General features: G+C 43.7%; 1 protein-coding gene across 1 annotated transcript; it reads right to left on the bottom strand.

Annotated features, from left to right (window-relative positions):
- Nucleotides 1-85,428: 85,428 nt before the first annotated feature.
- ENPEP (glutamyl aminopeptidase) lies at nt 85,429-230,167 on the bottom strand. The gene is made up of 20 exons (XM_029596150.1): nt 229,260-230,167; nt 201,685-201,826; nt 193,521-193,652; nt 190,289-190,409; nt 182,323-182,477; nt 179,659-179,772; nt 159,207-159,341; nt 156,408-156,473; nt 151,211-151,276; nt 150,941-151,092; nt 146,082-146,167; nt 120,703-120,836; nt 117,159-117,214; nt 101,318-101,468; nt 96,103-96,176; nt 95,877-95,987; nt 95,259-95,435; nt 93,124-93,264; nt 87,183-87,264; nt 85,429-87,074 (listed from the first exon to the last, which is right to left on the bottom strand). The coding sequence occupies exons 1-20, from the start codon at nt 229,913-229,915 to the stop codon at nt 86,922-86,924; spliced, it is 2,904 nt and encodes a 967-aa protein (XP_029452010.1). The 5' UTR covers nt 229,916-230,167; the 3' UTR covers nt 85,429-86,921.
- Nucleotides 230,168-288,358: the final 58,191 nt, after the last annotated feature.

The raw sequence follows: 288,358 nt of genomic DNA, 5'->3' as shown, positions 1-288,358 counted from the left end.
TCTGTTGTCTAACTTTCCAATACTTTTATTTATAAATTACTGATAAATTCCCCTGAATTTTCTCAGTCGGATCAGGATACATTAGGTCTGATTTTCTAAGCAATTTTCCCATGGACACAGAATGGGAGAAATGCCTTAGTAAAAACAGGCCTTGTATTGGTTTATTTGTATTTTTGGATGGGAAAATAAACCGGTTACCTTGTCAGTTCTTTCACTTCTTCAGCCAGGTGACTTGCTTCAGATACCTTTATTTCCACAGTGCAGAAAAAGTTAGAAAACACGAGCTGTACTTTACAATTGAAATCATTAAGAGGCAAAGCTAATCACACCTCCACTCAATTGAAAGAAGTCAGTGTGGAGCGGGGTGAGCGTTGGGTTTGTTTTCCTTGTCTTTTAATAGCAGACAACAGACTGTAACCGAGGGCTTTGGGGGAAATTAGCCTCATGTGGGACCTGGGCTGGGAGGTCCTGGCAGGCGGTGTTTGCTGTCTGTTAACCACTCCTTGGCTTTGCCTAATCGCCACCTTTCTTCATAAATTAGAGCCCGAGGTTGAAGGCGTGAAGAATTGACTTCTTCACGTTGGTGACCCACATCAGACAACCAGAAACAGGACCCGGAGTGTGAAAATGCACAAGAAATCTGTCCGTCTACCTGACAAATTCGCGTTTAATCAGCCTTTGCAATTGTGTATTGAACTTTTTTTTATATATATATATAAACTGATAACATAATCCTATTGTCTTTTCCAGAAACCGAACATTTTGAAATCCAGCCTCTGGCCCACCGTGCCGCTCCAATATATATATATATGTATGTATGTATGCCTATGTATGTATGTATGTATATGTATGTATGTGTGTGTATGTATGTATATGTATGCATGTATGTATGTATGTTTGTATGCGGGGATGGATGCACGTACGTTTCCTTGCTTATTTTAATCAGAAGGGAGTAGAATCGGATAAACTCACAGCTAGCTAGTCAGATAATTCCTGATCTTGCCGGACATTTACCGTGTTGCCTCCTTTTGGAATTATAAACCAGCTTGGATTTGAACCTTCAGCTTATTTAATTTTGCGATTGAAGAAAAAAAAAAATCCGGCGGGGGGGGGGGGGGGGGGAGGGGGGGTTGGGGTTATTACAAATTGCCGAAGCCTGCATAGGTCCTGTCTGTAGCCGGTGAAGTGCTGCTCAACATTTCACATTAAAGAGTAGTTCAGGGGAAAACTCCTCTGCTGGAAAACGATGTCAGATCAAACCTCTGCAAACTAAAATCTCCGCCTCAGTTTGTATACGATTGTAAGTGAAATAGACCAAGGCGAAAGAAGGTACGTGATCGTGTTTGAAGGCGTACACAGCTCTTTCATATTTCTTAGTTGTTGTCTTAATAAACGTTACCTGATGAATAAAAAGTAGAATAGCAGAATGTGCGCCAAGGCTGCTAGAACAGTGCTAGTGTATTAAAGATTTCATATCCATAATTTGGTCCACAAGACAGAATTTAGCTCTTTTGACTGTCGTCTGGATATACCATGCAGCTGTGACATAGATAATAGTAACAGAGGGGATTGTTTTAAACACTTCTGTTGTCTAACAGACCAAAAGAGTGTCCCCTACTTGTTCTTCTCCAGTAATTATATTTGCATATTGTTGTCTTTGTAAGTGTCCTGATCTTTTTTTTGTACAGATAAAAAAAACATTTGGCTACTCCTGCACATTCTTGTTGTGCACAGCACAGAGCTACACCTACTGGACCTAAAATTATTAAGTTACAAGCGACAATCAAATCACTAGAAGTTTCGCTCTGCCACATACTCTGTCTTTAGGGTTTACCTGGCACGGGGCTTATTATTCCTTGTTTTCCCGGAAGCAATCCTACACGGGGAGATGCAAGCCCCGCGCGCAGTTTTTCCTGCTCGGGCCTGCCGCAGCCGGCTACGCTCGCCGGGGGTAGCCGGCTGCGGCAGGCCCGAGCAGGAGAAGCGGAGGAGAGCGCGGCCTGGGTGAGAGGGAGGAGGGAGCCGGCTGCAGAGCAAGCGGACTGCAGGGGGGGGGGGGGGGGGGGGGGGGGGGAGAGAGAGTTCTGGACGGAAATCGGCGAAAAGCTCATCTAGGGCACCCCCCACTGGCAGTGGCATTTCCACCTCCAGCAGAACTGTGGGACGTCACCAGGGCAGGAGACGTTTGCCTGCCCCTGGAGGGGGCCCAGCCCGCGGCTCTTAGCTCCTCCCGGGACCCGATGGGTGCGGGGAGATGCCCCCGGTTGCTGCGTTCAGGGGGGGGGGGGGGGCTGGGTGGGCGGCAGGCTTCCAGCTGAGGTTAGGGGTCTCAGCCTTCACTGACCCTTGGAAACTCAGCTGGCAGGAAGGACGGACGGGTGGGGTCAGTGCCCGCAGAATCTGCAGGGCTGGGTCCGAATTGGAGGCAACCCCGGCGGCAGCCAGAGCTGCTCTCTGAGGATGGAGCTCCTATGGAAGAGTTTAATTGTAGTCTCTCTTCCGATCTACCCCAACGCTGGCTGTGGGGGGGGAGGATATTCTATTCAAATGGAAATGATAACAGGATTGTCCGAAAGAGAGGACCTTCTGGAAACCATTTAATAATAACCCAGTCTTAGCAATGAATCCATCTATTTATCCGACGATAGCTATGGCATTTCTATCTGTAAATCTTACATAGTGCTCCTATATATATAATATAATATAATATAATATAATATAGAACTGGATTCGGGAAGCGGAGCATAGCAGTGGGAAAGAAGTCACCCAAGTTTCCCACCCTGCCAGGGCGAGGCGGTGCTCACAAGGACCCGAGTCTCCTTTGGGCAAGGCGGGGCGGTTGCGGGTCCTTCGCCCATCTTCGGGGGGGGGGGGGGGGGGTTCCAGTTCCTCCCAGTTCCTCCCAGTTCCTCCAGTTCCTCCCAGTTCCTCCAGTTCCTCCCAGACGCTCGGGGAGTCTCCGCGCGCAAAGGGCCCCGAGCGCTGCAGAGAATACGCGCTCTGCCATGACCTGCCAGGGGGAGTGCGCGAGGGCACGGCTGGCACGGCAGCCGCTTGCACCCAAGAGGGTCAAACCTCGGGAAAGACCACGCAGCCCTTCTGCCTGGGGCTCCTTTGCACTGGGCGGTGGGATCTGCTGAGCCACCGGCAGGGGGGAAGCTGCTTTTTTAGTCGCCGTTTGCCTGGACTGACCCGGCCCTGGCTGTGGGATCGGGCAGGCATGACCCGACCTTTGCGTCCATTTGTCTGCTGAAAGCCGAGGGGATGGCGGGGGATCTCACTGACCCTGTCTGCTCCCTATGCTTCGGCTGAGGCTGATTCAGCCGGCAGGAGCCGCTCGGGGTTTTCCTTCCACCTGCGGGGCAGTCGGGGTCAGGCGCTCCCTGGCAGGCGGAGAGTGGCCCCGGTGCCATCAGCAGAGCAGCGGCCACACGGATCCCTTCTGGCCCCAGGGAGGCTCGCGCTGTTAAAAGAGCCGGAAGGTTAAGGCATCGACTTTCACAGACCCGATATGATTTAAAACTTACAATTATTTATATATAATGTACACCTAAAGGATGAGTGGTATCATTCCTGTTCTGATAATGCTGCTGGAAATTGCAATAAAAATATAACAAGTGACGATACTTGTCTTATTCCTAAGTCTTCTTTCCTTTTTTTTCCCTGCAACATTTCTTTCTTGTAATTCACACGGTATAAACAAACAAAAAAAAAAAGTGACTTTACCTCGTCAAGAAAACCTCATACAATGTCACGGTGAGAGTGGCAGACTGGAAGGCACTTCGACAATTTGAACCAGGGATGAAATAAAAGTTAGAGAGGAGGCAGAGGCATCCCACACTACGACTGCACTCACATGCCTCATCTGGATACTTGGCAACGGGGGATTTGCTGGATTCAGAGCCTGTGCAGGGCATTAAGTTCCCTAAGTGAACCCGAAAGCCTTGTCCCCCACTCCCCACACGTAATTAAAAATTGTGCATAGTAAATAACAGCAGGAAAAGACCCAAGCAGTCCATCCAGACTGCCCAGCAAGTTTTTTTGGGGGGTAGTAACTAACTGCCCCTCTATGCAGGTTACCCCAGTTAACAAAAGTTACTCCCCTTTACTTCACACCCATCCCTTAGCGGATCCTCTGTGTTTCCCCCAGTCCCTTCTGCATTCCTTTACTGTTCTTGTCTTCACTGCCTCTTTTGAGACTTGCTGCAGCCAACTCTTGCCTGCACAGATCATTGCCCTCAGGGACCCTTTGTAAACATGTAATGGTCCTTACACATCTCTACCATCTCAAACAGACAAATGTATCTGGAAGAGATGCTGCCTATTCTCTAAGATTGGAAGAAGCACATCATTCAATCGGGACTTTTTGACAATGAGGCTTTTAAAAAATATTTTTAATCTCTTTTTTTTTCTCCTAGAGTCAGGCATAGGACCAGCAACAGGTAATTCCTGCAGTTTTATAGTGTGTAGCACCATCACAATGCCAACATTTCAGATCTATTTAAAAGGACATCGGCTCTTGTTCCTTATTTGGCATAAAATAAAAGACCCATACTAATTTCTCAGAAGCTCTTATAAAATGGGCAAAAAGAGAGGCTTTTTCTTTTCTATTGTGCCTGGTTAAGATAAATATGTATTTCACCTAAGACTGCACTCTTATGTGCACTGTAAGAGATGCAGAGCATCCCACAGCAGAATCTTTTGACCCAGGACAGATATTTATTTTAAACATTTCTATTCCACACTATTGCCACCTTTAGGCAGATTACAAGGTTACAGGCTCCAATTAAATAAAGATATAGCAGAAAAAGGACATTCAAAGTACAATCTTCTGTGGTAAAAAAAAAAAAAACAACAAACCTATCACTTACAACAACATGTATATTACATTTACATGCACTGCTTTGGTGTCAATCACAAAAACCTGCAACAAAAGCAAAAAGAGGCACTTGGAACCTGTATGGTGGTATTAGGCCTATAATAACATATGTTGGGTGTGGGCTTAGTCCATAGAAAGTCATGAGTAAACCGAATTCAATTACAATATAGTAAACGTCCCATATCAAAACAGCACTAAGTGCCAGAACTTAAACAGTAACAACCCCACCTATGAAAAGGCAGTATTGCAAATTACACCAGCCCTAAAACTCCAATACCCCTCCTATTAGGTATACAGAACAAGTAAGGCCATAAATTGGTACACAGAAACTACATGCTAACAGAATACATCACCTTGCTCATACATGCAGAACACATTCCACATACAGAATAAAGTGACCATAAAGTATAAATAGAAATGTGCAGACAAAAGCTGAATTGCAAACCACAAGTGAGGATGTATGCAGTGCAACAATGAGGAAACAGAAACATCACCATTCCTCATAAAACATCAAACAGTAAAATACAGAAATATAAAACAATCAAAATAGTAAACCATACTAATAAAAGGAATAAATATTTCAAAACAGCCATCACATAGAATTATCAAAAACATTTATAATTTTCCAAACACCAAGAAAACATTTCAAAACAGCAGATACATCAAATAACACACATTATTTAAAAGAAGAACTTAAAAAAAAATAATCGCTCTTTATATCTAGGAACTTTTGATTACCAGATGCCCAAAGAATGTCCTGAATAATTGGGGTTGGGAGGGAGGTTGTTGCACACAAACTTTCTCCTCTCTCACTTATCTCTCCCTTATACACATGCTCACTGACACATGCATGCTCCCTCTCACCCATAGGCTCACATTCATGCACACACCCTCACACACTCTCTCATTCTCACACATGTTCATTCCCTCACAACCTCACACACACATGATCTCAGGCCCTCCCTCTCACATGCACATGCTCTTTCTCACTCTCTCACACACACACACACGCTCTCCCACTCAGTCATCTCACCATCTGGAATGCAGAAGCAGCAGCAGCCTCCTGTAACCAATGGGATTCCTCTCTATTCAGGCCCTGTGGGCCAACAGCTGCTCCAGCCTTCTTCTCCTCTCATTTCCTCCCCTTCTCATTTCTTTGGCTGCTCTGCTGCCTGCTCCTTCTGCTTTCTTGGGCCAAGGGGCCCAGTGCTGCTTCCCCCCCTGCACCTTCCCTGGCAGGCCAATGCTGCAGCCTGCTCCTTCTGGCCCATGCAACACGACTTCCTCTTCCGGCTCTGCAGGTGGGAAGACGGACGTGCAGTCACAGTGCCGCCCCCAAACTGGGCTGCTGTAGGCGGCCACCTACTCTGCCTAGTGTTTCGGCCAGCCTTGGCGGGATCGCCATTACAAATCACCCTAATAAGAAACTGGGAGCTGGAAGAATAAATTACAAAAATCCCTGACCCTTCTGAAGGGATTTATGACACTTATTCCCAGGTTTTGATTATTATGGTCTGTAATCCTGATCCCATGCACTTTACCTGTAGGTGAATAATTATCAGGATTTTGGGAGCGGTTTCTGCTAGTGTTCATAAATGGCAATTTTTATCTATTTACTTACTTATTTATTTGGGTGGTGGTGGTGGTGGTTATCATCTTTTAACATCAGGAAAATAAAGCCTCGGTGTGGAAAATGTTTTTTAAGCTGCAAACTCTTCTAAAATCCTTTCCCCCCAATGCTGCTGCTTTAACTCCTCCCCTTCACGCTCTGATTTCTATTTAATTCCTGAGGAAACTGTAATGTTTATGAAGAATCTAAATAAAACAGGGTTCTGAAGTGCTCATTATCATTATATTTTGTTTACTACTAAGTTGCTGTATTTTGTGTTTTCACTCTTAAGTAAAAAAAAAAAAAATTACTTTCAATGTGTGCATGACACTGCATGAATATTACATTTATAGTTGGAGAATATGTTCCAGTAAGGAAAGATATTTTTTTATGAAAGGGGATGCGATCATAGAAAAAAAGCGCTCATCTTTTCCAATAAAGGAGCTCTTTTATTTTACATGTTTGCATCGGGTTTGCTCCTGTGCAAAAACTGCACCAGAAAACATTAATGGCGAAAACACTGGCGCAAAGCTGGCGGACATTTTTCAGCGGAGCAAAGCCGACACAAAGTTTTAATAAAAAGAGACCAGACAACAGGCAAGTCCAAAAAGAGGCAATTTGACATTACTTAGCTCTGATGCATGAAGTTTAGTCAGTCCATCAAGGTTGGGTTTGTTTTTTTTTTTAGAGGTTGGTTCAAATCTCCAGGGGCTCCGTCTAAGAAACTCATCTCCAGTTTGGTGGCTACGGCAACTATCCTGAGGGAGTCGTGTAAGCTACGGGATTACTAGTCCAACATTTTCAGATCATTCAGCCGGCAGTGAAAACAAAACCTGCCAAATCGTTACGAGTTTGCTCTGCTTTTATTTCATGCCTAAGCGTTTTCTCAAAGGGAGCGCCAGCATTAAGGAAGCGGAGAGGGGGCCCCTGGGCTGATCCTTATCCGAGCCCCATGTGCAGCAGCGAGAAGCACAAACAGCCGGAGAAACGCAGGGGAAACGAACGTGCTAAGAGGCAGAGGCTATATTATTTAAGTAAGGAATACATCTTTCTTCCAACTAGTTTGAAAATGCCTGAAATAAGACCGATTATTCGGACAAGGACACACACACAAAGGGGGGCTCCGAGGAGAAGAGAAAATGAAGAACCAGTAGTGCCTAGAAACACCTCGCCAGCCCTGCTGCTTTGAGCTCTGTTGATGTTCCCCGGTGTATTATTGCACGCCTTGTTGTTTACAGCCCCCATCCCCCAATATTTGCATAAACACACTTGGACGGAAATCAGAAAATTGCAGCGAATACCGTGCCCAGGTCCTGGTGCTATAAAAATGTGCGTGCATTGAGAGGCATCACATAACCTGCAGATGTACAATTTATAACAAAGGGAACTATGCAGAAACTCCATTTAAGACATATAGTTTGAAAAAAAAAAAACAACACAATTTGCAAGCTTGGGAAGTAAAAAAGTTGATTAGTAATAATAATAATAATAATAATAATCAGCTGAGCGTGTAAGACTGTAACATTTCCTTTGCTTAATGTGGGCACTATTTATAATGCACAGCTGCTGGTAGGAGCACCTGATCATTGTAAGGTTATGGGGTTAAACGTGAGTTAAACATTTTAATCAAGTTCACAATACCAAAGGAGGAATTTTGCAAAACTCCATCAACCGAGAATAACTCAGCGGTACTGTAAAGCTTTAAAGGGCTAATTCCTAAAAAGCTTAAAGGACGTTATTTAGCTTTAGCATATTTGCTTGATATCTTACCATCAAATTGCCTATTACCATTTCTTTCAGTGTTCAGTCGAAAGTTTTCAAAACCACGGCTCGCAGAAAGCAGTAAATATTTCCTATATGAATTATTATTATTTTTTTTTTGCCTGATTATTTTGCTTGGACAGTGTCCCCTGCTCACAGAAAGTCCGCTCATTGCCTGTCAGCTTGGACTTTTTAAGTCTCCTTGAATGTTGGCCCAGCAAACTAAAGGGCTCCCCCTAGCGACGACAGCTCAGCCTTGCTGTGTCAGGGTTTCGGCTCAATTGATTTAATTTCGTGGTTCGCTATTTGGGGCTTGTTCAAAATCCGGGTATTCCCCTTCTCCCCTTCCTTCCCCCCCCCACCCCCGTACCTATTTTAAATATCGCTAAAACCTACTCTCGAATAACATACATCAATTAGGAACCAGCAATTTGGCGAACAGCACTTGTTCACTTTGTTGCAAAAGGCTTGGAATAAAATCTGTGTAATAGCTGGAAAGGGTTAGCGGGCGAGCCAGCTTCCCGGCAGGTACTCTCATCCCAGGAAAGTAATCAAAATTAGAACCCACTTCGCCCGCATCGAATATATTTAGGTGGCAATTTTCTCTGCATTTGTTTTGTAGGGAGCAATGGCATAAAAGCATCCGAGGATAATATACAAACTCTGAACACAGGAGCTTTAGAAGATAAACTACCCACAATCGAGTTAGGGGTCCGGTTTACTAAGTGCTTTCTCCCACAGACACGAAATGAAAACAAACAAACAACCAACCAACATTGCTAAAGCGTATGAATGCTATTTGTAGAGGAAAGGAAGATTTACAGCTCCTGATCTATATTTGTAACGCGCAAAATAATATACAAAAATCAGATGATTCCCATTCACATCTACCAAAGAATCTCATAAGTTTTAAACATTTCCGCCCCCTCCACGTTGAAAACATGGTATTACTATTTCAAAGTCTGAAGCTTGCCTTACAAAAAATGTCCAAAGTGGAAAATACCCTGTTTTTAAAGTGCAAAACTGACTTAAAATTGCCTCGGATTTTCATGAGCAGGAAATTTGGAACGTAAAGATCGATAGTCAGGAACTATTATTATTTGTAAATGTATTTATGCTGCCTGCCTGCCTGCTGGGTCCACCTGTATTATAATATTAAAATCAAGGCATACCAATAAAACACGTTGTTACCTCTTGTAGTGGCACCATTACGCCCTGTCCTAATAATTAGCACGGGGTTGGGTCCTTTATTTCCTGCCGTTCTAAGCACTTGTAAATAAACACCAACACCACTGCATTATTGCTACTTTTCCTGCTAGTATTACTAGATTATTATTATTATTATTATTATTATTAACCCAAGTAATCAGTAGGATTTGTGGCAAAAGACACAATCCATGTCCCTGATTTATGAAATAATTCGGAAGCGCGCTAGGTTACTTTTAATGAAATGGATGCTGCTTTCCTCTACCTACATTTATTTTTTCTATGGCACTGAAGTTTTTAATAAAGAAAGCAAGACACCAGCCGACTCACTCCCGTACTTCTAAAAGGAAGCCGGAAACTGCAGGGCAGAACACACCTCCTTTTTAAATCGCATGAAAAAACAATGAATTCAAAAGGAAATTGAAGACTGACTCAGTCTGTTATTCTGCATGATCTCCATTTGGTTGTAATTTATTTTCTGTTATGCAGCATTCTTGTATTTTGAATTGCATGCACGAAGAATTTTTATGTTCAGTTTTCATTAGTAAACATAACATTAACTTATCTGGGAGGATACTGCTACCCTGTCCTACAACACATTTTATCTAATGATACAACCAAACACGGAGACAGTACTCAGGAGATATAATCTACTGGTTTCCAGATTTCTTGACACTGTCATATTTTTTTGGCTACCTTAGCTTCCTATTTGAACATCAACATATATCACCAGGAAGGTGGTGAGCTTTAAGGCCCAGGATAGGAAAATATAAATTTCTTATTACAGGCAGAAATAATCTCCTGTAATTGAAATCAATTTCAAAAACAATAATTTGAAATGAAGGCTCACATTAAATATTCAATACATCCTTAATTCCTTCCATACCCTTGTACAAAACTTCCTTCTATTGTTACAGAAATAAAACATATGTTCCTATCTTTGTGTGGCAAAACTAATACTTTATTATCTTTCTGAGCAGTAGGTTTGGAGATTTTACTAGAGTCCAGACTGCCCTAAGAACAATAAAATGTGATGAGGCCGATGTATCTCAATACATTAAACTTTGCCTGCACTTTAGAAACAGCTACTGGGGCTTCTGTGCAAATAAGCCTAGCAGCCAAATAGTGCACCTACATTTTCTACCTAACTTTTAGCAAAACTTTAACAGCTCATTGAAGTATAGTTACACTTTTTGTAAAAATGGGTTTGTAAAGGGTTTTTCATGCAGCGTTCAAAGTTAATGAGCTGCTTTGCAGAATTTTGCATTGCAGTCACTCATTAAAAATGAATTTTCAAGACATTTTGCATGCATAAAACTATTTGTGATAAATAACGATTTGCAAAGGAAAAAGTTAAAAGTTTGAATGCTAAAAGGTCAAATTGTGTGTTATTCCATTAAACATGCACTACTAGTGATTTTAGCATGCCAGGTGGCCTCTTTAAAATTGACCACAGTTTAGTACATCGGCCTCATTGTCCAATTTTATGTGGTAAATCGATTGAATATTGTTTTTTAAACTGTTTATTTTTAGATTTTTCAGCATACGGTATAATCCATAATAAACAATACAGGCACACATTTCCTTATAAACTGCAGTAGGTCTTATAGGCCACATACAATATTTGCTAACCTATATACAAGCACATCTCTGCCAACCATCATACCTCCCAGCTAATGTGTTACAATACAGTCTAATTGGACCAGTATAATTGATGATACATACTCCACACAGTTTCATATTTAAAGCACTCCCCTTTTTTGATCATATATTAATTTTTCAATATTTGTTATTGTATAGACTTGAGTTTGCCAATGCGTCAGGCAAGGATTGGTTTTCCAAAAACGTTGCAATTGTGAAGCGGGCTGCCAACAATAACTGCACAACCAAGGTCCTGTGATTTCTGAGAATTAAGGATTCATCCCATCGCCCAAGAAGGCCCAAAATGGGTTTAATATGAACTGGTTGACTTAAAATATCAGGTATGTCCAATGCAAACTGCACCCAGAAATAGTGTATATCCTGACAATACCACCTCATATCAACATCCGAACTGGTCTCCCCACACCTCTTCCAGCACTCCACTGGGGTATCTGGGAAAGTTTAGCATAATGTAGGGGCGTTTGATACGTCCGATGCAATAATTTTATCATGAGCGCAGGCCTTTCAACACAAATAGAAGTCCAATGGGTTTTTCAAGCCTTAGTGGCTAAATTCAGACCCAAGTCTGTGTTCCAGGTGTCAATAATAGGTGGCGGGGTTACCACCCCAAATTTAGCAGTCAATTTTCCACAATATAAAATCTTAATGCTCTTACAGAAGCACCCGCAGCAAAAAGTTAAGCTTCCATATCAGATGGATCCAGTAGCTGAGTCAAATCCAACCTGTTCTCCAATGTCCTCCACAATTGCAGATAGAATACTCATGAGGTTGGATCTAGGTCATATTCCGACTACAATTGCTGAAAAGTCTGGAATCCCTCATCGTCCCACAACTGTGCTATCGACAGCAGACCTTTATCTCGCCACACCCTCGCTTCTGGATAAAAAGAACATCCTGAAAGAACCGGGGTGATTTGTATTTTATACAGGAATGTCGGTATATAAAAGTTAAAAATAAAAAAATAAATAAATATAGGAGCCATTGGGGAGAATGCTTCTCGATCCTTTGCTCTCCTGCCTCCACACCTGCAAAGTATGGGTCAGGATAGGACTGGCTGGAAAGCATGATGACAGTGGGGAGAATCTGATGGTAGAAAGGGAAGCATTGCCAAACTAACAGCCTCAACTTGATCTTTCTCAAGCACCAACCATGGCACCTTGGAGTTGTTTAACCATGTCTTCAAGCCCACCAGTCTGGCCGCCCAAAAATGAATTCACAGATTTGGCAAGGCCTAGGCCATCCCACACTGTCTTTTAAGGACTCACAACGGGGGAAGCTTAATATGTGCCTGCCTATGTCGCCATATTAATTTAGTGATAGTACTATGAAGATCCACAAATACACTAGCTGGGACTGTGCAAGGAAAGTGCTGAAATAAATATAGAAGCTTAGGTAATATATTCATTTTTAACAAATCAACTCTACCTGCACAAGACACAGGTAGGTTCTACCAGGCCGCCATAACTATTTCATTTTCCTGAACAGGGGACAATAAGTTTTAGCAAATAAATCTTTATAGTCATAAGAAATGAAAATTCCAAAATATTTGAATCCCTCCCACATCACCCAGAAGTGTGACAGGCATTCTGGTACTGTTACCATAGTTCCTACAGGAAACTGCTCAGATTTGTCAAAATTGACCTTATAGCCTGAGAGAGTAGCATATTTGGTCAAAATTGTTAGAATTTTCATCACTTATAAGGTCTAAAATTCTTTAATGATGTCAATTTTTCAATGAATACCTCTGAATGTGTCTGTAACAACACCCCCCTAACCACACCAACCTACCTCCTGAAACTTACCCCAAATCAAAGAGCCCCCTAACAATGGTCCATATATTGAGAGTCAAGCTGAGCCTCATAAAGAGGTTCTCTCTCTTTCTTTCTCTCTCTCCCTTCCCCCCTCCCTGAGTGCACATGATATATGTGTAAAGCTGCAGACATGCGTGTGAAGAGTATTTCATAACCTATGCATAAACTTTATAAAATGGCACACGCGTGGCTCTTTTAAAACCTACCCGAAAGGATCTATTGCCAGGTCAGAAAGAAGGGAGGAAAGAGGACACCCCTGCCGAATAACAAGGGCAATATGAAAAAACAAGGTAAGAGAGCCGTGTGCAAATCTTTTCAATATGGACACCTTAGTTTACAATTTATCAGTGATAAGAACATAAGAATATGCCATGCTGGGTCAGACCAAGGGTCCATCAAGCCCAGCATCCTGTCTCCAACAGTGGTCAGTCCAGGCCATAAGAACCTGGCCAAGTGTTATGGTTAATGGTGTTTGGGTGGATCCTTGAACACTGTGGCAGCTGACCATGCCCATGGGGGGCAATCCTGTGAGGGACCACAGTGTCAGGCTAGACTCTGGACACATGGACAAAGATTTGAATCTTTTATTAAAGACCACCAGACGTGGCAGTAGTGAATAGTGTTTGTAGAGGCCGGCTGGGCGCATCTCACACAGAACGCAGGAACAGCGGATCCTCTGCTAGGCAGTGCTGTAGTGGAAAGAGATGGAGAGTTAAGAGCACACAATAAGAATAACATTCAGAGTCCCAATGTAGAAATAGGAGAAGCTCCGAGAGAGGGAGAGCAGGCCCTTGAGGAGCGAGTACCTGGTTCCAGTGAAGCTGTGCTGTGGAAAGAGATGGATTATGTACTCACTGATGGTAACTGCAAGTTAGTTCTTCCAAGCAGAAGGGTAGAGATTGCAGGTAGTGACACAGGGAACATGGGCCCTCGAGGAGCGAGTCCCGGTTTCCTGATAGCAGCTGAAAGAAGCAAAGAGGCCCCCGAGAGCAGGTACCTCGTTAGAGACCCCGAAGGGTAGTAAGAGTTCCAGATAGCGCTGAAGTGGCAGAGTAGCTTAGGAACGGAGAGTGAATCCCATCCGTAAGAATCCTGTTGCTAACTCAATGAGCTAGCAAATACCATAGGCAGATATACCCGGAAGTTGTGATGTCAGAACAGGGGGACACTCCTGAGGTTTGCGCCAACGTAGAGTTAAAGATGAGGGTGGCGTGCGCGCGCATGCCCTAGAGGTACCTTGAAGGAGAATGGCGGGAGGCAGCACCAAAGCCGGTCCAGGGACGCTGGAAAGAAAGGCAAGAAGATGCCGTGGCGGCCATCAGTCCAAGCTGAGCGGGAGAAGCCAAAAGTAGAGAGAGGTAGGCAGTGTGAAGCCGTCGAAGACTGATGGATGCAACACCAAGTAACCAAAAACTAAGTCTATTCCATGTTACTGTTGCTAGTAATAGCAGTGGCTATTTTCTAAGTCAACTTAATTAATAGCAGGTAATGGACTTCTCCTCCAAGAACTTAACCAATCCTTTTTTAAACACAGCTATACTAACTGCACTAACCACATCCTCTGACAACAAATTCCAGAGTTTAATTGTGCGTTGAGTGAAAAAGAACTTTCTCCAATTAGTTTTAAATGTGCCACATGCTAACTTCATGGAGTGCCCCCTAGTCTTTCTATTATCTGAAAGAGTAAATAACCGTTTCACATCTACCCATTCTAGACCTCTCATGATTTTAAACACCTCTATCATATCCCCCCTCAGCTGTCTCTTCTTCAAACTGAAAAGTCCTAATCTCTTTAGTCTGTTCCCTTCCCCTTATCATTTTGGTCGCCCTTCTCTGTACTTCTCCATCACAACTATATCTTTTTTGAGATGCGGCGACCAGAATTGTACACAGTATTCAAGGTGCGGTCTCACCATGGAGCGATACAGAGGCATTATGACATTTTCTGTCTTATTCACCATTCCCTTTCTAATAATTCCCAACATTCTGTTTGCTTTTTTGACTGCCGCAGCACAGTGAACTGACAATTTCAATGTGTTATCCACTATGATGCCTAGATCTCTTTCTTGGGTGGTAGCACCTAATATGGAACCTAACATTGTGTAACTATAGCATGGGTTATTTTTCCCTATATGCATCACCTTGCACTTATCCACATTACATTTCATCTGCCATTTTGATGCCCAATTTTCCAGTCTCACAAGGTCTTCCTGCAATTTATCACAATCTGCTTGTGATTTAACTACTCTGAACAATTTTGTATCATCTGCAAATTTGATTACCTCACTCGTTTTTCTTTCCAGATCATTTATAAATATATTGAAAAGTAAGGGTCCCAATACAGATCCCTGAGGCACTCCACTGCCCACACCCTTCCACTGAGAAAATTGTCCATTTAATCCTACTCTCTGTTTCCTGTCTTTTAGCCAGTTTGAAATCCACCTATCCTATGACTTTTTACTTTTCCTAGAAGCCTCTCATGAGGAAATTTGTCAAACACCTTCTGAAAATCGAAGTACACTACATCTAACGGTTCACCTTTATCCACATGTTTATTAACTCCTTCAAAAAAGTGAAGATTTGTGAGACAAGACTTGCCTTAGGTAAAGCCATGCTGACTTTGTTCCATTAAACATGTCTTTCTATATGTTCTGTGATTTTGATGTTTAGAACACTTTCCACTATTTTTCCTGGCACTGAAGTAAGGCTAACTGGTCTGTAGTTTCCCAGATTGACCCTGGAGCCCTTTTTAAATATTGGGGCTACATTGGCTATCCTCCAGTCTTCAGGTACAATGGATGATTTTAATGATAGGTTACAAATCTTTAGTAATAGGCCTGAAATTTCATTTTTTAGTTCCTTCAGAACTCTGGGGTATATACCATCCGGTCCAGGTGATTTACTGCTCTTCAGTTTGTCAGTCAGGCCTACCACATCTTCTAGGTTCACCGTGATTTGGTTCAGTCCATCTGAATCATTACCCATGAAAACCTTCTCCAGTACGGATACCTCCCCAACATTCTCTTTAGTAAACACCGAAGCAAAGAAATCATTTAATCTTTCCACGATGGCCTTATCTTCTCTAAGTGCCCCTTTAACCCCTCGATCATCTAACGGTCCAACTGACTCCCTCACAGGCTTTCTGCTTCAGATATATTTTAAAAAGTTTTTACTGTGAGTTTTTGCCTCTACGGCCAACTTCTTTTCAAATTCTCTCTTAGCCTGTCTTATCAATGTCTTACATTTAACTTGCCAATGTTTATGCATTATCCTATTTTCTTCTGTTGGATCCTTCTTCCAATTTTTGAATGAAGATCTTTTGGCTAAAATAGCTTCTTTCACCTCCCCTTTTAACCATGCTGGTAATCGTTTTGCCTTCTTTTCACCTTTCTTAATGTGTGGAATACATCTGGACTGTGCTTCTAGGATACTAGCACTAGTTAAATAGTTTCTAGTATTCCCCACCATGATAAGACTAAAGAGGACTACTTTAATGTAACTTCTTCAAGAAAGCCTTTCATTTTTCCCTTATGAATACAAAATTGCCTTTTCTAAATCATTATGGTATCGCTCCCAAGTATTCCATCCCTTTCTGGGGTAATTCTGCACAATGCTGAATTTACGCACAATGTCCCCCTTGCCCATGCAGAATTTACCTGACTCCTCACAGAATGCACGAGGAGCAGACTCACAGCATTGCCAGTTCCATGAGCTGGCAGGAAGGAGAGGAGCCAGAGCTGGTGCATCACACAGTGCCCCAAACGTGAGCACTGTTCTCACAACACTATGGGGATGATGCAAAAAAAAAAATGCGTTGAAAATCGGGCGCTAAGTCTTCAGTGTCTGCAGACACTGCTTGACAGTGTGACCCCTAATTAATATTTTAATTAGGGGTCACACTGTCAAGGAGGTGCTAGGGTGATTGCATCCCCCTAGCGCCTCCTTGACAGCTGGTGCCCGTGAGCGGTCGGTTATCCGCAGCTGTCCGCCAGTTTAGAAAATGGATGCTGAATTTATCAGAAAATGGACGCTGAATTTATCAGAAAATGGACGCTGGTTAACTGAGTGTCCGTTTCCCAAACCTGATCACCAGCACTTTTTAAAAACATTTATTCTTTAAATCTTTCGTTTCTCTGACTTAATCTCTGCCTACATAACCTGTGTTCAACTGTGGGTTAAACAGTGCACTCGGCTGAGTGCACTGTATTGCATCGGCCCCTGTGAGAACAGCACGGAAGTTGAAATGTGAACTGCGCTGTTCCTGAAGGGCCCTGGGGTGCAGGAGGATGATAGCTGTTTCAGGGGGCTGGTTCCTATTAGAAAGTCAGGCGGTAAGGCAGAGTAACAAAGGACAGGGAACCATTTTAGAAGCTTGTGAAGGCTGACAGAGAAGCGGATGGGGAGAGTGACTGAGGGAATGCACTGGGGGAGAGGGTATGAGGAGAGGGCCATGTTGGTGGAGAGACAAGCTAGGGGAGGGACCTGTTAGGTAGATGGAGTGAGGATATGTGTGGAGGGTTGAGAACACACATGTGTGTGTGTGTGAGGGGGTGGGGAGCCAGATTTTGGGGGTAAGGAATGTGTGGAGAAGGGGGGATCTAGACTGGGGAAGGGGAGAAATTGTATTGGAGGAGGGATGAACTAGGTGAAAGGGAGAGAGTTGGGGAAAGAAATTGGGGGATGGAAAGACAGCATGTTGAGGAGACCAAGCTGCGAGAGTAAGAAAGAGAATGAGGAGGGGGAGTGACAGTGTATGGGGGACAGCGGTCTCCTGCCTAACGGTTAGATTTTCTCATTTTCAGGGATTTTTATTTGGCAATCTACAGCATCCAAAAGGAACTTAAGACCAAACTGACTTCTTTCAACGGCTGTCATTTGTAACAACAGCCACGGACTCTGCTGTGTTGTTGCAATTATTGGCAGCTGGAAAAAGCCAACTCTGCCAGCAGCTCGGAAAGCTCCCTTAGATTGTGAAAATAGAATTACTAAAAGAACAGAAGCTTTTATTATAATGTATTGTTACTATCCTCCAGGGGAAGTCTGCCTCTTTCAGTAAGAACATTTTCTGTTTTGAAATTTCAATTAAAAACTATTCAAAGGCAGCAATTATATTGCATTTTTATAAATGTATACAGAATTTTGTAGAATTTTAAAATATTGTGGGTAGACTTTCTAATTTTTCTGTACACAATTTTAAATTGGTTTGCACAGAATTCCTCAAGGAGTAGTGAAATGTGTAAGGATCTAAAATTTATTTATTTATCTATCTATTTATTTATTTATTTATAAGTTTTTATATACCGAAGTTTAGCTAGATGTCTTCTCTCCGGTTTACAGGTGAAACAACATATTTCAATTTGGGAAGCAACTGATATAAAACAATATAAACAATATGTTACAAGTTAAGGAATAACAAGATATGGATCAACTTATATAACATTGTGAAACAGGATATGTAATATTCCAAATTAGGAAACAGCTGGTAGAACAGTTTAACGTGGAAAGTACGAGCTTTGTTTGTATTATGATGCTGATAGCGAGTTGTTTATGGCCAATTTCAAATATCGATTAAATAATGTATATAAACATTTAAATAATAGTAGCAAGTTAACTGTCATCTGTAATAGACTCGCTGGTGTTAATTTTTAACAGTCATTGGTTGGTTAATTAGTAGTCAGTGGCTGGTTATTTAAAAGTCAGTGGTTGGTTATGTTGTTATTATGTTGTTAGTTGTGTGTGATTAGCCAATTCCGTCTTTGAAGGTTTGCCTGAAGAGCCATGTTTTGAGTTCTTTTTTAAATGTTTTGGAGTTGATTTGAGAGCTTAGGTGCTCTGGTAGTGAGTTCCAGAGTTTAGGTCCTGCTATGGAGATGGCTCTGTTTCTTACATTGGATAGTTTGGCATAGTATATTGATGGAATGTCTAGTTGTAGTTTGTTAGTGGTTCTTGTTGTTCATTGTGATCTGTGTTTCAGTATGATGTTGTTTAGGGAGGTGCTTTCCGCGTTGTATATTATGTTGTGTAAGATGGTTAGGGTTTTGAATTCAGTTCTTTTTTCTACAGGTAGCCAGTGTAGACTGTTTAGTACAGGGGTGATGTGGTCAGATTTTCTTTTGCCAGTGAGGATTCTGGCAGCGGTGTTCTGCTGTAATTGTAGTGGTCTTAATGACTTTTTAGGTAGCCCTGTCAGAAGTGAATTACAGTATTCGAAGCTAGTGAATATAAGTGATTGTAGGACGGCTCTGAAATCGTGGTGGTGCAGTAGTGGCTTTAGTTTTTTGAGGAGTTGAAGTTTGTGGAAGCCTTCTTTGATTTTCGTTGAGATGTGCTTTTTGTGGTTGAGTTCAGTGTCTATCCATATTCTGAGGTCTTTCACATTGTCCTTTAGTTTGATGCATATGTTATCGATTTGAATGGATGGTTATTGTTTATTCCTGAGTTTTTTTGCTCTATCAGTATGCATTCGGTTTTGCTCATGTTTAGACATAGCTTCAAGTGGTTTAGCATGTTTCTTATTGATTCGAGGTAGGAGGCTGCGAGTATCATTGTATCTTCAATGGTGGTAGTTATTGGTATGAGTAGTTGGATGTCGTCGGCGTACATGTAGAATGTGATGCCGAGGTCTGAGATGAGTTAGCAGAGTGGAAATAGGTAAATATTAAAGAGTGTGGCCGAGAGTGTGGACCCTTGAGGTACTCCAGTTTCAAGGGGATAGGCTTCTGAAAAGTGGTTGTTGAAGTTTACTTTGAAGTATCTGTTTTTGAGGAAGGATGTAAACCAGATGAGAGTTTTGTTGGTGAGACCGATGTTGGCTAGTCTGGATATTAGACTTTTGTGGTCCACCGTGTCAAATGCGGTGGAGAGGTCTAGTAGTATGAGTATATGACTTAGGTTGTTGTCAAAACCTCTTAATTTATTGTTTGATAGGTTAAGTAGCAGGGTTTCAGTGTTGTGATTTTTCCTGAAACTGTATCGTGCAGGGTGTAGGATGTTGTTGGTATCGAGATGTTCATTTAGTTGCTTCAGGGCCGCTTTCTCCATCATTTTAGCGAGTAGGGGTAGGTTTGAGATTGGACGGTAGTTGTTCAGATCATTTGGGTTAAGGTTCTTTTTTTTTATTATTGGTTTGATCGTTGCAGTTTTTAATTTGTCAGGTAGCTCACCTTCTTCGAGAGATTTATTTATGATTGATGTGATAGTTGGAGTGATGGTATGCGCTATTTCCTTTAGATCACGTGTTGGGATTGTGTCTAGATCATGGCGGGCTGGGTTGATTTTTCTTAGAAATTTCTCTGTTTCAGTGGTTGAGATTGGATCGAATTTAGACCATGGTATTATGTTTTTGAAGGATAATTGGTCATCAGTGATCGTGGATTTATTGATGTTTCCGGTTATTTTGCTGATTTTGTCTTTTGAAGAACATGGCTAGGTCTTGGATTAAGTTTTTGGTTTGTGATATGGGACTGTTGTTATTTTCTGATATGAGGTTGTTTACTATGTTGTACAGGGATTTAGAGTTGTTAGTGGAGTTTTTGATTTTTTTGACTATAGTAGTCACGTTTGGTGTCGTTGATCATTTGTTTATATGAAGCGAGTTGCGTGTGGTACCTTTCCAGTGCTAAGGGACATTTTTTTTTTGCCATTCCTTTTCTTTTTTCCTTAGGTTGGATTTTGTGACTCTTAGTTGGGTGTTGAACCATGGGTTGTTTTTTTCTCTTTTGTTCTTTATCAGTTTTGTTCTTTCTGGGTTTATGTTGTTGGCAGTATCTGCTGTAAGATGGAACCATGACTGTATGGGGTTGTTTATGTTGGAGAGATCCAGATTTATTAGTTGTTTTCCGAGTTCTTGTTGAAGGATGTTGGTTTGGAAGGGTGGTCGGTATTTGAAGGAGAATGGTTCATTTGTTTTGGTCGTGTTGTTGATGTTTGCTTGTGTCTTGCAGTGTAGGAGGTAGTGATCAGATCATGGGACTGTTTTATATAATATTGATGTATCTGAAAAGAGGTGATTTGTGAAAATCAGATCCAGTGTGTGGCCGGCTTTGTGTGTTGGGTTGTTCACTTGTTGATTGAGGTTTAAAGTTGATAGCACATCAAGCATGGTTTGGCAGTTTTGAGATTGGGGGCTGGTATCAGTGTGGAGGTTGAAGTCTCCAAGTAATATTGTGGGTTTTTTCATACTGATGTTTGTTGTTAAGAATTCTAAAAGGGGGGATATTTTGTTGTCCAGAAGTTTGGGGGGGCAGTATACTAAGCAAATTTGCAGATTTTCTGAGTCGAAGAGGGATATTTCGTATTGTTGCGGGAGAGAGTGTGAGGCCAGTTTCATTGGGAAATGTTTTTTTATGATTAACAGTAATTCTCCTCCTTTGCGGGACTTCCGGGGGACTGAGAATAGGTCGTATGCATTGTTATTTAGTTGGTTAGTTAATACATGGTCGGTATTTTTGAACCAGATTTCAGTTATGGTGATGAAGTCGGGGGTTTTTTTCCTGTAGAATGTCTGATATTAGCATGAATTTTTTGGTTAGGGATTGGGCGTTTATGAGGAAGAAAGTGAGGTACAAATGTACAAATAGTCTTTGTACAATAATTATTAAGGAAAGGAGATTCCAATTTGCACCAGAACATAAGATGTGCCATGCTGGATCAGACCAAGCATCCTGTTTCCAGCAGTGGCCAATCCAAGTCACAAGTACCTGGCATGTACCCAAACATTAAATAGATCTCAAGTGATCATTGCTTATTAATTAATAGCAGTTTATGGATTTTTCCTCTAGGAACTTATCCACATTTTTTTTAAACCCAGTTAAACTAACTGTCATAATCACATTCTCTAGCAATGAATTCCAGAGCTTAACTATGCACTGAATGAGAAATAATTTTCTCTGATTTGTTTTAAATGAGTACTTACTAACTTCATGGAGTGGCCCCTAGTCTTTCTATTATCTGAGAGAGTAAATAACCAATTTTCATTAATTTGTTCAAGTCCTTTTATGATTTTGTAGATCTCTATCATATCCCCCTCAGCCGTTTCTTCTCCAAACTGAAGAGCCCTAACTTCTTTACCCTTTCCTTATAGGGGAGCGATTCCATGCCCCTTATTTGGTCGCCCTTCCCTGCACTTTCTCCAGGTACAAACAAATTGTGAGCCCTCTGGGGACAGAGAAATAACTACAGTACCTGAATGTAATCCACTTTGAAGTGCCAAAAAGCAAAATATAAAAATTAGATAAATTAAATATCTTTTTTGAGATGTACGATACAGAGGCATTATGACATCCATCGTTTTACTTGCCATTCCCTTCCTAATAATTCCTATTTGCTTTTTTGACTACCAGAGCACACTGAACCAATGGTTTTTTTGTATTATCCACTAGGATGCCTACTAGATCTCTTTCCTGGATGGTAACTCCTAAGATATAACCTAACCTTGTGCAATTACAGCATAATAGGATCAAAACAATTAAAATTGTCCATTGTATCTGAGGACTGGAGCATGGTCAATGTAGCCCTGATATATAAAAAGACTCCAGGGATGATCTGGGAAACTATAGACCAGTGAGCCTGATGTCAGTGTGGGAAAAATCATGGAAGCTATTATAAAGAATAAAATCACTAAACATTTAGATAGACTTGGTTTAATGGGACGCAGCCAGCATGGATTTACCCATGGGAAGTATTTCCTCACAAATCTGCTACCTTTTTTGAAGGGGTTAATAAACATGTGGATAAAGCTGAACCAGTAGATGTGGTGTATTTGGATTTTCAGAAGGTGTTTGACAAAGTCCCTCATGAGAGGCTTCTAAGAAAACTAAAAAGTCAGGGGTTAGGAGGCAATGTCCTTTTGTGGATAGCAAACTGGTTAAAAGAAACAGAGAGTAGGATTAAATGGTCAATTTTCTCAGTGGAAAGGGTAAACAGTGGAGTGCCTCAATGATCTGTACTGGGACCTGCACTTTTTAACATATTTATAAATGATCTGGAAAGGGATATGATGAATAGAGATGTGATTTGGCCGAACCTTTTGGTTCAGCCTTCATTATTGGCCTGCTGCGGGAAATTTTGTTTTCCTGCGGTTCGGGCTGATTTTATTTCAGCTGCCCCAAAACAAAACCCAAAACCCACCCCAACTCTTCACATTTAATTAATTAATTACAGACCCCCAAAACTTGCCAAAAGTCCCTGGTGGTTCAGCAGGGGTCCCGGCAGTGATCTCCTGCTCTCGGGCCGTTGGCTGCCAGTAATCAAAATGGCACCGATGGCCCTTTGCTCGTACCATGTGACAGAGGCCGGCCAATGGCACCGATAGCCCCTGTCACATGGTAAGGGCAAAGGGCCATCAGAGCTATTTTGATTAGTGGCAGCCGACGGCCTGAGAGAGGGAGATCACTGCCGGGACCCCTGCTGAACCACCAGGGACTTTCGGTAAGTCTGGGGGGGGGGGTCGGGCAAGTCTGGGAGGGTTGTGAAGGTGGGTGTTTGCAATTCATTAAATTTGAAGGGTTGGGGTGAGTTTGTTGTTTTTTTTTTTAATGTGCCCTTTCTCCCTCCCCAAAAAATGATAAGAAAACCACATGAAATTTTATGGGTTTTCTTATCATTTCATCGGCCCCCCCAAAATGCAACAAAATAGGAAATATCATCTCTATTTCCTATTTCGTTGCAAACGAATGCACATCCCTAATGACGAGTGAGGTAATCAAATTTACATATGACACAAAATTATTCAGAGTAGTTAAATCACCAGCAGATTGTGAAAAATTGCAGGAGCACCTTGTGAAACTAGAAGATTGGGTATTCATATGGCAGATGAAATATAATGTGGACAAGTGCAAGGTGTTGCACATAGGGAAAAATAATCCATGCTGTAGTTACACGATGTTAGGTTCCATATTAGGAGCTACCACCAAGGAACGAGATCTAGGTGTCATGGTGGATAATACATTGAAATCTTCAGCTCAGTGTTCTGCAGCAGTCAAAAAAGCAAACAAAATGTTAGGAATTATTAGGAAGGAAATGACAAATAAAACAGAGGATGGCATAATGCCTCTGTATTGCTGAATGGTTAAACCCCACCTTGAATACTGTGTGCAATTCTGGTCGCCGCATCTCAAAAAAGATATAGTTGTGATGGAGAAGGTACAGAGAAGGGCAACCAAAATGATAAAGGGGATGGAACAGCTCCCCTATGAGGAAAGGGTAAAGAAGTTAGGGCTGTTCAGTTTGGAGAAGAAACGGCTGAGGGGGATGTGATAGAGGTCTATAAAATCATGAAAGGACTTGAACAGGTAAATGTGAAATGGTTATTTACTCTTTTGGATAATACAAGAACTAGTGGACTCTCCATGAAGTTAGCAATTAAAACAAATCAGAGAAAATTCTTTTTCACTCAACGCACAGTTAAGTTCTGGATGTGGATAAGACAGTTAATGTAGCTGGGTTTAGAAAGATTTGCATAAATTCCTGGAGGAGAAGTCCATAAACTGCTATTAATTAATAGGGAATAGCCACTGCTTATTGCCGGCATTAGTAGGATGGGATCTATTTAATGTTTACGTACTTACCAGGTACTTGTGACTTGGAATGGCCACTGTTGGAGATAGGATACTGGGCTTGATGGACCCCTGATCTGACCTAGTATGGAGTATCTTATATTCCTATGTAAAATACAAGGTAACAGTGTTTAGCAGTTTAAGTATGGAAACATCTAGCTCAGGGCGTGATGTAATGAGATGCACTCAGGAGAGTGCACAGTTTACCCATAGCTGTGAGCACACTTTTCATATGCAAACTTTACTTCTGTTGATGTTTTGCACAGAAACGTGTGCATAAAACTATACGTATTGCTTAGCACTCTCACATAGAAATGACATGCAGATGAAAGCATTAACTATTACACTCCCAATGCAGAGAGGTGTGCTGGCTTATCTCAGGTTTTCTTAGTGCTGGAAATTTTATTTCTGGTCTGAGGTGGAGCATTGTTTCCAGTGCTTGAGTTGGTCTATGGGCAGAATCAAGAGTTCTGGTGCTGGGAACTATAGTTGGTATTTTATGCACAGAAAATATGCTTTTGTGTGCAAAAAAAAAATGCTTTCTATGCATAAAATATGATTTATGTACACAAAAAATGTTTTTTGTGCAGAAAGAATTTTTTATATGGAAAAATCATATTTTTTTTTTACAGAAAACATGCTTGCTAGGGGCAAGATGGTGGCGTGAAGGAGGTGAGAGAAGGCTGTCCCAGGATTACCTCAAAAATTGCTACGATACCCACAAAAAGAAAGGGGAAAATACGGGTCTATCCTTCTGACCCACCCCCTGATGACAGGACAGCGACTGATAACAGCCTACTCACCTCGACTGGCAAATTCTAAGGAGGTGAGAAAATTATTCTCAACATCTCAACCTAAGATTTCTGAACTTCCCAAAAATAATGGGGCAAATAGCTGATATTACCTTGAAAACATTTTTCCTAAAGAATTTGAAGCTTGAGGAGTCAAGGTTGCCCTGTATCAAGCTGTTTTTTCTACCGATCTCACTTAAGGGAAAATCAGGTTGAGATGCTGGATAATCTTACCCAATACCTGGAGGACTCCACAGTGGAACTTTCTGAACGAGCTTCTCTTCTAGTAATGTTTGCCTCAGAGCAAGACATGGGTATAGTTATGAAAAACGTCTTTAAGAATATGTTGACCCCATTTTATGGGGCTACAGTAAGAATATACCCAGATTTCTCTCGAGTAACACAACAGAGAAGAAGGGAATTTTTGTTATATAGGGCACAAGTAATATCTATGGGTTATTCATTTGTGTTAAGATTCCCCTGCAAATGCATTGTGAAGCTTCAGAAAGAATGTTTTATTTTGTACTAGCTGTACCCGGCCACGCGTTGCTGTGGCTCAGTCTGGTTAAATGGAAAAAAAAGAAGAGAGAAAGCGCATGTTTCAAATATGGTTAATTTCACAATGCTTGTGGGTATACAATATTTTTTTGTTGTTCCATTGTCTGTGCAGATATAGAGATTGTCTGGTTTGCCAACTCTAGAACACGCAACATATAATTGTCCATGTGAGAAGCAATTCGTGTCTAGATGTAAACCGCATAATTCTAGAAATGAAAAAGAATGAAAAAAGAAAAAACATAAACTATACTCACTAAATGAACAGTATGGTAAACGACACAGCTCAATTCTAACGCAATGTCACACAAAATAATTAAATCAAAATGAAAATAAATCGAAATCTATGAAAATTCAATTTAACAATGCAATCAGAAACATTGAAATGGAATCGTAAAATATTTAGTCCAAGCCGTTAAGCCCATTAAAACGGGCGAGATTTTTGTCCCCTCTCCTCCTATGTCTTTGCTCTGCTCCCCTCCCCCCCCCCCCCCAGCACCACGAAGGGCCAGAGGCGGTGGTGGTGGTAGGAGCTGCAGCGGTGGCCTAGGGGGATCTCGCGAGGCGTAATGGTCCTGCCATCCCAACTCCCTCCCCCCTTCCCCGATGGCAGAGGGACAGGCTCAGACCCCTTTCACTCTATCCTTACAGGCCCTTTGCTCTCCCATTACCCTCTACACTGAACCCCTTCCACTGTAACCTATAAGTGGAAAGCTGGGGGGGGGGGAGGGTAGAGAATCTCTCTCATATAGCCCCCTACATAGGCTTCCTCTCTCTCTCTCTCTCTCTTGCACATACACTCTCCCTCTGTCCCTCACACACGCATGCCCAATCCCTCTCACAGACATACACAATCCCTCACGTAGTCTCCCTCTCTCTCTGGCACTCACACTCGCCTTCAGCGCACATTACCACACTTCTCTCTCATACAGTTAAAATGGGTGGGATTTTTGTCCCCTCCCCACCTGTCTTTGCTCTGCACTTGCAAGAGCTTGCAAAGTTCCCATGCCAGTTGTGTCTGGGAGAGAGAGGAAAACACTCCACCCCCCCCCCCCCCCCTCGCAAAGGGCAGGCGGCAGGCACTGCAACAGATTTGGGACACGTTGCCTAGCTTACTTTGCTCTTTCTGGCAGACCTGTGCCTTTAAGAAATCCGATCAGGGGCTTGAGAGGGAGGAGGGAGCAGGGCTCTGGCTTTCACTTTCGTCACAGTGCTTTGCTGGGAGTGGGGGTGGAGCGATGCCCATGTAAACTCTTCCCGTGGTGGCTGAGAACCACGGGCGGGCTGACAGCACTGCCTTCCCCCTCCCCCCCCTGCAGTTGCGGGATATTTACTTGGCTTCCCCTTATCTGCGGGACTTAGGGGGCAGGGGAGGGGGGCGAGCTATTCTCTGTTCAGCTCTTTGCGCTTTGGCTGCTCCAAGCTGCAGCTGCTTGTGATCTCTTCACAGCCGCTTTCTACTGCATTTGCTTTGCTCTGGCCGTCCCAACTCCCTCCCCCCCCTTGCCCGGTGGTAGATGGACTGGCTTGGCGACTCTTCTACCCTTTCCTCCTCCTGTGTGTAACTGTCCGGCAGTCCCTACTCCCTCCCCCCTTCCCCAGCAGGGGAGGAACGGGCTGAGCCGTTTCTCGGAGCGGCGACTCGTCTGCCCTTTCCTTCTCCCCTCTGTGACACCCAGCACGTAGCGCAGAGCTCAATGGTCCGCACATGTGCGGTAGAGCTGCTCTCTACTGCGCATTTGTGTGCCATGGGTCAGAGCCCATTTATATTGTAGATAGCGTGTGTTGCTTGTACGTCCAACAGATGGCGCTGTTTTTCCAAAAAAGCATGTTTTTACCTGTCACAGGTGTGACATCTATATAATATAGGTATATAAAAACACGCGCATATTCGAATACAACGTTGTGTCAAAATTTCAAAGCAATCGGTGAAGAACTTTCGGAGATTTAAGATTTTGAACAAACGAACACTTACATTTTTATTTATATAATATAAGAAAGATAAGATAAGATAGAAGAAGATTACCCCGAACAACTTAAATCGTTTTGTAAATTCTAGGATGATTACTGTTATATCTCCTAGTTAATACTAAATTGGGATTATAAGGTGATAATGTTGTCAGCCACATAAAGTCAATTTCCTTCGCATTTTAGTGAATAATGTTTGAATTTAGTTAGAAATCTCCCATATATTTGCCCCTTTTCTAAGTTGCTTTAGGGAGGAACATATATCAATGATCTGATTTCTAGATGTCTTTTTCCTGTTTATATATGATGGAAATAGGATATGAATGTTTCTATTTTCTTTTAGTAAGAATGTCCTACTTGTAATTTGAAAAAAATTAATAAATTATAAAGAAAAAAAGAAAGAAAACATGCTTGCTACTCATAAAATATGATTTATGTGCATGAATCTTTTTTTTCCTGTGAAACTAAACCTTTTCTGTGCGCACATTTTCTGATTTCTGTGCACTCTTTAAACTCTTGTTGCATTAGGTTGCCATTAGCTTGCTGAAAGGGGAATTAAAAAATTATATTTGTGCATTCACAGACTGTGCACTGAATTTCAGAGGACCATTAATGCTCAGCTAATTTCATTGGGCCTTCAGTTGGAGAGATTAATATATCATCCACATGGATCAGGAATCGGCAACCTGTGGCTCCTGACCTGCAGGCAGATCTTTGAGTATCACGTGGCTCTTTGTTAACCCCTTCCCTCCTGATTCACAGAGGTGCAGCTTCTGTTAGCCTGTAAGTGAAAGAACCTGATTTCTCCTTTAACCAGGACAAATAGCTGATTAAAGCAGGAAGAACCTTTCACTGGCTGGGGCCTAGGCAAGAAGGGACGACTGAAGATCTTGCCTGAAGGGAGATGAAAGGCCTGAGGAATCACAGGTCTTACCTGGATCTTGGAGATAGGAGCCTGGGAATGTGGAGGGAAGAAGACTGGGGCTGTGAGGGCTGGAACTGTGAGGAAACGAGTATTGAGGCAGTGGGGGATGAAGATTGCAGGAAGATGACTGGAATGGGGCTATGGGATGAAGAGGGCTGTGGCTGTGTGTGTGTGTGATGTGTGTGCACACAAAGGGAGGAGAATTATAATAGGCATTTCAATGGCTTTACCTGCAGAAAAGTATTTATATTAAATTATTATTTATATTAAATTGCCCACCTGACATTCAGATAACCTGTCTGTGTGCTCTTTTACCTGCATTCTGGCTGGAGAGGCGTTCTGAGGGGTGAGGGTATGAGTTGGGTTTTCATTTACGCACATTGTTTGAATTTTATTTTGAAAAAATATGCCTGGAAATTTTCACTGCAAAACTAACCTTCACTAAATAGCAGGTGTAATTGTTTTCAGGTTGTTTTGCTGGGCTAATTTTCAAAGTGAAGCTACATGCATAAGTTTGTTATGAAAATTGGTGTAACTTATATGTGTAACAGTCTACAAATGACCCCCTTCAATGGATCAATATATATATATCACGTATGTCTGTAGGGCTGTATTAATATTCATGCATGTGATGCAGCTCTCAAAATATTTTGGTCAAAGACAATAATAAAAAAATGGCTTTTCCTCCTTGAAAAGTTGTAGATCCCTGGCATAGATGGATAATTTACAATAACACCAAACCCAGAAATGTCTTTAGTTTGTATATAACCATTGTTAAAGATCCACAAAAGTGGAGGAAATGATCATCCTTGTCTAGTACTTCTACCTAGAGCACAGGAATCTAAAATAATGTTCTTCAGGCCTGGATTTCCATACAAATTTTCAACAAAATTTAGAGGGCAAAAAATTTCCTGCCCCCCCCCCCCCCCATTTGCCACTCTGAAATCCTGTCCCAGACTTTTGAAGGTGCTCCTTCCTCTGGATCTCAGCTCTAGCAGCAATCCTCACAGCCAGTGCCGGTGTAAGGGTATGCAGCTGCCCTGGCAGTGATGATGTAATGGCATCATGTGATCTCTCTCTCCTCCTCCTCCTGGACCAACCCAAATCCCACAAAACACACACCTCCAAGTCTCCGTTCCCATGCTGTGACCTTTCTCAGCTCCATGTCTCGCCTGAATCTCCGTCATCAAACCGCGCCCGCTTGCTTCTTTCAACAATATTGCCCTCGCATCTGACTAAGGCACCCTGCCCACTTCCGGCGCCCTAGGCTTCGCCTAGTCCACCTAATGCTCTTGCTGTCTCTGTTCACAACACAGTGGGTGCAAGGACTAAGCCTGCACTTAACAGGGCCCTTTTTTGGCTTCCGTGTGAGGGCAGGCCCAGTGAGCACAATCTTAATCCCCTGCGCTTACTGCACTGTGAGGATCTTCATTGGAGCTGAGGTCTGGGGAATAGAGGCAGTGCCATGCAGAGCCTGGAAATTTGCCAGGAGGGGAACAGGGACCAGCATGACACTCATACAGAATCTGTGTCTAGTCGTGGTGGATGAAATCCATCCTAGATATTAGTCACCAGTAACCACAATCTAGGAGCCACACAAAATGTTATGCAAAATCATTCCAGTCTAAAATCCTGAAATAAATACTCCCACTTCCAGGTCATCCGATCAAAAGCTTTTTCAGCATCTAATGTAACATTACAGCTGGAATCTCCACCTTTTAAGCTTTGTGTTGGATATTACATAATAATTCTGCATTATTTGCTTGACTGATGGATTAATACTCCCTAGGAATGTGCATCATTTTTTTTGACGGATGAAAAATGACAGGAAAACCTCATGAAATTTTCATGTGGTTTTCTTATCATTTTGGGGGGGGGGGGGGGAGAAAGGGCACACAGAAAAAAACCCCTCAAACCCACCGACCCTTTACATCTAATTATTTACAATGCCCCACCCTACCGAACCCCCCAAAACTTTCCTAAAGTAGCTGGTGGTCCAACGGGGCTCCCGGGAGCGATCTCCCACTCTCGGGCCGTCGGCTGCCACTAATCAAAATGGCGCCAATGGCCCTTTGCCCTTACCATGTGACAGGGACTATCAGAGCCATTGGCTGGCCCCTATCACATGGTAGGAGCAATGGATGGCCCGCGCCATTTTTTAAGATCTTTTGTGATCTTAGGTCTTTCTGTGGTGTGTAGAGTTGAATTGTCTCTTCTGGTAAACATGTTAGTAATAATCATGTTATATCTCCTTATCCACATGATTTTCGTTATATTTTTTCGTATATATATATCAGCATACACTTTATTTTATAATACAAATTTAGGCCTGTAATTTTGATTATGCAATGGGTCCCTTTCTGGCTTCATCAATACTATCATTACCTCAGGAAAGCTATGCTCAGCTTCTCTTGATATTGTTGCACTGAAGGTGGACCCTTGGCCTGGTGCAGGATTGGTATGGCCCTCTGGTCGGACCCAGAGAGCGCCTCCCACCTGGAGGCAGAGCACACAAGGAGACAGAGGCTAGCTGGAGCTTCACCAATAACAGTCCAGGGTTTCCGTAGGTTGAGCCCTTGGGTACCCGGACTGCCTGGACTTAGGTGGGCCTCCTGTGGTCTCCTGGAGAGGTATCGGAGAGGTGTGCCCACCACGAGCAAGGGTGCGTGGCTGATGCAGAGCGGAGAAGCTAGACCTGAACTGGAAGCTCCGGAGACCTCGGAAAGGCAACAGTTCAGAGAGGTCCTCCGAATGAGACAGGCAGTGCCTGCAGGTCTAGCCATGTGGAAGCCACAGTTGTTATCCAAGTACATTGGCCCGAAGGTCACCAGGGGCCAGAAGAGAGTGTCCGAATGAAGTGCAAGGGTCAGAGCCAGAGTATCAGTCCAATAGAGGTCAGACAAAGCGAGGGTCAATACCAGGCAGCAGACAGTAGAATGGTCAGGCAGGCAGAGGTTGGTTCCAGGCAGCAGATAGTAGAATAGTCAGGCAGGCAGAGGTCAGTTCCAGGCAGCAGACAGTAGAATGGTCAGGCAGGCAGAAGTCAGTACCAAGAAGTCAGTCCGGATATGTACTACCTGGGAAGGACACAGGAACAAGGAGAGGCTGGGACTGGAGACGCTGGAACAGGAGACACTGGAACAGGAGACATTCGGAACAGAGGCAAACTAGTACACCAATGGTATCGACCGATTGCCAAGGCAAAGAGCAGTGGTCTGAGCCCTGCTATATACAGGGCTCAGGTGATGTCATCGGGGTGCATTGCGGATGGGTTTCCTGCGCTTGGCTCTTTAAATGTCCGGGAGTTCCCCGCTTGCGAATATCATCCATATTATATATGATCAATACAGATGGAAATAATACTCTTTATAGTTAGGTAATATCATCTTCTTCTCTACTTATAATGTGCTTAGGAGGAGACTAATTTGCATACTTTTCCCAGCAGCCTCAGAAGAGGACTCCAGAGGACACTTCATGCTGTGTAGGCTCAGCTTCCATAGCTCCCACATTGTTTCCAGCTGCAGAGAACTGGAAGGCTTATTTCATACCTCTCCCAGCAGCCCCAGCAGATGACATTGTGAGCCATCTAGGTTGGAGTTTTCATAGCCCTTACATTCTTTCCAACAGTAGAGGAATATGTGGTTTATTTGTATATTTCTGTCAGCAGCACCAGCAAAGGGTTTTCGGCTTTATTTCCCATAGCCCAGCTTCAACATGCCCCCCTTCTTTCCATCAATAGAGAATTGAAAAGTATGCACCAAAACTATACTTCTTATACATTTTCAACAACAGTTTTTGTTTGATGCAATAACAGGGAATTAGGTCAAAACTGTTGTGGCCTTGCCTGCTGACCTCTCTGTCCCGGCTCCCCCGTTCACCGTCTCCGATGCCGGCCTCACAGCGGAGCTCCTGCAGGGGCTCCACATCTTCTTGCTCCTCGGCCCTGCTCCCTAGGCGTGTGCGCGGCTGACGTCACCCTACTTAAAGGGCCAAACACGGGAAACCCAATCCCAACGCTCCCTGATGACATCACGCTACCCAGGTATATAAGGCAAGGCCCGTTCCCCTGAACAGTGCCTTGGCAATCGAGTCATACACTCCGGTGTCTCTAGTTTGCCTGTTCCTGAGTCTCTTGTTCCAGTGTCTCCTGTTCCAGCATCACCTGTTTCAGCGTCTCCTGTTCCAGCGTCTTCTGTTCCAGCGTCTTCTGTTCCTTCGTCTCTCCATCCCTGGTAGTACCCTTCACACTGATCTCACGGTACTGACCTTTGCCTGTTCACTGACTACTCCTGATTGCTGCCCGGACTTGACCTCTGCCTGTTCACTGACTACTTGTGATCGCTGCCTGGAACTTGACCTTTGTCTGACCTGACTATGTCCGGACTGACTACAGGTACTGACCCCCTGCTTTGGCTGATCACTCTGAACTGTTACTCTGGCCTTGATCCTCGCTATCCACTTGGACACTCTCTTCTGGCCACCTGCGACCTCTGGACATTCTTGCTTGGACATCGACCGTGCACCCTTGTTCATGGTGGACACTCCTCTGCGCTTCCTCTCTAGGAGACCCTGCGAGGCCCACCTAAACCAGTCGGCCTGGGTAACCAAGGGCTCAACCTGAGGGAACCCCGGGTTGCTATTGGCGAAGCTCCAGCTAGCCTCTTTCTCCTCCTGTGCTCTGCCTCCTGGTGGCAGGCGCTCTCCGGGTCTGACCGGAGGGCCGTACCAATCCTGCACCAGGCCAAGGGTCCACCTCCAGCACAACAAAAACAAGGGTCAATAAGGTGTATAACTGGGTAGTTATAACAAGTAGATTCATTGTAGTCTGCACAGGATCACTGACAGAGAAATATAAAATAAACTAATAGATTAAAAGTATTTTATATTAATTTGAACATCTGTACTCCCTTAGAAATTTTAAATCACTAACAGCCAAACAAAATAAAAATGCAAAAAGTAGTCCGGCAGTGAGGTGGGGATATATAGTCTTTTTCACTGAGTGCCACATGTATGGTTATCTCCCAGCTGGTGTGAGGTTGTATGTGCACACTCAGTGCAAAGGGCTCTCAGCCCTCAGAGAAGGAGTCCAATTTCTGGAGCCTAGAGTGGCTGGGCTCAGGCTGGTGGGAGGGGCGAGGGCAGGGTGTACTGGGACTGGAGGCAGGGACTCAACCTAAGAGGGCTAGTTCTCCTGGGAATGGGGGAGCACAGGCTGTGCTGAGGCTGCTGGGGAGAGAGGCAGGCTATGCTGGAGAAGGGGCTGCAGAGGTGGGGCCAGACCTTGCTAAAGCTGGAGGGGGAAGGGCAGGATGTTGCAGCTGAAGGGCAATAAATAGGAGCCTTCAGGGAGTTTTCCTGGGTGGCTGTGCTGCAGCTGGGGCTGGGGCTGGGAGGGGTAGTCTGGGCTGTAGCTGAGGGAGGGGGGAGGCAGGCTGTGCTGCTCCTGGGACTGCGGGGAGGGGGAGGACAGCCTGCGATGGAGCTGAGTAGGTTGTATTGGGGCTGAATGGGCAGGGTCTGGACGGGCTGCCTGGTTTCCCCCTTTGGTTTGGGAATGGGCGGGTTGGAAGGCCCCGACGCTAGGTTTGTTTTTTGTTTTTCAATGACTTTATGCCACGGCCCAGTGGCTCAGAGCAGGGTTGGGGTTGAGCCGGCTCGCTGCTTCCCATCACCTGCTGGCAGAAGCACATGAGAAGAGGAACCAGGAATGCAGCGATGGTGGGAAATAAGTGACTGAGCAGAGCAGTGGCAATGGCAGCAGGCACATGAAGCCGCCGCGGCTGTTACTGCTGAGATCACTGCCGTGCTGGTAAAAAAAAAAATAGACAGAAGGCAGTGTGAGTGCAAAGCCCCTGGGGAGGCTCCCGCTCTGTGACAAAAGATTCGGTGGGACCTGGTGTCCCCGATAGGCCAGTCCACCCCCTGCGACTGCTCTTCCTTTCTTCCTGCTCACAGGGAGTGGGGACCCTGCGAGTCTGTCGGCAGATCTGCACGTTGATGGGCCTGAAGGCAGGATGAGGCTACCGTGGATGGAGAGTATTGAAGGGCAATTGTTTTGCCACCTGAGCCCACAGCCTCACCCTGCCTCATGGTCGAACCGTGCTTGGTAGCGCAGCACTCCGAACCCAGCCGAGCCAAAGGAAGAGTAACAGGCAGTTGCTCTAACAACATGCTCGGTTGTCCAAGCTTCTGCACGTGTCTCCTCTCTCACACTTTGTGCTGCAGCTACACTGGGAGGAACAGGTGCCTGATTGGATCACCACTGCCAGGCTTGCTCTGATTGGCCAGCATTTGAGCAAGCCTGTTTTGGATTGGATATGACAGTGCCCGGTTACCCTTTTTGAAAATTGCCCCCAAGAAGATCAAAATATTTGAGGATCCTGAAGAACTATAAAATTACATTGATTCTTTAAAAAAAAAAAAAAAAAAAAAATAACATGGGACTCAGTGATTCATATGTACAAAAGGAAACAAAGAGTTTTATTTGCAGTAATCCTGGATAAGAGACTGTATGCTGATTTTTGATTTGCATTGTTACTATAATTGCAAACAACAGTCTGTATATGGGTTCAAGCTTCAGTAAGGTCCTTGATTACAAATGGACTATGTAAAATCTGTGAGTATCTAAGAGACATAGGAAGAATTACTGTGATTTGATTCATGTGAAGCTCGTACAGTTTCAGTCTGCAGGAAGATTTGTTACTGAAGAGTCTGATTATGTGTGACAATTGACCATAAAAACAAAATGAGGCCCTGTAGTGCCTCCATGCAATGTGATCAATTTTCCAGAGATTTCCTGTTAAATGTAAAGGACATGCAGAGAATGCATCTTCGCAATCCATTTCTGTATGGAAAATATGTGCTGATTCATTATTTTTAATACAAAGAGATGTACCTATAACATGTGATATAAAGAGCAAATATGGAGATGAAGATATGAGAATATGTGACATAACATGACATAAGAATATGTGACATAACAGATAACAAAACATAACATAACACAACATAAACATGCTAACCAATCCAAAGCACATAACTTAACCTGTACAATTTAACAACCAAACTATGGGGTAGATTTTCAGACGAGCGCGAATAGCCTACTTTTGTTTGCGCTCCAGGCGCAAACAAAAGTACGCTGGATTTTAGTAGATACGCGCGTAGTCGCGCGTATCGGCTAAAATCCTGGATCGGCGCGCGCAAGGCTATCGATTTCGTATAGCCTGCGCGCGCCGAGCCGCGCAGCCTACCCCCGTTCCCTCCTAGGCCGCTCCGAAATCGGAGCGGCCTAGAAGGGAACTTTCCTTTGCCCTCCCCTCACCTTCCCCTCCCTTCCCCTACCTAACCCACCCGCCCGGCCCTGTCTACACCCCCCCCTTACCTTTGTCGGGGGATTTACGCCTCCCGGAGGGAGGCGTAAATCCCCGCGCGCGAGCGGGCCTGCTGCGCGCCGGGCCGCGACCTGGGGGCGGGTACGGAGGGCGCGGCCACGCCCCCGGGCCGTAGCCACGCCCCGTACCCGCCCCCAAAACGCTGCCGACACGCCCCCGGAACGCCGCAACGACCGGGCCCGCCCCCCGACACGCCCCCGACACGCCCCCCTCCGAGAACCCCGGGACTTACGCGAGTCCCGGGGCTCTGCGCGCGCCGGGAGGCCTATGTAAAATAGGCTTCCCGGCGCGCAGGGCCCTGCTCGCCTAAATCCGCCCGGTTTTGGGCGGATTTAGGCGAGCAGGGCTCTGAAAATCTACCCCTATGTTTATAATGACTGAGATATCTATGTTAACAAGCTTATGATTCTTTGAACACTCTGTTAAACATCGAAACTTTGTAAACTGTTGTGATGGCGAAACCGAACGACGGTATATAAAACTCGATAAATAAATCAATAAAAATAAATAAATAAATAAATAAATAAATATTGATAAGTGTATTTTTTGCATGTAAGGAGTGTGAGAATATGTGCATTGATTTAAAAGTGAAAACTTTAATAGGGATCAACTGATATGAAAGCTTGATCTTTTTTACATCCACATCAAAGGGTTGCAGTCATTAGTCACAGAATTCTGGAGAGATACACTGAGTCCTACGTGATGTGGGAGATGTCCGAATGATGTGCTTGGGATGATGATATGATTCACGCATGTGATTTGTTGAATCTATGTTGGTGATCAAGAAGAACTAACATATATGGAATTTTAACTGTAATAACAAGAAGATTCAGCTGAATGATTTTGCAAAGAGTACTGGCTTACAGAAATCTCCTTGGAAGGTTGCAAATGTAATGCCAGTTTTCAAAAAGGATTACAGAGATGACCCAAAGACCCAAGCAACTACAGACTGGGAGCCTGATATCAATGCAAAGAAAAATGGTGGAATCTAAGACTAAAATTACTGGTCATATAGATAAACACGACTTAATGAGGGAAGAGCCAGCATACACATAGGAAAGAGAGATTGGGCTTTATTAATCTATTAGAAATCTTTGAAGATATGAAAAAGCACATGGATAATGGTGAGCTGATCAATATATTGTATTTAGATTTTCAGAAGGCGTTTTATAAAGCCCCTCATGAGAGACTCATCAGAAAACTCAATTTTCAAAGGGTTTAGGTTCCTAACTTTTAGAATTAGGCTTCTAAATTGGCCCTTTGGAAAATTTACTAGAGCTGAGTGCATTGAGGCTCCTAGTTTCATTAGGTTCAGGGGTAGAGTTAGGGCAGGGAAACAAAGTTAGGGGGTTTAGGACTGTTTTTCAGAGCTAGGCCTCTAATTTAGGTGTCTAAATCTAGGCAAATAAATAGGAGGCCTAAATGTATGTAAATTTTCAGCTGAAAACTTAGATACCTAATTAAGGAGGCCATTCATAAATCATGTTAGGGCCTTATCGTGGGTACTCATGCAAGGATGAGAGAGAGAAAGAGAGAGACCACCTTTAGAGAGGCATACATATTAGGAAACTTTTTATACTACTGTAAGAGGGGCCATTATGAACCCAGGGTGAAGTTTTATGTTGGGCTATGTTTTGGGGGGCAGTTTTACATGCATAGTCAGAGGTACGAACAGCCCAGTAGACATCAGTGAAAATTTGATGTGATTTGTAGTGATGAAAGGTATAAAAAGATGAGATTTGTACAATGTACTCTCGACCTAGCTTGATGCACTGTCTAACTAGCTGCTATCAAGCTAGATCAAGAGTACAATGTACAAATCTCATCTTTGTGTACCTTTCATCACTCCAAATCATGTAAAATCTTCACTGATGCGTACTGTGCTGTTCGTATCTCTGACTGTGCATGTAAAATTGCTCCCCAAAACCTAGACCACCACCAAAACCTCACCCTGAATTACTAGTTGACCCTCTTACAGTGGTATAAATAGTTTACTTATATGATAGCCTTATAAAGACACTCACTCACACTCACACTCTCTCATATGCAGTATCAGGAAAATTATCCTAACAATGGCTCTCCCCCCCCCCCCCCCTTTTTTAATCATGGGTGCTATTTTTCACAATTTTATAGCAAAATGATGAATCTAGGCCTTAGAATTTTAAATTTAGGAGCTAAGCTTTTTTTTTTTAAATATCTGCCCCTAATATTTAGTGTCCTAAATGTAGGTGAATTTTCATTTGAAAAATTAGGATAAAGACAATAACTTTCAAACAAATTTGCATGGTGGCATATATGTGTGAATATGGCCATGAGCAGATCTACACAAGTGTTTTATAACACGAACCTATGATATACACGTGTTTTATAAAATACGAGTATCTTTACCTCACCACATACGCACATATAGAGGCTTTTGCATGAATGCATACAATGCATTCAAACCACATATATCAATGCAATGAATGCCTGTAGTTTTCCTATTTTAAAAATATGTGCGCATGTATTATACATGCAAAAGTACAGTAGGACTTACTCGCGTGAATCGGTCAATTTTAAAATATGTTTTATAAATGAAATTAAACCGTTTACCAATTAGGTCCACCACTTTGCCCAGTCCTTCTCCAGGTCATCAAGACCTTCCTAGTTCCTCAGCTGGAACTTCTCCCAGTTCACCCAGACCTTGCACCCAGTCAGTATTATACAATAAACATATTTAATATTATTTACGCCAGATAATTAGCAGATGCAAAAATATGTAAGTTGGCAAATGTGCACGCATGTCTTTTAAAATAGCAAATTACATGCGTCAGTCTTAGCCCCAACTGGGAATGCAACTAGTCTGCCCCCTTTTTCATACATATACATGTTCACGCAAAAGTGAAAATATACACCTTTTTTTTTATTTTCTAAAATATGGCATATGCATACAGATGCTTCTTCACATGCGTATATGCTAATTTTTATGCACATAACATTTTGTAAATTTACCCCAGAGAGTAGGATTAAATGGTCAAACAGAGAAAGGTAAAAAGTAGAGTGCCTCAAGGAGCTGTACTGGAACCAGTGTACTTGAATACTGTGTACAGTTCCAGTTACCCCATTTCAAGAAAGAGATAGTGAAACAAAAGCAGATAGAGAGAAGGGCAACAAAAATCATAAAGGGGATTGAATGGCTCCCTTAGGAAGAAAGGCTAAATAGGTTTCAGCTCTTCAGCTTAGAAAAGAGATGACTGAGAGGGGACATGACAGAGATTTATAAACGATGTGTAGGGTGCATCAGGTAAATAGAGAAAAGTTCTTTACATTTTCAAATAGTCCTAAAACAAGCGGACACTCCAAGAAACTAGCAGGTAGCAGATTTGAAAGTATTTGGAGAAAGTATTTTTTCACTCATAATAACATAAGAATGTTACGACTGTGGCTGCTGTGCAGCCTCCTCACCACCAGAGGTCCCTCACGAGCATGCTGTCTTGGCTGGCCCAGTCTGTCCTACCTATCTGCTCCATGACACGGACTTCCTACTTAACCCCGCCTAGCCAATGCCTCAGTGCTTCGGCATGGAGTTCCTTTGGGCTCCCTGCTCTAGCCTCCTGTTTCCTTCAGTGTGCCTTCAGGCATCTTGCTCCTGTCTTGTTCCGTGGTCTGGGCCTCTGCCCTTCTTGTTCTGTTTTGCTGCCTTCAGGCTTTGTGTCCTGGCTCCTTGCCTTGCTGCCTTCGGGCTTCCTGTCCTGGATCCCTGTCTTGCTGCCTTCGGGCTCCCTGTTCTGGCACCTTGCCTTGCTGCCCTCGGGCTCCCTGCCTTGCTGCCTTCAGGCATTTGTGTTTTCTGTTCAGTGTAAGTCTTGTCTTGGTTTTGTCTAGTCCAGTCATTGTCTGTCTTGGTTCCCTCAGTCCAGTTCACACATACCTACAGTCAGTCTCACACTTACCTGCACGCTATCCTGAGTCCACCCTTTCCTGCACTCGGTTCCAGCGTTCTGACCACGTTTATCTGCGCTCACATCCACGTGTACCCCCATGCTGTTCCAGTGTATCACGAAGCTCACCCTTACCCCCAAGCACCCTGTTCCAGAGACTCCCTTCCAGCCAGCACCCAGCTCTACAGACGCTAGCCTACACCAGACTCCTTCCAGCCAGCTCCCAGCACCACAGACTCCCTCCAGCCAGCACCTGGTATCAGAGACTCCTCCAGCCTGCACCAGAGATTCCTCTCCAGCCGTTGTCAGAGACTTTACTGTGATTCCTATGTTCTCTATCCTGAGTCACTCCTGCAGGTGGTGTTCACCACACATGGCGATCGCCCAATCGTAACAAAGAAATGCCATTCTGGATCAGACCAAGGTCCATTGAGCCCAGCATCCTGCCTCTGACAGAGGCCAATCTAGTCCATGAGTACCTGGCAGATCCCATAAGCCAGATCTATTTCCTCTTACTCCCAGGGTCAGCAACAGCTTTCTTTAGTCTATGTTAACGCACAATTAAACTCGAATTTGTTGCCGGAGGATGTGATCAAGGCATCTGGCATAGCTGAGTTTAAAAGGAGCTTGGCCAAGTTCCTGGAGTTTAAATTCCATACACAATTATTAACAGACTGACTTGGCGAAGACTGCCATGTATCCCTGGAAGAGCAACAAGAAAATTGATCTACTCTGGGATCTGCCTTTGAAAATTGCTAGAATATATGTCACTGAATTGTCAATAGGCTTTACCTACATTAAGTGCCCTTAACAGAGGTAAATGGGCTTTTGAAAATTGCTAATACAGTATGTTACATTTGCATTTTCCTTTAAAAGTTACCTCTTAAGAGGGCAAGTTTCAAAAGTATTTACCTGGGTATGAAAATGACTCCCTCCTCCACAGCTAAATGTAGCAGCCAAGTTTGGCAAACTGGCTAGTTAGTCATGGGAAAAAGGGATATTTCTGCGGGCAGGGAGAGGTTGGAGCAGGAAAGTGTACACAGAGATCTAATTTTCTAACCCTTGTACGTGCTTGCTCTATGCTTTAGTATCTGTGAGCTTTCAGAAGGACATTTTTGAAATCTCATCTTTTTATACCTTTCATCAGGCAGAGATCTGTAGCATTCTGATATTTGATCATTTATTTATTTATAGCCTGCCGATAGTGAACCTGTCGTGCTAGGCGGGTTATAACATAACACATCAAACATAACAGTTAATCATAACAAAACCAGTTAAAAACAAATTAAAATGAATACATTGTACAATAAAATTAGACAAGAAAATGAAATGCACTTTAATTACCCTATCAGGCCCCTCCCAAAAGCTTCAAGGAATAAAATAGACTTCAATTGTTTGCAAAAGATTTTTCTAGCACTAATGGCATGTAACTCGGGTGGCAAGGAAGGCCCCACTATGGAAAACACCTGGTTTCTAGTTTCTTTCAGACAGATGTGTCTCCTGTCTCGCAGAGGGGAATGGTCAGGAGGCCCATTTCTTGGGCGTGAAGAACTCACGCAGGAACACAGGTTGTTAAAGCATTTGATAAATAATTGGGAGAATTCTGCCTTAACTGCCCTGAAAATCAAAGCCAACATTTTAAAACGAATATATTGTAAAGGGGGCATGAGCAGCTGAATTCTGTAAAATATGTAAAACATGGTGGGATCGTCACAAAAGGACACATCATTTTGCAAAGGAAGGTGTAAATCTATGTATGCAAACAACGGAAATTTTGAGAATAGAATGCATGCACAAAGTTGTCTCCCTTGACTTAAGCTCACTTATCTGAACACCTGTATTTGCTGCAGCTAAATCTAGCCACTTAGTGAAACAAGGGGCCACTATAGCCAGAGACTCCTTAGTCAGAGATAGATATTTTGATTGCTGGGCCGAAACTGTGGAATTCCATGCCATATGAATTGCATGTACAGAAAGATCTTAAGCTGTTTAGGAAAGACTTAAAAACCTGATTATTCAGACGTGCATAGGAGAGCAGGAGCTGATAAGACTAAAGGCAATCTATTTTAAGAAAGATTCAAAATACCGGGTTATTTGGGTGCAAATAGGAGAGTTAGTACATGAGCTGATAAGACTAAAGGCAACTTATTTCAGATGGTTAAGAATAAAAGAAAAAATTAGAATATAATTATATTTAATTTGTGATTTTAAGGTGTTTTGTTTATTTAATGCTGTAATTTTAATATTTGTAATCATTGTTTTTTTTAATGTTACTGTCTGCTGTGAACTGCTGTAATTGTGTACAGAATGACTGCATACAAATAAATAAATAAATAGCCAGCTAGATGTCTTTGAATATTGTCTTCATTATTCACGGTTGCTTGCTAGATGGAACAATCTGAAGCTTGCTGTCATATTTCTTATTTGCTCTCACAATGCCAGAAACATCTTCCTTTTCTCTACTTTGATTTTATTTAGATCCATGACCATCAACATTTTCTTTCTTTTTTTGGATTTTCAGTTATTAAGGGGAAAGATATGATTCACAGTTGATCTCAGGTATTTTTTTGCTGCCTGTGGTAGGGGAAGATACTCTGCTCTCTTTCAGTCTCCAAGACCTTCAGAAACTGAATTCCTCGTAGCTTTGGCAAAAGCAGATCCATAAATTTCATGAGATCATCACCTTCCATTCCTTCTGCAATCCCCAGCATTCTTAAATCGTCTGTCCAACTCCTATTATTTCCATCTGCAAGGTCCCTTTCCAGTTCAGGAATGATTTTAGCTTTGTCCTGCGGCAGCATCACAGTATCTTCTGGCAAGGAAATATTTTTCCCCGGTTCATCCGTTCTCTTTCGAAGTAAAGAGAATTGCGCTGTAAGGGGAGTCCCCTGCATTTTCACTTCTTTAGTTGTAGCATGATTCCCTGTCATTAGTACCGATGCTGGAACCAGTTTTTTTTTTCTGTGCCCAGGGCAGATATTCAGAATTATGCCTCACTTCAACCCCCAAATTACTATATAGTTTTTCATTTTTATCAAATACTAGTCCTAAAGCCCATCCAAGGATGGGGCAATGTGGGTTATCTCACCCTCCCTTTTTTTTCCCTTCCTACCTTCTGTCTTGTCTGCTGCCCTGTAGTTTCCCTTTCACTTTTCTCCGTTCCCTCCCAGGCCGCTCCGAAATCGGGAACTTCCCTTCCCCCTTCCCCCTAACCTAACCTTCCCACCCCTTCCCCTAACCTCTCCTCCCCCAAAATCTTTATTTCACCTTTTGCACCTGCCTGGAAGCAGGCACAGGTTGTGTGTGTAAGCAGCCTGCCGGCAGGCGATCCTTTCACACAGCAGCAAATGGCCGCTGTGTCAGAGGCCTCTGGCCCCACCCCACCCCCAGACAGCCCAGGACCGCCCCCACCCCCCTTTTTACAAGCCCCGGGACTTACACGCATCCCGGGGCTTTATGCGCGTCGCCGGGCCTTTTGAAAATAGGGCTGGCGCACGCAGTAACCCTTTTAAAATCTGGCCCAATCTTTTTTAGAATATCCTTTCAGATGTTGTAACGTAGTAACATAGTAATTGACAGCAGATAAAGACCAAATGGTCCATCAGGTCTGCCGAGCAAGTTGCATATAGTAGTAACCGTCTTTTGGTTTCCTTTTGAATCAATTACATTTCTCACATATAAAAAAAACAATATTCCATTAATTTTTACATCAATATTTAGGGATTTTTCTACTGACAATTTTAATATATAAAAGATGTATAAGGAGCTTTCTAACTGAAGAAGCATTGGCCGAGAATTTGACAGGCATGACCGTTAGATTTATGTTCTTCATAGAGAAATGCATTTATATGGGTAACATGGGCCTGAATGAAAATGGCCCTCCTCAAACATTCATAAAATTATACGCAGTTCCCTCCTCAAACATTCATAAAATTTCACGCAGTTCCCACTGCATGCACATTTCTAGCTGCAGGAAGAAGCAGTATTTCTATGGCATGTTTAGACTGGGACTGTTGTCGTGCCCGCACATTCAATTTTTAACTGTGCATACGCTATTTTGTTGCACACCCCCTCCCCTTGCTTCTTGCCATCCACACAAACAGCAGATGCAAAGTATGCGGAGGCTTTCAGTGCCTGTCCTTTTTTGTTTCTCTTTGAAACTTTTTTTAAACTAAACAAATGAGCAGCGCTCATGTACTTTGCAATTCTGCACGCAGATTGAAAATTGCCCCAAAACAGAAGAGTGAATTTTCAAAGGGATTCTGCGCTTAAGTAGCAGGAACGCGAGTATATGCTATTTTCTAAATGTTGAGAGTATGCACGTATTTTCAGTTTTGCGCACATATTTTACCAGGCTAAAAAGGAGCGGTCTAGGTGTGCTCCATGGGGAGATTCAGAAGTATGTGTGGTAGTTGCTATTTTATAAGAGAGAATTGCATATACATTTACCAGACTTATCTGTACACTTTTACACCTGCTAATTGACTTTGCGAAGTGAAATCAGACAGACTCATCTGTTGTCTGCAGTTTAATGGATGGAAGGTCTAGGTGAACTGGTGGGGATTCAGGGCGAGCTGCTAGGGGGTCTAGATAAAATGGGGAAGGACTGGTAAGGGTTCAGGAGGAAGAGCTAGAGGGCCTAGATGAACGTAAGATGGACCTGGTGAACTGGCAGAGGTATCGGCAAACTGGTGATGCCAAGTAGGCACGCAGGTATTTTCAAAACGTATATGCACATACTTCATAAAATACCTGCCTCCATGTTTAATTCTGGTTGTTTCTTGTGCAGTGTCACAATTATTTCATGCAAAAAATATACGTGCACATTCTTATAAAAGGGGGAGAGAAAGTATATGCTTTCTTGCACTGAAAATATTTGTACATGCTGAAACATACATGTACATTTTCAGAGCAGAAATACACATCCACTTAATGCAAACAAATGTTGAACGACATATAAGTTAGGTCTCTGGTTTTTAATTAACTTTAGCCTCCTTTTCTAGTCATAGCTATAAAGACAGGAGGCACACTCAGTACCAGGGTTAGTCCCAGCAAATTCTGGTGTAAAGTTTACAAAAGGGATGGGAGGACAGAGCTCCAAGGTGTAGTGTAACTATCTCTTTCTATGGGTGTTTGCTTAATCTCTTGGTCTCTGTACTGGAGATGGCCAATAGCCAGGCTGGAGCAGACTGCTCCAAAAGTAAATTTAGAAGTCCATATTCAATAAGCTGGTGAGTGGACAAGCTATCCAGCTAACCGGATAACTTGTCCTGTATATTTAGTCGGATAAACGTTCCAGTGAATATACTTGCCTAAAGTTATCCAGCTACATATTGACGGACATTTAAAAACCTAACCGGCTAACCTGGTCATTCATCAAAATGTGTCAGGGCCCAAACTCGTGTGATAAATATCACAATGCACGTTAGATGGCAAATTTTACATTTAGTATGCAACTAGGAGATGGGGAGGAGTAAATGGAAAGGAAGGTCTGCTAGCGTGGAATGCGCTAGAGTAACGCACACTAACATGGGATTTAACATCAGAAATGACTACACCTTTTTTCTATGCGTTCTACCCACGTTTGCCTTGCATTACTGGGGAAAATATTTTTATTGCACCACTGTATAGAATCAATATGACATGCTATATATATATATATGCATACCATTGTAAGAGGGGACACTTTCAACTCGGGGCAGGTTTGGGGAGGTGGGGTGTGTTTGGGGGGGGAGGGGTTTACATACACAGTCAGAGGAATTAACTGCAAATTTGATCTGACTGAAGAATTTCTATCATTTGAATCAATGAAAGGTACCAACAAGAGGAGTTGATGTGTACAAAGCAGTCTCTAGCTAGCTTATGAAATTCATCAGTCAGGTCAAATTTGCAGTTAATTCCTCTGACTGCGTTTGTAACTCCCCCCCCCCTTCCCAAAACCCACCCTACAGTGGTATATATATATATATATATATATATATATATAAACGTCATATCACCCCTATACAGAGGCTCTCTCTGGCTCTCTCTCTCTCCTACAATAACAGCAGCAGTTGTGCATTACATCCCACAATAATGTACCATGGACTGCAATATTTATCTACTCTGTGCAGTAACGCTACAATGTGCTTAATCACACCCATTTTTTTTTTTTATCACCGGCGCTCTTTCCAATATATTTATAGCAATTTGATGGATTTTAGGAGTAAGTCTGAAAATATGTGGTTAGGTTTTGTAGCTATCCGGCCTTGCATGGCCAGGTAACATCCTGCTTAACTGGATATTTTCAATAGATATCTGGTTAACTTGCGCTGTGAGATAAAAAAAAGAAGTAAAAGTGCCTGTGCCCCGATTTTCTCCCTCAACCCACCCCCCCCCCCCACCAAATGTCATCAGCGTTGGCCTGTGCACCCCTCATCCACCATCCCTTCATAAATGTTAAAACTGTTCCAGGGGCCAACGGTCAGGCCCCCTCCCCACCCTATTCACCCGTTGTCTTGAAAAAAAGAATTGCTTCCCCCCCCTCACAGAAATTACACTGGAAGTGTAAGCTACCCATAGTTTACGCTTTTATCAGGAAAGCTTAAGCTATGGGTAAATGATGTTTTCAGGGAGACGCTGGAAATGAGTAAATACTGCACCTTGCACCCAGCAGGAGTTTTACGTGTTGTGAGGAGGGGATTGGAGGGGTCTGCATGGTGAGGGCGAAAGACCCATTAATTATACACAACAAATGGGTGGGGGCAGTGACTTGGGGAGGGGGAGAAATATGTTTTCAAGAGATGGGGGTGGGGGAGTGTGGCCGACCTGCAGACCCCCGAACAATTTTAATATTTAGGGGGGGGGGGATGTGGGGGTGGGGAATGCACAGCCCGATTGGGCCATCAATGAAATTTGGGGGGCGGGGAGAAGAGGAAATCAGGCCACAGGATCATTCATTCATTCATTCATTCATTCATTCATTCATTATAATTTCCCAGCGAAGATATCCGGTTAAGTAGGATGTTATGCAGCCAGCCACACAAGGCTGGATAACTTTAGACCTGCTTCAGAGCAATTCTACAGTTTTATGGCTGACTTAGCTGGATAGAACTGAAATTTAGCTAAGTTGGCCGGATAACTTAGGGCCACTCCGGAATGGCCCTGGAATGCCTCTTTTTTTATCCGGCTAAAATCTAGTCAGGTAAGTGGCTGAGTAAACAAAAACTTGCCATTTAGATAGATAACTTGTGAATTATCTGTTTAAATGGCTTTGAATATTGACCTCTTGCCTTTCTACTTGTTCAAGGATAACCAATTGGCACCTAAGTACAGTTTCTTCTTGTCACATCCATAATCACATCAATAAACAACATCTCAATTGATCTGCTTGTGGTCCCTTTGTCTTTTCCCAGGGGTCCCTCTTCTTCCTATGAGTGGAATATAAGGCTACCCATGGTCCCCAGCTTCATCCTTCCTCCTCCAATACCTCACCTTTCCCATCTCTCCTTGCAGAAACACCCCCAGGAAAAAAATAAAAAACTAAGTCAATTTAGTAGATAAATTAAAAGAAAAGCAAGCTACGCTTTTGTAAACACAACACAAGTCTGATTGGGTAAGCACACTGTTACTCCCTAGCTCTTACTGTCTGGTGCCCTTCCTTTTATTTATGTGCTATTTTTGACAGATTAACATCTTCCTAGGACTGGAGAACAATACAATGATTCTGATTCAAACAAAAAAGGCAACCCAAGATATTTCCATTTAATTGTCTCCAACATTCTTCAGAGTCTGAAAATTGAATCCAGCACAGCAAACTGCCCGGATGACACTGGGGGATGATCATATGGCCAATAATTTCAGAGCTCTGATCTTTAAAATGTCTCATTTTACTCTTACAATTCATAATCCATTAAAGCAGCTTCATGCTTCAAGTCCAGCATCCATCTCATAATGCTTTTCTAAGCACTTCTGTGTGCAAGACTCCTAATTCTGCACATTTTATGCCACTGTTCATAGATCTCTTGCTGATATCGGCCATCTCAGTGTAGTCAGACCTTTATGAATGATGCGTTAAATGACATTTACTACCCATATTAAATCTATCTATCAAGCTGTCTATCTATCTATATGACTGCTAAAAATCAAAATAAATTTTTTGACTTACTGGAAAGCACAACCGCAGTTTACACAAGTGAGAGGAAGTACAAAAGCAGGTTATAAATCCTGGCTTTCAGGTAACGATCTGTAGCAGTTTTCCTATAAGTTCAAGCTCCAAAAGGGAAAACAAGACAGAGGAATGAGAGTATCACTGTGAAACCAAAACACTGCATGGCACAGGAAATACGTTTTAGCACGGATGCTAACATTTTAGAGCATTCATGCTGAAATCTGTATTAGCAGCTGATTCACAAAGAGCATGCACACACATTAAAAAAGCCATGCTGATTGCTAAAGGGAGAGTGGGCCTCTTACTAAGAGATTTTAAAAGCCTGACGCATGCATCAATTGGGGGATGGGCAAAGTTGGGCTGGCGTGCGCGGACCAAATTGTAAAAACCGCCCAGATGCATGCGTATTTCTTGCATCACGCCCATCTCACTTGATTTCAAAAAGGGCATGGAATGGGCGCTTTGGGGCATGGCCAAGAGCTGTGCGCGAAAATACTTACGCGCCCCGGTGTGTGCCAAGTTCCACTGCCCCGCAAGTTTACCTCTGCTATGGAGGAGGTGTACATGTAAAAAAAAAAACATGTTTCAAAGGGGCTAAAAGAATTTGGGGTAACTAGGGGGATTGCAGGCTATCAAACCAGGGGGCTTTAGAAGATCTAACTGTAGACTGGGTAAACTTGTGGACAAACTGGTGAAACTGGTCATGGTCTGGATGTGCGCCCATTTTAAAATAACCCGACTTACGTGCTAGAAACCCGATTTATGCAGCTGGGCGCAGGCACACCTAACATTGCGCACACAAGTGCACATGCCATGGTTATTTTATAACGTGTTTGCATGTGTGCGTTCAAGTTATAAAATGGTCGCACGCCAACGCACAAGTGTCATTGTGAGCCCACGCACCACTTTGAAAATTGCCATCCCTGTGCATACTCTACATCTCTAAGGGCCTCATTTTCTAAAGCACGCAGGCCTGTGATACTTTAGAAGATGAGGGGCGGGGGGCCGAAATGGGGGGTGGGCCTGCGCTAGCCGGCAGCGATCGCACCGTCGCGGTGCGATCGCTGCCGGTTTCGCACCCAATAGCGCCACCATAGGAGGTGTAGCTATTGGGAGCGAATTAGGCAGCGAAAAGGCCCTTACCTTTTCGCTGTGCGCGCCGTCGTCGCGGAGTCGGCCCCGGTGACGCCCCGACTCCTCCTCTTCCGGGGCCGACTCCGCCCCCATTTTGGTATCACACGCGAAAAGGGACATTTCGCGTGTGAAACGTCCCTTACCGCGTGCGATACATTTGGAAAATAAGGCCCTAAGTCTCCCACGGAGAGGTGGAACCAGATCTCCTTTCTTTCAATTTCGGGAGTGGGGTGAGAGGGAGATATGAGAGAGGGAGATGGATCCTATTTGTTTCAGTGTCAGGAAGAGAGGATGTGAGTTGGTGGAGAGCAGGGACCAATGCTCAATTGTTTCATTGCAGTGAAGGTCAGAGGCCCACATTATTTGAGGGGTTGGGGTTCAGGGTGCTTTTTTTTTTTTGGGGGGGGGGGAGTAAAAGCACCACTTCTCTTTCTGAGTCAAGCTAGCAAACTAACATTAAACACCTTAGGACTCAAGGACTTCGGTAAATTTAGCAACGTTTAGTTTTCCTAGCTTTCCATCTCTAATTCAGTTTCCCCGCAAGGGCTTTCCATCACCAATTTAGTATCAACTCTCAAGGAGTTACAAAAGCTCCACTAGGATCTCCGTTATGTTGCCTCACATGCCTTAGGTCCATGCATGTAACTTTTTAGCAGTGCACTATACCTGTCTCTGATATAATAGCATATTCTCTCCCACTAAGCCATGTTGGCGACCTCCCAGATTGACTCATATTGAAGTATATTCAGTTTAAGTTCCCCTGTAATCAGTTCTTGTATTCACATGTTATGTGAATATTCACATGTTATGTGAATATTCACATAGGGGCGGATTTTCAGAGCCCTGCTCGCCTAAATCCTCCTAAATCCGGGCGGATTTAGGCGAGCAGGGCCCTGCGCGCCGGTGCGCCTATGTTCAATAGGCGCACCGGCGCGCGCAGAGCCCAGGACTCGCATAAGTCCCGGGGTTTTCCGAGGGGGGCGTGTCGAGGGGGCGGGCCCGATCCGCGCGGCGTTTTCGGGGCGGGCCGTAGCGTTTCGGGGGCGGGCCCGGGGGCGTGGTTACGGCCCGGGGCGGTCCGGGGGCGTGGCCGTGCCCTCTGGACCCGCCCCCAGGTCGCGTCCCGGCGCGCTAGCGGCCCGCTGGCGCGCGGGGATTTACGTCTCCCTCCGGGAGGCGTAAATCCCCCGACAAAGGTAAGGGGGGGGGGGTTTAGACAGGGCCGGGTGGGTGGGTTAGGTAGGGGAATGGAGGTAGGCTGCGCGGCTCGGCGTGCGCCGGCTATACGGAATCGATAGCCTTGCGCGCGCCGAACCCGGATTTTAGCGGCTACGCGCGTATCTACTAAAATCCAGCGTACTTTTGTTGGCGCCTGATGCGCCAACAAAAGTACGCCAAATCGCGCTATTTGAAAATCTACCCCATAATATTCACAGCTTTGTATTCACATGTTTTATGCACCGTTCTCAAACTGTTTTATGTTTCAGCCTCTATGTTAAGTTACAATGTTTCAGTTCTTGTACCCACATGTTTCATGTACAGTATTCAAATTGTTTTATGTACAGCCTTTGTGCGAAGTTGCAGTTTTATGTAAACCGGAGTGATTTGTATTTCATACAGGAACCTCGGTATATAAAAATTAAAAATCAATCAATAAATAAATAAATAGGGAGTTAAGAGCTAATGCTCTTATGATAACCCTTTTAAAATATTTTGCAAGAATGCATGTATGCTGAAAAGATTTAGCTAGCCTACATGCAGATGCCTTTAGTGATTTGGCCCCTATGAAGTTTGTATACCAAGTTGGGTGAACCAACTGCTGTGTGCAGAATAGCACTGCTCTGCTTTGGAATTTCTAATTATTTCACCTCCGAGACTCAGAAGGAAGGTGGATATGTCATGTTTTTCTATTTAAGAAGAGTTGGGGCTCATGCTGGTAATATAAAGTAGCCCTGACATTCACCTCATCTTTGTAGTTTATACAGATCAATGGGATAAAGGATTTTCCTCATTAATCTAACTTTGCAATTTAGGGCAAGTCACTTCTCCCTCCATTGCCTCAGATACAAACTCTGAGGGAAACTTTCAAACAACTTGGCATGGCCCAATATCAGAGCTTTTTATGGGCGTGCGGACATCTACTGTAGTATTTTATAGCCTGCACATATCTGGTCCATGCAGATTATAAAATACGTAGGTGCCCACTCACCAACAAATGCACAAATCTTTCATTATGTGTGACTATCAGCAATGCCTTGAAGGCGCAAGCTTTTTCTACCTATTTTATAAACATACACGCATATATTTTACACATGAAAAAGAGTTCATGTAAAACTCTGATTTATGCACAGAAGTCGGTACTTTTCAAAACTATGTGTGGAATTGAAATCACAATTTTGCCAATACCTCCATCAGCTTACCCAGCCCATCTCCAGTTCTTTGAGACCCTCCTAGTACTTTTCACCCTGAGCTCCCATCCAACAATAACAAATAACGATTAGTCTGATATCATTTGCACTGGATAATTAACAGGTATAACATTGCAGGTGAATACATTGCCTAATGTATTCACAGAAATCTCTTATAAAATAGCAACTTAACTCTTGGTCCCGACCCTGATGTCCTTTAGTCAGGGTTGGATTTAGGATTTTGGCCACCCCAGGCACTTCCTGTGGCCCCTTCCCCCCACCTTTTGTAAGGATCTGTTACAGGGTAGGAAAAAGGGCTTTTCTCTGCAGCAGAGCTGGAAGGCAGCAAATCTTAGCCAGCCCGCTGCCCCTAAACGTTTGCTACCCTAGGCACAGGCATAACAGATGCCTATTGACAAATTCAGGGCTGCCTCCAGACTGACCCTTTTTTGCGCAGGTAAATTGCGTGTGAAACCGAAAATGTGCACTTACTTCCGATGTTTATAAAATAGCACATACACAAATGCAAGCTACTTGTGCGCATATGAGCTCATTTTACATGTGTAAATCCTTTGAAAATGAACTCATTATACTGTGAGCCCTCTGGTGTCAGGGAAACACCTGGAGTACCTGAATGTAATCCACTTTGAAGTGCCGAAAAAGTGGAATATAAATCAAATAAATCAATAAACTTAGAAAACTGGCCCAGCGTGGATAGTTGTGTATGGCAACCCTCATGCCTGGAAAAAGCAACCCTTTTTTTCAACGATCAGGAATTAAGAATTAAGAAAAAAAAATCAAAACTCAACATCAACAACAACAAAAATAACCCAATCAAATTTGTCCCTTCGTTACAGTTAACTTTCATAGCATTTGATTGTCATGCATCTTGGTGTCCATGCATTTGTGAAGACTCAAAACATTTAGCAGGTCAAGCAGTGCTTATCCTTTCAGTGAGAGCCATAGAGCTGTGTTGTATTTGAATGTTTTTATGTACACCACTTAGAGCATTTGCATTAAGCCATTAATACATTTTAATAAATGTATATGTAAACACAATGACAGTGTTAATGCCGGCACTAACGTGCTGTAAATGACCGCCTTCCCTCCCCATCTAGTTTCCACTTTCCTACTATGCAAATCCTTGCATTTTGTGTGTGTCTGTAAAAGCTACCAGTTTCTCTCTCTATGACCAAAGTAATGTGGCTTTCCTGATTGCTAATCTTTATCTCCCTACATTTAAGCAAATAAAGGACCTGATTCACTAAGGTTTTTCCCATAGACACAAAATGGGAGAAAAGCCTTAATGAACCTGGCCAAAAGAAACAAAATAAGTTGATAACCTTTTTATTGGACTAACTTAATCTACGCTACTACATGTGTGCAGTGCTGTACAGTGCTATACATAAGAGACGGTCCCTGCTCTATAGAGCTTACAATCTATGCAAGACAGGACAAATAAGAGACTAAGGGAGCTTCATTTATTATGACAAATGGTTAAAACCAAAAGGGAATGATCAGGAGAACCAGGGGTTAAGATTTAATAGCAGCCTCAAGAAAGGTGGGCATTTGGACTGAATTTGAATACGGCCAGAGAAGAAGCAGAATGCACTGACTCAGGAAGTCTACTCTAGGCATACAGAGCAGCAAGGTGGAAAATGCAGTGGGGAGAAGGGCACAGATAAGAGTGAATTGCCCGATGAGTGAAGATCACGAGGTGGAGTACAGGGAGAAATAAGAGAGAAGAAGAAATGAGGAGCGCAAAATGAACTTGTAGGTGAGTAAGAAAAGTGGTTGCTAGGTGGCCCTCTCAATGGGCTGCTTGGACCTGTTCTTGCCACTGCCTTGAAGGTTGCATGATGCAGCAAGGCCAGCCCTATAAAACCCTCCCTCAGCATGGAGTCTCTTCTCTGCCTTTGGCCCTTGTCCATGTATTCTTCCCTTGGAATCCTTGGTCTTGCTCCTTGCCTTGCTCTTGCTCTAGTTAGGTCTCCCGGTGGCCTAATCCTTATTCTTGTTCTGTTTGGGCTTCTCAGTGGCCTTCCTTGTCTGTGAGTTCCTGGTCTTGCCTAGGCCTCTCTGGAGCCTTTTTTGCCTTTTTGTACCTTTCCTGGTTCCTTGCCCTGTTGAGATCTCTCAATGGCTTTCCATGCTTGTGTGCTCCCAGTCCTGTTCTTGCATTGTCTGAGCCTTCCTGTGGCCCTTCCTATCAGTGTATTGGTAGTCTGCCCCTTTCCTGTGTTAGGCCTTGTCCAAGTGGTTCCTTTGTACTAACCTTGCTGTTCCATGCTTTGTCTAGCCCCTTGTTTGTGTACTTCTGCTGCCTTGTGCTTCCTTGTCTGCCCCTATCCTGCCAGTGCACTCCTTGTTTGTGTTCAGGGTGTCCAGGCCACCTTCCTGTCCCTTGCCTCCTGCTGCCTGCCAGTCCCTGTGGGTGCCCTGTCCCTAATCGTCTGCACCCCCTGCTATAAGATCTGCCAGCCACCAGTGCCAGAGAACCCAAGCCGAAGTGCAGGTGGCTGGCCAGGCAAAAGACCTCCTGCCTAACCTGCCTGCTCCTAACCTCTGCATTCCCCCGACTTGGGGTTATCATCAAATCAGCCCATGCGGCCATGACAAGGAGCTTGAACTGTATGCAGGAACAGATGGGGAGTCAATATAGTGACCTGAGAAGAGGAGTTATATGGGTGTAGGAGCACCACTGGAAGGTAAGCTGTGCAGCTGAATTGACTCTCCCTTCCTCAGCTGCAAAACAGAATTAACGGGTTACAGTAAAAGATGATATTGCCAGAAAACAGAAGTGAATCAAAGAATACATTACAATGGTAGCGGGAAAGGGAAGTAGGAAGGGTGAAAGGGGGGTTGGTTTCTTGTGTTAGCGTGATATGGAGGTGGCAGAAAGGCAATAGAATTACTTTTGGTAATGAGTTAAAAAAAAATAAGTCACTGTTCAGAGCCTTTATGTCAGTTCTGAAGATTTTGATCATTTTAACTTCATACATCTTATGTTTCTCTTTATGATGAAAAGAGAGGGACTGATGTATAGAGAAAGATTAATTAGGTAAGTGTGCAGAGTGGCATAAAATGGAAAATGGGGAAAATTCAAATTTACCTCATGAAAAAAAATAAAGAACAAGCATATCATCACCCAACAACATTTTTGAGGGGATCAGTGTTCAATAAACATTATTAGGAGAAGAAAAATAAAAATATTTGTTTTCCATCAAGTAATGCAAACAGTTTTAGTCCTTACATTATATCTGTCTATCTATATATACAGTATATCATAAATACATTGCAGATAATTACAAAACATAATTTGCACAGATTTATTTCAGACTGATTAGAAAATAAAAATACCATTACCTTATGCTTCTTTTTTGTTTTTGAGTGTGTGTTTTTGGTGGGGGGAGGGGGACAAACAATATACAATCTTTTGCACATCAGGCCACTCGTCAGCTGTGGCAGATTTTATCCCACAGGGTATGAAAATTAGGAAACTGAAATAAAGATCATCAAGCAAGTTGTGAGCGATACCATTTTACCTTTTTAATGGGCCCTCTTAATTTGTTAATCTCTAGATCTGTCTAGAGGACAAGCACAGCGACTACACTGCCTTATTCAAAATGACAAAATAAAAGAGAGTAAAATAACATTTACAACATCTACCACCAGAGGCCGCTCTTTGTTCACTATTATACTGTTGATGCAAAAGTGCTGGCTGAGTTAAGCTTATCCTATTTACACAATGTGACCAAACTGAACAACCATATGCCCACTATTCTTATTTTAATACATATTTCCCAACATGTGACATGGGCTAGTTTAACCATGCAATTTGAAGAGCTAAAAACATTTTGGCTTAATAAAAGCACCCAAAATAGCTTAGTGGCCTTGCATTGATTGTTATGTTCATGAAATATTTTGACAGCAGTCGGTCCTGCAATATTTAAAGCTCCACTCATGCATGCCCTGGAATGAATTGTCATGTTCCAAAAGATGGACTGTACCATGAATGAAATGACAATTAAGCTGGAAAAAAAATGCTGATTTTGAATATGTGGGTACTGGGAACTGAAATGTTACAAGAGTTACCAAGTAAATCAAGCTTAGAAAATGTCTATTAGAGTTTGCCAAAATTTGACAATCTCTTAGCTTGTTACTAATTATGATTAGATAATAGTATATTAGTATTAATTATGATTATATAATAGTAGCCTTGTTTTCTCTTTGATATTCACAGGACCAGTGCCAGATTTAAGACTTTGGCACACATAAGCAGGACTGAGATGGTGGGGGACAGAATGGGTAGAGGACAGAGTGTCACAGCTGCGCTCTTTTGAAGCAGTGCCATCACATGGCCTTAAAGCAAGCTACAACAGGATCCTCTTCAAACCATCTATTTGGCACCTTCAGCAGGGGCGGATTGGCCTATCGGGGGCTTCGGGCATGCCCCGGTGGGCTGGTCACCCCAATCACGTGATAGGTGTTTGTCGCGGCGACCAACAGCAGCCATCCGCTTAAGTGCTGCTTTTGTATTTTCCCCGCGGCACCAGCCTCAGTTTCATGGGCCTATTCGCCGCACTTCTCCCGTGCCCCATCATCACCGAGGCCCCGCCGCCTCCATTCGTGCCTGCCCCACTTGCGTTTTTGCCGGCAGGAGGCAGCCAGCACACTTCCTGCCGCTGCCTCACCGCGGGCTGAATGCCTGCCTCCCAGCTCCCACAGCTTTCCTCTGCGGCAGGCTCCTTTCATTCTCAAGCCGCAGCAGTGTTAGTGGAGGCTGGGCCTTTTCTTCTTCCCGCACCTGACCCCCTGCCCCGGAACAGGAAATGATGTCCAGTGGGGTGCGCGGGAAGAAGAAAGAGCCATGCCGCACCAAAAATTAGCTTCGGGAAGCGTTGGCCCTGGGCAATAGCGTGCGCCAAAAGCAAAATCAGAAGCAGCCAGAAATCGGCACAGGAGACAGCAGAATTAGCCTCCCGTGGCCGATAGGAATCTTCTTTCTTGGCCTGCGGGGGCTGGAGGAGGAGGCTGCTGCAGTTACCATTTGTGCTCGGTGGGGGGGGGGGGGCAGGAAATGAGAGAGCCAGCCAGCCTGTGTGTAAGTGAGAGAATGTATATGTGATTGAGAGTGTGCAGGTGTAACTGTGACTGAGAGCCTGTGTGTAAGTGAGAGCATTTGATTAAGATCATCTATGTAAAGTGTGTGAGAAAGATCATGTGTGTGTGATTGAGAGAAACTGGTCAGAGAGGTGGGGTGTGTGTGTGTGTGTGTGTGTGTGTGTGTATATAAGAGAGATAATGGATGTGACTGGTCAGGGAGATGACTGGAGTGTGTGTGTGTGAGAGAGAAAGTGATTATGGGAATGAGAAGCCTGTGTATGTGAAGAGAGCTAGCATAGGAGTGAGAAACATGGGTGAGTGTGAGACACAAGCTGGGGTACATTTTAAAAGAGAGCACGTGCACATACTTTTGTTCGTGCATCAGGTGCGAACAAAAGTACGCTGGATTTTATAAAATCCGGGGTCGGCGTGCGCAAGGGGGTGCACATTTGTGCAACTTGTGCGCGCTGAGCCCTGCACACGCTGCCCGTTCCCTCCGAGGCCGCTCCAAAATCGGAGTGGCCTCGGAGGGAACTTTCCTTCCACCCACCCGCACTTTCCCCTCCCTTCCCCTACCTAACCCACCCTCCCAGCCCTATCTAACCCTTCCTCCTATCTTTATCAGAAAAGTTACTACTGCCTCCGGGCAGTAGTAACTTACGCGCGCCGGCGTGGCAGGCCCCGACACAGGCCACTGTGACGGGGCACTCGGCCACGCCCCCGGACTGCCCACACGCCCCCGATCCAAAACCGCGCCCCCTGGCCACACCCCCGACCGCCCCATTTTGCAAGCCCCGGGGCTTACGCGCGCCGCTGAGCCTATGCAAAATAGGTTTGGTGCACTGCAGGGGGGTTTTAAAAGGGTTACACGCGTACCTTATGCGCGTAACCCTTTTAAAATCTGGCCCTATGGGAGTGAGAAGCCTGTATATGAAAGATAGAACATGGGAGTGGGAAGCCTGTGTGTGTGTGTGTGTGTGTGTGCATGAGAGAGAGAGAGAGACTGTTTGGGAAGGTGTGTAAGAGAGAGACTAGTCAGGAGATGATTGGTGTGTGAGAGACAGAAACTGGATGTGAGTGTGACTGATATGTGTGTGTGAGAGAGAAAGAAAGTAATTATGGGAATGAGAAACCTGTGTATGTGGCGAGAGCTAGCATAGGAGTAAGAAACCTGGGTGTGTGTGAGACACAGCATAAGAGTGAGAAACCTGTATATATAAGATAGCATATGGAAGTGGGAAGCCTGTGTGTGTGTGTGTGTGTGTGTGTGTGTGTGAGAGAGAGACTGATCGGGAAGGTGACTGGTGTGTATGTAAGAGAGAGACTGGTCGGGAGATGATTGGTGTGTGAAAGACAGAAACTGGTCATGGGAGTGTAACTGGTATATGTGTGTGTGTGAGAGACAGAGAGACTGGTCATGGGCTCTAAGGAAGAGGACCATGAGTACAGAGCTTCAGCCACTACTGCTTCTGGTGTGTGCTACTGGCCTGCATGGAAGAGGAATAGGAGAGCTGCTGGAGGGAGTTAGTAAAAGTGGGTTTTTAAGTTTATTTTTCTTGATTGACTGCCATTTTAATTACTGAATATTATGTGATGTGTCTGCTGTTTTGAAATATTTTATTGGTGTTTGGAGAATTTTAAATAATTTTTATGAGTTTTTAATTGTTGGAAATTATTCTGTTCATAGTTGTTGTGAAACATTTATTCTGCTTATTAGAAGTTATACTAGTTATTTCTGCGTTGGGATCTATAGCTGCTTGGCTAGTTCTGTTTTCCTAATAGGAGGTGTATTGGTGTTTAGGGCCTGATTTAATATTTATAGTGTTGCCTTTTCATAGGTAGGATTGTTACTGTTTGAGTGTGTTCCATAATACAGGTGTAACTGTGTGCAGATTAGTTTATGTGCATTACTGCAGATCCTGGGAGTATGTTAGGTCGGTTCTGTGTATGTGAACAAGGTGAGATATTTTACTGTATCAGTCTTATTTGTTGTATTTTCTCAAGAGGACATGCATTAGTGATAAACTGCTGTCTTTTCATAAGTAGAGCTATTGAGCCTGGTAGTTACTTTGTGCTGCTGTTACTGAGATGACACTAGAACCAGAATATATTTTTTGTAAGGTGAGTTGTACGGGGAATGTCATAATTCTGCTTTACATCCATAATTGTGGGTCAGGGGGGTTCCTGTGGATGGAAACTGTACTTTTACATATAGCCCTATGATTCTCATGTGTTCAGTGTGTCACGCATATGAGTACCATCTGTCAGGTATGACCTGACAGAAAAAAGGTTGAGAACCACTGCTCTAAAGCCCACTTAGACTCTCCTCTCTTGGGCCCTGCCTGGATTTTCCCTGACCACCAATGTAAGTAAAAATGTTTTTTTACTTATTCACAGACAGAGGGGGAGAAAAGCAAACATAAGTGAGCATGACTGAATGTATGAGGCAGTGAGGGTATGTATGTCAGCATGTGTGAGCATTAAGAGTGCAACTGTGTCAGTAAGCATGTGTGCAAGGGAGAGAATGACAGCATGTGTGAGTGTGCATAAGTCTGAGCATGTGTATGAGCGTGATTAGACGGATGAGTCAGAGTTTGTGTGCCACTGAACATGTGTGAGTGAGACAGGGTGAGTGTGTCAGTGAGCATGTGTGTGAGGGAGAGTGAATGAGTCAGCATGCATAAGGCCGTGAGTGAGAGCATGTGTATCAGTAAACATCTGTGTCAGAGTAAGCAAGCACATCAGTGAGAGAGGGAGACTGTGTATGCATGAGTGAGCATATGATGGTGATGTGTGCTAGAGAACATCTAATTCATGACCATCTCAAGGTGACTGGAATTAAAAGTTCCCAGGTATGGAGAACCGGGGATTTTTTTCTATCCTTATTAGTTTTAATTATTGATTATTATTTGATGTCTGCTGTTTTTGAAATATTTTATTGGTGTTAGGGAAATTTTCAAAAATTTGTATTTGAGTTAAATTACTGGAGGTTCTATTCATCAGCAGTTTTGAAATATATATTTTTAGTATGATTTTCCTATTGTGATTCATGTTTTATAGTTCATGATTTTATTGTTTGTTGTTTTATGAGGAATGATGGTATTTTCTGTTTTTCCATTGCTGCATTACATACAGTCTAACTTGTTGTGATTTCCAGTTCAGTTTGTCTGTGCATTTCTATTTTATGGTCCCTTTATTCTGTATTTGGTGATTCACCAAATTGTATGTGTAATTGGGTACCCATGGGCCAGTATGGAGAAAAATGCCCTGGGCCACTATTTTCCCACAATCTGCCCCTGACCTTCAGGATTTGGCACTGTAAGCAGTTGCCTATATTGCCTAGGCCAAGATCTGGGCCTCCACAGGACTGCCATGAGGTCACTCGTTGATAGCAGTAGGAATGGCTCTTATGGTTTAAAGCAGGGCGCTCCATGAGTGAAATCAGAACACGTGCTACACAGTGCTAGAAAGTGGTTCTGGTTCTGATATGCAGTTTGGGCACCTTTGATCGGTGTTTCTCAAGCCAGTCCTGAAGTATCCCTTTGCTAGTCAGGCTTTCATGCTATCCATAATGGATACACATGACACAGATTTGCATACATACAACAGAGATAGTGCATGCAAGTCTATCTCAGGCATATTCATTGTGGATATCTTGAAAACGAGGTCTGCTGGTGACGTTTAGGATCACCTCAGTAAGTATGCCACGAGCTAAATGTGCATATATTGGAGACCAGACTATGCAAATTTATCTCACGAAAACCTAAGTTGCTGTGGGGTCCCTGGGACAGGTTAGAAAAGCCCTGGGGTAGGGGATACAAGACAGGTTTGAGGAACACTGCCTTAAACCCTCAGTGACTCAGTATAGTGACCATTCATAATTGTATGCTCTCTGCTTGTTATCCACATGGCCCAACGCAAACATTAACAAGAAGAAAGAGGAGGGTTATGATCAAACTTTATATGGAAGTGTACAAGAAAAATACAAGGGAACTTAAAATTGCTAATGGGCACTATTTTGATTCCTAAGGTCACCTTCATACTTATTGAATGGCTTTTCAATTAAGAAAATTAAAGGACATAGCCGATTTGAGGTACTGCTAACATATCTTTCTGTCTATATTGCAAAAACACAAGATGACACATTCAAAACACTAATATAAGGCTAAGCAAGAGAAAAGTTAATTATTTCATAAAGAAAGAAATAATTTGCTATTCTAGAGACAACAATAGGAATTATTCTACCGAGTTGCTGGAATGCCCTGCAGAGCATCTGACATTGCTTCTAGTTCTCAGGTGATTTTGCAGTATTTCTCAATAATTCCTTTATTATTGCAGTAATGTACCCAAGAATGGTGGAATACGGAGCTCTCATGTGGGTACTAATGTTTGAGGACATTTTGGAGGGGGGAGGAGCCACAAATTGCTATCTGCTTTTTATTTTATTTAATTTTGCAGCTGCCTCAGTCCTGTCTCATTACTCCATGTCCTGAAATTTAATACCATAATGTAACATGCTAACAATTTTAAGTAATATACATTTTCAACATCTCTCCGTCTGTGTTACCTTCTCTTCTCTATACTTTTTTCTGCATGCTTTTCATCTCACTTCTTCCTTCTGTGCTGTATTTTATGTTGTTTCATTTTATACGAGTTTTATATATTTTTACTACCTTACATTTTCCTTTCATTTTTTATAGTTCTTTTTAAAAATTATATCTCTCTGTATATGTACAGTATGTATGTATCTAGCCATATATATATATAAGGCCGGATTTTAATACCTACGTGCGGGAGTAGATTTTTGCGTGCATCCCCGCACGCAAAAATCTACACCCGATTTGATAACATGTGCGTGCAGCCGCGCGCATGTTATCAAATCCAGGGTCAGTGCACGCAAGGGGGTGCACACTTGTGCACCTTGCGCACACCAAGTCCTAGAGGAGCCCCAATGGCTTTCCCTGTTCCCTCCGAAGCCGCTCTGAAATCGGAGCGGCCTCAGAGAGAACTTTCCTTCTGTCCCCCCCCCCAACCTTCCCCTCCCTTCCCCTACCTAACCCCCACCCCCAGCCTTTATTCCATAAGTTGCGCCTGCCTCTGGGCAGGCGTAGGTTTCGTGTGCCGGCCAAGTGTCAGCGTGAGATCCCCAGGCACAGCCACTGTGCCGGAAGCCTCGGTCCCGCCCTCTCCCCGCCCCTTTCACAAAGCCCTGGGACATACGCGCGTCCCGGGGCTTGCGCGCGTCGCTGGGCCTATGCAAAATAGGCTCGGCGCACGTAAATCCAGCTGGATTTACGCACATAGGCCTTTTAAAATCTGCCCCATAGTGTTTTTGGACCAGTAGTTTCCTCCTGCTCTTTTTGGCTTCCAGCTCAATCAGAATCAGCCTCTGTTGGGCAAATGGCACCATGAGCCATGTCCCTTATTTTTACAATCTTCCCTAGCCCGGGTCCTGGGCCTGAAGCCACAGAGCACAGCTCCCTCCGGGACTCGGCATGCGTGCACCCTAACGCCAGCAGGTAAGGCATCACCAATGAGTGACGGCTGAGACTCCGCCCCCCCTCTCACCCCATGGCTTGTGAACCCTTTCCTTCCCCTGGCCAGCCAGGTGAGCAAAAGTCTGACCATCTCCACTTTCTTCTAGTTCTGCAGACATTGCCTGTTTCTCTTTTTCTGTTCCATGCCTTGCATCTATTATTTCAGTCTGCATTTTCTTCCTTCGCTGGCTGGTTTTGATTCTGCTTTATTTTTTTCCTTTTGTGTACATGTTCCTATCTCTTATTTTCTCATCTTTCTCTTTCCGAATGTCTTTCCCCCTTTTCATGTATCCCTCCTCTCATTCTCCTTTCCGTCCTCTCACCTTCATTTCCTATTAGTTTTCCAATATGCTTTTCTCCTCCCTCCCTTCCCACAGTCAAATCCTTATTCCTTCTTCTGTCCCCCTCTTTCGCTGCGTGCATGTATCAGGAGCACTAGCTCCTGTCTGATATGAGATGTCCGTGGCTTTCATTTGCTGCCAAAGGAAAGGAAGTTGCTGGCTAACTCCTGCAGTGCCTCCTCACTTTGGTAGCCAGCTCTGCCAGGTGCCTTTCATGGCTCTTTCCAGGTTGCCCCTGTTCTAAGTGCTTGAGTCAATGGGATGGGCTCTATTGACCACATTTCTCTTCTTCTTGCCTCTCTGTCCAGCAATGAGTGATAAACCATCAACTGAGGAAACTCCTCTTCTTTCCTGTTTGGAGATGTTGTATTTGTTTGCCCCCCTTCCCTTTCTCTTAGGTGGACAGACTGGTTTAACCTGCCCAGGCTATACCAACTCTACAGGAGCAGGATAAAGCATTTCCCAAAATCCAAAGGTAAGGAATGCAGTACAGTAGGTCATGTGTCATATAAGAGGACTTTCTGGAAAGAAAGTTAATGAAAGAAGGTAGGCAGGAAGGAGTTCAGAGGTTAATGCCGTATGGAAGACTCCGGTATCTGAATCCCTTATCACAACCCTGGTCCTCGAGGGCTGCAAACAGACCTGATTGTCAGGATATCCATAATAAGTATTCTACAGACATATATGATAGTAGCACCTGTGCTACATGGCACATCCCAGAAAGTGTGAGCCTCTGTGTTCTGAGTCCTAGTCGTAGTATTTCACAGAAATGATCTAGAGCATGATCTAGAAGGAACGTGACAGACTTGAGTTGACTTTCTGTGTGTGAAGTAGCATTTGAGTTGCCAGGCAGACAGAGAGAGAGAGAGACTGAATGCAGAAAGACTACCAGAGGGTGGCATGGCTGAGGAGAGAAAGACCAGCTGCTGGTGAAGCTGGAAGCTCCTGAGAAGGAGAAGAAGCTATTTCTGATGAGTACCCACCCCTTTGGTCTGGCAGGGAATATCTCTGGGAGTGAAAGAAGTATTTTTGGAGACTCTGTGTTTTGGAAGAACGTTTGTTTTTTTTAGAAGCCTGGTCCTGTTTTAGGGAGCAGCTTCTCCCCTGCCAGGAGGTGGTCAGGATTAAGGAACTATGATCCCCTGCCTGCAAAACAAGGAGGGACAGCAGGGTCTTGTCAGAGGAGAAGGGAGTTGCAGTTATGGAGAAGAGTTTTGTTTGTTTAGTTGGGAGGAATTTTTGCCACCAGTTCCTGCCCAGGAGAAGGAAAAAGATTTTGTTTTTTTTTTACAATTTTTGGGGACTTCCTAACCCAGAGGTGCAGAGTTGTCAGAGAAAGAGATCAGGAGATCATCACTAGGAGCCCACCTTCTATTACTAGGAATGATGGGTCTTTGCCTAGTGCTTGCCACTAACTCAGCTGTGCAAGTCTGAGACCAGAAGTAATTTTTTGAAGTTTGTGAAGACCAGTTGGATAATTTTTGTTGCTAATTGGATTGAAGATATGTTTGCTTGCAGTACATTTTTTATTGGAGCACCCCATCAGCATGTTTAGTGTTTTTGTGAGAATAGAAGGTGCCCCTAAACCAAGGACATCCTAATGGTGAGTACACCAGAGAGAAAGAGATGAAGATACTGTGTGTTATTCCTCCCCGCCCTCACCCGCTTTGCATCCCAGGGCTTGAATCCTCCCCTCTCCACTGGACTGAATCCCACACTCTGGCCTGCAGACTGGGAGAGAAAAGAGAATGAGAGTAGGGAGGGAGTGTGTGACTCTGGGACAACCGTGTACCCTTGTATTCAGGCTGACCACCAAAAAGGGGATTACACATACATCTACAATTATGTTATCAACAAACTACACCCATGACGAGGTTATAGGGTTGTCAGCTGCCTGGTTTTGGATCAGCCAGCCATGTGTAGGCATGCTTTGCAGCATCCAGTTAGAAGTACCCACCAGCCATTAAAACTCCAGCTTTACAGGTGGCTCCTCCCCTCCCTCACAGTCTCCTAGGTACAGGGAGAGAAAAGCAGGGTCGGAGCCTCTCAGATAAAGGCAAATAAAGGCAAGCATCATAAACTCAGCACTCAGCACATAGTTTTACTATGTACTTAGTGATTATCTTAACCTACAGGCAAGTTAAAACTTTGACACAGGTTATCAAAAGGTCAAGTCAAACTAACTCATCATGTATTTGTTTATTTGAATAAACTTTGTTACCGAATCATTGTTGGCACGTTTATAATGTTTTACTTGGTTTAAATACTTCATGTTACTATATGTGCCTTTTTGTAAACCATTGTGATGGTAAATAACTTAACGATGGTATATAAAAATTTTTTAAATAAATATTCCTGCCCCCTCACCTCTTTTCTTATGCTGTGATTGGACAGCATAGGGAGAGGAGGTGGGGCACAGCAGAGCACTCAGCAACCAGTGGCTCCACAGATTTGTGTAGTAATGACCCTCTTGGACCCACCCCCCTCTCACAGCATGCTGGGCCAGGACCTGAGAGCGGGGATGCAGTGAGCCAGCCAAGACAGGCACAGGGGAGAAGGGGGATGAACAGACAGACAGATGGAGGTACAGGGTGAGGAGAGGAGGGAGACACAGAGGGGATAGAGACAAAAGGGGAGGAAAGAGGAGATAGACCCACGGGGAGCATGGTAGGGTTAAGAAACAGAGGGGACGGGGGGGGGGCAAAAGGGAAGGAATGGGCTACAGGATCTCTTGCTCAGTCCAGCCATCATCTGCAGCTGTCTGGGAAATTGCTCTATAGGCTGCACTTTCCCCCCTCAGTTCTCACTCTGGACCCATTCCTTGTCCCTTCGCAATCTGGAATTTGCTTGATGTTAAATCAAAACATATAGGGGTAGATTTTCAAAAATAAGCGCCTGCATACATGTGCGCACGCCACCCGGCACGCACACATGTATGCCCGATTTTATAACATGCGCATGCAGGCATGCGCATGTTATAACATCAGGGGTCGGCGTGCGCAAGAGGGTGCACAATTGTGCACGCCAACGCCCATGGGCTTCCCCCATTCCCTCCCCCTAAACTAACCTTCCCATCCCTTCCCCCCCTAGCCCTTTTCTAACCCCCTCCTAAATCATTGTTTCACCTTTTGCGCCTGCCAGCAGCCTGCTGGCACGCAATCCTCTGACACAGCGGCAAATGGCCGCTGTGCCGGAGGCCTCTGGCCCCACCCCATCTCCGCCCCGGACCGCCCCTTTTGTAATAGGCCCGGCATACGCTGGGCTTTTAAAATCAGCCCCATAGTGTACTGCAGTGACCCCCTTCCCCTCTCTACCCATGCCTGTACTCCTTTCCTGGCCCTTTCTCTGCCCAGCATCTCCTGCCCTGAACCCAGTCTTCCCCCCTCCCTCCTACCTATTATCTCACTGCTCCCCTCAGGCCTATTGCTGAGCTGCCCAGTGCCTTAGGCACTGGGCAGCTCAGCAATAGGCCTGAGGGGAGCAGTGAGATAGGCCTGCCACCCATATTACCCATAGGTAATATGGGTGGCAGGGGTTGGGGGGGGGGGGGGCACTGGTGGCCAGTTCCTTACTGAGGTATGTTAGTGCTCCCTGGGCCTGGCACCCTGGGCAGTTGTTTGCTTCTTCTGAAAGCCCTGTTTCTCCCATCTTTTCCCCCTTCCCTGCCCAGCATGCTTCTGTCCTTTTGAGATCATGTGTGAAAGAGAGAGGGAGCATGCATGAGTGAGCGTGTTTGTGTGTGACAGAATGATGTGTATGATAGGACACAGGAAAAAGTCTGAGCCACCCACCTGCACCCCTTAATAATCCACGAGATAAGAAATGGGGAGCAGCTGAGTGGCAGGGGGCCCCCTTCATGGCCCTGAGACATTGGAAGAGAAATTGTTGCCTGTGTGCAACCTGACAATTCATTATTGCCCTTTAATGCATACACAGATAGTGTTTAGGCAGTTCACTGGAAGGATCTAAAATGTATGCAAATGAGTAGAGATGTGAATCGGAACCAGAATCGGTTCTGATTCACATCGTGATTTTTTTTTTGTCCAGCCCGATCGGGTTTTTTTTTATCGGCTGCGCCCGAGCCGATAAACAAAAAACCCACCCCGACCCTTTAAAACTAATCCCTTAGCTTCCCCCACCCTCCCGAACCCCCCAAAAACTTTTTACAGGTAACTGGTGGTCCAGTGGGGGTCCCGGGAGTGATCTCCCGCTCCCGGGCCGTTGGCTGCCACTAATCAAAATGGCGCCGATGGCCCTTTGCCCTTACCATGTGACAGGGTATCCATGCCATTGGCCGGACCCTGTCACATGGTAGGAGCACTGGATGGCCGGCGCCATCTTGTGCTCCTACCATGTGACAGGGGCTGACCAATGGTACCGATAGCCTCTGTGACATAGTAAGGGCAAAGGCTATCGGCGCCATTTTGAATACTGGCAGCCGACGGTCCGAGTGCAGGAGGTCGCTCCAGGACCCCCGCTGAACTTTTGGCAAGTCTTGTGGGGGTCAGGAGGGTCCCCCAAGACTTGCCAAAAGCCCCTGGTGGTCCAGCAGGGGTCCGGGAGTGATCTCCTGCACTCGGGCCATCGGCTGCCAGTAATCAAAATGGCGCCGATAGCCTTTGCCCTTACTATGTCACAGGGGCTACCGGTGCCATTGGTCAGCCCCTGTCACATGGTAGGAGCACAAGATGGCGCGGGCCATCCAGTGCTCCTACCATGTGACAGGGTCCGGCCAATGGCACAGATACCCTGCCACATGGTAAGGGCAAAGGGCCATCGACGCCATTTTGATTAGTGGCAGCTGATGGCCCAGGAGCAGGAGATCGCTCCAGGGACCGCCACTGGACCACCAGGTATCTGTAAAAAGTTTTTTGGGGGGTCGGGAGAGTGGGGGAAGCTAAGGTATTAGTTTTAAAGGGTCGGGTGGGTTTTTTGTTTATCTGCTCGGGCGCAGCCGATAAACAAAACCGCGATCGGGCCTGATGAAAAAAAAAACACATGTGAATCCGAACCGGAATCCGAACCGATTGCGGTTCCGATTCACATCTCTACTAAAGACTCCTCTTCAGAGGGGAAAGACCAACTGCTTACTGATCCCTAGTCCATCCCCACAGAAACAGTCTAGCAGATGTTTGGTGAATTATCTGACACTCTCTCTAAAACCATTGATTCTAAACTTAAAATTGTAATAGAAAATGTTGCTGAGCTTGTGTCATCCTTGGAGGAGCAAGGTGAACAGCAGAAACTTATGCAAACCAGAGTTAGTGACCTGAAAGTGGATGTCCTAATAATGGTCTATCTCCTGGAAAGCAAACTTACCACCATGGATAAATGGCAGGAGGAAAATAGAAACCAGCATAACAATCTCCATGTAGAGAGCCTCCCTGAAAAGGTGGAAGGCCCTAATGATGCTGACTTCATCTCAAAATGGCTGCCAAACTGCTCAACATGAAAATGAAATCAGGTGAAGGTTGATTGGGCACATTGCCTCTCGGCGCCGGTTCCAAATCCCAATGGGAGGCCCTGACTGCTGATCATAAGGCTGCTTAATTTCAACAACAAACAAATTATGAAGGCATCACGAAAGAAAGGTGAGCTAATATATAAGTCTAAATTGTTGAATTTTCAAGATTTTTCACACGCCATGGCCAAACGTTGTCAGAGTTTTGCAGTAGTGAAGCAGTGGCTTTTAGATCAGGGCTTCACCTACATGATGTTATATCCCGCATGGCTAAAAGTGATCGTTCATGGTTAGGCCCTCTTCTTCAACTCTCCTGAGGAAGTGACCACTTATTTGGACAAATGAGAGTTGATCTTATTTATATGTCTGAATGTAAGAGGCTGTCTGGGTGAATCGAGACTTTTATTTTGATTATTAATGTTTCATGGCTCATTGCTTGCTTTTGTGGCTGGTGGGGCTCTGATAATTTTGAGTGACTTGCGATTCTCTTTTTTCTTTGTTCATTTTTTTCTTTTTTGTCTTTTCCGGATGTCATGGGAAACTTGCCTGAAACTATTTTTTCATTTTTTATTATTTGGGACTTTAAAAATTACTTATCTGATCCCAGCCTTTATTGTATGGACAATAAACATTGCGGGTTTGCATTTCATAATTTTTATTATTCTGTTTTTTTGGCAAGAGTCCCTTCATATTAGTGACTATACAGTTTCAGCAGTCAAGCAGTTTTTCATATCTACAACAGAGCGCGACAATTATTGGAGGTGGCAAAGTAAGGCAACATCTTTTTTTCTGTATGGATTTTATAATGGACTTTTGCTTTTTTTTTTGTTTGTTTTTTTTAACTGTATTTTCTGTTTACAGTTCTTTATGCTATGTTTTTGATTGCAAATGCTCTGGGCCTGGCTTAGGTTATTGCCTGGACATGCAGATTTGGTCCTTGGAATGGGGGTGGATGGGTGGATGGGTGGGGGGAGAGTACAGGGGGGATTCTGGTTCAGGACTGGGGTAGTTGGGGTTCGGGGGTTATAATTGCTGATTTGGGGTTCTTTCAATATAGAAGGAATGGTTGAGGATTATGGTTGTGATTGTTTTGGTTGGGTGTGTTGTGGGTTGGTATGGGGGGGAGCTTTTGGTTGCTACAGCTGGGGATTTGTTGGGAGAAAATTGAAAATCTGAAATCCTCAGGATTCCTTTTCCTAACTGTATGTTTCCAGCACCAAGAGAGGACAGGAACAACTTGGATGGGATCTGGAGAAATGTATTTTCCTTTTGGTACACAGGATTAAAGGCCTTTTTTTTTTTCATTTCAAAAATGGGTAATGCCTCCTTTCAAGTTATATCTCTGAACATGAGGGGCGTATCTTCCCGGGTCCAGGGTCTAGAATTTTGCATTGTCTAACCCACCCCCCCAAAAAAAAAAACCAAAACCCCCAAAAAACCAGGCAGCTCAAGTGGCCTTTCTCCAGGAAATCCATTTGACAAACGCAGAACATGAAAAACTAGTAAGAGAGTTGGTGGGTAAAGTTATTGCGGCTTTTTATAATTCTCAAAGTCTTAGGGTTTGCATTCTCTTTCATAAAAACTTTCCGCTTGTGATCCACAGATCCCTTTTTTGACCCTGGTGGTAGATATCTTATTTTGGAGGATTTATTTCATGGGGAACATCTTACTCTGGTAAACATTTATGGTCCTAACATCAATCTCACTGGTTTTTTGATGCTCTCATGAAAGTCTTGACAAATTATGACTCCAGCTCTATTATTTTGGGAGGAGACTGGAATGTGTGCCTTAATTCTGCTTTAGACTGCTCCAGTAGTCGTAGGAGTTGTTCCATCTCATGCGAACTGTTGACTCATGACGCTATTTGATTTGAGGGATTTTTGGAGGGACCGTAACCCGCCGAGTGGCAGGGACTATACTGTTTTCTCCCCTAGGCTCCAGTCCTATAGCAGGATTGATTATTTTCTTGGAAGTTCCATGCTAGGCTTTTGAATCAATGGTTGTGACACGGTGCCTGAGGTTCTGTCAGATCATAATCCTACCAGCCTGTTTATTGGGTTTAATGACGGGGACTCTAGTAGTGGGAGATGGAGGTTGAATCTTTCCATTCTACATGATAAAGATTTTGGGGACATGATTAAAGCAGTAATTGTTGAGAATGTAGATATTCATCCTTCTGACAACTACAATTCTATATTATGGTCGGAAGTGCTAAACGCTGTTTTAAGAGGGAAAATTATCTCATATACGAGTTTTCAGAAAAGGCAGAGAGAGCAGGAACAGAAGGAACTGTATAGCAAAATACCTGTATTCAAAAAGAAACATAAGGAGACAGGCAGTGTTAAAACATATAAAGAACTGAATCTCGAGTGATGAACTGAAAGCATTACAAGTACCCCTGCTAAAAATAACATTTCACTATGGCCACCAAAAATTATATGAGCATGGCAATAAGTCTGGTCTTGTTCTAGAAAAAAATGGCTAAACAACTGTTATGTTCTACAGTGATTTATGGTATAAGAGATAAAAGGGGTGTTCTTAAACATCTTCCCGTGGGTTTAAATGAAGTATTTTTTGAGCATATTTTGGACCTCTATTTGGCATCCGTTGTGGTGCCAGATAGTGAAGTGCAGAGAAATTTTTGCAGGGAATTGGTCTTCCAGTCCTCTCCCCAGGGGCAGCAGGATCTCTGACTTGCCCTATTACCAAGCACTGCTTGCCCTGCCTCTGCAGAAGAGCCCGGCCCTTGATGGATGTCCAATTAATTTTGATAGAACGTTTTACAGGAAATTGAGTCTTTTACTGAAAACTTTAGTCACAGCTATGGGTTCCAGCAGTGATTCCTCCTTCTCTTGTATCTTAGCAGATGCTTACATTATGTTGATTCACAAAAAGGATAAGGATCCTTTGGATATCGACCCACTTCATTAATAAATGCTGATGTTAAAACATTATCAAAAATATTACAGTTTCAGCTGGAAAAGGTTATCTCCTCTATCTATAGTACATCCCAATCAGACTGGCTTTATAAAGGGAAGATCCTTCATGAATAATGTAAGGCAGTTATTGAATATTACCCACTTGGCCAAATGTCTCTGGAATGCCAATAAGGCATTTGACAGGATTTCCTGGGATTTTCTATTTTGGCTATGGATCAGTTTGAGCTGCCTGAGGAGTTCTTGTCTTGCATCAAAGAGTTGTATCTCTTTCCCAGGGCCATGGCCATTACCAATGATCTACAATCCTCTCTCTTTCCCATCTTGTGAGAGACCAGGCAGGGATGTCCCTTATCACCACTATTATTTAACCTCGCTTGGGAACCTTTGGCATACGATTAGAACTTCTCTCACACTGACAGGGTTTCTCTTTCATGAGGTTATACACAAGATCGTGCTATTGTGGATGATGTGTTATTGTTTATCACAAATGCTAATAAATCTGCCCCTGAGTTTATTAGACTGCTGGAGATCTATATCAGGTTTTCTGACTATTGTATTAGCTAATCCAAATCGCTGATTTTGGCAGTAGGTCCTAAGCAATCTCTCCCTGAATGCTTATCCCGGTTCATTATATGTTTTGGAATAATTTTCAATATCTGGGAATCTAGGTTTCTGGAAATATTAAGGAGCTATTTAAATTAAACTAAGCTCCAGTTCTCTGAAATATTAAAGAAGACCTAAATAGGTGGACCGTATTATCCATATCTACTTTTAGGGCAGCGAATCTCATAAAAATGGTCATTCTGCCAAAGTTATTGTATCTTTTTCAACAATTACCATGTCTGGTTCCACAATATTATTTTTCTTCTATACGGGGGTGTATTTCTTAATTTCCTTGGCAAATTAGAGAACCCCATATCTGCTTGGCTAAATTACAGTTTCCTAAAGACTGTAGAGGCTTAGATCAGCCTGACTTCTATCTGTACTATCTGGTGGCTCAGTTGATGATTAGTTTGCAAGGATGGACAAGAGTGACTGGGAGTCAGGGCTGGATTGATTTGAAGAGTGCTCAGGCTATGAGTCATAATTTGGTAGCACTATCATTTTATCCCTCAGGGGTAAATAGTATTAATAAGATTTGTAGGCTACATCTACTCCTGTGGGAATTCTGAGTAAAAAAAATTTAAAATTTTACGCATAAAAAATATAAATTCTGTGCACAAATACTTAAAATTCTGCAAAATTCTGCAAACTTTATGTTGGTCAAAATAACACAATTTACATGATGGTCCTTAAGTAATTACATTTTAAATTAATACAGAAAAAAGTTATTACTTAAAGATGCAGAATTTTAAATATTTTGAGCAGAATTTCCCTAGAAATTCACTGTAAGAGTGTCCCTTCCACTCTCTCTCCCTACTTCCCTGGCCACTTTGCCCTCTCAGGCCCCAACTCCTCCCCCTGCCAGTATCTCTCCCCTCCACCTCTAGGCTCAACCCCTTCTACTCTATCTCCACTCTCAGAGTTTGACCCCGTTCCCTGTACTATCCCTCACACAGGCTCCCTTTGTCCCTCCCTCTCTCACTCACATGCTCCCTTCTCTCTAGTACACATACACACACCCTCATACAGGCTCCCTCACTCACACACATCCCTTCATACAGGGTCCCCCTCTCTTGCATGCACACTCTCATAAGCTCCCTTTCTCTCTCACGCATACACCCTCACACAGGCTACCTATGTCTCTCTCTCTCTCACACACTCTCTTTCACACAGGATCTCTCTCACACATATACAATCCATTCACACAGGCTAGCACCCTCACATACACAGGATCCCTTTTTCATACAAACCAGCTCCCAATCTCTCACACACATATACACTCCTTCACAATCTCCTCATATAGGCTCCCTCTCTCTGGCACCCACACTCAAACCCCCCCCCCAGTGCTCTCTTACACCAGCCCTGCTTACCCTCCCTGCTCTCTCTCACACCCTTATGCTCACCCCCTTGCTCTCTCTCTCACCCCCTGCTCTCTCTCACCTCCTCCCTCCTAATCTTTTATCCTCCCCTCTTCTCATCCTCCCTCCCTCACACACCCTCCCCTCTCTCACACCTTCCTTCCTTCCTTCCCCTCACACCACCTCCCCCTCCTCACACACACATACACACCTCTCTACATACATTCATGCTCACCAGGCCTTCATCTTTGCCGCGAGTGGAGTGCACCCTGAGGCATGCAGAGGCCTTCATGTTTGCTGTGGATGGTGTGCGTGCTCCATTTGAGGCACGCCGGGGCCATCGCAACCGGCGTGCTGGGGACCTTCATCTTCACCACGAATGGTGCGCTTCGTTTGTGGCATGCCGGGGTCTCCTTTGCCATGTTTTGTGCAGAATTTGGCAGTTCTGCGCGGGGGGGAGGGGGATTTCTGCACAGAATTCCTTTAGGACTAGCTGCATCCCATCTTATCTTACACTATTAAGATATGAGGACAGGCCAGTGAACATCTAAGGATTTTGGATGCTCCATTTTTACCTACCACTCCTCTGTATGCCAATGCTCATTTATTTTCAGTTACTTTTTCACCAGATATGGAGTTAAGGCATAAATCAGGCCTTCGCTTTTTGGATCAGATATGGAAGGACACGTCCTTCTCTTCCTTTACAGATTTAAAAGAGCAATATGGCCTACCCGTACATGCTGATTAACTTTGGGAGGGAAAGGGCTAAATAGCACTGAATGCATTTTGAATATTGATCTGATAGTGTCTTAAAGTTAAATGTATTAAGGGAAACAAGTATGCAATAAATCGGAGGAATGTACTTTCATTTGAAATAATGTCAAAGATATTGTCTATGTTATTTCATTTCACTTTAAAAAAGAAACAAAAGAAAAAACAAAATGTCTTTGGTTTTATTGTATACTCTTTGTGAATAATATATAATATTTGCAAATTATGCATGCTATTCAGGAATAGCTCACATTATTTTCTGGAAAAAATAACAAAATAAAAAAAGGCCCCAATGAAATGGAATTTGCAAGAGAACGCCACCAAGCAAACAAAACGAAATGTCTTGGCCTACAAACACCTAGTAAATGGAGTCAATTGGCCCTGTGCCTCAATTGTAATATGTACATGAATGCAGAGTAAACTAGATTTCAATGCAAAATACCTGAGAACTGCAGGTATATGAAAATTTACAGTGGTTAAGAAATGTATCCAAGTTTTAATGCTTCAGAATGGGGAAAGGGGCTGTTTAGCTTCTAAAAATAAAAGATCATTCAGAATTTGTTTGTTCTTGAATTGTACAGCAATTCATTTAGCATAGAGAAGTCCTAGGCTCTTTTAGAGAACTGTTTCTTTCCATGTTCCAATCTGAGCAAACAGGTTCATACAATATCATGTAAGATGAGACAGGACTGGAGCGTCTACAGAAAATAGACAGAAGTGGAAACATTATTAAAACTCTCCTTCAGTGTGTGACTGATTACTGCCAAGCTTAACTGCATCTCTGCAAGGAGATACTTTTTTTCTGCTGCAAAAATATTCAGGAGGCCACAGACCACTAGGCAATCTTTCCCAAACAGCTGTTTCTGTTTGCATGTATTTGTATTTAAAAACATGGTTAACAGTGTTGTTGTTCTTCAAGGTTATATAGATCTGACTGTTAGCATTCTATATGCATATATGTGTGTTGCCATTAATTATTATGAAGCTATTCTCCAAATTACTGCTGTTGTGGCATCTATCTTAGCTTCCTGGATAAATGGGCTGTCACATTGTCAACTCTAGAAATAAAAGAAATACATAGAAACCCTTATACTTACTGGAAGTTCATTTAAGATGGCAGTTCTCAACTTGGCCCTCTAGGCCCACCTGGCTTGTGTGGTTTTTGCAATAAATTTGCATGGATATATTTGCAGACAGTGCATGCAAATCTCTCACATGCATATTCATTAAAGATATCCAGAAAAAAAGTTTGGGTTCGGAAAACTGGGTTGAGAACCATTAAGTTAGGGCTGATTCACCCATTGTAAGGCCAGAAAGGAGGCTGACGCAAATAGTAACATAACATAGTAACACAGAAGTGAAACAGCAAACAGCAGGCTATTTATGGTTGTAACTGCTGCTTAGTGCAGATTACCCCCAAGCCTTCGCTCCATATAGGTTACCCCCAACTTCTATTAAATGAAGTAACTGTTATTTGAGCAGTTCAGCAAACAAAACAATTTTCTATTCAATGCTAGAGCAGAGAGGTTGCACAGGAGGCCAAATAGGGACCAATAGAGCAAAAATGTTTGTTTAAAGAGATATTTCAGGTCTGTACATCTCTGAGCTGTGCAATACATTAATTGCCTCATTTCCCCTTATCAAACATGCAAAGTCACTTGTGACAAATATTCCATATAGAAATAGGAGGAATCATACTGAGCATAGACTATGATGTCAGCACAATCTAAGGAAGTCAAAAGCTCCTGCCCATACTTCTATCTCCACATCACCTTGTTTGCACACATAACACTTATCTGCCTCAGTTCCACAGCAATCAATTGGGAATAGCCTAGCAACATTCACACACAGAGAAGAGACAGCATTTATAGAACACTAATGACCACTTAGGTGCCCATCTGAGCACCAGTGATCATCAGACTGTGTGGTTTGAGATCGCAAATAAGATAGAGGGAAGTCGCAAGAAGTCCCGAGTTTTGAATTTAAAAAATACAGACTTTGTCAAAATGGGGATGTTCCTGGAGGAAGAACAAGAGGACTGGGAGAAAATAGGAGAGGTGGCAACAAATCTAGAAGTTAGAAAAGTTAAAGAAAGTAAGAGGATAAAGAAACCAATCTGGTTCTTAAAGGAGCTGGTTGAAAAAAAATAAAGGCAAAAATAACAGCATTCAAGAAGTATAATGGATCTCAAAAAGAGGAACACAGGGAAGAAAACCTGGTGAAACTGAAGGAGACTAAGAAAGAAATCTGGAAAGCAAAAGGTCAAGTGGAAGAAAGGGTTTCTAGCGGTAAAGCAAGGTGACAAAATATTTTCCAGATATATCAGAGAAAGAAGGGAGGCCCAAGTGGTAGAGTGGCACTGAAACATGACAAGGAGCACTATGCAATGGACGGAGTGCAATGTGCAATGGACGGAGTCGGGGTTTGAGCACGGAAAAGAAATTCCATCTTCTCCATTCTGGTCTTGCGACCTTTAGTTGTCATTAGGGCACATTTGGTGCAGGTCAAGACATCATGCTCTCGTCCAAGACACATTACACAGACTTTATGGGGGTCTGTGATGGACATGATGCGATTACAGTCCAGGCACCGACAGAACCCCGACGCCATGGCCATGGAAAAAATTGAGCCGCAGTACGGTCGACGGCCAGTAGGCCGCAAGGGCCAAACTCGATGGTAATCAATGGAGAATGGGTAAAAACTTACCGGAGGCTTGAAAAAGGTTGGAGGGACCCCTGTGGGGCAAATTAACTTTTAGCAATTCCATGAGGAAAATTCCTGTCAGAAATCTCTGCAGAGCTCCTTAACCGCGAGGCTACTGCTGCGCGGAAAAAAGAAGACTGAAGGGGGACCCCTGCTGGCTGCAGGGTTAGTGCCATGCTGGGCATGCCCAGTAGGGGCCAGTCAAAGTTCTGGAAACTTTGACAAAAGTGCTCCGTGATTGGGCTCCATCCTGTGATGTCACCCATATGTGAGGGCTACCATCTTGCTTGTCCTGTGAGAACAACAGTTCTGTGAAAGAATTTCAAATTATCCTTTCTTGTGGATTGAGATTCAACTGTATCCAACATTTTAATGAAGGTATCTTCCATGTGACTCATTTGCAATTCACAAAGTATCTTTCTTGAAGTCCAGCTCTATTGCAGGAGTGTCATTGTTTCATTACAAGCACTTTATATATATTTTGACAATGTTTTATGTTGATATCTATACATGTTATAAATGCATAACAATACAGAGAGTTTAGAAGCAGTGTGAATGAGAAATGATTGACTAGGACAATTGATAAGTATGTGTGTGTTACTGTGCCAATTTTATTTTTTAAATATTTTTGAATAGTTTTGATATTCTTTGCCATTGTGTGATAAAACTTGCAACATTAATCATCTTTCAAATCATTTAAAACAGTATTGCTGTTACTTACTCTATTTTAGGGTTCTCTGACAGATGAGAGAGAGGGAGAGAGTACATATACACTTACATACATACAATACATGGTTTCCCATTTTTTAAATCCTGAGCATCAGTTAAAAAAAAAAATGTAACCATGCACATTTAAATAAACTCTTTAATACAAGCAGTTGTAATCTTTGATGTTTTTAATCCAGATGATTATAATATATCAGGATGTGCTTATAAAGAGTAAAAAAGATATAAGGTGAATTTTAGAAGCCCGGCCTGTGCCAAAACCAGGAGATACAGGCACAAGTTGGGCTGGCACATACAGAGTGGATTTTAAAAGCCGCCTGGATACGCACATTCGTGCCACTATGCGCACAAATGAAAAGTTCAAAAAAGGGACGGTGTTGGGTGTGCTCTGGGCAGGCCTTGGGTGGTCCTGATTTTTAACTAGAAATTAGTGTAAATATACATGCATAGGTGTGTGCTGGGTTCCCCTGCCATGTAACTTTACTTCTTAAACACATCAGCAGGGTTTAAAGGGTCGGGGCTAACAGGGGAGTAGGGAGGCTATTAAACTAGGGGGTTTGGGAGTCCTATTCCTTACTTTGGCAAACTGGGAACGAACTGGTAAAACTGCTAATGGCGTCGGCACACGTGTCTTTTAAAGTCGCCCCGCTTATGCGGAAGGAGCAGTATTTAGACGCATAGGTGCGTGTCCACATAAAATTGCGTGCACATGTGCACGTGTTCAGGCTGTTTTATAACATGTGCACATGTACACACGTATGTTATAAAATGGCCACATCCCTTGGCGTGGGCCGATGCATGTCCACACATGTTTGCCCATGCCCATGCATCTGTCGGAGGCCTCTGGCCCCGCCACCGCCCTGCCCTGCCTCTTTTTGCAAGCTCCGAGACTTACACGTGTCCCGGGGCTTTACCCATGTCGCCGGCCTTTTTAAAATAGGCCCGGCGTGCGTAACCCTTTTAAAATCCGGCCCTATTAATATTCTAAAGGAGTGGAGGACTGTAGTCTGGTAATAGATTACACTATCCTTTCTTTTCTCATTGAAATAAAGGCTATTTAGGCTCTTTTTTTCCTCCAAGTTTAAGATGGGGGAAACTTTTGTTATAATTAATTGGTACTCAGGCCTGGATTTGTCAATAGGCACAGTAGTCCTGTGTCTGTGGCAGCAGGTACCTGGGCAATGGCAAAAATATTTCTTACCTCCTAGTAGTAAAAAAACAAAACAAAAACAAAAGCCTCCACTGCCCCTCCGATGTTTGCCTGCCTTGGTGAAGTTACCAGAAGTCCCCCGTTTTTGGGGATTGCTCCTGCCTGCATCTCCAATCCCGAAAGGAGCATTCACTGATCAGCTTCAGCCCAGCCTCTGGGTTTGATGCGACCACTGCGCATATGGCAGGTAGGGATCACCCATTTCTCCCACGCCCGGATTTGAGGAAAAAGGTGGGGTGCTTTCCACCACCCATTCCATCTTCCCCCACACAAGGCTGAAGAAAAAAAGTAAAGGCCACAGTTCTCCTTTGATGTGGCCAGCGGCAGCGCAAAAAAGAAAAGCTGCTTCCTGCTCCCAATGGAGCCCACACCGGCCTACAGAAAATGTGTCACTGCTACAGCACCCTCCCCATCCCCATCCTACTTTCAGCCAGCTAGGACCCAGAATGTGAACAGAGATGCTTTTTCACATCTCCCCACCTTAACTCGCCAACTTCCCTATTTCTCTCCCTGCCCAGACCAGCCAGCAGGAGTGTGGGGAAATTCAGTCCAATCCCCTCCTCCTGCTCCTCTCCCTCCTGTGGAACAGGATCAGGAGATCAGCTGTTTGACCCACACAGGAGAGAGAGAGGAGTGGGGGAGGGAGGTGAGAGAGAGAGAGACAGAGGGAGGGGCCAAGGAGGAGTAAGCAGTTTTCAAATTAGAGACCAGGGACTAGAAGAGAAGGAAGGGGGCAGGCAGAGAGTGGGGACTTGAGGACTGTGCAGTAGAAGGGAGAATCAAGGACTAGATTGGTGGAGGGATAGAATGGGGATTTGGAATGGATTAGGGAGACAAGGGATTGGGGGATAAGGATGTGCAGAGAAAAAACATTTGTTTTTACTATTCGGTTCATTTTTGGGAGATTTTTTTTCATGAATTTCAGTTTGTGGATTGTTTGATTCGCTTTCATTTGTGAGAAAAAAGCAAATCAAACATTTACAAAAAAAAAACCAAAACGGCCAAAAAATGAAAACAAGGCCTCCCGCCTGCAAAAATACTAGAGCCAGGATCCTCTCCAGAGCCCACTTACCGCTCTGGTGAGGATCCGCCAGCTCAGCCCAGGTCTTGCGTAGGCCAAGGAAGCGCTAGCTCACTGCCACCTTAGCATTGCGTACATCGAAGGCGTGGTAGGTCGCTGCGACCTCGGCCTACTCAAAGTTGAGGCTTTGGTCTGACCCAGAGGCCGGGTCCTGGCACTGGGGCCTTTTCTTGGCCCGGGCCTGACGCCAGAGCCTTGACCTAAGCTAGGAACCTGAACTAGGCCCAATGCCACAACCTGACCCAGAGATTGGTTCTTGATGCCAGGGCCTTGGCCCGGACCCAGGCCCAACACCATGACCTGACCTGGAAGTTCCAATGCTGGAACCTTGGCCAGACCCAGGCCTGATGCCTGGGACTCGACCTAGGCCGGGAACTTGAACCAGGCCCAACACCACAAACTGACCCAGAGGCCGGGTCCCAATGCCAGGACCTTGGCCGGACCCAGGCCTGATGCCGTGATCCAGAGGCTGGGTCCCGATGCCAGGGTCTCGGCCCAGGGTCAGGCCCAGGCCTCTGTGTCCAGGCCTGGGAGCTCTCCCCGTCTGACGTCTTATTTCTTTGGCTCTTCACTGCCAAATGACTGCGTTCACTGGGGTCGAACTGGAGTGAATTAACTCCGGCGCATTCACCCATGTGGACAGCGCCATACATCAAAATAGTGACTTTTGCAGGGGTGAATACGCCGGAGTTAATTCACTCCAGCATGACCCAGTGGACACAGTCGTTTGGCAGTGAAGAGCCAAAGAAAGAAGACATCGGATGGGGGGAGCTTCCAGGCCTGGACACCTAGGCCTGGGCCTGAGCCGAGGCCCAAGCTTGGGGTCTGGATCCTGGCCTAGGCCCCAGTGTTGGGACCCGGCCTCCCGGTTAGGTTGCAGTGTCAGGCCTGGGTCAGAGCCAAAGCTCCAGTGCTGGGACCTGGCAATGAGCTGGGTCGTGGCATCAGGCTCGGGCCTCAGGGGCTTCGGCCAAAACCCTGGTGGCGCGGGCCGGCCTAGGCCGTGGTCCCTGCTTTGGGCTTCAGCCGATGCCCGAATGCAATGCTGGCACCTCGGCCTAGGCCTGAAGCTGGGGCCTTGCCTAGCGCATAAGCCATGGGCCCCTGCTTTTGGTCTTATCCTATGCCCTAGGCAAGGGCCTGCAATCGGGCCCAGAACTAGGCCTGATGCATTTTTAAAAAATTAAACAAACAAATAAGGATTGTTTCATTCGGGGCCCCCCCAAATAAAATGAATTAGTCTTATTTGTCGCATTTTGCAGTTTTGTTTTAAACACATGCACATCCCTAATGGGGGACTGAAGGGCTTTTTGGGATGTGAGAATGAGGGGGGAGGCAGTGGGGACATGGGATCAGGGGTGCAGGGAACAGTGAAGATTCAGGAGCACAAGGACTCAGGGTTCAGGGATTGGTGGGAGGAGAAAAGTGAGGAATAAGGAATCATGTGAAGAATATGCCTGAGGACTGAAGTATTGAGTGTGAATGAGAAAAAGCAGAGAATAAAGAATGGGGGTATGGATTTGGTAGAAGGAGAAGAACTCATTGATTAGGAGGGAATATAAGTGGGGCGTTAGAAATGGGATTGTGAGATGGGGTAAAACATGACAGAGGACTGATGGGGAAAAGGCTGCTGAAGACGCAAAAGGGAATGAATAGGAAGGCTGAGGAGGGAAAGGGTGAGTGGGAGTTGGAAAGCAGGTCTCAGTACTGAATGTTGCCAACTCTACTCTTTGCCACTACTTAGATGGCCAAATTTGAACTTATCTGGATAAATAGCACTTTTTTTTTTTTTAGATTTATCCAGCTATTTTACATACTCTGATAAGTCCAAAAAGTGCTACTTAAATGGACAAGTAGCGCTTTTCAGACTTATCCGGCTAAGTGCTGCTACTTAGCCACATAGATCAAAACTTATCCAAATAAGTGCCACTACTTTTCTGGATAAGTCCAAACTTGTGCGGCTTGTGGTTTTTACATACACAAGCATATGTGTGCGCATATGTGATCAACTGTACACAGGTTATAAAATATAGTAGTAAGTTTGTGTGTGCCCATATTCATGAGAATATGGGATCCCGTGAGCAGTTTTGAATGTTATATTTCTAATATTTTGAAAATTCACCTTTTAGTGTCTACTGTTGTTCTGACAGCACGCTAAGCTAGGAAGACCATAAAACTGTGTCCTTTTGGCTTACTTATGGAACATTTTGGGGCAATCAAGCAGGCTTCTGGGGCTAGAAGGTGGGCTTAGAGGGGCACCCTCCAACACACTCCAGTTTTGCTTTTTTTTTAATCTCTGGGCCCACAAGAGCAGGGGAACATTTAAAGTGTCAGCTCTAGGTACCTAACTCTTATACACCTAGATTCACTAAGACTGATGTTTTATCGCAAGAGGGGTCCCATTAGCGTGGGAGTTGGGGGAGGGGATGTTGCCATGATAGTGGAGCCCCTCCTCCAAAAAAAAAAATTGCAGCAATATGGTGTGTTTTTTTGTGTTGCAGCCAAACAATGTGGTACAAAAGAACATGGTGAGCAGCCCTTTAAGGCGATAGCAGCCCCAACCTCACGGGACTGTCATCGCCTTAAGGGGCCACTTGCCCAAAAATAAAAGGTACAGCAAACAGGAGAGTTGAGCAGGGGTCAGTGCTCACTCCATCTCACCCTGGGGATGTCGGTCAAGGCAGCCCTGACTCCCCAAAAATGTAAAAAATAAAACACTTTAGGTGCGGTGAAAGCACCCCATTCTCCCAAGTCCATCAAGAAGTCCCCCATCCCAGGGTGGGAACAGAGGCCAGAGCCTCAAGTTTATTGAATAGACTGTGAATGACTATGCATGACCTTCTTTGCATGCAATTTGCATGTATTAATAATGCAAATGCATGCAAAGAAGGTCATTGTAATAAGAAAGGGAATCTGGGTGAGGAAATGCAAAATATCATGGATACTGCATGATATAATGCGTGTTAGGGCTTTAACGCGTCTTGATGAATCAACTTGTTAGTTGGGTGCCTAGATCTTTTTAGTTTTGGCCTCATAGTGAATAGGGAGATACTTTTAATCATCTTAACTAATTTTTAGATGCCTCAAAATTGTTATTACACTTCATTGAATGGGTGCCTTAATGTTTATGCCTTCCATCCTAGGGCTTAAAATTGTGGAAAAGCTTTTCTCCATTACAGGGAAATAGAGTGCTTACATGCCAAATTCATAAGATGCAGTCTCCAGGGACATATATATAGAAATGAAATGACGGCAGAAGAAGACCAAACGGCCCATCCAGTCTGCCCAGCAGACTTTTTTTGCACTTTTTTTTTCTCTCACATACTTATCTGTTTCTCTTGGCTCTTAGTAACCTTTTTTATTCTATTTCCCTTCCACCCCCGCCATTAATGTAGAGAGCAGTGTTGGAACTGCATCTAAGTGAAATAGCTTAATTATTTAGGGGTATTAACCACCGCAATAAGCAAGCTACACCCATGCTTATCTGTTTATCCAGACTATGTCTGAATATAGATCCACCTTTCTTCATTCCCCCCTGCCGTTGAAGCCAGAGAGCCATGCTGGCTATGCATTGAAAGTGAAGTATCAGTCTTGCTCCTTTGCTGTTGAAGCAGAGAACTATGCTGGATATGTATGAAGTGTCAAACTTTCTCCCCTGCCGTTGAAGCAGAGAGCTATGCTGGCTTAGATGCTATTAAAAGAATATTTATGTTCACTGTGCCAGAAATTTACATTCTTACATGACATATGCTTGGACTTTAGTCAGACACCTAACCAAGATCAGGAGCTTGAATTCCATGGATAAGGTGCAGAACATATGTTGGTTAATAAAGAACATCAAAATTTCATGGCAGCCTAATTTACACAACTGAGCATGTTGACCCAAGAGAGTTTGCTCTTGAAAATACAATGTTATGTAAACACATAGTCTGACATTTCCCACCTTTCAGGCAGAACAGCAGAACCTTCAGCCTACAAATATGTCTTCATCATACCAATAAAACAGTTCAGCTGGTCAATGTACAGCTTAATATGGTTCCCAGTAAGAGCATCTGCTTTTCAGAATTGTTGAGATTTCTTTTGCCACAGAAAAATTAGGGAATAGTATAGGAAAGAGTGAGAGAAGAGGAAGAGATAAATAGAAATATACTTAATTTTGCTACAGAGCTATTGATATTCCTAAAAAGAGCAGCATGTAAACAAGATAGCAAGGGTTTAAGCAAGTATTCAGTTACATTTTAAATTTTAGGGAAAAAAAAACATTCCAGATATCCAAATCTGAAAAAGTTTCATTTCTGGCAGTCAAAATCATAGTGACCTCCCTTCCCCAATACAGACATATTTCCAAGGAACAAAAAACAATCTGAAGTCGATTTCATCTACTCTCTTAGTATCTGAAGGTCTTGATATAAATGACCTCGTTTACCAAACCTTTTGGAAGGGCCAGAGGAGCGCAATCTAGGAGGCCCACGATAATGTGGGTGCCAGGCTGTCTCCTCCTCTCGGGCGTGGTGAGGGGGTTGGGAGAGGGGATTCATGGCAGGGCCATTGGCCTTTCCTCTGGACCCCTCCCCACGCCTCTCCCATACGGGGCGGCCGGCGATTTCATTTCATTGGTGCCCGGGGTCGACCCTCGAAGATCCCCTGGTCAGGTTGGCTCGCCCTGGTGCACCAAAGGAGTTGCAGCATCATCAGGGTAGGGAAATAAAAGGGGGTGGTGCTTTCTTCTCTGCCTCTTTCCTCTTTGCAGCTGGCGATCCCCTCCCTCTCACTCTAAATTACTGTTGTGGGGTAATTATTGTCACAGATTGGGGGGGTTTCGGCGAGTACCAGAGCCATGACCAATATGGGGGCGGGGTTTAGAGCAAGGAACCGCTAGGTGGCGGGTCTCCTTGTCTCTGGCTTATGTCATGTGACTGAGGTCAGCCACATGGCAGGGACCCCTTGCTGGGGGCTGTGGTGGGGGTCCCGGTTAGCGGTGGGAGGCCGCTGGATATTGCAGATCTGGTGGTCTGCCGAGGACTCATTGTGCTGGGGGTGTGGCAGATGGGTCCTGGGGGGGGGGGGTGTTAATAATTGTTCTTGATAAATTGGCTCTGATGCTTGTGTTGTTGAATGTTATGAATAAAGCTGCAGCCTTATTTAAATTCCAATCTGGTTGATGACTGTTATTATTGATAATATGAGCCTGTGAGGAGCCAGGGGGAGGGGACATTGGTCTTGGCTGCACAAATTATTTAAACAGGCAGAAAATGGAAGATAACTGTTGATTAATCAAGTCTATTAAACACTTAGCGGATTATGGTCTTCAAAGAGGCTTGACCATAATTAGTGCTCATAAAAATCCAGGATGCACAAACCTCCTCCAGCCCAGTTAGAGTTTGACTCAAACCTATTTAATTGCAGTCAATTCTGACACCGTTTGATTCTGATTTGTTTTTCAAATAATTCAAATATATTCCTATTGGGTTAGATGACCATCAATAATCCGAGCATCTTTAGTACTTGAAGATTTAGGGTCTGATTTTTTTTTAAGGCTTTTCCCCCCATTCTTTGTCTATGGGAATGAAAGTTTAGGATTTTAAACCCTTATTCTGAAAATATCTATCTGAATGTGAACTGTGTCAAAGCGAACTTAAAAAGCACAATTGTAGAGATTCAAGTCAGAGCACAAATGATTAAGATTTATCTAAACTGAGACATTAACAGCTTCCATTTTGCTAATCTATTTGCAGGTTATACCAATTCAGCTCTAATCTAAACATCTCTGCTTCCTCCAACCAAAACACTGTTCCCATGAGGCCAGACTCAATTTGAAGCAGGTCATCCATTCTCAATAGCAAAACAGAGGATCAGCTCTCGAGAAAGTGAATCATACAAAGCTTTTATTTTATTTTTTTTCCTTCTAGATTACGTGTTTTCAAACCTACAATGCATTTTTCATGCATTATCTTTTTGACCATAAATGTGCAATACAATAGAGGGAAACAGTTTTAAAAAAGTCCTCATTATCACATGCACCATTACATTCTGGAGTGTTAAGGTACTGTGCTTATCACATCAGTCTGAACTTCTAAAATCCAGCCAGATTAATCCTACAGTTTCAAGAGAAGCGACTGAGTTTGGGAATTTTAGAATTGATACGTTTAGGTTTTTCTAGCCTTGCGGCCAGGGCCTCTGATCATGACCCTGCACTAAATATCATATTTATCCCCTTAAAACACAAGGCACTGCTCATTTGTTTGCATTTCCACGTACAGAGCTCAGAAAGTTGAACATTTCGAAACTATTGAATACCATAAGAAGCAGAGATGCGCATTCATTTGAAATGACATAGACAGTGTCAATGACATTGTTTATGCTGTTTCATGTCATTTTCAAAATAAAATGATAGAAAAGAACCATGATATTCAGAAAGAGTGTGCACTATGCAGAAACAGCACACACACACTTTCGGAAACATAAAAAAAGGAAAAAAAAAAAAAAAAAAGGAAACCATTAATGAAAATTGACCCCCCTCCCCAAACTACATGACACGACTCAAAATTACATTTTTGGGCCTGCACTCCCCTAACATGGAGTTGTAACTTCCTCAGTGAAATGGCTATAAATTCAAGAACAGAATGTGAATAACTGTGCAAATTAAGTATTTGTTTCAAAGAAACAAAGTAGCTGTAATTGAAAATACAGTACAAAGCACGGATGCCTGGTGAAATGAAGGAGAGGAGATTGACCGACCATTGTTTTACTTGCTATGCGGAACAAAATAAGTAGAACACAAGGTGCTTTCTAAGTGGGTTTGGTTGGACAAGAGATGCAAAATAACTGGGAACAAAATGAAGTATTCCATGCTGGAAATTCCAGTGTAAGAAAATACTGTACACAGTAATATTAGAAGAGGCGGCTGAAAAAAAAATCTGCCAGGAGAGAGCATTATCTGGTGGCATGTCTTTGGTACTTTTAAGTGCAAAGCACAGACCGAAACAAAACCTTAGGCTTGTAGAAGATTTAAAACCAGGCACCTCATTAAATAGGGAGTGAACAGAGGTCAGAAATATTTTGTCTCTACATAATTAAAACAATTCAGGGAGACCACCAATCAATTGTGCATGGCATGAATGATTGATTGTGCTGAGAGCTCTCTTTTATAAATGTTGCTGTATGGGCTAAGAGAATCATTATCAAATTGGTGAATAGAAGGCACCTGTTCAAATCCTGTAAACAAAAAATAGAGAATTAAAAAAAAAATAACCTGATTGGTATGTGCAATCTTCTATATAACATTTTTTTAAAAAAGTACTCCCTGAATGTCTAATGAGGGTAAAAATAAAATAGGACTCGTTGCCATAGAATTTCTCAGTTTAAGGTGAAACATTGCTCATATCCAGCCATTCTTTTATCTCTGCTTTGTTTCGCTTTAACCACTCAATATTGCTTTTTACTGTTTCAAGAGCTTGCTTCCTCGATGCTGCTCCTGCCCCAGCCTCGGGATACTTCTCAAAGAAATTTTCCATCTAAAGAAAAAAAAAAAAGCAAGTGAGAATACAAATGACAGGCCTGCTGATCTGCATGCCTACGAGCAGTCAGTCTTCCACTTGCCAGGAAAACCAGCAGACCCTCACCTGCCAAAGCTGGAGCTCGGTGTTGAAAGCTCCAGTTATCCTTGGTATTAGACGGCCGAGGTTTCTGTCATTGATTGTGTATCTGCAATGAAACACACAGCCCATAACCCAGGCGCAGTAAAGAACATTTTAATCCAAGTGCTTTTAAATGACGATGATCAATTCCCAGAGTTTTACCCAAAGCATTCGGAGACTCCTCCCCCACCCCTTCCTTGGAGCAGATTTAGAAATATTAGTTATGCCAGAAAAAACTGTGCCTTCCAGAAAGCCAGGGTAACCCTCCTCTAAAGATGAGCTGGACCCATGGAGAAAGCCTTCTTAAATGTGCTCCATGGATTTCCAAACCTGGCATAAAAAGCACTTCAGAGAGGCAAGAAAAATACAGAAAAAAAAGTGATTAAAAAAAAGGAAGCAGGAAGAGAAAAAAGGGCAGGGATGAACATGAAAGCAATAGGGAGGTACATTTTGCAAGTCATTTCCACGGGTAAAGACAGTATTTTACTCACTGAAATAGTCACTTTGAAAACGATTCTCTCTGTGGGTGGCAAAATTATACACATAGCGCCATCACATGCCTACAGGTACAGAGAAGGGCTACCAAAATGATAAGGGGAATGGAACAACTCCCCAATGAGGAAAGACTAAAGAGGTTAGGACTTTTCAGCTTGGAGAAGAGACGACTGAGGGGGGATATGATAGAGGTGTTTAAAATCATGAGAGGTCTAGAACGGGTAGATGTGAATCGGTTATTTACTCTTTCGGATAATAGAAAGACTAGGGAGCACTCCATGAAGTTAGCATTGGGCACATTTAAAACGAATCGGAGAAAGTTCTTTTTTACTCAACGCACAATTAAACTCTGGAATTTGTTGCCAGAGAATGTGGTTAGTGCAGTTAGTATAGCTGTGTTTAAAAAAGGATTGGATAAGTTCTTGGAGGAGAAGTCCATTACCTGCTATTAAGTTCACTTAGAGAATAGCCACTGCCATTAGCAATGGTTACATGGAATAGACTTAGTTTTTGGGTACTTGCCAGGTTCTTATGGCCTGGATTGGCCACTGTTGGAAACAGGATGCTGGGCTTGATGGACCCTTGGTCTGACCCATTATGGCATTTTCTTATGTTCTTATGTTCTTATAGCCACGGGAGGACAATTTGCTCAGTGTTTGTGCATCCCCCTACTGTGGGTATATGTATCCATGCTGGGGGAGGGAACATATGCACTAAGCTTTCATTTTGTGTGTACTTTCGGTGGGTATATTTGAGGCCACCATGAGGTTTTCCTTTGAAAGTATGCTTGCAGTCCCATGAATACAATGTACTCAGTATTATAACATTTTCTCAGATTGTTAGTAAAGCTTTAATGAAACATTTACTACTGCCTGAATTATGGTTAGTTTCCCTCCTGCTCTGACATATACATTGCACTCAAAACTTCCTCTGGTAGCCCAGTGTCAGTATTCTTGATCGCTGTTATCAGTATGGCATAGCTATCTGTGTCAATATTATCATAACTGATATGTCATTTTCAGTCATGAAAAACTTTAAGGGCCAGATTTTCGAATCTACGCTCGATTTTATAACATGCGCGCACAGCTGCGTGCATGTTATAAAATCCAGGGTCGGCGCGTGCAATGGGGTGCACACTTGTGCACCTTGCACGCGCTGAGCCCTAGGGGAGCCCCGATGGCTTTCCCTGTTCCCTCCAAAGCCGCTCCGAAATCAGAGCGGCTTCGGAGGGAACTTTCCTTCCGCCCTCCCCACCTTCCCCTCCCTTCCCCTATCTAACCCTCCCCCCCAGTCCTACGTAAATCCCCCCACCTTTATTTTTTTTTTATTTATGCCTGCCTCCGGGCAGGATTAGGTTGCGCACGCTGGCCAAGTGCCAGCGCGCAATCCCCTGGCACGGCCACTGTGCCGGACGCCTCGGTCCTGCCCCCGCCCCGGAGCGCCCTGCCCTGCCCACTCCCCGCCCCTTTTTTCAAGCCCCGGGACATACGCGCATCCCGGGGCTTGCGCGCATCGCCGGGCCTATGCAAAATAGGCTCAGCATGTGCAGGAGAGGTTTAAAAGGATTACACGCGTAACCCTTTTAAAATCCGCCCCTAAGGATTTGATTTACACATATTTGAGACTCAGACAATTTAACACAAAAAGATATTTGATAAGTCTGGTGAATAAAATTAAAAAAGCGCTGGGGATCTGCATGTGCCAGGTGTCATGTAGAATGAAATGAAGAAGAATGTCATACAGATGTATGTAAAACAGGGGGGGGTGGGGGAGGGATGAAACTATTTAAAACACCTTTGTTTATTTTGCCTTGATTTCACTCTTTTGTGACTAGCACTACAAATCAAGGAGCACCGTGCTCTTTTCAAACATCACATTTCAATATTCTGTAACTATGAAGCTCCACACTCCACCAAATCCATCCTAGGGTAGCATGTACTGACAGATCTACACATAGCACAGTCTAGCACAATAAAGGTAGAGGAACAGGGAGATGGATAGTCATTCATGACCATACTTAATTAAACCATTTAGGATTCATATGATATCCTACCAACTGCATGTCTAATATAGATAGCCCTTCCTTCCAATTATTATAACCTGATAACCAATAAGCTATGTTGCCTGTATACGAATTTTTCAAGACAGCAATCACTGGTTAATTTCTGTCACTTTTGTGTTCAGCACCTGGGCTATAAAACACAGTCATCCTATGGTTTTCTCCATTGTCTGACTGATCATGACAGAGCCTGTAGCACTTACACCACATGATTTTTCACGCTTCTTCAGGGTTACTACTGTGACATACGTTCATGTTGACATGGGTTATCAATGGAATCTTCCTCCCTCTAAGTTTTAATGAGTATCAGCTAGTAGAGATGTGAATCGTGTCCTCGATTGTCTTAACGATCGATTTCGGCTGGGAGGGGGAGGGAATTGTATTGTTGCTGTTTGGGTGTTTAAAGTATCGTGAAAATCGTGAAAATCATGAGCCGGCACCCTAAAACCCCCTAAAACCCACCCCCGACCCTTTAAATTAAATCCCCCACCCTCCCGAACCCCCCCCCCCAAATGCCTTAAATTACCTGGGGGTCCAGCGGCGGTCCGGAACGGCAGCGGTCCGGAACGGCCTCCTGCAATTGAATCGAGTTGTCTTCAGCCGGCGCCATTTTTCAAAATGGCGGCGCAAAATGGCGGCGGCCATAGACCAACACGATTCGACTGCAGGAGGTCGTTCCGGACCCCCGCTGGACTTTTGGCAAGTCTTGTGGGGGTCAGGAGGCCCCCCCAAGCTGGCCAAAAGTCCCTGGGGGTCCAGCGGGGGTCCGGAAAACGATCTCCTGCCGCGAATCGTTTTCTGTACGGAAAATGGTGCCGGCAGGAGATCGACTGCAGGAGGTCGTTCAGCGGGGGTTCCGGACCGCCGCTGAACGACCTCCTGCAGTCGATCTCCTGCCGGCGCCATTTTCTGTACGGATCAGTTTCTGTGCATGCTACATTACTCTTATGGCGAGAACTATAATTGTGCATTGTGGTGCTGTTCTTTTTGCAGTCATAAGAACTTTTTTTTTTTTTTTTTACTTTTTTGTAGCCATGATATTTTACAGTCTATTTACTAAAAGGCACAAAACCATTAGTTCGCCATATAATTTTACCCTGCCCCAGAATGTCCCTACTTATCCAGCTAAATCTTAGCCGGATATGTAGGCCAAATATTCAAAAGTTGGTATTTAGCAGTATAAGCTGTGAGTTAGGCTAAATGCCTTTGAATATTGCCCCCACTGCTATCAAATGCCATTTTCTGTTTCATCCAATTGCATTATAGGATTTGATATAGTCATTGTAGGCTAATGCTTCAGGAAGATTTAATGTTCTTCTATAATAACTGATTTTTCCCTTCTCTCATCTACAGAATGATATCCTCATGCTGAGGAAGGAGGAAGCAAGAGAACAATAGAAGAAATAAGGTGATAGATGGCTCATAGATTCTCTAGTATTTATCAGTATTAGAGATGTTGGTATGATAATATGAATTTGTATGCACACTAGAGATGTGAATCGTGTGATCGATCGTCTTAACGATCGATTTTGGCTGGGGGGGGAGGGAATCGGATCGTCGCCGTATTGCAAAATGGCGCCAGCCATACGGCCGGCGCCATTCTGCAATACGGCAATATGGCCATATGGCCGGCGCCATTTTGCAATACAAAATGGCGCCGGCCGTATGGCCATATTGCCGTATTGCAAAATGGCGCCGGCCATATGGCCCTATGGCCGGCGCCATTTTGCAATACGGCAATACGATTCGAGTGCAGGAGGTCGCTACAGGACCCCCGCTGGACTTTTGGCAAGTCATGTGGGGTCAGGAGGCCCCCCCCAAGCTGGCCAAAAGTCCCTGGGGGTCCAGTGGGGGTCCGGGAGTGATCTCCTGCGCTCGTGACGTCAGGGGACAGGAACCAAAATGGCGCCGGCGCTACCTTTGCCCTGTCATATGACAGGGCAAAGGTAGCACCCTTCCCCCGATTTACGATTTTTGACGATAAATCGGGGGAATTCCTATTGTATATCGCCTCTAACGATTTTTGACGATTTAAAATATATCGGACAATATTTTAAATCGTCAAAAAACGATTCACATCCCTAAAATTGCACACAGGTTTGTAAAATAGAAATGCGAGTATATGAGATCTGATTGAATGAGTGTGAGACAGAGGGAATAAAGATGTAAATGAAAGAAAAAGTAGATTGGAATTATTAGAGTGAATTCCCAGCCCTAATTGGCAAATCTTTTTTGGGATCGCATTACACTATAACCACGCTCTGATAGCAATGCTCGAAGCAAGCGCTACCAGTGTTGCTCTTAGAGTAGTATTCAGACAGCAATACAGGTAGCTTTACTCTTCCAGCGTGGCTGTCAGAGCAACAGTGGATAACACCTGGAGCAGTCATAGTGTACTGCGATCCCAGCAGCAGAAAGGGGTTTCTACAGGTTCCTAGTGGGTGGGAGAGAGAGTTAGGGCTGGGGTGGAGAGAGTGAGGGGGAGAAGAAGGAGGCTTTGAAATATAATGTTTGCCAACTGGGGAGGGAGCAGGGGCAGGGAAGAGGGGAGGCTGCAACCAAACCCCAAGATTTGCAAGTGTTTATTAGGAAGAGATTGGTGAGTAGGAAATTCTATAAATTGGGCCCATACTATACTTTTTTTTTATTTACACTATAGCAACTTAACCAGCTAAATTCCTATGAATATAGCTGATTAATTACCAAGTTATCTGGCCATGCCTGGCCAGATAATGTTTGGCCTGCTTTGAAGGAGTCCTAAAGTTATCCAGCTAACTTCACCAGATACAGCTGAAAATTGGCAAAATTAGCCAGATAACTTTCCTCTGCCCTGGAACAACTCTGAAATGCCTCATTTTTATCCGGCTAAATTTTAGCCAGGAATTGAGATAATCCAGCGAAAATGTAGCCAGATATGTGCTCCAAATATTCAAAAGTTGGCAATTAGCCAGATAACTCACAAGTTGTCCAGCTAAATGCCTTTGAATATGGACCCTTTCATGTTTATTATGCAAATAACACATGTGGGCTGAGATTCTATCAGCAAACTGACACTCAAAGAACATCTAACGGCTCCATGTGGAAACAGCCTCACCCGTTTTATGCCCAAGTGTCTACAGTATAGCTGTCTGCTTCAGTACCCGAACAGGGCATTACTCTTTGACCTGGAGAGAAGCAGGTCAAAAACGTTATCAAGGTTAAGGCTGTAGTTTCACCCTAACAAGCAACTAAAGTGATTATATGGTCAGTGCACACACGAGGAAGCATCACTCAGCATTCTATGAAGTAATAAAATAACTTAAGGAAGAGACAGAGAAATGACCCAAAGATTCACAGTAAAAATAAAGATATAAAACATTTAAATTGACATACCTGTTTACTAAGTATTCCCAATTGAGTCGTACCCAATCCCATGCCATAGTTTTTCCGTATTTGTTGTAAGAGATGTATTGTAAGACAGTGAATGCATCCTGACTTTTGATCAGAGTAGTGTTATAAATGTAGCTCAGATACCTGTGGAAAAAGAAATAATACACACATCATCTTAAGTCCCTTACATCTGTTTCTAGGAGTTGGGACTGGCTAGTAAAGGACAGACAAGCTGAAAGTGAACAGGCTTGTCCTAGTGACCAGAAAATATTGTTATCTCCAGGTCATGTTTGTTCTGTTGAGTTTTGCTTATTCGACAGGGACACACCAAGGGCCTCCCCTTTAATTTCTGATCTATATCCCTACCCCATCTTTTCCTTTAGAGTCATGGACGGTCCCCACTATACCTGCACCAACTGCTGCAAAATGACAAGGCCTTTGCTGCTACATTTAATTTGCCTTTAGATGATTTTCTCACCTTAACTGCCCACCCTGGGTTCCATTCATCGGTGTCTTTATTCTTGTGTGAAAAAGGAACGGGGGTTTATTGCCTTTCCCTCACAGTTTCTCCTACCTATCTCCAAGAATTGCCCAAGCAAACCAGGTCTCTTTGCTGACTGACAACGGAAAACGAAGTCTCCTTTCGTACTGTACCCTTCAGTGCTTTTAAGACACCTGCAGGGGTCACCCTTGCTGCAGTAACTGTCCTTCCTTTCCCAACCCCCTCTTGGGCACATCGCCACCACAATATACTTGAGACTTCTCCATCCAGTGATAAATGACTAAACACAGATTGACTTGCATAGTCTGTCCCTTTTCTCAGGGAAGAGAGGTTTCAAAATGGCCCGTGAGGGCTAAAGTCTTAGAGGTGAATTTTAAAAGCTGGGCACATGCGAAAAAAATCGGGAGATGTGCATGCATAATAGCACCTGCGTGCATCCATCCAATTTTATAAAATGCGGGGATGCACGCACATCTTGCATCAGAGAAAAAAGGCATGGGGTGTTGCGGGGCTTGGCAAAGAGATGTGCGCACAAGTTCCCATCTGCCTGGGTGCGCACCCGGCTCCAGTGCCCCATAACTTTACTTCTGCTTTGGAGGAAGTTAAGTAAAAAAAAAAAAAACAACCCAAAACAGGCATCCCTGAGGGGTTTAAGGGGTCTGGGGTTAACTGGGGAGAGTGAAAGCTAAAGCTCCAGGGGCTTTGGAGGACCTACCTCTAGACTGGGCAAACTGGTGGCTGAACTGGTAAAACCGGTCATGGCGTGGATATGCTGCTGATATAAAAATTGCCCCACTTGTGTGGCTCATGCCCGATTTTACGCAGCTGTGCACACCCACTTACAAAACTGGATGCACACATATGCGCATCCCGGCTATTTTATATCATAGGCACGTGTGCTATAAAATTGCCACGTCTCTGGGTTCGCACCGATGCATACGTGTATGTGTGTGCCTGTGCGCCTTTTTGGCAGTTACTGTCCCTAGGTAGAAAGTACTGGCAGATTTTAGCCTCAATTTCCAAAGTGGACTTGTGCGCATAAATCCACTTTGACAATTTTCCGGGTGTCCCAGTACATGGGCACACATATGCACTGGAATGTACACCTATTCCGTAGTAGATGTAGCTTCCTGTGTGTACATGCATGCACATATTTAAAAAAAAAGAAGTGAAAGTATGCATGTAAATTAGGGATGTGAATCGGATCCGATATCGGATCCGATTCTGGTTCCGATTCACATCTCTATAGATGTGAATCGGATCCGATATCGGATGTGAATCGGATCCAATATCGGATCCGATTCACATCCCTAATGTAAATGCTTTCCTCACCCCAGCTCCACCCCCCTGGAACACCTACCATGAGTATGGAGAAACATATGCGCATGCTTTAGTTACACACGTACTTTTCCCCACACAACTTAACCCCAGGAATTTTAAAAAATAAGTTTACACACATAAACCAAGGTTTAGGCATGTAAATGGTTTGGAAATTACTCTCTAAATGTTCAAATATTATATATACCTTATTTTCATCTGATTTATTCTTGTTTTCCCATCATTAAACATTTTCTGTACTTGTCCCATGTTTTTTTTTAAATTCAGTTACCATCACATGATGCAATTGGTTACTCACCTGTCTAGAAGGGTAATATTGTTCACAGAGGCCAATCCATACATCAGCTTATCTTTTTCTTGAGCTAAAGGGGTTGTCTTGTACCTCTCAAACATGTAGTTCCAGGACTGCTCATCACCAGAGTGTTTCATTGCATAGCGATATACCAGTAGCCTGAAATTTACTGGTACAGGAACACTAGGAAGAACCAAATGCAGCATATGAAGAGGGTAATTTTATAAAAGCTTACCTCAGGCTGAAGCCTGCATGTAGAAAGTACATGCAGACTTCATCCAGGTGTTCAAAGTGGACCCCCATGCATAAGTCCACTTTGAAAATTAGCGTGCGGAACTCAGTGCAGCATATGCACACTCATTTATGTCTGCTGGGCAGCAGGTATAAGTATGTATGCATACATTTGCATGCATTACTTTCTAAAACTGAAAATGTGTCTGTAAACAGTTTTCCTGACTTCCCTAGCTCTGCCCCAGGAATACCTTTTTAGTACACTTAAACGTATGCACTAAATTGCTTTTGCGCATGTTTTACGTATCCAGCTCCCCAACAAATTTTCCAAAGTTGATTAATGTGGTTTTGCTCTCTAAGACAATACATTCCTCAGCGGGAACAAATCCTCACCTTTTTCCATCTGTTCCATTAAACCAGGAATTGAAATACGCAGTTGCATTACTCAGAGCCTCTTTGTCTTCCATTTTACAGGCAAGTCCCAGAACAGAGGCACGAAGCAAGCTTTAAAATCCAAACCAAAGAAATATTTCTTAGTGTTCTATATAATAACATAGTCTTTTTAGAAATATAAAATATGTGCATTTATATAAATATAATATGGAAAAAAGGATCAAACCTCTGCAGATGATCATCATCATCTTTCCATTCAAGTGAATCGGAGATTGGTTTAACTTGATAACGAAAATATTCCTGCAATTTGAAAAATGTTAGCAACACATGGTTAAAACTGTGCCCTCCTCTATGTTATGTAATGTAATTTCCTTTCTTGAATAAAAAAAACAAATACTTTACAACAAATACAATAAATAATCAAATGCATCATAGCAATCAAAATACAATAATCCCTGATCCTTGATCTTCCTAGAAATGTAAAAAGTTTATTCAAATGTGGATGTTTTGGATAAAATATTGGAGTCTTGCAATTTTGCTTAATGGCCACCGGATGGCAGTGAGAGTGGACAGAGTTCCATGGTGTAGGTTAATTTCCCTAAGATCCTTGGAGAGAAATTTCCAGATGTTGTTTGGCAAATGGGATTTCTAGAGTGGCTTCCTCTAAGAGTGAGAGAAGATAGATCCTTTTAAAGGGAGTACTTTAGTACTATAAATTGTGGTTTCAATTTTGGTGGGAAGAAGTTGTCACCATGTCACAGCCTACTTAACTGGGGAGCCTGGGGACCCCTCCTGCTAGAAAAGGGCTCTACAGGGGCTTTCCCTTTCAAGGGGAAAGGTCCAAGATGCAAGAGGTGTTTTCTCTCATGGGGAATCAGCCTGGGGACCCGGTCTGGGTCTGACAAAGGAAAAGCTGGAGAAGAAGTTGGCCCCCCATAGTCGGTGGAAGACCATATCTGATTAATAATAGTATTGAGGATGCCAGGGATACAGAACCTGGGATCAGGCGTGAGGTGTGCCTAGTGTTCCTGATGGGAGTACTTGATGGGAATGGAATAGAAGATGATAGGTTGAGTATTGGGGAATGGACCTTACCAATCATGAGAAGGATTATTATCTTTGCTGAAATGTTATGATCATAACAAAAATGTCCTCAATGCATTTCTAAAGGAGAATTGAGCAGGAGTAATTCAAAGATTGTTAAAGAGGGGAAGGTGTTGGGAAGTATGGGATTTTTGGATTACTGGCCAACTGATTACTGGAATTGGGTATCTTGAACCTGATAAAACTGATATGCTTTACTATCTACCAACTGTTTATAAATAGTTGCTCTGCTGGTACTTGCCAGGTTCTTATGGCCTGGATTGGCCACTGTTGGAAACAGGATGCTGGGCTTGTTGGACCCTTGGTCTGACCCAGTATGGCATGTTCTTATGTTCTTAAATAAAAGTTATTTTGTGGCATGGATTTTAAGTGGGATGGGATTGTCTACCAGTAGCAACCATTGGGATAGAATGAGGTAGAGTTCAAAGGAAAACTCCACAAAGAGTATGAAAATTACTCCTTATGTGTATATGGCTTGGGATTCAAGTTAATTAAGAAACTCTTTTTATATTTAATTCCAAATTGTTCTATCTCAAATAACTATGACTTTTCAAAAACCTCATGCAATGAATATGCTATCTCACTATTAAACAAAATAAATAAACTAAAATCACAATTCTCCACAGGTTTACCAACAGAAGAACCTGAAGAAAAATCTGGTCAAGTGAAATGGAACTCATTTGAACCAGTATCTAAATTTGAAATAAACCAAATCATCACAAAAATAAGCCTGCTTCCTACCCACTACAACCCATCCTTGCAAGCATCATAAAAACAGTAAATATAATAACTCAGATATTCAAAACCATAATAAACCACTCGCTAACAGAGGGATTAGTCCCTGAAAAAGCAAAACAAGCAGTGATTAAACCAATGCAAAAAAATAAAAACAGCAAACTCGATGATTGGGACAATTACCGACCAATATCCAACCTGCCCTTGAAAAAGCAGTGTTATCACAATTAGAGAACCACCTACAAGACAACAATATATTATACCCAAATCAGTTTGGATTCAGAAAAAATCACTCAACAGAAACCCTACTCATCTCCCTAGCCGACCCTGTACTTCAAGGTTTTGACAACAATGAATCATATATCCTGGTACTAATTGATCTAACAACAACATTTGATACAGTTGACCATTCCCTGCTATGCCACCAGCTAAAAGAAATTAGAATAGACAGAAATGTCAACAAATGGTTCACTTCCTTCCTAGAAGACAGGACATTCCAAGTCAAACTGGAGAATAAAATTTCTGACAACTTGTCAGTTGATACAGGTATCCCCAAGGCTCAGCACTCTCGGCCACACTATTCAACATCTATTTACTGCCTGTATGCTCATTACTAGCAAATCTTGGAATAAAATTCTTTCTATATGCAGACGACATATAATGCTACATCCCTTTTGACAAAATACTTGAAAAAACTGTGTCGTCCTTGACAACATACAAAAGGATGTACAACAAAAACTTTCTCAACTGAAACTAACACTAAACCCTAAAACTACAGAAATTGTGTGATTAAGGAGAGATAACACAATAATCAAACCGTCAACCCTAGACTAGGAATTATTAACATTATGCCCTCAGATCAAGTATGAGACCTAGTAATTCAGATCAATGAGAACTTCACTATGAAAAAAACATATAAGCAAATTAATCAAAACCGGATACGCCATGCTGAGAATTTTACAGCAGCTGAAACCACTGCTAACAATCCAGGACTTCTGAACTGTTTTACAAACACTAATATTCTCAAAATTGGACTTTACTGCAACTCCCTACTACTAGGTCTACCATCAAGTAAACTAAAACCGCTAGAGTTACTTCAGAATGCCTCTGTTAGACTCTTATTAGGGATGAGAAAATTTGAACACATCACACTCACTGATAGCACTGCACTGGCTTCCTATACAATCCAGAATTCATTATAAAGTATTAACTCTAATTTTCAATATCAACAAATTTATCTCCAATTTTACACAGCACAGGATTTCTAATGGTTCTTTCTACTTGGAACACACACCTAATGCAAATAAGAGACTGAATATTTTCCATAATGGGCCCCAAGTTGTGAAACTCTCTTCTAGAGTCACTATGCCAGATAAAAGAAAGAAAGAGTTTCAAGCAAGAGCTGAAAACGTGGCTCTTTAGAAAAGCATATGATTTGACGTAAAATACCAACATGCTGATAACTTCAACGTCAATACCAGAGATAACATTAGTAGAGAAAGCAATAAAAGGTGAATGATGTAAAGCATATTGTCAGTAGAATTAGAATTTGTATTTACTGTTGGGTCATCCTAAAAATGTATGAATATAATCTAGATTAGATCCTTACTATTGGGATGTCGAAGAATATATATATGAATATGAACTAGAACATATATCTATTGTAGTGTTAACCTAGAATGTGATTGTGAACACACAATTGTTGGCCAAGAATATGAATGCTGATATTTTAAACCATTGTGATCTTCATTTGGAACATCAGTATATAAAATGCCTAAAAAATAAATAAAAATAAGTTTACTGATGGCCCTAAACCAATGAATCAAGCCCTGTAACTTTTATTCAAACAGCTGTTTTAAATTACCTAGCGATACGCTTAGGCATATTAATTACAGATAAACATTTTAAACAATTTTCTCTTTCAATTTTTTTATTGACCTGTAATATGGGCTTTTCAATCCAATCAGTAACTGAAAAAAAAAAAGAAAAACTGATATTGACAGAAAATATGCATATCTGCTTATAGGTCAAAAGTATTTTAAAATGCCAGATGAAAGCATTTATGGTAATTCATGCTGGCTGAAACTGGTGAGTCTTTATTTATTAATGAATATTTGATATTCTGATTTTCCTAAAGTTGGTCTCAAGTTGGATTCCAATAAATTTAAATGCATAGAGGTGATAAGTTATTGTGTTACATTGACGTTTTTGCCTTCGTTCAATCATGATTTTTCATTTTACATAACCTTATAATGCCAATATTTTGTTCACTACAAAGTTGCTGTTTTTTGTTTTCATTTTTAGGTAAAAAAATCTAGGGCCAGATTTACGCATGTAGGGGGGGGTTACGCGTGCTCGGCCTATTTTATAAAGGCCCGGTGATACGCGTAAAGCCCCAGGACGCTTCTAAGTCCCAGGGCTTTGAAAAAGGGGCAGGAAGGGGGCGGGAAGGTCCAGGGCGGGGTCAGAGGCTCCCAGCAGAGCGGCCATTTGCTGCTGTGCCGGGCAGGCGCAGAAGTTAAAACAAAAGTCGGAGGGGGGGGGGGGGGGGTTAGGATAGGGCGTTAGGAATTCCCTCAGAGGCCGCTCCAAAATTGGAGCGGCCTTAGAGGGAACGGGTGAAGGCCGCGGGCGTCAGCACGCACAGGGTGCACAATTATTCACTCCCTTGCACGCACCAACCCCTGATTTTATAACATGTGCGCACCTGCGCGCGCATGTTATAAAATCGGGCGTACATGTGCGCGTGCTGGGTAGTGCACGCACATGTACGCCCGCACGCTTCTTTTAAAATCTACCCCTTAGCTTCACATGAATATTCCTTCAGAAATTTCTTATGATTTTGTATTTTCTTTTTGGCAGAGAAATGAAGGTCTTATCATAGGAAGGATAATTTTATAATTCCCCAAAACATATACACAGACTTAAGCAAGGATTTTCAAAGCTAACTTATGCACGTAAATTCACCTTAAAAAGCCTTCCATAATTGGCCAGGTACACACAGAAGTGTTCACGCGCAAAGTCACACCTGTTCTAAGCAGGTAATTATTTGTGCATGGTAACTCACACGCATGCTTTGCATCACAGAAATAATAGACAAGAAAAGAAAAAATATATATATATACTAAAAACCTAACTTATGTTATCTTGATGATGCAAAGCTGTTGACATCAGCGTTTGTTTGGTGTGTAGGAAAATTAGTGAAGAGATAGCATAATGTCACTAATTGGGGACAGTGATCAGTTCTGAGCGAGCACACTGCACTTTGATACAATTTTATTAATTAAAAAATGAATTCAACCGGGCTCAAAGAATGTCACACTTTGTACCCTCACGCTTGAAAAGACCAAATTTCATTACAGTGGAAATTCCTATGCAAGCATAATAAAATGTGGCCCAACTTGCTCAGTCTCCTGTGATCTGTACATGACTACCATGAAAGATAACAATTTTTTACAGTTTCAGAATAATGGGATTTAGAAACAAGGAGTAAATCCTTTATAGGTCTGCTGTCTCTCATCTGCTTGGCCTTTAAAAGCACACAATGCATTCCTCTCCAACCTGGACTAAGTATCTTCCTACTGATGTTTAACTTTGTGCACCTGAAATTTGGGATAAAGGTCATTATCATTCTCCAGCATGTCTGTGAGGTACGATAAGACTGAGGTAACCCTTTGCCAAGGCAAATAATCCATTTCATTTCTGAGGTACTTCGTCAGGTTCAAAGCAATTGTGTACTCCAAAATATCGGCACTGAGAGAAAAAAATAAGAGAGATTACTACAGAATGCAAAAGAAATTCCTCTTCTGTGATATAGAAACACACAAATCCATATATGTGATACTAGTTATTCTGTGGACATTATGAGGTACATTTCTAATAGGGAGCTTAACTGGCAATGTAAGTGTAACACTTTTCAGCTTGCACTAACCCAATCAACTGTTAATACCAAAGTGCTTGTGTACACTTTGAATATTGGTTTTCTATGCAGCTAAAAGTATGCCCCTACACTCAAGCAACTGTGAGCCCCCTTTCCCCGGGTAACTCCCTGTTTAGGTAAGGGGCCACTTTTGAATACTGCAGAGTAAGGAAAAACTAGCCACAAATCCCAAATCAGCATTCTTCCAGAAGGGGAGCAGTTCAAGCTCCAAGGCAAAAAGGAATCACACACACAGCCCTCTATCACGGTCACTGGGATCTGGGTAAACCACCCCAAGAGCAATGCAGGACTGCAAGACAGGACACTGGGCTCCACAAGGGCAGGTCTTCCACCTAGCCAGCACTCTTCCCCTGCAGGTTGAGCCCTTGGGTTCTGGGGGTCAATAGGTCTTTCGGTGGCAGTACATCATGGTAAGTCCAGACAGTCTGGAGCAAAGCTGGAGAGACTGGAGCAAGACTGGACGAGGCAAGGCTGACACTGTGGACAGAGACAAAGGCTGGAGGAGGGTTAGCCTGGATGCTGGAGCTGCACATAGAACAAGGACTAGTACAGACAGAAACAGGGCAAAGATACAGGGCATGAACTGGGGCAGGGCAGGGCAAGGCAGGCAATGACAAGGCTGGATTGGGCAGGGCAAGACAAGACCAAGCAAAGACAGGTCTGGACACAGCAGAAAGGACAGGACCGGATAACGACTAGGCAAGACAACACAGAATCAAGAACATAGAAGCCTGAAGGCAACAAGCCTGGAAGCCTAAAGGCCACTAGGTTACAGGCCCGTAGGCCCCTAAATATAGAGAGAAGCCTGAATAAACCACAAGGCAAGGCAAGGCCTAGGGGTAGGCCACAGGGCAAGGTATAAGGAAATAACGGCCAGGTCAGAGAGCCAAGAGTGACTCCGTGAAGAGGCAAAGTTGAATGGGCAAGGCTGGGTTACATAGGGCTGGAGCTTGAGTGTGGTGCAAGCAGTCAGGATCAGTTTGACAATGCTGGAGATGAAGCTCACTGTGGTCCCCTGCTAAGAAGAGGAGGCTGCATCACAGGCTGTCAGAAGGCTAGGGAGGAGATGGCTTAGATAGCTCTGAATGGAGCTCACAGGAAACCTCTGCTGGTGAGGAGGCATCACTGCAGGTCGACACAGGGCACAGAAGGCTGCATATCAGGCGAATCCCTAACACACTCATAGAAGAATGGGTTTTATAGAAATAGATTACATACACACATCTACCATAATAGGACTTCAGGCATGCTTAACGGCATCAATGGACCCAAATGCTCAAATAGTGGTGAAGTATGAACATGAGAAAACATTATCAGTCTGTCCTTAAGCTGGGCCACTCATTCCAGTGAATGGAGGAAATGACTGAAAATCCACCAGCACAAGGGGAAAGAAGCAAAAGAATTAGCAAAAACAAGATAGGAAACTCTTTAAAGAATTAGACCAGCAAACAAGGAAGGATAATTGGCAGAAGCAGAAATCTAGTGGGATGGACAGAGAGCTATTTCAGAAGCCCCACATGGATCAAAATCTGACACAGTAGTGGTGAAGGAGAAGTGAATTCAAACCTAAAGATGAGAGATTGATAATTGCAGGACAGGATAGGGACTACAGACAAGATGGTTCACAGCCAGCATAGAAAAGACTGGTAAAATGGATAAATGCAGATTCTGCGGAACATAAGTAATTACATATCTAATCGCTGGATGTGATGTGCAGATGTCAGAAGGCCTGCTACAGAGAGGCACAACATGGTAACATGGCTTATTCATTGGAAACTGTGTAAACATTATAACATTAATATAGCAAAAAAACACTGGGAGCACAACTCTAAAAATAAATAAATAAATAAAAATAAAGGGGTAGATTTTAAGACCTGTGTGCGGGCGTACATGTGCATGCACTACCCAGCGCACACACATGTATGCCCAATTTTATAACATGCGTGCCTCAAAAGGTTTTACTAGAAAATAATTAAAAAGCAATATTTTCCTTCTCAGTGTCTTTCAGCTAGATCGTAAGCTCCATGAAGCAGGATGGTCTCTTGTGAGTATCTCTACAGCATTGCGTATGACTAGTAGTGCTATAGAAACTATAAGATGCAGCAGTAATAATAGTAACAGTAGTGTTAAGTAGCATGCAAAAGTTGAGAATAAATTCTTCAAAAAGGCCTTTTAATCATTTTCTGTAAATCTTTATATGAGACCACCTTCTAATCTTCCAATACAGAAACACAGCAGTCCTGTTACATTTTATCTGATATACCAAAGTTAACTTTCACAGATACCATGTGCTTAGGTGCAGCGTGACCTGACCCTGCAAGGAACACATTTCAAAATTTGTTGGGCCGTGCAAATCAAGTTTAAGGAGAAGGCTGATCATTATTTTTGGACTTTCTATCATCCCAGCCAAAAGCAGTGGGAAATGGGATCACCAGCTTATAAAAAAAAAAAATGGCATCCCAGTATGAAAACTGATTTGTACAGCTGAAAGGGAGACCATTAATGTCAAATGCTGTAAACACTACTTCAACTGCTGACATAACTACTGTGCGCTTGCATACACAAGACTGCACCCCAGAGACATTAACGGGTGATTGGATTATTGAAAAGGATGGAGACTGTTGCCTTATACATTATATTCCACCAGTCCTTTCTTCCCATCTGTCGGAGTAACTAATTGCTCAATTGTTAGGCAAAACCAGGAGGTCAGACTCTGCTCTTCTGCTCTTTGTCATTTCTGACATGCCATTTTGGAAGAAGTCTATCATCCTGACTCTCAAAGCCCCTTATACAAACTTTGGACTTATTAGTTAAAAGACCAGCTTTGTACTAACTGTAAGCCTGGATTTTCAATGGAAACTGTATTCCAAACACAGCACAAAAACCTCCATTTTCAACAGAGGAACCATTTGCTAGAATCTCCATGAAGAGACAGGTAAACATTAAAGCTGCCTCCCATAAAACCTGAGAGATCTAGCGAAAACCCAAACGTTCTCTAACATAGGGGTCCAAAAGCTACAGCCCATATGCATGAGGATTACTTCCCTTAACCAATAAGCCTTGATGCTTTTTACAATTGCTCTCCGCTTTGATGGTGTAGGGGGGAAATGGGAAATTGGATTCAGAGGACAACCAACTCAGGCCCTGACTTTTACAGTCTGGGGTACTGATAAGCAGGCATAAGGGAACAAGCACAGGACTGCTTCTACAGCCAAGTTCAAAAGAAAAGCTCATCAATCAACACCGTCTGAATTTTCAAGAATGCTCCTCACACAGTAAAAATGTTGTTCTGATAATATATAAGGCTTGGGGGTAACCTGCACGGAGTGGCAGTTACAATCCTTAACAGAAAGATGGGGTAACCAGCACAGAGCGGCAGTTACAATCCTTAACAGAAAGATGGGGTAACCAGCACAGAGCGGCAGTTACTATCCTTAACAGAAAGATAGGGGTAACCAGCACAGAATGGCAGTTACTATCCTTAACAGAAAGATGGGGGTAACCTGCACAGAGTGGCAGTTACTATCCTTAACAGAAAGATGGGGGTAACCAGCACAGAGTGGCAGTTACTATCCTTGACAGAAAGATGGGGTAACCAGCACAGAGTGGCAGTTACTATCCTTAACAGAAAGATGGGGGTAACCAGCACAGAGTGGCAGTTACTATCCTTAACAGAAAGATGGGGTAACCAGCACAGAGTGGCAGTTACTATCCTTAACAGAAAGATGGGGGTAACCTGCACGGAGTGGCAGTTACAATCCTTAACAGAAAGATGGGGTAACCAGCACAGAGCGGCAGTTACTATCCTTAACAGAAAGATAGGGGTAACCAGCACAGAATGGCAGTTACTATCCTTAACAGAAAGATGGGGGTAACCTGCACAGTGGCAGTTACTATCCTTAACAGAAAGATGGGGGTAACCAGCACAGAGTGGCAGTTACTATCCTTGACAGAAAGATGGGGTAACCAGCACAGAGTGGCAGTTACTATCCTTAACAGAAAGATGGGGGTAACCAGCACAGAGTGGCAGTTACTATCCTTAACAGAAAGATGGGGGTAACCTGCACGGAGTGGCAGTTACAATCCTTAACAGAAAGATGGGGTAACCAGCACAGAGCGGCAGTTACTATCCTTAACAGAAAGATAGGGGTAACCAGCACAGAATGGCAGTTACTATCCTTAACAGAAAGATGGGGGTAACCTGCACAGAGTGGCAGTTACTATCCTTAACAGAAAGATGGGGGTAACCAGCACAGAGTGGCAGTTAATATCCTTGACAGAAAGATGGGGTAACCAGCACAGAGTGGCAGTTACTATCCTTAACAGAATGATGGGGGTAACCAGCACAGAATGGCAGTTACTATCCTTAACAGAAAGATGGGGGTAACCAGCACAGAATGGCAGTTACTATCCTTAACAGAAAGATGGGGGTAACCTGCACAGAGTGGCAGTTACTATCCTTAACAGAAAGATGGGGGTAACCAGTACAAAGTGGCAATTACTATACTTGACAGAAAGATGGGGTAACCAGCACAGAGCGGCAGTTACTATCCTTAACAGAAAGATAGGGGTAACCAGCACAGAATGGCAGTTACTATCCTTAACAGAAAGATGGGGGTAACCTGCACAGAGTGGCAGTTACTATCCTTGACAGAAAGATGGGGGTAACCAGCACAGAGTGGCAGTTACTATCCTTGACAGAAAGATGGGGTAACCAGCACAGAGTGGCAGTTACTATCCTTAACAGAAAGATGGGGGTAACCAGCACAGAGTGGCAGTTACTATCCTTAACAGAAAGATGGAGGTAACCAGCACAGAGCGGCAGTTACTATCCTTAACAGAAAGATGGGGGTAACCAGCACAGAGTTGCAGTTACTATCCTTAACAGAAAGATGGGGGTAACCTGCACGGAGCGGCAGTTACTATCCTTAACAGAAAGATGGGGTAACCAGCACAGAGCGGCAGTTACTATCCTTAACAGAAAGATGGGGTAACCTTCACTGAGCGGCAGTTACTATCCTTAACAGAAAGATGGGGGTAACCAGCACAGAGTGGCAGTTACTATCCTTAACAGAAAGATAGGGGTAACCTGCACGGAGCGGCAGTTACTATCCTTAACAGAAAGATGGGGGTAACCAGCACAGAGCGGCAGTTACTATCCTTAACAGAAAGATGGGGTAACCTTCACGGAGCGGCAGTTACTATCCTTAACAGAAAGATGGGGGTAACCAGCACAGAGTGGCAGTTATTAATATAAGAAACTTGCTGGGCGGACTGGATGGACCATTTGGTCTTTTTCTGCTGTCGATACCATACTACTGTGGTGTCCGGGTCCCTGTTTGGGTTATTAGCTGCAGTTCGGGAGCTAGATTTTCCGGGGTTCATCCAGCAGGGTGGAAGATAAACTTCCAGGGCCCCTAGGCGTTTCTAAGGAAAACTCCACTGATGCAAGCCTCTGTATCCTAGGCTTCCACTTAAGTACAGGAGTAACCACAATAACCACTGAAAAATAACACCAAACACAGGTGCCAGAAGCAAAAAAAATGAAAGAACAGAATCCACTTTGGACTTTAAAATAAAAGTTAACTTGCAGAAAAAACAAAGTCCCAACCAGCATGGAAATATCAAACTGTGTAAGAATCATAATAGCTGTGGTTTCAGTGTCCCAGTTGCACCACCATCCAGGCTTAATGATCCCTTCCCATTGGAGAGTAGGGAACTGGGCAGCTCCAGCATAAATTAGGAAAATAGGAAGTACCAAAATCCAAACCTAGAATCCATGATTATCACAATCTCTATAAAACTCTTTGCCTTGTTTTGCATTATAGCGTGGGCTTAAAGATCAGAGTCTCAGTCTTTCTGGATATAGAGTGAGTGAGTGAGTGAGAGTGTGTGTGTGAGTGAGTGTGAGTGTGTGTGTGAGAGTGAGTGTGAGTGTGTGTGTGTATTGGGGGGGGGGGGGGGCCCTATCTTCCAGACTGGTCAATTGAAAGTCCAAAAATCTTCTTCATATCTAATGCAGACTCCTTCTCTTCTGATCAAAATCTCAGGAGGTGAAGCTATGACCATTCACGAGGGGGTCTGACAGGGATCTCCACCACCTCCACAGCCTCTCTCTTCCAGTATCGCCTCCCTCTGACTCTGAGCATGCTCATGGGGATATCTGTATCCCAAATGAGCCTCCTACAAAAAGGTGGGATCAATGCAAGGGGAGAGCCTAAAAATACTGTTCTTTCATAGCCGGAAAACCCGGTGGAGACAGAAACAGCAAAGGGCTTAGCCCCTGTCACACTATTTTAGTACGAAGCATGATTTTCTGACCCACTGAACTTTCCTTGCCTGTGGCAGGATTGGCCCAGAACAAGGTTAACTTTTTTTTTTTTTTAATATTTTTTGGTCCAAGTGCGGCATGAGGAAATACTGCAATGCCGGAGGGAGTTCCCCACTGCTGCCGAAAGACGACGAGAACCTAAAGGTTCCTGCCGAAAGGCAGAGGGGAGAAACATATGAGGACGCAGTCTTGGGTTTAGGCGGCTGCATCGCTGTCAAGCACTGGCCACTAACCTGGCAGAGATGGGCCGAAGAGAAAAGCAACGAGAAGACTCCCCACTGGCTTCCCCATTACTATGGTCAACTTCAGGGGTAACGAAGAGCGCTGGCAAGAACACAGTGACGGGTACAGCTTAGCAGCAGCAGCAGCCAGCAGAAACAGCTGGCACCTAACTCCAGTGATCGGAAGGCTTAAATGGGAGTATTGCGTCAGTGCTCACCAGCAGCACAAGATGATGCTAGATCTGTGCTTGTATGCTGCAGCTGTGCATACCGAAAGGATGCCTTGCCATTCATTGTGGCTTGGGAGGTTAGTTATTAACTAGCTATGCTCCAGCTCAGGTGTCCACACACTTATTTTATTTATTTATTTATTTTTAGAGAAGGTTCATATACAAAATTTTAAATCATCAAAATGGCTGAGGTGGGAGGGGATTTCCCCCTCAAAATTCGATAAGAAGAGGGGGCACTGTTCACCACGAGGCAAGATGGACGCCTCTGCCTAAAGCTCCGGAAATCCTCCACCTCACTATCCCGCTTTAGAGAGAATCTCGAGCTAAAAAAAACTTTAAATCTGACTCCCTGCATAAATACAAATAAGAAGGCAGATGTCGATGAAAAAGCGAGGAGCCGACTTGCATTAGTTCTCGTTCACCGGCGGAGTTGCAGAAGACTGGGCCCGACATCTCAGACTGCATGGTAGGGGAAATGGAGGAGATGGAAGCGGAGGCGGTCGAATCCATGCCAAGTTTGTCTGATCTACCCACAAAAAAAGTTTTGAGAGAATGGTTCATGGAACTCTGGGCAGATATGAAAACAAATAAGGAGGAGTTACTCACCTCCTTTGCTGAACTCAGAAAGGAGTTTCTGGCATTGGGGCAGAAAGTCGATGAAATAGATATTCAGGTCAAGCAGCACGCTACGGATATTGTGGATCTAACTCAGACCTCCAAAGACACCCAGACAGAAATAAGTGCGCTGTATGAAAAATTAGAAGATATGGAGAACAGGTCCCATCGCCAAAACGTTCAGATCTGCGGGATACCCAAAATAGCTGAATTCACCAACTGCCTCTCAATTGCATTGGAATTTTGCACCTTCCTGCTATCTCAGGCAGCAAATGAATGAGATCAGGCCAAAGAGACTGGGAGCGCCGAAATAAAAATTGAACGTGCGCATAGATCTCTCGGAGCGCGTCGAGACGGCAAGCCACTGGCTTTCGCCAAAAAGAAAATATTTTCAATATTGCCAGGAAAAAGAAACAGTGGAGCTGGAACAACTTAGAGCTCGCAGTGTGTTAGGACTTGGCCACCAGCACTTTGAAAAAAAGATATGATCTCAGGGCAGTAAAGGAAGAGCTGCACCGTGCTGATATTAGGTATCGCTGGAACTTCCCCTTTGCTCTCTCGTTTCAGCATGCAGGCATCACCTACCGGCCAAAGACTGTGGGAGAAGCTAATACCATCTTTCAACAAGTTGGACTCGAGATTCGGCTCCCGCCACAATCTTCTTCAGCTAAGATGCCCAGAGGGGATGCAGGGCTAAAATGGCGGTGAGTGGAAAGAGCAAGACGGCGCTCTACTACTCGCTCACAGCAGTCACAAGAATCACTGTCCGATCAAGGGTGTCTCTGATGGATAAGTACTGAGTAAGAATTAGCTCCGTCACTTAAAGCACTGCGGAATAGTGATTTTGGTTAATTTGTTGACTATGATGCGGGGATTGTTGTGTTATACAGTTGTCGGTTTGCAAAATGTTAGGTGAGGTGGAGGATGGGGCGGGCGGGCACTCAGAAACCAGGGGTAGACAGAACCCACAGGTTGAGATCCACGGAGTTGGCTAAGTGGATCATATGGGGGGGGAGAAGACATTTTTCAGGGTACAGGAACTTCACCAATTCTAGATAGATTAACCCTACACACGTGCTGTAGGATCGTATGGGGATCCAGAAGGATGTACAATATTTACAGGATAGGACATATGGGTTTTCATGGACTGAGAGCTTCTTGAAATATACCACGTACTACGCACCACTAAGACATGATCTGTATTGTCACTCTTAATGTAAAGGGACTCAATACTTGTAGGAAGAGTTATCTATTACACAGGGACTTGAAGCAGCTAAATGCAACAATTGCATTTGTGCAAGAAACTCACATTAGGAAAAGGCACGAGTGCCTGCTTGCCTTCTGTGAATTCCCTCATATTTTCCATGCGGCGGCCAGCATACACTCAAGGTACGCAGGAACAGGGATTCTTATCTCCTCTGCCATACCTTTTGATACAGTAATGACTGTGGTGGATACGGAAGGCAGGTATGTGTTCATTAAGATCAAACTGGGGAGGGAATTCTTCTCACTACTGTCCATCTATGCCCCCACCTCTTGCCAGGAATTCTTTCTCCAAAAGATCAAGCGATTACTAGATGAGCTTGGGGAAGGCACAGTAATCTGGGGGAGGGGGGGGGAGGGATTTCAATTTAACTCTGAACCACAAACTTGATAATTCTTATCAAGGGACTAAGAATCCAACTCTGTATAATCAAAAAGCCAGGTCTCTATTAAAAGCCATTATGATGGACTGGACTTTACCTGACTCATGGCAACACTGTAATCCATCTTCAAGGGCATATACCTTTTATTCAGCACCTCACAATTCATATTCGCGCATAGACTTCCTCCTAGTGGATAAAAGTCTATTGTTGAAAACTCAACATATTGAAATCGAACCTATAACGTGGTCCGATCATGGTGCCGTCCAAATGGACCTGTCTCTCCAGGGAGGGCAAGGAGGGCAGACTTTTTGGCGACTTAACACATCGCTACTCAGAGAGGATCCGTTTGTTCAAACACTGGCGGGCAACATAAGGGAATATTTTCAAATTAATGCCCACTCTATAGATTCAATTAGTTGCTTATGGGAGTGCTCTAAGGCAGTAGCCCGGGGACATTGTATAGCAAAAGACACTGCACTCAAGAAGAAGAAGGAGCGCCAAAGGCTCTTGCTCTTAAAAGAAATTGATACCTTAGCTAAGCAGCACTTCCAGTCCCAATCCCCAATCTATAAGAAACTATCTGAGGTTAGACTCCAATTACACGCGATTGACGATAGTCAAATTATATATCAACTAGAATTAACTAAACAAGCACACTTTGAGGGGAGTGATAAGGTAGGTAGGTTCTTGGCCCTACAATCAAAGGCTCGGGTCTCACAGAGCAGTATTACAAAAATAAAAGATTTTAATGGTACCCTTACCACTGACCCCAGTGCAATTCGGAAATGCTTCTCTGATTTTTACGCCACCTTGTATAGCTCTAATAAGCACATCCAAAACAATGACATTCAGGCGTATTTAGCTATGATGGAGCTGCCCTCTTTGACTGAGGAACAACAAGCTGCTCTGGATAGACCTATTACAGAACTGGAAATGCGGTTGACTATCAAAACTCTCAAAGCTAGCAAATCCCCAGGGCTTGATGGGCTACCTGGAGAATATTACAAAGCCCTGACAGATTCTCTAGCTCCCCCTCTCACTGAGCTTTTTAATTATATCAGGGAAGGGGGACCCTTTCAAGCTCAGTCCAATGTAGCTGGAATTACAGTGCTGCCCAAACCTGGACGAGACCCCACCTTCTGTGGGTCATATAGACCCATTTCAATAATTAATAGAGATGTGAATCGTGTGCCCGATCGTTTAACGATCAGGTTTGGATGGAGGGAGAAAAAAATCGGATCGTTAGAGATGTGAATTGGAATCGGTTCTGATTCCAATTCACATCGTTAATTTTTTAGTGAGGCCTGAGCAGATAAAAAAAAACCCACCCCGATCCTTTACAAATGACCCCTTTGCTCTCCCACCCTCCCGAACCCCTCCCAAAATGTTAAATTACCTGGTGGTCCAGTGGGGGGGGGGAGGGGTCCCGGCGCAATCTCCCGCTCTTGGGCCATCGGCGCCATTTTGGCTACCACTGATAAAAATGGGGATGTCACAGGGAGCGACCGTCGCTCCCTGTGACATAGTGAGGGCAAAGGCGATCGACTGCCAGTATGGCGCTGATCGCCTTTGCCCTCACTTTGTCACAGGGAGCGACCGTCGCTCCCTGTGACATAGTGAGGGCAAAGGCGATCGGCGCCATTTTGAAACCAGTCCAGCACCGGCACCGGCACCGAGGGTATGATTGAAGGGATGGCTCCCGGACCCCCCACTAGACCACCAGGTACATGTAAAAGGTTTTTGGGGGGGTCGGGAGGGTGGGAGAAGCAAAGGGGTAATTTGTAAAGGGTCGGGGTGGTTTGTTTTTTTTATCGGGCCATCGGCGCCATTTTTATCAGTGGTAGCCAAAATGGCGCCGATGGCCCGAGAGCGGGAGATCGCGCCGGGACCCCCCCCAACTGGACCACCAGGTAATTTAACATTTTGGGGGGGTTCAGGAGGGTGGGGGAGGGTAAAGGATTGGTTTTAAAGGGTCGGGGTGGGTTTAGGCGTTGTTTTGGTGTGCCGGTTTTCCCGCCCTCCCCCCAAATAATTCCCGTACTCGATTTAACAATTTTTCACGATAAATCAAGGGAATTCCTATTGTATCGAGTCCCTTACCGATTAATGACGATTTTAAAATTATCGGACGATAATTTAAATCGTTAAAAAACGATTCACATCCCTATTAATTAATCAAGATTTAAAGATACTAGCTAGGATATTTGCAATGCGACTGAATCGATACTTACCATCAATGATTCACTCTGACCAAGTAGGCTTTGTACCCCAAAGAATGGCTGCTGACATTGTGAGGAAAATTGTAGGCTTAGTATGGTGGGCCAAGAAAGAGAATATACCCGCAGTCCTCCTCTCTATAGACGCTGAGAAGGCATTTGACTTAGTTTATTGGCCTCTCTTATTTCATACACTAAGATGAATTTCAGTCCCTACTTCACACAATGGATAGCACAATTGTATAATAGCCCTAAAGCTATGGTGAAAGTAAACGGTGGATATGGGGATACTTTCTTGATTGGTAAAGGCACTCAGCAGGGATGCCCAATGTCCCCCTTGCTTTTTGCTCTGTTTCTTGAGCCATTCGCGACCCGTGTTTGGGCATCGTCAGCCATACAGGGGATACAGATGGGCACCTCTAACTTTAAACTTTCACTATTTGCTGACGACATCATGCTCACATTAGCAGAACCTAGTACCTCTTTACAAGGCGTAGAACAGGAGTTGGTGTCCTTCAGCAAAGTCTTGGGGTTCAAGGTGAATTTTGAAAAATCTGAGCTGTGAATATTAATTTAATACCTTCGGAGGTCCAAAATATCACCAATAACTTCCCCTTTCATTGGCCCAAGAAATCCCTGAAATATCTGGGCATACATCTCAATTCTGTGGTTACAGAGTTATTTTCTCTTAATTATGTTCCATTAATGCGAAATATTGATAGAGATCTAGACACATGGCATAGAGGATTCTTTACATGGTTTGGGCAAATAGCCATTATTAAAATGAATGTCTTACCCTGATACCTTTATTTGTTCTCCACGTTACCCGTCTTTCTATCAACACACCTATTACGCAGGTTGCAAAAGAAACATTTTGACTTCATATGGCGGTGCCGGCCACCCAGAGTAGCCCGACATATATTGTTTCAGCCTAAGCTACGGGGCGAGTTGGGAGTCCCTGATTTGCAAGCATACTACTACTTGGCCTCGCAGCTGAGGGCATTATTGGACATGGCAAGAGAGCATATGCCTAAGCAATGGTTCACTATTGAGCAGTTTATGCTGGGTCCTATGCCCATTGGAGCCCTTCCATGGCAACCACGTTCATCTTGGAGGTCCCTCTTGAATATTTCTTGGTCCTTACAAACCACCTTAAAGATCTGAGCTCATTGGAAACTTAAATTAGTAGGGGATCATTCCTACTTCTACCAAACATCCCTTTTTACATAATAAGGAGTTTGCAGCTGGTTATCAGTCTAAGGCTTTTCGGAAGTGGCAATCCGTGGGCATAACAACTCTTGGCCATATGTTTCAAGGGGGGGGAGTTATTATCTTGGGATCGTCTGACTGACAAATATACACTAGACCCTAATCACTTTTTGGCTTATGCACAACTTCACCATTTTCTTAAAGTTATTATTACTACAGGGAAATTACGAACGAATAGATCCCTTTTTGAAACTTTTGTTTGCATGCTGACAACTTGCCTAAGGGGATCTCAAAGATCTATCAGTCTTTATGCTCTGTAGAGACACTCATCACTCCCCATATACTGAAGTGGGAGGAGGACCTGGGGGCCCGCTTTCGGCAAAAGCCTGGGACACTATCTTCAAGAGAGCTAGCAAATGTGCTATATCCGCCAGACTACAAGAACATAGCTATAAGATGGTGTACAGATGGCATTTTGAAACTGAACTCTTACATAGGATATGTAATCCCCCACAGCCTCTTGCTGGAGAGGCTGTGGGGGATTAGGTTCCTACTTCCACATATGGTGGACCTGCCTCAAGATAACCCCTTACTGGAGTGCCTTAGCTAGCTGACTGGGTCAACTGCTGTCAATACAATTTACATGGGACCCTGCGGCTGCTTTGTTAAATGCGCCAGTAGATGGGTTAGACCGGTTTCAGCAAAAACTGTGCACATTTCTGCTGATAGTGATTCGCACAACACTTGCCCAATGCTGGAAGACTACCAAAATCCCAGCTTTAGCTGAAGTTCTGGCCAAATTGCAGGGATATCGATGGCTGGATCATTTAATGGCAGTCAAGCATAACCACTTAGCTCATTATTATAAAGTGTGGTGACGTTTACTTGACTGGGTTCCAACAGCTGACTATCTCATAGACCTCAAACCACCGCCAACTGTTTTATAGCCTGTTGAAATGCCACATCTGAGAACTATTAGCCCAGGATATCTCAAGTCCATTGTTTTCCGAGAGACTTAAATGTATAAATAGATCTGAGGGCACATGCTACACAACGCTCTCACTTACACTAAGTTGAGTATACCTGCATTTGTTGCTATGTTTAGGGATGCTTATGTCACAGGGGCTACCGGTGCCATTGGTCAGCCCCTGTCACATGGTAGGAGCAATGGATGGCCGGCGCCATCTTGTGCTCCTACCATGTGACAGGGGCTGACCAATGGCACCAGTAGCCCCTGTGACATAGAAGGTCAAAGGCTATCGGCGTCATTTTGAATACCGGCAGCCGAGGGCATGAGTGCAGAAGATGGCTCCCGGACCCCCGCTGGACCACCAGGGAGTTTTGGTAAGTCTTGGGGGGTCAGGAGGGTGGGGGATTGTACTTAATTCAATTTTAGCTGGGAAACTAATAAGAATTAACGCATGTACATATCGGGGGGCCCCCCTTGCCGAATGCAACGTATCTGCCCCCCGACAAATACGAATCCCGAATGCAACGTATGGCATCCCTCTGCACATCCCTAGCATCCAGTGAAATGGGGGGGGGGGGGGTGTACACATGCAAATAGTTAAGAATAAAACTTCCAACCTACTCTGGCAGAAGGAGCATAGCAAGGGGGATGACATAATAAGAGCTGTGCACGGAACAAAACATGTAATATTCCAATCATAACAGCAATTCTCAGACAGCCAATTAATGCAGGTAATTCACTTTGAAAACTGCCCTCAATAATCCTAAGGATGGGGGAACTGCTTTTCAATAGGCTGGGCTTAGTGTGACACAGAAGAAACGATCCAGAGTGCATTTAAGTTTGGCACTGCTATGTGTGGCACAATACAAGCGTTTGTCTTTTTCTTCAAAAAGGAAATAAATGAGAAAACTCTTTGCTTTAATTGGAAGTAAATCCTCATCTCCCCACTTTTACCCCTGCTTTTCAGTTTCAATAGAGTTTTTCAAATTTCAGTGGCATTTTTAAACTGCCATGTAAAGGTTTGCCCTTAAGAATCAGGATCAATCCATGAAATTCATAGAGGTCAATATTGAGCAAAGCGGTGAGCAGACAAAATTATCTGGCTAAAATTAGTTTCAGAAGTTACCTGGATAACCTTATCTGATTGACTTTAGGGCTGCTCTCCTGTGGTCCTAAAGTTAGCTAGATAAGTAATCTGGATAACTTTGAATATTGTTAGCTAGATTTCTTATGCAGCTAATTTAACTCTGTGCCAGAATGCCCTTGAAATGCCTCCAACTTATCCGGATGAGTTTCATCTGGCTAACTGGATATCTTGGAAGTGGTCAGATTCGCAGCTTGTCTAAGTCTTGAACCCTAGCCAGACAAACCGCTTGAATTTTGATCTTCTAGTTTTCTATCAACTTTAAGACAACTCAAGTGAATTGGGAAGTCATAGCCATCTCCAGTTCTAAGAGATCAGAATTTGCAAGTGGAAGGAGATATAGTAAAATAAGGTGATGATTTTCTGCATTATTTAGCCATCTAGCTAGGGAGTTAGGCATAGGCAGTGAGATACCATGGGAAGAATTTCCCCATCTCAAGGTCTAAATTTGGCCACCAAAAAAATTGGATAACCCTTGGGTGAAATTAGGGTGGGAGAGGCAATTTAGGAAACTATGATTTTCAGCATTAGACATCTAACATAGGCACCCAAACTTAGGTATTTTAACAGCAGCCAAAATTCTACACATCCTGATTTTGGCTGCCTAGATTTAGAGAAATTTTCAGCCAAAAACCTAGCTGCAAAAATCAGGCTGCCTAGATCAGATCTTTAGTGATTTTTGAAAATACACCCTTAAATGTGTCATGAAATACGACATTAGGCCCTAACATATGTTTTTTGATAGGAACAAGTGAGTAAAGAAGAAAAAAAAACAGGATGAGAAAAACAAAAATAAAAACTAAAACCAGGTGAATGACCAAACTATCCATATAAAAGTTTAGACCCATTTAACTAATCTGGTTAGTGCATTCACATGAAACAAACCCACATTTTTCTACCTACCTACAGTATTATACATACCTTGCTAAAGCAAAAGCATCATCAAAAAACCCAGCTCGATCAGCTTCTGAAAAATTCTAAAGACAAATAAAGAAGCAGACATTAACAACTAGAAGCTTTAACAAGTTGTAAAGAAAACAAAAATGCTAAAGTGCTCTCCCAGTGCAAAAAGATAATCAAATGTCATTGCTACAGACAGGTACTAGTTTATAATAGGACAATATTCAAAAGATCTAGGTGACTATTTTAAGGAGTTAGACACCTAGATCTGCCTAAATGAAAAGTCCCACTTGCTGAACATCAAAATTGAGGGGCCTATTTTCATGAGTGAGCCTAAATTTAGCCAGCCACATTCGTGGTGGATCTGGGGTACATAGGTGTCAGGGTAAAAGTTAAGCGGATAGCATTGATTTTCAGTGCTAGCTTCCTAACTTGGCTGGTCAAATCTAGGTGCTGCCATAACAGTCCTAAATTTGGCCATGTAGATAGTCCCTCCCTCCTGCCTGAAGAAACAATACAGCAGAAGGTTATCTCCCCACCCCATGTGGCGGTCAAGCTGGTGGAGAGGTGTCCAGAAATCCCCCTCCACCCACACACACACATACACCCCCCCACACACACCCACACACACTCACTCATACACACACACCCCTTCACACACCCACTCATACACACACACCCCCTACACACACCCACTCATATACACACACCCCTACACACACCCACACACACACCCTACACACACCTACTCATACACATACACCCCCCTACACACACACACCCCCTACATACACCCACTCATACACATACACCCCCCTACACACACCCACTCATACACACACCCCTACACACCCACTCATACGCATACACACACCCACTCATACACATACACACAACCACTCATACCCCTTCACACACCCCTACACACACCCACTCATACACACCCCCTACACATACCCACTCATAGACATACATACCCTCTATACACACACATACCCCCTACACACACTCATACACATACATACACACACCCCTACACATACTCACTCATATACATCCCCCTACACACACCCACACACACTCACTCATACACATCCCCCTACACACACCCACTCATACACATACACCCCCTACACACACCCACACACACCCACGCACCCCCCTACACACACACACACCCCTACACACACACACACCCAGTCATACACATACACACACCCCTACACATACCCACACATACTCACTCATACACATACACACCCCCCTACACACCCCCACACATACTCACTCATACACATACATACCCCCCTACACACCCCCACACACAATATCCCCCTCCCATCTGCCCTATAGTGAAAGCTGGATGTGGGGGACGCTAACCTCCCCTACCCTACCAAACTCCCCCTCCCCGGTATGAAGATATTTGGCACTCTAGGCAAACTTTACAGCTTTACACATCCCCCAACTCTTCCCATAACCAATTAAATATTATGTATTTATAACAGTGGATGCTCTTGCTACATGCCGTATATCAAATTCATTAAATAATAATAATTCTAAACTTTTTAACAAATTTTCCAAACACCAATAAAATATTTCAAAATAGCAGACACAATTACAACTAATAAAGATTTTAAAATATCCCCTTCTCTTCATACCTGGGAACTTTTGATTTCCCGATGCCCTGAGAATGTGGATTAGCAAGCAGCAGGAATGGATATTGTGCATACAGAGTTTTTCCTCTCTCTCACTCACATACACTCTGAATAATGCACAAACGCTCTATCTTTTTCACAAACATGCTCACATATAAATATACTTGCTCTTTCTCACACACACACTCAAACATTTTCTCACACTCACATACGCTCTCATGTTCACAAAGACGTACTCACACATACTCATGCTCAGGTTCACAAACACAATCTCACACATGTGCTGTCTCAAACATATGCTCTCTCTTTTACACAAGCATAGATGTTCTCTCACCCATTTATTTATTTAGTTAGTTGTTTTATATACCATCGTTATATAAAATCACAATGGTATATAAAATCACAACGGTTTACAAAAGTAGCCTTCATCTTTGGGTCATTAGATAAATTGGTATAATACAATTTGGTAAAACACATACATTGGGACTATACGATACAGTATTATATGTACTCTGACATGAAACATATATACATTGCAGCACATAGTTCTTTTACTTCTCGACTGAGGAGGAGTACAAGGGTTAATAGGGTTGGGATTCTGTTTAGTAGTATACATGTCATAAGGAGTAGTCAACAGCTGCTTAGTTCTCTCATTACTTGGTATTGTTTTTGGTGTTGATATTGTTGCTTCTTCATTCGGTTAGCATTTAAGTTAGATTAGAAGCATTTTTAAACAGCCATGTTTTTACTTCACGTTTGAATGTCTTTTTCTCTGGGATCAGTCAAATTGTCTCCGGTGAGTTCCATAGTTTAGGTCCTGCTATGGAAAACCTGGGATTACTTATTTGCTTTGGGCGTATGCTCCGGAAAAAAGGTACAGTTAATAGTCCGGAAGCACAGGCAGCAGCAGCAGCCCTCTCCTCTTTGTGCTTGCGCTGCTCCTGCTCTACTCTTCAGGCCTGCCGCTGCTCAGCTTCCTGCTCCTCCTTGTTTCTTTGGCCCCACCCTCCACTGCTTGGCCGCCTGCTCCTTATTGTTTCTTCGACCCCCATGAGCCCGCTGTTGTGGAAGCTCCTGTTCTGCCTCCTTTTATCATCCCCGCGGGCCTGCCACTGCTCCTTCGACCTAGCATGCCCACTGTGACTTTTCTTCACCCTGCGGGCCTGTCGCTGCTGGAGCTTCTGCTCCTTTATTTTCCTTCAGCTCCGCCGCTGCCGACTCTCCTGCGCCTTCGATTTTCTTTGCCCCACATCCTATCGCTGCTGGAGCTCCTGCTTCTACGCAGCCTGTCACTGCTGGAGCTCTTGCTCCTTCGTTTTTCTTTGGCATCAGGGGCCTGCCCTTCCGCTCTCTCTCATTTCTTAGGCCTCCGCGGGCCTGAAGCTGCTCCTACTGCAACGATGGCGTTTCTTCCTGTCGGCAGATGCCCCCCGCAACTCCACTTCCTCTTCCGGCCCGTGTTGGCAAGAAGAACATGCAATCACTCTGCCACCCCCAGGACAGCAGTACTCGAGGAGGTCACCTAGTCTGCCTAGTATTCCACCAGCCTTGCACACACAAGCCATTTCGAAAGTTATCTTCCCTGTGAGCAGTAGAGTTTTTCATGGGCATAAATGCATGTTTATGCCCATATAGTTGGTGAATAGGCCCCTTAATCTTTTATTTTCACAAGTACTGCAGTTTTAGGATCAGCTGTTCTTTTCATAGTTGTGTCCCAAGCCCAGAAGATTCTCCTGCCCCCATCCCAGTATCATTTCACCCTAAGATTCCCAGCCGGCCATGGTCAGCACAGCTCCCACTCATACTTTTATACAGAGATTTTCTAACAAACGTTGCGATTCCTACAGTTCAAAAAAATTAAGTTGTCTGCTTTGATACTTAAAAATGTAATTCAGCAGGATATGACATACCTTGTGATCTGTCTCCAGGAAATCTGCCAGATTCTGCCAAGTTTGCTGTTCATAATTGACACGGAAAAATCCAATATGTGCTGGGTTTATTTTCAGAATGTCACCCTCAATAACCTCATTTGTCAAATTAATTCCTGTTGCAAAAAAAAAGACAAAAAGAGCTAAAGATGCTATTTCAGACTAACATTCAAACCAACAACAAAGAGGTAGTATACAAAAAAGTTGTATAAATACAAAAACCAAATACGATAATGTAGTGAAGAAAGCTCCAAATGGAAAAAACAAAACAAACATCAATTCTTCACTTATCAATTTAAATATGAAGAGGGATATAACAAGAATGTTTCAGGGCATGCAAAATTGTGGCAAGATACTATAAAATGTTTGGTCTGCCTACAATAGTACATTGGCCATTAGTTTTGGTTATATCCATCAACTAACTCCTCCTGAAAAAGCTGGACACCAGTGAAACAAGAGCCTCTTGCTGGAGTTTTAAAAGAAACATTGTCTTGAAGGGGTTTAAAAGAAATACCCCCTCTGAATCAAGGGACATTTGTTGCGATTTATAGATATTTGGGAGAACCTTTTTTTTTGTTTATATAATTGTTTCTGAATTCACATGTGTAAAAACATTGCTACATTTCACTTGTTTGTGAGATTGAAGAAGGTGTAGATCTGTGAGATGTGGTGTGCGTTGTTTGATTTGAGTGTGATTGTTTTTATGGATAAAATTTTTTTTGCACAACTAATTTTTATAGTTTTGATATTGTGTAGGGTGTATGCAATTTTATAGGCAAATTTGACACCTAATAATATAGAGCAAACCATAAGAAGTTTTTGGTAACTAAATTTTATTAGGAAGAGGAGAAAACTTTATAATAAAAATTTTGTGATTATTGTTTTTTTTCCTTTTTCTTGTATATTTTTGGTTTTCCACTTTTTGGGGAATTTTTTCTCACCTTCTTTTTTGTTTATCTAATAATTATTTTGAAACAACCCTGACATTAGCTAATGTTTCAGCAGTCCTGTGTCAGGGGGACAATGAAATCTTGTTGAAAACGTATCTGAATATGGTGCTCTGTATCAAGACACACAACGGTCTCACAGGAATAATACATGGAATCCACTTGAACCATTGATCGCATAAGACGCTGAATTTAAAGACTTATACGGAATGCAGAAAAATTAAAATGAGACCAATCAATAAAACTAATATCCATCTTCACAGGAACACAGACAGATCATAATCAGAATTAAGACCATTGGGTGCAAGAGTACTTAAATGATGAATGGAAGCGGCCATTAACAAAGAATTTCAGTTCATTAAACACATGTTGAAATTCCTTACAGTATATAACTAAAAGAGCTGTTGTGCGGGAATGTTTTAGACAACTACGATGTTCAATCATTTTTATGCTTATTGTACGTATAGTTTTACCCACATAGAATTTGTCACATTTGATCACATATCTCACTTAAGAAGATTGGCAAGTGGTAGTAGATCGTAGTTTGATCATCATTTGTGTTGAAGGAAAACCAAGAATATCTGTATGTATAGAAACTGTGTGCCCAGCTGGTTGGTGTCCAGATGTGTCAATCTGACGGAACCAAAATATCTTGCAGATTAAGACCTTGGATATAAGCAAACTGAGGAACATCTTTAAAAACTATGCAATACATGCCAGTGATGTAAGATAGATGTCCGAATTTCATGAATATGAGGAGAAAAAGGTAACACACACATACAGGTACATTTTAAAAGGAGCACTCGTGCACCCAGAAATGGGCATATTGGGCACCCGAGCAAAAATATGCTTAATTTTATTTTGTGCATGCGAACTCACACAAGTGACCATGGGGGGGGGGGGGGGGGGGGGGGGAGAGAGAGAGAGTGAGAGCACCTCTGTTAGACAATCTGACACTCTATATATCTCCCACTGTAAGAGGGGCACTTCAAATCAGGGTGGGTTTTGGGGGTGCGGTGTTACAAGGGTCTATAGAACCTTGTGCCCTAGGCAGACCAATGTAAAACTGTCCCCCTTCAAAACCCACCCTGAGTTGAAAGTGCCCCTCTTACAGTGGGAGATATAAAGAGTGTCATATTGTCTCTCTCTCTCCCTCCCCTCCTCCAGTGTTCAGGATCCCTCTGGCCCAAAATCTCCAGATTTGTGCCTCATCAGGATCAATAGTAAAGTTACGTAGGTAACATGGCATGCAATGTTCAGCCTTGCAAAATTCAGGGATTACGTGCGTAAGTCTTGGCCCCACCCCAAAAACGTCCATGCCCCACCCCTTTTCTGCCTCCTTATTCTTGACACGCACACAGGTATGTACGTGCGTCCTTCCCAGCTTCTTAAAATTTGCGTTGCTCGTGCACAGCCCACATACAGGTGCATGGGACCTTTTTTGCAGGAGCAACACTTTTAAAATCTATCTGACAACGTGTAATTTATCTTTGGAAAATGTTTCGGAGAAAAGTCATTCTTGATGACAAAATCTGGCTCTCACATATGCCTTCACAGTAATGCTGATATCCATGTATCAGAAAACGTTCAATCAAAGTATTAGCTTGTGCTTGAAACTCAGGAATATAAGAATAAATACAATGAAGTCTAAAAAACTGGCTCACCTATAGGCTCTCTTTCAAAGATTGGGGGTGAGCGCTATCAAACTGTAACAGACTATTGGTTTATGAAATAGAATGATCTTAAAACCCATTAGAGGTCTTCAAAATAGTTAAATCCAAAAAATATATTCTAGAAAAATCACGAATAGCACTAAATTTTAGATTAGGGTCCAAATTGTTTAGCCAATGAAAAAACAAACATCAAATTGGGAACAAGACTTCATCCATAGCAAAAAAAAACCCCCATCTTCTATAAAACATTTCCAAACCACCAACTGTTGCTTGAAGGGATAATCTAAACACCATCATTCTTCAAAGGCACCCATTCAAATTGCCTATGTCTGGCACCATAGTCAATCTCCTCGCTGTACCCCTGATTTGGTCATAAAATTGTTGATCAAAAGAAAAAATAATTTTTGTTAAAACAATTCTGTTAAAAATATCATAAAGTAGGAACATGATGAGGACGTTAACACTGATCTAAGACTTGTGTGACAGCTTCCAATGCATGTTAATGTGATATATTAGTATCTAAAGCTACAATTTCAAGTGTCATTAATAAAAGATCGCAGTGTCGTATTGTAGATTTTTGCAAATGAAATATGATTTTGTGAATCCTGGAAGGGAGGCTTTCCAGTCTTTTGCATTGAGTGCCACATGTATGATTATCTCCTAGCTGGTGAGCTCCTAGCCCTCAGAGAACGAGTCTGATCCCTGGAGGCTAGAGTGGCAGACCTGGAGGAGCTAAGGGAGACAGAGTGATATATACCAAAGAGATTGAATCCCTTTTAAAAAGGCAGAAACCTTCAAGCCATCCGGCCGATAACATCCCATCGAGACTCCTGCTTCTCATCCCAAATGCGATCTCAGGACCTCTGACCAGTATCATAAACAGTCTTCTAATGCAAGGAAGCTACCCAGACAGTCTAAAAACCGCCTCACTCAAGCCCCTCCTCAAGAAACACAACTTAGATCCGAATGTTTTAGCTAATTTCAGACCCATCTCGAACCTCCCATTCGTTGCCAAACTAACGGAAAAACTGGTAAACACCCAACTTTCTGAATATCTCGAAGACCACAAGATCCTATACCCATCGCAATATGGTTTTCGTAAATCACGCAACACGGAGACCCTTCTCATTTCACTTACTGACCATATTATCATGGGGTTAGACAAAGGACACTCCTTTCTGTTAATCCTGTTAGACATCTCAGTGGCATTTGACACCGTCAACCATACCATCCTGCTGGATCGCCTAACAGACATCGGCATCTCCGGATCTGCCCACAACTGGTTCAAGTCCTTCCTCAGCAATAGGACTTTCAAAGTCAAAATCAACAATAAAGAGTCACCCATAACTAAATCAACTCTTGGCGTACCTCAGGGTTTCTCCCTATCTCCTACCCTCTTTAATATTTACCTCCTCCCCCTCTGCCAACTGTTAACAGACCTCAACCTAATTCATTATCTGTACGCAGACGACGTACAGATTCTAATCCCAATAACAGAATCAATCTCAAAAGCACTCACCCATTGGAACAACTGCCTTCTATCCATCACTAACCTACTTAACAGCTTAAACCTGGTTCTCAACGCCTCTAAGACAGAGCTGCTCCACATCTCCTCAAACGAAATCAATATCTCCCCACCATCACCACACAGCCCTCACATTACCTGCAAGCAGGTTAGAGACCTTGGGGTAATACTAGACAATCGACTAAACCTTAAGAAAATGGTCAACACAACATCCAAAGACTGTTTCTTCAGATTACAGATTCTGAAACGTCTTAAACCACTCTTATTCTTCCACGACTTCAGGACAGTCCTCCAAGCGCTACTGTTCGCCAAAATAGACTACTGCAGTGCCCTTTTCCTAGGCCTCCCCAAATCCACTACCAAACCACTGCAGATGTTACAAAATGCGGCTGCGAGATTGCTGACCAGTACCAGCCACAGCGAACACATCTCTCCCATCCTCAGGAACCTACACTGGTTACCAGTTAATTTCAGAATTCTATACAAATCAATCACAGTAATTCATAAAGCTATCCATCATCATCTCCAACTCGACCTGGAAATTCCATTCAAACTCTACTCCTCTAACAGACCAACCAGAGGTACTCTCAAAGGCACTCTGAAATTCCCTCCTACTAAAGCCTCACGCCTCTCGATGACAAAGGACAGATCTTTTTCAATAGCTGGCCCATCTATTTGGAATAGCATCCCATCAAGCCTCAGAGTAGAGCCTTGCCTGTTAACTTTTAGAAAACGACTTAAAACCTGACTCTTTCACCAAGCCTTCGCCGACCCACCAGACAATCACTAGTTGTCCTTCACGCTTACCCGTCACGGTGTTTATTCTCACGAATGGACTCTGACTCTTCCAGATTAAAGCACCATTAAGCTTTAACCCGTACGCACTATGGTATCACTTTGTATTTATTTATTTCCTGCCTCGTCTTCCTTCCAGCTTCCTGCAAGCTTCCAAGTTCTCTTACCCTGTTGATTGTAATTTTTGACTCATTCCTACCTATTGTTTACCTTTCGTTTACTTGAATTGCTACCCCAGTTATATTCTTGTTTATTGTAAACCGATCTGATATGGTTATTTACTATGAAGGTCGGTATATAAAACTGTTAAATAAAAAAATATATAGAGGAGACCTTCAGGAACAACGTAGAGAAGTCCTACCTCCAATCTGGTAGCCCCTGTGTTGTCTTGGAGGAGAAAGGTCACCTGGAAGGAAAGTGTCACCTTGATGAGGCAGGAAGCAATCTTGTATCTAGGACCTACCCTCAAGGTGATTTAGCATCCTTGTGCATCGAGGATAGATCTCCAGGGGTATGTGCCCAGGAGGGAAGGTTAGGAAAGCTATTATAGATGGTGATTCAATTATTAGAAAGATTGATAGCTGGGTGCCTAATGAACATAAGGGTTGCTTGGCAACTTGCCTGCCTGGTGCGAAGCTGGACTTCACGCATCACATAGAAAGGATTTTAGACAGTGCTGGGGTGGATCCTGCTGTCATGGAACATGTGGGTACCAATGACATAGGAAGGTGCAGGAGGGAGGTTCTAGAAGTCAAATTTAGGGTTTTAGATAGAAAGTTGAGATCCAGAACCTCCAGGGTAGCTTTCTCAGAAATGCTCCCCATTCCATGTGCAGAACCCCAGAGGCAGGCAAAGCTCTCGAATCTCAATGCATGGATCAGACAATAGTGCAAGGAAGAAAGTTTTAGATTTGTTAAGAACTGTGTTTCATTTTGAAGAAGGAGGGATCTGTTCCAAAAGGATGGGCTCTACCTTAACCAGAGTGGAATCAGGCTGCTAGCATTCACCTTTAAAAAGGAGATAGCACAGCTTTTAAACTAGATGATAGGGGAAAGCTGACAGTTGCTCAAAAGCACAATTCGGAATGATGTATCTTTGAAAGGGAAAATAGGGCATCCAAGTAGATAGGTTGCAATAAATGCAAAGTGTACTAGGTGCCTTTAAATAAAATTCAAGAAGATTCCAAATTACCTCTGTCAACTGATGAACAGTTTGTTAATACAAACAAAAGCATAGGTTGAAATGTCTGTATACAAATACTAGAAATCTAAAAAATAAGATAGGAGCTCTGGAGTGATTAGCACTGGATGAAGAGGTAGATATAATTGACATTTCAGAGATCTAGTGGGAGGAGGAGGAGGATAGCCAATAGGACACTGTTACACCAGGATATAAATTATATCAAAATGATAGGATGGATCAAATAGGTGGCACTATATGTTAGAGCATTGATAAAAGTTCCTCAGGAAGCAAAATGCAATATTGAGGGGCAGATTTTTAAAATTACGCGCGGGGGGGTACATTTGTTCGCGCTACCCGGCGCGCACAAATGTATACCCAATTTTATCACATGCGTGCGCTGCTGCACGCTTGTTATAAAATCCAGGGTCGACACATGCAAGGAGGTGCACACATGTGCACGCCGAGCCCTAGGGGAGGCCCGATGGCTTTCCCCGTTTCTCCGTTCCCTCCAAGGCCGCTCCGAAATCGGAGTGGCCTTGAAGGGATCTTTTTTTTTGTTCCCCCACACCTTTCCCTCCCTTCCCCTATCTAACCCACCCCCAGCTCTACCTAAATCCCCCCTACCTTACAGGTCGATACAGTTATGCCGCGTTAGAAACAGTGCGGCAGTGCTGGGCGCACCCTCGTTCCCCGCACGCACAGTTCTCTTCACATACCGCTCGATACTCTATTTAAATTGCTTGCAAATGCAAGCCGCGTCTGCGAAGCGTTAGGCGAAGCGTTAGGCCTGCGCAACCCATTTTACTGTATAGGCGCTTAATACAGCGCCTATACAGTATCCTGGGTGCGCTGGTACCTGTCATTTCAAATGTCATTTCAACTGACATTTGAAATGACAGGTACCAGGAAGTGGATGGTTTCCCCCATCCCGAAGCAAGGCGCAGGGCGAAAACTAAAACAAAAGTTGTTATATATATATATATATATATATATATATATATATATATATATATATAAATACCTAGATGTCAGTTTCCGAATCCCCCATCTCCACGCGCGTTTATCCAGGCGGCGGCGGGAGCCGGCGGGCGGGTGGGCGCGCGTTTATCCGGGCGGCGGCAGGAGCCGGCGGGCAGGTGGGCGCCCATTCATCTGGGCGGTGGCGGGAGGGCGCGCATTCATCCGGGCGGCTTCGGGAGGCGGCGGGCGGGTGGGCGCGCATTTATCCAGGCAGCGGCGGGAGGCGGTGGGCGGGTGGGCGTGCGTTCATCCAGGCGGAGGGAGCCGGCGGCGAAAGCGGCCTCCAGCAGCCCCTGCCGGCAGTGAATGAATGCACGCCTGTGTACGCCCATGCAATTTCGGCGCTCAAGGCGTGACGTCATGACGCTTGACGTCACGGCATGTGACTGCCTTGAGCGCCGAAATTGCACGGTCGTACACAGGCGTGCATTCATTCACTGCCGGCGGGGGCTGCTGGAGGCCGCTTTCGCCGCCGGCTCCCTCCGCCTGGATGAACGCACGCCCACCCGCCCACCGCCTGGATAAACGCGCGCCCACCCGCCCGCCGACTCCCGCCGCCGCCCGGATAAACGCGCGCCCACCCGCCCGCCGGCTCCCGCCGCCGCCCGGATAAACACGCGTGGAGATGGGGGATTCGGAAACTGACATCTAGGTATTTATATATATATATATATATATATATATATATATATATATATATATATATATAACAACTTTACCAAAGGCGGGGCTCGCTGCAAATGTTTGTATATATGGATCTAGCATTATTGTTTTAAGTTAATTTAAGGAATCGCATGTGTAGTGCAATGATTTGAGGGAAAGTTTGCCGTCTACCATTGCCCCTGCCTGTAACGCAGGGGTAGGGGTAGGCGGTAAGTTAGCAGGTTAAACGCGGGGCAAAACGGCAGGGTAAAATAGCGATAGTCGGGGCGCGCGTCACTGTATGGGAGGGAATAGCTAATTTGATCGTTTACATCTGATATACATGCCGCGTGCAGAAGGGGTTACGGGTCGGTTTCAAGAAGCGCTAAGGACACGTGAAACTGGAGACTGTATCACAGGATCGCCTTACGCGTCCGAATTGTGCGCCCACAGCGAGTTACAGACGGGGAATCTCCAGCCGCACTTTACAGTATCGATCTTTTATTTTGTTGAGTTACACCTGCCTCTGGCCCCGCCCATTTTTGCAAGACCCTGGATATACGCGCGTCCCAGGGCTTGCGCGCACCGCCGAGCCTATGCAAATTAGGCTCGGCGCATGCAGGGGGTGTTTTTAACGGTTACGCGCGTAACCCTTTTAAAATCCGCCCCTGAATCGTTATGGATAGAAATTCCAAGTGAAAAGGGGAATAAATTAGTAGTGTATGTGTTTTGTCATCCACCTAGCCAGAATGAACAGACAATGAAATGCTAAACGAAATTAGGGAAGCTAACAAAATCAACAGCACGGTTATAATGGGTGATTTCAATTGCCCCATTATTGACTGGGTGATTGTTACATCAGGACACTCTAAAGAAGTAAAATTCCTAGATGAAATAAATGACTGCTTCTTGGAGCAGCTGGTACAAGATCCAACAATAGTCCTTACTGGAACACAGGATTTGGTGTGAGAGGTAACAGTGTTGGAGCCACTTGGCAATAGTGATCACAACATTATCAAATTTGACTTAATAACTGGAGGCAGCACACTGAAGAAATCTACTGCAACAGCATTTACCTTTCAAAAAGTGATTATGATAAACTGAGAAAAATGGTTAGGTAAAACTGAAAGGAGCAACTGCAAAGGTTAAGAGTTCAGCTCGGGCATGGACATTGTTTAAAAATACCACCTTGGAAGCCCAAGGTGGAGGGAAGTCTAAATGATTACCGGCATGGCTAAAAGGTGATGTTAGAGAGGCTATAATATCTAAAAGAAGATCTTTAAAGAAATGGAAACGGGATCTGAATGAAGAAAACAGGAAAAAGCATAAGACATGGCAACTCAGATGCAAAGCATTGATAAGGAAGGCAAAGAGAGATTTTCCGTGGAAGCAAAATCTCATAATAAAAACATTTTCAGGTACATTTGAGGTAAAAAGCCTGCGAGGGAGTCAGTTGGACCATTAGATGATCAAAGGGTAAAAGGAACACTCAGGGATGACAAAGCCAAAGCAGAGAGACTAAATGAATTCTTTGCTTTGGCTTTCATGGAGGAAGATGTAAGAAATATACCCATGCAGACAACAGAAAAGTGCAGAACACTGTAAGTCCTCTGGTTTTTCAAAAGATTATAATTATTTTCTCATTCAAAATGATATAAATTTCTAATCTCAAAAGAACTGAAGTTCAAAAGAATTCTCAATCAGCAAGTCAAAGCGTCCCCCGACACTCCCGATTTGTACTGGAAAATCCACAACAGTGTATAAACAATTACTGCTTTGTCCCTCCTGATGCAGCTTTTCTCAGCAAAACATTGTGTCCATGTCAGAGGACACTTTGACTTGCTGATTGAGAATTCTTTTGAACGTCAGTTCTTTTGAGATAAGAAATTTATATAATTTTAAATGAGAAAATAAATATAACCTTTTGAAAAACGAGAGGACTTACAGTTTTCTGCACTTTCCTATTGTCTGCATTATATATGAAGTGTGAATTGAACTTCCTGGATACTAATTTGGCAGTGCCAGAAATCTACCCATGCCAGAAATGATATTCAAAGGTGATGATTCAGAGGAACTGCAGCAAATCTCAGTGAACCGTGAAGATATACTTGGGCAAATTGACAAACTAAAAAGTAGCAAATCACCTGGATCAGATGGTATACATTCTAGAGTGCTGAAAGATCTGAGAAATGAAATTGCAGACCTGCTAATGTACATGAAGACTGGAGGGCTGACTATGTAACACCAATTTTAAAAATGGATCAAGAGATGATCCAGGAGACTACATACCAGTGAGTGACATCTGTGCCAGATAAAATGGTACAAACTATCATAAAGAACAAAATTACTGAACATATGGATAGGCATAGTTTAAAGGGACAAAGCCAACATGGATTTAACCAAGGCAAGTCTAGTTTCACAAATTTGCTACATTTTTGAAGGTGTAAATAATCATGTGGCTAAAGGTGAGCCAGTTTATATATTGTATCTGGACTTCCAAAAATAATTTGACAAAATCCCTCATGAGACACATCTTAGAAAATTAAAAGGTCAAGAGATAAGTTGCAGTATCCTATTAGGGATTGCCAACAGTTTAAAAGATAGAAAACAGAGAGTAAGGATAAATGGCAAATCTTCCCAATGGAGAAAGGTGAATAGTGGAATGTCCTAGGGATCTCTTCTGGGACCACTGCTTTTTAATATATTTATAAATGACATGGCAATAGGAACAACCAGTGAGGTGATAAAATTTACAGATGACACAAAATTATTCACGACACAAAATTATTCAAAAAAGTTAAATCACAAGTGCCTTGTGATAAATTGCAGGACCACCTTGCGACACTGGAAGATTGGGTGTCCATATAGCAGATGAAATATAATGTGGAAAGGTGCAAGGTGATGCGTATATTGAAAAACAACCCATGCATAGCTACATGATGTTAGGTTCCAATTTAGGAGTTACCATCCAGGAAAAGTTCTGGGTATCTTAGTTGATATTACATTGAAATCATCAGCTCAGTGTGCTGTCACAGTAAGAAAGCAAACAGAATGTTAAGAATTATTAGGAAGGGAATGGCAAATAAAATGGAAGATGTCATAATGCCTCTGTATTGTACATGGTTAAACCGCACCTTGAATGCTGGGCCGGATTTTTAAACCTACGCGCGCGGGGTACATTTGTGCGTGCTACCCGGTGCGCACAAATGTATGCCCGATTTTATAACATACGCATGCAGCCGCGCGCATGTTATAAAATCCGGGGTTGGCACGCACAAGGGGGGTGCACACTAGTGCACCTTGCGCGAGCCGAGCCCTGAGGGAGCACCGATGGGTTTCCCCATTCCCTCCAAGGCCGCTCCGAAATCGGAGCGGCCTCGGAGGGAACTTTCCTTCCCTCCCTTCCCCTACCTATCTCACCCCAAAAAAAAAAAAAAATACCCCGTACCTTTATCCCAGAAGTTACACCTGCCAGAGACAGGTGTAACTTGTGAGTGCCAGCTGAGTGCCGGCGCGCGATCCCCAGCCCAGCAGCCGAAGAGAGGCCTCTGGACATGCCCCCGGACCGCCCCGCCCATGCCCCACCCCGGCCACCCATTTTTTCAAGCCCCAGGACTTACGCGCGCCGCCAGGCCTTATGAAAATAGGCCCGGCGTGCATAACCCCTCCCCCCTACTTGCGTAAATCCACCTGGATTTATGCACGTAGGCTTTTAAAATCTGCCCCACTCTGTGCAATTCTGGTTGCCACATCGCAAAAAAAAATTATATATATATAGTTGCACTGGAGAAAGTACAGAAAAAGGTGACCAAAATGATTAAGGGGATGGAACTGCTCTCCTGGGAGGAAAGGCTAAAGAGGTTAGGGCTGTTCAGCTTGAAGAGATGGCTGAGGATGGATAAGATAGAGTTCTGCAAAATCATGAAAGGACTTGAACGGGTAAATGTGAAATGGTTATTTACTCTTTCAGATACTACAAGGACTAGGGGGCACTCCATGAAGTTAGCAAGTAGCATATTTAAAACAAATTCGAGAAAATTATTTTTAACTCAACGCTCAGTTAAGCTCTGAAATTTGTTGCCAGAGGATGTGGTTAAGGCAGTTAGTGTAGCTGGATTTAAAAAAGGTTTGTATAAGTTCCTGGAGAAGTCCATAAACTGCTATTAATCAATAGAATAGTCACTGCTTGTTGCCCTCTTTAGTAACATGGAATCTATTTAATGTTTGGGTACTTGCTGTGCGCCCTTCGGTCGCAGATGGCTGCGACCTTTGCTGCTCACCTCTCTTTTCCCTGCACCAGTGATTCTCAGAGCCATGGTGGCCTCAGCCTGCAAACGCCCCCTTCCCCACAAAACTAGACCTAAAAGGGGCATACAATCTGGTCCGCATTCGTCAAGGGGACAAGTGAAAGACTGTCTTTAATACTCGCGATGGCCATTTCGAGTACTTGGTCATGCCTTTTGGACTGAGTAACGCTCTGGCCGTATTCCAAAATATGATGAATGAGATTCTGAGAGATATGCTTTACCAATGTGTGGTTGTGTATTTAGACGACATATTAATTTTCTCCCAAGATCTACAAAAGTCATCATGTAGATGTTGTCAGAGTCCTGCAAAGACTATGGGATAACCATCTTTATCTAAGATTGAAAAGTGAGCCTTCCACCAGGAGTCTGTTTCCTTTTTGGGCTACATGGTGCCCAGTAGAGGTTTCCGGATGGATCCACAAAAGACCAAAAGTATACAGGACTGGCCTCAACCCACTGGTCTCAAAGCACTCCGCCGGTTCCTCAATTATTATCGCACATTCATCTACCACTACTCTACCTTGACTGCACCACTTACTGCTATGACAAAGAAGGGAACCAACCCTTCACAGTGGTCTCCAGAAGCTGTTGCGGCCTTTCAAACCTCAAAGAGGCCTTTCTCAAAAAACCTTGCCTTCGCCACCCGGACCCTCGACATCCATTTATAGTTGAGGTTGATGCCTCCGATGTCGGTGTAGGAACCGTTCTTAGCCAGAACAGTGATACCCATACACTACACCCTTGCTCTTTTTTTTCCCGGCGTTTTTCTCCTGCCGAGAAACATTATGGCATAGGAGATAAAGAACTGTTGGCTATCGAAGAGTGGCGACCATGGCTCAAGGGGGCACAACATCAGATCACTGTATATACAGTGATCTGCATCATGCAGAGCGATTCATAGACAAGCCCGATGGTCTTTGTTTTTTTTTAATCGGTTTGAGTTTTTACTCAAGTACTGCCCTGCTGACAAGAATACATGTGCAGATGCTCTCTCACGCTCCTTCACTTCTGAAGATGTTCCGGATGCACTGCGCCATATAATCAACCCTGATAAAGTGATTCTGGCTGCTACCCATTCTGTTCCAGCTGAGAAGACAGTAGTACCTTGGACCCTGAGAAAGAAACTTCTTAAATGGGCTCATGATTCCCAATTAGCCGGTCACCCTAGGCAAGCCCATACGCTGTCCAAATTAGAAAGATACTACTGGTGGCCTTCAATGAAGGAGGACGTAAGTGCATATGTGGAATCTTGCACCACCTTTGCAAGACAGAAGCCTCTGGCTGGCTGCCCTTGGGGCCTTCTCCAGCCTTTACCAGCTCCAGAAGAACCTTGGATGCACATCACGAATGACTTCATCGTTGACCTGCCAGTGTCCAGCGGAAACACAATGGTCACTGTAGACCGCTTCTCGAAAATGGCGCACTTCGTGGCATTACTCAGACTACCATCTGCCCCAGAATTGGCAAACCTGTTTATAAGGCATATCTTTCACCTGCACAGGATGCTGAAGCATATCCTTTCGGATAGAGGTGTACAGTTCACGGCTAAGTTCTGGAGAGCTCTTTGTAAAAAATTTGATATCTCTTCAGACCTGATGTCAGCATACCATCCACAATCAAATGGTCAAATTGAAAGAATGAACAGTACCCTTAAACAGTTCCTTCGCTCCTACATCAACTCCAGACAAAGCGACTGGGCTGAGTTGCTCCCCTGGGCCGAGTTTGCCCTGAATTTGCACCCATCTGCCGCTACTGGATCAACACCATTCTAGATAGTGTATGGCCATCAGCCATTACCTCCGCTACCAATTCCCTTGTCAGTTCCATCTCCAGCAGCCCAGGCTTTGGCTGAAGAACTCCATCATCTCTGGGAACAAACCAAAGGCCTTCTGCAGAAGGCAGGACAGCGGGCCAAGAAATGTTGTGATGCTCATCACAGAGCAGCACCTCAATTCCAACCAGGAGACAAGGTATGGCTCAATATCAAATTCATCCATCTAAAGATGCCATCTGTTCGATTCGCTCCATACTGCATTGGCCCTTTCTCCATTCTCTGCCGCCTGGGATTTGTAACTTACAGCTTGCGATTACCCACTTCCATGAAGATACACAATGCCTTCCACATATCTCTCTTGAAGCCACTCATCCTCTCCGAGTTGTCAAAAAAGTCTCCAGAACCACAGCCTCTTTCTGCTGATGTTGTGCCGTTCAGTGCCCAACGCCCTCTTTCCGCTACCGGATCTACTCTGACAGGTGTGCCATCTGAAGAGGAGTTTCCTGGCGTACCCAGCTCTGCGGGTCACTACCAGGAATATCATCGTTGAGCAACCTTACTACTCTGGACTGTGTTTTCTCGCCACGCTCTGGGTATTGCCCACGTTCCAGTCTAATAAAGTCTCTTACATCTGTGTCCGTCTCAGCTGAGGCCACGCCTATCGTAGTGAGTCCCATAGGGTTCCTCCCTGTGGGCGGAGTCAGCTCTCACTATGATCCAGGGTCCGCAACCATACCAGATTATAACACTTGCCAGGTACTTGTAACTTGGATTGGCCACTGTTGGAGAAAGAATACTGGGCTTGATGGATGACTGGTTTGACCTAGAATGGCATATCTTATGTTATGTAGAAATTCTTCTATAGTGAAACCTCCGCCTGTAGACCTGGGTAATTTTCAAATTACTCTCTCAGATCAAGTATGGGATCTTGGTATCCAGCTAGTTGAAAACCTTACTATGAAAAAGTACATCAATAAATTAATGCAGGCTACGCCACGCTGCGTATATTATATTGGTTGAAACCATTACTAACTTTCAAGGACTTCCATACTGTGTGGCAAACCCTAATTTTCTCAAACTTTGACTATTGTAACTCCCTATTATAGGCATTCCTGCATATCTCTTAAAATCATTACAATTATTACAAAATGCCTCAGCAAGACTTTTATTAGGAACAAGGAAATTTGATCACATCGCACCCTCACTAATTTAACTGCACTGGCTGCCAGTACAATCCATAATATAATATAAAATATTAACATTAATATTTAAAATCATTCACTGTAGTAACACAGGACTGACAGGCATAACACTACTACGTTATAGAGATGTGCATTTGTTGTGGTTTAGGGGGACCTGAACCATGAAACAGATTTTCCCCAAGCTTCGGGGAAAATTTGTTTTTTGGGTTAGTACAGGGGGAAAGGCACATTTATTAAAACAAATAAAAACCACCCCAACCCTTAAATTTTACTGCAGAATTGGAAAAGGTACATAGAATGGTGACTAGAATGGTAAAGGGATGGAACAATTCCCCTATGAGGAAAGGCTAAAGAGGTTAGGATTCTTCAGCTTGGAGAAGAGATGGGTGAGAGGAGATATGATAGAGGCCTATAAATTAATGAGTGAAGTGGAATGAGTAAATGTGAATCAGCTATTTACTCTTTCAAAAAGTACAAAGAACAGGGAACACACAATGAAGTTGCTAGGCAATACATTTAAAACTAATAAGAGAAAATATTTTTTTACTCAATGCATAATTAAGCTCTGGAATTAATTGCCAGAGGATGTGGTGAAAGCAATTAATGTAGCTGCATTTAAAAAAGGTTTGGACAAGTTCCTGGAGGAAAAGTCCATCAACCATTATTAAGGTAGAGTTGCAGCTATCCACTGCTTATTCTTGGGATAAGCAGCTTGGGATCCTGCCAGGTACTTATGACTTGGCTTGGCCACTGTTGGAAACAGGATACTGGACTTGATAGACCTTTGGTCTGACCCAGTATGGGAAGTCTTATGTCCTCATGTTTCAAATGTAAAACAAAAGGAGCTAAAAAAATAAATTCACCAATTTATACAAAAAGTTCCAATAAAGAGTCTTTACCTGATATAATCGGTGTACCAGGAGAATAAATAAGCCATTTATATAATTCAGGTAATATATTTAAAAAACAGTATTTTAGGATAAGGTTTCTTCAAAAACAAAATTTCCTTATAAGTGAAAAACCTTGCGAGAATGCATCAGTTTCAGAATTAACCTTTGTAACAAAATTATGTAGCAAACTACGTTCTGCTACCACTAGACAATCTTCTCAAATGAAATATGTGATCAAATGTCCATGTGACAAATTATATGTGGATAAATCTATAGGTACAATAAGCACAAGAATGACTGAACATTGTAGTTGTCTAAAACATTCCTGTACAACAGCTCCTTTAGCTGTATAGTGTAAGGAAATTTCAACATTCCTTTCATAATCTGAGATTCTGTGTTAATAACTGTTTGCTTCCCGATTGGTGTGGTGTGGTGATCTGTCAAAAAAGTTAGTGTAAAAAGAACAGTTGGCTAATTCATCATTTAAATTCTCTTACACCCAATGGTCTTAATTCTCTTACACCCAATGGTCTTAATTATGATGTTTCTGTGTTTCCTGTGATGAACGGTTCAAGTGGATTCCATTTATCATTCCTGTGAGACCACTGTGTGTCAGATACAGAGCATCATATTCAGATGCATTTTCATCAAGATTTCATTGTCCCCCTGACACAGGACTGCTGAAACATTAGCTAATGTCGGGGCTCTTTCAATATAACTATCTTTAAATTTGTCTTTATTAAATGTATACATTTATAAATTATTTTCAACACTTTTTTTAGTTGCACTAGCTAAGATACACTAAGACAAGTTATTTATAAAAGCACATCTCTATTTAAAATGGGTGGATCATTCAGAAGACAAGAGAATCTATTTTATGACTGGATATCACTGGCTTGCTGATACCCTGTCATACATATTTATTCACATTTGGTGCTGTTAACTGTTTTGCTATACTAACTACCGTTGGCAAAAAAAAAATAAATAAAAAAACATGATTGTACTTATACAGAGAGTACAGACACAGAAGGGCTGGGAGATACTATACAAATGCAATACCTGTGAAAACTCCTTCAGACTGAAGACAACCCACTTCTTTTGCAGCTGACCTGAAAAGGAGCTGTGTGCTAGCAAACTCCCATGCACATTATCCATTTAGGAAAGAATGTTGAAAAGTCACTGCCTTGATGCAAAGTCCACAGGTGCTTTTGCCCATGGGCTTTGTACCAATTCTCAGAGAGAATGCACTGGTATATCTTTGTATACCTTCCCTTTGAAAATGGCTCAGGGAAAAAAAAAATACCTGCAGAGATTTACACCTGCTTTTGCTGCGGGTAATTTTTCCCCTTGAAAATAACATGCATAGATTTGAAAATGTAATGTAATGAAAATGTATTTCCCTCCCCTGATGTACAATCCTCGCTGCTGCCCTCATCCTACCGCAGCCCCCATCTCCCCAGATGCCCCTCGCCCCAGAAACCTTCCTCCTAATGCAGATAAATCTTTTAAGTCAACTTACCCAGGTAAGTGGCTTTTGAAAATTGCTTTCCTCCCCAGGGATTTCTCTATAAATGTTAGCCTGCGACCAAGACTGAAGGCCTATCAGCACTCGCTAGATTCCAGGTTAGATTTCAGATTGGCCGAGGATGTAGGAGTGTTGACAGGGTGGCACGGTCCTGTGCACAAAGGAACTACTGTAGTAGGGATCCCACTGCATAGGGGGCATGCAGAGGGCAATGTTCAAAAGTTTATACATGGGCTAATATGTGTTTACTCAGCCCCACCCCGACTACTCCTTTTATGCAGCTAAAGTACAGGTGCTGCCATACTGCATGCATATTTAGAGTAAAGTACTCATAGGGATTTCACTTTAAAATCACAGTGAAATAAGGGGGTATTAAAGTATCTATAGTCCCATCAATTTTTAAAAGGAAAATTCCTTCCTGCTACACGTATGAGTAAAAAAGCATGTACGTGGTGCTACTGGGTGCTCACTTTTAGCTCATTTGGCGGAGGTGCTCCTGGGGGCAAGGTTGAAGTAGGGATTGAAACACAGGTAATTCTGAATTTCCAAAAGCATGTGTGCTGTTTTATGTGGAAGAAATACCCACACAAAGAGAAGGAGGTGCAAGCGTCTGGGAGTATCTTTTCTTTTCTTAGCCAATTTTCAAAAGTAAAAGTATTCGCAGACTTTGCAGATATACAAGCAGCATGAAACTTTTTACCTTAATGCACCATTCTGGCACGTACTATAGCAAATCCCTCTATCTAAAAAGCACCAGAATGTAGTAGTACTATGAAAACCACACTGGCATGCAACCGTTTTAAATCACCGGCTACAGAAAGCAAATGTTGCTTACCTGTAATAGGTATTCTCACAGGACAGCAGGATGTTAGTCCTCACATATGGGTGACATCACAGGATAGAGCCCAATCACGGAACACTTTGGTCAAAGTTTCTAGAACTTTGACTGGCACCTACTGGGCACACCCTGCATCCAGCAGGGGTCTCCCTTCAGTCGTGTTTAAAAGCTATAGTAAGTGCCAAAAAATAAAATAAGAAAAACGTAATGAACCCAACACCGCGGGGTGGCGGGTGGGTTTCATGAGGATTAACATCCTGCTGTCCTGTGAGAACACCTGTTACAGGTAAGCAACATTTGCTTTCTCACAGGACAAGCAGGATGGTAGTCCTCACATATGGGTGAGTACCGAGCTGAGGATGTCCGAGAAATGCACCAAATGAACCCAAAAGACGTGCCAATAGGCAGAACACTGGGGTGTAAATTGGCAGAGGACATCCTGAAGCCTAACGGGTAGGTGGAAGGGTGTTGGTACCTCAAGTTGCAAAAAGGTTGTGCAAGACAGACTGACTGCAGATAGAATCTTGTCTGCCAGCCTTGTCAAGACAATAGTGGGCTGTAAAGGTATGGAGAGAACTCCAGGTAGCAGCCCTACAAATATCAGGAAGGGGCACCGATCGTAGGTGCACTACTGAAGTTGCCATGGCCCTGAAAGAGTGTGCTTTAACACGGTCTTGAAGTGGAATGCCTGCTTGTTGATAACAAAAGGATATGCAGTCCGCTAACCAGGAGGAAAGAGTCTGCTTACTCACAGGTTGACCCGTTCGATTGGGACGGAAAGAAACAAACAGTTGGGTGGATTTCCTGTGGGTAGCTATACAGTCTAGATAAAATGCTAGAGCCCATTTACAATCAAGTGATGCAGAGCCTGTTCTCCTGGAATGGAATGGGGCCTGGGAAAGAAGGTGGGTAGTATAATGGATTGATTAATGTGAAACTCCAATACTACCTTAGGCAAAAACTTAGGGTGAGTGCGGAGAACTACCTGGTCATGCAGAAGTTTAGTGTAAAGTGGGTAGGTAACTAGGGCCTGAATCTCACTAACTCTGCGGGTGGATGTGATTGCCAAAAGAAAAATCACTTTCCATGTGAGATAGTGAAGCTCACAGGAGTGGAAAGGCTCGAATGGTGGTTTCATGAGCCGACCCAAAACCAGGTTAAGGTCCCAAGAAGGGGCCGGAGGGCGCAGTGGAGGTTTGAGGTGGAGCAAGCCCTTCAGAAAACGTGTGACAAGGGGTTGCACTGAAATGGGAACACCCGCAACACCTTTATGGAAGGCAGCTACCACACTAACATGCATCCTAATGGAAGAAGTTTTTAGACCTGATTCTGACAAGTGCCAGAAATAGTCTAGAAACTTCATAGTGGAACAAGTAAAAGGATCAAGTGACAGGGAAGAACACCATGACTTAAACCTGTTCCATTTGTAAAAATATGATTTTCTCGTGGAAGGCTTTCATGAAGCAATCAAGACACGGGAAACTGGCTCTGAAAGGTTGAGTGGCTGGAGGTGGAGGAAGGAGGAGAATCCCGAGTCGGCAGACATTTCAGGGTAAGGCGAATTACCAACCCCAAAGGAACAGCTGGTGCCTGTCTTGATCCCTACGTCATCAGGAAGGTGATCGGCAGATCACCTTTGCCCTCACTATGTCACAGGGGCCGACGATCGGCATGGCTTCGGCAGCGCGGTGGCAGCAGCTGCGCGCCGCAAGAAGGGGCGTTTTTAAAGCCCCTCTAACGTCCCTTCCTGATGATGTAGGGATCAAGACAGGCACCAGCTGTTCCTTTGGGGTTGGCCCCTGTGACATAGTGAGGGCAAAGGCGATCGGCGCCATTTTGAGTACTGGCATCAGACGGCCGACGTGCAGGAGGTCGCTCCTGGACCCCCGCTGGACTTTTGGCAAGTCTTGTGGGGGTCAGGAGGCCCCCCCAAGCTGGCCAAAAGTCCCTGGGGGTCCAACGGGGGTCCCGGAGCGACCTCCTGCACTCCGGCCGTCCGATGCCAGTACTCAAAATGGCGCTGATACCCTTTGCCCATACTATGTCACAGGGGCTACCGGTGCCATTGGTCAGCCCCTGTCACATGGTAGGAGCACAAGATGGCACCGATGGCCATGTGACAGGGGCTGACCAATGGCACCGGTTGCCCCTGTAACAAAGGCTATTGGCGCCATGATGAAACCGGCACTGAGGGTGTGAGTGCAGGGGATGGCTCCCAGCCCCCCCCCCCCCCCCCCCCGCTGGACCACTAGGGAGTTTTGGTAAGTCTTGGTGGGGGGGGGGGGGCCATGAAAGATCCCCTATTGCTGGAGGTCTAATGGGATGGCTATATTTGCTTATGTTTTATTATTGTTATCTTTATAAAACGTGTTTCTGATTTATATGACACCATATTTTCTGTTACAAAGAATATACTTCGTTAAAATTTTGAAAATTTAATAAAGATTAAATATAAAAAAAAAAGGTTGAGTGGCTGAAGAATTAGCCTTTCAACATCCAGGCAGTCAAGGACAAGGCCTGAAGATTGGGGTGGCGTAGGCACCCGTCGTTTTGAGAGATCAGAAGCGGGTCCTTCCCCAGGAGAATGTGCCTGCGAATGGAGAGGTCCTGAAGAATCATAAACCACACTTGGCGTGGCCAGTGAGGGGCTATCAGGATCATGCTTCCCTTGTCTTGACGTAACTTCACGAGAGTCTTTGAGAGAAGTGGAAGTGGAGGGAATGCATATAGGAGACCAGTTGCCCATGAGAGGGAGAACACATCTCTTGGTAGTGAGTGTTGGCTGCGAGTGAGAGAGCAAAAGTTCTCTACTTTGCGGTTTTGAGGTGACGCAAAGAGGTCTATGTGAGGGTAACCCCAACGCTGGAATATGGACTTCGCTACTGTGGGGTTGAGGGACCACTTGTGTGGTTGAAAGGTGCAACTCAGCTTGTCTGCCAACACATTGTCCACTCCTGGCAAGTAGGTGGCCCTGAGGTACATCGAATGGGAAAGGGCCTCCGCCCATATCTGTGCAGCTTCCTGACACAGGAGGTAGGAGCCCGTTCCCCCTTGTTTGTTGATGTACCACATGGCCACCTGGTTGTTCATCTGAATCAGGATGATCTGGTTGGAAAGACGATCCTGAAACTCTCTGAGAGCATATCTGATTGCTCGGAGTTCCAGGAAATTTATTTGGTGTCTGGCTTCCTCTGGAGACCAGGTGTCTTGAGTTTGCAAATTGGCAACATGTGCTCCCCAGCCGAGGTTGGAAGCATCGGTGGTAAGGGCTATTTGAGGATCTGGAGTCTGGAAAGGTAGGCCTTGGAGGAGATTGATTTTTCCACCAAGCTAGAGACTGACGAAGTGGGTTGGTGATGTGGACAATGGTTGATAGTGGTTGAGTGAATTGAGTCCATTGTGACCTTAGAGTCCACTGGCATGTGGCCATGTTACCCCAATGGCCAAGCGGGCCATTGGGGTAACATGCACTGAGGACACCATGTGCCCCAGTAAGATAAGGAAATGGTGAGCAGTGGAGCGTTGTCGAGACTGTAGCTGGTATGCGAGAGAAGTGAGAGTGAGAGCTCATTCTCGAGGCAGAAATGCCTTTGCTTTGAAGGTGTCCAAGTCTGCCCCTATGAATGACAAAGTTTGAGATGGGAGTAAGCACGATTTTGTGTAATTGATGAGAAATCCTAGAGAGATCAGAGTGTGTAAGGTAAGACGTTGGGACGTCAAAGCAGCTTGCTGAGTGGGAGCTCTGATCAACCAATCGTCAAGATAGGGGTAGACGTGAACACCTTGGGTCCTGAGGAAGGCTGCTACTACTACGAGACACTTGGTGAAAATTCGTGGTGCAGATGCCAGGCCGAATGGGAGCACTCGGTATTGATAGTGCTTTGGGCCTACCAGGAATCTCAGAAATCTGCAATGAGACGGAGTTATCGCAATGTGTGTGTAAGCATTCTGGAGGTCTAGAGAGCAGAGCCAGTCTTCCCTTTGCAGAAGAGGAAGGAGGGAACCCAAGGTTACCATCTTGAACTTTTTTCATTGGAGGTACTTGTTGAGGGCACGCAGGTCCAGAATTGGATGAACGCCGCCTGACTTTTTGGGGATTAGAAAGTGCCAGGAATAGAATCCGAGGCCCTGTTGGGAGTAGGGCACTGGTTCGATTGCTCTGGATCGAAGGAGGAGGGAGACTTCCTGATCCAGGAGTAGTGAGTGGTCTGATGTTCCCCATGTCAGCCAAGGTGGGGAATCCAGTGGGATGGAGAGAAAGTTCAGGTGATAACCTTGAGAGATTATGGCAGGCACCCACTGGACTGAGGTGATTGTGTGCCATATGTTGTTGAAATGGCACAATCGACCTCCCACTGGTACATGCGGTAGTGGAAGCTGGCTGCTGCTCTCTATGAAAGAGTCAAAAATCAATGCAGGGCCCGGCTGAGGAGCTGCCTGTGGTTATGGCTTACGAGGTTGTTGGGACTGGGCCTTCTGGAAAGGCTTAGTGGAGCGACCTCTAGATGGTAGTGGATAGGACTTCCTTTGATGGTAGAATTACTTTTTGGAGTCCTTTCTGAATGCTTGCTTGGCCGGATATTCAGAAGGCAACAAAGAGAGCTGGCGAAGAGTCTCATGATGATCCTTGAGCTGTGCCACTGTTTTTTGGATCTGTTCACCAAACAGATTGTCCCCAATGCAAGGCAAATCGGACAATCTGTCCTGGACTTCAGGATGTAGGTCCGAAGACTTAAGCCAGGCCCATCTTGCAGAAATAGCAGCTGCAGATACCCTGGAAACGGTGTCAAAAATGTCATAAGATGACCTTATTTCATGTTTTCCCGCTTCAAATCCTTTGTGATCCAGGGGCTTGTTGTTGTTCCTGGAATTGCTGAGGCAGGGACTCCACAAAGTCCTGTATTTGCTTGAATAGGACCCTGTTGTACTGGGTCATATAAAGTTGGTAAGAGGTGATCTGAGAGATAAGCATTGATCCCTGGAAGACACGCTGACCAATGGCATCCAAAAATTTCTGCTCTTTGTCTTGAGGGAAGGAAGAATGAGGTTTTGAGCGCCGGGCCTTCTTTTGGGCAGATTCAACAACCACGGACTGGTGATCCAATTGAGGTTTTTGGAACCCTGGAGCTGACTGGACCAAATATGTAGTATCTGCTTTCTGGTTGACTGGTGCCACCGAACCAGGGTGTTCCCAATACTTCTTCAGAAGATCCAGAAGAACTTGATGGATAGGGATATAGGTGATTTCTTTAGGAGCGTCCAAAAATTGTAGAAGCTCCATCATCTGGTGTCTATCGTCCTGTTCAGTCTGCAGTTGGAAGGTAACTAACTCAGACATTTCCTTCACAAAATTAATGAAGGACAAGTCCTCTGGAGGAGAATGTTTCCTGCTCTCGGTAGGAGAGGATGGTGATGGTAAATCATCGGTACCCTGGGTCGAATCGTTAGTCCATGGATCATAAGGTTCATCACCGGCCCCTCCAGGAACCTTAGAGGGTCGGAACGAAGGTATCTCCGAAGGTCCCGGTCTAGGCTCTGAAGGCATCGAGGGAGTCACCGGAGGCATCGATGAAGGCACAGAGGGCATCGATGGACGGATCGGCGGCACCGATGGCAGTAACTGTATCGGTGACATCGATGGTTGAGGCATCAGCAGGACTCCCGATGGAGGAAGATGGAACGGTGTTTCTCCTCCCGATGACAGAGGAATTGGAGAGGGCACCGGAACCAGCGGTGTCCCCGGATCCATCGGAGGGAAAGCAGCTAGTAGCGCTTCCATCCTTGAGAGTAGCGGTGCCAGGGCTACCAGAATTGGATCGGTGGTCGGTTCGGGAATTGGCACCGGCTTCAGCATCGGAGGAATCTGGAATCTTTGCATTGCCTTGCCGATGGCATCCTGAACCATTCGGTCCAGCTCTTCATGGAGACCTGGAGCGACCTGCCTCGGTTCCAGAAGGGGAGAAGGAGGCAGAGGCGTAGCCGGAGGGACCACCGTTAAAAGCGGAGTCGCGGCTCCCATTACCCGTCTGGGTGAGGGTTGCCTTCATGACCCGGACTCAGAAAGGGTCGATGCCTTTTCTGAACAGGGTTTCTTCGGCAGCGGCTTGGACGATGGCGAGGTCGATGATTTGCCTTTGTCGATGGTCCGAGGCTTACGGTGTTGATGCCGATGTTTCTCTTGACGATCAACTCGGTCCTGAGGGGGAACAGAGGTAGTTGATTGCCGGGAAGTCGACACTGGACTGACACTGGTCAGTGCCCGATACTGGTGCGATGTGGATGGTGCCGGTTCGGATGACGTCGAAGCTATGGATGGAGTCGGAGTTTGAGACCGAAAGAGAAGTTCCATCTTCTCCATTCTGGATTTGCGACCTTTTTGGTGTCATTAATGCACATTTGGTACAAGTCAGGACATCATGCTCACACCCTAGGCACATTACACAGACTTTATGGGGGTCTGTGATGGACATTATGCAAGCGCAGTCAGGGCACCAACGGAACCGCGACGCCATGGCCATCCAAAAAATTGAGCTGCGGTGCGGTTGACTGCCAGCAGGCCACGAGGGTAAAACTCAACGGTACTCGACCAGAAACAGGGAAAAAAACTTACCGGATCACCGCAGACGTAGAATGTTCAATAGGGGGACCCCTTTGGGGTATTAACTAACAAGTAATTCCATGAGGAAAATTCCTGTCAGGAATCTCTATAGAGCTCTTTAACCCGTGTGGTTACTGCTGTGCGGAAAAAAGAAGACTGAAGGGGGACCCTTGCTGGTTGCAGGATTAGTGCCATCCTGGGCATGCCCAGTAGGTGCCAGTCAAAGTTCTAGAAACTTTGACAAAAGTGTTTCATGATTGGGCTCCATCCTGTGATGTCACCCATATGTGAGGACTACCATCCTGCTTGTCCTGTGAGAACAGCAGTGCAAGAGTGAATTGTAAATTGTTTCCATTCTAATGTTAACATGCACCTAATTCTAAACGTACGCACTTTCATAAAGCTTATTCGGTTTTTTTTAATGCATTAATGATCATGTTTACCTGCAGTCTCAGACTTATTGTAGAATACATTCTCTGTTTTGTTGGTGGATATGTAGTACCATTTCACTGGAATATTCCACACATAGCTGGAAATGGATACACACACACACAGATGACATGCTGTACAAACTGATGTACACAGAAGCACAATTCAATTGTCATTTCTCAATACTTCATTACGTTTGTTATTCATCCTTCTGTAGGGACACTCAAAATGAGTTACAAAGTTAATCACACAGTGGTGCAAGATATAACAAACAGAAACCACATATAACTAAGTCTAGCAATTAGCATAATTATCCTGACAAGAAAGAACCCCATAAATCTCAACCTACTACTCCCCACCCAAAATATAGCATAAAAATATCTGCTACGACATCTTAAACAAAGTTATATACTTTATGCAAAATATCAGTTACCCTTTTATCTGTAGGCAATACTGGTAACAGGTAAACTATAATGTTAAATGGTTTGGATAATATGCAATCTACTTTGTCAAATTTTCACAGCTGGAAAAAGCCTTTAAAGATGGACACAATGACATAGAAACAAGAGAAAGGACATATTCTGAGGACAATTTAAAAAACCATTTACATGGGTAAGTACCGGATTTACTTGGGTAAATTGGCCTTGTCTGAAAACTGCCCTCCTCACAGCGGCTGAAAAGCACAGGCAAGGAGCACAACGCGCAAACCTTCAGCTGCATTAAAGGGGCGTGTTTAGATCGGGGGGAGGAAAACCATCAGGTCATGAGCAGACAACATTTTCAAAAGCACGCGCTATTTTTTCCCACCTCTCAACTGCCTGCAGAAAAGAGAAGAGTCAAAGTACGTGGGTGGCTTTAACGCACTTACTCTACCTGAATCTTCAGAGTGTACACTCATCGGCCCCAGATTTTCAAAAAGGGAACACCACAAGGAGTTTACTCATTAAAAAGGAGTTTGCAGGTCATTGGGGTTTGAAAATAAACTCCTCCCCACCCATGACAAGAACAGTATCGGCCCGATTTTTAATGGCCCGCATGCGCAAAAACCAGGGGCTATGCGCGCAGCTGGGCCTTGCATGCGCAGTGCGCATTTTAAAAGGCGCCCAGTCACGCGCGCAACCCCTGTTACGCACACAAGAGCCAGGCCTTGGGAAAGGGGTGGTCCGAGGGGCAGGGAGAGGGTGGTCCGGGGGGCAGGGCGGGGCAGGGCTGGAAGTGCTGGTACAGTGGCCATTTGCCGCTGTGCCAGTGCATGCAACCTACTACTGCTCCTTTGGAGGAGCAAAGGGTAAGTTAAAAAATTGGGGGTACCTAGGATAGGGGACAGGTAGGAGAGGGGAAGGGGAAGGGAGGTCAGGGTAGGGGGTAGGTCTTAAAAGTAAAATATTGACTGGGTGAGGGATCTGAGTGAAATAGTGTGACTGCAGGCTGAAGAACCAGAAGGGTCTCGATAACCTGCAGCTGGACTAGGCAAACTGGTAGATTAATTGGTAAAACTGGTAATTTCATTGCTTCATGCATGCTAGAAAATCTCCTGACTTACGTGTGTAAAAGACAACTTATGGGGGGGTAAATGCTTCTAAAATACGTGTGTTAAATATACTCATGCACCACCTTAAAATTAGACATAAAAATTCAAGGGGATATTAGTTTCACACACTTATCTGTCTAAATTCTGACTTACCTGGCTAATTAGCAGCCTTGCTGTACTTAGCCAGATAAGATCTGAGTTATCCGGCTAAGTATCGGCAAACCTGCTATTTAGCCAGATAAGTCTTAAAAAGCTGCTTATTCAGCTAAGTCAGATAGCTGGATAAGTCTAAAAAGCACTTATTTGGCTTTATGATTTAGATGTATCTAGCTATCTGACTTAACTGGATTAGTAGAGTTTTTAAGACTTAGCTGGATAAATTGTTACTTATCCAGATAAATGCTGCTACATAGTTGGATAACTCAGAATTTATTCAGGTAAGTACAAAATGTATTTATGCATTTTTTTACATGCGGGCGCGTGTTCCCGGAAATAATATTTTACACATTTTATAACTTACATTCATTGTGTGCACCCATATATAGATGTATATGGGCGCATGTGCGCACGTTTTAAAGTTATCCTCTCATGTGCATAGTAGAGATGTGAATCGTGTGCCCGATCGTCTTAACGATCAGGTTCGGATGGTGGGAGGGAAAAATCGGATCGTTAGAGATTGTGAATTGGAATTGTTCCGATTCCAATTCACATTGTTAAATTTTTAGTGAGGCCTGAGCAGATAAACAAAACTCCACCGACCCCCCCCCCCCCCCCCAAAAAATGTTTAAATTACCTGGTGGTCCAGTGGGGGGGGGGGGGAGTTCCCCGGCGCGATCTCCCGCTCTCGGGCCATCGGCGCCATTTTGGCTACCATGATAAAAAGGCGCGATGGCCCGAAAAAACCCCCCACCCCGACCCTTTTTCAATTACCCCTTTGCTTCTCCCACCCTCCCGACCACCCCCAAAACCTTTTAGATGTACCTGGTGGTCTAGCGGGGGGTCCAGGAGCCATCCCTTCAATCGTGCCAGTGCCGGTGCTGGAGGTTTCAAAATGGCGCCGATCGCCTTTGCCCTTACCTTGTCACAGGGAGTGACCGTCGCTCCCTGTGACAAGGTAAGGGCAAAGGCGATAGACTGGCAATATGGCGCCGATCGCCTTTGCCCTTACCTTGTCACAGAGAGCGACCGTCGCTCCCTGTAACGACCGTCGCTCCCTGTAACGATACAATATAAATGCTCCTGACGATAAATTGTGGGCATTTTATTGTATCGTGTACACTAACGGTTTAGAATGATTTTAAAATTATCGGACGATAATTTTAATCGTTCAAAAACGATTCACATCCCTAGTGCATAGTCAGTAAGCAAGTCATGGGATCTTCATGCACTGTGCTTGTCACCATACCCCTTACTCTAGGTCTTGTGCTCTTCCTGCTACTGTTGTTGCCCTTTGCCCCTCTTTTGGTGCCATGAAGTCCCTCGTGTCTAGGGATGCTGTTTCCTGTGCTGCTGATGCCTGAAGTAAGTTTCAAATACCTTGGATGGAAAATCCCAAACTTGGGTCAAAAATAGGATGCATTGCTCCCCCCAATGATTTTAAAAGGAAACAAATGAAACAAATAAAATGACCCAACTAAAATAGGAAACGAGGCTGGAAATCTGAACTGAATTTTTTTTCCATGCACACCAGTAGTGTATGTATTTTGAGATTTTATGCTTTTTCTCTAAAAGGTGAATTTTCACAAATTTTGTGCATAAAAATCAGTATATATGCGTGTAAATAATATATACTCACATATTTTATAAATCTCAAAATACTCACGTAAGTAAGAGTCCATGTGTAAACTTGAACATGTAAAAAAGAGTGGGACAAAGGCATGCCGGAGCAGGACTAACATTTTCACAAGCAAGTTACTATTTTATGAGCAATTTACACAGGTAGATTTGATAGCTTACTCGTGTATATTTATACTGCTGGGTAGCTGGAGTGATAGTAAACGTCTTAAAAGGGAAACACTGATCGGGTGGTAGGGTCTGGGTGAAATGGTGGGGCTTCAGTCTGAAGAGCCAATGACCTGAGGATGGATGGGTGAACTGGTAGACTAATTGGTAAAAACGGTAATTTCATTACTGCATGCATGTTAGAAAATCACTCGACTTACACACATAAAATCCGATTTATGAGGGCTAAATTATACAGGTAAAATCTCCACCGTATATTGTTAAAGTAAGACCTAAAAATATGTATTAGGGATGTGCATTCGTCTACGACGAATTAGACAATTTCAATGAAATTGTGTAATTCATCCTGGTTCGGCCACCCCAAAAAACAAAGGGAATTTCCCTGAAATTTCGGGAAATTTTGTTTTTCAGGGTTAGTGCTCACTAACCCGAAATTCGGGGTGGCCGAAAAAAAAAAAAAGGCCTGAACCGCGGGAAACTGAAATTTCCCGCGGCGGGCCGATAACGAAGGCCAAACCAAAAGGTTCGGCCGAAGCACATTCCTGTGAGTATAGAAGTTGTATGGTAATTATCCGGATAATTCTGATTTATTTGGATAAGTCTTGAAAGTGGCACTTAACCGGATAAATTCTGACCTAGGTTCCAATTTATTTGGCTACACAGAAGCAAAGCTGCTACCTAGCCAGATAAGTCTTAAATCGCTACTAATCTGGCTAAGTCAGATAGCCAAATAAGTCTCAAATAGAGCTACTTATCTGGATAAGTAACATTGTATAAGACTTATCCAGCTATTTGACTTAGGTGGATATATAGCATTTTAAAACTTATCCAGCTAAATACATGCTTATAGTTTATATTTGCATGTAATTTATAACCTGCGCATATTATATATGCGCAGGTTATAAAATACAGAAGTAGATTTTCTTCACATATACAAGCATGTATGGGCATGTGTGCAGCTGTTTGAAAGTTATCCTTCTTGTATGCATCTTGTAAGTGTGCACCCTCTAAAACAGAGAATATTATGATTGATTAGACATGTTAAAAATTAAACAATTATTACTGCCACATCCTACCTTTGCTCAGTTCATTTGTTAAAAGTTACTTTTCTTGCATACTCACTTTCTCCACAGTAAAATGTCTTCAGAAGCTAAAGTCATTAGCACCTTACTCACAGTGCCAGATCTTAGCAGAATTATCCTGGGCTTCAGTTAAATATTAGCTCAATTTATTACAAATTTCTAAACTTCTTAACAAACACGTGCTGAAAGTGGTTTATTATCCCACAGCAGCATTCATTTTTTTTATCGCAGGAAACTCATGCACGTGGCAGCCTGCGGCTATTTTCTCTGGTATGTGCAATGAAAGTGAGACTCTTACTTCAGGTCAGAAGGAGGCTGAGATGAGTCTGCATTAGGGTCCAACAGGAACCGCTTCTGGGAGACCTTGGTTTTGGACTCCACGTTTAGCACAGGGTAGCCCATCTGCCTGGTCCAAGTGTCCATCACATCTTTCACTGGTTTACCACTTGCCTAAATATATCACATCAACATATTACATTTAGAAAAGTAAAACAACCATCGCCCACCACTCCCCCCCCCCCCTTCCCTAGCACACTATGACAAGAGTGATTGTTGCTCTAATGAATACCTCTTCCATGGCTGCCCAGAAATGATCAGTTCGGGCGTTCTGGAACTCAAATTTCTGTAGGTACATCTGTCAAAGCAAATGATAAAAATAAACATTCATGAATTCCTGGGACACCAGCATATACAACATATCTGATATATTCTACAGTGGAACAGTGGAAGGTTATAAAGTTTCCTTTTTATATGTGTAACCCCTGGGTGGGACGGGACCTTTAACTTGTACCCAGGGGGCATATAGAAAAAGAGAGATGGAACCTTTCTGCACAGTTGTCTCATTTTCTCCACGGACAGCAATTTCACTCCGAGTGGGGGGAACAATAGTTCCAAGGCTCTTTTGCGGAAGTCCCTATACAAGTCCCTCTCCATCCTTGTAACCAGCGCTAACAACAATCACAGTCCTTGACATCCAAAAAGCACACTGAGAAGCAATGTGGTTTCCAACTTCTTTTACTGATAGTTTATTATATGACTGAGGAATATTTAAGCTTCATTTCGAGTTTCAAATAAAGTCAATAGGACAGCAGAAAGATTAATAAACTTGTGACCTCATTCCTTTAGCAAAGTCTCTGTATTCTTGGATGCACTCTTCTTAACACTTGATCTCTTTCTCTTCCCAGTTACTCAAGTTACTCAGATCTGATAGAGTCAAATCCTCCATTCCCAAATTCCAATGTTTATCTCTGTTCTCTCCCCGTTGTGGAGTGGTTAGAACAAAGTCCCAATATTCTCATACCTTCCCTGAAGTTTTAGTTACTTTATCTCTCTCTCTCTGGAAGCACCTTGGGCACTCTTCTCTCAAGCAAAACCTCTGCTCGAGTCCCCAGTGTTTAAAAAATACCTGCAGATCTTTCCTTCCTCTGTGAAAGGCAAAGATTTAGTCCTCCCAGATACTGTTCCAGTCTTCAGGCTGAAGGAGTAATAGCATGCTGCGGGTATTCCAATCCTTACCCCTCGATAAAGCCTTACACAGGAATTGGGAGGTCAGGCAGGCCTTGGGCCTGCCTGGCCGATGTAATATGGTGCCAGGCTCTCTGGTAGCCTGGTTGACCGGGGGAGGGGGGGGGGGCAGGGGTTGAACTTGCCACCCTTCTTGGGCTGGCTGGCTGCGTTCAGCCGTTGGGGTAGTTGTGGTTTAAATTTAAACCATTGGGAACCGATTGGTTCCCCGGGGGGCTGGTGTAGTCGGGCATGGGAGGAGTTGGGGCTGGGCTCTTGGTGCGCAGCCGAGCAAGCGCCACTTGCCTGATGCTGCACGCGACGCGACATCCTGCCCGCCCGTCCCTATTTGTTCATTTTCTTGTTCGAGGGTTATGTTGTCGCAGCTAGACTGGGGGGTGGCGGGTAGCCCGAGCTGATTGGGGTGGGGTGGTAAGGCTGTGTTAACGGCTGTCTGACTTGACGGGTGTCATGTCAGGGATTCCTAACACAACAACTGGGTGCAGTTGTTGCTGGTACAACTCCTTTCTGGACGGTGGCGGGGGGGTCGACATGCTCAGCCCCTTGCTAGATGGTGGCGGGGGTCATGGGACGTGCCTTATTGATGTCACTGTTTCAGGGTGGGTAGCCTGGGAAGCCCGTCTTGCTGGACTGTGGCGGGTGAGCGGTGGGGGTTTATTGTCATGGTTACCTGGCTTGGGCTCCTGGGTGTCTTGGGTAATAAAGCTGCGGCCTGTTTGATCCCATTCCAGTTGTTGTGTATTTATCCGACTGTTGTGAGGGGACGGGCGAGGGCAGAAGCGTCTGTCCTGGCTACCCATATTATCCCCAATCCTTTGTGAATAGCATACCAAGGATCTCAAAAGGAGAACTCTTAAAATAAAATTGGCTTAAGAGAGTAAAATAAGAAGAATCGGGTCTGACAGGAAGCTGATACCAAAAAAAGAAAAATACACCACCAGTTTTAAAAGACGCTGAACTATAAATGCACTGCAGGATATAGAGGGTTCCTGTCTGCAGGAAAATCCAACTTCAAATCCACAAGGACTGATGGTGCTTGAGGTTGATACTCAGCTAGAACACATCATCTGCAGCTTCCGCATGGGGAAGCAAAAATCCAAGCCTCTCTGCCTAGTTCTTTTGTGAGCCTCCCAATACAGATAGTAAACTCCTTTTAGTAAGGGAAACCAAAGATTACCTACATATGCTAAAGGGCTCTTAATACATATTTACAAATGAACGTTCACATGCCATCATAATGGAACAAATGGTTGCATGGCTGATAACATGTAATGCTTGTTTTTCCTCCTGTTTTTGAGGCAGGTGGATAGTCATTTGAAGTTAGAATTATTGTCATTTGAAGTTAGAATTAAATTTTAAATCTGAGTAATATACCTAAAATAGTTGGGGGGAGACAGAGGGAGAGAGAGAACCTCTGTAGAGAAATCATTGTGTCAGTCTATTTATACCACTGTAAGAGGGGGCACTTAACTTGGTGTGGAGGTTTGATATTGGGGTAGATTTGGGTGGGTGGTTTTACATACACAGTCAGAGGTACGAACAGCAAAGTTGACATCACTGAAGATTTTCAGTTATTTGAAACGATGAAAGGTACAAGAGGAGTTGATTTGCACAAAACATTCTCTACCTACCTTGTTGCACTCTACCTAGCTTGTTTGAATCAACTCCTCTTGTACCTTTCATCGATTCAAATGACAGAAAATCTTCAGTGATGTCTACTTTGCTGTTCGTACCTCTGACTGTGTATGTAAAACCACCCCCAAACCCAACACGGAGTCAAAGTGCCCCTTCTTACAGTGGTATAAATAGAGAGTGACAGTGATTTCTATACAGATGCTTGTTCTCTCTCTCTCTCATGTGTGATAAAAAAAAAACCTTTTCGCCCCACGGTGTATTATTTAGCGCGTGAAGCGAAAAATAGCGCAGGTGCGGTAAATTTATCGCACTTTGGAGAAATTGCCTATGTGATATGGAAGCAGGGTAATTAGCCTAACCATGCTCCTTTTTTTTTTTTTTTTTTTTATCACAGACAATAATAAATGTTTATAGCATTTTGATAACTCTAGGGGTAAGTTAGCTATATAACTTTAGACCTGCTCAGAAGCAGGTCTAAAGTTATCTGGCTTTGTGTGGCCAGGTAACTTGCTACCTATCTATCTTCAAACGATATCTGAGTAAGTAGCACTTTTGCTATTCAACAAAGCCCCATGAATTAAAGAAGTCTATGGCCTGAATTGTTGTCTCCCCTATTTAATGTAAAAGTTACTCTATTGGGCTGTGCATCTCCCACCCCACATTTTTCAATATAATGGAGCCATCGCAACCCCCTCCCCCCAGGCAAACCCCTTGTTCCAGCAGCATCTGGTGAGGCCACGCCCTTCCCCCCCTCACAATCTAATTTACCACCCTGTTGCACCTCCATACTCCCCCCCCCCCCCCCGCCCTTCCCCCGAATTTCCTAGAGCAAAAAATACCCACTGGGAGCGGGGTGAGCAGGTTAAGTGCTGCCGTCAAAGCTGTGCTGGAAGTGAAAACTACACCTCCTTTTTGAAATTCATTTAGTTTGACCTTAAATTATTCGCACACCACTAACAAGCACCCAGAACACATAGGCTGTCATCATACCACAAGGTGCCTTTTCTATGGCATCATGCTAAAATTATGTGAAGTCCAGGAGATAAGAATTATTTTCTTTTAGAAAAGCAATGCACAAGAAGATTACAGAACCCTTGCTGCTGAGAAACAAGACTGGGCAGCACTGAACCAGAAAGGTATGGAAAAATACAGACGTGGTAGTACCAGACATTGTGTGCATGCACTGAAAACGCATACAATCAGAAGTGACTTTATGGATATGCCTGTAGTTGGAGAATCTATGCTTTCCTGACAAGTGTGATAAAGACCTGCAATACCAAATCAATGGTGGAAAACCATGCAATTTGTTATGACATAAAGATGTATAAATGTCATGAAAAGTACAATGGTGGGGCAAAGAACACATTTAAAATTGGCCAGATAAGGTACAAAAAAGGCTAAAGACATCAAAACAGAAAGGGGACAGTTTTGAAACTGACGGCATTGGGGCAATGATCACCCATACTTTTTAATCATGGGCTTCTATTCCAATTCCCATAGTGAAAGCCCACATGCACTCTCTCTTTGAAAAGTGCTGTAGGTACAAAGTATGCACATCCCCTTTCACTCATTTCTTTGTGCAGGTAGAATTTTGCTTGATAAATATATGCTTAGATTTGGAAATGTCATCTATGTGCATGCTTTTCTTTCTCCACACACCCCCAACCTAAACACAGGTCCCTGGGAATGCCTCCTAATCATACGGCTAAAAGTCCATGTACTGCGAACAACACGCTGACTTTGAGCCACATTGAGGGTGGCCAATATTCAGGCAGCCGATTTATGTGGGTGAAACAATTTTACCCAAGGAAATTGCTTTGAAAATTGGGCTCTGAAATGTACATCTACAAACGAACAGAAGGAAATATGCTCTGAGAAATAGCAAAAGCAACAGAGCGCTAGGCTAGCACAGTATAATGCACTCTAGCAACTCACAACACCATGGGGTCCTATTTACCAAGGAACGCTAAACTCGCACATGAACGGGTAATTTTAATGCACAATTCCAGGGTTTTTAACACACAAATCACCAGCAGTCATAAAGCCTTCAGTGAATCATGTGTTAAATGCATATTAATGTCAGCATTAATGTTATTGCATTAGTCATTGCTAAATACGCTATTATTTAAATGAATTGACTTGCTTACTGTTTTGCATTTTATCTCCTCATACGTGTTAGTCCATGTTAATGATCACAAAAGCACATCAACATTGCTTCCTGCATTAGCTCTTATGTAGCTGGATAAATAGACTCCTATACTATATCTATAAATGAAAAAATTCTAGCCTTATATATTTTGCACAATTGTGAGTTATTATAAGAAACCTTTTGGATTGCAATAACAGCAGAAAGAAAACCTAATTATCAGCACATGTGACTAACTTTTCCAGCATTTGTCTTTCTATCCAAGACCTCTAATATTACTCTAATGCAGATTATTTACTGTGAATAGCACTTCAATTAATTGCCTTTTGCTAAAGAAGATCCGTTAATATTTGCAAAACTAAACACCAGATCTTATACTACTGAAAATGCAGAATGACCCTTAAGTATAAACCAAACATCCTTCATTTTCATTCATAGCAAAGAAAAAAATAAGTCATACTTGACATCCTTTCTTAAAATTGTCAGGTGTAATCCAATCTTGAAGCATTCTTAGGATGGATGCTCCCTAGTAAGAAACAAAAAAAGATAAGATAACAAGGTTAGAGGTGTACAGTCAAAAAAATTCATATTGGGGTAGACTTTAAAAGAAATGCGCATGACCCCGCCCCTTTAGTAAAGCCCCGGGACTTACACGTATACCAGGGCTTTACGAGTGTTGCTGCGCCTTTTGAAAAATAGGCCCAGCACGCGTAACCTTTTGAAAATCCAATCCATTGTTTTTTCATTTTGTTTGTTATTTTTTCAATTTTCATTTTTTTTTCATTTTGCTTTTAGTGTGCACTCATTTTGAGTTAGCGCACACTAGCATGCATTTAGTGCGCACTAACAATGAAATAAAAAAAGCTGAACATCGCTATTAAAGACCAGTTTTAAGGATGTCCCTTCATTCTGCAGGGAAATTTTACAGCCTGGGCATGATTTATCAAGGTTCCATAGGCACAAAATGTGGGGAATTCCTTGCTCCATCAAGCCCTTTTGGTTTAAAACTGTTTGGAATCTTCACTGATAATAAACGGAAGTGGAACAATGCAGAAGAAGAGCAATGAGAAAGAGGAGAATTTCTATCAATGATAAACTATAACAGAGAGAAAAATAGCACCCCAAACTACTGCTGCATTGCATGACATGTACCAGCAGATGGTGCTAATACAGTGGAGCCCGTGTTGTCATGTGCCTGCTCCAAAAATAAACACATAAGCTGTCCCCATCATGCCATACTTCAAATGAAGTAATGAAGTCATTGTGTTAGTGTAGTTAAGTCCAGAGAAATAAAGATCAACATTTAAACAGGTGATAACATTTTGCTGGATTGCCCAAATATGCCTGTAATTTGTTTTCAAGTTTCCCTTCATCAGATCAGTGCGTGATAACTTTCATTTCTATAAGACACTTTAAACACTATAGTAAGTTATCAATGGGGTCTATTTATTAACTTATTTATTTAGTGAGGAGGCCCCTCACAAAAATAAAAGAAGCTGCTATAAATAACATGCATGGTGTATAGGGGAGGGAGGGAGAGAGAGAGAGAGAGAGAGAGAGACTAGCTATAAGGCCCTCATACTAGGTAGGTATTATACCTCTATAGGAGACCCACCTAGTTACTAGAAGGGAGGTTTAGGTATAAGTGTGGAGGTTAGGGGCCACTTTGACATTCAGAGTGCGACGTATGAACAGAACAGTGCACTCTTGTGAAGATTTGATGACCTTCACACGGGCCGATTCAGTAAAGTCTGCGGGAGAGCGGGCGCCAGCCAAATGGAGCGTCTGGTTTTCGACCCGACAGCCGCGGGCCGACTTCAATTTTTTTTTTTTTTTACTTTTGGAAAGTTTCGGGACCTCCGACTTAATATTGCCATGATATTAAGTCGGAGGGTGCACAGAAAAGCAGTTTTTACTGCTTTTCTGTGCACTTTCCCGGTGTCGAAGAAATTAGCGCCTACCTTTGGGTAGGTGCTAATTTTTGAAAGCAAAATGTGCGGCTTGGCTGCACATTTTGTTTTCTGAATCACGCGGGAATACCTAATAGGGCCATCAACATGCATTTGCACGTTGCGGGCGCTATTAGGTTCGGGAGATTGGATGCGCATTTTCCACCCCTTACTGAATAAGGGGTAAGGGAAAACGCGCATGCAATGGCGGCTGAGGAAACCCACCCAAACATGAGATTTGTGCAATGTTCTCTCAACCTAGCTTGATGGATTCTCTACCTGAGTCATCAAATCTTCACCAGAGTGCACTGATCTGTTTGTACGTCGCACGCTGAATGTCAAAGTGGCCCCTAACCTCTACACTAATACCTAAACTTCACCTAAGTGGCCTCCTATAGAGTAATAAATACCTACCTAGCATGAGGGCCTTATAGCTAGTCTCTCTCTCTCTCTCTCCAGTGGTTGTAGGTAGGAATTACAACAATTCTGGCATTTACCGCAAAGTGAGAAAAAGTTATCGCAGTTAGCGGTAATACCTATGTGAAGCGTTAAAATAGCGCACTTTGCGATAAACAGCCTATTACCATAAAACGCATCCTTTATCCTATCGCATGCGATATTTAGTGCATTTTGATAAATCCAGGCCTAATACTTCAAATTTTGTTATGGACAAGACATATTTGTAGATTACAACATTCATTGCAGCAAAAAGGTAGTACTTGTGTGGATTTTCTGACAAATGGGGTGGGAATGGGGGCAGGAAGCATTTTCTGAATCATGTTCCATTGGATTTCAGCAATCCAGACCAATCAAGATAAAATAACTCCCTAACTGGATCAGGGATTTAATATTTTTGCTCCAGTTTTTCTGAACCACTGCAATCTGAACAGGAAGTTTTCTAAAAAATCAGCGCATCACTACTTTAATTCTACTTCGACTGAATCTGATGCTGCCCTTCCTAACTCAAGAATTCCTTATGCAGCCAGCAAGTATGAAAGAAAATATTTACAGGAAAAGCTACAAAGGCAGTAGTAATGGCATAGCTTGCAAATGAGTCACATAAGAAGACTGCCATTTTTACACAAGATAAAATTGTTAATGTAAAAATAAAAATAACACATACCTAACAGAGTCCTAATTCCCCTAGATAGGATTTTAACAACATAAAAAGGAACTTGCACCTCTAACATCACCAGTTTAACATGCTTATAATGTTATGAACGACATCATCCATGCTAGATCTAGACAGCTGATTAAGAACATTTTATAAAGTACATAATATTTTGAATGGCATACAAAGCCCTTCTCACCTTGCTGTAAGAAATACCATCAAACGCAGAGGTTATTTCAGCTGGTGATGACACGTCTACAACAATAGGGTGGGAAGATTGTAAGGCATCATCTTTCATAACAGGCAATACATCATCAAGTAGGGTCTGATCAAGCTGAAATATTAACAAATAACATCAGCATGGTCATAGTATGATTATGAAAAACAGATCACATAATGCCAAAACAAAACATCAGCACTGCATGTACATCACAAGTTAGCTCTCTGTTGAACAGCCTGAAGCATTAACACATATACAGCAAAGTAAAATGCCACTCTCTCTCTCTCTGGTCTCACCTGTATTACTGGACTGCTGTTATTACTTGTTTTACTGGTAGTGTAAAAGGCTATTCCCATCTGTTTTCTTAGTATGAATTGTAGTGGATAATTTCTTACCACATTTCATAACTGTCATATGCAAAAACGTAACCTGTTGACAGTCAAATTCAAAGGAAAATTGCAAATGTTCATTCTGTGCATTCAGCCATATCATAGATCTCTACAGAGTCTCAGTTGTACCCTTCCAAATAAAGAATACATCGTCAATGAACCAAGTCCATAATGGTATATTTAACCAAAATTCCGAGCAGTACACACGTTTCTTTGAACTCCACTACATAGATGCATGCCAGTGAGGGGGCCATAGTGGCTCCCATCGTGGTCCCCTGTATTTGTTGGTAAGATCCATTCATCTGAACACAACTCGTGATAGAGCTATTTCCATCGCCAGCCCCGCCCTATGGAACTCATTACCATTCGAAACAAGAAGTCAACCAGATACCAAAACCTTTAAAAAAGATTTGAAAACATGGTTTTCACCAGAGCCTATGCTAATATCTCATCCAGCAACACAACCAGAATCCCACACAACCAACCTCCTACACATCCTCAAAGAAACAAAAGCATCTAAGACAACTTAATAACATACAAGACAATACACAACCTCACATACAAATGGGGTTATTTAACTATTTAAACTATACAGTCACCATGATGTAATTTCTATTTAACAAATATGATGTAACAATTTTTTCTAATATGATTCAAGGTTCTGTTTAACTAATGTGACTTCGGTAAACTGTTTTGTTTAAGGTGACTACTGTAAAACATTTTAACTAATGTGATTACTGTAAACCATTATGATGGCGAAACCGAATGACGGTATACAAAACAATGCTAAATAAATAAATAAATGCAAAAAATTTTAGGGCAATAGCTGCTATATTCATGATAAATTCTACAAACCCTGAGAAAAGTCATAAGACTCCACTAATACTTGTTTAATACTCCTCAAGGACTGATCTTGGGGGATATTTGTGTACAAAGCAGTAATATCTGCTGTCACTAGCAAAAAGGATTCTTATTCCAAAATTAGAGGCTCAATGATCTTAATGAAGTGTGTAGAATCACAAATATATAATCTAGCCCTGGGTACCATAGGTCTCAGAAAGGAGTCGACATACTGAGAGATTTATGATATGGTTGAATGCACAGAATGAACATTTGCAATTTTCCTTTGAATTTGACTGTCAACAGGTTACGTTTTTGGATATGACAGTTATGAAATGTGGTAAAAAATTATCCACTACAATTCATACTAAGAAAACAGATAGGAATAGCCTTTTACACTACCAGAGTTATCATCCTGTAAGCTTGCGTAATAATATACCTGTAGGACAGTTCCTGCATCTAACATGTCTTTGAGGGACTAAACAAGAATTTCTGATAAGAGCAAAACAGATGGAGAATAGATTTTTGGAACGTGGTTATCCACCAAAGATTGTATGCCGGGCTTACAAAAGAGGACTCTTTGCTAATCGTGAATTGTTATTGAATAAGCAGTGTCATCAAGAGACACAACAATTGGTATGCACAGTGCCTTTCTCTAAGTTCTCTGATCAAATACAAAGGATTATAAGAGATCATTGGCATGTCCTACAAATACATACTGGATTTGAAGCATTTCCGATTTTTGCCAAGACCAGAGGGGCAAATTTGCAGGATAAATTAATGGTAATGATGCCATAAATGAGGAGATCTTATGAGTGGGGTTCGGGACAATTTAGATGCAGCCATTGCGTGGTTTGCCAAAATGTGCTACAGATTAAAGCATTATTTGAGAACACATTGATTGCAATACCACCCAGGTGCGACATGCGACATGGTCCTCCTTACACACCTCTTCCAGGTATTATCATCTGGATGTTCAAGCCCAGGAGGACATGTCCTTTGCATGTGTGGTTTTGACTGGACTGCGGGCAGCCTCCCGCCCTATTCAGGAATAGCTTGGGTACATCCCATTTGTTCTGGATTCATCTGACCAGATGCTAAGAAATGAGAAATTTCTATTTACCTGATAATTTCCTTTTCTTTAAGACAGCTTCCCTCCCTTGGCTGCCGAACGATAGCATAATGATCCTCCTGTGTGCCTACTTGTTACAGGGATTACTGGTAAGTGTTACTCCATTCCCTAGACTAGTGTTATTACATTCTTGTCTGAGCGTAATGCTGCCTTTGGCTGAGTATTGCAATGATTATCTATTTTAATCAAGATTTGTTAGTTTGTACATAGTTGCTTTTGAAGCAAATACTGGTAGGCTGATGTCACTGCCGAGATATCTGTGACGTCAGTTTGCTCCGTCTCCATCTGCTGGTAGAGGTGCATAACCACTTGTTCTGGATTCATCTGACTGTCCTGTGCAAAAGGAGAAGGAACCACACTAGAGAAAAACCCAGACTGATCTTGGCTGAACTCCTACCAACATCTGGTGTGCCCTACTTAGGGACAAAGTCCTCAGACTGGGTAACATTAGTGAGTACTGTCCCTGCAAACCAGCATCTAGAGTTCTACTAAAGCTACCTCCATCCCCTCCAAATACTGCTTCAGCAAAGCAGACACAGGAGAAGCCAATGAATGCTGAGTCTTCAGAGGTAGCTTGGGGGGGAGGGGGACAGAGTGCAGGAGGTCAGTGATGCTCCTAGATCCATCGATGTCTCCATCTGCGCTCTGCCCACCAAAATGCTTGGTTGACATTACTCTTGCACGCACAAATGCTTGTCCATCAGACCCTGTACAGTGGACTTGGGTATGTCAGGGACATCTGTTTCCCCTTGTACTTGCCCATCTCAAAAAAAATAGAAAAAAAGAAAAAGCATAAAGAAACCATACTGTTCAAAGAGCTCCGAGGAGAGGTAGATCAGAGCAGCCATCTTGTTCCCTCCCACAGGGACTTTTTACTCATGGACTTTACCCCACTTTTCAAAGTGATATCAATTTCTCATTTTACAGAGATTTATTACGACAGCTGGCCGCACGCAAACAGCCTCTCTCACTCCTCGCCAACCCAACCATGTCCCGGTCTCTTTGCTGTATTGGAGAGCCACCACCGCCACTTCCTCTCAGCACAGTGGGGAGCCTAAGCCACTGCACAGATATCCCTAGGTGCGGCACAAGGTTTCCTTCTTGATTTAAAGGGGCCACAGCAGGAAAGCTTCCCCGCGGCCCCAGATGATGATGTCACCCCTGGGACTATTTAGGGAAAGCCCCTGCTGCTAACTCTTGCCTCAGCAACAGGTCAAACTCCTCTGAGTAGCGAGTTGCTCCACGTTCCCACTCCTGGCCCTGTATTCCTGTTCCTGACTCTGCGCTCTTGTTCTTTGGACCAACCCTCTGGCTTGACCGCAGTACGTTATTCTGACTTCTGCTTGTCTGCTGCCTGCCCTGATCATCTCCCTGTTTCCCGGACTTCGCTCTCTTCACTGTCCGCCTTGGCCTCTGGCCTCCTCTTGGACCCATCTGTTTGCTGCCTGCCCCGATCTTCGGCCCGTCTTCTGGACTTCACCTCGCCTATCGTCATCCTTGGATTCATTGCCCAGAGACCTGTGCCTAAGTCCAGCCGGCCCCGGTACCCAAGGACTCAACCTGCGGGAAATGAGGGCTGATATTGGTGAAGGTCCAGTTGGGTCTCCGGATCATCTAATACCACCTGCCCATGATGAGGACCTGCAGGGGGCTCCTTCTGCAGGTCTCTGTCCAAGGGTTCACCTTCCAACAGATTTAGTAGTTTAATTGGTCCTGGAGAAGACTGGAATCTTTATAGTACTACTTATCATTGTTTGAGCCTTACTTGACATGTGCCACACTGTACAATGGAGATAAATATTCAGGTACAATATTTCCTCACCCAAAAGAGTTTACAATCTAAGACTAACTTTCAAATGGGCAGATATATATATGTGAGTATGTGTGGGCGTGCAGCCAAATATATGAAAATTTTATATCCTGCGTGCACACATGTGCGTATTTTATAAAATAGCCTTCGTGCATGTATGTGTGCTCCTAATTTTACAAGTGGGCATGCACAACCACATAATGTCAGGCATGAGCTGTGCAAGTGAGGGAATTTATAACAGGTGCACATCACTGCCATTAACGGTTTTGCAAGTTCATCTACCAGTTTTCCAGTCTACAGCTCGGTCCGCCAACTGCCTTGGTTCTTAGCCTGTACTCCCCTCTGTTAACTCAGATCCTTCAAACACCTCAGAGATACCTGGAGATCATTTTATTGATACTTAACACCTGCTCCATAGCAGAAATAACTTTATGCTCAAGTGTACCTGGGTGTGCGTAGGTACTTGCACGCACATCTCTTGGCCCCGCCCTGGAATGCCCAGCCCTGCCCACATTCCACCCTCTCTTTTGCCTAATGTGAGATATTCGCATATTGGGACTTGTGTGTGCCTGTGGTTGGCTCATAAAATAGTGGACATGTGCATGTACGACATGCATGCACATCTCCCGATTTTGGCACACGCCCAGCTTTTAAAATACACTTTGAAGTTGACACCTTAGGCAGCTGGAGATAAAGTGACTTGCCCAAGGTCCTAAGTGGTGCCAGTGGAAGAAGCAGGGTTTGAAGCCTGGTTTCCCTCTTAGCCTAGTGCTTTAACCAAAAAAACACACTCTCTCTTTGTAGGTGGTAATATACCTTTTCTTGGACCAACAAAAATGATGTCATGGCACATGAGTTTTCAATGCCACTTGGGCATCTTTTGAGGGAGTTTTTTGTTTTTTTGTTTTAATTCTGCAAGAAGTTTCTTTTCATTTAGGAGAGAGTATTCTATGCAGATTGGCCAGCTCATTATATAGGGGGCTATGTACTAAAGGGCATTAGGGATGACACCCACATTTGATGCACGTTAGCACATTATCTAATGTCCCGGTACAAAGTGTGGTGTTTGCAAGTGCCTTAGCATGATTGCACAGTAACGTAATGTGCCTACAAATGAGACCATTAAAGTAAAAATTGATCTTGTTATTAGATGTTCATACTGGATAGTACTTTGGTATTAGGACTAGGTATTAGGCAGTGCCATTTTATCAAAGAGAAATAAAAGATGCTGTATGGGCAGGTTGTGTCTGTCTGCCTGGCCGTGACCTAGTATCAGCGGAGAAACAGGTGAACTGATGTTGATTAAATTTGATATTTGAGAAGTATAAATAAAGACAAGTTCAAAATGAAACTTTGAGTAGGTCATGCCAGTGAGAACCAGTGAATCAATTTTGATGAAATGTGATATTTGAGAGTTAGACATAAATAAGCGTTGAAAATGAGACTTCATGGCTAGGTCATGTCCATCTGCCTGCTCTCTGTCTGTCTGAGACCTACAGGTCAATATTCACAGAGCCGGCAAGCAGCAGATTTATCTAGGTAAAGTTGTGTGCACGGGGCTGGAGCTTCCATTAGGCGAACTAAACTATCACCTAGAGCAGTGGTTCTCAACCTTTTTCTCATTGTGACACACCTGACAGACCACGCTCAGATGTGTGACACACTCATTACAATTCATGGCGGAAATAAAAAAAAGAAAGGTCCAGTATTATTTTTATTTTTAAGAATGACACAAGGGAAAGATAAGTACTCTGAACAGAAATTGCATAAATAGTAAACATCCCATACCAAAATACCAATTTCCAGCACTCAAACAGTAACCACCTTATCTAAGAAAAATCAACACTGAAAATATTAGGAAAGCAGACCAAGCCAGGCTGCAATAGAGCCCTACACAGAAATTACACGCCAGCAGAATACCTCACCTTCATCACATGTGCAGACCCTCACCTAACAAAGAATAAAGAGACCATAAAGCATAAATGGAAACCGCAACAAGCCAGAGATTCTGTATGCAGTGCAACAAAGGAAAGAGAAACATCACCAGTCCTCAAAACAAATCAAGAAATATAAAATCAATAGCAGTAAAACCATAATAATAAAAAGAACAGTTTATTTCAAACAGCTGATGAATGGAATACCTAATAATTTAAAACTCATATCAAAAATTTCTAGATTCCAATAAAATATTTCAAAAGACTAGACACAAGGACCCAATAATGAAATATAAGGATAAAATAATGATTTGCTCTGCATACCTGGGAACGTTTAATATCCAGGTGCCCTGAGATTGTTTTGAATTCGCAGGAGGAGGAATGGTTTACCTGCAACTGGGTTTAAAAGGAAAAATCCATAAACTACTATTACGGTAATTAATAAGCAATAGTAGCTTGTGATCTATCTAATGTTTGGGTACTTGCCAGGTACTTGTGACTTGGATTGGCCACTGCTGGAAACAGGATACTGGGCTTGATGGACCCTTGGTCTGACCCAATATGGCATGTTATAAGGAAACACACACCTGGACAAAACCCTTCCCCAGCTATCCATAAACCGACACTAGAATCATTTGAACTCACATCCTCCCTGGAAATCGAATCTATAATCAAGAAAATGAAGCCTTCGGCACATCCAACAGACCAAATACCTACCAAACTCTTTCTTACCATCCCTAACACCATAGCCAAACCACTGGCAGACATCAATTGCTCCCTCACTCAAGGATCTGTCCCAGACTCATTAAAAACTGCTTCTCTGAAACCCCTACTAAAAAAAACCCAACCTGGATCCAGCCAACCCCGTAAACTTCCGCCCCATTGCCAACTTACCTTTCATAGCCAAAATAATGGAAAAATTGGTCAACAACAGACTCACAGATTACCTTAACTCCCATAATATTCTCTACCCTTCTCAATTCGGCTTCCGGAAACGCTTAAACACGGAATCTCTCCTACTCTCGCTAACAGACAACATCCTGATGGGTCTTGACAAAGGCCAATCCTACCTTCTAGCTCTTCTCGACATTTCTGCAGCATTTGACACAGTTAACCATACAATCCTCATCAACCGTCTGAAGGAAATTGGCATCACTGGCTCTGCACTCATCTGGTTTAAATCCTTCCTCAACAACAGGCACTACAAAGTCAGAATAAATGATAAAGTATCCCACCCTGTCCCTTCCAATCAAGAAGTACCCCAGGGTTCTTTGCTATCCCCTACCCTGTTTAGTATCTATCTGCTCCCCCTTTGCCAATTACTTAAAAGCCTCAACCTTACCCACTATATATACGCTGACGACGTGCAGATCCTAATCCCCATCACGGATCCCATCTCTAGCACCCTAAACTTCTGGAACAGCTGCCTTCACTCCATCAACCTCCTTCTTTCCAGTCTCAATCTGGTTCTTAATACGTCCAAAACAGAACTCCTCGTCATCGCTCCAAATGATAATAACTAGGGATGTGAATCATGTGCCCGATCGTCTTAACGATCGGGTTCGGCTAGAGGGAGAAAAAAATCTGATCGGTGGAGATGTGAATCGGAATCGGTTCCGATTCACATCGTAAATTTTTTTTTTTAGTGAGGCCCGACCCTTTAAAATTGACCCCTTACCTTCCCCCCCCCCCCCCCACCCCCCCCCCCCCCAAAACCTTTTTACGAGTACCTGGTGGTCCAGTGGGGGCGCAGGGACCGATCTTCCGCTCTCGGGCCATCGGCGCCATTTTGGCTGCCACTCAAAAATGGCGCCATCTTCCCATTCTATTGTAATATTTAGACCTGCCGGGATAACTGTGCACCAATGATATATAAGTTTCTGCTCCAACCTTCGAAGCATTAAAGACACATCTCCCCCTCTTGGCAGGACAACTTTTTGAATGGCAAAAAACCGCAAATCCTCCACAACATGATTCTGTTCAACCCAATGTTTCACCAATGGTGATTCTAAGCGCTTTGTCCTAATACAGTTTTTGTGCTGGATAATCCTAGTTTTAATAGCCAATTTTGTCTGTCCAACATAGATTTTCTGACAGGGTCGGGCAGTAAGGAGAGCTGGCGCAGAGTCTCTTGGTGGTCCTTGAGCTTAACCACTGCTTCTTGAATCTTTTCTCCAAAAAGATTATCCCCAGCACATGGCAAGTCCGCTAACCTGTCCTGCACCACTGGTCTGAGGTCTGAGGACTTTAGCCTGAACTTTTCTGTCTGTAAGTATTTGTTTAAGGTGCGAAGATCCAGTATTGGATGAACACCACCTGACTTTTTTGGTATCAGGAAATACCAGGAATAGAATGCCAGCCCCTGTTGGGGGAGGGGAATTAGTTCTATTGCTCGGGACTGGAGGAGGAGGGAGCCTCCTGTTCCAGGAGTGGTGAGTGGTCGGATGTTCCCCACGTCAGCCGAGGTGGGGAATCCGGTGGAACAGAGAGAAAGTTGAGATGGTAACCTTGACTTATGACAGCAAGTACCCACTGATCCGTGGTGACTGCATGCCAAAGACTGGAGAAGTGGCACAACCGGCCTCCGATGGGAACAGCCGGAAACGGAGGCTGGGTACTGTTCTCTAGGAAGGAGACAAAAACCAGACGCTGGACCTTGTTGAGGGGCTGGCTGTGATTTTTGAACCCGAGGCTGCCTGGATTGGCCCTTTTGGTAAGGTTTAGAAGGCCAACCCCTGGACGCCGGGGGACAATATCTCCTTTGTCGGTAGACTTGCCTCTTGGAGTCTCTCCTGAAAGATCTTTTGGAAGAGAGATCAGAAGGCAGTAAGGAGAGCTGGCGCAAAGTCTCTTGGTGGTCCTTGAGCTTAACCACTGCTTCTTGAATCTTTTCTCCAAAAAGATTATCCCCAGCACATGGCATGTCCGCTAACCTGTCCTGCACCACTGGTCTGAGGTCTGAGGACTTTAGCCAGGCCCATCTTATCGCACTAATTCCTGCCGCCGATACTCTGGAGGCGGAGTCGAAGATGTCATATGCAGACTGTACTTCATGTTTTCCAGCATCTAGGCCTTTTTGTGCTAGGGCATGAAGCTGGTCCTGGAATAGCAGAAGTAAGGCTTCAGCAAAATCCTGAATCTTCGTGAACAGGGCCCTGTTGTATTGGGTCATGTACAATTGCTAGGAGGCAATGAGAGAGATGAGCATTGAGCCATGGAATACACGCCTTCCGAATGCATCCAGGAATTTTTGTTCTTTTCCTGGAGGAATGGAAGAATGAGGTTTAGAGCGTTGTGCCTTTTTCTGGGCTGACTCCACAACCACTGAGTGATGATCTAATTGAGTTCTCTGGAAACTAGGGGCTGACTGAACTAGGTAGGTGGCATCTGCCTTACGGTTGACAGGTGCCACAGAGCCAGGATGCTCCCAATTTCTCTGTAAAAGATCCAAGAGGATTTCATGAATAGGGATAGACACGATTTCCTTAGGAGCATCAAGAAACAGGAGAAGCTCCAGCATCTGATGCCTAGAGTCCTCTTCAGTCTGAAGCTGGAATGGAACCGTTTCAGACATTTCCTTTACAAAGTTGATAAAGGACAAGTCCTCTGGAGGAGAACGCTTCCTTTCATCAGGAGGAGAGGGCTGTGAAGGCACATCATCAGTATCCTGGGACGAATCATCAGTCCAAGGATCGTAAGGCTCATCACCAGCTCCCATATGTTCATCAGATGGGAGGAACGGTGTTAATCCGGAAGGCCTGGGCATCGATGGCCTCGGAGGTGGAACTGAAGGCATCGATGGAGGCATTGAGGGAGGCACCGATGGAATCGGCGACATCTATGGCTGTGTCGATGGCAGCACTCCGGAGGGCAAAATGGAGATCAGTGTTTCTTCTTCTTCTTCTGATGACAAGGGTATCGGTGAAGAAGGAATCAGGGACATCGGTTCCCTTGGATCCATCGGTGGAAGGGCACCGATTAACGCATCCATTCTTGCCAATAGCGGTGCAAGCGCCATGGGAATCGGATTGGTTGAGGAATAGGCACCGGCATCGATGGAGGTTTGAATCCCTGGAGTGCTTTACAGATGGCCTCTTGGATCATCCAATCCAATTCCTTACAGAAACCTGGGGCATGGAAACCCGGTTCCGGAGTAGGAGGCAGCACTGGCATAATCGGAGGGTCCACCGGTGAAAGTGGAGTCTTGGCTCCCAGCAGTTGACCAGGTGGGGGAAGAAACAGAAGAAGATGGGGCCTTTTATGTATGGGATTTCTTTGTCAGTGGCTCATACGATGTCTATGCTGAGGGCTTGTCTGAATCGGTGGCCTGAGCTTTACGATGGCAGTGATGATGTTTTTCTTGATGTTCTCCTTGGTCTTTTTCCTGAGGAGGAACATAGGGGGTCGATACCCGTGGAGTCAACAAAGCCAGTCGGGCAGCAGCGGTTTCCCAGTGCTGGCGCGAAGTAGACGGCACTGGTTCAGACGACGTCGAAGCTATTGATGGAATCGGGGTTTTTGACTAAAAGAGAAGTTCCATCTTTTCCAGCCGAGCTTTGTGACTTTTTGATGTCATTTGGGCACATTTGGTGCAAGTAAGGACATCATGGTCAGACCCCAAACACATCACACAGACCGTGTGAGGGTCAGTGATGAACATTGTTCGAGTGCAGTCGGGGCACTGACGGAAACCCGATGCCATGTCCTTGACAAAATTTAGCCGCGGTGCGGTCAATGGCCAGTAGGCCACAAGGGAAAAACTTGACGGGAATCGACCACAACTAGGTAAAATCTTACCATTCGACCGCGGAGCAAAGATATCGATAAGGGGACCCCTGTGGGGTAGACATTTTTTGAAATTTTTTTAAAAGTTCTGTGAGGAAAAACTCCTGTCAGGAATCTCTGAAGAGCTCCTTAACCCGCATGGCTACCGCTGCGAGGAAAAAAGAGACTGAAGGGAGACCCCTGATGGATGCAGTAGTGGTGCCATGCTGGGCATGCACAGTAGGTGCCAGTCAAAGTTCTAGAAACTGACAAAAGTATTCCGTGATTGGGCTCCACCCTGATGATGTCACCCATATGTGAGGACTACCATCCTGCTTGTCCTGTGAGAATGAGTTTGCTTATGTAATGACAAAATCACAAGTCTCACCAATAGTCTCACTCAAATTACTAACCAGAAAACTCCTTTACATATTTTTGGCACAGTTACATGGTCAGAATTTGAACCGATGTCACAGACAGAGTTACAACAAATTAAATAAAAAATGAATCCAGTATTACATCCTTTAGATGCTATTCCCATTAAATTTATGAAAGCAATCTCTGAATCAATTATTCAAGATTTAACAAAAATAGTGAATTTGATATCATCAGATGGAGACCTCCCAATAACATTAAAGTGTGCATCAGTTAAATCAATCTTCAAAGCAAATTGTTCAGACAGAAATGATTTCAATAATTTCAGGCCCATATCTTCATTACCATTAGTATCAAAAATAGAAAAAAGTAGTGCAATCACAACTCTCTAAATCTATAGAAGATAATAATTTCCTTTTCCCTTCCAGAGGACGTGGTCCCACTGTGGTCGAACCATTCCCTGCACCTTCCGCAGTATGGTTGGCCCCCACTTCCACCTGTCCTCACAACGCCTGTATGACATAGTGAGGGCAAAGGTAGCGCCGGCGCCATTTTGAAGATTGGCAATACGGCCCGCGTGCAGGAGGTCGCTCCCGGACCCCCCGCTGGACTTTTGGCAAGTCTTGTGGGGGTCAGGAGGCCCCCCCCAAGCTGGCCAAAAGTCCCTGGGGTCCAGCGGGGGTCCGGGAGCGATCTCCTGGACGCGTGACGTCGGGAGCTAGGAATCAAAATGGCGCTGGCGCTACCTTTGCCCTGTCACATGATAAGGGCAAAGGGCCACCGGCGCCATTTCTCTTCACAGCAGGAGTGGGACATCGCGCCGGGATCGCGCCAGGACCCTCCCACTGGACCCCAGGTCATTTAAAACATTTTGGGGGGATTCGGGAGGGTGGGGGTTTGTTTTAAAGGTTCGGGGTGGGTGTTAGGGTTTTTTTGGTGTGGCCAGAGAGCGGGACATCGCGCCGGGACCCTCCCACTGGACCCCAGGTCATTTAAAACATATTGGGGGGGGTTCGGGAGGGTGGGGGTTTGTCTTAAAGGTTCGGGGTGGGTGTTAGGGTTTTTTTGGTGTGCCGGTTTTCCCGCCCCCTATTTAACGATACAATACAAATGCCCCTGACGATAAATCGTGGGCATTTGTATTGTATCGTGCACTCTAACGATTTTGGACGATTTTAAAATTATCTGACGATAATTTTAATCGTTCAAAAACGATTCACATCCCTACTATTAAGTTCACTTAGAGAATAGCCACTGCCATTAGCAATGGTAACATGGAATAGACTTAGTTTTTGGGTACTTGCCAGGTTCTTATGGCCTGGATTGGCCACTGTTGGAAACAGGATGCTGGGCTTGATGGACCCTTGGTCTGACCCAGTATGGCATTTTCTTATGTTCTTATGTTCTTATTGTGGACTATAAATGTAAGAAAAGAATTTAATATTGAATCCTGATTTCTTAATTATTGGATTTTTCTATGTAAACTTACTGTTGTCAATCAAGATGTAATTCTTGAAAAAATGTTTTAAAATGGCATAAATAAAAAATAAAAATAAAAAAGAAGATAATAATGTGGCTTCAGAAAAAAACATAATGCGGAAAACCTTTTACTATCCATGACTGATACAATGCTTTGAGGCTTTGATACAGGACAATCTTTCAAACTCATTTTATTTTATCTTTCTGCAGCATTTGATACTGTGGACCATATAACTATCACATAGATTGAACAAAATTGGCATTTCTGGAAGGTTACTAAAATGGTTTTAATTCATTATTAAAAAACATAACAAGTAAAAATAGAAAATTATCTGATATCAAGAATATGAACACAGGTGCCCCACAAAGGTTATCACTATCAGCTACTGTGTTTAATTTATATTTTTTCCCATTATGCAAACTACTTTCTGATCTTGGACTACATTTTCATATCTGTGCTGACGACATACAGTTTTTTTTATACCAGTTGACGATTCCATTGAGCATGCACTTAAAAATTTCAGCATTTATATGGCAGCAATCAAAGATTTATATCCCTTATCAGACTGGTGTTGAATACTCAAAAAAACCCAGAAATAATATGGCTAAACTGAAAAACTGTTGGACAATCCATTGTATTTTACAAGAGGATTACACAAAATTAAAATAAATGAACAGGTATGTGATCTATTTGTAATATTAGACAATAATTTGAATATGTGGAAACAAATATTACAATCAAGTTTGGATACAATAAACTGCACCTCCTGCATCGTTTGAAACACTTGCTAGAGCTAAATGACTTCTGTATGATATTACAGACTTTGATTTTCTCAAACAGATTACTGTAATTCACTATGATTAAGATTACCTTCACATACATCGAGATCATTGCAAATGTCACAAAATGCTACAACATGAGTCCTTACAGGAAGTAAAAAATATGATCATATCACTCTAGTTTTGATGTCATTACACTGGTTACCAATAAAATGTCATTCAATGTAAAACATTATGCATCGTTCACAAAACTGTCAACAATAAAGAATCTGGCTGGATAGAAGCAGCCCTGCATTTCCATACACCAAAAAGAGCTCTCAGGTTAACTAACAAAGGTTTACTAAATATTCCGTCAATTCAAAGTGCTCATTTAAGTGAAGTTAGGGATAAAGCTATATCAGTAAATGGGCCTAAATTATGGAATACCGTACCAGAAGAGCTCTGATTACAAATAAATATAAAAAATTAAAAGAAAAAAAAAAGAGCTGAAAACATGGCTATTTAAAATGGTATTTGATATTACCTGAAGAATAAATTATAATTGGTTGCCAAATATGAGCTGGTATTTGGAGAAAGCAGAGTTGTTTACCTGTAACTGGTGTTCTCTGAGGACAGCAGAATGTTAGTCCTCACATGTGGGTGACATCATCAGATGGAGCCCTGATGTGGAAAACATTTCAAAGTTTCTAGAACTTTGACTAGGTACGCTGAGCATGGCCAGCATGCCCTATACCATGCATCCATGCAGGGTCCCTCTCCAGTCTTATAACACAGAATTATATATAAATGAAAAAAATAGGAGAAACACAACCCTGCGGGGTGGTGGGTGGGTTTTGTGAGTACTAACATCCTGCTAACCTCGGAGAACACCTGTTACAGGTAAGCAACTCTGCTTTCTCTGAAGACAAGCAAGATGGTAGTCCTCACATGTAGGTGAATTCCTAGCTACAGGCTGCTTCCCAGCACAAAAGGGGACCAATAGACACCCAACCAGGTGCCAACGGGCACAATAACAACAATGCTGTTGGTAACAGAAGAGGAGACAGCCTGAACCTTAACATGGGCCCTAGGTGGGGAGAGTTGGGTTCTACACCTCAAACAGGTTATGAAGGAGGGACTGGCCAAACCTACTGTTGCATTGGCAATCCCCTATCCAGAAAATAATGAGATGTGAATGTTCTGGATAGAGCTTCATATCACAGTCTTGCAGATCTCCTCCATGGGAACTGCTCACAAGTGGGCCACCAATGCTGCCATGGCTCTGACAGAATGGGATTAACAGAAGAAGATGTACCCCACTATCCAATTGGATAGTGTCTGTTTGGCAATGGCAACAACCAATCTATTCCTATCAAAAGAAATAAAAAGTTGGGTGGACTGTCTATGGGCTTGTGTCTACTTCAAGTAGAAGGCTAAGGCTCGGTTGCGGTCCAAAATGTGCAGTGCTTGTTTTCTTAAGTGCAAATGGAGCCTGGGAAAGAATGTTGGAAGGACGACTGATTGGTTAAGATGGAAGTCCATCACCACCTTAGGCAGGAACATATGCAAGACCACCCTGCCATGATAAAACTTGGTGTAAGGGGACAAATTACTAAAGCCTGGAGTTCACTGACCCTGCACACTGAAATGACCACCACAAAAATATGACCTTCCAGGTTAGGTACTTCAGGTGTGTAGCGGCTCGAAAGGAGCTTTCATCAGCTGAGCTAGCACCAAGACACAGCAGGAGGCCTTGGGGATACTTCAATTGAAGCAGGCCTTGCATGAATTGTACAATTATAGGCTGTACAGAGATAGGAATACCATCTATATCTTGGTGGTATGCACCAATTACACTGAGATGAACTCTTAACAGAGTTGGTTTTTAAGCTAGCCTCCGATAGGTGTAGGAGGTAGTCAAGCAGTTTTTGTGTGAGGTAGGAGAAAAGCCTTCTGCTGACATCACATGGAAAACTTCCTCCACTTCAGTCCATAGGACTTTCTAGAAGCCACCAGGACCCGAGACATATCCTCAGAGATCGAGCGGTTGCAGGATTAACCTCAACATCAAGCTGTGAGTGACAGGGCCTCGAAATTGGGATGCTGCAACTTGGCTCAATCTTGCATGATGAGATCTTGGGAAGTCCCCAGACTGATTGGCCTCTGGATGGACAACTCCCGTAGGTTTGGAAATCAGACCTGTCTCAGCCAATGAGGGACTATAAGGATCATAGTCCCCTTGTCCTTGCGAAGCTTCAAGAGACTTTTTACCACTAAGGGAATTGGAGGATACACATACAGAAGACCCTTGCCCCAATGATGGGCAAAGGCATTCGAGGCTGGTTTGCCATCTGATCTGTACAGGGAGCAGAACCGAGGCACATTCCTTTTGCAAGGGGACGCAAACAGATCTATGTCCAGACACCCCCAGAGGCAGAATATCCGATTCACTACCCCATGGTCCAGGGACCACTTGTGGGGTCTGAAGGCTCAACTCAACCTGTCCGCTACCACGTTCTCCGTTCTGGCCAGGTACATTGCCCTGAATACTATTCCGTGAGACAAGGCCCATGACCAAATCTGGACTGCTTCCTGACACAGGAGGTACGATCCCTTGCCTCCCTGCTTGTTGACATACGACATGGCTACCTGACTGTCAGTTCTGATCAGGACAGCCGATCTCTGAAAGCCCATAGCGCAAACCTGATCACCCGAAGCTCCAGGAAGTTGATTTTACAAGAGCGTTCCTGAGCACACCAGAGACCCTGGCTGCTGAGCCCATTTACATGAGCTCTCCACCCCAAGGTAGACGCATCCATGGTTAGGACAATTTGGGTAGGGGGACTTCGAAAAGAGATCCCCCATTCCAGATCTGAAAGTACCCTCCACCAGGACAATGAGAGACGGGGTGACATGGATGCAATCATGGATGCATGCTGGAGGCTCCGAGTAGCCTGGCGCCTCTGCCACCTCAAGGTCTATTGGACTCTGTGCGCCAAGGGATTGACATGGATGGTTGTGGTTATGAGGCCCAACAGCCTCAACATGTGCTAGGCTGAAACCTGCTGGATCTGCTGAATCTCTGTCGTGATGGTCATCAAGGTGACAGCCCTTTGACACAGCAGGAAGGCCTTGGCCTGAGCCGTGTCTAGCAGGACTTCTATAAAATCCAATTGAAGTGTGGGCTGAGATGGGATTTCGTGTAGTTGATGACAAACCCTAGTGACTCCAATACCCGGATAGTTAAGTGCATTGACCTGGCAGCTCCTGCCTTAGATGTGCTCTTGGCCAGCTAATCATCCAGATAAGGGAAAACATGCACCCCAGCCTGAGGAGGTGCACCACCACAACAACCAGGCATTTTGTGACGACTCGTGGGGCTGATGCTAGCCCGAACAGCAACACCCAGTACTGGAAGTGCTGTTTTCCCACCACAAATTGGAGATACTTCTTGTGACGGGGAAGTTCTTGATTTGAGTATATGAGTCCTTTAGATCAGTGGTTCTCAATCTTATTCCCATCGTGATATATCTGATGGACAATGCTCACATGTGTGTCACACTGCTCATTACAATCCATGGAGGAAATAAAAAATAAAGGCCCAGTATTAATTTTATTTTTAAGAATGACTAAGGGAAAGATAAGTACTCTGTCTGAACAGAAATTTCATAAATAGTAAAACTCCCATACCAAAACAGCACCAACTTCCAGCACTCAAATAATAACTACCTTGCCTAAAAAAAGACAATACTAAAATATTACACCAGGCCTTAAAAACCAATACACCTCCTATTAGGAAAATGGAAAAGCCAGGCTGCTATAGAGCACTACACAGAAACTAAATGCCAATAGAATACCTCACCTCAATCACATGTTCTAGACCCGCACCTAACAAAGAAGCATAACTAGAAATATGCAGACAAAAACTGGAAACTGCAAAAAGCCAGAGAGAGTGTATGCAGTGTAAGAATGGAAAAAGAAAAACATTACCAGCCTCATAAAACAAATCAAGAAATATTACATCAATAGCAGTAAAACCATACTAATAAATAGTTCTGATTAATTCAAACCAGCTGATGAATGAAATATCCATTAATTAAAAATTAAAATAAAAATTTTTCAGACACTAATAAAACAGCAGACACAAAGACCAAATAATTAAAAGTAATGAAATAAAAATGCTTTGCTCTCCATACCTAGGAATATTTGATATCCAGGTGAGGGGAGGGGGGGGGGGGCAGGGGCATTGCTTGCAACTTTATCCTCTCTCTTAGTCTCACACAAGCACTCACTCTCACACTGATTCTCAGTCACACACATATACACTGTTATGGTTAATTGTGTTTTGGTGGATCCTTGGGTGCTGTGGGAGATGACCACGCCATGGGGAGGAGCCCCGTGAGGAGCCACAGCACTGGGCTAGACTTGTAATGCACAAAACACAGTAGTTCTTTATTAAACAGCTTGAAGGGAGCTGGTAGGCAGCAATGCGGGCAATGAGCATGGTGCCTTGAAACACCTTCCTCCCAAGATCATCCATAGCTCTGTGGTCTTTCTCTGAGAGCACAAGGAATGAGTCTGAGAATGCTTGGCCCTCGAGAGCAGATTCGATCACCACCGACTGGAGGGGGCGGCTGACACTAATCAAATCTGGCAGCCTTCTGAACGAGGTAGACTCCATCCACCTTCTTATTAACAGGAGGTACTGTGAGGGGTGTTCCCATATTCTCAGCAGAAGCTCCTTAAGGATCTCGTGCACCAGGACTGTCACAATTTCCTTAGAAGGCTCCACAAACTGGAGGATCTCAAGCATTTTGTGCCTGGCATCCTCCTCCATTAACAACTGAAATGAGATGGTTTCTGCCATCACCCTCATAAACTCTGTGAAGGCCAAGTCCTCAGGCAGAGACTTCCTTCACTCCTCTGGAGGAGGGGTTCTGATGGGAAACTCTTGGAGCCCTAGGTAGAGGACTCTGAAGCATCATCCCCTCAGGGGTCATAGGGATCCTCATCCTCACTGTAAGCTACAGGGGATGGGGCCCTAGGTGCTCGGCTTTTGTCCAGAGGTGCAGGCCCCAGTAAAACTAGACTGAGGGCTTCAGACCTCAGCGTCTCTGCCAGCCCAGGAGGAGCTTCCTCCTTGGAGGAACTGGTAATGACCACCATATCTGTAGGGGGAAGCCTCTGTTCCCCACAGGGCATAAATGATATCCCAGGAACTGACACCAGCTGGGTCAGTAATGTACTGATGAGCACATTGAGCTTCTCCAGCAGTGGTATGAGGAAAGGCAGCACTGGGTCTGATGCCATCGGTACCACAGGACCGAAGCCCTGCAGTGCCCACTCCACCGCCAGCTGGACTCGGCGCTCCAGCTCCTTCTCAAACATTGCCAATGCCAACACTGACTAGGAGGAAGGAGGGGTGGCCAGATCTTTGGACCCACAAGGTGGAGCAGTGAATGGCATCAGAACTGGTGGAGAATGTCGTGGACCCCCGGCTCTAATGGAGGACTTGCACGGCTTGCTGCTGGGTCACTTTGGGGGCATTGCAGCATGAGCCATTCATTGCAGCATGGAACCATTCATCGATACTCGACCTGGTCCTTATCCAGTACTGAGACTGATGACAAGGAACCCGACATCCTCAGCCTGATGGTGGTTGGTCTCCGGCACCCCTATCCACCAGCAGCACTGATAGAACAGATGGTCCTGCTAATGAAGATTGTGTGGTATCCATTGGTGCAGCTCCTGGGTCCATCGATGTTGACACTGCCTCAGACTTCTTCGACCCAAAGAGATACTCCATCTTGTTGAATCAAAATAGACATCCCTTTGGGGTCATCTGGGTGCATAAGCGGCAACCCCAGATGTCATGTGACATCTGGGGTTGCCGCTTATTCTAGTCACCCTGTTACATGTAACTGCCTTTCCGTGCCATAGTTCTAGTTTAAGTTTATTACGCACTCCTGTTTTATGTGAACCAGCATGATGTGACTGCTGTCTCGAATGCCGGTATATAAAAAACCTAAATAAATAAATAAATAAATGTGACGTGCCCAGGTAGAGGTCACATATCTCATGCGGATCAGTGATGGGCTTGTCCTCAGACACCGGGTGCATCGCCGGAAACTGGATGTGGACATGTTGGGATGAAACAAAAGGGGCACAAACCAGAAAACGATGGCTGGTGGGCACCGAGGCACTGCCGCCATAGGGAATCGACTGTGAAAGCAAACTTACCAGAATCACCAAAAACACTATCTAGGAATACTATAGGAAGGCATCAAGAGGGACCTGGTGACAGAACAACAAGAAAAAACTGTGAAAAATGCGAGAAAATAGAAAGCTTACCACAAAGCCAAAAACAGCCAAAAGTGAGCCCACTCACACTACAAGGCTTATAGCTCCGCGGAAAATGAGAGACTGGACAGGGACCCCCACATGGACACCTGGTATAGGGCATGCTGGGCATGCTTAGTGTGTCTAGTCAAGGTTCTAGAAACTATGACATCAGTTTTCCGCATCGGGGCTCCACCTAATGATGTCACCCACGTGTGAGGACTACCATCCTTCTTGTCCTCAGAGAAAAACATGTTTATATCCATAATTATGGCTTGATTTTCTTATTTTTTGGAAATGGAGACAGAGAATATGTTAATTGTTATTTTCTTTTATGATGATTATGTATTGTATGTTTTTACCATTTTATGAACATTTTATGTAAATCACTGTAATCTGAATCTAGAATAATGGTATATAAATTAAATAAATAAATTAAAATAGAAGATCAAATTTGTTGAGGAGACCACCTTCACTTTACTGATAGTAATTTTGCACTACTTCTTACCATGTGTTCTAAAATACTAACTAGCTAGATTTGGTTGTGCTTCATATCAGAGCAAAATACATCTACAGTGCATATGCATATGGAAAAAAGATCAAGAATTACCATTTTCCAGTCTGGATGAGCATGATTTACTCCCACGTATTCAAAGAAACTGGCGAATCCTTCATTCAGCCACAAGTCATCCCACCAGTCCATGGTCACAATGTTCCCAAACCACTGAAGTTACAAGAATTAGAAATTTGCAAATAAATGTTAACACCAGTTATATCAGAACACACCACCTTACAATATCCATTGCTGCTACAGGACTAAAATTAGATGTCAAGCAGCTGTTTAACATTAAACCTAGGAATTTCAATAACATTACTTTCTCAATGAAAGAGAAAGAAAACAAACTGTGCAACTATTAAATCATATTCAGTTATGCTTCTCTATAATGATTCCCTTTTAAAACAAAACAAATTGTAAATAACATCATTGACAGCAGTTACATTTCAGAATAACTTTCAGATGCATGCAAAGTCATCAACGTATCAGATAAAAGTCAATAGATGTTAAGTTTGGTCAGAATGTGCTATATGTACTAAAGGATTTTTCCAATTTTGTGTCTATGAGAAAAGTAATTAGTACATGTGGCCCAGAGTGAGGTGAATACTAGGGATGTGCAGCAGGGACGGATTTGTCCCATTTGGTATTCATATTCGTCGGGACCCAATTCCGTTGCATCTGTTCTTGGGGGACCCCGATCTGTTCATTAGTTAAATATGTATTCATTTCCCAAAAAAAACCTTATCCCAACCCTTTAAATTTAATTAACTACAACCCCCCCACCCTCCTGATCCCCCCCAAAACTTGCCAAAAGTCCCTGGTGGTCCAGCGGTGGTCCTGGAGCGATCTCCTGCACTCGGGCCATCAGCTGCCGGTATTCAAAATGGCGCCGATAGCCTTTGCCCTTACTTACCGGCAGCTGACTGCCTGAGTGCAGGATATGGCTCCAGGACCCCCGCTGGACCACCAGGGACTTTTGGCAAGTCTTGGGGGGGGGGGTCAGGAGGGTGGGGGTCTATTCGTTAGTGTTACGTTGTATTTGTTGGGGTTCGTTATACGTTTCATGACCCCCACGAATACAATGAATATGGCATATACGTTGCGGATTGCCAATATGTAGCAAACGAATGCACACCCCTAGTGAATACAGGAAAACAGCATTTGCAGATCCCCAGGTCTACAGACAAATGTTCAATGTGCATATCACCCAAGATGCCCACCAAACTAGTTTCAGTCCTGAGCACCTGCACGGAAATACTGCCTGCTTGTTTTTTTTAAACTGCTCCGAGCAGCATTAATGCTAACAGGCACTGGTTTCCATTCTGCTCTCTGATGGTTTCAGTGTGCTCACTGCATGGTTTGGGAAAAGATGGGAAAGTCTGATGGCTGTTATAGATTGGATGCTGCTGCTGCTGCTATGGTTATCCTGGACCTGCTTCTCCCAGTCTTCTATTTGCAGTAATAATCTTCTTTATGAACAAACTCCTGGACTCCTAGCTTGTTTGTTGCAAAGAAAAGTCCTTGCCTACTGATGTGCCTTACTATTCTGTACATTTCAGTGGCATAAAACTACAACTATAGGAGGATTTTGGACTGCTTGGGTCAGATGTGGAGGGGGCACTGGAAGACATTTGGGAGAAGGGGCCCTACAGCTGATGCTGATTTACTTAACAGAAATGTTTGTGCAAATCTTCACATGATGGTAGAAAACCAGAAGAAGAATCCCAGCTAGACAGACAGGATGGGTTTATTGCTCTTTATCTGCCATCATTTATTATATGTTACTATGTTTGCATCCACAGACAGCCATAAAAGTTTGTGTATTCTCTGTAACCTTCTTTCAGGGCACATCTGTCTCATCAAAGTGTAAATGCTCCAGTTTTGTGAATATTGCCAGTTTATTTCATTAGTCCTTCTGCAAATCTAACAATCCAGATGATCTTTTCTCATAGAAACAATATATCCTGATGAATTTTTGTAAAGGTGAGGAGATATTTCCTCTCCTTATATCACTTAGCACAAATAATCCAAAAACATAGGCAAACTCAAAACCAGGCTCAGCAAGTGACTGGTACAATAAGTAACTTGAACTGAGCACTAATTCAGCCTCACTGGTTGCTGTAATTAGCATTAAATGAACAAAGTCCAACCTACACCAACATGATTTGACAATGTTTCACTTCCTGAGACAGTGAAATTATTTTCTGAATGCCTCAGGAAAAAAAAAATGAGGATAAACATATTCAGCTAACTAGCAGGGTATATTCAGCAGCGCAGTCGTGTTGTTAAATATACCCGGCTCTCTTAAAGTTAGCCGAATATCGGAATTAGCAAGTTAACTTAAGCGGCTAACTCCATTCCTCCCCGAAACACCTCCCACCCACCCCCAGAACACCCCTAAATTCTAGCCGGATAACAAGTTATCCGGCTAGAATTTAGTCAGATAAGTCTTTAAATATGCTGGTTATTGAATAATCGACCTCACTATTTTTAACCAAAATCATTTTGGTTAAACTGGATATGGAATAAAAGAGCTCTATAATTCTTTACTCTGCTATGTTCAGGTTTGTGACATCAATTATTAACTATAGCCTTGAGTTTAAATGCAAACTTAAACCTCATTTAGCAGTGATTGTTTCATTAGTTTTATTGTTTATTATGTATGTATCCCCAGCAGGACCGTACTTTAACGAGAAATCAACTTTAATAAGTTGGTACCTGGTGCACAAGTTCGTGAGCAACCACAGCTGCGACTCTCTGTTTGTTTATTGATGCAGATTCATTGCGGTCATAGAGCAAGTTGGTCTCTCTGTAGGTGATGAGACCCCAGTTCTCCATAGCACCAGTGCCAAAATCGGGAATAGCTATCTGATCTAAAATGAAACCAGCCAGACTTTTAGCATTATAGAAATAAAGGTCAAAGAAGTTGTAGATAATACTCTTTTTTACTGGACTAACTCAATACACTTGTAACATACTCCTTTTATCTGGCCAGTACAAAGAGCCAAAAAAACTTATCAAAAAGATATCCCATTCCATCTGAAATATTTCTTTGGGTAAACCTAAATTTAACCCTCATAGGTTTTCTGCCTCCTGAGTACAGCCCCTCTGGAGGGTTTGTCTAGAGTAGGTGATGCTCATTGCTTCTGTCCTTCGACCCTGTGTTTGCTGGATGTACAAAGTAGTTTTTGATCAGAGCCCTAAGAGAAACCTTCTGACCAGTTAAGGCACATGCACTCATCTCTGTCCTACGCAATAGCTTGTATTTTTAAGGCACTGCAATAAACTGAGATAAAGGAAAGTCAAATTTCAGAGTATAGCAAATGAAAAAAAAATAGATAGTAGCCTGCTCTGATTGGAATTCAGCAGCCAACAAGTGATCTATACCGGAGGCCCAGGCGATTGAGGAAGGGGCCTCATAACTGGGCAGGCATGCAGCAGCCAGCCCAAGGTGGGGAAGTGGGCAATAAGCTCATGGCTGATTTAAAACTAAGCTGGGAGCCAATGAGAAGGGGAGAAGCAGCAAAGGCTCAGAAGGAATAGCGGGTAGGGGAGGTGGTGCAGCACATTTTCTAATGGAGGACAAGAGAGCAACCCTCCCACCACCCCTCGGCACTACAGGGCATGGGGGTTGGGGGCGGGACTTTGTTACAGCTTTAAGATAACAGTAGCAGGGCCCTCAACATCGCATAGAGGATGCTTTGGTGTTTGAGGGAGGGGGAAGGTCCAGGCGCCAAAGATTACGCATACGGGGAAGCTTCGAGGGGGGAGGGGGAGGGGGCGGGGGGGCACATGAAGCAGGGTCAGTCTATTAACAGGTGGGGGCTGTGGACATATGCAATGGACGGCACAGACCGAGATGGGTGGCCAGTATGGGGGGGGGGGGACAAATGGAGGCCTTGCGTAAATAAATTGGCTTGGCCTGCATGGATGGCCAGGGGGGGTTGGTGAGGCGGCAGCGCACTACAGTAGCCATGGCGGCATTCACAAAGCAGGATGGTGGAAGGGCTGCCGCCTCACCAGGATAGCGGCAGCAAATGGGGGGGGAGGGGGGGATAACAGCATACAGTATTTGCCAGTGGGGGTGTTGGCCAGACTGTTATAAAGGTTAATGTTAAGTTTGCAAAAAGTCTTTCAGTACGTTATCTTCATGCTTGTGTGGCTGTGACCGCTTTATCCACTCAATAAAGAGCATTATGGAACTTGTATTGCATCATTGTTGGCAGTGGAGCAGGGACGGGAGGGCAGGATTCTGGGAAGCTACAGCATGCCCAGGTTAGACTCTGCTGAACATGATCACCATGGTCTGAAACGCACAAGAGCTCCTCTGTCTTTCACTGGTACTGGGAACGCAGGAGAATCACAGTGGAAGCTCCTGATAGCCCGACAGAGAGCTCTTGTGACTCCAGCTTATCCCAAAAGACAGAGCAGGAAAGGGCAGAGAATTGTATGGTAATTGTTGGGGCTCAGGACAGTTTTCAAAGCCATTTATATGGGTTATTGGAACAATTTGCGCACGTACACTAGCTCTCCGGAAGCTGCCCTGCCTCGGTGAGGGTCAAAGTAAGTGCGTTGTTCCACAATGCGCGCATACATAATAGCTGAATTTAGAGGAGGTGCTCTCAGGTCAGGGGAGGAAAAAAAAAATAGAAAAAGTATCTGCACAAAAGTGGGTGCAAAATGTCCACAGGTCTTTTATACCTAAGGCAAGTTTTAGAACTAAAGCACATTAGCACTTCCACATTGAAAACTGGTGCAAAGTGACCTCGTCCCAGTGCAGACAGTTTGAAAATTGCCTTTTCAACGGTCAAAGGCATGGCATTTTGTTGCTATGGCAATAAAATATATTTTAGGTTGGCTTGGGAGATATTTGACTTTTGTATGGAGATTTGCTCCTAAACATACGCTTTCTGCACAACATTCTCGTGTTGCAGCTCAAAAGGAGCCATACTGCTACAAGACCATCAGTATCCAACATGAAAAGCTTCCATCCTGCAATGTAATGCATGTAAGGGGGTATATACAGCTATTTCTAGTTGAAATGTACATCACATTTATATTATTTTGTCAGCTGCTGATCAACTTACATTTTTCATGTCACAACAAAACTAATAAAAAAGTTGAAAATTTTTAGAGAGAAAATCAGTAGAAAATATATTCACTTATGTGACTGCTGTATAATTTTTAGGGATGTGAATCGGATGCCCGATCGTTCCCGCTTTTGGGTTCATCTGGCCGCTGGAAAATCTCATTTTCCCGCGGATCGCTGTTTTTGTTTCGTGAAAAATTGGATTTCAGCTTAGTGCACGCTAACGGGAGATAGGCGGCCTCAAGTTAGTATACTCAAGTTAGCACGCACTAACCCGAAGTTAGTATACTCAAGTTAGCACGCACTAACCCGAAAAACGATTTTTACGAAAATTTTGGGGAAAAGTGATAGTTTCTTTTTTTTATCTGATATATAACGAATTTAGAAATATCGTACGATATTTTAATTCATTATAAAAATGATTCACATCCCTAATAATTTTATCTTCTGTACCCCTCCAACTTTTCTATAGTAAAGATGTAAGGATGCCCACAGGAACCTTCCTTGGTAGACATGTCTCCACCAGGTTGCTCATGTGAATAAGGTTATAGGAAGGGAAGTAGTGCAATACTGACGTACTCCAATGGGTGGAGCCTGATGTTTCGGTAGGAGCAATAAGAGAAGAGGATCTGAAAGTTCTGAGACTCTGATGTAGATCCAGGGTTCAAGTAAGGAGTTCCAGCAGCAGTCCACGGGAGGGCTTCAGGAAGGAATATGCGGAGGATCCCTGGGGAAAGGGAGTATAGGAGGCTCCTTGTTATTGGGTCTCATTCTCTCCAGGGTTTTAAGAAAGTTGAAGAGACATAAAGAAACTGTGCATGTTCCAGTGTGTCTGCAGCTGTGAAAATTCTGAAGAGTGCAGCAGGAACTTCTCCAGTGGGGTCTATCGCCAGCAGAAAGCAGGAGGCAAGCAGACTTATCACCTTGTCCAGGGTGTCCAACCCTGCTCATTCTAACAAGGTTAGGAAAAAAAAGAAAGTCCCAAGGAGTAATCAGATATTATCTCTTGGTCAAGGACAGTTCCTTGGAGCAGCATGACATGATGCCTAAAGTTAAGGGAGGTTCCTGCATCTATGTGGGTTTGTTTCAGTGGCTTTAATTTTAATTTTTTAGGGATATAACCACAAGAATATTTACTTTTGTCAATTTATTACTATTCAGTAGGGATGTGAATCGTTTTTTGACGATTTAAAATATCGTCCGATATATTTTAAATCGTCAAAAATCGTTAGGGCCACGATACAATACCAATTCCCCCGATTTATCGTCAAAAAATCGTAAATTGGGGGAAGGGGGAGGGCAGGAAAACCGGCAGACTAAAACACCCTAAAACCCACCCCCGACCCTTTAAATTAAATCCCCCACCCTCCCGAACCCCCCCCAAATGCCTTAAATTACCTGGGGGTCCAGCGGCACACTAAAACACGGCACACTAAAACCCCCTAAAACCCACCCCGACCCTTTAAATTAAATCCCCTACCCTCCCGAACCCCCCCCCCCCAAAAGCCTTAAATTACCTGGGGTTCCGTAGCGGCGGTCCGTAGCTTAAATTACCTCCGTAGCCTTAAATTACCTCCGTAGCCTTAAATTACCTGGGGGTCCGTAGCGGCGGTCCATAGCTAAATCGGGGGAAGGGGGAGTGCAGGAAAACCGGCACACTAAATCGTGTAGTCTTCAGCCGGCGCCATTTTGCAAAATGGCCACCGCAAAATGGCGGCGGCCATAGACCAACACGATTCGACGCAGGAGGTCGTTCCGGACCCCCGCTGGACTTTTGGCAAGTCTTGTGGGGGTCAGGAGGCCCCCTCAAGCTGGCCAAAAGTTCCTGGGGGTCCGGGAGCGATCTCCTGCCGCGAATCGTTTTCCGTACGGAAAATGGCGCCGGCAGGAGATCGACTGCAGGAGGTCGTTCAGCGGGGGTCCGGAACCCTCGACTGCAGGAGGTCGTTCAGCGGGGGTCCGGAACCCTCGCTGAATGACCTCCTGCAGTCGATCTCCTGCTGGCACCATTTTCCGTACGGAAAACGATTCACGGTAGGAGATCGCTCCCGGACCCCCGCTGGCCCCCCAGGAACTTTTGGCCAGCTTGGGGGGGGGCCTCCTGCCCCCCACAAGACTTGCCAAAAGTCCAGCGGGGGTCCGGAACGACCTCCTGCGTCGAATCGTGTTGGTCTATGGCCGCCGCCATTTTGCGGCGGCCATTTTGCAAAATGGCGCCGGCTGAAGACTACACGATTTAGTGTGCCGGTTTTCCTGCTCTCCCCTTCCCCCAATTTAGCTACGGACCGCCGCTACGGACCCCCAGGTAATTTAAGGCATTTGGGGGGGTTCGGGAGGGTGGGGGATTTAATTTAAAGGGTTGGGGTGGGTTTTAGGGGGTTTTAGTGTGCCGGGGGTGGGTTTTAGGGTGTTTTAGTGTGCCGCTGGACCCCCAGGTAATTTAAGGCATTTGGGGGGGGGGGTTCGGGAGGGTGGGGGATTTAATTTAAAGGGTCGGGGGTGGGTTTTAGGGGGTTTTAGTGTGCCGGTTCACGATTTTAACGATTTTCACGATACTCTAAACACCCAAACGGCGACGATATGATTCCCTCCCCCTCCCAGCCAAAATCGATCGTTAAGACGATCGAGGACATGATTCACATCTCTACTATTCAGCAAGTTTCTCAGTAAACTCTTTTCATTGTGGAACACCACAGTCTGGTCTGGTGGTGCATTTATTCCAAAGCCGCAAGAGTATTTCCATAGCCTTAAAGGCTCTAAAGCGAGACTCCTCTCATGCCAGAAGCAGCTCAGGGAGTCCCATGGGTTCAACGATGGGTCAGCAGCTTTACAATGTGCTCCTATGTACAGTCCATGTTTGGAAGAAGGGTTACATAATCGCGTATGGTTTTCTTGTGTGACGAGACCCAGAAATTGGATCCTCATCAAAGTATGGCCTTAAGAACATAAGAACATGCCATGCTGGTTCAGACCAAGGGTCCATTAAGCCAAGCATCCTGTCTCCAACAGAGGAAGATATTTTGGGTGGGGGAGCCTCCGGATTTCTTTTAAGGGTATTTGGAGAAAATTATCTACTATGCCTGAATAAAACTCATCTTGAGCTACCAATAAAAAGGTGTAAGCTAAATCTAAATAATAAATACATACATGCATACTATGTATGCTATGCCTGTGAATCACCACTAGATGACATGGGGAATGGTGCACAGAACCCGCCGCATGTTATTTAGTGGGGAACTTTCTAGATTGTGTTACTACTGGCATTAGGATGGTGTATTCCTTTAAGAGGGTGAAGAATGGGATCCTCTAGAGGGAGTGTTCACAGGAGTATATAATGCTTGTTCAAAGTTTGAAGGGGGAGGGGGTAGATTGGAGGTGGTCACCAGAAAACTGGTGAGTCCAGGGACCCTTTCTCATTGTAGAGGTACCTGCTGGAGCTTTTTCCCTTAAGGAGAAAGGCCTGAGGCTGAAGTGGTGTTTCTTCTCACAAGGAAACTGCCAAGAGTCTCAACCTAGGTCTAGGAGTAGGAGGGGAAAAGGATACATGGTCCCACAGCCCATGGAGAACCAGAGGAAGATGGAATGGGAAGAGTGTTGAGGATGCCGGGGAAGTCCTTGGATACTGCCTGAAGGAGAGTAGTGGAGTCAAGGATACAAAGGATTGGACCTAAGGAGAGGTGTTGCCCTGTATCTCATGAGTGAATACCAAAGTCAATGAAGTTGATGTGAGTATCAAGAGAACGCTGATATACCCTAGTTAATGGCAGAGTTCAGAAAATGTAAATCCAGTTTTGTGGATCGCAAAAGGGAATATGACTAATATATTTCCTGAAGTGCAGAAGAATGAGGGGTGTTTGAGTGTACTGCTGAGACATAGGAAAGAAGCCTCTGACTTAACTTGATATCATTAAAGCACACTTTTGTAAATATTGATTGCTGGTAACCCCATAAATAAAAGTTTAGGAATATACATTGTGGTGCACCGTATTCTGTGTACAGATGGAATACCAGCATTAGAGATGAGCTTAGTTTTTCCATGTCGGGTCAGATTTCAGTTCGGGTGCTTCGTTGAAAAATGTCATTTTTCTGTCGGTCGTTTTTCGGCGGCACGAATCAGAGGAAACGAGTCAGAAAATGAATCGGAAAGAAAAAAACGAATTGGGAAAAAAAAGAGTCAGGGAAAAAACCTACCCCAACCCTTCAATTTTACTTTATTACAACCCCCCACCATCCCGATCCCTCCCCAAGACTTACTAAAAGCCCTGGTAGTCTTGCGGGATCCCACGAGCGATGTCTCCCTCTCAGGCAGTCGGGCCTACCATGAATTAAAATGGCGCCAGTGCCCTTTGCCCTTACTATGTCACAGGGGCTACCGGTGCCATTGGTTGGCCCCATCACATGGTAGGAGCAATGGACAGCCAGCACCATTTTGTGCTTTTGGCAAGTCTTGGGGGGGCACTCCTGACCCCCCAAGACTTGCCAAAAGTCCCTGGTGGTCCAGCGGGGGTCCTGGAGCAATCTCCTGCACTCGGGCCGTTGGTTGCCAGTATTCAAAATGGCACCGATAGCCTTTGCCCTTACATTGTCACAGGGGCTACCGGTGCCATTGGCCAGCCCCTGTCATATGGTAGGAGCACAAGATGGCACCAGCCGTCCATTGCTTCTATAATGTGACAGGGGCCGACCAATGGCACCGGTAGCCCCTGTGACATAGTAAGGGTAAAGGGCACCAGCACCATTTTGATTCATGGTAGGCTCGACGGCCTGAGAGGAAGACATCACTCACGGGACCCCTGCTGGACCACCAGGGCTTTCACTAAGTCTTGGGGAGGGATCGGGATGGTGGGGGGAGGGTTGTAATAAAGTAAAATTGAAGGGTTGGGGTGGTTTTTTTTTTTTTTGTTGTTTTTAAATAAATGTGCCCCTCCCCCCCCCCCGGCACTAACCCGAAAAACGAATTTTCCCCGAACTTCGGGGAAAATCCGTTTCAGGGTTAGGGTACCCCGAACCACGACAAATTAGGCAATTTCTTTGGAATTGCCTAATTCGTGATACAAGAATGCACATCTCTAACCAGCATAAACAAGGAGCAGGGGTCACAGAGGGGAAATCCAAGTGGTGGGTTTCTCTGTGCAGCTCAGCAAATTCCCTTCTTCTCCTACCTCTCGGCCTAGACTCACTACACCATCTGTTTGACCCACAGTTCGGAAACCTCCCCCAAGAGACTGGCATGCGGCCCACACAGGTGCTGAATCCTTGGGGCTACACAACCTTAGATTTAAAAAAAAAAAAAATCTTGATTTGTCAGATGTGTATGTAAGTACCAATACCTGAAGCAGACGTACACTGCAAATAACTTATGGAACAGATAATCTATGTTTGCAAGGAAAAGCAAGACAAATGGTGTAGAGATTAGACAAGATACAAATTTAACCAAATTTAGAAATTAATTACTGAATTTGATCCAAGAGGGGCCTCAAGACTCCAATCTAGCTAAGTATTTTGACAGTTACTTAAAAGAAGGAGTTACCTGGAAAGACTCAGAAGTGGTAAAGAACTTGTGATAGTGGAGAGAGACAAAGTGGTAGCAATTACCTAACTTTGGAAGAGAATAGTTCATGTTAAAATACTCCTCGAAGAAATCAAATACAGTGCTTGTAACGTTGGCTGCAAATTCTGCTGTGTGTATTTGCTGCGGCTGGGCATAAATCCTGAGCTGCAAATAAGAAGGGAACAAGATTCTTTTAGCAACGGACATAACACACAGCAACAAGACTCGATAAGCCTCCAGGCACGACTAGTCTTCAGACGCTGTGGTAAATTTTCAAAGGCTTTTTACATAAGTAAAAATAAAGGTAACCCGCCTCAATCTGCCATACCCGGGGGACATGGGGTTTTAGCCACCAAAAAGGATGCACATACTTTCATAACATCATGGGGGGTTTGTTTCTGAGGTGCGTCAGGAAACTGCACACATACATTTTGTTTCCGAAAAGTCCAGCTGCACTAGGCATGCTAATGGGTATAAATGTGAACACGCACTTTTAGCTGCTGAACACGTAAATATTCCAAACACAAAGCACAACGTGGCCATGTATCAGGTCGGCAGCTGGTCCCCCTTTGACCAGCCCTTTCCTCACCCTGCCACCCACCCATCCTGCCTTCTCCTAAAGAATCAAGGGCACTCTTGTTTGGATAAGAAATGCCCTGTATAGCGGAGGCATTTGGCTGCAGCATAAACAACAGCAATACAACTATAAATTACAAGGTATGTATAAAGCTAGCATAACCACTCCCTAACTTTCCTAGGGAAGGAGACCTGGTGGGTGGGTGGGGAGCTGGCTCATGGGTCGTCTTCACTCTGGGTGGGAACCAGGTGCCTGTACAGTGTCCCTGCCTGCCCCAGACTCATTCGGAGTGGGAGAGGAAGGGGGAATCAGTTCCTGTATTCAAACGCAAGCTACACAGGCTACTTTTTGTGTTTGAAAGTCAGAGGCATTTGTGCAGGCTGAAAAGTGTGCACACACACTATCGATTAGTCACCTTGTTGAAAATTTGCCTCGCCATTTATATGGAATTCAAAGTAGTAATCGGTAGGCATAAAGCTTTTGCAGATAGTGCACACTGTCGTCTTGAAAGTGTATGCTATTCAGTACAAACACAGTCTTTCAATTTAGCATATGAAGAAGAAAAGGAATTATAAAAAAAAAAAAAATCCCATAGATGTGAAGCAAACACTTTGCAACGTTTTACTCACTTCCTTTGCATTGTTTTTGCTGGCTGGGTCCAATCTTTGACCATACTGTCAGATGTTCCTATATTCTTACCAACACCATTGGCAGAAAGGAGAAAAGATGGGTGGATACAAAGAGAGAATGAACCACTACACTGCCATAATATTACCATATATTGGGACTGGGTGGACTGAAGTAAGGAGAAACAGATTTTGGTATGTTCAAGTAGTAAGAGCAGACTTTAGAAGAGGTTTTGATGGGAAAAAGAGACTTACAGTGTAATGGACCTGGTCTACTATTTCTCTGACCTGTGTTCACATTTCCACAAGCATCCAGTCAAGGGGCTGCTCCTATAAACTAAATGCAGCAGGCATTCACAGTGTAAGCTGGATGAGGAGCACGCCACGTCAAACAGTATAGCCTCCTTGCAGCAGCCGATGCTGGCCAGATGCCTTAACATTCTTGGTGTTTGCTTCCTCCTTGGTCCTTTTTTTTTTTTTTTTATGCATTGCATTTCTTACAGTCTCTAACTCTTTTTGGAACAAAGGGCGTGCATCTCCGTCCCCCTGTGCACTTTCCAGGTGTTCATGTCGTATTCATGCTTTGTGTGTGTGTCAGTGCAATGACTGCCTAGGTTTCTGGTGAGTCAGCACAGTAGCTTCCTACTTTATTGAAGGCCAGATGTGCGAAGAAATTTGGCCCTTGTACAGGCAAGCCCAACTGGTAAGCCAACTGTGCGGGCCCTGGTAAAGTCTGCGAGTGCCTTTTCTGTGCAGAATTTACCGCATATTTTCCAAGCAAACTGACATGCACACGTCTGCATCGAAAATTACTGGGCACGTGGCCTGGAAAACATACAAACCAAACTGGCCCACGGAAACTTATGCCAGCTCTTTCGAGGGCATAACTTAGGTGCATACATCTGTTAATAAACAAGCATGGGTGAAAGCCCCGACTCCATGCCCTCCCCCCTCCCTCAGCAAACACCTCACCCCAGTTCACATAAAAGCATAAGCAAAACTATAGGATATGAGTACGTTTCGGCACAGTGAGCCCCCGGCCTATTTTATAACCTGCCATTAAAATCAGGCCTAATCTGCCTGGATGGTTTGCCCTGACTGCAATTTTCCCTCCTCAGTGTAGCTAAAAGTTCATATAAGCTTCCACAATGCATCCACTTTTAGCAGAGTTAAAAAGAGGCGTTCCTGGTCTGGGGAGGGGGCATTTAGTTTGGGAGGAGGAAACACTGCACACACATTTGGATTTTCAAGCGGGGTGTGTGCCATTCCCCCCCAAATACTGATCAGCCACCGGTCAACACTGCAGGTCCAAGGTACATGCCCCATTTCCACATCACACTTGCAGTTAATTTTCAAAGAAAAACTACCAGGGGATTGTCATCTGGGTCTTATTCCTAATGGTGGGACTGGTTAAGTTTGAACAGCTTTCATTAAAAAAAAATGTCAACACTTGTCTTACAGAGCAATTTTCAAAGGCCATTTACAGAGTCAAATGACTATTTTTATTTATCCACTAAATCTGAAAATTGACCATCTTCCCTGTACATGTTGCTTGTTCAATGAGTTAAAAAAATTATAGTATGTGTGTGTGTGTGTGTATATACACATTGTTGGAGGCCTTCCCAAGGTCAGGGAATGCTACAACGTGCTTAGTTTTGCATCTTCAAGGCCACATATATTGTCTGGAAGGGAACAGTATTCTTGGCAACAGAATAAAAATAATAAAGGAAAAGGGGAAGCTTGGTTCTGATTTAATTACCATCTGTTCTTTTAAAAGGTGCTTGCACTGCTGCTTTAACCCCCAGGTGCTTTCATGGCTAAAGGAGAAGTCATTCACCATTAGGGTTTTCAAGGTCATGCCCTGCCCTGACCCCTCATGCAGGACAGGTATCGAGAATCCATGAGAATGACAGCAGAGTGAGTTGGAGGGTGCAGAAGACCAGAGGTGCGGGGCAGCTGTTCGAGACCAAGCTCTCACCCATCATTTGCGAAAGACCAGAAGATGCAGAAGTCAAAGAAGGGCAAAAATACAAAAAAATGTAAAGATGCACTAAAACAAAACTGAGCACTTACAGGAATTCCTCTTCTCGAATTTTTTTCTATGAAGTCAAACTGATGCACAGCAAAGCATACCAAATAGGTGCTCATGGGTACAGACTTTTGAAAGGTAGTTTTCTTCCATCCTTTCTCATGTTCAACAGAGGTCTAAGGAAAGAAAAGGCAATTTGGCATGGTCAATTCAAAAATTATTTGAACTAGGAAACTGCAAAGAAAGGAAAACTCTTCAGAATTTCTTCTCTAGCTTCCCATAGAATTTCAAAAACCATACAAATGGACAGAAGGGACTGCCAGAATATTATTGCATGTGTGTGTGTGTATGTGTAGGTATACAAACACACACACATATACAGCTTATACAAGTTTACATGCATGCATACAAAATCATTTGATTTACATTGTGAAAAACTATTTGTGGTTTCTGACATCATTCAAACCTATACAGGTTTTTTTCTAGCAGATATAAAACATTTTTTTAAAATCCTCATCGAGGACTCAGTTCAGCAAAAGGTCCTTGCTATGTATTTAATTTTGGGTTAGTTTGTTTATTTGATCAGTCACATAGCCTAATAGATCAACAATCTGCTTTCCACACTTAGGTCAAGTTGCAGATGCATGCAGAAGGCCTAAGCACTGCACTGTTTGGGGGGAGACGCTCCTCCACGCTAGCCCCTCTCAACTCCTGCTGGGAAATCAGCATTTATAATATGAAAGCGGAGGAAGCAGAATCCTCCTGTGAGCAAGAATGCTTGTGTAGGAGTACAAAATCTAGAGTTATTAAATCACTTTTTACAAAGTAATCATCTTATCTTATGCAGCTGACCTCCCACATTTTCAAAACAAATTATACAGCTGGCACAGCCGACATTCCTCCTGTAGGAATCCCTAATTAGGCTCAAACGCCATAAAAAAAAACAATTACTTGTAGCTTTTCTGATGAGTTGACTCTCTTTTCCTGTTTGGCAACACAGTATGTAAGGAAATTGGGAAACTTGATATTGGTGACATAGGGAATGCCGTGAACAAGTGTATCATAGGAAACACAAGTGCCAAGGTAGAGAACCAGACAATATCAAGTTTTGATGGTTTGGCTGTTGCCTTTAGATCCTTGTGTAACCCTTTTTCCTCAGGGGTCACCTTCCCAGACCTGGGGAGCTACTGTCCGGCTCTTCCAAGGTGAGAAAGCACAAGTCTCTTGGGCTGGGGACAGGGTCAGACACACTCTCACTTTCAATCAAAACACCAAAATATGCTCCAAACAAAAAGATTTATTGTGAAAGTCTTCCAGCAGTCACCAATAAATCAGAGCAGAAGCAAAAACAAAGTCTCAAATGCTGTCCACATCAGACAAAGAAAATCCACAATTCACTTGGTAATTCACTCTTTAGCCTACAAAGGCCCACTCAGACTCTACCCACTCTATTGAGCTGCTCACAATTATCCAGGTCAGCGCAAGGAAGATCACCTCTTATACTCTCAGAAAGGTCATCCTCCAAGCCCCGAGGCAAGTTACAGCTAGGTACAAGTTGGTCTTCTGATCCTGTTGGTTATCACCACACTTAGCAAATTCTTCTCAATTTTCCTTCCCAATCTACACACAAACTGTTCTTTCCTCAGGTTTCCTGGGACACTTGGCGTATATCCCCACCTGACTTCTGCTTCTCTCGCATTGTAACACCTGGAAGGGGAAGCAGCTACATCCTCCTTGTTGCTCTGTTATTCTAGGAAATCCCCAGGCCAAAAGTGAACAGGGTTATATACTCCTATATAACCATGGTCAAAAGGGGCTGTGCCAGGCTGTCTGTCACAGAGTTGCCTTTCATACCCTCTGTCCTTCCCACAATCACAACAGCACAACCCTTACAGGACTTCCCTTGGGGGAAAAGTCACAATACAATAAATCATCTTTGTATTAATCCTTCTACTCACTCTGTGGCATATAGAGGCCATACTTGAAAGATAGAAATTGTATCTATAGCTGTGCAAACTTTGCTCTGGGCCTGATCTTCTGAATGTAAAAAAAATAAACTTAGAAATATGCCTTTGGAATTTTATCATGACCCAAAAAGAGCCAAGGGTAACCTGAAACTTACACTAGGTACCCAAAAGAAAAGAGGGTCCAGAGACATACAATCAAACACTTGTTCTTTCTTTCTTTATTTAGATTCATATTCCACTTTTTGCACTTTTTTCAGCACTTCAAAGTGGATTACATTTATTTATTTATTTAAACATTTTTATATACCGGCATTAGTTGTGGACATCATGCCGGTTTACATCAAAACTGGTACTGTAGGTATTTGGTTAAAGAAACCTCAAATCGAAGCTAAGCGTAGAGATGTTTGCAAGCCTGTCAGTGTGTCCTGCTGTGGTAGGCGAGGAATACCCAGTCAGTTCAATCATCCACCTTGAAAGTCACTATTTTTTAAAAATACTATTGAGACCTTCGGTCCAGTGAATATGCAACAGTCTGTGTGGTGGATTGAAAAGTTGTTATCTAACACCTGAGGAAGCTTTTAGGGCAAAACACTGGCCGTGTTGGGCTTGTTGGATTATTCATTGAGACTGTTGTGACTACTTATTTTACATGATGCATAACAACTTTTTTAAAAATAGTGACTTCCAAGGTGGATGATTGAACTAATTGGGTGGTCCTGGCCTACCACACTGATACACATCAACAGACCTGCTGACATCTTTACACTTACCTTTGATTTGAGGTTTCTGCTCACCAAGTGTTTGATTGTATATCTCCTGGCCTCCTTTTTTTGGGGTACATTTTGGAATTTTTTCAACATATTTCTCCTTTTGTTAATTTATCAGTTTCTTTATATTTGCTGTTGGTTTCCATTATTAATCATGCAGCTGTAAGGTTATACCCCCTATATCCCTATTCCACTGGCTACTAGAACTTTGGAGCACATTCATGATAGGGTGGGGCAAGCAGACACTCCATACACCCTTTGGTTTTTCCTGACATGGGGGGGGGGGGGGGGAGAGTTACAGTCTTTCAACCTCTTAGGCTGTTAGGTCTTCTGACACTTTCCAGTAAATGTAATATAGCCCTATAGTTGGTGGTAAAAAAAAAACAACAAAATTCCTGTATGTGGGAGATGCTTGGGTTGTCTCAATCTGCTCTTCCGCTAATTCACAAGGGAGCATGTTGAGGCCCTGCTCATGTTTCAAGCTGTGGCAGGGAACTTTTGGATATTCCTGCTATCTTGAAAGCTACTACTACTGTTGATGAGTCACATAGATCCACTTTATTAGTGACTTTTCCTCAAGTTACGATCATGATATAATTCTTTTTTTACTCAATGCACAATAAAGCTATGGAATTTGTTGCCGGAGGATGTGGTTAGTGCAGTTAGTGTAGCTGGGTTCAAAAAAGTTTTGGATAAGTTCTTGGAGGAGAAGTCCATTAATGGCTATTAATCAAATTTACTTAGGGAATAGCCACTGCTATTAATTGCATCAGTAATATGGGATTTCTTAGTGTTTGGGTAATTGTCTGGTTCTTATGGCCTGGATTGGCCACTGTTGGAAACAGGAAGCTGGGCTTGATGGACCCTTGGTCTGACCCAGCATGGCAATTTCTTATGTTCAATTGTATTTTCAATCTATACATATTTCATTCATGGGTGGCAAACTTCACATCATTCTTAATTTCTGTAGGGCTACATAGACATGGAGAAAGGCATTACAAGATAGGTGAGAAGAAGTAATGGACGTGGGGGCCAGATTTTTTTTTTTTTTTTGTGAATTCCCTGTAAATGTATAGTTACTTTTCCTTCTGAAAAATGTGTTTTCCTAGAATCTGATCTACTTAAATCCTTTATTAATGCTCGAGTCCCCAATAATGACTAATACTGTATAAAAATGTTTTCTTCATTGGAGAGAATTTAGTTAGGATAGGCTCCCCCAACTTTCTGGTTGTCTATTAGCATTTGATTGTAATGAATTTCTTTTTTCTATTTTCCTTGTTATTATTAAAACACTCTGTTGTTTCTAAGTTTAGTTGTGTATAATGTATAAAATGATAAATAAGAAATATCCTTTATTGGAATAACTGATGCAGATGAATAAAAGCAGTAGCATTCACAACTGGAAAACAGTGCAATCCGCGCAGCAAAAACAAAAGACAATACACATTCCAAAAAGTACAGACACTGAACAGTCTTTACACACAGTAGGGGTTTTCTTCCTCTTCTATATCCACTCGGTATGCCGATTTCTGTAGTCCAGTAACTGAACTGGAATACCATCCTGAACAGCTGAGCTTCTGCTGATGCTTCCTGAGCAGCAGTTCCTAAAGTAGTTCTCCCAGTCTGGCAACCCTTACTCTAATGCCAACCTGAAACCACTCTGCAAACCTTAAGACAAATATTCAGTGAAATTCAAGAAGTACGGGACTAATTTCCCTATCACTATTTTTCACCTCTTTGGGTTCTTTTAATCTCAGGATCTTCCTTGGAACCCAAGAAAATCTTTCTAACTCCAAGGCCTGAGGGCTCAAACTGAGTCTTAGTGACTTTCCAGGATGGAAGATGGACACAAAAACATAAGCCAAAATGAGCTTGTGAGTTTTGTTAAACACACTTTACAAGACAACTCCCCACTGGGGAATCTCATGAACATGGCACAAATCTCATCTTTGAGTGAGTTTTCTCACTCCGAGGGTCCTCAAATCTTCACAAGAGAGCACTGTTCTGTTCGTACGTCAGCCAGGTATGTGGGGTATGATTGGTGAGAGGAAGAGTGACTGGGGTAACCTTACATAGTGTCAGGTGGTGGAGAGAGACTTGTTGAGGTGGTGACTGGTGAGAGAGGGGCAGTCTGGTATGTGGGGGGTGACTGGGGTGACTATGAGATGACAGGTGAGAGAGAGACTGCTTGGGGTAGTGAGTGGTGAGAAACAGTCTGTTATGTATGGGGTGGGACTAGTGAGAGGGGAAGTTACTGGGGTGACTGTATTGTGTGACGTGGGAAAGAGGCAGCTCGGTGTGTGTATGTGGGGGGGAAGGGGTGTATGGGTGACAGGTTACCCCCACCCCCCACATACACCAAGCTGCCTCTCTCTCTACAATCACCCCAACCAGACTCTCTCCCACCTGTCATCCTATACATTCACCCAAGACACTTCCCCTCTCACCAGTCACCCCCTCCCAAAACACACTCACACCAGGGGAATTCAAAGTATGCATATCCCAAAGTGCCAGGGCCCCTTTCCTAAAATACAAAAGGATTGGTGAATTCTAAATATGCATTTGCATTACATGCTTTTAGTGACTAGAACTTGATGCTATAAAATTACATCACTTGTTTGTTTACACTTGTTACCCCCACAAACTCCACCTTGCAATCAAAGCAACACAAACAAGTGCCGGTACCTAAGGAAGCAACCAATGGAATGCAAAACCATACCTCTAGCTAACAAATTCCTCCAAAATTGACACTTTTTAACTGATTGGTAACATTTTCAGTTAGGGGTAGATTTTAAAAGAAGCGCGCTACCCGGTGCGCACACATGGACGCCCAATTTTATAACATGCACGCACCTGTAGGCTGATCTGTTTAGGCGGTTGTATGTGCGTAGACAGAGGGAATTGTCGAGCCAGTGAATGCTGTTGTTGTGGATGGTTTTTGTGAATAATAGATAGGCTTTTGTAGGTGATACGAAAGGCAATTGGGAGCCAATGAAGTTCTTTGAGGACCGAAGTAATGTGGTCTGTTTTGCGGGAGCTTGTTAGAATTCTAGTAGTTGCGTCCTGTAACATTTGGAAGGGTTTAAGGGATGAGGTGTGGAGGCCTAGTAACAAGGTGTTACAGTAATCAATTTTTGAAAAAATAGTGGATTGGAGAACTGTGCGATAGTCATTAAAGTGGAGGAGTGGTTTGAGCTTTTTGAATACATGGAGCTTGTAGTAGCATTCTTTTATGGTTGTATAGATGAAGGTTTTTAGGTTGAATTTGTTGAATTTGTTGTCGATGATGACACCAAGGTTTCATACATTTCGCTGGAGAGAAGTAGAAGGGGGTGGGGGTTGGGGTTGGGAGGGGGTGAGGGGGTGAGGGATCATTGGGGGAGGAAATGATGATGAATTCTGTTTTTGCAGTGTTGAGAGCAAATTGGAGGTTGGTGAGGAGGTGGTTTATAGAGTTAAAGTGGATTTCCCAGGTTTTGAGGGATTTGTGTAGGGATTCTTGTATAGGGTTGAGGATTTGTACATCATCTGCGTAGATATAGTGGGTGAGGCCGAGGTCAGAGAGGAGTTGGCAGAGGCACAGGAGGTATATGTTAAAGAGGGTAGATGAAAGTGACAATCCTTGGGGGACTCCTTGGGAGAGATGGATGGATTCTGTGTTGGCGATATGGACTGTGTGTTGCCTGCTTTCCAGGTAGGATATGAACCAGAGTAAGGCAGCTCCTGAGATACCGATTTCTGCGAGGCGTTTGATTAGAATGTTGTGGTTAATAGTGTCAAAGGCAGTGGAGATATCTAACATGGCGAGTAAGTAGGAGTGTCCTTGGTCAAGACGTTTAAGGAGGGTATCTGAGAGAGAGATGAGGAGTGTTTCCGTACTGAAGAACTTGCGGAAGCCATGTTACTATAGCAGTGACTATTTTCTAAGTCAACTTAATTAATAGCAGGTAATGGACTTCTCCTCCAAGAACGTATCCAATCCTTTTTTAAACACAGCTACACTAACTGCACTAACCACATCCTCTGGCAACAAATTCCAGAGTTTAATTGTGCGTTGAGTAAAAAAGAACTTTTTCCGATTACTTTTAAATGTGCCACATGCTAACTTCATGGAGTGCCCCCTAGTCTATTATCTGAAAGAGTAAATAACCGATTTACATTTACCCATTCTAGACCTCTCATGATTTTAAACACTTCTATCATATCCTCCCCTCAGCCGTCTCTTCTCCAAGCTGAAAAGTCCTAACCTCTTTAGTCTTTCCTCATAGAGAAGCTGTTCCATCCCTTTTATCATTTTGGTCGCCCTTCTCTGTACCTTCTCCATCACAACTATATCTTTATGGGATTGGTTCCTGTATCACCCGAGTATCCTTACTGCACTCTAATCATTCCAGTCCCTTAATCTTTGGCCTTGTGCCACTTGTTTATCTTATAATTTACTTATGTTACTGCCTGTGCTATTGCCAGCTTACTCTCCTATCCTTGGAGCTAATATATTTCCAGGACCTTTGTTTTTAGTTTTTATTTTATTTGTCCTAGGAATTTATCAGTGTTTATTACAACAAGAACAAAAGAAGATATTTACCTGGAAAAACAAGTCATTTTTTCCCCCACTGATTTCTCCATTTTTTGTTATGTGGTAATAAAATTCCCTGGACAAAAACTAAAAATCAAAAGGTCCCTATTGATTTCACACCATTTCCTATAACCCAACTATGCCTTCCATGAAAAGGCAGAATACCAAATGAATGTAAATAAATATCTGAAAAGGGCTGACATATCAGTTGATGACCATCTTTCCAAATGTGTCCTGGAAAACTCTCTTTCCGTGTGAAAGTGGGAGAAAGTTGTTTCAGGAATCAAACTGGTTAGCAATGCCTCTGATGATAATCCATTTGAAAGAACCAGAAAGTTAATCAGATGTCATATTTATATAACACTTTACTCCAAAAAAAAAAAAAAGAGGTAGAATATTTAAAACAATTTTCATTCTACTACGTTTCCATCACACAAGTGTCACTTTTGAGGTGAAAGACCTTCCTTTAGCTGCTTGGCACATGAGCAGGTTATTATTTTTTTTATTTAATATCGACGGACTTCCATTTGATTGATATCCCGTGGAATATTTTTCTGCTTTGATCAGTATTTTTATTACATTTATAAAAATGTGTTAAAAAAAGCAATAGACTTTCATGAAAGCTATGATTATGCTTTAAACTGTGGGCATTACAAGCTTATTATTACCTCACATGCCAATTAGTTATCTGAAGATCTCTCACCTCAAAAGTGATATTTGTGTGACAGAAATCTGGAGGAATTTAGAATATTTACATTTATATAACACAAATGTGAATATGGTCTTTACCAAACTTCCCACTATAAAGTCCATTAAAGGATTTTCTCTTGCTGTGAATGAAGAGAATTATAATTTTTTCTCAAAATTCTTCTCTTTATGCCTATGTTAATATACATACCAGAATAGGCATGTTTGAAAGCACATTGTACTCATCTTCATGGATGATAGTTATATTATAGGTTGCCTTTTTGTTGGGTTCATCAAAGCAAGGAAATGACTTCCGCGCATCCGTTGGCTCATGATCCGTGGCTGCTATGCTCCTTGAGAATTAAAATAAATAAATAAATAAATAAATAAAAGAACAGTGTAATTTCATTTATTCTCAGAGGTAAATATTCTTTATAATAACTATGTGAAATAAAACAAATGATTTATAATTAAAAATAGAAAAATACAAGTACAATAACCTTAGTCTTCTAGTTCGGCCTGCATGCAGGCAGACATGCAGTAGAGGCGACACACTCTTGCCCCTGGCCTGAGGGAAAATATCACTGCTGGGGGTAGGCTGGCCAGATGTCCCATTTTTGTACAGGACAGTCCTGTTTTGCTTTTGTTTTTAAAGAAATTGTCTTTGTTCTTAAGCAAGAACAGGAAGCACAGTTGTCCTGTTTTCTAATCTGGACTAATTTCATACACGAAACACGTAAGCAGATTTAAGACGTGGTGCAGATGGTTTGGTGCATCACTCAGTTCAGAAATACCAGAAGTAGTTAACCAACAGCCCCAGAGATATCCACACACTGCCCACGCTATTAATCAGGTAATTATGGGGTACATTTTAAAAAACAGCGTGCGCACTTTTGTTCGCGCACCAGGCGCAAACAAAAGTACGCCAGATTTTATAAGATACACGCGGCTACGCACGTATCTTATAAAATCCGGGGTCAGCGCACGCAAGGGGGTGCACATTTGTGCAGCTTGCGTGCGCAGAGCCCTGCGCGCGCTGCCCATTCCCTCCACCTCTCCCTCCCTTCCCCTATCTAATCCACCCCCCAGCCCTATCTAAATCCCCCTACTAACCTTTATCCGTGAAGTTACGCCTGCCTCTGGGCAGTCGTAACTTACGCGCACCGGCTGTCTGCTGGCGCGGCAGGCCCCGACACAGGCCGTTATGTCGGGGCACTCGGCCACGCCCCCGAACACGCCCCCAAGCTGACACCACGTCCCCTGGTCACACCCCGACCGCCCCTTTTTGCAAGCCCCGGGACTTACGCGTGTCCCGGGGCTTGCTCGCGCTGCCGAGCCTATGCAAAATAGGCTCGGGGCGCGCAGGAGGGGTTTTTAAGGGTTACGCACATAACTTATGTGTGTAACCCTTTTAAAATCTGGCCCTATATTTGTGCTAGGCTGGCTTAAGAACATAAGAACATAAGAAATTGCCATGCTGAGTCAGACCAAGGGTCCATCAAGCCCAGCATCCTGTTTCCAACAGAGGCCAAAACCAGGCCACAAGAACCTGGCAATTACCCAAACACTAAGAAGAACCCATGCTACTGATGCAATTAATAGCAGTGGCTATTCCCTAAGTATAATTGATTAATAGCCATTAATGGACTTCTCCTCCAAGAACTTATCCAAACCTTTTTTGAACCCAGCTACACTAACTGCACTAACCACATCCTCTGGCAACAAATTCCAGAGCTTAATTGTGCATTGAGTGAAAAAGAATTTTCTCCGATTAGTCTTAAATGTGCTACTTGCTAACTTCATGGAATGCCCCCTAGTCCTTCTATTATTCGAAAGTGTAAATAACCGAGTCACATCTACTCGTTCAATACTTCTCATGATCTTAAAGACCTCTATCATATCCCCCCTCAGCCGTCTCTTCTCCAAGCTGAACAGCCCTAACCTCTTCAGCCTTTCCTCATAGGGGAGTTGTTCCATCCCCTTTATCATTTTGGTTGCCCTTCGCTTGTTCTTATAAATTCTTTAATCTGTTTGACACTTTTTTTTTTGTTTCTTGACAGCTTCCACAGTCACATTACTATTGCTGAAGAGGGAGAAAATGGGAAAGGTGAGGTGGGAGGAGAAAGGGGGGTTAGCCCAATTGCTATGGGAGACAGGTTCCATTTCTGAGCCCGACAGTTACTCTTTGGGCCAGCAGAGGCAGCTTTCACAGCTTCCAGGGTAGAGGAAGTCCCAGCCATCGCACAACAGTGACACTGGCTGGCTCATGCATAAGTTTCTATGGGAAACTGTGGTTGATGCCTCAGTCAGAGGACTGTCACTGTGGTGGCCGGGCTGGCAAGGAGGTGGTGGCTACAATCAGTGGGGGAGGGGAATAAGGCCCACAGCATGGTAGGCTCAGTGAAGTTATTTCAAGTGACCTGGAAAACCGTTAAGAGCAGGAGGAAGCTGCAAGGCCTCAGAATAGGAAGAATGTGAAGTGTGAGTGCCAATTATTTCCGTACTACTAGTATAAGTCCGTCCCAAGATAGGGAAATAATGTGAAGTGTAGGAAGTACGTAACTGAGATGTGTGGTAATAGAGAGTGCAGGCTGAGCTTGGGTGCACTGTGTGGTGGTAGAGAGGGGATTGGACAAGTCAGAGAGAAAGAAGGTCAGAGCTGGAGAGTACAGCCAGAGAGGGGCAGAGCTCAATTCCCATACATAGTAGTAGACAGTGGATTGGACAATACAGAGAGAGGGGCGGAGCCTGGAGAGAGGGACAGAGCTGGAGAATTCAGGGAGAGGGGGGGGGGGGGGAAGCTCAGTTTCGACACAGAGACAGTGGGGCAGAGCTGGAGAATATACGGGAGGAGGGGCAGAGCTCAGTTTGTATACTGGCAATGCAGATGAAGGGCAACTTTCCTCTTTGTTATAGTAATAAATGTAAACTAAGGTAACATTAAAAAAAAAAAATTAGTCAAGGCTGGAAGGAACATCAAGAGATAACCCAATCCACTGATTTGCAAACTTTTCCATTTGTGAACCAGTTTTTAATCACAGGACTCATCATAAAATGAAATTATTTATCCAAATCAAAACAGTGTATGGCATTTAAGAACATTTTGCCTCACTGAGTTAGATCAAAGGTCCATCAAGCCCAGCATCCTGTTTCCAGCGGTGGCCAATCCAGGTCTCGAGTGCCACTACCTGGCAGGATTCCTTTTCCCAGCTCCGATGATAATAAATGTGACACTGTGTTTCACATAATTTGCAGATCATTGCCATGCTGTTCTGCTTTGTATTTTCATTTTGCTGGTTGAGTGATCACAATGCTGCCATCCCTCCTGACCTACCAGCAAGTTCAATGGGACCCACTTATAGGTCCAAACCCACAATTTGGGAATCCCTTACCTCTTCCATCCTCCTCGTTGAGGAGAGTACTGGGTAAAAAATACCTATAAAATACCTAAGGCATTTTTTAAAAATAAAAAACAAACAAAATAAAAAAAAATTTTGAGAGCAATTATACTATATTCCTTTTTTGATTAAATTAAAAACAGTAAACACTTGTATTTGAGTCATAACCAATATAGGGTTATCACTTATATAAAAGTGCTACGGAAAACCAGAGTACATTGTACCAATACAGTTCCCCGATTTGTTTTTTTTGGGGGTTTCTTTAATATCTTCCAACTCATTTTGATAATGTGGGCATTGAAGACATTTAAAAATTCATAAGTGGCTTATGAAATGGTGGCCACTTCTCTAATCTTTGCCATGCTTGTTTCCTTGAAGACCTTTCCGAATCAAGTTAATCCCATTTCATCAAACTTGGAAATGCCTCTCCAGCAAGGACATTATCCAGGCATCTTAAAGTTAACCAGTGTTAAAGATGCCCTTGCCTGATGCCTCAGAATGCCGTACCTACATGTTAGTATCTAGGGAACTTTGCTTTCAATTTTTATTTTATATTGCCTGGGAATTTATTTATCAGTGTTTATTATAACCAACAAGAGGAGAAGAAAATCATTAGGGGAAAAATATTTTTTTCTACTGAATTTTCTGCAATTTGGTTCATTATAGTAAACAAGGATAAATAATCAGGGGAAAAAAATAAAAAGCTAAAACAAAGGTCCCTATCAATATCAAATCCTTTTAAGACGGCAAAATATATAAAATCTGTGGACACCAAACAGAGATTTACTTGAAGTGACTAACAAATTAGATCCAACCCAATTAGCATTCTAAACTAGATACAGCATCAAAAGAGTACTCATCTCACTCACTGATAGGGATGTGCAGCTCAAATATTTTCGGTTTGGTTTGTTTTTTCATTTCAATGTGGGGGGGGGGGGGGTTTCTTTCAATTCGTATAATATTTTTTTGAGTTCCATTTGTTTCCCAAACCAAAAACACCCAACCAGATTAAACCTCCAAAAATCTCTCAAAACATGGCAAAAACAAACCCCATACTGCCTCCCACAGACTCCAAGCATCCTATGCCTGTACAATTCAACCCGAACCCGCCCAGCCCTCTTCTCCTCAGGCCCCTCCAATCCCTAAAATCTACCTGAGCTCAGGAAATGGACCTATCTAGCTGGACTTCTTAGGGTTCCCTTTCACCACCATACCCCCCCCCCCCCCTAAAAATGTATCAGGGCCAGGGATCTGCCTTCCTGCCTCCATTCCTGCAGTTCCAGCTGAGGGCAGGAGCAAAGTCCAATTGTTCCTGCCCTGGCACTGGGATCTTATGAGCTTTAAAAATGGTGCCAGCCACCTGGAGGATGGCAACAAAATGTCACATCAGAACTATCTCCAGTGCGGCTGGTGCCATTATATTGTATGCCCACTGACTGGCACTAGCCACACTGAAAAAAGGCACCAAAGAGATCACTTCAGTGCCATCCTCCAGGTGGCCGGTGCCATTTTGAAAGATCCAGATACCAGGGCAGGAGCACGTGAGCTTTGTTCCTGCCCTTAGTGTTCTTTTAGCAAGACTGGCAGGAACTGGGGTAACAGGGGTCCAAGGAAGCAGGTCCCTGGCCCCATCACATTTTTACAAGGGTCCTTACTAAGTAAGTAATCTAAATTTGATTTTATGGGAAGGTGTTTGGGATATAGGGGCCCATGGAAACCCCAGCCAGGCAGGCCCAGGTACTGGGTGGAAGTGTGGTTGGAGAGCTATGGGAGGCATAGTTTGGTTTTTGCAATGAATATGAACATACCCAAAAATTTTCAAGTGTTTTTCTGCAAGGCCATTTATGGTTCATTCATGTGGAACACTACGAAAAATGGCTTCATTCATTGCATTTTTTTTGTATTCTTGTTTAATGAAAACACATCCCTACTCTACTGATGGATCAAGGCAGATCAGGACTATTGATTGTCCTTGATTTCTCAGCCGCATTTGACATGGTCAGTCACCAGATATGCCTGAGAATCTGGTCAGCACTAAGTGCCTGAGGAAGCAAGAAAAACTGGTTTAAATCCTTCCTGATGGCCAGATCTCAGAAACAAAGCCTGGGACACAATATCCTTTAAACCCTGGCTCCTGCATTGAGCTGTATCCCAAGGCTCCTCACTATTTCCCATTTTATTCAATGTATACCTCTGGCCCCTTAGGAGCCATCATAAGAAGCTTTGGGCTCAAGATCTACTTGCACTCTGTGCACTGACAACACACAGATTCTCCTACCATTTTTGGACACCTGGGATGAAACAACAACCCTCCTCAGACAGTGCCTCAAGGCAGTAACAAATTGGATGATTTATTTTTTATTTTATTTATTTAAGGTTTTTATATACCGGCAATCATGAGAACATATCTTGCTGGTTTACATGAAACGGGAGTGCATTAAATACATCAAACTAGAACTCAGGTGGCCGAAAGTACAGTTACAATTAACAAGGGTGGCAGAACTTGGTGAAGAGGAAGAAAAAGGAAAGAATAAATGGTTAAACGATATACAAGTCACATTACAAGTTATGTACAAATGGCATGATTAATGGCTGAATGTTTTGAGGAGTCCTTGGGTTGTGTCCTTGGATTGTGTCATTAAATTGTGTCTTGGAAAGCTTGCTTGAATAACCAAGTCTTAAGTCTTTTCCTAAAAGTTGGGAGGCAAGGTTCCAGTCTGAGATCTGTGGGCAATGAATTCCACAGAAGGGGGCCAGCTGTGGAGGTGGTGCGATCTCTTAGGGTAATGTGTCTAGTCGTTTTTGCAGGGGGAACTTGGAGTGTGCCTATCTCTGGTAGGTCTTGTCGAGTTGTATACTTGGAGAGGAAATTGAAGATCGAGGGAAGTGCATTGATGTATAGTTTTGAAAATGATACATATGGTTTTGTACATGATACGGAAGTATACGGGTAGCCAATGTAGCTCTTTCAGGATGGGAGATATGTGGTCTCTTTTTCTTGTGCCTGTTAGTAGTCGGGCTGCTGAATTTTGCACCATCTGTAATGGTTTGGAATAGGAAGAAGGCAGACCTAGCAATAGGGAGTTGCAATAGTCTAATTTTGAAAAAATGACTGCCTGGAAGATCGTTCTGAAGTCTTGAGCATGGAAGAGAGGTCTTATCCTTTTCAAAACCTGGAGTTTATAGAAGCAGTCTTTGGTTGTTTTGTTGATGTGTGCCTTGAAGTTTAGCCGGTTGTCCAATAACACTCCTAAGTCTCTAACTTGTGCAGTAGGTAGGTTGGTGGGAAGAGTAATGTTAGGTGTATTGTTCTCGGGAGAGATGAGTAGGATTTCTGTCTTGGAGGAATTTAAGATGAGGTGAAGGCTGTTGAGAAGTTGTTTGATTTTTTGGTGGCATGATTCCCAGTAGTCAAGAGTTTTAGAGTATGTGTCTTTGACGGGGATGATGATTTGAATATCATCTGCGTATAGGAAGTACTTTAGATTGAGGTCAGTGAGAAGTTGGCAAAGAGGAAGCAGGTAAATATTGAATAGAGTCGGAGATAATGAAGAACCTTGTGGGACTCCTATGGCAGAGTCAAATCTTGAGGATTCCTTGTTTTGGAGTTTAACTTTGTAACCTCTGTTGTTGAGAAAGGTTTTGAACCAAGATAGGACGGTGCCGCAGATTCCTATGGACGATAACTGGTTTAAGAGGATGGTGTGGTTGACCGTGTCGAACGCTGCTGATAGGTCTAACAAGATCAATAGAAAAGAGTTTCCTTTGTCGAGGCCCAGTAAGATATGGTCTGTCAACGAAGTGAGGAGGGATTCTGTGCCTCGATTTTTACGGAAGCCGTGTTGTGGGATGAAGAGAAGATTGTTGTCTTCGATGAAATCTGAGAGTTGAGAGTTCACTAGTTTTTCCATGATCTTGGCGATGAATGGGAGGTTAGCTATGGGGCGGAAGTTGTTAGGGTCCTTCGGGTCTAGGTTGGGTTTCTTTAGGAGCGGTGAGATTGAGGCCATTTTAAGATCATCTGGGAAGGTTCCTTGGGCTAGAGAGCAGTTGATGATATTTTTCAATGAAGTGGCTATTGTGTCTGGAATAGATAGAAGAAGTTTGGAGGGGATGTGGTCTGCAGGATGAGACGAAGGTTTCATTCTTCTCAGGATGGTTTGTATCTCCGTGGAAGAGACGGGTTCAAAGGTGTTTAAGCTGACGTTTTTGTGGGCAGGTTGTTGATATGTCTGGAGGTCGGCTGTATTGGAAGGCAGTTGTGTTAAGAGATTGGTGATTTTATTTTGGAAAAACTGAGCGAGTTCTTCCGCTTTGGGTTGTGCCATGTTGCCTGGGATTTCTCGCGGAATGGTTTGAGTGAGGCTGGAGACATAAGCGAAGAGGGCTTTGGCGTCAAAAACCAGGTTGTGAATCTTAGATGCATAATAGTCTTTTTTTGATTTTGAGGTGAGAGATTTGTACTGGTAAAGTGTGGATTTGTATGAAAAAATGGTGATGTCACAAGGGGTTTTGCGCCAAGTCGCTTCTTTTTTTCTTAAACTTTGTTTTAGTTTTCTGAGTTCATTAGTGAACCACGGTTGTCTGTTGGATGCATTGGTGTGAGATCTTTTTGTAGTTAAAGGACAGAGCTTGTTGGCTATGTTTTCTGTTATGTTGTTCCAGGAGCGAATGGCAGTGTTCGGGTCGGTGAGGTCTAATAGGGGTAGCTGAGAGACCAATTGGTTGTTAAGGTCTTCTGGTGAGCATCGCCTCTTGTAGTGGAATGAAGGAGAGGGGGAGTAGGGAGTGTTGGATTTTTTCAGCGTGAATAAGGTAGAGATGAGAGTGTGGTCTGACCATGGAACCTTTTTGTTCTTCAAATTGGATGTAGTCGTAATGCCCTTGTTGACGAAAATCAAGTCCAGAGTGTGACCCGCTTTGTGTGTGGGTTCGTTGACTAGTTGTTGGAATCCCATAGCAGACAGGGCTGTGATGAGTGTTACGCAGCTGTTAGATGGTGAGGGATTGTCTATGTGCAGATTGAAATCTCCTAAAATGATTGCTGGAGTATCCAGGTTGATGAGCATGGTGGTGATTTCAAGGAGGGGGGAGACATCTGCTTCTAGGAGTCCCGGGGGGGCGTAGACAAGAAGGATTTGAAGATGTTGTGAGGTGAAGAAGCCGACTTCCAGTTTTGAGTTAGAGCTGAAAGGATGTTGGGAGAAGTTAAGGCTTTTTTTGGTAGCCAGAAGGATGCCCCCTCCTCTTTTTTTCAGTCTCGGGAGTGAGAAGAAGTCATAGGTTTGTGTAGGTAGTTGGTTTATTAAAGCTGTATCTGAGGGCTTAAGCCATGTTTCGGTTACTGCACAGATATCTGGCTTGGCGTCGGTGAGATAATCATTGAAAATTAGGGATTTCTTCGTTAGAGATTGTGCATTGAAAAGAGAAAGTGAAAAGAGGGAGAGGCCTAGAAGCTGGGTAATTGGTGTGATCAAGATAGGGGTGAGGGTTTTTAAGTTATTGTGAGGGGCTCGTCTGGTAGATGTTCTTTTAGATAGGAGGCGGTGTTGTAAGATTGGTATTGGAAGAGCAAGAGACATTGTGGGAGGTTAGCTGGCTGGCGCAGAGTGTAGGCGGATGGCAGATGGGAGGATAGGCTGAGATTAGGAGATAAATAATTGGTTGGTTAGTGCTCTGGAAGAACGCTGGAAGGATGCTTGCTAAATGGGCGCAGACTGGTTGCTTGCTGAAAAAGGCGTAGACTGGTTGCTTGCTGAGAGGGCGTAGACTGGTTGCTTGCTGAGAGGGCGCAGACTGGTTGCTTGCTGTGAGGGCGCAGACTGGTAGCTTGCTGAAAGGGCGTAGACTGGTTGCTTGCTGAGTGCTTGCTGAGAGGGCGCAGACTGGTTGCTTGCTGGGAGGGCGCAGACTGGTTGCTTGCTGGGAGGGCGCAGGCTGGTTGCTTGCTGGGAGGGCACAGACTGGTTGCTTGCTGAAAGGGCGCAAGCTGGTTGCTTGCTGAGTGCTTGCTGAGAGGGCGCAGACTGGTTGCTTGCTGGGAGGGCGCAGACTGGTTGCTTGCTGAGTGCTTGCTGAGAGGGCGTAGACTGGTTGCTTGCTGAGAGGGCGCAGACTGGTTGCTTGCTGTGAGGGCACAGACTGGTAGCTTGCTGAAAGGGCGTAGACTGGTTGCTTGCTGAGTGCTTGCTGAGAGGGCGCAGACTGGTTGCTTGCTGGGAGGGCGCAGACTGGTAGCTTGCTGAAAGGGCGTAGACTGGTTGCTTGCTGAGTGCTTGCTGAGAGGGCGCAGACTGGTTGCTTGCTGGGAGGGCGCAGGCTGGTTGCTTGCTGAAAGGGCGCAGGCTGGTTGCTTGCTGAGTTTGCTTGCTGAGTGCTTGCTGAGTTTGCTTGCTGGTTGCTTGCTGAGCGGGCGCAGTATGGTTGCTTGCTGAGTGCTTGCTGAGAGGGCGCAGGCTGGATGCTTGCTGAGTTTGCTTGCTGAGTGCTTGCTGAGTTTGCTTGCTGAGTGCTTGCTGCGAGGGCGCAGACTGGTTGCTTGCTGAGTTTGCTTGCTGGTTGCTTGCTGAGCGGGCGCAGTATGGTTGCTTGCTGGGTGCTTGATGGGAGGGCGCAGGAAGGTTGATTACTTAGAGGGCGCTGTAAGGGCGCTGGGTGGTTGCTTGAAGGAAGAGAGCTGGAAGGACGTGAGCATGTTGGACGCTGGTTGAGCTCTAGTGTAATATTGGTGTGCAACTGCTCGGGGAAGCGAGGGTCGAAACGAAGGGGCGAAACAAAGGGGCAGGCCCCTTTGTCGCGCTCCTTCGTGCGCGCGACGCCCGGCGCGCGACGCCAGGGAGAGTGGTAGTTTAAATACCCCGCCGGTCGCACCTCTGACGTCACCGCCGCGACGTTTTTGTGGGCGGTTCGGGGCGAAGGCTCGCGGCTCGGCTCGGGGCCTGCTGGTGGCGTGGGCTCGTGGTCCGGGTCGAGGCCGGCTGGAGGCAGGGGTTCGCGGCTCCAATCGAGGCCGGCTGGAGGCGGAGGATCGCGTCCTTCCAGGTAGGTGAGCAGCTGAAGAGAAGGGCCGGCGATCGGCGAGGGAGCCCGATCGGGGTGAGCGGAACAGGAGGCCTTACCCCGACGGGCTTCAGCGCCGAACGCGCAGGCCAAGTTCACCGCTGGAGCCCCGTGGAAGGAAAAGGAGGAAGAAGAGGAGAGCGGCAGTTTAAATACCCCGCCGGTCGCACCTCTGACGTCACCGCCTATTTTTAGAACTCACTCACTTAGACTACTATAATGCCATTTCCTTAGGTCTATCCATTACTAGTAATACATAACCTACCATTTAAAATAGCTACAATAGCTGAGAACTATAAGGTGGTCAATATGATGCCTATTTTTAAAAAGGGCTCCAGAAACCCTAGATATAATAACTGACTTATGAGAAATAGGGACAAAACAGAGCTTGTATGGGAGAGCAGCTCTCCGTGATCATATAATGCCCCTCCACTTATTTCAGATGACATCACTCTTCAGCTGCAGAGGTTAAAAACTTAGGAGTCATCTTCGACTATGCCCTGAGCACAGCAGTAACAAAGAATGCTTTGTGGTGCCTCCATATGATAAAGCAATTGTGCACTTTTCTGCAACAAATGACTTCCAAACAGTTACGCAAAAGCTAGAACTCACTCACTTAGACTACTATAATGCCATTTCCTTAGGTCTATCCATTACTAGTAATACATAACCTACCATTTAAAATAGCTACAATAGCTGAGAACTATAAGGTGGTCAATAAGATGCCTATTTTTAAAAAGGGCTCCAGAAACCCTAGACCCAGTGAGCTTGACATCAGTGTTAGGCAAAACGGTAGAACTTATTCTTAAAAATAAAATTACTGGACACATAGATAGACATGACATAAAAGGGAAAAGTCAACATGGTTTAAGGAAAGGGAAGTCTTGCCTTACAAGTCTATTAGGTTTTTTGAAGAAATAAATCAGCCTGTAGATAACGGAGACATATTTGGATTTTTAGAAGGCATTTGACAAAGACCACACAAGAGACTCCTCAGGAAATTGAAAAGTCATGGGATAGGAGGCAGTGTCCTATTTGGTAATTGGTTAAAAGACAGGAAACCGAGCGAAGGACTAAATGGTCAGTTTTCTAAATGAAGAAAGGTTATTAGAGCAGTAGCCCGGGGATCTGTCCTGGGACCTGTGATATCTAACACATTGATAAATGATCTGGAAAGGGAACGAGTGAGGTGATCCGTTCTGCAGATGATACAAAGCCATTTAGACAGCAGCATATTTTGAGGAAATGCAGAATAACCTTGTGAGCCTGGGCATCTGAATGGCAGATGAAAAGCAAAGTACTGCACATAGGAAAAAATAATCCCAATTTAGGTACAAAGTGCTGAGTTCTATATTAGGAGCCAGCACCTAGGAAAAGAATATATTGTGGACTATATATTCAAATCCTTAGCTCAGTGGATGGTACTGGTAGCGGTCAAAAAAGCAACCAAAATGTTAGGAATGATCTGAAAGGGAATGGAGAAAAAAAAGAAAGCAACATACTGTCTTTGTATTGATCCACAGTGCGACTGCACCTTGAGTATTGTGTGCAGTTCTGGTCGCCCCATCTCAAAAAAGATGTAGTGGAACTAGAAAAGGTCCAGAGAAGGACACAAAATTCATAAAGGGGATAGAATGACTCCTCAATGATGCCAGGAACATGACAGAAGTTTATAAAATCACAAGTGAGGTAAAATGGGTAGAATAAAGAATGGTTATTCATCCTTTCAAATACTAAGAGAAGGGAACTCTGCATGAAACTAACCAGTGGCATATTTAAAACAAATCGTAGAAATTAAATTTTCACTCAGCGCAGAATTAAGTAGTGGAATCTGTGGCCCGAGGATGCGTTCAAGGCGACTAGCATAGCAGAGTTTCAAAGATATTTGGACAAGTTCTTGGAGGCAAAGTCCATAAAACATTATTAGCCAGGCATTGCTATCCCTGAGAGTAAGTAACAAGAAATAGATCTGCTTTTTGGGGACTGTTGGGTACTCTGACCCAGGAGACTTCTGGCGCCATCTGAAAACATGGCTTTTCATCTAGCAGACTGGCACAGACTGAGAATTCAGCTTACTAGGCAGCAGATCCATGGACCAAACACTCCTGACGCATTACTAACTCTGATATAAACTAAATGATATAACTTTCAACCCTGATATAAGCAAGATTAAATATTTTACTGTTACTTATATGTAATGCCGAAGCTTGACCTCATTGTAATCTGCTTTGGAATGGCATTCAAGTTATGAAAGGTGGAATAGAAATCTCAAATTAAGTTTTCCTGGTTTTTCAGTCTCTCTAGGTCCTGCGTCTTTAAACACCTTTCACTCATCTCACTTCTCTCCATTTTTCTCTTTGACAATATTTATCCAGGGCTAAAACTATTTGGCCTTTGCCTAGGGTGGCAAAGTTTGGAGACTGCCAAATTCCCTGTTCCCCGCTGCACAGCAGGCTGCACATCCTGCCCCATACCTTCCAAAGTCGCTGCCACCACCCCCTTCCATTTTAGTGACATTATTATTCTCTGATGCAGTGAGCATGGGGACTAAGTTTGCACTCCAGGCCCTGCCTCTTCTGTGAGGGGGTGGAGCCTGGGATAACAGGCAGACTCAGTTTCTGCACTTATTGGGGGGGGGGAGGGGGGGCTAAGACAGAGATCAGTCGTTTCGCAGGGTTGGGGTAAACAAAGAAAATTCTGCAGACCTCAGAGACTTGCCGAGAGAGGGGAATGGTTTTGTGGCACCAGCATTAACAGTGCCCAGGGGCAGCATCTGCCCAGATTCCACTCTCTAAATCATTAGAGCATAAAAAATAACATACTGGGAATAGATCAAAGGTCCATCGAGCCCAGGAAACTGTTTCTGACAGTGGCCAATTCAGATCACAAGTACTCGGCAGGATCCTAAAGAATAGATACAGTCCCTCTTGCTCATAACCAGGGATAAGCTGTAGATTTCCTAAATGTGACTTCTGTCTGGGTTCACTAGAGAGGTGCCATTCAGCAAAATGTAGAACTTTATACAGTGGTGGGAAGTTCGCAGAGGTGTGCATCTAGTGTTGAGTGATGGTGGGTGCCTTTCTCCAAATGGGATGGGTTTGAAGTAAGGACATAGGGAGGAAAACTTTAAAATAGCTGTGCGCATACCCATATATGCATATATATAGGCGGGCAAAAGTTTACTCCTGTATTTCATAACCTGCACGTATAAAATATGCGCAAATGTACCCTGCAAACTGCATGTAACTATACACAAAAAAAGAGTGTGATTACATATTGCACCTATCCAGATAAATCAAGACATCCAGCTAAATAGCAGCTTGGCAGTCACTTAGCTGAAAATGTCTTAAAAGTGCTACTTATCCGGCTAAGTCAGATAGCCGGATAAGTCTTAAACAGTGCTGCTTATCCAGACAGGTGGCTCTATTTGAGACTTATCTGTCTATCTTACTTAGCCAGATAAGTAACGCTTTTAAGACTTATCAGGTTAAGTAGCAGCAAAACTGTTACTTAGCCTGATAAGTCAGAACTTATCTGGATAAATGGTGCGCAACTACTATAACTGTGTATTTTTACTGACAGCTTTAAAAATATATGCATTGGAGATTTTACCCATGTAATTTACATGCTTTTAACTCCAGTAAGTCGGGTTTTATGCACGTAAATCGAGAGATTTTCTAATAAACGTGTGGCAATGAAATTACCAGTTTTACCAATTAGTCTATCCGTTCGCTGACTCCATTTGTAGGTGTTCAAGATCCTCCTGGCTCTTCAGCCTCAAAATCCTCCATTTCATCTGACCCCCCACCTTTTAAGACATTTACGATCACTTATTCTAGATAATGAGCAGATGTAAATACACACGCATAAGCTGCCAAATCTACATGCATAAGAACATAAGAAATTGCCATACTGGATCAGACCGAGGGTCCATCAAGTCCAGCATCCTGTTTCCAACAGTGGCCAATCCAGACTACAAAAACCTGGCAAGTACCCAAACACTAAGTAGATCCCATGCTCCTAATGCTGGTAATAAGCAGTGGCTATTTCCTAAATCAATTTGATTAATAGTTTATGGATCTCTCCTCCAGAAACTTGTCCAACCTTTATTAAACCCAGATATGCAAACTGCCTTTATCACATCCTCTGGTAATGAATTCCAGAGCTTGATTGTTCGTTGAGTGAAAAAGAATGCTCTCCAAATTGTTTTAAATGTGCTACGTGCTAACTTCATGATGTGCCCCCTTGTTCTTGTATTATTTGAAAGAGTAAATAACTGATTCACATTTACCTGTTCAAATCCTCTCATGATTTTATAGACCTCCATCATATCACCCCTCAGTTACTCTTCTCCAAAGAAAACAGTCCTAACCGCTTTAGTTTTTCCACATAGGGGAGCTGTTCCATAATCTTTTATCCTTTTGGTCGCCCTTCTCTGTGCCTTTTCTAGTGCAACTATATCTTTTTTTGAGATACGGCGACCAGAATTGCACACAGTACTCAAGGTGTGGTCTCACCATGGAGCAACACAAAGGCATCATGACATTCTCTGTTTTATTCACCATTTCTTTCCTAATAATTTCTGTTTGCTTTTTTGACTGCCACAGCACACTGAGCTCACAATTCAAAATATTATCCACTATGATGCCTAGATCTTTTTCCTGGGTGGTAACTCCTAATATGAAACCTAACATCCTGTAAGTACAGCATGGGTTATTTTTCCCTATATGCATCACCTTGCACTTCCCACATTAAATTGCATCTGCCATTTGGAATCCCAATCTTCCAGTCTCACAAGAGCCTCCTGCAATTTATCACAATCTGCTTGCAATTTAATAACTTTTAATAATTTTGAGTCATCTGCAATGTTGATTTCCTTACTTATCATTCCCCCTTTCCAGATCATTTATAACTATATTAAAATGTGCTGGTCCAAGTACATTTCCCTGAGGCACTCCACTGTTTCTTTATTCACTGAGAAAACTGACCATTTAATCCTACTCTCTATTTCCTATCTTTTAACTAGTTTGTCTCCTATCCCATGCTTTTAAATTTTCTTAGGAGTCTCTCATTGGGACTTTGTCAAACACCTTCTGAAAATCCAAATACACAACATCTAAGGGCTCCCATTAATCCATATGTTTATTAACCCCTTCAAATACATGTGGAAGATTTATGAGGCAAGACTTCTCTTGGGTCTATCTATATGTTCTGTGATTTTGTTCTTTAAAATAGGTTTTCATGATTTTTCCTGGCACTGAAGTCAGGCTAACCAGTCTATAATTTCCCGGATCACCCCTGAGCCCTTTTTTGAAATATCGGGGATATACTAGCCACCCTCTCCTGTTCATTAGTATCCTTCAAAGATACACGCCTCTGAACCATGCACTAGGGGTGTGCATCTGTTTTCCACGTATTTGTAATCCGCAACTTATTTTTTGCAATCTGAAAAATACGTGGGGAGGCAAAACGCATCGCGACTCCCCACGTATTCAACAAATATCCGTTGTATTCGGCCTCCTAAATAAACATTTAAACCCCCCACCCTCCTGACCCCCCCAAGACTTACCAAAACTCCCTGGTGGTCCAGCGGGGAGTCAGGAAGCCATCCCTGCACTCGTTTGCGGTTTCCTCACGACACCGATAGCCTGTGTCACAGGGGCTGCCGGTGCCATTGGTCAGCCCCTGTCACATGGTCACTGGTGCCATCTTGTGCTCCTACCACGTGACAGGTAGGTCATGTGGCAGGAGGTCACTCCGGGACCCTCGTTGGACCCAACCGGAACTTTTGGCCAGCTTGGGGGGGGCCTCCTGACCCCCACAAGACTTGCCAAAAGTCCAGCGGGGGTCCGGGAGTGACCTCCTTTCACGCTGTCCGTCCGATCCCAATACTCAAAATGGCAGCGTGAAAGGAGGTCGCTCCCGGACCCCCGCTGGACTTTTGGCAAGTCTTGTGGGGGTCAGGAGGCCCCCCCCAAGCTGGCCAAAAGTTCCGGTTGGGTCCAACGAGAGTCCCGGAGCGACCTCCTGCCACATGACCTGTCACGTGGTAGGAGCACAAGATGGCGCCGGTGACCATGTGACAGGGGCTGACCAATGGCACCGGCAGCCCCTGTGACACAGGCTACCGGCGCCATGAGGAAACCACAAACGAGTGCAGGGATGGCTTCCTGACTCCCCGCTGGACCACTAGGGAGTTTTGGTAACTCTTGGGTGGGGGGGGGGTCAGGAGGGTGGGGGGTTGTAGTTAATTTAGTAGTAACGTATTTACAGATCGACAACTTATTGAATTCGCCATACGTTCGCATTGAACGGAATTGACCCCCCACGAATTCGTATCGCGTACGCAACGAAAACTTTTTGCCTGCACATCTCTACCATGCACTACTGAGTGACTGTCGGCTTTCCCCTTTGTTCTAGTTTAAAAGCTGCACTCTCTCTTTTTTAAAGGTTAGCGCCAGCAGCCTGATTCCACTCAGGTTAAGATGGAGCCCGTTCTTCCAGAAGAGACTCCCCTATCCCCAAAAGGCTGCCCAGTTCCATTCAAAACTAAATCTCACTTCCCTGCATCATCTCATCCATGCATTGAAAATCCGACACTCTGCCTACCTCTGGGACTGCGCGTGGAATAGGGAGCATTTCAGAGAATGCTACCCTGGATATTCTAGATTTCAACTTTCTACCTAAAAGCCTAAATTTGGCTTTCAGAAGCTCCCTCCCACATATCTTATGTTGGTGCCTACATATACCCTGACAGCCGGTTCCTTTCCAGCACTGTGTAAAATCCTATCTAGATGACATGTGAGGCACTAGGCAGACAAGTTACCAAGTGATCCTCATGTCCAGGAGCTACCAAGCTATCTACATTCCTAATAATTGAATCACCAACTAAGACATCTAATCTATCCCTTCCTTCCGGGTCACTAGCCCTGGGAGACTCATCCTTGGTGCGAGAGGATAATGCATCATCTGAAGAGCAGGTCCTTGCTACAGGATCACTTCCTGCTACACCAGGATGATGCTTTCTTTCAAGGTAACCTTTCTCCACGAAGGCAGCACCAGGGCTGCCAGACATGGAGTTGGACTTGGCTTCTATGTCTCTGAAGGTCTCCTCTATATATTACTCTGCCTGCTTCAGCTCCTCCAGGTCTACCACTCTAGCCTCCAGAGATTGGACTTCTTCGCACCAGGTAAACGTTGACCCAGTCCAAGACCACCCCTTTTTTGCATACAAAGATTTACTCACACACTCATACTTACACATGTATGTTGTGGGTTTCTAAAATATCATACATTCAAGTATATGCAATTTACACAATATATGCTGATTTTTATTCATGCATCTTTTGATAATTCAGCTTAAAATGCGCTTTCACAAGCACTGGGAAGAGTTGTGAAGATGGATTTCTGAGGCTATGGATCTTACAGTCTGGGATGCTAGCTCTTGAGGCCTGCAGGGTTAGATAGTGACTGAGGAAGTTTGTTGGAAAAGCAATAGAGAGCTCTCTCCAGTTCAGTTGCAAGTTACAAAGAAGAACAAGGAAGCGAAGACCAGGGGGCTCTGGTTCTGTGGAAAGCCCACAATTGCAAAAAGTGTTGTATGAAGCGAAGGTTTCCTGTGTTCTTTAGTGGGTCTCACAGAAGAGAGAGAGAGAGACCTTAGTGGGGAGCCAAAGTGGAAAAATATCTAGAGGATTTTCTGCTACAGTTACTGGGATTAAATTGTGAGGAACATCTGTGAAGGTTTTTGTGATTTGACTGAGATGCTGGCTTTGATATTAAGTGCTGAACGGTATTTCTCAATTTTTTGTAACTTTCTCGGCTTTGATCTCTAAAATAAATTCTTTTCTCTGTTTAGAACACCATCCGGTTGTGGACCGTTATTTTTGTGTGCCTCCCAGCATTTGCTGCTCCCCACTGGTCAGAACTCTTGTGTTTGAATCTGTTCCAGGGCTGTAGAAGGGTCGCTCACCAGCACTGCAGCTGCCGAAGGTGATACCATATGAAGGGGGGGGCAAGGTTAATAATGGTTTATGGCCATTTCCTCCAGGAACTTGCCTATACCCTTTTTAAATCCAGCTACATTAGCTGATTCCATCAAATCCTTTGGGAACAAATTCCACAATTTAATTGTGCACCGAGTGAAAAAAATCCTCTCTCTGATTTGTTTTCAATGTGCTGTCTACAAGTTAGTACTGTTGTAAAGGGTAAATAACCATTCCATCCAACTAAAGATTTTATAGACCTCTATCATATCATGTCTCAACTGTCTCTTCTCCAGGCCAAAGAGCCCTAACCTGTTTAGCCTTTTCATCTCTTCTATCATTTTAGTTGCCCTTCTCTGTACCTTATCTAGTTCTGTTATCTCTTTTTTGAGATGGGACGACCAGAACTGCACACAGTACTCAAGATGCAATTCCTAGAGATGTGAATCGGTACTGGACTCTGCATCCCTTTCTGGGATCGCTGTTCCAGTGCCTGAGGGACTACAGCCCAGCCAGGCTCTTCCAGCTCACTACTGCCACCTCTGGTGGTTCTCAAGAACTGTTTAATAAAAGAACTTGTGTGTGTGTTTTTCTCCCAACTCTGAGCCTGACCGGTGGTCCCTCTCGGGATCTTCCCCCGAGGGCATGGTCATCTGCCACCGGCCCAAGGATCCACCCACAACTATCACAAATAATAACACCAGGATAGCAGAGATATCCAAAGATTCATCTCCAGAATCCAATGCAGCTTGAGCAACACCTACTCCATCAGGCCTTTTAGCTGGATAAAGGTAATAGGCTTTACAAATCAATGGGAGGGCAGATTGGAGAAAGCCCAAGAACATCCTTCATATAGATCTTAAAGAGTTCCAAAGGAGAAATCATTGAGACCACTAGAAAATTTATAATCCTAAAATTAGTTGATGTTGCAAAAGAAGAAGAGAAAAGAGGGGCTGCTGCACAGAGAAAAGAACCATCCAGATATTCTCCAAAGTTATAGGAGAGGAATTAGGAAGGAAAGGACTCAGAACAGAGAGATTGCAGCAGCTCACCTTGATGAAATACAGTCAGCACCCCTCTCGAAGCTGAAATTAACCCCACAGCTGTATCTGGGGTTCCGACTGAAGGCAGAGCCTTTCCAATGCCATTATGGGCATGGAAAAGACTGATTCCAGTTCCCTGGTTAATCGCATCACAAGCAGACACCTCTAGCTCCCTCTGGTCTACATCCAGGCACTCTGAGCCCAAAGTCATGTCAACAGGCAGTGGCGTCACAAGCAGCCACATCCGGGAAGGGGGAGTCCTATCATCAGGGCTCAAAGAGATGTCCAAACAAGCTTCAGGCCGGTGCTCCGCTCCCTCAGAGACAGCAGCATCAAAAACTGACCCTGGTGTTAAAGCAGAAACATAGAAACATAGAAATGACGGCAGAAGAAGACCCATCCAGTCTGGCCCATCCAGTCTGCCCAGCAAGCTTTGCACTTTTTTTTTTCTCTCATACTTATCTGTTTCTCTTGGCTCTTAGTAATCTTTTGGTTCTATTTCCCTTCCACCCCCACCATTAATGTAGAGAGCAGTGTTGGAACTGCATCTAAGTGGAATATCTAGCTTAATTAGTTAGGGGTAGTAACCGCCGCAATAAGCAAGCTACCCCCATGCTTATTTGTTTACCCGGACTATGTAATTCAGTCCTTGTTGATTGTTGTCTGTATATAGATCCAGTTTTCTTCATTCCCCCTGCCGTTGAAGCAGAGAGTTATGCTGGATATGCATTGAAAGTGAAGTAGCAGACTTTCTCCCCTGCCGTTGAAGCAGAGAGCTATGCTGGATATGCGTGAAGTATCAGGCTTATTTGGTTTGGGGTAGTAACTGCCGTAACAAGCAAGCTACTCCCTGCTTTTTTGTGAATGCAAATCCTTTTTTCCACATTTCCTCTTGCCGTTGAAGCTTAGAACAATGCTGGGCTCTTAGAGCAATGTTGTATTAACATTAACCGTGTGTATGTTTATTGAATAAAGGTATTATCTCCAGGTAGTAGCCATCATTCCCACGAGCCACCCACTCTTCATTCACGTCCTCTAGACTTTATGGATCCACAGTGTTTATCCCACGCCCCTTCGAAGTCCTTCACAGTTCTGGCCTTCTGCGCTGCTTAACCATTTTAAAGTAGGTAAAAAGAATGATGAAAACAGGCAGTTCCTGGAGAGCTTTTAAGCAACATCCTCAGCTAGTGCCAGCTTAGGGCCCCTTATACATCCTCTGTCTACTTTTGATCCTGCATCTCAAACAGACTTGTTGGACATAATCAATAAACGTAGCTCCTCCACATCTCCTTTCTATCCTTGTTCCACCCCTCTACTGAAAGTCTCTAGACATGAGCCTCTCTCACCTATTGTCTCAATCGTAAATGCTTCTTTATCTTCTGGATAGTTGCCCCAAAAGTGAAAAGGGCTTCTATTTGCCCCATCCCAAAGAAGTCCTCAGCAAATTCCTATGACTTGCCTAACTTCCGTCCAGTTTCTTTGCTTCCTTTGTTAACTAACGGGCCAATACAGTACAGTGTTCACAAGTTAGGATATCGATTTCCACCTTTTTATGGTTTCTTAAACCACCTGAATACCACAGGATCTTCACTGCATCTTTCAATATTTATCCGACTCCACTCTACGCGCGTATCTTTTAAAATCCGGGGTCAGCGCACGCAAGGCTGCGCAAAATCAGCAGCCTGCGCGCGCTGAGCCACGCAACCTGCCTCCGTTCCCTCCACACCCCCGCACCTTCCCCTCCCTAACCCCACCCCCCCTACCTTTGTTCGAAAAGTTACGCCTGCCCGAGGCAAGCATAATTTGCACGCACTGGGCCGGCTGCCGGCGCCATGTTCCGATCCGGGGGCTGGTCTGGAGGCCGAGGCCACGCTCCCGGGCCGGAACCACGCCCGCGGCCTCGCCCCCGGAATGCCCCCGATGGCACACCAGCCATAACATGCCCCCGAAACGCCCCCTAGGAAAGCCCCGGGACTTACGAGCGTCCCGGGGCTTTGCGCTTGCCGGCAGCCTATGCAATATAGGCTCAGCGCACGCAGGGGGAGCTTGGGGCAGGTTTTCGGGGGGTATGCGCATACCCCTTTGAAAATCTACCCCCTATGATTTTTGCAAATCATCCAAATTCAGCTGCTAGAATGCTCACTGGAGTAGGTATTATTTATTTATTTATTTATTTATTTAAAACGTTTTATATACCGGCATTAGTAAGCATACATCATACCGGTTCACATTGTAACTGAAAGGCTGAAATTACAATCAACGGGGAGGGGAAACAGGGAGGAAAATGCATAGAGCAGAGGGCAATGAAATTAAAGCAATAAAACTGTAACAGGTTATTTACAGGTATTAGAGATCACATAACACTGACCCTGTTTTCACTACATTTGAAACCCATACAGAGGTGCATCCAACATAAGATAGCCACCATGATTCACAATTTATTGTACAACCTTAACTCTCCCTGGTTTATGGTCACTTGGAAGATCTACATGCCGCCTTAGGTCCTCTAAGCGACAACTCCTTGACATCCCAACACCTCGACAAGCTCACTTTGAGTCCACATGAGAGAGGGCCTTTTCCATAGCTGGCCCCTCCCTTTCAAATACCTTACCTTTGCAATTATGCAGCATTTCTGATTCCAACATTTAAAAAAAATCTCTGAAAACTCATTTGTTCAGGATTGCATTCAAAGAGCTTGTAGAAGAGTAACGTTCCACCTAAGTGCTCAGCCCCTCCTCCACTGTACAAGTCAGGCATACTGTCTTCATGATAGATGTTTCCTTTAGTTTTTATTGTTCGTTATTTTAATGTGTATGTTTTTTGAAACCTGGCCAGAACATTGGAGGGCATAGGCTATAAATGGTTTCAAATAAATACATACCCTTCAAAATGAAATGTTTTGACTCATAAAAAAAAAGTACTTATTCAAAATAGTTAATGATAATTTTGATAACTGTAAATGTCACAGGACTTATTTTAGGACCCACACCTCCACCTCATCCCAAACTATGCCTAAGAATATATATCCATTTCCCAAAACTTAACAGTCCACTCGGACTTAGGCATACACACTCCTTTTTCAACTCCAAATGCTTAACAAGGTTCAGATTACTAATCGGTTGGGTAGACGTTATGGATCACATCCATATAGACCTAAGGGTCACACTTGTGTCTACTTATAGATTATGAATAATAAGTTATGTTTTAAACAAACAACATTTAACAGGGTGAGAGCACATTTTTTTCACTTGTCTGTAAATGCCAAATTGTTTGGCTACGGCTCTATTTTTTTTTGTATGTAGTCATGGAATGCAAAGTACCACTGGTTATCTTCTATTGTCATTGAGTGTTTATGCAATTTTACTGGCTTTGAAAGAAAATCTCTACTTTTACACTTCTTTCAGTATTTATGACCTCTACCTGCTGTGTTCTCCAGAGTCAGTGTTGCCAAATATTTATGAAAGAACAAGTATGCATTGCCGAAAAAACAAGCCCAAAACTAATTCCTTATTAATCTTTATTAATTTATTTTATATTTATTGCAGTTTATATATTGCACAAGTATATTATGTAAGAAAGAAAAAAAAAGATCCAATCAATCATGTAATAAAACAAAAATGTATTTATTTATTTTGAACTTTTTTTATACTGACATTCATGTGGCAAGAAACATATCATATCAGTTTACAGTAGAACTCAATTATTGCAACAAGCATTACATAGAACTGGGTTTGAAACCTCTTTGCAGAAAGCCAGAAATCATCACAACTGCAATAAAATAGTATTCATTATCAGAACAGGTATAGAGCAGAACTAGGTCAATTTGCATTACAACCAACATGAAAAAGAAATTCAAATTCTGGTGTCACCTCAGAAAAATCTCTCTCTCCACTGCTAAAATTTTGAAAAGTAACACAAACTCCTGCAAAAAAAAGAGATGTCTACAACCTTGCCTTACCATACAGTCACAGCACTAATGCTCAGAATTCAATCAGCAACCTTATGAAAAAGCAACAATGCTAATACTAAACCAGGCCCTAAGACATTAATACACCACCTACTGGGGTAACAGAACAAGTTGGATTGCTACAAACTCCTACAGAGTAACTACACACTAGCAGAAATACTGCACCTCAGTCACAGGCAGAACAGAGACTGACCCTTACCTAATATAGAAATAAAGGACAACAAATTAGAAACAGAAACATGAGACAAAACCGAAATAAAAAGCTTGAGAAACCAGACTCTGAACAGCGGAATACTGAAGAAAGAGCAAATACAAAAATATAAGAAATGCACAATCCCAAAGATGGCATATTCCAAATGCTAAAATCTCAAAATATTTTATTTTTTACCTTTGTTGTCTGATATTTGTATTAGTCTAATCAGATGGTCTGACTTTTTTTTTTTCCCCACTTTTCCCTTGTTGATCATTTCCTAATTCCTTTTCAGGGTCTCTTTTCATTCTGTTTCTTCTCCTACTGTTCAGCTTGAAGAAGAGACAGCTGAGGGGGGATATGATAGAGGTCTTGAACAAGTAGATATGAATCGGTTATTTATACTTTCAGATAATAGAAGGACCAGGGGGCATTCCATGAAGTTAGCATGTAGCACATTTAAGAATAATCAGAGAAAATTCTTTTTCACTCAATGCACAATTAAGTTCTGGAATTTGTTGCCAGAGGATGTGGTTAGTGCAGTTAGTGTAGCTGGGTTCAAAAAAGATTTGGATAAGTTCTTGGAGGAGAAGTCCATTAATTGCTATTAATCAAGTTTACTTCGGTAATAACTACTGCCATTAATTGCATCAGTAGCGTGAGATCTTCTTGGTGTTGGGTACTTGCCAGGTTCTTGTGGCGTAGTTTGGCCTCTGTTGGAAACAGGATGCTGGGCTTGATGGACCTTTGGTCTGACCCAGCATGGCAATTTCTTGTTTCCTTCCACACACACACACACACCTACCTCTCTCAAATTCTCTACACACACAAGCTCTCATTCTCACACGCACTACTAAAAATACAAAATCTCACTCTCACGCTCCTTCCCAGGCTCCCATTTTCACACACAGACTCACACCCAGGTTCCTATTCTTATTCACACACAGATGCACACAGGCTCCCATTCTCACCCACACATATACAAGGCCTTTTCATTACGCACAGCCAAATCCCTACTTTAGCCGCCATGGAGATGAGATCCCGCGACAGCATTGCTGCTCCAGTCCTCTTTGCCATCACAGGGATGGGATCCCGCAACAGCACTACTCCAACAGACAGCACTAGTTGGGTGGGCCATAGCCCACCTATAGCTATCCACTGGCGAGACAGCCAATCAGAGATGACAGGAACAGCGGGGCATAAATTCCGCCCAAAAAAACACGAGTTGGAACAAAAGTAGCCCAATAATTAGCTACCCACAAGTTTAAAAAAAAAAAAAAAAAAAAAAGGCCCAAACTCACAGTAAATAAGCAAGGTTGGCAACCCTGTCCAGAGTGTCTCTTCCCACCTCCCCCACTCAGCCTTCAGCTGAGTCCTGGGATCATAAAAAGATGCCGATGTGCCTGCTCCAGCCCCTCCCTGCCTGCTCCCACACTGCTTAGGTGGAGAGGCACTAGAGGAAGGAAACCCCAAGAAGCCAGACTCTGCATCTGAAGCAATACAGGAAAAATTGCAATAGGAATGCATTTTCTCCAATACTGTGCAAAGTACAAAGATGTCAGAGATGCACATTTCTCAGAAACTAAGAGAAAATCAACGAGTTCCCACAAAAGAATGAGAATCCTAGGGGAAACAGCAGCAAAATATGTGGTGTCCTGCCACCTGACTAGGACCTTATTGACCAGAGATAACGCGGATCAGCACCAGTTTGCCTTGGCTCCTAACACCCCTCTCTCTTTCTTTCCCCCAGCCCAGCACCAGTTTGCCCAGACCCCTCTTCCTTCACTGCAGCCCAGCACCAGTGTTTCCTGCTTTGGAATGGGGCCTCCCTCTCACTGCACAGCACATCCTACCTCCCTCAGCTGCAGCAGCTTCCTTTCCTTCTGGGTTCAATGGGACAGAAAAAGGGCCTTGCTGGTTCTCTCTGCAAATGAACATGCTCAATGGCTTGGGCTTGGCTTGCCTCTTGCTGCCTACTAAATGGGCAGCAACCACAGGCAAAAGCCAGCACTCAAACGAGCTCTATGCCCGGGTTCCCAATCTTTTAGCTAGTGTGACCCAGTTTTAGCACTAAAAAATTCACCTGACCCCCAGAGGACGACCAAAACAAATTATCAAAGGTTGTGGTCCCTCTCCAACAATCACTCCACTCGCTCCAGCAGATCTCCTCTCTCGACTTCCACCTCTCTAGTCAATCTTTCCTTTCGACCTCCATTCTCTCCAGCATACCCTTAACCTCTGCTCCTCCAGCAGATCCCCTCTTACATCCCCCACCATCTCTCACTTTCCTAACTTAACCCCTAAGCCCTTTTTTTGCATCCTCCCTCCTTATCATCTTCTCTAACCTCCTTCTTACAGCCCCAAACTGATTCTCCCCTACCCCTTCCCTCTCTTTCCAGCCCCCACCTCCTCTCTCCCAACCCTGTTCTCACATTTTCCACAGCTGATCCCTTCTTACCCCCTGCCCATCCCCAAGATGAACTGCTTTCATTCCCATCAAGTCAATCACTCTCCAGATGATCCAACCCTCAACACCCCCCCCCCCCAGCCCGCCCCTTCATGCATCTGATCCCTTCCTTCCAACAATCCCTTCTCAAAATGCCTGGCCAGGTTCAGCAGCAACGTTTTCCTTTGGGCTCCAAGTCAAAGGTACATGATAACTGGGGAGAAGAGAGGACAGGCTGGTGATAAGAGCAACATTTTTCTCTTGGGTAGATTTGGTGGTAGGTAAGGAGAGAGGAGCAGTGACAATCTCCACTGGACCGTACACACTTATCCCTCCCTTCCCCTCCCCTCCCATTTGGGGTCTTGACCCCCAGTTTAGGAAGCTCTGCTCTAAGCAGTTCTCCTATGCTCTTCAGTTCGCTTTCTAAGCCTACTCAGTCAGCGTTTGCTGTCCCACCTTCTGCCCTCTGTCATTAGCTGCAATCTAAAATATAGCAAGGGTAGGTGGGGAAGGAAGGGGGAGTCGACACACCAGAGCTCCCTGATGGTTGATGACCCTCCACTTCACACACCCCCCACCCCCGATCTCACCAGATCTCAGAAGCCAAGTGGAGTTGGGCCTGGCTGGGTATTGGATAGGTAACCACCTGGAAAAGCTGGTGCTGCAGCCTGAGGGCGTAGTAGGGACAGGCATGAGAACAGGGCTGCAGGGTAACCTTCATCCCTTTTAGTTCTAGGCCCCCCCCCCCCCCCCCACTTTCTTCCCTTTCAGTCTCCGGTGTCCCCACTGGGGGGCACCAGAGAACAGAACCCTCTTTTCCCTTTAAGGGGCGGGGCAGCCTTTGGCCGCCCCACCCCTATCCCAAGCTTAGAAATAGGCACCAGAGCTCCCTGATTCCTTTAGGCATATGCTGTGCACCCCTACAGCCAGGTGCTCCCCTACCCTAATTACGCTGAAGGATCCACATATGGGTCCTACAAGTTCCTCCCTTCTTCCCTCCAGATGGCGTGTGGTGGAGGAGCAGTAGTGGACGGCAACTTATTTAAAAGATAACAAGTAAAAATAGAATTGCAGAACAATTCGTATGAGCGCTTTCCGTTTTGGGCTAGATTCATTAGTTTTAGGGGAAAATGTTATTTATTTATTTATTTATTTATTTATTGGCTTTTATATACCGATGTTCATGTACTGGTACATATTGCGTCGGTTTACAGAGAACCAAAGTTGGAAATTACATCGACCATGTGGGTACAAATAACAAGTCGAACTTCGTATGAAATTATAGATAAATCAAAGAACTTGTCTTACAACTAATTACAAGAAATAGTCAATTAAAGATATTAAAGGATAACAAAAAAAACTTAGATTTACATCAGACTTAGTAAGCATGTGTGGAGCATAACGCAACATCTAACAAGGTAGAATCATGAGAATATTATTGTTATTGTTAATAATAGTTATTATTGTGGTTATTGTTATTGTGGTTTCTAGCTGTTATGCAGCTAGACCTATCCTGAACATGTGGATGCTGTAAATTGAATGCGTCTGGAAATGATATGTAGACAGACAAACCAATACAAATGTGATTGGAAACAACAACAAAAAAGCATTATAAACAGAATTTTCAAACTGAAAGTAAGGAAAACCATAATAAAAACGAAATGCTAGGAAGAGAAGAAGAAGAAAAATATTCTTTACTTGACAATTCCGTTTTCCACGTAGGTGGTCCTGTAGAAGCCGACCAGGCTGCCGTTCAGCCGGCCCTCGAAGTGGAAGGTGAGCAGGTAGGGGGCGGGCTCCAGCTGCTCCCCCGCCTCCACCACCACGTACTCCTGCGGCGGGTACCTGAAGCAGCTCCGCAGCGGCACCTGGCGGCCGCCGCCGCCGCGCAGGGTGGGCGGGCGGCTGACGCGCGTCTCCCGCAGATGCAGCCAGAGGTGGCGGGTGGCGCTCGCCAGCCGCAGGGCGATGCTCACCGTGCCGCTGTACGTGTCTTCGGCCAGGCGCGGCCGCAGCTCCAGATCGTAGTGCAGCGGCTCGATGTGGTCCGGCAGGCGGAAGTCTTTCCAGCCCCCTCCGTCGTTGGTGCTTGGCGGGCAGGGATCCTCGGGCTGGGGCGAGGCGGTGGGTTCCGCGGTCGGCTCCGCCGGGGCAGGGGGCGAGGCGGTGGGTTCCGCGGTCGGCTCCGCCGGGGCAGGGGGCGCGCAGGGCTCGGGTCGGGTGAGCCCCACGGCCAGCCCCACCACCAGCCCCACGGCGGCCACCGCGGCGCAGATCAGGGCCACGTGTTTGCCGCGCATGCAGTAGCGCTTGGTCTTCCACTCATCCTCGGAATCCATGTCCAATCCTTGCATGCTTCTTCTCTTGGGTGCAGGGAAGGGAAATAGTAGCCCCAGCCAAGTAAACTTGTTAAATAAAAGATAAATCCCGATCACGTCAGAAGGAAACGCTCCAGACTCGGTCCCTGCTGCTTCTATATCCTCTGTCCCCTTTGTTTTGGTTGCATCTAAGTTTGTAATTAACAGCCAGCTGTTCGGCCGTGGAGGTTGACAGGCGGGCAAGAGAATAAGAGGCGCTCTCCTGGCTCTTTTATAAACGCGGCATCTTCTTCCTTCCCTCCCCCTGGCTTTCGGGCTGAGTTAAACATAAATCGGTGTTGCGTTGTTATCAGTAATTGTGGAAGGATGATCACATGCCAAGGCTCTGTCAGCAGGTTATCTCCTCTGGTGCACTTGATCTTCCCTTTCCAGACTTTGTGCTGACGAAATTCTGGCCTTAAAAAAAATGTATGAGTTTCTTTTTCTTTTTTTTCTCCCAACAGTTATGTAACGATTCATATTTACCAAATCTGTATGAGATGGACAAATTGCCTGTTTGTTTTTAATATGTTCGTTTATGAATGTTTTATTCTCTGCTTGTACATCACTTAAGGCATTTTTTTGTGTTAAGCGATTCATAAATTTTAATAAAAGAAATGAAATTTAAAATATTTTAATTTTGAATCTTTTTTTTTTTTTTGTATGTAGTCCTGAATTGGAAAGTACTGCTGGTAATCTGTTGTCACTGTTTATGCAACTGTACTGACAGAAAATCAATAAAGTAGTTGAATGGAGATTGCATGTCTGTCATTAGGCTAATGAAACAAGCAAGGGCATTGCAGGAAGCAGGAACTTTCATAGTCCTAAAAGCTGTCTTTTGGAAGTTCTCATTTCTGACCCACTTTGGTTTACTTTTATTTTTTGTGAGGACACAGTAGTACTTTAATTGTACTGCTGTTTTTTGGTTTCTTTGTTTTTTCATTTCTTCATTCTTGTTGGCTTCAGGCAGTCTGGTGGTGAAACTTTCTCGCTCTTGGTGTATTGGGTGGTTGGGAGAAAATTCTAAATCCGTTCTAGTGTCCTAAGCTAGGATGAGAGATACAGGCCAGGATATAAATAAGCCATTGATGCATATGAATGCTTCCATGGTTTGGTTGAAACAAGATACCATACCAGTTCAACAAGTTGGATTCTCTGTATTTGGCCAATAATTTATAGGTAATAATCCAGAGGGTGACATATATTAAAAAAAAAAAAAAAAAGAACTACAGCAGTTTTGTTTTGCAGATTTAAAAATCTAATCCTTTCTGATCCCAAGAAACTGATTCAGCTTTATTTATACTTTTCTAGGCTGCCTTTCAAGCTGAATTGACCTAGCAGCGGAGCTACTTGCATCTAAAACTAGTATCCAGCCAAGCAGACATTTGCACCTGTTGGGGATGATAAATCACTGCCTTTTAAGCAAGCTTGCTTATACAACAATAGTACTTTTTTTTTTTTTTTTTTTTTTACAAGCAAGGCAACACTTACTTTCATAAAGAAGTGTTTGTATTAACTACTTTTAATCTAAAGTGTTCCCATTTTGTAAATTATTTTATTGGTTCTTTGTTTAAGGATTAATCTGCCTGTTTTAAGGCCAGAAAGGAAGCTGAGGTAAATAGTTACTGGGACAGGCCAGTGAATGAAAATATTTGTTATTCAAGCATTTCAGGTCTTTACTGCTCCAAATTGCAGACTGCATAAGCTGTCTCACTGCACGGTGCATTGGTCTCAGTTATACTTTTTATGTTTTTCAACATATGGAATGTTGGAAAGAATATGTAAAGGGATCAATGTTCATCTGTCAGAAAGCTCATTAACTTTCCAAAACGGGGGTGAAAATTAACCAGATTTGGCTTGCAGGAAGAAAATGTGAGTATCTTGGATGAGTTAAAAAAAAACATAACCCTCAGAACAATATTTTCAGAGAAAAGAGCCTCCAAAACAATCCACATTGCTTTCAATGGTGAACTATTAGAATGCTGACCAGTGTTCTATTCTAAATTGTAAACCAGCATGATGTGATTGTATCATGAATGCCGGTATAGAAAAACTCTAAATAAATAAATAAATAAAATAAAACAAAACACTCCCCCATTCCTTCCAGCACTTTGCCACACAGCAACACAGGCAGAGAGAGAGAGACAGGGAAAATAACAAACTGGCAAAGAGTGGCACAAAAAGGTAAAGTATATTCACACATATATACCACACCCCTCACACACACACATCTCACAATGCTACAGCCCCCACATACACCTCTGACACACACAGCTCTCTCAGAGACAGGGAAAATAAATGACAGTGTCTCAATTCATTCCTTCTACATACACAAACACACACTTGCCCCAACCACACTCCCACCTACACACACATGCAGCCATAACCCCCCCCCCCCTGAGTAAACCCACAACTCCCCTTACTCACACAAATCTACCATATATTACCCCCCCCCCAATAGAACCAGCCCTACAAGCCATCATTCTAACGCCTACCTGACACCTACACATACCCACTTACCCACCACATATACACTCAAACCTCCAAATACCCCATGCTAGGAATGTGCAGAGGGACACCATATGTTGCATTCGGGATTCATATTCGTCGGGGGGCAGATACGTTGCATTTGGCAAGGGGGGGCCCCCAATAAGTTCATGCATTAATTCTTATTCATTTCCTGGCTAAAACTGAATTAACTACAACCCCCCCACCCCTCTCACCCCCCCCCCCCCCCCAAGACTTACCAAAACTCCCTGGTGGTCCAGCGGGGGGTCCGGGAGCCATCTCCTGTGCTCACACCCTCGGCTGCTGGTATTCAAAATGGCGCCGATAGCCTTTGACCTTACTATGAGAGAGAATTTGAAATTAAGTTGGCCATAGAGGCAAAAACTCATAATAAAAACTTTTAAAATATATATCCAAAGCAAGAAACCTGTGAGGGAGTCGGTTGGACCATTAGATGACCGAGGGGTTAAAGGGTGCTCTTAGGGAATATAAGGCCATTGCAGAAAGACTAAATTAATTCTTTGCTTCCGTGTTTACTAATGAGGATGTTGGGGAGATACCAGTTCCGAAGATGGTTTTCAGGGGTGATGAGTTAGACAAACTGAATGAAATCACTGTGAACCTGGAAGATGTAGTAGGCCAGATTGACAAACTAAAGAGTAGCAAATCACCTGGACCAGATGGTATGCATTCTAGGGTACTGAAGGAACTAAAAAATGAAATTTCTGATCTATTAGTTAAAATTTGTAACCTATCATTAAAATCATCCATTGTACCTGAAGACTGGAGGGTGGCCAATGTAACCCCAATATTTAAAAAAGGCTCAAGGGGTGATCCGAGTAACTATAGACCAGTGAATCTAACTTCAGTGCCAGGAAAAATAGTGGAAACTATTCTGAAGATCAAAATCATAGAGCATATAGAAAGACGTGATTTAATGGAACACAGTCAACATGGATTTACCCAAGTGAAGTCTTGCCTAACAAATCTGCTTCATTTTTTTGAAGGGGTTAATAAATATGTGGATAAAGGTGAACCGGTAGATGTAGTGTATTTGGATTTTCAGAAGGCGTTTGACAAAGTCCTTCATGAAAGGATTCTACAAAAACTAAAAAGTCATGGGATAGGAGGTGATGTCCTTTGGATTACAAACTGGTTAAAAGACAGGAAACAGAGAGTAGGATTAAATGGTCAATTTTCTCAGTGGAAAAGGGTAAACAGTGGAGTGCCTCAGGGATCTGTACTTGGACCGGTGCTTTTCAATATATATATAAATGATCTGGAAAGGAATACGACGAGTGAGGTTATCAAATTTGCAGATGATACAAAATTATTCAGAGTAGTTAAAACACAAGCAGACTGTGATACATTACAGGAGGACCTTGCAAGATTGGAAGATTGGGCATCCAAATGGCAGATGAAATTTAATGTGGACAAGTGCAAGGTGTTGCATATAGGGAAAAATAACCCTTGCTGTAGTTACATGATGTTAGATTCCATATTAGGAGCTACCACCCAGGAAAAAGATCTAGGCATCATAATGGATAATACTTTAAAAGCATCAGCTCAGTGTACTGCAGCAGTCAAAAAAGCAAACAGAATGTTAGGAATTATTAGGAAGGGAATGGTTAATAAAACGGAAAATGTCATAATGCCTCTATATCGCTCCATGGTGAGACCGCACCTTGAATACTGTGTACAATTCTGGTTGCCGCATCTCAAAAAAGATATAGTTGCGATGGAGAAGGTACAGAGAAGGGCAACCAAAATGATAAAGGGAATGGAACAGCTCCCCTATGAGGAAAGGCTGAAGAGGTTAGGGCTGTTCAGCTTGGAGAAGAGACGGCTGAGGGGGGATATGATAGAGGTCTTTAAGATCATGAGAGGTCTTGAATGAGTAGATGTGACTCGGTTATTTACACTTTCAAATAATAGAAGGACTAGGGGGCATTCCATGAAGTTAGCAAGTAGCACATTTAAGACTAATCGGAGAAAATTCTTTTTCACTCAGCGCACAATAAATCTCTGGAATTTGTTGCCAGAGGATGTGGTTAGTGCAGTTAGTGTAGCTGGGTTCAAAAAAGGTTTGGATAAGTTTCTTGGAGGAGAAGTCCATGATTGACTATTAATCAAGTTGACTTAGGGAATAGCCACTGCTATTAATTGCATCAGTAGCATGGGATCTTCTTAGTGTTTGGATAATTGCCAGGTTCTTGTGGCCTGGTTTGGCCTCTGTTGGAAACAGGATGCTGTGCTTGATGGACCCTTGGTCTGACCCAGCATGGCAATTTCTTATGTTCTTAAAATGCCAACACTTCCACCTGGAATAAAAATACTTACTAAAACCATCAATGCCTTAGCAATCTGTAGTGTATGAAGAATTGCTAGCATGCAAGGCCAGCCTGGAACAAAGTCAGCATGGCTTTACCCAAGGCAGGTCATGCCTCACAAATCTGCTTCACTTTTTTGAAGGAGTTAATAAACATGTAGATAAAGGTGAACCTGTAGATGTAGTGTATTTGGATTTTAAGAAGGCATTTGACAAAGTTCCTCATGAGAGGCTTCTAGGAAAAGTAAAAAGTCATGGGATAGGTGGCGATGTCCTTTCATGGATTACAAACTGGCTAAAAGACAGGAAACAGAGAGTAGGATTAAATGGACAATTTTCTCAGTGGAAGGGAGTGGGCAGTGGAGTGCCTCAGGGATCTGTATTGGGATCCATACTTTTCAATATATTTATAAATGATCTGGAAAGAAATACGATGAGTGAGGTAATCAAATTTACAGATGAAACAAACTTGTTCAGAGAAGTTAAATCACAAGCAGATTGTGATAAATTGAAGGAAGACCTTGTGAGACTGGAAAATTGGGCATCCAAATGGCAGATGAAATTTAATGTGGATAAGTGCATGGTGATGCATATAGGGAAAAAAAAACCCATGCTTTAGATATAGAATGTTAGGTTCCATATTAGGAGCTACCACCCAGGAAAAAGATCTAGGCATCATAGTGGACTGGATAGCACATTGAAATTGTCGGTTCAATGTGCTGTGGCAGTCAAAAAAGCAAACAGAATGTTGGGAATTATTAGAAAGGGAATGGTGAATAAAACTGAAAATGTCATAATGCCTCTGTATCGCTCCATGAATACTGTGTACAATTCTGGTCGCCGCATCTCAAAAAAGATATAGTTGCGATGGAGAAGGTTCAGAGAAGGGCGACCAAAATGACAAAGGGGATGGAACAGGGAATGGCGCGGCCATCCAGTGCTCCTACCATGTGACAGGGGCCGGCCAATGGCACGGATACCCTGTCACATGGTAAGGGCAAAGGGCCATCGGCGCCATTTTTATTAGTGGCAGCCGATGGCCCGAGAGCGGGAGATCGCTCCCGGGACCCCCACGACCACCAGGTACCTGTAAAAGGTTTTGGGGGGTGGGGGAAGCTAAGGGATTAGTTTTAAAAGGTCGGGGTGGGTTTTTTGTTTATCGGCTCGGGCGCAGCCGATAAAAAAAACCAGATCGTGCCGGACGAAAAAAAAATCACGATGTGAATCCGAACCAGAATCCGGACCGAATCCGGTTCCGATTCACATCTCTATTAGCCACCCTCCAGTCGTCAGGTACAATGGATAATTTTAATGATAGGTTACAAATTTTTACTAAGAGGTCTGAAATTTCATTTTTTAGTTCCTTCAGAACCCTGGGGTGTATACCATTCGGTCCAGGTGATTTACTACTCTTCAGTTTGTCAATCAGGCCTACCACATCTTCTAGGTTCACCGTGTTTAGGTTCAGTCCATCTCAATCATCACCCATGAAAACCTTCTCTGATACGGGTATCTCCCCAACATCCTCTTCAGTAAACACTGAAGCAAAAAAATAATTTAATCTTTCCGTGATGGCCTTATGTTCTCTAATTTCCCCTTTAACCCCTCGATCATCTAACGGTCCAACTGACTCCCTCACAGGCTTTCTGCTTCCGATATATTTAAAAAAGTTTTTACTGTGAGGTTTTGCCTCTATGGCCAACTTCTTTTCAAATTCTCTCTTAGCCTGTCTTATCAATGTCTTACATTTAACTTGCCAACGCTTATGCATTATCCTATTTTCTTCTGTTGGATCTTTCTTCCAATTTTTGAATGAAGATCTTTTGGCTAAAATAGCTTCTTTCACCTCTCCTTTTAATCATGTCGGTGATCGTTTTCCCTTCTTTCCATCTTTCTTAATGTATGGAATACATGTGGACTGTGCTTCTAGGATGGTATTTTTTAACAATGACCACACCTCTAGCACATTTTTACCCTTGTAGCTGCTCCTTTCAGTTTTTTTCTAACTATTTTTCTCATTTTATCAGTTTCCCTTTTGAAAGTTTAGCAGAAGAGCCGTGGATTTATTTACTGTCCCCCTTCCAGTCATTAATTCAAATTTAATCATATGATCACTATTGCCAAGTGGCCCCACCACCGTTACCTCTCTCACCAAATCTTGTGCTCCACTGAGAATTAGATCTAAAATGGCTCCCTCTCTCTTCGGTTCCTGAACCAATTGCTCCATAAAGCTGTCATTTATTCCATCCAGGAACTTTTATCTCTCTAGCATGTCCCGATGATACATTTACCCAGTCAATATTGGAGTAATTGAAATATCCCATTATTACCGCTCTACCAATTTGGTTAGCTTCCCTAATTTCTCTTAGCATTTCACTGTCCGTCTCACCATCTTGAACAGGTGGACAGTAGTATACTCCTATCACTATAGTCTTCCCCAACACACAAGGGATTTCTACCCATAAAGATTTGATTGTTCATTTAGTCTCATGTAGGATGTTTATCCTGTTGGACTCTAAGCCATCCCAGTCATAAAGTGCCGCACCGCCTCCTGGGTGCTCATCTCTGTCATTGCGATATAATTTGTACCCCGGTATAGCACTGTCCCATTGGTTATCCTCCTTCCACCATGTCTCTGAGATTCTATAATTCCAATTCTCCATTCTTACTTCTTAGATTTCTGGCATTAGCATACAAACATTTCAAAGTTTGTTTATTGTTTGTATTTTCATTCTGCTTTTTAATTGATAGGGATAAGTTAGAATTTTTTTTAGCTCAGGTGAGTTTTTAATTACAGGCACTTGGACTACTTTTCTTATTATTGGAACCTCACTGTCGGGATGCCCTTATTCTAATGCATCATTAGTATCCTTTGAAGATACCTCCCTCTGAACCATGCGCTGCTGAGCAACTGTCGGATTTCCTTTTTGTTCTAGTTTAAAAACTGCTCTATCTCCTTTTTAAATTTTAGTGCCAGCAGTCTGGTTCCACCCTGGTTAAGGTGGAGCCCATCCCTTCAGAAGAGACTCCCCCTTCCCCAAAAGGTTCCCCAGTACCTAACAAAACTGAATCCCTCTTCCTTGCACCATCATCTCATCCACGCATTGAGACTCCGGAGCTCTGCCTGTCTCTGGGGACCTGCGTGTGGAACAGGAAGCATTTCAGAGAATGCTACCCTGGAGGTTCTGGATTTAAGCTTTCTACCTAAGAGCCTAAATTTGGCTTCCAGAACCTCCCTCCCACATTTTTCTATGTCGTTGGTGCCCACATGTACCATGACAGCCGGCTCCTCCCCAGCACTGTCTAAAATCCTATCTAGATGACTCGTGAGGTCCGCCACCTTCGCACCAGGTAGGCATGTTACCAGATAATCCTCATGCCCACCAGCCACCCAGCTGTCTACATTCCAAATAATCGAATCTCCAACTATGACGGCTGACCTAACCCTTCCCCCCTTGGCAGAAGGCCTTGGAGACACATCCTTGGTGCAAAAGGACAATGCACCACCTGGTGAGCAGGTCCTTGCTGCAGGATCCTTTCCTGCTGCACCAGGTTGATACTCTCTGATCATGAGACCTTCTTCCTCCAAGGCAGCACCAGGGCTGCTAGTCTGAAGTTGGGACTTGGCTACTATATCCCTGAAGGTCTCATCTATATACCTCTCTTACTGTCTCAGCTCCTCCATGTCTGCTAGAGATGTGAATCGGAACCAGAATCGGTTTGGATTCCGATTCCGATTCACATGTGGGTTTTTTTGCATTGGGCCCGATCACGGTTTTGTTTCAGCTGCGCCCGAGCCGATACACAAAAAACCCACCCTGACCATTTAAAACGAACCCCTTAGCTTCCCCCACCCTCCCAACCCCCCAAAAAAACTTTTTACAGGTACCTGGTGGTCCAGTGGGGGTCCCGGGAGCGATCTCCCGCTCCGGGCAGTCCTCCCACTCCCGGGCCGTCGGCTGCCACTAATCAAAATGGTGCCGATGGCCCTTTGCCCTTACCATGTTACAGGGTATCCGTGCCATTGGCCGGACCCTGTCACATGGTAGGAGCACTGGATGGCCGGTGCCATCTTGTGCTCCTACCATGTGACGGGGCTGACCAATGGCACCGGTAGCCCCTGTGACATAGTAAGGGCAAAGGCTATTGGCGCCATTTTGATTACTGGCAGCTGACGGCCCGAGTGCAGGAGATCGCTCCCGGACCCCACTGGCCCACCAGGGGCTTTTGGCAAGTCTTGGGGGACCCTTCTGACCCCCACAAGACTTGCCAAAAGTCCAGCGGGGGTCCAGGAGCGACCTCCTGCACTCGGACCGTCGGCTGCCAGTATTCAAAATGGCGCCGTTAGCCTTTGCCCTTACTATGTCACAGGGGCTACCGGTGCCATTGGTCAGCCCCTGTCACATGGTAGGAGCACAAGATGGTGCCGGCCATCCAGTGCTCCTACCATGTGACAGGGTCCGGCCAATGGCATGGATACCCTGTCACATGGTAAGGGCAAAGGGCCATCAGCGCCATTTTGATTAGTGGCAGCCAACGGCCCAGGAGTAGGAGGACGGCCCAGAGCGGGTGATCGCTCCCGGGAGCGGGAGATAGCTCCCAGGACCCCTACTGGACCACCAGGTACCTGTAAAAAGTTTTTGGGGGCGTCGGGAGGGTGGGGGAAGCTAAGGGGTTAGTTTTAAAGGGTCGGGGTAGGTTTAGGGGTTATTTTTGTGTGCCGTTTTTCCCGCCCTCCCCCAAAATGATAAGGGAACCCCCACGATCAATATCGTGGGGTTTTCCTTTCGTTTTGAGGGAGCCCCCGATTTCTGACTATTTTGAAAATATTGACGATATTTTCAATCGTCCGAAGCCCGATTCACATCCCTAATGTCTGCCACTCTAGCCTCCAGAGATCGGACTCGTTCTCTGAGAGACAGGAGCTCTTTGCATCGCATGCACATGTACAATTTTTCACCGGTGGGTAAAAAATCATACATGTGACACTCTATGCAAAAGACTGGGAGCACCCCTCTTGCTGCTGGACTTCTGCCTTCATCTCAAATTTGTTCAGTTCCTACTTAAGTTTTAGGTTGCTATGGGAGTAGGAATGTGTCTAATTAACGTCCTTTAAATGTATTAGTGAATTCACGCTGAGGTAGATCTTAAAACAGTACGCGCGCGCAAACTTTTGTTGGCGCAACCAGCGCCAACAAAAGTACGCCGGATTTTATAAGATACGCGCATAGCCATACGTATCTTATAAAATCCAGGATCGGCGTGCACAAGGCTGCGCAAAATCGGCAGCCTGTGCGCACCAAGCCACACAGCCTGCCTCCGTTCCCTTCGAGGCCGCTCCGAAATCGGAGCGGCCTCGGAGGGAACTTTCCTTCCGCGTCCCCCCAGCCCTACCTTAATCCCCCCTACCTTTTGTTGTGCAAGTTACGCCTGCTTGAAGCAGGCGTAACTTGCCCACGTTACCTCGGCATCCCCCGACACAGGCCGCAGTACCGTGGGTCTCAGGACCGCCCCCCCACCCACCCCCGAACCATCGCTACGCCCCCGGACTGCTGACACCCCCCCTGACACGCCCCCTCCCACCCCTTTTACGAAGCCCCGGGACTTACGCGCATCTCAGGGCTTTGCGCGCGCCGGCGGCCTATGCAAAATATGCGTGCCGGCGCGCGCAAAGCTTTTAAAATCTAGCCCTATATGTCTGGTAGTGGTCTACAGGGAAATGATCAAACTCTCAATAAGGTTGTTTTTTTTTTTTTTTGAGAAAGTGGCACCTGCCTATAAATTAAAGAATGAGCTAGGGTTGGGAAATACAAACAGTCTAACTTCAGATAGTCAGCCAGAGTGACTCACTTCTCTCTTGATTAACAAATGTTGGTACGTAATCAAACCAAATCACACTACCTTAACACCTTTCTGAGGTGAGTGCTGAAGTTTTCAACCTTTTTACTTAGATATAAACTGCTCCTAGTTTAATTCTAGCTTCTGATTACTTTTTTTTTCTTTTTAATATACAAACAACACTCTAATCTCTGCTGCCTTACAGACTATTAAAAATATATACACTAACTCAGGGGTCGGGAACCCATGGCTCGCGAGCCAGATATGGCTCTTTTGAGGGCTGCATCTGGCTCGCAGACACTGTCGCCATACTTCGCGGTTCCCCGCTGACCCAGCTGCTCCCCGGTCCTCCGCCGCCCGGGCTTAAAATGCTGTCAGCCCGGGCGGAACGCGGCAGGACAGCTGGAGTCAGCGGCACCGGCGTGCTCTCTTCTCCTCCCCCCCCCCCCCCCCCCGCGGCCCGGAAGAGGAAGTGGAGAGCATCGGGTGCCTGCGCGGGAAGAAGAGACCACACTAGCGTGGTCTCTTCTTCCGCGCAGGCACCCGATGCTCACCACTTCCTCTTCCGGGCCGCGGGGGGGAGGAGAAGAGAGCACGCCGACTGGAGTCATCCGGGTGCCTGCGCGGGAGTCATCGGGTGTCAGCCGGGTGCCAGCGCTGGAGTCATCGGGTGCCTGCGCGGGTCTTCCCGCGCAGGCACCCGATGCTCTCCACTTCCTCTTCCGGGCCGCGGGAAGAAGAGAGCACGCCGGTGCTCTCTTCTTCCCGCGGCCCGGAAGAGGAAGTGGAGAGCATCGGGTGCCTGCGCGGGAAGAAGACTGCAGCGCGGCTCGGAGGAAAATGAAAATCTTCAACCGCGGCCGATGGGACTCCGCCTTCGCCTCCGCGAGGGCTGAAAATGAAGGAGGTTAGCGTTGGGAGGTGGCTGCTGCTGCCGCGAGTTCCCGGGGTGGGGGAGAGAGAGAGTGAATGAATGAGCGAGCAAGCATGTGTGTTTGAGATCCTGTGTGTGTGAGTGAGAGATTGCATGTATGTGAATGATTGAGAGCCTGTATATGTGAAAGAGAGTATGTCTGTGATTGAGATCCTGCCTGTGAGAGAGAGAGCATGAATGTAAGTTTACCATTGGGAACCTGTATGTGTAAGTTTGTAATTGAAAACCTGTTTGTTTGAAAGAGTATGTGTGTATGATTGAGATCCTTTGTGTGTGAGAGAGATCATGTGTATGTATGATTAAGAGCCTGTGTGTATAAGTAAGAGAGAGATCATGTGTGTCTGTGTCTGATTGACAGCTGGTTTAGGTGATGGAGCATGTGAGTATGTGATTGAGAGCCTGTGTTTAAATGAGAGAGAGAGACCATGTGTGTCTGTGTGATTGAGAGCTGATTTAGGTGAGGGAGCATGTGAGTATGTGATTGAGAGCCTGTGTTTAAATGAGAGAGAGAGACCATGTGTGTCTGTGTGATTGAGAGCTGATTTAGGTGAGGGAGCATGTGAGTATGTGATTGAGAGCCTGTGTGTAAATGAGAGAAAGAGAGGACATGTTTGTAAGCATGTGAATGAGAGTCTGTGTGTGAGAGAAAAAGACAGCATGTATTTATGTGATTGAAAGCCTGTGTGTGTGTAAGCGTGAAAAGATAGACAGCATGTGTGTAAATGTGTAATTAAGAGCCTATATAAGTGAGAGAGAAAAAACATTTGTATATGTGAGTGACTGAGAGCATGTGTGTATAGGTGTGTCATTGAGAGCCAGTGTGAGAGAGAGCGCTGGTATGTGACTGAGAGAGGAGAAAGTTCCAAGCAAACCACCCCACCTCCTGCTAATTCAGAACAATCTCAGGACACCTGGATATCAAACGTTCCCAGGTATGCAGAGCAAAAAAAAATTTGTATCCTTATTATTTTTCATTACTGGATCTTTGTGTCTGCTATTTTGAAATATTTTGTTGGTATCTGGAAATGTTTTATATGAGTTTTTAATTATTGGATATTCCACTCATCAGCTGTTTCGAAATATGTTCTTTTTGTTAGTACAGTTTTACTGCTGATGATTTTATATTTCTTGATTTGTTTTATAAGGATGTGTGATGTTTCTTTTTTCCTTTGTTACACTGCATACAGAGACTCTGGCTTGTTGCAGTTTCCAATTCAGTTTTTGTCTGCATGCTTCTTGTTATGCGTTTTGGTCTCTTTATTCTATGTTAGGTGAGGGACAGCACGTGATTCAGGTGAGGTTTTCTGCTGGCGTGTAGTTTCTGTGTAGGACTCTATAGCAGCCTGACTTGGTCCGTTTTCCTAATAGGAGATGTATTGGTGTCTTAAGGCCTGGTGTAATATTTTCAGAGACTTATTGTACTTTAAAAGTGTGATCTTACATAAAATGCACACATTTACTTGTATTTAGTTTTAAACATATTGTATGGCTCTCATGGAATTACATTTTAAAATATGTGGCGTTTATGGCTCTCTCAGCCAAAAAGGTTCCTGACCCCTGCACTAACTACTGCTTATTAGCTGCCTTACTGACTGACTATTTAAAAATACAGTCTAACTTCAGTTTATTCCCTGCCTTATTGATTATTAAAAGCACAAACACACTAAATAATATTCCCAAAGAAAATTTCCCAAGCAAAAACCCACTAATTCCTTTCAGCCACCAGCAAGGTGATCCTCTCCTCTCAGTGCTCCCAATGGATTTGGGGAGTAGAGCTGAAAGGGATACTTGTGGATAATGTATTAAAATGTTTATACAATAAGTAGGGCCTGCCAGTGATGTTTTTCAACAGACAAGTGCCATGACAAGCTATGGCAACCTTTGAATGTAAAGAGAAATGGCTCCAGACATCTTCATGGTAGTTTTTTCTTTGGGTTTTTTTCAGAATCCATAGCAGTGGAATTAGAGTAATTGGAAACAGTGTGGCAGGGGGCCAGCTTCCTTGAATCTCCATGAGAAGAAAAAACATTACAAAAAAAGAAAAATCTTTCCTCCCATTTCAAATAATAGGAGCTAATCAGATAGAAGGGAAACCAACCAGACTTTTTCTTGCTTTAAGTGTGAGCAGAGGCCTTAGAGAGGCAAATAAAAGCCACATATCTGGATGAATTGTGTAAGCTGTGGATGGAAATGGACACAAAACAAATTAATTCCAGTAATGGCCAGCACAAGTATCTCTGCCTTTTATAATATCTTTTTTTCTGGGCCCTTCCAAATAACTTTTAATTAGTTTGAAAACTCACTGATAAACAGCCAAATATTACCTTTTTTGACATTAGATGTTCTAGTAAACCCAAAGTTTGGATAATATTTGACTCCTGAAAGCTAAAACTACCGGGGATGAATCAACTTTCTTAAAGCATACAGAGCAAATTTTCTGCCCAACAATCCTATCTTACAAAAACTTTGTACAGTTATTGCTGTTATATGTATGGTAAACATACAAGGTAGATAATGAGTTTGAAAATGTTTATATAAACATGAAGGGCAACAGCAAAGGATTCTCATGGTTGGTTTGGGAAAGATTTTATGAATAGCTCCCAAACAATAAAATTTCTTAACAGTGACCTCCCAGCAGTTTTGTGGTGAGTTGGTCCATTTTCATAGTTTCAAAAAACAATTTGCTTCCACAGACCCATACCTTGGGGAGAACAAGTCTTTGTGCATATGTCTCATAAAGGTTTGAAAGGAAATTACAAAGCATACACAATGACAGCACAGTCAAGCCTAAAGAGTAGGGATGTGCATTCATTTGTAATGAATTGGCAATCCGCAACATATATGTCCCTATCCGTTGTATTCGTGGGTTCGTGAAATGCATCGCGATCCCCCACGAATACAACAACTTTCATAGAATTTTCCATTGAAAAAGATATTTCTTTGATTTGGCTGCAGTGCTGCCACCAGCCAGCTAGCGTAGTCATGCCGTTTTTGACCGCACTTTTATTTATTGATCTGAGATGGTCTCTCTATGCCACTGAGAGAAACTGCTAGCAGTGGCATTTTTCTACTTATTTTACCCCTTGGGTTAGGTTGCAAGCAGGATTTGGGTGTTGTGGGTGGGTGATATATAAAATTGCTAGCTGCTTTCATAGAATTTTCCATTGAAAAATATATTTCTTAGTTTTTGCTGCTGTGCTTTAATTGCAGTTTTTGGTTTTTTTTTTATTGAACTCAGGCTGTCTCTTTGTGCTCTTTTAAGCCAAGAAGACACGCAGTGCACTCACTGGGCATCAGTGGGCACTGGGCAGTTGGCAGAATCACATATATATTATTGGGACAGTGGTGCTCTGTGAAGGCAAATCCCCAGTGGGCCTCTTTTGGAAATAATTCTTTTAATTGAAGCCCCTAGTAGGCAGGGGCAATAAATCCATAATGTCAGGGAAAGCTAGACGTGGTTGAGTGATTGGGACTGGCATAGGAGGCAATTCAAAAGGCAGTGCCAGTCCCCCATTAAAGTTAAAAAGGGACCTGTTCCAATCTAAAATCTCTGGAGGGACAGGCAGTTCCATCCGGAAAAAGGAAATTTAAAGATGATGCATTGCCACCACCTGTTTCTGACCCTGTAGTTTTGGAGGTGAGGGAAGGGGAGGCTGAGCCATGGCAACACTCAAAAGCAGCAGGGCAAAAGCAGACTCGACTTAGCATTGACAATGTAGCACAGGCACTGTTTGCTTCTGATTCCAATGAAGAATAATTTGTGAGGGATTCTCATCATCAGAAATGGAAGAGGTAATAGCTGAAAAAGGTTTAGGAGGATTAGTTATTCCTGCCTTAGCCTCTACTTCAGTGCAGCAGGGTAGAGATGAAACTGATGATGAGGAGAAGGAAGAGCAGTCAGCGCAGGCACAGAGTATGATTGATAGAGATGTGGTTCGTTTATCATGAATTAGGCAATTTCAACGAACACTGTAGACGAAGACTCTTGGACTAAGACTCAGGAGCAAGGTACAGCAGACGAGGGTTCAGGAACAAGGTACAGCAGACGAGGATTCAGGAGCAAGGTACAGCAGATGAGAATTCAGCAGCAAGGTTTGAAGACTAGAAGTCAGGAGCAAGGTTCAAGAGCTGGGTTGAGACTGCGACGCAGCATGCCCTACACACCCCACCCGCGGGGCTGGTCATCGACCACGCTGGGCTCAAATCAGGCTCTAGATGTGGTGTGGAGTAGATGAGACTGGAGCATGGCGAAGATCCTGAAGAGACCTGCACCGGGGTGTGCCCTACACAGCCGCCCATGGCTGGTCACGGACCACGCTGCAACTGAGCAGGTTCAAACAGAGTTTTAGACATGGACGGATGCAAATGCAAGGGTCTCCGAAGCACACGAGAGGATTCAAGCTCAGGATACAAGATACTCAGACAACACGACGTTCAAACTTAGGACTCAAGCAGAAGTCTTCTGGAGGCTAGCACTGCGGAGGAGAAGACGGCCTTGTACCATGAAGCGCCCTACACAGCCCACCCGTGGGCTGGTCGCGGACCACGACAATGGCATGCCAGGAAGGTGGGCATCAAGGAACCAAGGAACTGGAGGCAAAGTGAAGATGAAGACATTAGGGAGGAACATCGGACATCAGGAACATGGAGACATCTGGAGGCACGGACGAAGGACATTAAGTACTCGAAGATATCTGGAAGCATGGAAGAAGGACATCATGAACATGAAGATGTAGCCGTCAAAGCAGGAGAAGACCATGGAGGACCTAGACCGAAGATGAGGACACAGACGACTGTAGAACCCAATCCAAAGGCCCCGACTGAAGGCAGGCAGGGCCCTTTTATAGGGCTGAAGCAGGAAGTAATCATTAGGTGGGGCCCGGGGCATATCCGGCCGCAGGCCCATTTAATATATTGAAGAGGCGGGCGCCAGCGCCCAGAGGCAGGAAGCAGACAGGAACAGCACCTCGGACAGTGGCACCCAGCCACAAGAAGGAACAGGGTCTCGCAGCGGCACACTGCCACGAAGCAGACGAATCGGAGATGCAGGCAACAGCTGGGACGGCTTCCTGCCACCCAGAAAGGACCCCAGCGACAGCATCAGTGGCTCCATGCCGCGGAGACAGGTCGGCAGCGGCACTAGGCCGTGACCCTCGGCAGTGTGACTGCGGTCCGGTGAGCAGCAGCAACGCGACCTCCTAGCCGCATGGTGGAAGGAGGGTGGTCCGAGGAGTGCTTGGTGGCGGCTTTCAGCCACATTGGGAGAGGCAGCGCAGGGAAAAAGGTGAGAGGCCTGCTCGTGGAATGGCACTGCGGGCAGGATTCGTAAAAATCAGCACATGACCTGACCTGAAACACTGTGCCTGTCCATCCACTGTCCACGCCGTCCATCCCTACAAGAGCCTGACCTGAAACGCTGTGCCTGTCTGAGCTTAGTTCTAGTATTTCTAATTTCAGTTTCATGTATTTGTGCATCACTTCTTTCCAGAATATTATTTTCCTGTTTTGCAACATTTGGAATGTAAGAACATAAAAAGCTGATTTAGTAGTTTTCCTGACCTTCATAATATGGGCCATGTTTCCGAAATCTTTCTTAGGTGCCAACAGTAATGTTTCTAGTACTATAGAAAACTGGTGGTAGTTGCACTCTAGTTCATCTTCTGTCTTCCAATAGTTTACAGAGGCACTGTGTAAACTACAAAGTCAAGATAGGTTGATATTGTAGATTTGGACTTTAGTTGCGTTTTTCTTATTTCTGAGAGCTCTTCATGTTCCTTTGTCATCAGCTGAAGTGCATAAGTACAGTTAATAGCTTCTGGGTATTCACAAATAATCTCCAGATTAGTTCTTGCTTCACAAATAGCAGTCTCTATTGCTCTAAAAGCATCCTCTGTTGAATTATCTTTCAGAAATGAAAAAGATTCCATTTTCTTCTGGCAGGGAACCAGTTCAAGAAGAAGTGACAGATCCAACCACAACATACCTGCACAAAAGAAATCCTCTAATGCTATGCTTGTCCGTCCAGGCCTTATGTCCCTACAAGGGCTTGACTCCTATCCTCTAATGCTGTACCTGTCCATCCAGGCCTTATGTAACTACAAGGGCTTGACTCCTATCCTCTAATGCTATGCTTGTCCATCCAGGCCTTACGTCCCTAAAAGGGCTTGATCTCGAATGCTGTGCCTGTCTGTCCAGGCCTTATGTCCCTAAAAGGGCTTGACCTTGAATGCTGTGCCTGTCCATCCAGGCCTTATGTCCCTAAAAGGGCTTGACCTTGAATGCTGTGCCTGTCTGTGTAGGCCTTATGTCCCTAAAAGGGCTAGACCTCGAATGCTGTGCCTATCCATCCCGGCTTTACGTCTCTACAAGGGTTTGACTTCGAATATTCTGCTTGTCTGTCCAGGCCTTATGTCCCTAAAAGGGCTTGACCTCAAATGCTGTGCCTGTCCGTTCAGGATTTATGTCCCTAAAAGGGCTTGACCTCTAATACTGTGTCTGTCCGTTCAGGATTTATGTCCCTAAAAGGGCTTGACCTCGAATGCTGTGCCTGTCCATCCAGGCTTTATGTCTCCTCAAGGGTTTGACCTCGAATGCTGTGCCTGTCCATCCAGGCCTTATGTCCCTAAAAGGGCTTGACCTCGAATTCTGTGCCTGTCCATCCATATTTTGAATGTAAGAACATAAACAGCAGACATAAGATGTTTGGAGCTTGCATAGTTCATATGCTCAATAGTTTTCCTGACCTTCATAATATGGGCCATGTTCCCGAAATCTTTCTTAGGTAATGTTTCTAGTACTATAGAGAATTGGTGGTAGTTGCAGTCTAGTTCATCCTCTGTCTTCCCATAGTTTACAGAGGCACTGTGTAAACTACAATGTCAACATAGGTTGATATTGTAGATTTGGGCGGGAGATGAAGTCAGCGCTTCTTTTGGTCCTAACGGCTGAACCCTCGTTGCAAAGGGAACCCTCAGTCTCTGGCAATTCAATGCTCCACTCTAGGGGCCAACCCATTCCAGGGAGCCCTTTCCTGCTCAAAGGAAAGGGAACTCTCCCCAGGGTAACGGCCTGCCTGTCTCTTAGTACCTGTTGACCCATGTTGAACCGCTGTTCACATGGCACCCTGCTCCACATTGCCATGCTTTGAAGGCTCATGCTCCACTCTAGGGGCCAACCCATTCCGGGGAGCCCTTTCCTGCTCAAAGGAAAGGGAACTCTCCCCAGGGTAACGGCCTGCCTGTCTCGTAGTACCTGTTGACCCATGTTAAACTGCTGTTCACATGGCACCCTCCTCCGCCTTGGCCTTGAAAATTCTCGTTTGTATATCTGCTAACTCCACCAGATTTCAAAAGACCAGCGACATCTCACTAGACGCCAATGGAAACACCCCACTCTAGGGGCGAACACATTCTAGGGAGCCCTTTCCTGCACAAAGGAAAGGGAACTCTACTGGGGCCAGCCTGTCTTGCCCCTGTCAAAACCACGGGGACCTGACTACCTCAGCTCTGTCAGCCTGTCTTGCTCCTGTCAAAACCACAGGGACCAGACTACCTCTGCTCTGCCAGCCTGTCTTGCTCCTATCAGCTTTCTGCCACTCTGCCTTGCTGCCATATACCAGATGACTCACTCAATTCCTTGTGGTGTTCTTGTCACTATCATGGTTCCTCAGTGTGTTGGTGCTAGTGTTTCTGCTTGCTATGTTCCCCCCTCATTGTGCTGTAGGTTGTTGATGCCACTTGTCTTGCCACTTTGCCTGTTGTGCTGCCTTCGAGGGTTCATGCATCTGTTATCGGTGCTCTCTTTTGAAGCTGTGGTGTGTTTTGACACTTTCGCTGCTGCTTTGCACCTCTGTTAAAGCACTCTTTCCACTCCTGGTACCCCTTTGCCCCTTTAAAGTGCCTTAGGCTATTCATGCCACTTTGGTGCCACTTTGCCACAGTCTAAGTACCTTGGAGCTCTTTTCTCGTTCTGATGATTTCTCCCCAGAAGTTTCATCAGAAGTGATAAGAAAACTCCTATTCTGCAGCGAAAAATAGGCTGCAAATACTTCCCCCATTGACTTTAATGGAAATCGGAAAACGAATAAAACTAATCAACAAATTGGGTTTTCCCCCCTGAAATGAATGCAATGGATTTGGGTCCCAGTGAAACGAATACCGAATTGAAACACATGTTTTCTTTCTGCACATCCCTTCTAAAGGGAACCTGGTGCCGAATGCTCGGCATAGTGATCATGTTTCACCATTGTTCTCTTTACACTGATTTCCACTTGCCTGATGTGTGAAATTTTAAATACTAATAATCTTTTTTAAAGCTTTGAGGAATAACTGGCCATCTTGTATTGCCTGTACTTTAAAACCTTATATGCCCTTCATGAGTGCTGAGATCAGTGGCAATGAACTTGCTGGGGATTCTATCTTTTCACTCTTTCCATCTCTGCAACACTTTTGAGTGGACATTTATGGTCACAGGTCCTACAAATGAAAAAAAATTAAGATACAGACAGAAGTCCAGCAGCGAGATGGGGGCTATCTAGTAGGGATGTGAATCGTGTGCCCTATCATCTTAACGATTGAAATCGTCTGGCAGGAGAAGAAAATCGTGTTTGGCACGATTTTTTAGTTAAAAACTCGTTAAAAATCGTTTTTTCCGGTTAGTGCGCACTAACTCCCAGTTAGTGCGCACTAACTGAAAATGATAAAATTTGACACTTTTCAGGTCAGTTAAGGTCAGTTTAGGAATGAATATGTATTCCTATTGGCTGCCCTCTTATTTATTCATGTTACCAAGGTTCCCACTGACAGTATATGGGGGATGGGAAATGGAAACAGTTGGTAGCTTGACAAAACAAGTAATGTGATCAGTCAATGTGACTAGAACTTGTGCCCTAACCCTGATACCAGGGGTGTTGTGATCTTCATGTACACAGTGCCCTATCCCTATTAATACCAGGAGTGTTGTGATCTTCCTGCACACAGTGCCCTAACCCTGGCACCAGGGGTGTTGTGATCTTCATGTACACAGTGCCCTATCCCTATTAATACCAGGAGTGTTGTGATCTTCCTGCACACAGTGCCCTAACCCTGGCACCAGGGGTGTTGTGATCTTCATGTACACAGTGCCCTATCCCTATTAATACCAGGAGTGTTGTGATCTTCCTGCACACAGTGCCCTAACCCTGATACCAGGGGTGTTGTGATCTTCCTGAACACAGTGCCCTATCCCTATTAATACCAGGAGTGTTGTGATCTTCCTGCACACAGTGCCCTATCCCTATTAATACCAGGAGTGTTGTGATCTTCCTGCACACAGTGCCCTAACCCTGACACCAGGGGTGTTGTGATCTTCCTGCACACAGTGCCCTATCCCTATTAATACCAGGAGTGTTGTGATCTTCCTGCACACAGTGCCCTAACCCTGATACCAGGGGTGTTGTGATCTTCCTGCACACAGTGCCCTATCCCTATTAATACCAGGAGTGTTGTGATCTTCCTGCACACAGTGCCCTAACCCTGACACCAGGGGTGTTGTGATCTTCCTGCACACAGTGCCCTATCCCTATTAATACCAGGAGTGTTGTGATCTTCCTGCACACAGTGCCCTAACCCTGACACCAGGGTTGTTGTGATCTTCCTACACACAGTGCCCTAACCCTGATACCAGGGGTGTTGTGATCTTCCTGCACACAGTGCCCTAACCCTGGCACCAGGGGTGTTGTGATCTTCCTGTACACAGTGCCCTATCCCTATTAATACCAGGAGTGTTGTGATCTTCCTGCACACAGTGCCCTATCCCTATTAATACCAGGAGTGTTGTGATCTTCCTGCACACAGTGCCCTAACCCTGACACCAGGGGTGTTGTGATCTTCCTGCACACAGTGCCCTATCCCTATTAATACCAGGAGTGTTGTGATCTTCCTGCACACAGTGCCCTAACCCTGACACCAGGGGTGTTGTGATCTTCCTGCACACAGTGCCCTAACCCTGATACCAGGGGTGTTGTGATCTTCCTGCACACAGTGCCCTAACCCTGGCACCAGGGGTGTTGTGATCTTCATGTACACAGTGCCCTATCCCTATTAATACCAGGAGTGTTGTGATCTTCCTGCACACAGTGCCCTAACCCTGATACCAGGGGTGTTGTGATCTTCTTGCACACAGTGCCCTATCCCTATTAATACCAGGAGTGTTGTGATCTTCCTGCACACAGTGCCCTAACCCTGACACCAGGGGTGTTGTGATCTTCCTGCACACAGTGCCCTATCCCTATTAAGACCTGCCTTTTCCACAGCTGGAGTCAGTGTGTGCAGTAAAGGAGACCTGCCTTTTCCACAGCTGGAGTCAGTGTGTGCAGTAAAGGAGACCTGTGCAGACATAATGCAATGCACAGGAAGCAATGATGTGACTGCTGGAGTGGTGCACTGCCTGCCTACCTAGGCTTGAATATATTAATGCTGCAGTACTAATAAAAATAAATTATAATTCTGCTAAAATGCCACTAGCCTCACCAGTTACACTAGGCTAGTAGCCTGGTCAGACATTCACCACCACCTAATAATAATTAATTATTAATTCAGTGATATAATAAATCATTTAAAAAAATTGAGTAAGTTAATATAATAGATGACTGTAGTAGACTGAATAAAGATCTGATGTTTCTGCTCTCCTCACACCAAACAAAAGCAACACACAAGCAGAGAAGCCCTTCTTATAAAGCTGAGCTAGTGAGTTAAGTAGGAGGAAAAGTAAACATACTGGTGGCCAGTGTGGCTACTTAAAAAATACACTTACCAACAATCAATTACCACATATATTTGAACTGTGTAGTTCCAGCCAGGACCACCTTTCTAAAATGCACAGTGATTGGAAAATTCAACAAACATGCACTAGCATTTCACGTGCCTGCTATCAAAAATAATAAACAAACAAGTTCTAGTCACATGAGTGATGATCATCACATTACTTTTTTTGTCAAGCTTCCAACTGTTTCCATTTCACATCCCCCCAACCATTACCTCAGTGGGAACCTTGGTAACATCAATAGATAAGAGCACAGCCAGCCAATAGGAATACATATTCATTCCTAAGTGACCTTTACTGACCTGGGAAGTGTCAACACTTTGTTTCATTTTCTGTTGGTGTTCGTGAGTTTCCAGTTCCATTTCCCATCCCCCCAACCATCACCTCAGTGGGAACCTTGGTAACATCAATAGATAAGAGGGCAGCCAGCCAATAGGAATACATATTCATTCCTAACTGACCTTCACTGACCTGGAAAGTGTCAATTTGTATCATTTTCTGTTAGTGCGCACTAACGGGAGTTAGTGCGCACTAACACAATTTAACGATTTTTAACGATAAATCGTTAGAATTTCTATTGTATTGTGTTCTATAACGATTTAAGACGATATTAACATTATCGGACGATAATTTTAATCGTTGAAAAATTATTCACATCCCTACTATCTAGTCTTTTGTACTGTGAAACCTGCATGATTATCTACCTATTGGTAGGGGTTGTATTGGAGCACCCGATGCAAAGAACTCTTAGCTCCCAAAGAATGAATCCAATCTCTGGCAGACCTGGAGGAGCTGAGGCAAACAGAGATGTATGTAGAGTAGACTTTCAGGGATACAGTAGAGGGGTTTCAAACCCAGTCTAGCAGCCCTTTGCTGCTTTGGGGGAACAAGGTCACCTGGTGTGGCAGGAAGTGATCCAGTATCTAGGACCTGCCCTGCAGGGGATGTCTTATGCTTTTGCACTAAGAATGTCTCTTTAGGGGCATGTGCCCAGGATGGAAGGGTTAGGACTGCTATTGTCATTGGCAATTTGATCATTAGGAATGTAGATAACTGAGTAGCTGCTAAGTATGAGGATTGCTACCTAACTAGTGCAAAGGTAGCGGACCTCCTGCGTCCCCCTAGATAGGATTTTAGAGAGTGCTGGGAAGGAACCGGCTGTCATGGTACATATGGGTACCAGTGACATGGGAAGGTGTAGGAGGGAGATTCTGGAATCTATATTTAATCTTTTAGGCAGGAAATTCAGAGCAGGGGCTTGAACAGATTATCTTCCAACCTCGGGCTTGAACAGACTCTCTTCCCAATCTCCCCTCTTTACTTCACTGTCTGCTGGCAATTTGTCAAATCCATTTGTGCCCTCCACAGCCAACAAAAGATGATAGTGGCCCCTTTAAAAGATAGCCGGCCATTGGTGGGGGGAGGAGCCAAGATGGTAGCAGGCTTGTAGCGACAGAGTGGAGCTGTTCACATTTCTCTCCCTTTTGAATTGCTACTGTTGTCTCAAGAAATAATGCCTCCGAAGAGAAAAGGCAGAGTAAGGGTATTTCCCTCCATACCCCCAACTTTGCCTGGACAGCATACGATCCCAGAACTAGCCACAATTTACCCTATTGGGGAGACTAAAGTCCTGGCTGATGGAACGCCGATGGGAGCGTCGTTTGCATCGGGTGAAACATCTCTAAGACCCCCTTACCTGAGGAGCCCGGTGGCGCCGGGACTACAGACTCTCCCCTTGATAACGACATGGGAAATGGAACTGAGGAGTCCTTTGGCCATGCCGGAGGGAGCTTTGGTGGAGAGGGAAGGTCCAGAGACAGCGGCATCGGGAGACTCAGATACCCCAGGAGTTGCAGCCAATGTGTCCTTGAACATCGGAGGAGGTGGTGAGTTGCCTCGATTCGAGGAAGTCGGGGGACTGAATGCGGTAGAAGAATGAGGAGAGCTGCAGGGAGGCCTTGTGGTTAAAGAGTTCTCAAAACCAGCCAGGGTGACTCTCGACTCCCTATGGGAGTTGGTAGCCTCATTTGGCCCCGTTTTCTAGGGGTGTACAAAGCAGTTGAATTCCTTATCAGGGAAATTGGACAAATTGTCCCAAGAACATCATAATTTACTTCAAGAGCATACAAACAAGATTTCTGGTATAGAAGAAACAGTGAAGTCTACACAGAACATTTGCCAAATATTGATCCAAGATAAACAAGCTGTGAATAGAAAAGTGGAGTTCATCGAAAATAGTCTGAGGAGACTAAATTTAAGAATACTAAACTTCCCAAAAATTATTGGGGAGTTGCCTCGTATAACATTAAAAAGGTATATGCTAGAGGCATTAAAAATTCCAAACTGAATGTATACCATCAATTAATAAAGTCTACTTTTTGCCATATAATAGAATGAGAGAGGTAAATCAGCCACAACTTGATATTAATAATCTAACAGATTTCTTGGATTCCTCAATAGAAATTTGTGAGAGAGCAACATTACTTATTTCCTTAGTTATTGAATCAGATGAAAGTTTGATTATGAGATATTATTTTCAACATATGGAGGAAAGTTTTATGGGACAACGCGTCCACATTTTCCCAGATTTGTCGAAAACAACACAGGAGAGGAGGAATGCCTTTCTATCAATGAGACAGGAAACTACTATAAGAGGGGCAAAATTTCTTCTTAGATATCCGTGCAAATGCGTGCTCACTTATAATAAAGATACCTATATATTCTATGCCCCGGAACAACTAAGAGTGTTTGTAGACTCGAGAAAGAAAACTTGATAACCTCCTCTCCTAGAGAAAACCATGTGAATTAATTCAGGTAGTAAACCTTTAGACAAGGTAAAGTGGAAGCTTGCTAGGCTGATTTCTTTTGTTGAATATATATATTTTGAGACTCCCAAAATTGCTTATTCTCACCCCTTTCATAAAAAAGATTGTGGTCTAAGTTTTGTGAAATTTTTCTTTTTATGAGAATGAGATTTTAAAAAGGTATTATCTTTCTGTATTTCTGAGCAAAGTGTCTCTTTATAATCAATAAAGATAAAAAAAAAAAAAAAGATAGCCGGCCATTACATGGGCTGACACCAAACATAAAGGCTCATCTGTATTGCGAAGCTTTTGGATAAGTTTTCATATAGTCTTGTCTGTTTTTATGATGTTTTTTGTTTTATTGCATATATGATGATATAAACCACCTAGAACAGTGATCTGGCAATTGTGCGGGTTATAAATTGTTATAAATATGAGGATAACTTTCAAACAACTGTACACAACAGCATATAATGCCTGCGTATAGTTTTAATAGCATTTTATAACCTGTGCATATCACATATGTACCTAAAATAAAATAAGCGTATCTTTATCCCGCAACATATGTGTGTATATATGCTTACACATGAATATATGCAATGCATTGAAAGTATGTTTATCCGTGTACTGAACGTGTATACCTTTCCTATTTTTAAAATATACATGTGACAGTAATGTAGAACTTACACCCCTAAGTCCTGTTTTATGCATGTAAGTCAGCCAATTTTAAAACATGTGTGTGTGAATTTAATTAATCAGTTTACCTATTAGTCCACGTTAACCCAGTCTTTTTCCAGGTCATCAAGGCCCTCCTGGTTCTTCAGTCTGAACTCCCCCCTTGTTCACCCAGACCTCCCACCCAGTAAGCTAAGCTTTATACAATAAACACATTAAATATCACTCATGCCAGATAATTAGCAGGTATAAAAATATGCATGCAAGTTAGGAGATGTGCACACATGTCTTTTAAAATAGCAACTTATGCACTTGTGTTTTGGCCCTGTCCTAAATCACCTCTTTTTACATGCATGTGTGTGTGTGTGTGTGTGTGTGTGAAAGTAAAAATAAGGCTATATTTTTTACTTTTATAAAATACAGAATACGTGAATATAGGCTACTTATGTGTGTATGTGATTATTTTTACGCATGCAACGTTTTGAAAATTCACCTATAACTGTGCCACTTGGTGTGGACTGAAGGGTGGACTGAGGTAATGCTATTTTTTCTTCTTTGATTTCTTGTTATAATGCCTTTTAAAGTTTTTATAGCTTGACATGGTTAGTTATTACCTCTTATAATTCAGGTCTAGCTTGTTCTATCTGAGGAGTTTTCTGTTGGCTGTTTTTACCTTTTGAGTTGTGTAGTTATTTACCATGGTCATATTTCTAGCTTAAATGGCTAACTGTCACAGGTTGATTTACCCCTGCAGTCTTAGATTTTGCCCATTTACTTTTTCTCCATTATATTTACTATATCCATTTAACCATATCAATGTACACCATACAAGGGTCCAATGGAATAGCTGTTCACATGATCTCAGGCAAGGGAAATTATGAAGTCTATCTTTCTAAGACCCGGTGCAATAGCCATAAATGGCCTGTAGTGTTGTTATATCTATTACAAAGTTAAAAGTCCCCACATGGACAGAACATTTGGAGGATCATTTCTTTAATATCACATATGTCAATGCTAGCCAGATCAGTTAAAATAAGGAAGATATATTTATTTTGTTACTTTACTCCAAATTAAACTTACTGGGGTAGATATTAAAAAAATATCTATTTAAGTTAGCTGGATATTCAGAAGCATGGCTTTACTGCTGAATATCTCCAGATAAACTGCTACTTAGATAGATAAGTATTACCTGACTAAGTTTAGACCTGCTATTGAGCATGTCTAACTTAGGCCTGTTATCAAAATGCACTAAATATCGCATGTGATAGGAAAAGGGGTGTGTTTTATGGTAATAGGCAGTTTATTGCAATTTGTGCTAATACCTATGTGAAGGGCTATCTTGAGACAACTTTTTTGCACTTTGTGATAAGTGCTAGAACTGTTGTATTTCCTGCATACTGGGGGGACCATGTTTAGTAGGTTTAAGCTCCTAGAGAGCCAATCTAACTATTGGGGCCCTCCTATAACCAACTGGGGGGGGGGGGGAGGAGGAGGAGGGAGAGGAAGAGAGAGAGAGAGAGAGAGAGAGCAACAGCCTAGCCATAATGACCTCATACTAGATAGGTATTTATATCTCTATGGGAGGCCCGCCTAGTCACTCGAGGTGAGGTTTAGGTATTAGTGTAGGGGTTAGGGGCCACTTTGACATTCAAAGTGAGACGTACAAACAGAACAGTGCTCTCTTGTGAATATTTGATGAACTTCGGAGTGAGGAAACTCACCCAAAGATGAGATTTGTGCAATGTTCTCTCAACCTAGCTTGATGGACTCTACCTGGGTAACATCAAGCTAGGTTGACAGAACATTGCACAAATCTCATCTTTGGATGAGTTTCCTCTCTCCGAAGGTGATCAAATCTTCACAAGAGAGCACTGTTCTGTTCGAATGTCTCACTTGAATGTCAAAGTGGCCTCTAACTCCCTACACTAATACCTAAACTTCACCTTGAGTGACTAGGTGGGCCTCCCATAAAGATATAAATACCTATCTAGTGTGAGGGCATTATAGCTAGGTTCTCTTCTCTCTTTCTCTCTCTCCATGGTGGTAGGGGCTAGGCTGGCTCTCCAAGAGCTAAAAACAGCATGTGTGAAAACATCACAATAAAGCACTATTGCATGACTTTACACAAATTGAAAAAGGTATAGGTTAAAACTCCTTCCATAGGAGGTGAAGGATGCATTCATTGCAGCTAGAAAACCAGAAAAATCCTACAGTTTCAAGTGGACAAGGTTTTCAACATGGTATGGGACAAGCCAGGTGGATCCATTTTCTTATGGCCTAAAGGACTTGCTTCAGTATCTATTCTTCCTCTCATCCTCCGGCCTTAGTACCTCATCTGTCAAAATTAATCTCCATGCCAATGTAGCATATCACCAGCAGATAGAAGGAGCTCCTTTCCATCCTTTTGTTTCAAAGTTCATGAAAGGACTGTGGCATTCCAAACCTCCGGCCAGTAAACTACATCAATCAAGCTACTGTGCTACAAGCATTCTTTCCAAGATCACATGTGCACAAAAAAGGATGGGCTCTTCACTCCTTGTACTGCAAGAGAGCCCATGCATATTATTTAATGAGGACTTATCCTTACCACAAAGCCGTTTGCATCCTTTGATTTCAATAGATTGGGAAGGGCAGTTGCTAAACAAACTCTGTCTAATTAGCTAGTGTACTGTGTAGCACACTGTTATGCACTGCATTTCAGATTACAGACTCTGTCTAGGCTCATCAAGTGAGAGCCATGGCAACTTCAGTAGCTCCTTTCAGGGCCATTTCTGATGAAGACATTTACAAAGCTGCTACTTGGTCTTCTTTTCATATCTTCACATCCCACTACTATCTGGTCATGAAGTCCTGGAGAGACAGTAACTTTATATAAACAGCTCTGTGCAGCCTATTCATCCAGCCTATTCTCCACTTGAGGACAGGTTGTCTTTGAATAATTGCTCTGCAATGCAACCCTCAACTTGGAATTCCCTACATGTTATGGCTAATTCATGCCTGCTTGTTGATGGAGAAAGCAAGTTTGCTTACATGTAAGCAGAGTTCTCCATAGACAGCAGGATGAATTAACCACACTTAATATCAACCGACCTCCCTGTAGAGTTGAATACCTAGCTAAAGCTTAAGCTCTGGAAGAGACTGAGGCAGAGTCTGCATGCAGGAACTCCTGAATCTGCTCGCTAAAGTCTTTAAAGCTCCGAGAGCTAAGTCTACGTCAGCACCACTGGATGACATCATTTATACATTATGGCTAATTCATCTTGCTGTCTGCAGAGAACCCTATTTACAGGTAAGCAAACTTGCTTTAACCACTGAGAATTGTTTTGAAAATTACCCTCCTTATGAATATAATCAACAGATGAGATGCAAAAGCTACCTTTTTTTTTCCTGCAATGAACTGATAACGATGCATTCATTTCTTCTGTAGTTTCAGTATCAGTCAGAATAACTTAAATGCATGTAAGCTATGGTTCTGATCCTTAATACTAGCTTTAGTTGTTCTTACTGCTAATTCTCTACTTCATTATCCTTTGTCCCTACTATGCCACACTCCCCTAGGGTTGAAGAAGTATCTGATTGTATCAGATTTGCTTTACTTCCGCCAGATTTGCTATACTTCCTGCCCCAGCTTCTGGACAAGGGCTCACATGGGAGGTCATGAGCCATTCCTGCATCCATGCTCCCAAGTTCTTCCCACACGGGGGGAAAAGGGGCAAAGTTCTATGCCCTTAGGTTTTCTCTGGAAATCCTCTGCAGCAGTCCAACAAAGAAACACTTACCACCATCACTGAGTGCTGTTCAACATAAAATCCTGTACTGTGTACTGGTAAAACTTGCTTGCAGGAAAAATCCCAGTTGTCACACTGTGGTTTAGTGCATATTCAGTATGGAAATACAAAGTCCATTAGACCCAGGAGTCTCAGTCAGTAGCAATGCTGCACAGCCCTGGCAGTAGGTCCTCCTGGGCAGGAAACATTTCCTCAGGCACCTGCCCTACTAATATCTGCAAATCTGGATGAAGATTCTGGAATCCAGTGGATTAAAATCTGGATGCTCCTCTTTAGACAAGGGCAAAGTGAGCTTTTACTGTGCTTTCTTCAGACAGCAACTCTGGGGATCTATTCCTGGTAAGGCATTCTTCGCTTTGACTCCTACAAAGATAAATCCCTTCTCTCTCTCTCTCTCTCTCTCTGCAATTATGAAGAAATCCTTTCTGGGACAGATGAGAAGTTAGAAATGATCATCCCTCTTCCTTGTAGATCTCTTCTCTGGTTCCTCTGCACAAACTTAGAAATCCATTTTTTGACACCCCCCATGGCAAATGTTCCCTCGTTCTGAAGGCCTGAGTGAGCACAGCCACCTTCCTAGACCAGGAAATGGGACGGGCAGTCTGTGCTCCTTGGAGAGGCAGCCTCCTTAGGACCTCTCTATGAAAAAGACACCTCAAGGAGCTCTGAAACCTTGGGGGGGCACAGACATTTTGTAAAACTACTGACACATCCCATTGGACAATGCCAGCCACCTTTGCCACCCCATACCCTACTCGGACCTCACCCTCAGGTCTCGTGAGATTCTGAAGCCTGCTAATAAGGGACAGTTTTTTGGGACCCCCTTACGTTCTAATGCTAGATTAGGCTTGTCCATCGGGGGGGGGGGGGGGGAATGTATATATCAACTGCCCAAGCTGAAGTGTTTTAATCTTAATCGGGCAGCTGTTAAGAAATACATGTTACTACTTCCCTAGGGCCATCCTTATCTGAACTGTTTCTGTGACAAGCAAGAGGAGTCAGTGAAAGCACCATAGAAACCAACCTGGAGACGTGGAGAAGGAAGTCTGCTTTCTCAGGAGAGTCCCTTTAACATTCTCCAGTACTGAATGGACTGCTCCAAAGCATTTGCCTTTCTTTTTTTTTTAATGACACCTAAGTAATAAGGAAGTGTTTAAGAGAAAATCATTGGCACTTATCACTAACAGTTTATCTAAGTGATGCATTTGCCTATCTAACTTGTACGTGTGCAGTAAAACCTGCACTTGTCTTGCAATAAGGCCACTCATTGGCCAGGCTAACTTGCCTGATAAATTGTAAGCAACTTCTCAGTTTCTTCAATGAGTTTCAAGTTAAGCAGTTTCTTCACGATCAGCTATGATTATGCTCACCTTTCTGTATTCAACACAACTAAATATAATTGGCAAAAGTACTCATTGAGGAGCGTATTGGCAGAAACTTATTAAGCTTTACATATATTAAGCTTGAGCTAGATGATCTCATTTGCTAACAAAATATGTGCCCCTAAGAGTCTCTTGCATCAGATTGCCAGTTAGCTCTAGATTTTCAGGACAGGTTGATCCAGTCCTAATTTTCCCTATTGTATGAAGAGACTTAGGTTCTGATTTCCCTATTGTGTCCCTAAGAAAACCAAGATCACAATTCCCTGCTTCAAGTGGGGTAAAACCAGGACTAGATCAGCAGATCTTGAAATTCTGGAGCCAGCTGGCAACCCTATGTTTGAAACAAAGGCCATTGTTCTCAGAGATGGCTTTAGTAGTTTACCATCCCTAGGCACTGTTGATGCTATTGCGCCCTCCCCCCCCCCCCCCCCCCCCCCTCAGGAGGCATAAGGCACAGTTCCACAGTTTGCTGTCACTGCTCAGGCACAGATTCTGTGACAAAAACTGGAAAAATCTGAAGCACATTGGCAAACATTTCCATCTTTCATATTATAAAAGTTGTCATTTTCCAACCTTGTTTGTGTCTGTATAATTTTTTTTTTTTTTATTGGGCGAGGAAAATGGATCTTAAGAATCAGTAGAGGGATGAGATCTCAGGGATGGGCAAAAGAGAAGAAGAGGGTGAGAGGACCAGGGATGGGGAGAGGAAAGGAGGAGGACTAGGAATGAGTTGAGGAGGAGGAGTATGAAAAGGAAAGAGGACTGGGGATAGGTAGAATGGCAGAAGGGAAGATAGAGGAAAGGAGGAAATCAGGAATCTCAGATGGGAGGAAAAGAGTGAAGGGGGAAGATTTGGGATTAAGAAAGGGGGGGAAAGGGAGTAGGACATGTTGGGGGAGGAGGGTTCCAGGATCTGGAGAGAAGGGAAAGAAGTGATGTTCCAGGATCTGGGGATGGCATCTGAGATCAAGGGACCTGGAACTTCAGTGGGTGAGGGCGGAGGGAGGTATCCTTACTGTGCTCCGGTCCAGCTCCTCCTTACAATTCCTCTCTAACCTCTCAATCTGGCACACACACACCAGCACCAATCCCTTTTCTCTCTCTCTCTCTCTCTCTTTCTCTCTCACACACACACACACACACACACACACACACACACACACACACATTTCCTCCTTCGCCCCATCTGATCCACTCTCATCCCTCAGCCTCTTCTCACTCCCAATGATCCCCATTCAGCTCCTCCTAATCTTACCAAAATGAGTTGTTTTTTGTGCTCCAGGCTCAGTCCCCTCCCATTTTGTTCCCTGCATGCCGCCTGGGAAAGGAGGGGCTGGATCAGGAAGCAGAGGGCTATTCTTTGCTGAGTGAAATCCAGCACAGCTGAAAGACAGTAAATCTTCAGCCAGTCTGCTACTCCCTCCACCCCCAGATTTTTGCTGCCCTGGGCACAGGCCTAGTTAGTCTTCTTTCACTAGTAAATTCAATATTGTGGGTCTTATTAAAAAAAAGACTTTTCCCCATTCTGTCCCTATAGAAAAAATTGAAAAAGGCTCTAGGGTATATAGAGGTCCATATTCAGTAAGTCGGCTACTATATATATAGGTGGCTAAAGAAAACTGGTCAAAAAAGAGTGTATATCTTCAAAGGCCAAATATCATAGCCATTTAGATACAAGAATAAAGGAATAGCAGCGTAAATATTTAGCCACCTAGAATAGTTGAGTGCCCCTTTGAATATGCATATATCCATATGTGAGAGAGTATATAGCATACAACCCTCTGGATTTAACCTGGAGACTTCGGAATTCTAATGGAATTGCCGGGTCTCTGGGCAAACACCTATAATCTCTGGGTGCCCTGCTGCTGCTGGGCTTGTGAAGCAGCCAGACTAGAAGGTATCTGATTGACCTTCTTGGGCCAATTTAATGTCACCTTCCTTTTCCTTGCCCTATGACCAATCAGATGCCTCCTTTCTTCTTCCTGCACCTGCAGACCAATGGTATGCCTCCTTCCTTTTTCCTGACTGTGCTGGCAGGAAGAAGGAAGGATGCCTCCGATTGGCCTGTGGGGACAGGAAGAAGGGAGGAAACTGATGGCAGCGGCAACAGCAGCAGCAGAAGATGCAGCTGCTACTATTGGCTGGAAGAAGGGAATCCTTCCATCAACCCCAGGAGGAGGAGGATGCTATTGGTGAGTATGGGCTGGGGAGAGGTAGTGAGTGGGGGGGAGGGGGTGGTATGTGTGTATGTGTATGTATATGTGAAGGGGCATGTATGTGTGTATGTGAGGGAGGGAGGGCATGTGTGTGTGTGTGTGTATGTGTGTGTGTGTGTGTATATATATATATATATATATATATATATATATATATGTGTGTGAGGGGGCATATGAATGTGTGTGTGTTTGTGTAGGAAGAAGAGAAGTGAAAGTGTGAATGAGCATGGGTGTGAGGGTGATTGGGCATGTGTGTATGTGGAAGAGGGAGAGAAGTGAGTGTATGACCATGTGTGTGAGAGTGTGTGTATGTGGGAAAATGAGAGGAGTAAAGTTGTAAGTGAGCATGTGAGAATGTGTCAAAGAATGAAGAATGAGAGCATGTGTGTGTGAACACATGAGTGTGGTAATGTGTGTGAGTATGAGAGTAAGTTTGTGCACATCTACTCCCTTGGCCCCTTCCCACCCCCAGCATTAACAGTAATCTCAGGGTGACTGGAAATCAAAAGTTTCCAGGTATGATTATACAGAAAACTCCCTTAGACCACCTTAAGGGACCAGGCACACCAGTTTTGCCCAGTCCTCCTTAAGACTGAGACCCACAGGGAATCCTGGGTGAAGTTGAAGAGCCCTTCACCAGAGTAAAAGGGTTAAGCGGGCCTTGTATGAGAAGACCTGCTACCTTTAAGGTTTGAAAGTAACAGCTGTTAAGATCTGCCAACTTTAAGTTTGGAACTTGCCAGAAGTCAAGGTGAGCTGCTTACCAGTGATTGCTTTGCTTTGCACTGTCCTTTGTTATTTGTGTGATACCTGAGGAAAGGTGAGCTACCTAAGTTGTTTTCTTTGGCTGTGCACTGCACTTTTCCTTTGTTTTTACTGTGAATAAACTTCACTTAAGGAACAGCTAGAGTCTGCCTCCTGTTTTCCTCTGGTTGTCCCCAAGCTGCTACCGCTCGAGTTACCACACCATACAATATTGAAAATAATTAGATATGCACTTACATAATATATGTGAATATCTCTGAACATAGTAGATTATCCATGCAAAATAATAATCTATCTATTATGAATATAGAATGTTAGTGGAGATGAAGATGCAAAAGATGAATATGTGTAATATAAATGGTTTAAAAATGTCTACTTAAAATGTCTACTTAGCCGGATATTGTTATAACCAATTATAATACAATAGCCATGTAATACAGATAACAGGTTAATGACATCTTGTGTGTGATTGGCCATTCAGATGGCATTGTCTATCAGGTGAACACAACATACCGCAAAATGGCTCCTCGCTACAGGAAAGTGAACTTTTCCGAGACTGATTTGAGATTTTTGGCCATGCTTGTCCTGGCCAAAGAAAGGACACTTCCCCCCTGGGATCAGGAAGGAAAGCCTTACAGCAAGGACACAGGCCTGGACCTTTATCCATCAATCCTTTAATTGGTAAGTATGATCTTAATGTATGGCCTTTTCCATCAAAATCCAGCAATCATATAACAGACTGCCTGAGAGAATTAAGGTTGCATCTTCCACAGCTGGAGCAAGGGTTAGGTGATTAGTTATGCAGCTGATGGCAGAAAACTTCACCACACATAGTAAGCTTATAGAAAAATGATGACGCAATGCATTTAACCACTTTTGCACTGTCAGACACCCTGTAGTGGGTGTGTGCTATGGCAGATCGGCTACAGAAGGTCTGATGTGATGTTCAAGGAACTCATAGTACAGTGCCTGGTATGTCCCCAAATACCTTACAGATGGTCAGGACTCATCAGCCTCCTTCTGTGATACAGTTAACACTGTACCTGTAGTGTAAGGGTTGGGGTGGAGGTTTGGCAATAGGGAATGTTCAACAAAAGGCTATGTTGTATAGCTCCACCTAGCAGCCTTAATAAGTAGCCAGAATCCAGGGTAAAAAAAATTGGCATGCAGGCCATGGTCAGGGGTGTCAAGAAAAGCAATGGAAAAAAGCAACCCTTTGGGGAGATCTTCAAGGAGACACCTGGGTATGAGATTTGGGGCTGCTGTGAGCTTCCCTTGAATGCCCTTGTCAACCACAGTGATGCTCCACCCCTTTGCTGACATCAGCACTGATGTCATCGGAAAGGGCCCTTAAACCAGATAAGAACTTGAGGCCCTCGGAGCGAGGGTTGGAGAACTTCAAGGAGACACCTGGATGTGAGATTCGGGGCTGCTGTGAGCTTCCCTTGACTGCCCGTGTCAACCGCGGTGGCACTCCAACCCCCTTGCTGACATCAGCACCGATGACATCGGAAAGGGCCCTTCAACCAGATAAGAACCTGAGACCTATAGCGCCAAAGGGGCGCGCTGCTTGTCTTGATGGGAAGGAAAAGAAAATTTAAGATTTCTACATCTCCAGCTCCAGCAGTAATTCGAGACCCAATGGACAATCATCTTCATCAGATAGGTGAGTTGTCCACCAGTGACTGCGGTGGAAGCCCCAACCATTAGTTCCTCCATCACAGGATGAGAGGTTGGAGCTTTCCCAAATTGTAAGAACAATTGCAGCTGATGTTCCAAACGTTGATCAACAGACACTCAATTCTGCAACATTTGCTGATATTGAGGTTCCTGATAAACCTGGTATTGAAGATCCTAAGGTTAAATTTATGGCAACATCCCTGGATAAGTGTAAAGTCCCATCCAATGTTACTCTTGTCGATTTATGGAAATTGATTACCAAATTGGATAATGATGTGACCCATTCCATTTCTCAGTTTAATTCCTTTATGAATGAGACCAAATCCTCTATTCTTGCTCAGAAGAAGAAACTACAAGAGTTGGAAAAAACATCTTCTTTGAATTTATAAATTCCTCTGTTGTTAAATGCAGAATCAGCACATATTAAGGATAGTTTATTACTACATAATGAGATTGAGGCTTTAGAAAATCTTACTAAAGTTAAGAATTTATGTTTTATTAATTTCCCTTATACTAAGCTGTTATCTGCAACCGAAATGTTGAAAAATACCTGAAGGAGGTTTTATCATACTCAGAGGCTGAGATACCTGATATCTCTAAAATATTTTATTTACCTAGGAAAAAAGGGCTAGATCAGGTTAATCAGCCTCCTTTGCCAGAAAGTCCTGGACTTTCAACATTTCTTGAGGAATCATTAGATTTAATACGTAATAAAGCCACCTTAATTGTTTCTATCTGTGCAGAGCAGGATAAAGATTTGGTGTTTTATAAATACTTAAAAAACAAGGATATCTCCTTCTGTGGGCAAAAGATATGACAGCTCTTTTGAAAGATAAAGACCATAAGAGGTACCCATATAATCACACGATTTGGAGATTGCCCCTGGCTAATAAACTCCTGTACGGGCTCTGAATTCTAGTGCCTCAGCACCCGAAATCTGGCCTTAGGACCTCCATATTGCAATATATGTCACTTTGCCTGTGGGATAAACAATGGCATGTTAGACATAGTTCAGTATGCCTGGGACCGTAGTTTGACACTGACAGTGAACAACACAAACAGTATGCCTAAAATTTTCCATGCTTATTCATCAGGATGAGGACGGCTGATGTACCACTAAGTCACCAAAGGGTTGCGATTGTTTGTTTGTTTGTTTTTGAATAATTATATCTTTATTGAGTTTCTTATTTGATTACAATAAAGTAAAGAAAATACAGTTTGTTACAAAGCAAAAATAATTACAGAAAATAGTATTAACATACAAAAGAAATAAATCTTCCAGTCCTCTCTCAGCATACTTATTCAAAATAAAAGTTTCCAGATGTAAAGGATCAGTAAACACAAACTTATTAGAATGCAAAGTTATAAAACATCTGCAGAGAAACTTAAGAAAAAAGGATGCTCCCAGGGCAAGAACCTTATTTTTTAAAGAAAGGAAATGTCTCCTGCATACTTGAGTAGGATGGGAGTCATCAGGAAATATTAATATTAGAAGAGCTAAGAATGTTAAATATTCAGGGTCACACAGAAAACATAAGCCATATATTTGAGGAAGCAGAGTGAAATAAAGGCTAACATGTACATCTAGCCATACACACTAGTAATCTCTCTATTATAGATGGGATGCACATCAAGCATACATAGCCATGCAAGAGAGGCAGCTATGATGAAAAAGGTGCTGTAATAATACTATTTATTTTATTATTTATTTATGCAATTTTTATATACCGTTACCCAGGACACAAGGTTCTATCTTAACGGTTTACATAATATAACTAATATAAAAACAGTTTAGAAACAGAAATAAATACAATAAAATCTTCAATAAAATAAGAGGTATTTTCTCGTCTATCCTATTTAATTATTTACCCTCCTCCTAGTTTTCTAATTCCCTGTTAAAATGTAACTTCCATACTTTACCAGTTTTGATGTAAACCAGCATGATGTCCACAACTAATGCCGGTATATAAAAATGTTTAAATAAATAAATAAATAAGAGGTAATTAAAATTATTTTATAAACTAAAAGCATTAATAAAGATAAGATAGAGTTCAGAAAAAACCCCAGCTATAATCTTATAAAACCTCTCAAGTATAGTCTTTGTATGCTTGTAAAAAACACCATGTTTTAAGATCTTTCTTAAATTTCTTCAAATTATCCTGCATTCTCAAATTTAGTGGTAAACTGTTCCATAGTTTCGGTCCTGCAACTGAAATGGCCCTCTCTCTGACTTCACTTAGATGTGCCGATCTAACAGTGGGTACTGATAGCAAGCCTTTATTAGATGATCTCAGCCAATCTGTTTTGTCACAGTAAATTATCTTATGAATCATACAAAGAGTCTTGTGTTTTATTCGAAATTCCACAGGTAGCCAGTGTAATGATTTCAATACTGGCGTAATATGATCACTTTTCTTCGTATTTGTTAGTATCCTCGCTGCCACATTCTGGATTATTTGAAGGGGTCGTATAGTGGATTTAGGAAGTCCCAACATTGTTGAATTATAATAATCAAGCCCTGAAAACACTAACATCTGTAAAACATATCTAAAATTATATGGAGAAAGTATGGGTTTCAATCATTTTAAAAGCCTTAACTTGTTAAAACCTTCTTTGACTTTTTTAGATATGTGCGCTTTAAAATTTAGTTCATAATCCACGGTTAGTCCAAGATTTCTGGTAGTATCAGATAAATTAAAACTAGATTGATCGTCTAGTGTGATTAACTTTTTTTCTTGACTAAAATTTTTCCGATCTAAAATCATAAAAACAGATTTGTTAATGTTTAAAACCAGTTTCATTTGTACGAGAAGTTGGTCAATAATTTTCAAATACATATTTATCATTTTAAAAGTTGACTCGATGTTACTTTCTATTGGAAATAAAATCTGGATATCATCAGCATAAATATAATAAATCAAGCCGAGACTCCTCAGGTTTTTTACATACCCTCCTCCCATGGTTATTTACCCTGTCCCGAGGACAGGTTTGTAGGATATCCATGACGAATATCCCTTAGATAGCATAGCACAGAGTAGGGGGCAGTACATGCTAATTCACATCATTCATAATCATGGTAGATTATCCAGTAAAGATTGCTGTGTTGGTAAGTCCCACTGACTGGGTAGAGAAGTCCAACCCTATATTATCAAAGGCAACGTATTAACTACAATACAAGCCCAAACTTGGATACAGATTCTCCTTGCCATAAGCTTCATGATGATAGGTGTAGGAAGTTGTGACATGATTGTTTTCCAGTGCCTTACATCTCCTAACTGAATGTATAGATATGAAGGTCCCAAATGACCTTCTATGGAATGAGATCATCAAATGTTTACTGCTTCCTCCTAAATCCATTGCCAAGTATGTAATCACATCACACAGCATATGCTCTCTTTATTGGACCATCATTTACATGGCTCTTTGTTACCTTGGGTATCTGTTATTGAGAGTTTGGGTACAAGTACATATGTAACTGTATCTTTAACAGAATAGTATTCAGGTGAAACTATCTGTTATGCTCCTGCTTGTTATATAAAGATAAATGTTCCTCTAACTCTAAACTCTGCCACTATAAAGCTAGGAATGGGCATCAGCTGGTCTTGCTACATTGATTCTTGTCCCTCTACTGGGATGTACCCAAAAATGTCACCCTGACAGATGTTAATACTGTCCTTTTTTGAGGTTTCTTTGAACAGAACCACCTTTAATTAAAGGCCATCCAAATACATTAATCCTGAGGCAATCTTCCACATGCACGTGAGACTTGCATGTTAAACAGACTTCTCTATATTGATCTTTTCCTGCAAGGAACTCTCAGGGGGATCCCAGCCAGAGGATGGACCTGCTCAGGCAGCCATACATTATGGTGAAGCTGAGCAGGATGAAGAAGAAGAGGAGATTGGCAATGAGGAGGGGGGCGGACATTGATGAGCCTCAAATAGCAGACCAATGCAGCCCAGCCCACATCTGGGCCCCAGGTCCCTTCAGCTGCTCCCACTTACGCCACTCACGGCAGCTCCTGGAAGCCATACAGACCCTGAATGTGGCTGTGAATTCCCTGAGGAGACGGCTGCTTAGGCAAATAGGAGCTTCAGAAGGCCTCACCAGGGAAATCCCAGACCTCAAGCAGCACGTGGAGCTGCTGAATTGGAGCATTGACCGCACAGGGCCATTGTAAGTGTGGCTACAGCACTTGCAAGACAACAAGAGGAAGGACTGTGGGCCAACCCTAGAAGTTCCAAGTGTTTGGGGAAACTCTGGGGGGAGGGGTTTGATTTTAAATGTCTCTTCACAAGATGTTGTTGTGTTATATATTCATAAATATATATTTTCCTTTGCACTTATGTGTGTTGGCATCTCTTTATTGTTAGCATTTTATTGTTAACATTTCCAGACCCCAACTGATCCTTATCTCACTGACATTTTACTAGCAGACTTCTCCAGTACACTGTTAATAACTACCATCACAACTAAAATTCTACAACATTGTAAATAATTGCTCTCTCTGTTAAATTCCTATTGCCTTTTTTTCTTTTCTGCTCCCAGTTGTGCACCTCCCTGTTTTATTGTAACTGCAATTTTCTAACCGCGCACCTGTTAAATTGTATTTTCACTTTGGTTTCTCACTCCCTTGTTAAATGTAAACCGGCATGATGTGACACTTGTCTTGAATGTCGGTATAACTAAAAACACTAAATAAATAAATAAAATAAATAAATAAACATTTAATGTAACATCATCATCAAACCTTACCATCTTTCTGTACACATAACACCCCATGGGGATATTTTCCTCTCTAACAATGATACAAAAAATCTGTAATTACATACATCAGATTGGAAGGATGGCATTGTTAGGATTTGTAAGTATGTGGACCCTTTGACCAAGGCGAGAGGTGGAACCACCCAGGGGAGGAGCCCCACTGATCCTCACCGTCGGGAGGTGGAGTCTCGGCTGTGGGATGGGATACAGCAGTGGGTAGAATGAGAGAGAGAGAGTGACCCCTGGAGACAGGCCACAGAGCGACAGAGCAGCTGCTGACATCAGACTCAGCTTGGGAACTGGAGTAGACAAATAGTTGCGGCACTACCCGAGGAGCAGGGGTGTCGGTAGATGTACAGTCACTAAAGTACACTGGGTCCGTAGAGAGGGTAAACAAGAGGGTTCCTCAGTGGGAGGTCACGGTAGTGGTCCACAGAGCGGGGTTCACTGGCGAGGGTTCCTCTTCAGATGTCACGGCAAAGGTCCGCAGAGTGGGGTACACCGGAGAGAGTTCCCATGTAGACAATACAACAGGAACTGCAGTGTAGTACTCACAGTGACTGAAGGCAGTAGCAGGTCCGGAGAAGACTCGGGGAGTGAGGCAGGCAGGAATCCGTGTGAAGGCCCTCTGAGGAGCGGATAGCTATGAGACGAGATAGGGCCCCCGAGGAGCGGGTACCCGATAGTCTCCAACATATAAGTAGGAACCGGAACAACGTTGCTGAGAAAGTAGAAGGTTGCAGCTAGTGAACTCGTTGCCAAGTCACTGTCTGTCTGGGCTGGTGAGCTTAAGTATCCAGGTTAAGTGACATTAACTGGTGGGGACGCCCCCAAGGTTCCCGCCATGACATGGTTAAAGCAGGTCAGGGAGCACACGCGCATGCGCCTAGGGAACCCCATGGGTAAGATGACGGTCGGCGGCATCCATGCCGCTCGAGGAGGCCCGAGAATATAGGGTGGAAGGCTGGTGGTAGCTGGCAGAGGCCGCGAGTTCCCCTAATGGAGCTAAGGCAGCAAACAAAGAGGTGAAAAACAGCCGCGGAGCATGACAGGCATGTGTGTTTGTTATTATACAACAGAAGGTATATCGCGTTTCCTAAACCCAATTAACCTCAAAACCTAAGGAAACACTTCCAACTAAGTATTTCATCAATAACAATAATATATCATTTATTTCACACTATATATTTATTATTACAAAATCTTACAAACATCAAGTTATTCTTACTCAAGTAATTCTTTACACCACTTAAAATACATACAAAAGACGTCTATATTTTACCACACATTCATCATTCACACCACTCATACCATACATGCTAAAAATGTCATCATGAAAATCCAACACCCAACAAAACAGGATCCTCTTTGTTTTGCCTGAATTAGGCTTCCTCAGGGAATTTTCTACAATATTCAAATTTAGAACTCTATTCACAATGTTCTTTTCTAACTGGAGAGTTCCATGACATAATTCTTCCCACTCCAAAATCACTCATATTCCATTAACTTAATATTAAGGCTGTCAGTTTTCATAAGAACATGAGAAATTGCCATGCTGGGTCAGACCAAGGGTCCATCAAGCCCAGCATCCTGTTTCCAACAGTGGCCAATCCAGGCCATAAGAACCTGGCAATTACCCAAACACCAAGAAAATCCCATGCTATTGATGCAATTAATAGCAGTGGCTATTCCCTAAGTAAACTTGATTAATAGCAGTTAATGGACTTCTCCTTCAAGAACTTATCCAAACCTTTTTTGAACCCAGTTACACTAACTGCACTAACCACATCCTCTGGCAACAAATTCCAGAGCTTAATTGTGCATTGAGTGAAAAAGAATTTTCTCCAATTAGTCTTAAATGTGCCACATGCTAACTTCATGGAGTGCCCCCTAGTCCTTCTATTATCCGAAAGTGTAAATAACCAATTCACTTCTACTTGCTCAAGACCTCTCATGATCTTAAAGACCTCTATCATATCCCCCCTCAGCCGTCTCTTCTCCACGCTGAACAGCCCTAACCTCTTCAACCTTTCCTCATAGGGGAGCTGTTTCATCCCCTTTATCATTTTGGTCGCCCTTCTCTGTACCGTCTCCATCGTAACTATATCTTTTTTGAGATGCGGCGACCAGAATTGTACACAGTATTCAAGGTGTGGTCTCAACATGGAGCGATACAGAGGCATTATGACATTTTCCGTTCTATTAACCATTCCCTTCCTAATATTTCCTAACATTCTGTTTTCTTTTTTGACTGCTGCAGCACAATGAGCTGATGATTTTAAAGTATTATCCACTATGATGCCTAGTTCTTTGTTAATCAGTCAATTCTTAAAAGATTTCTTCAAATCTCGGGTGCCGATATTGCTTAAATTTTTCTAAAAGATATCACCGCTCAGCACTCGATTTTAATTTCCATAGAAATCCTTCAGCTTCAAATGAACTCAATGCTTCAACTCTTTAAATATTTGCTGCATCAGACTCCTCAAGTCTCCTAATTCATATCCACAAAAAACGCCTTCAAAAGTGTTGCTGCTGTACCCCTCACCTTTCTTACACAAATACCACACCATTGACTCCCTCAAAAATGCCATGACTGCCTGTGTGTTTGTTATCCATATTATCATCAGTTCTTACCAGGCCATCTGAAAAGTCGACTTTAACAGGCTTTCAGTATCACGCCTCACCAGTGAAGACAAGCCTTTATATAATCCACATCATTGCACTGATAGTCCTCCTTGGATGATTGGCAGCATTTTGATTAGTGGCAGCCGACAGCCCGAGAGGGGGACATTGCTCCCGGGACCCCCGCTGGACCACCAGGGACTTTAGGCAAGTTTTGGGAGGTCGGGATGGTGGGGGATTGTAAATAATTAGATCTGAAGGGTTGGGGTGGGTTTTGAGGTTTTTTTTCTGTGTGCCCTTTCTCTCCCCCCCCCAAAACGATAAGAAAACCACACGAAATTTCGTGGGGTTTTCCTATCATTTTCAGGGACCCCCGATACATGACGAATTAAGAAATATCGTATGATATTTTAATTCGTCAAAAAAAACTATGCACATCCCTATCAGGGAATCACTACACCCGAAAGACCACAAAAGCAGACAACAGAGCATGGTTGGCACGCCTGTGCTATGCAGAAAGGGACAAGGCCACAGCACACTCTCTGCACTCTTTCAGGCCGATTCAGTAAAGTCCGCGGGAGAGCAGACGAACGCCTGCTCTCCCGGCATGCGCACAGGTCACTCGCCTGTGCGCGCGATTCAGAATTTAAATTAGGTGGTGCGGTAGAAACAGGCAAAAGGAGGCACTAGGGACACTAGCGCGTCTATAGCACCTCCCTTTAGCCCGGAGCGGTGGCTGTCAGTGAGTTTGACATCCGACGCTCAATTTTGCCGGCGTCGGTTCTCGAGCTCGCTGACAGCCACGGGCTCAGAAACCAGACACCGACAAAACTGAGCGTCCGGTTTTCGACCCGACAGCCGCCAGCCCATTAAAAAAAATTTTTTTATTTTTTTTTTTACTTTTTTTACCCTTCGGGACATATCGCCATGATATTAAGTCGGATGGTGCACAGAAAAGCAGTTTTTACTGCTTTTCTGTGCACTTTCCCAGTGCTGGCAGAAACTAGTGCCTACCTTTGGGTAGCGCTAATTTCTTAAAGTAAAATGTGAGGCTTGGCTGCACATTTTACTTTCTGTATCGCGCGGGAATACCTAATAGGGCCCTCAACATGCATTTGCATGTTGAGGGCCCTATTAGGTGCCGCGGGTTGGACGCGCGTTTTCCGCCCCTTACTGAATAAAGGGTAAGGGAAAACGCGCGTCCAAGAGCAGGTTAACAGTGTGCTCCGTCGGAGCGCACTGTACTGTATCAGCCTGCTAAGCAGGTAGAGGCACAACCACAGCATGTGAATATCGATCTGGCACAGGTCTTCACTGTGTTGCCTGAGAAGTCAAACAGAACCCATTCATTACCTGTTTAAGCTGGCATTGCAATTCTAAGAGAGCATCAAGCCTTTCTGGAACCTAAGTGGCTAGACATCTCTTTATGAGCACAAGATCCAGATACAGCTAGAAAATGTGCCTTAATACATATAAGTCTGATGCTGGGAAAGGTATGAGAGTCAGTTCACCATTGCATCCTATCTCTGTCAAGGCAGCCAGCAGATAAGCAAGGTTTCACATCAAGCCACTAGCATATCCCCATTTTTGGCTGCCCTGTCCTAAACAAGACACACATCACACAAAGAAAAGCATGCTGTTTTGATTTTTGTGGCTCACACCTTCACACTCTCCAAGTATTAGCTTGTATGCTTTGTCTGTTACCACTGTTTCTGAGTCACACCACTGAGTCACAGGTTAATAGTGCTATTCATTATAACTAACTGTAACACTAATCCTGAGTTGACATTTACAGCTGAAACTACTTCTCTACTCCTAGCTACTATAGGAGAAGCCTTCTTGCCACATGGAAACATGCCATGGTCATACTTCTTTCAGAATGTCTGACTGGGCAAGAGATCATCTGTTAATGCAGTTCATATATGTATCGTCAGCTATGTTGTTAGGCAATGAATGTAGTATAGCAGCATCTGGAGCACAGATGGCCATTAAAACTGCATTTGTATAACTTGCCTGCACCATTGTAGGGACACAGACCAGCATAGGATGTGTCAGATTATAAAGTACAACTGCAGCCTTACATACTGTTATATATCTAGCCACTTAGTGGGCCATAGATCACACATTGGTTAGAGGTGTCTCCAAATAAAGATTTCTAACAATGGCATGCCTTCTCATATAAACTTCTGGGGCCTCTCAAAGTTCCTGCCAGCTGCCTGACCCTCATTATCTGTTGCAAGGGCAAACATAATCTATTGTAGGCATCATAGCTAGCATTACTATTGTTTGCATGGCTGAACCGAACCCACAAGTTGCAAGAACAAACAGCTTACAGTAAACTTCAACCAGCTGAAGGAACCTCACAAACTGCACATACAGTTCTCAAAATCATGAGCCATAGCAATGAGGTTCACAGTCCTAGATAAGGTCATTTTTTACCATTCCTAGCAAAAGTCCTGGCAAAGAACTGTTAATACAGGAAAGCTCCCATTCAGTTGTTACATCTGCTCTATTGTGTGCTGCTATAACTTGAAACAGAGCAGTACACAAACATTTTACTTTTGTGGAAACATGCAGCACACAGCTAAGAGCTAGGAGATTACGCTAATCACATATATTCCTACACAGTAATATGTCTTGGTTAAGATTTGAACAGGCTGTTTCGCAGTTTGATGAAGGCTGAAGAAAGGCAGCAGCAGGAAGGCTGTACACCTGTGCATGAATGAAGACAGGCCCAGCAACACCTTACCTAAAGAGTGAAAGTAGCCAATTTCCTTTTATGGCAACCCACCTGTCTCTATCAAACTTTCTGGCAGCTTATAGTTAAATTGTGTAGGGCAAGCTACCTGACAGCATAGAAGTTTTCAATGGTAAACTCCACATACAACTCTGCCGATATGCTATTGCCCTCTGATTCTTAGGTCCTGACAGCAGCCATCTTACTTCTGAGCCAGCCCACCTCTGAGGCTGTTTGTCATGTAATTTTTTTTTTATTTTTATTTTTTTAATTTTTTATTTATGCCAAATATTTTACAAACAAACAGCAATAACAGTTTGCCATATACAGGTGCAAGTAAATAATCAAACTTAAATTATCATTGTTTAAGAAATCAAACCCTGTTATAAAGTAACAAAAGAGCCAAGATAACATACATTATGAGCAATTTAGGAAAAAATAGAACTAAGAAACTTGTGGTTCTACAATTTCATTGCCGAGGCTAGGAATCAGTGTAGGTAATTTGGCATCAAGAAATTTCCTTAACTCAATTGGGTCCAAAAACACATACCTTTGCTGTTGGTGCTTCACAACACATTTACTTGGATAGTATATTGTACTCTGAGCACCTATTGATCTTAACTCTTGATTCATCTGAAGGAAATTCCTTCTACGAATTTGGGTACTCCTCGTGATATCCGGGAAGGTCCAAACCTTCTGTCCCAGGAAGAGTTTATCTCTATTTTTTAAGGACAATTTCAATATTTTATCCCTTTCTGAACTTTTCATGAACTTTACACATAAGGTTCCCCTAAATTCAACTTGCTCTGACATAGATTGTTCTAAGAAAGCAGTAAGATTATTTATATCATTTTGTGATTTTATATCTTGCTGAGCTACTTCCTGCATTTCATTATTCTTTTCATTTTTCTTTTTTCCCAATGAAATAAAGAAAATTTTTTCTATAGATGGTAACTCAGTTGTATCTAGTCTTAAATTTTCTACCATAAATTTTTTATACTGTTCAAATGGTGATATAAGCTTTACATTGGGAAAATTGAGAACTCTTAAGTTATTATATCTAATTGTGTTTTCAATCATTTCAATTTTCTTATCATTGATTAATTCCCCCTGAATCAGCCCTGATTGGACCTTCTCTATTTGCTCACATCGATTTTCAATTCTTACAATTTTTTCCTCATATTTAGACATTTCTGGTTCAACTTTCATTATCCGATTTTGTATATCTACTACTATATTATTCAAAGACAAAATCACAGATTTTAAATCGGTTAAAGTGGACCATACATTTTCTAAAGTTATAGGCTGTGATTGAGGCACTTTAGAGTTGTCAAATAAGTTCACTGTTCCTGGAGAACACGTTTCAACCCTCTTTTCAGAGGCCTCTGTTCTCCCCTCATGCCCCGATGGTGTAGACATTAGGGGGAATTCAGTCTTTCCATTAGAATTCCCTCCAATTTTTGGCCTTGCCCCTAATTTCTCCAGATTTCCTCCGATAATGATGGCTTCCTCTAACATCTTAGGTTGATTCCGCTCATCTAAAACTGAGCAAGGTTCGGTGGCTTCGGAGCCTCGGGCTCTCCGGGGCTTAAAGAGATATTAAAGTCCAGCGGGATTTGTGATTGCTCGCCATTTAACCCCATGTCTGGAAGCCCTCCCGGAGTTAATATACCACTTCGTGTGAAGAAGGAACCTATAGTAGGTTGAGGTAATGTAGGAATAGTTGGGGTCGGGGGTTCCCCTCTAACTCTCCCCTTCCTCTTTGTGTGCGGCATCAAACCAAAAGGGAATATCTCAACGGTCCTTTCCCACACAAATAACAAATGTTACCTTAGGCTCTCACTTGGCAGTCACTGCGTCACAAGAGTCCTCGGTTGCCTCTCTGTCCTTCTCCGGACTAAGCCGGACAAAGCCGCGCGCGCCCCTTAGGCGCACGCGGCTTTGGCGGCGCGCCGGCGACTAAGGCGCGCCTAGAGACGCCGATTATATGGGCGCAGGCCCCTCCCGGTGACGTCCAAGGAGCCCGGAAACGGAGTCAGCTGGAACTCTGGCAACAGGTAGGGTCTCCGTTCGCAAGTGACTGCGGCTTCCCTTCCGCAATACCGCCGATTATATGGGCGCAGGCCCCTCCCGGTGACGTCCAAGGAGCCCGGAAACGGAGTCAGCTGGAACTCTGGCAACAGGTAGGGTCTCCGTTCGCAAGTGACTGCCTTGTCATGTAATTTACGCTAATCAAAGGTGAAGACATTAGCAGCAGCTGATGCAGAAAACACCCAGGGATAGAAAGTGACCGAGTTCACCCTACAAACAAGCTAGAACGCTCTCATCTGTCAAGTTGGTATGATATAGCCACAGATGCCATGGTATCCTATGTCTCTGATTTCTGTTATGAAACATACTGGCCTATGACATAAATGTCATTCTCTTTGTCGCAATATATCCTGACAGCATTATGCCTTGTTATATAGGATGGATTAACAGGTATGCCCTAAATAATGTATGCTATGGTGCTTTCTCCCTATGATTTTAAAGACCTGATGTCCCATTCCTGTGATCCCCTTTGTCCAGTCTGCATCTTCTTCCTTATGTGCGAGCACACTTTCATGCTACCAGAGTATGGCATGAGAGTTGTACTTTTAACACCCGTATATGCTTTATTCCTTTGCTATAAGAGACAACAGAGAGGCAAGTGAGGCCTTGGCTGGCCCTTTGCTACAGCAGATGGAGACCAGGCAGAGACTGTAGATGTATGCATGGCAGTGAACAGTCCATCTTCACTGCCTGAAAGGATGATGGAGGAAGGACTCCCAGAACAGGAGGCAGTGGATTCCCCTACATCTTTGAAGGAGGAGGAAGAGGCTACCCAGCCCATACCAACTGAGAATGCTGCATCAGACAGGGAGATGTTGGGGCTGACCCGCCAAATGGCTGAAGATGTACAAGGTACAGGGGGAGCCTTGTTGCTAATTAATTGGAATCTTGGGACCCTGGTGCAAGCAATGACTGAATTATCCAAGCAGTGGGCACCCATTGCTGCTGCTACTGTACCTGCTCAGGAACAGCAGTACTGGCACCTATATCTGCCTCTCCTCCAGCAGCTCCACCTGTGGCTTCGAGAAGTCCAGAGGTTTTCACGGCACCATCCCAATGCTCTGAAAGGAAGCAGCACCTCTGAGGCTCCCCCTCTGCGAAGAAATAGTAGAGCCATAGAAGAAGGGATTTAGAGGGAGGATTTGGGAGAAAGAGGAAGGACTAGCTTTATGTGTGTCATACTTTCAATTGCATGATTCAATAAATGAGTCTTACTCACCAGAAAGTGTTCTTGAATCAATGCTGCTCTTACAGAGAGGGATGCACCTGGAGCATTACTTTCACTGAGACCTGGTTCTGGCTCTGTGTCTGATTCGGTGTCACTGTCTTGCAATATCTCCTCCTCTGCTGATGGGAGCCCTCTTACTGTAGCTGTGTTGCAGAGAATACAGTAGGCCACAAAGATCTGGCATTCATTGTCTGGGCTATACAGTAACACACCCTCTGTCCTGTCCAGACATCTAAATTGAATCTTCAAAATGCCAAAGGTTCGCTCTATCACTGACCGGCTTCGCCAGTGGGGCCTATCATACGTTTCTTCAGCACATGTCTGTGGATTCCAAACAGGAATTCTGCTCACCCTGAGACTTCCAAACAACAGGCCTTTCTTCATTTTGTAATTTTCTTGAATGTAACTTACGTCTGTACACATATAATAGCATTCCAAACGTGAACTGATTGTACATATCTTTTCATATTACTGGCCCATTATGACAGAGACAGAGGATGAGGTTGTGACTGTGTCTTCTTCACCTGTTACCTCTTCTGTTGCTGCTGAAGGCCTTGTCCTAGTGGCACTGTAAGTTGACTGTTTTGCTTGGTGCAGAATATCATTTCCATATTTAATGGAGTGACAGGTGTCAGACTTAAACATGTTCACCTTGCATTTAATCAGAGACCCCCCCAAGGTAGATTCCGAAGATAGTGCAGCTCTGAATTCAGTTTTATTTTTCTTGATCAGGGAGAATATTCTTTCTCTGTCAGCATGACTATGTGCTAGCACAAGGAGATGTTTGACAACCTTCCATAACAGAGGGAAACGATTCAATCCAGTGAAAACACGTTTCCTTTTGAGAAATTTCAAACCAGAGCTTTTCCGACAAAGGTGGCATGCCTCCAGTATGTCTGTGTCCTGCGGTGTTTGGCAATCATTGAATTCCTCCAGGAGCTGGTCCACTTTTTCAGCAGCTATCACTGATGAGAAAGCTGCCATGAAAATTTCTAAGCGCTTAAATGTTAATTCCATCTTTTTAGGCACATCAAGAATCTGAGCTGCTTCGTTCAAAACGGGGTCATGAATTGGCATCTTCTTCTAAAAATAACAAGCAGCTGCCACATAAAAACTCATCACATCTGTGCAAAACTTGCTTATGTCTCTTGGTCTTAGTATAGATGAATTAATGAGCTGCTTGGTTATGAAACCAATGGGCAAATGCAGGTTTTCTAAGTAGTTTGAAGGCTTCTCTGCATCTACGTCAAATATTGTAGATTCAGCAGTAACACTGGGTTTTATGAACCTGCTGAGCAGTTTCTTAAAGAATTCTGTGAAAGCCAAAATCATAGCCAGAATGTGTTCAGTTGCACAGAGAGGTAGCGCCGAATTTACAAACAATAAATACAACTCTGTTGTTGGATCACAGAACATCTCCCTTATTCTCTGCAACTGGGGTCTTTCCATTGCTCTTGAGACAATGCATATGATTTGAGAGCCGGCAGCTGATCCCGCACTCTCCTTACAACCTTATCCAGAGATAGCCAACGAGGAGCCACATGTTTTAAAATCTGTTTTCAATTTCACAGAATTCACAAAACTCCTTTAGTTGTGCCATCCTCTTTGAACTTTTTGAAAAGTAATTAAAAAGTAATTAAAAATAACAGAATTAAAAAGTGATTAAAAAGTAATTAAAAAGTAATTAAAAATGACAGAAACAGCATAACCAGGATCCACCAACAAAGCAGATAATGCCTTTTCAGTGCACAGGTTAATCGGGTGACATCAGCACCCCTGTGCAATCACAGTTTGATCCTGATCAGAAATCAGTTTCCTCAGACCATTTATCCATCCCATGTTCACACTAGCATTATCCATGGATAAGCCAACACAGTTTTCCCAAGAAATTCCTTTCTTCAAGAAGAAATCTTTCACTACATTAATAACACAGGGAGGCAAGACATGCGCTTGGCTCTCCCATTCCTCCTCACCCAATGACAGGACACACTTTGGCATTACAAAACAGGCCGCAGTTTATTAATCTTAACCCGAGCCCTTACAACCATATAACAGATCATAACATTATTGATTACTACAATAATCCTCCCTTTTTCCTCCCTTTTTCCTCCACAATAATCCTCCCTTTTTCCTCAACAATAATCCTCCCTTTTTCCTCCTTTTTTCCTCAACAATAATCCTCCCTTTTTCCTCCCCCTTTTTACCTCCCTCCATGATGCCTCTACCACCTCGTCCCAGTGGTAAAGCAGTAAACCTCCCTCCCCTTTCTTGCTTACCCCGCCTCGCCCCCAGTGAGACCAAGGCCTGGCCTTGAGCTTTAGCCCCTCAGCTCACTGGCCATCTCGTGCAGCAGCCCCCCCCCAACTATACGAGATGCCCCCCACTCCGTTTTACCAGTGCATTATTCCAATATAACTTGAGCTCGGGTTTCTGCCACAAACAAGGACGTCTTCAGTCATCCTTGTTCCCCCACTGCAGCCCTTAACCTCTAACAATCACCTTCTCCATCCCTTCCTGCAAGGCATTGTTGAAAAGATCCATTCCAACTTCGGACAAGTGCACTCCATCACCTCGGAACAGACCTACATCCATGTCCCATGCCTATTCGTGTCTTACCCAGAACCCCCTTCCCACATTACCCACTTCCCAATTTCTCTATCTTCTTCAACCCTTTTTTCCACAGGGCCTCCTCCTTACACTTTAGTCAAACAATGATGTCCGATCAACCCACCCTAACACTCGGCCATCGCATCATAATCTATGCTAAATCCTTCTTCATGCATGTTACCAAGTCTCTGTACGAATTTGACCCTATGTCATTGCCCCTTAAATGGATTAAAATAATTCTCGGTATCCCCCACATGTCCACCTGCTCCTGCAGGAAGGGTAGCAACTCATTCCATCCCATTCCCTGCCTGCTAAACCACGCAACTCTCCAATTCCAGCACTCAAGGTCAAGGTGTTCTCCATAAGGTCTTCGTAGTGCCCTTCTTTGTGCCCAATGAATGAAAGAATGGCCCATGATCCAAGCACACCCTGGAACTCGCAAGTCCCCCATGAGCTCTGCAAAAGAAGAGAAGTCAGTTAAAACCTGTCATCCCACCCTTCCCCCCGCTTTCACCCTGCCTTGTGCCGATCATACGACTGCACATATGACCGGAATGCGTTAGACTTCAATCTCCCAAAGCTTTTGATCTCTGCATCCGATATGCCACATTCCACCGCCAAAGTGGCTGCACCTATCCTAAAAGAATGCAAACTATAATCCTTCACCTCCCATCCAACCCTGTGAACAACCAAGTTTAACACTCTTGTAAATTGAAATCTGGTTAAAGGCGCCCCATCCTTATGCACGAGAAAGGACCCTGGGACTTTAGGGTGCAATGACACATACTCCTGAGTCGCCAATACTGGGCATACCATGGGGCTCTTTGCTGGGAGGAGCGTAATGACCTGCCATCTCCCTTTTTGATCAGTTTTAGATTTCTGCAAAAACAGCGTTACCAATGCCCGGTGCACCTGGACTTGCTGCACTTGAAGCCCCAACTCCACTGTACTGGCCTTGGATTTTGCCACTAACTCGCTTATCCTCATCGCTCCAAAGAAGGCCAACGAAAAGGCTTTCCGAAATAACAGTACCTCGTAACTGGACCAACACACCGAGGTCAACTGCTCCATCAAATAGATCATATCCCTATATCGTATCGGCCGCCTCGTGTCACTGTCCATTCCCCTACCCTTCTGCCTCCCTCCTAACACCCGCTTTACAATGAAGTTGAGCATTGGGTTCCCCCATCCCCGTAACTTCTGGGAAAAAGAAAACCCCGCAACCTACGCCTTAACCGTTGCCACCGAGTAACCAGTACGTTTTGCCCACAAAATAAACTGAACCATGCTCCTCTCCTGAACTGTCCTCCCCCCCTCCATCCTGCCGCCTACAGAAAACGAGCCACCGCATTACTTCACCCAAATTATGCCACCCATGTGGCCAGGGCAACTGACTGCCGTATCAATCTCCATTCTTCATCCTCCCTAGGTTCCATAAGTACTCCGGGAACTGCTCCACCATCATCTTCGTACGTGGTGCCATTTTTCATAAAACCTTCCATTGGAAACGAGAGAGCATCAGCTATTACGTTTGGACTCCCAGGACATGCTTGCAAAACAGCAGCTCGAGCAGGCCCAGTCTAATTTGTACTGATGATGGGTCAAGAAACCAAACCAATAAAGGATACAATTTATCTGCATATAGATCATTGCTTCCCTGAAGCCATAATGTAAAGGGTTCTCTCTTTACAAGGTCCAGTATAGCACTTGTACAGGGTGGTGCAAAGGCGTTGTTAATTATAGCTGTAGTCTTGCGACATCCACAAGCATAATGCTTGGCAATGCTAGAGTGGCTAAACATCCTTTTAAACAGTGGGCCTGCATGATCTGCTGCTGCTAATGGAGGTTGTGCTTGATTAAAAATCCAGTGAAAAGTATCTCAGCTTCAGTTTTTTTTCTGAGAAAGATCACTTTTTAAACTTGTAAAATGTAATCGGGTCTGCGATTTATCATCTAGCGCAGTTACTCTCTTCCTACGTGAGGCACTTTCTATGTGACCTTTACAATCACCAAGACCCTTGTGTTTAATTGAAACATCTGTGCAGCAAATTGAACAACATATAAAATCACTTCCCTTGCGTGATCTTTTAAGAACAGGATATTCCTCAGAATATTCATCCTTGTAGGAGCAGCTGTATTTTCTTTTTGACATCTTATCAGAATTTAAATTGACCAGGTGACTCAAATTGTGATCTGTACATTCCACAGAATCCCTCTCTGGAATAGCACCTACAGTGCTGCAAAAAGATATACCGTAGCTACTGGTCTATAAAATATTGTGTTAACTGTTACGCCCGTCAGTCGCAGTCGGCTGTGACCACTAATGCTCACCTCTTTCTGTGCTGCCTTAACATCACTGGGGAAAGTGGCGGTCTCCGCCAGCTACCGCTGACCTTCCTGGCGTTCCCGGGACAGCGTGGGTGCTGCCGACCGCCATCTTGCCTTCAGGATCACTTAGGCGAGCGCACATGCACGCACAGGCCAGTCTTAAGCGGGAACCTCGGGGGCGTCCCCTCCGGATGACGTCTTCACTCTGCTATACTTAAGCTGGCTGGCCCTGCCTATTGACGAGTTAGCAAGGAGTTCCCTCTTTGCTGAATCCGCTTCACTCTTTCGGACTTCCTGTTCCAGTCTCTGCACTTCCGTGTGAGACGCTCTGGGTACCTGCTCCTCGGGGGCCCTTCCTCGTCTCTGGCTATCCGCTCCTCGGAGGGCCTTCTGCCTTGGACTGCTGTCTGTTCCCGTTCCCCGGGACCTCTCCTGGAACTATCACTCTGTGAGTACCTTGACTCGACAAACCACTACTATACCAGCCTGATTGTGGGATCCTCTCCAGTGTACCCCTTGCCTCGGGCCACTACCGTGTCGTCTCTAAGTGAGGAACCACTCCAGTGGTTCCTGCGCTGCAGGCCATTACCGCATCACCGCTAAAGGACCCTCACCAGTGTACCCTGTACCTCGGGCCACTACCACACCATCTCTGAGTGAGGAATCCCTCGGTGTACCCTGCGCTGCAGGCCACTTCCGCATCACCACTACAGAGAGACTTGTTCGGTGTACCCCGCTCCACGGACCATTACTGGATCTCCACGTCCAAGGTATTCCCTTTGGGTATACCCCTCTACTCTGACCTTGTTACTTGTTACTTTTCCTGCACCTCCCGCTGCACCCCCCGCTCCACGGGCTGTGCCTTTCTACCTCTCTAATAAAGACTCTGTTCCACAGCTGTGTCTGACATCTGCTGAGACCATGCCTCCTGACAGTGAGGCTCACAGGGCTCCTCCTTGTGGGTGGTACCATCCCTCACCTCAGCCCAGAGGCCACACCAAGTCTTAACATTAACCAGGCACTGGAAATGTGCAGATAGTGCATGCACCCTAGACATGGCTGCATGGGATTTCCCCTTCTCACTTCAGATATGGGAACCAATGCAAAACACAGTGCGCTCAGCTGAGCGCACTGTTTAACCCATGGTTAGACATGCGATGTGGATGCGTGTCCACAGCCCCTTATGCTATAAGGGGATTAGCGTGTCCAAAACATGCGTCCAACCCGTGGCAAAACTAATAGCGCTCATCACTTGCAAATGCATGTCGATGAGGCTACTAGTTATTCACCCCTGAACTAAAAAAGAAAATGTGTGCCTGACCTGCACATTTTTATGCTCAGGAATTAACATCTGCTCTCAGCCCAAAAAGTTGTACAGAAAAGCAGAAAATACTGCTTTTATGTACATCCTCCAACTTAATATTGTGGAGATATTAAGTCAGAGGAACCAAAAAGTTTAAAAGGTTTAAAAAACATTTTTTTTAAAGTGCCTGCTGTCAGGTTAGGGAAATGGATGTTCAATTAACCAGCGTCCATTTTCCTGTGCACTGGTTAGGAAACAAACGCTCGAGAAATTGAGCGTCCGTTTTCCTAACCCACTGACAGCCGACCTATCCTGGGCGCCTGCTGCCAAGGAGGCGCTAGGGATGCACAATTGTCCCTAGCACCTCCTTGGCAGTGTGACCCCTCATTTAAATATTGCATCACACACCCAGGTGAGGCGCCTGAGCGCACGTTAGGAACGCGGGCGCTCAACACCGAGTGCCTGTTTTCCTCGCTCATTTATTTCATTGGTCCCATGATCTTTTATCCTCTACCCTCTTCCACTGCAAAACTTCGCTCTTCTTCCCCTTTCACCACCAAACTTCTCTCTCTTCATGCCGCAGACCCTCTCTCTTCCCTTCTGCCGCCACAGACCTTGGATTTACACAGCAACCAATGAGAGCCCCCACTTTTACGATCTGAGGAACAAATAAGCATGGGGGTAATGTGCTGATGTGGTTTTTACTACCCTTAACCAATAAACCTGATACTTTTGACGCAACTCCAACATTTCTCTCTGCTTCCATGGCAACGGTTAAGGTAAATTGGATTCAAACAGCATCCAACGAGGACCCTGACTTTTAAGGTATGGGAATCTGCACAGTGCAGCAGATACTAGCATAAGCTTGCTGGGCAGATTGGATGGATCATTTGGTCCTTTTCTGTCATCATTTCTCTGTTTCTCCTTTTCCCTCTTGTTGCAGACTCTCTCCCTTTCTACTGCTGTTGCAGAAATTCTTTTTTGTTTTCTTCCTCCTGTCACTGCAGGCATTCTCTTCTTCCTCTGCCTCTGTAAACCTTGTCCTTCCCTCTAGTCTCGCCTCCCCCTGCTATAACAGATCTTATTCCTTCTTCCTCCTACTTGAACTCTCGTCCTCTTTCTTCCACCCTCCCACCATCCATGACTCAAGGATGCCTAGTGCTCTCCCTCCCTAACCCCTGCCTGATCCTCTGCTCTCCAGTCTTTGACTATATCTCCCCCCTAGCCATGCTCCCCATTCACTTGTGCCACAGTGACCAAGAGTTTTGATTCAGCTCTTCCCTACAGTCGCCATCTACGCCATCCCAACCTGTGCACACTCTCATAGAAAAGGCCTTGATCCAGTTCATTATCATTGTTTTTAATCACCAATTATCATTATCATTGTTTTTAATCACCAATTCATCATTATTAATCAATTCATTATTATTCAATCAATTCATCAATCAACAATTCTTTATCATTATTAATCAAACAATTCAAAATTATCAATTCATTATTAATCCATTCATCATCATTAATTAAGCATCAATTTAATCAATTCATCAGCATCATTATTTAATATTAATCATCAATTCATCATTATTAGAATCAGTGATTATAATAATGATGAACTGATGATTAATATAATAGAAATGATGATGAATTGCTTATTATTCAGTCATTTAAAATTATGGTAATTACTGAGAACTGACCCTACCTCTCCTCTCTGACTGTCACTGAGGCGACGTGGTATGCAAATGTAAGCCGGTTAAATGTACTTCTGTTAGAAGACTCCTGTGGCCGAGTAGTGTAGTCGTGTGGCAGCAAGGTAGTCAGATGTTAAATACAGAAATACTATTTACCGCTTAAAAATAATTGGAATAACCAATTCAAAACAATTCAAACTCTCAATTTTATTTATATTTTCTATTTTAAAAGAAATTATTTGCTTTATATATAATTAATATATGTTATTTCCTTATTATTAAAATTTCATGAACTATTAAAATACAATTACAAATAAGAATTGTATTATTATTACTCTCTTTATATATATATTTCTCACTTTACTTATATATTTCTTTTAATTAACCCAAGTATAAAATTACTATTAAATGCGAGAGTTCATCAGAGTTCATCAATGCAACAGTCACTTATCTGTTTTTCTTCCTTCTTTTCTTTTATCTTTAATGTTGCTTTTTTTCGTTGCTGGCCAGTTCTTCTTTCTTTTCTTTTATCTTGAAATCTTCTTCCTAAACTTAATCTTAAACAACTTAAAAGGAAGCAAAACTGACTCCCTTCACTGTTTCAGGATCTTCTGCATATTACAACAAGTATGTTACTTGTTGTTTTATTTCAACTTTATATTCTAACTAGTAATAAAAAAAAATATAATTCATAACCCTTGCACTACTGCTTCAAAACAGACAATGTATATCATACACACCTTTACACTTACTAACAATCATGCATTCACTATAACTGTACTTTAACTACACTTATCTGTATTTGTTAGGCCTGGATATGAGAAGATTGGCTTAACAGATCCTTCTCCATCAATGATCAGGCACTAACTGCTCTGATTCTGTAACTTGTCTTTTTCCTTTCTGTCTGCTTGGTCTCAATACTTGATGACATCATAGTGCTAAATAGTCCTCAGAGCTGATTATTTTTGTCTTTATACTATGCTTATTCTTTCTCTTTTTATTTTTCCCTGCAGTATCTGACTTCAGTTGATTTTTGTGTAATCTGAATGTCTTTTAAATCTTTGTGAAATTTAAATTCCTACACTGTGCTTTGTCTAACTTCTGTACACGTTTGCCAGCCCTCTCACTGGTAACCAGGGAAGCCAGTGATGCGTCTCCTAGGATACGCTATCTCTGCCTAACCTGATCATCCAGTGCGCATGCAACCTTGTTGATGATGCGCTGGGTGATTCCAATCAACTTTCTTATGCTTTAAAATAGTGTAGTTTAATGAGGAATCTAAAATTCCTTCCTGAACAGTTTCATTGTATTTAATTATATAGGTATCCTTTTTCTATCCTGAATATTATTTCT

Source organism: Rhinatrema bivittatum, chromosome 1 (assembly GCF_901001135.1).
Source record: "Rhinatrema bivittatum chromosome 1, aRhiBiv1.1, whole genome shotgun sequence".
Lineage (NCBI taxonomy): Eukaryota > Metazoa > Chordata > Amphibia > Gymnophiona > Rhinatrematidae > Rhinatrema > Rhinatrema bivittatum.
Note: the sequence above shows the minus strand (reverse complement) of the source record. Positions and strands in the feature narration are given on the sequence as shown.

Excerpts from the sequence above, each read along its gene's own strand:
- ENPEP (XM_029596150.1), bottom strand. The coding sequence starts at position 229,915 with ATGCAAGGATTGGACATGGATTCCGAGGATGAGTGGAAGACCAAGCGC. Across the intron at positions 156,474-159,206 it reads ATGGTATTTCTTACAGCAAG|GGAGCATCCATCCTAAGAAT; the intron begins GTGAGAAGGGCT and ends GTTTCTTACTAG. Across the intron at positions 93,265-95,258 it reads AATATTACCCTTCTAGACAG|GTATCTGAGCTACATTTATA; the intron begins GTGAGTAACCAA and ends CTTTTTCCACAG.